Source organism: Pelodiscus sinensis, chromosome 13, assembly GCF_049634645.1.
Source record: "Pelodiscus sinensis isolate JC-2024 chromosome 13, ASM4963464v1, whole genome shotgun sequence".
NCBI lineage: Eukaryota > Metazoa > Chordata > Testudines > Trionychidae > Pelodiscus > Pelodiscus sinensis.
In genome coordinates this window covers 33,459,958-33,748,315 of record NC_134723.1, presented here as the reverse complement: position 1 = coordinate 33,748,315, position 288,358 = coordinate 33,459,958, and the positions used below count along the sequence as shown (strand labels likewise).

Sequence of the window (288,358 nt, the reverse complement as noted above, 5' to 3'; positions counted from 1 at the left end):
CCAGCACACACGTTTGTAACATGACAATAGGTGAACAGATACTTTTCAATTAATCTATTACAGCCTTTGGCCTTTACAACTGAGAACAAAAGGTGCAAGTGTCAAGAGTAGGAGGAAGCATATAACCTACAGAATGGCAAAGTGCATAGAAAGATAACTTCCTCTTAGGCAAGGGTAGCATAAATCCCCAAAGTCAGGTGGGCCCACACAGCCAGGAAAGCACTACCTAGCATAAAAGTGCACCTCATTCCCCTCCCCAGATATGAACGGCAGGCACAATCACTTATTTAGTGTTCTGCATTATTTTGATTCTTCAGTTATTAACAATCCTGCCCTGGGAAAGGGCACAGGAACCAAGGATCCTTTGGGCTTTACGTGGCCTGTCCGAACGGGGCCATGTCCTGCTTTTCTCGTGACAGTAACGGCTCGCGCTGAGAGAGAGGTGACAATCATGGCTCGTGGAAGGAGGAAATGCCGGAGCAGCTGGTGCAAGGGCAGGTCCCTAGGAGGACGAGGCTGTTTACTCTGGCCCGCCCCTGCTAGGAGAGGGCGAGTGTGAAAAGAAATCAGAAGGGGAGGCGGGAGGGAAATAGGAGCCGATATAAAGACAAAGCCCAAAATACCTGGACTGTCCCCGTGACACCTGCTTACCCCAAGCCCGCTCTGAGGTGGGGCGACAGGAACGGAAGGGGGGGGGCATCGCCCTTGCTGTGGGACAGGAGAGCGGGGCGCACGGGAGCAGCCGCTGGGGGGGGGCGGTGCCCACTAACGGCGGGGCCACCAGCGCCCGCTGGCCGGGGGGGGGGTATTTTTCCCTGCCTCGACAGTGACACGTTCTCGGCGCGTGCGGGCTGGCAAGGCCCCGTCCCCATCACTCACCGGTGCCCCCGGCGGACTGGCCCAGGCAGGAGAAGGCGCGAGCCCCCCGCACGCAGACGAAAGCGGAACTGCTTCCTCTTCCGGCCAGCCGGGCGCAAGCGCCGCGCGCAGCCCTTCTAGCCGCCGGCCGCTCGCTGGTTCGCCAGGGGCGGGGCTGAGAGTGGAGACCGAGCGGCTAGATCAGGGGGCGGGGACACAGCCTCTCTCCCTCCCCCCCCCCCTCCCTCCTGCACAGCCCCTCCCCTTCTCTGCTCTTCCTTCATCCCTCCCTCCTCCCCACAGCCCCTCCCCCAGCACAGCCCCTCCTCCCCTCCCCCACGTCCTTCCCCGCCCCCCACAGCCCCTCCTCTCCTCCCCCACGTCCTTCCCTGCCCCCCACAGCCCCTCCTCCCCTCCCCCACATCCTTCCCCGCCCCCCACAGCCCCTCCTCCCCTCCCCCACGTCCTTCCCCGCCCCCCACAGTCCCTCCTCCCCTCCCCCACGTCCTTCCCCGCCCCCCACAGCCCCTCCTCCCCTCCCCCACGTCCTTCCCTGCCCCCCACAGCCCCTCCTCCCCTCCCCCACATCCTTCCCTCCTCCCCACAGGCCCTCCCCCAGCACAGCCCCTCTTCCCCCTCCTCCACGTCCTTCCCCCAGCACAGCTCCTCCTCTCCTCCCCCACGTCCTTCCCTCCCCCCCACAGCCCCTCCCCCAGCACAGCCCCTCCTCCTCTCCCCCATGTCCTTCCCTCCTCCCCACATCCCCTTCCTCAGCACAGGCCCTCCCCCTCCCCATCCTTACCCCCTTCCCATTGTTATCCCCTCCTTCCATCTTCCTCAACAGCACAACCCTCCTTCATGCCCACCCAACCCGCACATAGACCAACCCCCCTCCTGGCATATACATCTGCTTGCCATCCATCCCACACATAGCACAATGCCTTTCTGCACATCCACCCACCAGCCTTACTAGGGACGTAAAAAAGGTTTTAAAAATGTAACCGTTAAGAATCCTAGCAGTTACACGGTTACACACATGGTGGTCTCTGCAGTATCAAGCTTGTACTGCAGAGCCCATAGCGCAGCCAGCTCCCTGGGAGTGGGGCCAGCAGCCGAAGTGGGTGTGTACTGGGAGCCCCCTTATAAACCTGCTCTCAGAGTGCACCGGTTCTGGCTGCCAGCCCTGCTCCCAGGGAGCTGGCTGTACTGTGGGATCTGCAGCATAAGCTTCGTACTGCAGAGTCTGCAGAGTGGGGTGGCAGCCGGCTCCTCAGGAGTAGGATCGGGAGCTGGCAAATGGCAAAGTGTTTAACTGTAATGGAAACCAATAGTTATCAGTTAACTGTTTAAATGGTTGAATGCTTATATCCCTACTCTCTACTCAGTCTGTGAATCCACTGACTGCTGAAGTACCTCACTAACTCACTGCCTCAACCAGTTTCACTACATCAGAGTGCCCACCCAGTATTGCACACAGCATTGTCCCAAATTTACTCATTTGTCTTCCATCATGGACGTGTCACCCAGTATCACACCCTCCTCATCCATCCCACACAGAACTACCCTAATCCCTGCACCTCCATTTGCCATCTCTCCATCTCTCTCACACACAGTACAGTGCCGCCCATATTTTTGTTCCTTGTCTTTCTTTCACAAACACAGCACCAACAGTCCCTGTGTACCTACTCATCACGTTACAGCAGTGGTTCTCAAACTGTGATCTGTGGCCACCTTCCATGGTCCGTGGCTCAAGCTCAGCCCCCCCTTCCCTCTCCCTGCATCAGTTTGCCCGTGCTGGCACTCTAGCCTCACGTCCCCATCCCTCCCCCCTGTGAGGTTGGAGCACCAGAATGGCTTCCATCTTGGGGAGGGGAAGTCCTTCCATGGGTCCAGCTCATGAGGAAGAAGTGCCCATATCCCACCCTCTCATTTTGCTCCTGCACTGCCCCCTGCCATGACCCCACAACTCCATCCCACTCCTGCACCCTTCCCCCTGACTAGACACCCTACCCTCATCCTGCTCCTGCACACCCCCTCCTAGTCAGACAGCCTTCCCCATGGCCTGCTCCTGCACCCTCCCTTGCTCCTGCACCCTCCACACTAGCTGGACACCCTATCCCCAGCCCGCTTCTGCACCCTCCACTCTAATCAAAACACCTTATCCCCTGCCCTTCTTCTGCATCCTCCCTTGCTCCTGCACCCTCCTCCCTAGCCAGACACCTTTTCCCCAGCCTGCTCCTACACCCTCCCTCCTGACCAGAGGCCCTACTCCCAGCCTACCTCCCTCCCTCCCAGACCTCATGCTCTCGCTCCCCCTCCTACACCTCACCTCCTGCATCCCCCATCTCTATCCCTCTCACTGGCAGCCCTGTCCCACACACTGAACCCCTCATTTTTGTTCCTACCCCAGAACCTAGGGGGTGTCCACAAAATCCACTTACCCCAAATCCCAGAAGAGAAAATCTGGCCCATAAGAAGCCCTGAACCTCAATACTCCTGGCCCTGTTGGGCTGGAGCACCAGAGGAGTGAGATGTCTCAGTTGGGGGCTGCGGTTTTTTAGAGGGGTTTTTTTTTTTTTGCTTCTCACTTGTGTGGTCCCCAACTGTTTTTTCTGTGGGTCAGTGGCCCCAATCCAAAAACGGTTTCCCGCCCTTTCATAAATAAAGAAAACATCAAAACCTTTTTAAAATGAAGTTTGATAAACTAACATGAGAAAGTTCAAGTGCTTACTCTGTTTAATAATTTAATATTTCCTTTCTTGCTGGTTAAATTAAATAGTTTCTCCCTGCTGCAGCACTATCAAAATGGCTGGGGCGTAATTATGTAATTAATAGTGAGTTTCCATTAGCAACTGGTAGTCCACAGAAAGGTTTGCATTGAGCCAGGCCAGCCACGGGTCAAAAAGTTTGAGAACCACTGCCCTACAGTACAGGCAGTCCCCGAGTTACGCGGATCCGACTTATGTCAGATCCGCAGTTACGAACGGGGTTTGCTCCCCATCTCCCTGGTCTGCTGGAGACCAGCAGACCAGGGAGACGGGGAGCAAAGCCTCTGAGGACGCCGGCAGCGGGACAGCCGCGGCGCGTCTGGGCTGTCCGCAGACCAGGAAGACGGGGAGCAAAGCCGCGGAGCACGCGGGCAGCAGACAGCCCAGACGCGCCGCGGCTGTCCCGCTGACAGCGTCGTCAGAGGCTTTGCTACCCGTCTCCCTGGTCAGCTGGTCTCCAGCAGACCAGGAGACCAGGGAGACGCGGAGCAAAGCCGCGGAGGACCCGGGCGGCGGGACCGCGGTGCGTCTCGGTCCACCGCCGGCGTCTCCCTGGTCTGCTGGGGGGGGGGGGCGCAGCTAGTACGCCCCACCCCCCAGCAGACCAGGCTTTTCTCTGGACGCCTGTGGTAGAGCAGCTGGGGCGCTGCCGGTTGGTCCCGCAGCGCCGCTCTGGGCGCTACTGGACCAACCCGGCAGCACCCCAGCTGCTCTGCCCCAGGCGTCCCCAAGTCAGCCGCTGCTGGTCAGTTTCAGCAGCGGCTGAATCAAGACGCCTGGGGCAGAGCAGCTGGGGTGCTGCTGGGTTGGTCCAGTAGCGCCGAGGAGCGGCGCTACTGGAGCAACCCAGCAGCACCCCAGCTGCTCTGCCCCAGGCGTCCCCAAGTCAGCCGCTGCTGAAACTGACCAGCGCTGACTACAGGAAGCCCGAGGCAGAGTTGCTCTGCCCCGGGCTTCCTGGAATCAGCCGCTGATCAGTTTCAGCAGCAGCTGACTTGGGATACCTGGGGTTCTTAAGTTCAATCTGTATGTAAGTCGGAACTGGCATCCAGATTCAGCCTGTTGAAACTGATCAGAGGCTGATTCCAGGAAGCCCAGGGCAGAACAACTCTGCCTCGGGCTTCCTGTAGTCAGCTGCTGGTCAGTTTCAGCAGCGGCTGAATCTGGACGCCAGTTCCGACTTACATAAAGATTCAATTTAAGAACAAACCTACAGTCCCTATCTTGTACGTATCCCGGGGACTGCCAGTATACACAACACATCAATTATATAACACCCATATACAACATTTGCCTCACATATATGAGAACTGTTTCCATAACACGTAAAATACCACACATATATTACCTACACAAAGGTGCCTCAGGTTAAAGTTGAGCATGTGCTTAAGTGTCTTGCAGTAATGATTCCTCAGGGCACAAACCTCTACCACTGAAGGTAAGAGAGAATCTCATTTGGCTGATAACAAAATAGGGCTAATTATATCCCTCTGAGTAGTTCTGGTGCTATCTACTAGGTAGCAGATGTGCACATAGGCACTAGACAAAACATGCCACTGTTTAGGTATCCTGAGATGCTGTCAGGTTTTTCTGTGGCAGAAGGCAGAGTTGGGGCCTTTTTGTAAAATGAAGTCATTAGAGTAGGGGTTTTTCTGCAGCTCTGTGTAACATGAAGGAAAATGTAAAATAGAGAAGAGACTCCTACTTCGAGGAATTACGAAAAATAACAAGACAACATTGAAATGGAAGGATAAAACAAAGATTTAACATTTTTCTGTTTTGTTTCTTTTTGGACATAAAAATATTAGAATCTGTCTTTCATTGGTAGGGCCCTACCAAGTTCACAGTCATGAAAAACATGTCACCAATTGTGACTGCTGGTCTCTCCTAATCTGGTCTTTTGCGTGTTTTTACCATGTACTATATAGATTGCACAGGGGAGACCAGTGTTTCTCAAATTGGGGGTCCTGGCCCCAAAAGGGGCATGGTTGTGGTATTGTCACCTTTACTTCAGTACTGCCTCAGAGATGGGTGTTCAGAGAGCAGTTACTGTCATCTTGGCACCCAGCTCTGAAGGGAGCACCCCACCAGCAGTAGCACAGAAGTCAGGATAGCCATACCACCCTTACTTCTGCACTGCTTCCTTCAGGGCTGGGTGGCTAGAGAGTGGCAGTGGTTGACTGTGGGTCCAGCTCTTTAGGAAGCAGTACATAAGTTAGGGTGACAATACCATACCATGGCATTCTTACATCTATGCTGCTGCTGGCAGTGGCTCTGTCTTCAGAGCTGGATTCACAGCCAGCAGCTGTTGCTCTCCAGCTTCCTGGTTCTCAGGCAACACCACTGTCAGCAGCAGCACAGAAGTAAGGATAGCAGTACTGCAACACCCCCCTCCCCTAATAACCTTGTGACTCCCTGACAACACCTTTTAGGTTCAGGACCCCTACAGTTGCAACACAGTAACATTTCAGATTTAAAAATCTGAAATAATGAAATTATGATTTTAAAAACCCTATGACTGTGACATTGACTGAAATGGAGTGTGAATTTGATAGAGCCCCCCTCACTGGTTATTGTAGTATCAATAATAGTATCAGTGACAGAGGTCAATGCTATGCACATCACAGAGGAGAGTAATAGACATGAGATGCCAGACCTGTGCTTACAGAGAGCAATACTTTATAAAGGATACTTTATAAAGGAAAAAGCTATCTGTTCAACAGTCAACAGGTAATGGACAGATAAGAGAACAAGATCCACCCTACTTTTATTTTAGGAATTGTAACATGAGGTAATAGCACTGGCTATTTAAAACACAGCATAACAAACTTTACTACAACTATTCCTGGCACTAGTCAAGTATACAGCCGCATGAGATTCATGGATATAGTTTTTCACACCTGGCACAAGTAAACATGATTATAAAAGGATTAGATTGCCTCAGTGTCTTCATATATTTGCAGAAATAAAATGTATACTTTGCTTTGTAAAATGTGGTTGCTTTTTCATTTGTAGCAAACATGACCTCTTCTTTTCTCTGCAATTTGTAGCCACGCAGGAACTTACTCTTGAGGGAGTTATGATAACTAGTGGGGAAATGAAGAGGAAAAATAAGAAGAGAGAGTCTGCCATCTTGTGGTGAAGTGCAGTTATATTTTCTCTGCTAAACAGAGAGAGATCAGTTGTAGATTGGCTCCGGCATTATATCTTATTAGAAGATTTACCTGGAGTTGCTCAGGCCCTTAACTAATTAATGTTTGTTTTGGAAAATAAAATGAAAATGTACGTGCTTCATTTGAATCATTGCTGTGGGATGGGCCTGGAGATGAAGGGTTCAGTTTGCAGGTTGCCCCAGCAAGGGCGGACTATCCTAGCCTATCCTCTTATTACAGCAATTTGGGGCTAGGTGAGAAGCGCCTCTCCATGCTCTAGCAGGCACAGCATGAGGAAAGGTGCATGTCTCCCGGCTAGAGCACACCCAGGATCGTCTGTCCTCTGTGCTCGCCAGCCACAGTGAGAGAGGCAGCAAACTGTGCACTTTCCCCTCGCTCTATCGTGAAGGGGAACAGACAGCAATGTTCCCATACAAATTGGGAAGGGGGAGCTTGCAGCCCCCCCGCCTTCCTTAATGGGCACCTGGGAGGTGGCAGGCAGGGCCGGCCCGAGCCCTTTTGGCACCCTGGGCCCAGGCGCGTGGTGCCGCACCCGGGAGCACGGCGCATGCGCGGGCCCACCCATGGGGCACGGGTCCGCCCCCCCAGGGAGGGCAGGCTCGCCTCCAAGGTGCATGGTGCATGCGCGGGCCGGCCACGGCCGCTGGCGCGCAGCCCAGGGCCTGCCCCGAGGGCGCACAGCGCATGCACTGCCCAGCCCGGCCCAGCCAGCGCTTCTCACGCGCACGCTGGGCCATGCAGGGCCCCACGACCGTGGGGGGGAAAGGGCGCTGCTGGCCAGTGCTGCGGGAGCCGGGCGCGCGGCGCCTGATGGCAGCTGTAAGGGATGCTGCGAACCCGTTACAGCTGCCATTAAGTGCCCCCTATCGGTTGGCGCCCCGGACAGCTGCCCAGCTCGCCCATGCTTAAGTCCGGCTCTGGTGGGAGGGTCAGAACTGGGGCAGTCCTGGAATGGGGAGAGGGCACAGACTGGTAATTCCGTCTCTTTTCTGTGTGATTTCATGTGTCCATGTATGCATTGGGGGAGGGGGCAGCTTCAGCCTCTCCTTTACACGCTCCCCCTCCCCCCGGCACAACTAAAGTTATGAGAGGAAACTACATACCATATTTGGTGGTCCTAGCTATTACTCTTTAGGAGGAGTTCTTGTGCAAACAGATGGATAGACAGACAGACTCACTTGCTCGCTCATAGACAAACTTTCTCAAATACATAGTAAACTAGAAGTCCTTAACTCAATTAATTTTTGTTTTTTGGAAAAGAAAATGAAAATGTACATGCATCATTTAAATCATTGTCCTAGGGTGCGGTTGGGGATGAGAAGTTTAGTAAGCAGGCTGCCCCGGGGAGAGGACTTGCCCTAGTGAATAAATCCCATCAAACCTGCTCTCAGTAAGTAGTATCATATTATTTAGTTGAATCAGCACAATGAGGAAATTTGATCTGCCAGAGTATAATTCATTGGCCAGCCTTCTGCATCACAATATGATGCAACAGAACCCTTCCCCCACCCAAGTAGGGTTGCCAGGGGTCCAGTTTTGAACCGGACAGTCCAGTATTTGAGCTTTCTGTTCGGGAAACAAATTGAGAAAGTATCAATGTCCGGTATTTTCTAACCAAGGTGCAATGTCGACTGTGATGTAATGTCAAGTGTGTCTGGTATTTTTGTTGAAACCATCTGGCAACCCTACACCCAAGTCAATCTTTAAACATCAAACAAAACCTCATTATTAGTTAAAATACTTTGCGTACAGAGGAACTTTTATTTAGTGATACTTATTGTTCTTTCTTGTGACGTGAAAGTAGAACCCCCAGCAAATTTGTGAATGGTTATGAAGCACAGCACTCCAGCTGTCTCTCCCTCCACTGCTGTGCACTTCCTGCCCTTTGCTTGGAGCTTCCCCTTCCCCCAGGGGGCCTCCTGCTTGCTGTGCAGAGCAGGTAAGGGAGAGGAGGGGCGCTGATGTCAGGGTGCCTGCTCTCCTATCTTGTATCTAGCTCTACAGAATGGAGAAGGGGGCACAATAGGCTTGGCAGTTTGCTGGCTGTTTTTGGGACTGGTGCAGGGCCAGGGCAGGGGGCAGCTTGCCATAGCCCCACTGCAGCACCACCCAGGAGCCATGTGAGGTAACCAGTGTCCAGCTGGAGCCAGCTTTGAACCCCTGCCCCAAGTCATGAACCTCTCCTGCACCCCAAGCCTCTGCCCCAGCCCTGAGCCCTCTAGACCCAAACTTCCTTACAGAGCCTGTATCCTGCCCCCCCTCCTGCCTCCCAACTCTCTGCCCTAGGCTCAGCTCAGAGCCCCTCTCACACTCCAAATCCCTTGCCCAAAGACCAGAGCCTGTGCCCCAACCCTCTGCCGCTGCCTGATGAAAGGAAGGGAGAAAGGCGGAGGGAGGTGTGAGCAGGGACAGGGCCTCGGAGAAGGGGCGGGAAGGAGGTGGGGCAAGGGTGTTTGGATTTGAGGTAGATCCTGAATTGCACTTAAATTAAAAAAGTGATCTTGTGCTTAAAAAGGTTGAGGACCACTGCTTTAGGAAAACAAAGAACAGTATTCCCAAAAGCAGCATCCCTCGCCACTCAGAATTTCTTTTTAATATCTATACCCCTTCTCCAAAAAGAGCATTTTGTTTGACTTCAAAGTAAACAAACTTTGATGAGTAACTGAAGCAAATAATAAGAACAGAAATGTTGTTGCTCACCAGGCTTCAGTGATTTCAGAATTATAACTCTACTGCCATATAGGATCTAATTTGAGATATAATTTCATAAATATTCAACGCTAACAGACAAGTTAGGCAAAACTCTGTTCTCATTTTCATTGGTGTAAATCCACAGTAATTTCACTGAAGTGAATGGAGTTATTCTGGATTTACTTTGGCATAAATGAGAGAGGAATCTGACCCTGTATCCTTAGGTATGCCACTGATATAATTTGGTAGTGGTGTACTTGGGTTACTTCATGGCCTGCATTGCAGTTTTAAAGGATGTAGTTACAAGGCCCATATGTGATGTGTGTGGCTGTGTGTGCACGACGGGCGTGAATGCACCCTGCACGGTCCTCCATGGTCCACCTTGGGGCCGATTCTGGCCAACCCCGGGAAGGCAGGAGTGGCGCATTGCCCCAGCCTCCTTCCCCCATGCTCTGGCCAGCTGGGGGAAAGCAGGGAGAGGTGTTGTCTCAGCCTTTCTCCCCCATGCTTTTGCCAGCTGGGGAAGGCTGGGACTGATTCCCCCCTTCCTTACCCAGGAGCATGGCTGGGGCTGGGCTGGACTGTGGGGAGGCGAGGCTGGGCCATGGGGCAGCCACCAGCCTCTCCTACAGCTCACCTCCCCCACAGAAATTCCTGAGTACGGGCTTGAGTTATTCTGTTATATAAATGGCCATATTTTTTTATTGGTGCAAATCACTGTTGCTCCATTGACTTCAGTGCAGGTATGTTAATTTATACCAACCCAGGCTCTGGCCCATAGCCTTTAAAGCATGTTGAGATTCATATGGATGAAAGGTGCTATTTCAATGCGAAGTGCTGTCAATAGCAGTTACTATTACGCTTCTTTTGGGACACTCTTACAGAGAATCTATTGATGATTTTCACTCTGGCTGAGGTCCAGCCTTGATGATTTTCAGATTTGGGTAGAGCTTTGCATCATTAGGTGAGGCCCATCTCCTCAGTTTTTGATTTGCAGGGATGATTCACCTCTGGGAACTGTGAAAGAGATGAGTGAATTTCTTACATCCAGTCTAGTTGCTGGGGCAAACTTTCATTCACAGCTACAGCATGTACAGACTTTGCTAAGAAAGCCCTGTTCTCTTCTCTGACTCAAAAAGGCAGAGAATCTAGTCATACTGTTAAGTGAGTAGTATGCTCTGTAATATAATTTCTATGTTTCTTTTTACTATTTATTGACTATATTGGGATGGGAAATAATTTTTGATGGGGGGGCATGCCAAGAATTTGGTAAGTGGTTAAAGGCTGCACTTTTCTGTGATATTAACGGAGATGGTGCAGTGTCTGGGATGGAGGTTGGGTGCAGAAAGGAACTTGGGTAGGGAATTGGGGTGCAGGAAGGAGTTTAGGAGGAAGTTGGGGTGCAGGTGTGGGGTGCTGGAGGGAGTTTGGGTGAAGGAGGGGATTATGATGTGGGACAGGAGTGTAGGAGAGGGAGCAGGGTCTAGTAGTGAGTTGTGATCAGGGGCATGGGTGCAGCAGGAAGTGCAGAGGTGTGAACTGGGTCCGGAGGGGGTTGAGAGTGATCTGGGTTAGGGATGTAGGATCAGGGGGAGGTTTGGGTTGTGACCTAGGGCAGGAATGCAGGAGGATGTGCAGAGGTTTGGTTTGTGACCTGGGACATGAAGGGGTTGTGACCAATGTTCCCTTTAATCTTTTCCATCCATGTGCAGAATAAATTTTATGTGTACCAAGGCATGTGAGAATGTGCACCACCAGTAGAAATAAAAAAGCTAGCTGTGGGCACTCTGCTAATCATCTGGGTGGCATGTAACTCCTGAGCAGCTGCACAAACACACAGCTTACAGGGAACACTGCTTGTGACTTGGGGCAGAGGTGCAGAGGATTTGAGTTGTGAGCTGAGGCCGGGAGTTGGAGTGCAGGAGGGATGTGGATTCTGGAGGGGTTCTGACCTGGGGCAAGGGTGCAGGACGGGGATACAGGAAGGGGTTGTGAGCTGGAGCCAGCGACCAGAGTGCAGGAGGGGGTGCCAGGTGTAGCCTCCAGCTGGGAGCTACATACCCTAGGGGTTTGCAGACTAGCAGCCCAGTGGGATCCCACCCCACAAACCATTCAAAATGGCCTGCTGGTGTGGCCAGCCTGTGTCTCTGCGTGGTGTGTGCCAAAGGGGGAGGCAGGCTCCCTGAGATGCCTGCACTCTCAATCTGGGCCTAGGCAGCTCCCATTGTGCTGAGGGTGGAGCAGCATGTGGACATCAACCTCCCCTCAATGGGTGCACCCCATAGAGATGACGCACTGGCTCCAGCAGCTGGCTGCTTTGAGCAGTGTGTGGGGTCACAGCAAGAAGGGAGCCTGCCCAAGGGTTCTGCTTGACTTCTGGATGTTAGCATCCCAGAGGATTGTGGCAGGCCAAATCCAAATGTTTGGTGGGATGCATATGGCCCATGGACTGAATTTTGCTTGCCCTGATCGATATATTAGATACCAAACATACTAATAATATCAGCTGTGACAAAAAAAAGAAAACAGTAAACACGGGCTATCGCAGCATTCTGCTGTCAGCACAAGGACCTGGAGCACCATTGTTGGTGGTTCACTGAAAAATAAAGACAGAGTGAGCTAACTTTTGCTTTTAATTAGATTGGTGCAAATCCAGAATCCTCCACTGACATAAGTAAAGTAAGTCCAAATTACATATGTGTAACTGAGGGGAAAATGTGGGCCAGTAACTGCATTCTGGCAGTTCCAAAATTAAAGATACACCACTGATGCTGTCTTTCTCATGTAGTTGCCTTTGGCCTCTTTCTATCTACAGCCCTCCAGGTGGTTATCACATTCCAGTGACTAGAGGTCAGTACAAAGTTAATGTTATGTATCTTCTGTTTTCATAATCAAGCCCAGGTTTCAATTGCTTCAGCAGTTGCTTAATCATGTACTAGAAAGGGTTTCAATGAGCTGCAATTCGCTGCTTCAGCTGGTGCTTCAGCAAATTGTTTTCCTGCTAGAGTTTGGTGAGATTCTCTGTGGCCCTGACAGAATGACTAATGTAGTTACAGATTTCAAATGTCACTCTAATATATTTTCAGTGTTGCTTTTATCATGCAGCTGATCAGGGAGGACGAAGTTAAGCAGCATGTAAAACATAATATAAGCCTGAAATGACTTTTTGAGCTTCACAGTAGTGATGCTTTTGCTTGATAGTAGAAGAAATGAAGAACAATTGGGCTACGTCTACACTGGCACCCTTTTCCGGAAATGCTTAAAACAGAACAGTTTTCCGTTATAAGTATTTCCGGAAAAAGCGCTTTCTACATTGGCAGGATGCTTTTCCGGAAAAGCACTTTTTCCGGAAAAGCGTCTGTGGCCAATGTAGCCGCGTTTTTCCGGAAAAAAGCCCCGATCGTCATTTTCGCGATCGGGGCTTTTTTCCAGAAAAGACTACTGTGCTGTCTACACTGGCCCTTTTCAGGAACAGTTTTTCCGGAAAAGGACTTTTGCCCGAATGGGAGCAGCATAGCTTTTCCGGAAAAACACTGACAATTTTACAGTAGATCGTCATTGCTTTTCTGGAAAAGCAGGTGGCCAGTGTAGACAGCAGGCAAGTTAATCCGGAAAAGCAGCTGCTTTTCCGGAATAAGTGGCCCAATGTAGACACAGCCTTGAAGTATAGAGTAAGGTAGCCTGGTAATGGATGAGGTTCTATCTCACCATACAGTGTCAGAAGTTATAGCATAGGCCAGTTCAGCAACAATTAGGTATCTTAGCGCTATTATAATGTAGCTTATTTAAAAAACAAAACAAACGAAAACACAGTTTTTTGTCTATCAGTTCTTGCTACACTCCATCTCAAATTACTAATGAAAAATTAAGTTGATAAGATTATTACACTATGTTGCATCCAGTGTTCCCTCTGATTTTTTCTATCCATGTACAGAATAAATTTTGGTATGCGCACCAAGGCATGTGTGGAGGTGCACCACTAGTAGAAACACATGCTCCTGGCTGTGAGCACTCTGCTAATCAGCTGGGTGGCATTTAAATCTCTCTTGGGTGGCTGCCCAAGAGCTCATTTTACCGGGAACACTGGTTGCATCACCTTAATTCTTAAAACTCCAGTAAATTACTATTTCAAGTAGCTTACTGAAGCTAGGCTGCTGAAGGCTGGAATCCTGTCAAATCTCATGAGTTAGGCAGGGTCAGGTCTAGAACTGGAGAACAGCAAAGGAAATCAGAGATAGCAAAATGTGGGCTTATTGAGTCAATAGGTGAAATTCTTCATTCTGAATCAGTACTAACCTGACATTAAGAATGGCAACATACAGGCTACATCTAGACTACATGGCTCTGTTGACAGAGCCATGTAAAATAGTTTATTCAGCATAATCAAAGAAGCTTCATTAAAATAAAAATGGCCGCCGCGCTGTTCCGACAATCAGATGATCCGGCACAGCGCAGCAGTTTAAATGCTGCGCCTACTGGAGCAGTCGACAAAGGCTTCCTTTGTTGACCGTGCCGCGTCTAGACTGCCGCGTTGTGCCGGATCAGCTGATTGTCGGCACAGCGCAGTGGCCATTTTTATTTTAATGAAGCGGGGATTATTTAAATCCCCGCTTCTTTGACTATGCCGAATAAACTATTTCACGAGGGGTCAGAGAAGTCAAAGGAAAAGTGTTCTTCCTTCAACTGCCTCCTGTGTAGACAGTGCCAAAAGCTGAATTAAGCTATTTCAACTTCAGCTATGCAATTGACGTAGCTGAAATTACGTATCATAATTAGACTTTTGCCCTGAAGTGTAGCTGTGCCCCCAGATGGCTTTCCTGGTGAGTCACCTGAGAGTGGGCTTTTTCTTATCCCCCTTTTGTAGCTATTGGGGGGTGGGGCGGACCCAGTCCCACCCACTCCTCTGAGTCCCGGCACAAGTATCACTGCTGAGTATCACTGTGGTCTGTTGCTTTCTCATTCCCTGGGCCGCTTCCCCAGGAAGCTGCTCTGTCCAGCTCTGAGGGCTTTGTGGTCAAGTTCTCCCTGTACACTGACCAGGGTTCTGCAACTTGTTGTAGTCTGTTAACAGCTAGTCTTCAGCTGCTGAACCTGGATGCTGACCAGGTTTGAAGTCTAGCTCCCACTCAGAGCTGTCTGAAGTACTGCTGTCTTCCCTGTCAGTCCCTAGGTCTGCCTGGATCCAACACCAGTAAGGAACTGCAAGGCCCTGCCCAGCAGCTTCTTTTATATCAGCTTGCTGGGTCCTGATTGACTGAGGCAGAAGCTGCCACTCTAGTCTCCTGGAGGACCTCTTTTCTGCCCTTTTATCTGAGGTAGGATGCAGCAAGGCCTCCAGCAAGGGCTTTGGGCCTAGTCCACCCCATTACAGTTAGTAAAAATAACCTCTGAATACAGTTGTCAGTAGGAGAATTGTAGCACAATCTTCTGGTCCAGAGTGAACAGGGATTTCTGAGTTAGGCCTGGCTAGACTGGCCATTTTTTATATTGTGTACCAGTTGTTATAGCATAGTTTATGCAAGGCCAGGAGCATCAAACTCATTCAGTGAAGAGGACTGACTCCTCTTTGAACTAAGGCTTGTGGGTTGCGGTATACATGTAGGGTCGGGCACTTTCCTTGCTCTACAGAGAGACTCCCACTGCCATCAATAGGAGATTTGAGTGCAGGGTTAGAATATAACCACTGTGTAGTAGCTAAATCCACATCACTTGTTAAGTTGAGCTCATGGGCTCCAGCCTGCTGGCAAGATATTGGACTTCACTGGCTGGTCCAGCCTATATGGATAAAGCCAGATCATATTAAAGAATTATGTTCTGGTCCTGACTTTTACTACGACTAGTGCACTGTTTCATAACATGGGCCTAACCCAGCTAGGGTACACCTACCAATTCCTTTGCTTCTGTGGCTAGAGCAGAAGGCAGGGATAATGGCCAGTAGTAGGCCCATGACTGTGGCCAGGAGCAGAGCTGGGGGCCCAATGGAATTGGGTGGCACTCCCTCTCTGCCCTTTCATAGAATCATAAGATTAGGGTTGGAAGAGACCTCATACTTTTTTAACTTACTGGCAAAAGCCTTGTGAAAGTCAAGGTATATCACATCCACCACTTAACCTATATCCACAGAGCCACTTACCTCACCATAGAAGGCAATCAGGTTGGTCAGGCATGACTTGTCCTTGGTGAATTCATGCCCTAATGTAGCCCTCCCATGTTTCCCACCCTCCTAGGTGGCATGACTCACAGTTTGGGGACCATTGGGCTAGAGCCTTTCAGCCTTCTGTTCTTGAAAATCTTGGCCTCTTGATGTCCAAATGTACATTTGTAACAGTCAAGCTTTCTAATCTCTATCAAAGATGGAGCTGTTCTGTCACTTGAATTGAAGAGGGGTGTAATCAAATTTTGAATTTATGCATCAACTGGCAAATACAACAGGAGGCTGACAGAGATTGAAAGACACATTGGGCCTAGTTCTGCAAGAAGCTGAACACTCTTGACCCCCGCGTGTGGGATCAGGACCATTCTGAGCAAAAAATGTACAATAGCTGCAAGTGATACAGCTGCAGTTTAATCTGGGATAACAACAGCTATTTTAAAGCTATCTATAGTCCTGACTATCTCAGTCAGTTGAGGGTCTTTTTAGTCAGAGGATATAGGGTTCAAACTCCTTGTCATGTTGTAACATTTTCTCTTGTTCAACCATTAGGTGCAGAAATTGCTGGATTACATTTTATGGCATGTTTAATACGAACTAACTGATCATAACAGTTTCTTCTGGCCTTAGAATCTACAAAATTGATTATATATGGTAACCATGTGGATGGTTAAGGGTATGTCTACACTACCCTCCTAATTCGAACTAGGAGGGTAATGTAGGCATACCGCACTTGCAAATGAAGCCTGGGATTTGAATTTCCCGGGCTTCATTTGCATAAGCCGGGCGCCGCCATTTTTAAATCCCTGCTAGTTCGAACCCCGTGCCGCGCGGCTACACGCAGCACGGAGTAGCTAGTTCGGATTAGGCTTCTAATCCAAACTAGCTGTACTCCTCGTGGAATGAGGAGTACAGCTAGTTCGGATTAGGAAGCCTAATCCGAACTAGCTACTCCGTGCCCGTGTAGCCGCGCGGCACGGGGTTCAAACTAGCAGGGATTTAAAAATGGCGGCGCCCGGCTTATGCAAATGAAGTCCGGGAAATTCAAATCCCGGGCTTCATTTGCACGTGCCGTATGCCTACATTATCCCACTAGTTCGAACTAGCGGGGTAGTGTAGACATACCCTAACTGGTTAACCATTATCCAGGAGCAGCCCATGTGGGCTGGGAGTTGGCAGCTTCGTGAGCGGGGTGGGGAAGGGGGGGGGCGGAGAGGGCTGCCAGCTCCCAGCACACAAGTCTGGGTGGCCTGGAAGCTGGTAGCTCTCCCTCCCCCACTGCCACTTCCACCCAGTGCAAGCCTGCCGACTCCCAGCCTGCGAGCCGGCATGGGCTGGAAGTCGGCATGGGCTGGAAGTTGGTGGCCTCATGCGGGTCAGGGAGGGAATAGAAGCAACAGCAGAGCTGGACCAGCCCCTGCCTGTGACATGGGAGCTGCTCCAGCCTGCCCCCATTTAATCACTTAACCGGTTAATCATAGCGTTTAAGCAGTTTACTAATTAAACAGGATTTTACTTGCCTAGTAATGATAATTTCATTTCACTTTTTCTCTTCTTTCCACAATGAGAAAAATAAAATGAGGAATTTGGCATTGAAAATAATCATTATTTAAATGATGTGCCCTGGCACACAGGAAAATATGTAAAGAAGATGATGATACCGTGTGACTCCAAAGGAGCCTGCAGGAAGGCTTTATACATCCTCCTATTTTTAACGTGAGTGGAGCGGAATGAGAAAATCATCATCGTCCTTGTCTATGCTGCCCTCGCTCAATCAATTGAATGCTGAAGTGAAGCTACATTCTGCACCGCTGCTACTATTGAGCTAACAGACACAGTGCCCAGAGTCAGGCTGACATCATAGTTGATGGTTGTTGTGCACAAATGCATGAAAAAAAAGAAAAGAGCGGGAGGAGGAAATAGCCATGCTAATTCTCTCTCTCTAACACAAGGGAAAGAGTCACTATTGATCAAATAGAGAAGGACAGAAAAAAGCTTTAGGTAAAGAAATCTTCAAGCTTCGGAAAGACCTTACATATAATAGAGAAGGAAATAGAATCCTCTCTTTTTTCTTTTTTTTAAAAAAACTCTTACTTGTCTTTTTAAAAAATATGAAACAAAAATCATTATTTTTGGCATGTTCTCAAGGAGTTTGTATTTGGCTACATAATTAGTAGGACCCAGTTTTTGAAAAATGCTTCCAGACAGGTATGCATTGGGAGCTAGAAACTCCTGAATTCCAATACTGGGTCTGATGGCATGTGCTTCTGTAGTTGTGAGCCAGTCTCTTACACCTTTCTGTTTCCATATCTACAAAATGGAAGGATAATATTTCTGGGCCTGAACCTTCCACCCTCAGAGGTTGTGGAGATTAGTTAGTTAATGTGTGAAGATGGAAAGCTCTAAGTACTGTCGCTATTTTATTGTTATGATGGTTTACCTGGGACAAAAGGCGTATGCCAAGGCAACCTCTTCTGAAAGGAGGGGGACTGAGTAAATACTGAAAGGAAAGAATGAATGAAAGCTTGAATTTTAATAGCTACTGTAAGATGCATTTGAGTTCCCAATAGTTAGGAAAGGTGAACATTCTCCCCCTACTAACCATATCTGTTTTCATAGAAGAAAACTTTAGTAAATGTCAGATTCTCAAAGAAGATGTTTATTTTTCTAGACTGAGAATGGAGCAGGAATGTCAGCACAGAGATGTCCCTGGCTGATAGCACCGAGACAAAACAAAAATGTCTATTAGCTATGGTTTTGGTGCAAAACTGGATTGTTAACAGTGTGTAGTGTATCAGCAGCAAATGCATTGCTGTGCGGGCAACCCACATGTGGGACCTACCTTGGGATTCCTAGTCATTGAGCTGGCAGAGATCATATGGATCATGACCGTGACATGCTTACTGTGTGGGTAGGAAGGAGGAGAACAGCATCACTCTTCAGCATCCCCTACTAGCCAAGGACTCACAGACAAAGTGGATTGTCCTGTCTGTCCCTGGGGAGGGAAGTGTTGACTGTGTGACCATGATCAGGAAGAGAATGAACAATAGCAGCTTTGCACTCTCTGATCCTCATTGGAACAGGCATCTGAGCAATGCTGACAGTGGGTAGAATAATGGCTGTGCTGCCAATGCTACAAGTAACATGCGGGCAAAGACGGAAACTGTGTAAGGCCTGAGCTCTGTGGGGTTCACTCTCACTTCTTTGTGGATATCAGGGCTATGTGTCGAATTTTAGAACCCTGCCTCCTCTAACCAGATGCTGGGAATGCAGCTTGATAGGGGCAACTGAAGGCAGCATTTTTATTTAACAAATATAATGGGCTGCACTAGATGCTCTTGGCTTGCACAGATCCCTGTCATTGAAGCCACTCATCTAGTGTCAACTAATGAATCAAAAGACTCCCGAGTCCTCTCTGCCACTGGGCCCGCCTAGAGGACCTCTTTTGATGTAGAAACCTATGGAAGTGTAACGCTTATCTGCACAGCTGCATGACATTTCAGGAGATGCCTTCTGCTTTCCCTTGAAATCCTTTGGAACTTCCAGGCAAGCTGGCCAGGCCATAGGGGCATGGCCCAACTTCATTCATAGGCTGGAGTTCCACGAGAAAGATCCTCATGGAGCTCACACCCTACAAAGTTCTCCCTTAATTCTATACAACTCTAGGTCACTCTCCCTCCCTTGGATGGCTGGCAGAGTTGTCAAGCTATCATTAGTTCCATCCTGGAAAGTACAACGTGATGGTTACTGCAGCTCAGAGCAGCAGCACAGCTAAGCTGTGAGTTTGGTTTTTGCTGTCAGTTATGCATTTTTCTGGTGACAATATGCCAGGGCTCTTTACCACTGCTCCCTCCTGCCAGCTCATGCTGTCCCATTTACATGGGAAGTAGGTTCCATGATGTGGATGTAGGGGGAAGTATGTATTGTGTAGTAGTCACTTCCCCTCCTTGCTCTCCATTCTGTAGAACTTCCAGGTGTTGATTCTCTGCATGATGTGCATTAAAGAAGAGCACATGGCTCTTAGAATAAATCTACCATTTCAGATGGGCAATCATAAAAGACCATCCTATTTCCAAGTCATAGCTGTACATTTAAATTCTTATGAGAGAAATGTAATAGTTACTTGTCAAAGCTTTCTTTTAGCTTTAGTGTCAATTTTATTATTTAATTACCTTGAGGAAATTGTAGTGGAACATATTCAAATTAAGCATGTTACAATAAATTATTTCACAACAATAGGAGAGCAGTTTTCAGAGAAAATTTGCGAGACGCTAATGTAAAAAGGAGAGTGCTGGCTAGATAAATCTGTTTTGCAATGTGAATTGTCAGTGATGTACAGTACTGAATCATAGCCTAAAAGACTGAATTTTAAGTGATAAAATTATGTGCTCTTTTTGCTGCTGTAGAGGTGTATGGCCATTATGCATATGCTCCTTAATAAAAAAGCTTAGAATCAGAGGAGCCTGGGAATACCAAAAATGTATTGAGTTTCTGTTCAAGACATACTTTCTCCTAACCAAGAAATCCAAACCCATCAAACTACACAACAGTCTTTGTATTCAATACTTAATTCCCTCCCCTTCCAGTTTTAGAGCAAAATTAGGATTTAACAGTGTTTCTCAGAAACAGAGCTCTTGCATCTTGCGGTCAGGCATGATGATTGAGGATGAGAACAAAGACAGAAGATGCTTTAGTTTGGAATTGGCTTTAGTTTGCACCTTTAAGTAGTTTTAAAATAAACGATAAATAATACCCCTGGAGTCTGTGTAAAGAGCTTTTATCAAATTAATTGCCAGAAGCATTTTCATCAGCTTCTTGTTCATTGTCTGGCTTCTCCTTATGAACTAAAGAAGACTTTTGAAAATGCTAGCTGGAATGTGAGTGTGGAAATGCACGGAGAGAAGAGAGTGCACTACAGTACTTGGAAGATTTCTGATGGTTATGGTTCACTTAATTGAAACAGTGAAACAAGTCTGCTGGACTGTGTCACAGTGGGCTCCCAGCCAAAGGGTTGGTCACTAATTTAGATGAAATGTTCAGCTGTGATAATGAAACAGCAGGAAGAAAACAGCTGAAGAACTGAACAATTGATGATCCATCATTTTGCAAATGGCAATACATCATTTTATTAAAATAAAAGGGCCAAGATATCAGGGGACACGTGCTTTTTAGACTTGTGTGCTGAAAGGTGTGTCAACTTATTGCAAAAACTGCCTCTGGCCTCTAACCCAGCAATGGGCATCTTAGGTTAGTGAGTGGCTCGCCTTCATCTTAGCGGGCCACAAGATTATCATAACCAAGATACTTATGAATAGTTAATTTTTTAGGTGGCAGGGCAGCTGCTAATTTTCTAAGGCACACCTAGGCCTAATACAGGTATTATGAAGGCTCTGGCAGGAGATCCCAGACCACAAAGAAGGTCTCCTCTGGAAAAGCTGATTAAGGAGCTCTCTAGGGAAGGTGCTCCTGTAGGGAAGAGATTACAGCAGGAGAAAGCTACTGAGAGATCCCAGTGAATGGATCTTATGAGAGAGTGTTAGGCAGTCCAGATTGAAGAGGAATATATGTCACACAAGAGAAGAGTCGCACTGGTTTGACCACTTCAAGAGAGTACTTCCCAGGTCATGGCAGGAGGCCTGACTACAGAGAGGGCCTCAGGTCAAGATGGCCTTACTGGTGAGGAGCCTGGGTGGAGGACACAGATGGCTGGAGGAGGGTGGTGGGTAGGCAGACAGACTAAGTTGAACTTGAGCCCCCAGCTAGGAGGCGAAGGCTTACTTGTATACCATGTTTTGTCTTATGGTTAAATAAATGGGCCCCCTGAAGGGGCACTGTTTACAGCATCAAAACCTCATTTGAACTCACCGAATGTCTATTTGGGGAAACTGAGGCAGGGATGCAACTGTGGTTCTGCTCTGGGCCGCCAGGAGGCCCCCGTAACAAGCCCTTAATTTGTTTCTTAAATTTGATTTGGTCTTTGGAGTCTCAGGTCGAGTTAAAATGCTATTAAAAGAACCCATCCTTCTGTGACCAGCTCTTTATGTTAAACACAAAACAATTTGGTCCATAGTACACTGTGCTTGAAGACTGCCAAGAATTGCTCGAGTTTCTATTTCTTTCAATACCATTCTGCATTCTCACTTCTGTAAGCATTCTCTTTCAGGACTCATCCCTATTCTCTGAGTCAAGCGAACTTCCTTCCCAATGAAAACTCTTTGGCAATGATTTTGTATTTGTGCTTGATACGGAAGTTTTCAAAAGATCTTCACAGACACTAATCAGGGTAAAAATGCAAACTGCCTCTGAAATGTGCCTTTTCTAATGTTTCCTTAGGAAACCATTTTATAACTTATAAGCACGCTTTGGCAGATGACGTTGTCCTTACTGTAATAAATCACAGGAATATAAGACACTTCATTGCAGCTGCAATATGGCTAGTTAGGATCCTATTCAAGAAAAAAGGCTGAGGCAATGTATTTTCTTTCCTCTAAGCCACCTGTGCCATTCTCCCCACCCCTTATAGATCAAGTAAGAAGACTCTCAGAATACTTTTGTAATTGTCTCTTTAGATTTATAATCTGCAAATGTATTTTTTTTAAAGATAAAAATACCCAAACCTTAAGAGAGCACTTTTAAATGTTTTTAACTCCCCAACTTCCTGCATGGTTTTCTGTATCTTTTTAATGAGGGTGAAAAGAAGCTTACTAAGGTGTTTTTGATTGAAGGTTTGACCTGGAATGACTTTGACTTCATATTATGAAGCTGATATATATACTGTAACATAGTAGCCGTAATAGAGGAATCTTGTGATTCACTGTAACAGGTAGTGTTGTAAAGAGGGATGGGATTTTGGTTTAAAAAACCACGACCAGTGAAGAGATTGTCATAATTAATTCTACAGCTCATTCTGTAAAAACGCCATCCTGCAACATGCTTAACCCCTTCTGGAAAGTGCAATGTGGCCATCAGTGTCAAAACAACTCCCCAACGATTGAGCATGTTTAGTAGCTTACAGGATGTGTGTATCTTCGTACCATATTGGGCTAGAAGATAGGTCCGCTCACAAGAAGCCCCATGCACTGACAATTTCTATAGACTTCAATAAGAGTTGTGGATGCTCAGTGTTTTTAAGGTATCATAGTTTTTTAATTTAAAATACTCACTAGCACCTATTCCCCCATCTGTTCATGAGCTGGTCTGTTGTTTGTATTACAGGCATCAGGAGTTCCCATATAATGTCTAGTTTGTTAATGGGATGGGGAGGAGGGAATGGACCCCTTCCCAAGCCATGTGGCAGAAATTTTCTGGAGCTGCCAATGGTGATTTTGCAGGGTTAGAGTGGTGTCATATTAATGTAAATTGAATAAATGGGCCCAAAGAGTCAAAGTTACTATCCTGTAACTGTCCAACATTAAACAGAAAGGAAAAAAAATATATTTAAATCAAGGTTTGGGGTTTGGAATACAGAGACCATCCTGCTTAGTACCATGGCAAACACACTGACATAAACGTCTTTTAACCCTTTTATTAAGATACAGAAAGGTAGAAAACAGTTAGGCTGCGTCTACACTGGCAAGGTTTTTTCGGAAAATCATCTGATTTTCCGGAAAAACTTGCCAGCTGTCTACACTGGCCGCTTGAATTTCCGGAAAAGCACTGAGGATCTAATGTAAAATCATCAGTGCTTTTCTGGAAAAACTATGCTGCTCCCGTTCGGGCAAAAGTCTTTTTCCAAAAGACTTTTGCCGAAAGGGCCAGTGTAGACAGCATAGTTCTGTTTTCCACAAAAAAGCCCCGATTGCTAAAATGGCGATCGGGGCTTTTTTGCGGAAAAGCGCGTCTAGATTGGCCACGGACGCTTTTCCGGAAAAAGTGCTTTTCCGGAAAAGTGTCCTGCCAATATAGACGCGCTTTTCCGAAAATTCTTTTAACGGAAAACTTTTCCATTAAAAGCATTTCCGGAAAATCATGCCAGTGTAGACGTAGCCTTAAAGTATTCGAAATATGAAGTATTAAGGCTTTTATTGTAGCCATGTTTTCTTTTCCTTTAGCTGGAAGGAGTTTTTAGAAGGGAAGACCCCTTATTTGATAGTTTCTTAGTAATAACTCCCCTTTTTGGGGAAAAGAGATGAAACTAGGTGGGATGGGTTGGAGCTGTTGTTGTTCAAAGTCTGATTCTACTTCCTAAAAGACAAAACAAGACAAATATAAAGGGGAAAGAACAGAACCTCAAAGATAGAAAATGCAGAAGGCAACATCTGTATTCTGTGCATTCATCATTCTGCTAGATTTGGTGGTCAGCAGAAAACAAATGTTTCTGAAGTCACCCTCATCTACTTGCCACCATCTCAGAAAACACAACTGTCCCACTGCCCAGAACAAAATGTAGTAAATATACACAATTCACTTTAGCACAATATGTCACTGACTTCTCAGCTTGATCAGGAAATAGTCTATTGTCCCTCTGCTTACAACTAGCATCTGCATTTGGCACTGTTTTCCCGGACTGGTGAACAATTCCAGAAATGGCAGTCTTTGGGGAAAGTCCATTTTATTGAGGCAGCTCTGGAAATGAGGATTGCAGTGTCAATGACCTTCACTTAGAACAGTGGTTTTCAAACTCTGGGTCATGACGGCTGGCACTGAGTCATAAAATGTTGGGCAGTGGGTCTTGTTGCTGCAGGAGGATCAGGTGACCGGTGGAGGTGCTAAGGTTGCCACCTGCTTGCCCTGGCACCGTAGATTGCACTGCACCCCAGAAGTGGTCGGTAGCAAGCCCAGGTCCTAAATGTGTGGGAGGAGAGCAAACAGGGCTCTATACACTGCTCTGAACACTAACTCTGCTCTTCCATTGGCTGGAAAGCTTCTACTAGGAGCAGCAGGGTCTGCAGAGCCAGGAGAGGCAGGAAGCTGCCTTAGCACCCCTACTGCACTGCTGATTGGGAGCCGGTCAAGGTAAGCCCCTCCTGCCCCAGCCCTGTCCCTCCCCAAAGCCAGAGCTTCCTCCTGCACCCCAAAACTCCCATCCTCAGCCCCACCCAGGAGCTCACACCCTAGTCAAATTATGTTGGGTCACAGGCATCAACCATTTTCTTCAACTGGATCACGAGAAAAAAAAGTTTGAAAACCGCTGGCTGAAGAAAGATCTTAGTCTTGCCATTACCAGGAATCTGTATGAAGGGTAATGCTATATGAAGCTAAGCTGGCTATACCCAAGGGCATAACTGGAACTGTGGCAATTAGGGTTGCCAGATAGTTTCAACAGAAATGCCGGAGACACTTGACATTACATCACAATCTACATTACATCTTATTTAGAAAATACCGGAAATTTTATTTTCTCATTTATATTTTCTCAATTTGTTTCCCGAACAGAAAGCTCAAATACTGGACTGTCCGGTTCCAAACTGGACACCTGGCAACCCTAGTGGCAATACAATTACAAAACAACCAGGGCAAATAACTCTTGATTTTCACCAATTCCTCATTCTCCTCTCTCCTGGTTTTCATACGCATCAGAAGTTCACATGGCAGCTGTTGAGCAGATGGCATGTGCTTGGAGTAAGCATTAAATCTATCTCCTCTCTGGAATGTGGCTATTCAGCAGAAGCATCTGGCCGGGCTGTTGGCTCCCTCCCCCCTTGGCAGCTGTGGAGCTGCCTTCAGGCCAATGTCAGCCAGGTTACTCACATGCTGGGTGACTTGGCCTACTGGAAGTCTGCCTCACAGGCTGGCTCTCTTGTCGGCAGCTGTGGGTCATCCAGATCTGAATAATCTACCTTGTCCTGAGTGCCTCGCTTAAATAATTTGGATTACAAAGAATTTGGTGGCTTTTACGATTTTCCAATTAGAATCCATCAGGGCAGTTTGTGAAACCGGGACTGCTGTGCTCAAGTGCTCAAAACGCACATGAAGCAGATGACAATGATATTTCCGAGGGCTGTGTGGCACTTGGAGGCTGGAGCAGAGCCTTCTGTGCAGGGGTTCCTAGGTTCTGGTCTCAGCTCTGTCCCTCACCTGCTGCAGGAGCTTGGTCAACTGACATAACCTCTCTGCTTTCCCATCTGTAAAATGAGATTAAATAATATTTCTCTGCTGCAAATGTGTGTTGGGAGACTTTGTTAACTGGCATGCATTGCTAACTCATTCGTCAAATTTGTAACTGTACAATGCTGGGGAGGCTAGGGCCTGGTTGTTAATCCTTTGTTAGAGATGCATACATGTCACTAAATATACCAAAGTGAAGGAAAGGTCTTTTAAAGTCCAAGAAGGGTCTTTTCTGAGGAGAGGGGGGACCACAGTACTCTGACAATCTAAAGATTATATTATTGGTAAATATATTTCTTAATATGTTCCACTAAACACTTCTTTTTTTAAAGTAGCATTAAATCCAAATAACTGATTTAGACACCAGCTACTTATGTTCCCATATATAATCCCATATATAGCACATCACACAACTAGATTGTGGTGTAGACCAACAGGTATCAGGGCATATGGCTATGTAACTGTGATGACCCTGTTTCCTTTAAATGTCTTAATTGTTTGCCTGCCTGTTTACTGTGAGATAAATTTAATTTCAAACTCATAGACTCTAAGGCTAGAAGGGACCTACCTGATCATCTAGTCTGACCACCTGCACATCGCAGGCCACAGAACCTCACCTACCTACTCCCGTAATAGACCCCTAATCTCTGGCTGGGTTTATTGAAGTCCTCAATTATGATTTAAAGACTTTGTTACAGAGAGTCCAACATTTACTCTGGTTTAAACCTGCAAGTGACCCGTGTCTCTGTAGACGAAGTTGGAAAAAATCTCAGGGTCTCAGCCAATCTGATCTTTGAGCAAATACTAAAGCATTATCAATGGTAGGTGCAAAAGTCACTGACAGGTGGACAATATGCTTTAGAAACTGTTCCAATGCTTTAAAAATGTTCCACATCTTACTACTTCTATATTCGAATGAAACCACTGCATATAAATCTCCTGAGCAAAGGCAGCATCGTTGTAGGATTTGCAAGACATCAGTGGACCCCTGTATCCATTAAGTCCTGTATCCAACAGTGGCCAAAGCTGATACTTCAGGAGAAGGTGGAGGGAAAATGTGCACCCAACTGATTTTGCTAGAGTAGATGGAAAAAAATCCTTCATGACTCCTTGGCAATCAGCTTATGAGCTTGGACTGAAAGATCTGATTACCCCTGTGTGGCAAAGTTTCGGGGTCTCCGGTTGTCCCCTTTTCCTTGCCTTGCTACCGCTACCTTCAGGTTCCTGACTCCGCCTAGTGTCTCTTTTTCATGGGTGCCCTGCCCCCAACATCACCATGAGTTCGTTCCTGGTTGCCAACAACCATCTGCTTTAGCCCACGTCTTCTGGGCGTTGCCCTCCAGTGCCTTGGTCTGGGAGGCTCGGTGTCAGCCTTTCCAGCTCCTCCAGTACAGTGGTGTCCGCCAGCCCTTCTGCGGGAAAGAGCACAACCAGTCCCTGCTCTCCCCCCTGTTCTCCTCCTCCCCTGCTCTTTTGAACTCCCCACTCTGTGTGGCCAGACGTCCCTACGCAGTGGATGTGCGGCAGCCCCAGGGTCCTAATGCTGCTGCATTCAGGGAGGGTAGCTTCCACGCAGGCGCGGCAGGCTCGGCGTTCACCTGTGCCAACAAGCCACGCTCGGGCGGCTTACAGTGTGGGGGTGTGGAACCCCGTCACACTCTGTCTCATCGTAGCTACATAACTACATTGAATCATAATTGCCTAGCCCTTTAAACACCCAGTTTCAGTATTTAAATGTTGGACTATGGGAGGTAGGACAAAAATCTCATTTCTACAGAGTGTGAATGTGGCCCGAAGAGCACTCTAGAGGGTGTGCTAGGGAGGCACTGCTTCAGGCCACCTTGGGACCCAGTCAGGCCAATCAGGAAGTGCTGTAGAGTTGCTGCCCATTGTCTCTGGGAGGAGGAACATCATTATCCATTTTAGGTCTGACCCTGCACTCACTGAAGATAATAGCAAAATTCCCACTCATGTCAGTGGTTCGGGATCAGGTCCTTAGGGCCTGCTTTTTGAAGGCACTGATTTCTCTCTACCTCTGACTCAAGTAGGGTTTGAGTGAGGCTTTAGAGGGGGAGTTCTCCAGGTAGAGGAGAAGCAGATACAGGAGTCTTGAGGGAAGTGGGTGTTGTGTTTGGGGCTTTCTTGCTGTGTGCTGAGCTTGTGTTTGTGAGTGAGGGTTGGTGTGTGTTCTTTTTTGTTTTTTGTTTATTTATTTATTTATTTATTTATTTATTTCCCCCTGTGTTTGAGAGTGAGGCTTTTTTTCCCCACCTCCCCTCTGCCCTCCCCCTCCCCTTGATGGAGTTTGTGCTGTGATTGGCAGGTGGAAACTGTTGGCTTCTAATTAACGTTTGAATTCTAGAACCCTCTGCTGATTGGCTGAGCCTTGGTAGGGGGAGGGGCTTTATAAAGCAGTGGGCAAGCGACTAAGGAGCTTGCGAACAGGTGAGTGCTAACAGGGAGTTTTGAGAGGGAGTTGGGAAGGGCGGGAGGTTCTCTTGCCTTTCTTTTTAAATCCCTTTTCCAGGACAGCAGCGATGGTTGATGATGGGTCTGCTGTTGTTACCTGCACAGCGTGTGCCATGTTTGTCTTCCTCCCGGAAGAAAGAACGGATTTCATCTGCACCAAGTGCAAGCTGGTCGACATTTTGGAAGAAAAAATTAGAGGACTGGAGGCCCAAGTGTAGACCCTACGCTTGATCAGAGAGGATGAAGATTTCCTCGATAGAAGGAAGCATTTAATCCTTCAAGCACGGCAGGCAGAAAAGCCAGAGAGGGCAGTACGTGACCAAGAAGAGAACTGGCAGCATGTAACTTCTAGAAGGGGAAAAAGGCCAGCACGGGAATCCCCCGATGCTATAGAGGTAAGCAATCGCTTTCAAGCTCTCTCCACAGGCTCTGCAGTGCTGAAAGCTCTGGAAGGGACCTCACAAGGAAGAAACCAGAAGGGAACACCATCTGCTGGAAGGCATGGGATGCGTAGTCCTACGGATGGGGGTTCCACGGCCACCCCCCCAAAAGGAAATGACGGGTGGTGGTGGTTGGGGACTCCCTCCTAAGAGAGACTGAGCCATCCCTCTGCTGTCCGGACCTGGAATCTCGAGAGGTGTGCTGCTTACCGGGAGCTCGCATTCAGGATGTGACTGAGAGGCTTACCAAGTTGATCAAACCTTCGGATCGCTACCCCTTCCTGCTTCTCCACGTGGGAACTAATGATACGGCCAAGAATGATCTTGTGCGTGTTACTGCGGATTATGTAGCGCTAGGAAGAAGGATCCAAGAATTTGGAGCGCAAGTGGTATTCTCCTCCATCCTCCCTGTTGAAGGGAAAGGACTGGGCAGGGATCGTCGAATTGAGGATGTAAATGCGTGGTTGCACAGATGGTGTCGCAGAGAGGGCTTTGGTTTCTTCGACCATGGGATTCTGTTCCGGGCGCAAGGATTGTTAGGAAGAGATGGGATCCACCTAACGAAGAGAGCAAGGAGCATCTTCGCGAGCAGGCTTGCAGACCTAGTGAGGAGGGCTTTAAACTAGGTTCATCGGGGGACGGTGACCAAAACCCTGAGGGGAGTGGGAAAGTCAGATACCGGGAAGAAATGCAGAGAGGAAGGGGCAAGAAAGGAGGACCCATGTTTCGAATGGAGAAGATAGGACAATCAACTGGTTACCTGAAGTGTTTGTACACGAATGCGAGAAGCCTGGGCAACAAACAGGAAGAACTGGAGGCCCTGGCCCAGACCAAGAAATATGATTTAATTGGGATAACAGAGACTTGGTGGGATGACTCTCATGACTGGAGTGCTGTCATGGAAGGGTATAGACTGTTCAGGAACAACAGGCAGGGGAGAAAAGGAGGAGGAGTTGCACTATATTTAAGAGAGCACTACGATTGCTCTGAACTCCAGTATAAAGAGGGAGAAAAACCTGTTGAGAGTCTATGGGTTAAGTTTAAAGGAGCAAACAACAGCATTGATGTTGTGGTTGGTGTTTGCTACAGGCCACCGAATCAGGTGGATGAGGTAGATGAGGCTTTCTTCGGACAACTGAGCGAAGCTTCCAGATTGCAGGCCCTGGTTCTCGTGGAGGACTTTAATCACCCTGACATCTGCTGGGAAACCTATATGGCAGTACACAGGCAATCCAGGAAGTTTTTGGAGAATGTTGGGGATAACTTCTTGACACAGGTGCTGAAGGATCCGACCAGGGGCTGAGCATAGCTTGACCTTCTGCTCACAAACAGGGAGGAACTAATAGGGGAAGTGGAGGTGAGTGACAACCTGGGAAGCAGTGATCATGAGATGGTATATTTCAGGATCCTGACCAAAGGAAGAAAAGAGAGTAGTAAAATACACACCTTGGACTTCAAAAAAGCAGATTTTGACTCCCTCCGAGATCTGATGGGCAGAATCCCCTGGGATGTTAACATGAAGGGGAAAGGAGTCCAGGACAGCTGGCAGTATTTTAAAGAAGCCTTATTGAAGGCACAGAAAGAAACTATCCCGACGCGTAGCAAGAGAGGCAAACATGGTAGGAGACCAGACTGGCTTACAGGGGAAATCTTTGGTGAACTTAAGCACAAAAAGGAAGCTTACAAAGAGTGGAAACTTGGACAAATGACCAGGGAGGAGTTTAAAGGTATAGCTCGAGAATGCCGGGGGGTTATCAGGAAGGCGAAAGTGCAAATGGAATTGCGACTGGCTAAGGATGTGAAGGATAACAAGAAAGGTTTCTACAGGCATGTTAACAAGAAGAAGGTGATCAGAGAGGGTGTGCGGCCCCTAGTGGATGAAGGAGGTAACCTAGTGACAGATGATGTGGGGAAAGCTGAAGTACTCAATGCTTTCTTTGCCTCTGTATTCATGGACAAGGTCGGCTCCTGGACTTCTGCACCAAGTGACGCAAGATGGGATGAAGATGGACAGCCCGTGGTGGGTAAAGAACAGGTTAGGAACTATTTAGAAAAGCTAAACGTACATAAATCCATGGGTCTGGACTTAGTGCATCCGAGGGTACTGAGGGAGTTGGCAAATGTCATTGTGGAGCCTTTGGCTATTATCTTTCAAAAGTCATGGAGATCGGGAGAAATCCCGGATGACTGGAAAAAGGCAAATGTAGTGCCCATCTTCAAAAAAGGGAAGAAGGATGATCCAGGGAACTATAGGCCGGTCAGCCTTACCTCGGTTCCTAGAAAAATCATGGAAGGGATCCTTAAGGAATCCATATTGAGGCACTTGGATGAGAGGAAAGTGATTAGGAATAGTCAGCATGGATTCACAAAGGGCAAGTCGTGCCTGACCAATCTGATTAGCTTCTATGATGAGGTAACTGGCTCGGTGGACATGGGGAAGTCAGTGGATGTTATATACCTTGACTTTAGCAAGGCTTTTGATACGGTCTCCCACAATATTCTTGCCAGCAAGTTAAGGGATTGTGGATTGGATAAATGGACAGTAAGATGGATAGAAAGATGGCTAGAAGGCCGGGCCCAGTGGGTAGTGATCAATGGCTCGATGTCAGGATGGTGGTCGGTTTCTAGCGGAGTGCCCCAAGGTTCGGTTCTAGGACCGGTTTTGTTCAATATCTTTATTAATGATCTGGATGAGGGGATGGATTGCACCCTCAGCAAGTTTGTGGATGACACTAAGCTGGGGGGAGAGGTAGATACGCTTAACGGCAGAGATAGGGTACAGAATGACTTAGACAAATTGGAGGATTGGGCCACAAGAAATCTGATGAGGTTCAACAAGGACAAGTGTAGAGTCCTGCACTTGGGACGGAAGAATCCCAAGCATAGTTACAAGCTGGGGACCAACCGGTTAAGTAGTAGTTCTGCAGAAAAGGACCTGGGGGTTACAGTGGATGAGAAGCTAGATATGAGTCAACAGTGTGCCCTTGTAGCTAAGAAGGCTAATGGCATATTAGGTTGCATTAAGAGGAGCATTGCCAGCAGATCCAGAGATGTCTTCATTCCCCTTTATTCGGCTTTGGTGAGGCCGCATCTGGAGTATTGTGTTCAGTTCTGGGCCCCCCACTACAAAAAGGATGTGGACGCATTGGAGAGGATCCAGCGGAGGGCAACCAAAATGATTAGGGGGCTGGAGCATATGACTTATGAGGAGAGGCTGAGGGAGTTGGGTCTGTTTAGTCTGCAGAAGCGAAGAGTGAGGGGGGATTTGATAGCAGCCTTCAACTTCCTGAAGGGAGGTTCCAAAGAGGATGGAGAGAGGCTGTTCTCAGTAGTGACAGATGGCAGAACAAGGAGCAATGATCTCAAGTTGTGGTGGGAGAGGTCCAGGTTGGATATTAGGAAAAACTACTTCACTAGGAGGGTGGTGAAGCACTGGGATGGGTTTCCTAGGGAAGTAGTGGAGTCTCCATCCCTAGAGGTGTTTAAGTCTCGGTTTGACAAAGCCCTGGCTGGGTTGATTTAGTTGGAATTGGTCCTGCCTAGAGATGGGGGCTGGACTTGAAGACCTTCTGAGGTCTCTTCCAGTTCTATGATTCTATGATTCTATGGTTTGAGGATTCTTATCGCTTAGCAGCTACTCAGCTCCTTGTAGGCTAGTCGCTTTATTATGCGAGCCTCTCACTCTGACAGTGGAGAAAAGATGGTAAAGCATACTCAGCGAGATGAAGAGGTCCAGAGTGACAGAGCAGGTGCAAACCGTCCATGCCATCTCTTTTCCCTGCAAAGCCCGCTCCTGCCCTTGTGTGTAACTGATCAGAGAGTGGCACTGAGCCAGCAATCCACTATCTTGGAGGCTTTATTTGCACTTGACCGTAATAGAAAAATAATAATAAAAATAACCTATATTCCTGGAAGGCCCAACATCTGCCTCCCATTCCCTAATTTATTACCATACTATTGCTTCATCTATTTTACTAGATCTGAAGGTGCCTTCATTGCTTCTGATATTTAGATGCAGTAGAAACTATTGCTTAAATGAATAGCTCTTGAAATTGTTTCCTTGCTGGGAAATTATTAATTCACCATATGGATTCAGCTTATGTATTTGAGCTAACAGTGCACCCAGAACTACACAAACTGCTCCTTATGGTTGCTTAACTTACATGATGGTAGGATTATTTATTTACTTATTTATTTTATTTAAGTCAAAGGTCTCAAAACCTGCATTGGCTACACTCATTCAAGACTTCATATTAGATAAAATACACTGTCTTCAGACTGAGATGCATAACTAACAATGCCTGGTCATAGATCTCAACATGCTTTATGAACATAGATAAGAATCTATTCTCATTTTGCCAATGGGAAAACTGAGGCACAAAGAGTTGCGTTGACTTCCTCAAAATGAAATGGGGCATGTCTTCACTTCTAACTTGAGGTGTAAGTTTTAGCTTGGGTAGACTTACCTACCCTGGCTCTGATAGAGTTAGCATAGTAGCTGGTGGTGAGAGAGGTTAGCCACCCTCAGCTCCTATGAAAATACCTGTCAAAGGGTCTAGATATGTATGTGAGGTGGCTAGTCCCACCCACTGCTTCTGTTGGCATGGCTATAATTTATTTTTAGTGCATTAACCCAATCAGAGCTAGCACAGATATTTCTCCTGGAGCTGAAAGTGTAGGCAGACCCAGCAAGAATTAGGCCAGGTCTGCACTATGGGATAAATTTGAATTAAGATACATAATTCTAGCTACATTAATTGCATAGTAGGAGTTGATGTATCTTGATTTACTTTGGCACTGTACCCATAGCAAGAGGTCAATGGGAGAAATACTTCCATTGACTTTCCTTCCTCCTGGCAAGGAGTAGGAGTACCAGCGTGGACAGGGGTACTCTTAGCGTTTCGATTTAGTAAGTTCTTAGTAGACCCACTAAATTGAATGCCAGAAGATTAACCTCTGGAGCATTGATTTGCTGGTAAATATAGACATGGCCTTAGTGGCAGCACTGGGACTAGAATCCCAGTTTCCTAACTTGAATGTTGGACTAGGCCTTTCAGTTCTCTGGGTCTGTGCCTAGAAGCCCTTAACTTATCAGTAGTACAGTAAAGTCAGTGGGTGGTGTGTGAGTATTACTCATAGGAATAAGGACTTGCAAAGTAAAAAAGAAAAAAAATTTGGGAACCTCCCTATTAGTATTCAAATGGAAAAAAACCCACAGTGAATCTGGAGAGAAATAAGCTATCCTGACTTTTTCATAAAACAAAATCTAGGGAAAGTTTAATTCTAAAACTAAAAGGTGCCTATTAAAATAGATGTCTCTTAGCTAGAGGGAGAATTGGCTTTAAAATGTCTAGTCTCTCTCCATGGCTGTGTCCAGACTCAGGTTTTTTTTTTAAAAAAGTAGCCTTTTTTCGAAAAAACTTCACCTGCGTCTAGACTGCAGCTGCGTTCTTTCGAAATTAAATCAAAAGAACGCGGCTTTTCTTTCGACGGCGGTAAACCTCATTTCACGAGGAAGAACGCCTTTTTTCGAAAGTGCTCTTTTGAAAAAAGGCGTTCTTGAATGCCAACAGGACTTTTTAGAAAGAGAGCATCCAGACTCACTCTCTGCTTTCTTTCGAAAAAGCGGCTTACTTTTTCGAAAGTACTGCTTGCAGTCTAGACGCTCTTTTTCGAAAGAGGCTTTTTCGAAAGATACTTTCGAAAAAGCCTCTTTCGAAAGAGGCTTGTAGTCTAGACATAGCCCATGTGGCACTTAAGCCTCAAGCATAGATGTTTCCAAGTGCTACATTACAGCTGAATCAGAACCCTTGGAAGCCTTATAGCTCAGCTAAGCACGAGAGTGGAATCCTGACAGATGAGAATGGACAGAACAAACTGAGTGAATCAAATGATTTTTTAAAAATATACAAACTATACATAGCTCTATACTTGTTTAGCTGTTACCCTTCTATCTCCCTGACTCAGGAAAGTTTTAGAAAAAATGGCAAAACTGATGGCTTGTAATAGTGGCAAAATATTCCCATTTTAACCACATGTGGGTGGTACAGAGCTTGAACAAGGAAAGCAAAGCTGTATTTAAACCTGATGTATCTCCCCCACTGTCTATGCTAGTCTAGCTAGATACATATCTGCACCAAGGTGTAGGCATTTTATGATACATACCAGAGAGGCCTCAGGTTTAGGATAATTTTTTTTAATAGAAGAATCAGAGACACAAGCCAAAGAAAAACCAGGTACAATATGGATGCGTGGTCTAGTAGTGGTTAGGCTGCTAACATAGCATTTGGGAGACTAGGGTTTATTCCCTCCTTTGACTCAGACAGAGGTAAGCAGCTCCTGTAATCTTTTTGTGTTTCAGTGCCCCATGTATTACACAAGAAGCGTTATCTCACAAGGGAGAGGTAAAGACAAATATATTATAGCTCGTAAGATGCGTAGCTATTGTAGTAATGACGGTCACATGAGTATCCAAGGTTACCAAACAATACAGTCCAAATTATAATGTGCCAGCAACAGACGCAAACAACTTATAAAACAAAATACAGACCAACACTTCCTCCTGGTGGGTTTATTAGTGTTACCTAAATACAGTCAGAGGATGGGTTGTCTCTTTAAGGACAGGCCTCCGTCCCAAATTCTGGCCCTTCAGGAACAGAAACTGGGAATTGTAGTCCCCCCAGGTGTCAAGTGATTGATAACATTAAGTGAAAGCAAGGCTAAAAAAGCTACTTGCTACCATAGCTGGGTGGCTGTTCCTAGTGAAGTGGAGCAGCTGTGGTGAGTAGGTCTCTTAGGGTATGTCTACACTACCCCGCTAGTTCGAACTAGCGGGGTAATGTATGCATACCGAACGTGCAAATGAAGCCCGGGATTTGAATTTCCCGGGCTTCATTTGCATAAGCCGGCCGGCACCATTTTTAAATGCCGGCTTGTTCGAACCCCGTGCCGCGCGGCTACACGCAGCACGGGCTAGATAGTTCGAACTAGCAAGCCATTCCGAACTATCTGTACGCCTCGTGGAACGTCCATGAGGCATACAGATAGTTCGGAATGGCTTGCTAGTTCGAACTATCTAGCCCATGCCGCGTGTAGCCGCGCGGCACGGGGTTCGAACAAGCCGGCATTTAAAAATGGCGCCGGCCGGCTTATGCAAATGAAGCCCGGGAAATTCAAATCCCGGGCTTCATTTGCACGTTCGGTATGCATACATTACCCCGCTAGTTCGAGCTAGCGGGGTAGTGTAGACATACCCTTAGGAAGAAGACCCAGAGGACCAGTCTGGGGAACGTCTAGTTTCAGGGCCACCTCTTCTTTGGGGCAAAGCCAAAGATTATTAGGGACATCTGGAACTAACCATGGGTCTCCAGCAGAAGGCAGTGAAAAACCCCCTCAGAGGAGAACTAATTGTGAGTGTCGTAATCATGAGTCAATGAGGCCTTTGTTGAGGGCTGAAGATTAAAGTCCATGGAAAGCAGAGGAAAATTTTTTTGGCCTGGGATTCTTAGGGGGCCTGAGACCTGGTCTGTGCAGCTACTCTTTGTCTGACTGTATCTATGGGTATATCTACACAACAGGACAAAGTCAAATTAAGATACGCAACTTCAGTTATGTTAGTTCTGTAGCTGAAGTCTAAGTAGTTTAACTCAGCTTTTGATGCTGTCTACACTGCAGGAAGTCGAAGGAAGAGCACTCTTCCTTTGACTTCCCTTACTCCTTGTGAAAGCAGGGTTACCAGCATCGACTGGAGTGCCCCTCTCACTTCGAATTACCTGTCTTAACTAGATCGCTAATTCAAACCCTGGAAAATCAACAGCAGCAGCTTTGATCTTCCTCTGTAGCGTAGACGTACCCTTTGGTTGGGACTTGTGGAGAGTGGGAGAGGAAACCAGCTTCCTAATTCCCTGAAACCAAATTGAAGGACTTTGATGAGGGAGAACCTTAAATTGATACTCGCCACTACACTGAGGGGTGAAGTTTGGAGCCTGTGGCGAGCCAAGAATATTTTACTTGGATTCTTGCATTTGGCCTGGAAAAGATGGAGTCACCAAAACAATCTGAAGAAGTTTGTCTGTGCAAATGAAAGTCAGGAAGTGGCTACATCCTGACGCTAGATAGCAGATACTGCTGTTAATCTGCCATCTCTCTTGGCTAATTCCAGTGTTAATCTTAGAATGAATGGAGAAGGCAGACTCCTGTATTGGCATGTTCAGGGAGCCATGTTCAGGGAGCTCCAGGAGGTAGGGAGGAGGCGGAACAGGGACTTGGTGTAATGGAGGCATGAAGAGGTGGGACAGAGGCTTGAGGGAAGGGGTGGACTGGGGGCAGTGTGGAGGTGGAGCTAGGGTGAAAGGAGGGGGCAAGTGCTTCCCCCCAGCTGGAGGGCAAGTTGGAGTCTACACTTGGTAGCATCTGTTTTATAATTTGTAGCCTAGCAATTTGTGAAGCTGCTTGGGATATGGGAGATCCCACCTCAGTTTCCCATGTAGAGGGAGAGAAAGGATGTACATTTAAATATCTACACAGAGTAGAACAAAATGACTATAATCCGATGGTTAGGGCATCCATTTAAGAGGAGGAAGACCTAGGACCCATTTCCCCTACCCCAACCCTGCTTTTATTATTAATCCATTGTGCCATGGTGTCCAATATGCTAGCCGAATGTGGCTATTTGGCCCATTGAGCATGGTTAGTTCACTATAGCCATTATAATGGCTACTGCTTCAGAACTGCTTCAGCCAGGGGGATTATTAAGACCCCGCTTCAGGATAGTCCAAAAACTAATGGAGAGCACACTTTTCTGAGAGGTGAGAGACTTCTGGTGCCAATCCATTCTCCACCCTCCCACCCAGGTAGAGTGAAGGGAGTGGAACCCCAGATCCCTACCTCCCAAGCAAGTACTCTAAACACAGGGCTGAATTCTCATTTCTCTTCTATTTTCTAACTTAGATCCACAAAAAATATGTCTGGCTCCTAAGTTGCCTGCCTCTGGTAGTAGGTTCCTTTGGTGGATCGAGATAGGAATTGCCCTGTAGCCTGGACTTAAGTGCCTATCTCTGAGAAAGGGGCAGGGCTTAGTACACATTCCTCTCCTTAGCATCTCCAACTGGATATCTTAGGCAGCTCCCCACCTGGCATGCCGGCTTATGTGAATCACATTATTGGGTCTCCGTCTCTCCCTATTCATTGTATAGGAAGCCAAGGCACCTAATTCAGCTTTGTAGATAAGTGTTGTTCTTGGCTATGTCTACACTACAAAGTTTTTGTGCAAAACCAGCCGTTTTTTGCACAAAAAAATCGACAGAACAGAGGACTTTTGCTGGTAGAGTTATTCATCTCCCCACGAGGAATGACTCCTTTTTGCACTACAACTCTTGTGCAAAAAGGCAGGTGTGGACGCTCCGGAGGAGTTTTTGCACATGAAACCCCAATCAGAAAAAGCTTTCTTGTGCAAGAGTGTCCATGCAGTGTGGACGCTCTGTTGTGCAAAAGCACATCACTTTTGTGATGTGCTTTGAGGTGTGGACACGTTTTTGTGTGCGAAGTTTTTGTGCAAAAACTCTTGCACAAAAGGCTTCTTGAGCAAAAACCCTGAAGTATAGACTAAGCCCTTGTGATTTATTTTTCTAGGTGCTGTGATGCTCAGTGTCACAACATCTAACACCTGTCATGGATCCCACCCTTAGTGCTACTGCTTACCTACCACTTTCTATTTGAGTTTTTCAAAGTACTTCACAAGTATATAGCAATTTAAATGTGCAGCACAGCTTTGAGTAGCTATTACTATTCTCCATTTACAGACAAGTGAAACGGAGGCCCAGTGAAGTGAAGATGCTCATTTTCAGAGGAGTTGTCTTTCTGCGATTACAGCTGAAGTTAGTGGAAGCTGTAGGTGTTCTTTATTTTTAAGAACGAGGTCCTAAATGACTTACCAAACCAGAATTCTAATGTCCTGACCCCTTAATTTGTGTCATACTTTCCTTTTAAACCATATTCACAAGTCAAGCACACACAGAAATAGAAACCACACAGTGAAAATCACCTTGTAGCTGATGTTTCATGCTTGAGCACATTAGAATAAGACATTGGCGTGAAGACATAAATAACCAGTTGCTGCATGAGATGTGAGGCTGCTGGGTAAAAGGCTATTGGAATTTTCAGTCAATTCTCCATGCCTTTGCTGTACATCCTCACTAGCTGTCCTGGATTACAACTATTTAAAAGACAAAACAAAACTGGTTTGATCATTTTATTAAGCCGGAGTTTTCACTAGTATGAAGTACAAATCCAAAGAGCCCACTTGGAAGGGGGACTATCCAGCTGTTCCTGGCATATGCTGTTGAACGTGAGAACAAATAGACTAGTTACTGCACCAATAAGAGTTCTAGCCAAGTGACAAGAAATTTCTCCAAAGAAAGACCCTGAGATGGATTTGTCAAAACTTTTATTTGTAATCCAAATTAGAGCAGTGTAGAGTTGGTCTCCAGAGTAGCTAATATGGGGGCAATCCCAAAGATCAATACAGAAAAAGAGCCATATATTTAGCAAGAGACAGAAAATCAAAACAGAATCCAAATAAATGAGAAATTAAGGCTGTGCAGCAGCTTGAGCTACGTTTGCCTTATGGGGAAAGCTTATTAATGTAACTAAGGCAATTTTGCCAGAACTCTACATCAGTAATGTGGCCCGTTCTCCATTTCTATTTCTCTTGTGATTTTTAGCTAAATAATGGGGAGGGGAGCAGATCAACAAATGATAGAAGACCGAACAGACTAATTAGAACCTTGCAGCATGTTAAAAGATGATATTGGAAAGTGGTGATAGCAGTGTTGGAGCAGTTTATCACAGAACAGAGGCAATATAATTCCTAGTCTAGAGCAGTAACCTTTATTAGATCTGGGTAATATGGCATATTGGATCCATAACTTGTGAGAGTCCTCTGAGTGCTTTACATTCTTTTAATCCAGTCCAAATCTTAACCTTTTAATATCCAAAGAGAGAGGGTCTGAGCACACTTGCCACGCGAAATCAAGGATTTAGCAAACCTGTAGCTACGCCGAGAGTAAGTGGAGCATGGGAGTGTGTGCTCTAGTCCTGGTTAGGTCACTGGCTTGCTGCGTGAGCGTGGGGCACATTGCTTCACTTCCCTGAGCCTGGGTTTCACCAGCTGTAAAACCAAGGCTAGTGAGTAGAGTACTACAAATGCCAGCTGTTGTCACCAGTACAGAAAGAACCTGCTGACCAGCAGAACTCTGGCCTCCAAGCTCCCCACAACAGGCTTACCTCTTAAGGTAAACCAGTGCTCTTTAGCTGTAGTAGTTCTAGGGCTTATAGCCCCTTTTGGGGTGTATCTACACTGCAGCTAGAGGGGTGACTGCAGCACATGTAGCTATATCCCAGCTGGCATTAATATAACTACCTTAGCTGCCAGCAGTAGTGAAATTACAGCAGCATGGACTAGCCACCAGATTAAATCGCAAGGGTCCTGGGCAGGCTTGCACAACCAATACTACTATGGCTTTACTGCTGCTCCTGTTTAAGGGTATGTCTACATTGCATTCCTCCTTCGAGAGAGGAATGCAAATGCAGACAAATGAAATTGCAAATGAAGCACAGATTTGAATTTAACCATGCTTCATTTGCATAATGGCATCCAGCTGCTTTTCCGAAATACCGTATTTCGAGAAAAAAAAGGGGTTATTTTGAAAAGAAACCCTTCCTTCGAAATAACCCTTAAACCTCATTTTTGAAGGAGTAAGGGTTATTTCTAAGGAAGGGTTTCTTTTTGAAATAACCCCGTTTTTTTCTCAAAATACGGTATTTTGGAAAAGCGGCCGGATGCCATTATGCAAATGAAGCGCGGGAAAGTCAAATCCGCGCTTCATTTGCAATTTCATTTGTCTGCATTTGCATTCCTCTCTCAAAGGAGGAATGCAATGTAGATATACCCTAGCCGGGGCCCTCACTTCACTGCACCATGTCCGCTTCTGACAGCAAAAACTACTTTATGACTCCAGAAGGGGAGACCAAAGTCTGAGCCCACCCACGCGCCACTGCCCTGGGCGAGGGAGACCTAAGCTGAAATTCAAGGGCTTCAGCCCCAGGCAGGGGGCCTGCAACCTGAGCCCTGCCAACCAGGGACGAAGCCTTCAGGCGTGGGCTTTGGCCCTGGTGACCCCTTTCAAAGGGGCTTGAGAACCACTAAGCTAGCCTGATTAAAGCTAGCTCAGGTCTGCTTACATCATGTGTCTGTGATGTAGATTTACGCTTGGCTCCAGCTGCTGGAAACTTTCCTGAAGGCACAACCTTGAGCCACTTTGAGGCTTCAACCTGTAGAAGTAAATGGTTTATACGCAGCTCAGTACATTGCAGGCTGTTCAGCATGGCAGTGAAGTACAGAGATAAAGGTGAGATGATGGGATCGAGTCTATATGCCTTCCAAGCCTGTGTAAATGAAAATAATGGAGAGGCGTGTTATATGTTGACTTGTGGTGATGAGGAAAAGACAAACGTATCCTACGAAAACAAGGGAAGCTGATGCAGACTTTGACAGAGTAAATGAAAGACAAGGTGAGTGAAGTAGATTGAACCAATTGCTGCTGGTGAGACGGACACGCTTTCCAGCTTGTCAGGTCTAGGAAATGTACAGAAGTTGGTCCAATAAAAGAGATTACTTCACCCATCCTGTCTCTCTAATATCCTGGGACCAACATGGCTAGAGAAATACTGCCTATAACAAATCAAGTCATTCATGTGTCTAAGCTTACGGTAAAGCAATAGGCAGCCTTCTGCTTGCCAGTCTGAACTGGAGATGTCATATTTTGGATTAATTTCAAACTGGAGACAAATCTCAGAACCAGGAATTCTCAAATGTTTCTTTAGAGGGGACTCAAATCTTAATAACAAGTGCTTTATGGATGTCTGTGTTCCCAATGCTGCAGATCAACTTTCTTCTCACTCACAACCCTCATTACATCCCTTGGCACCAACACCAAGTGTGTAAGCACAAAATGTTGGGAACATGTGTATGTTTTACCTTCATGTATTGAGATTTAACAATGGAAATGAGGTTGACAGGGACGTTGGAATAGCAAGCCTGTTATATTTCAAAATAATGGGCTTGCTGTGGAGACGCGGAATAGCTATTTCGGGATACTCCGGTATCCTGAAATAGCGTTGCAGTGTAGACGTAACCCCAGAGTGCAGACTGCCAGTGGTCCAGGGCTATAGTTAGAGAGTTTCTGTTATGGAGGCCTACAGTACAGACTAGGCCAGGACAATACTGCTCCAAACTGTAAAGATAACAGTACACACTGCCCTTTTTTCCTGAGTAACTGCCCTGTATTTCACATTCCATCTAGATTTTATTCTTCTTGCACTAATAAAATATAAAATAAGCCTCTCTAATTCATGATTTCCCACCCATTCATGCAGACGCAAGCTGTTGTTTCCTTAAGGTGTATTAATGGTTCTGTTATCTCCTGACAATGACAATATTAATGAACGTAATCTGTATCTGCCTCATTCCACTGTAATTAAGACAGTGTCTGACAAACAACAAGAACATGTTTTCTTTGTGATTAACAATGTTCTAAGAAGATTTTGCAGCTTCAAGGTAGGAGCTTGCTTGTCTGGAAGAAACTTAGGAAAAGATCTCTTTCAGAAGCGAGGCCCTGAAACAGCGACTCTTTGTATTTCCATACCACTTTCCCCTGCTGGACAGGAAGTGCGTTGTAAATGCTGATGAAATTAGCTTCACAGCACCCCTGTGAGGTATGTGTATATTATCCTAAGGGGTAGATGGAGAGGCACAGCATGGCTAAGTAATTTGTCCAGATTTACAGAGTTGGGACTCAGCAGTCTTAGCTCAGTTGCATGTTTTCAAAACTCAGGGGTCAAACTGGGCCAGGCAGCAGTAGCTTGGTGAGCTGGTATCTCTTTTGGGGGCTGTTATCCTGTGCTCCAAGCTCTCACTGAAAATACATTGCCTGTTGGTCTTGCAGTTGTGAAGATAACATTCAAAACGTGAACTGAATGTAACCAATTCCTCAGTCTACAGCCAGCCTGAAATAATAAATCTGAGAAGGGTTTGAACTGCTACTATTCATCTCATGGGGCGTTAACTCTGGAGCCTAATTATGATGACTCAGATGTCAACACTGAGAACGTGCCTCTAACGATTAACTAGTGCAGAGGTTCTCAAACTTCATTGCACCATGACCCCCTTATGACAACAAAAATTACTACATGATCCCAGGAGAGGAGACTGAGGCTTGAGCCCCACTGCTCCAGGTGGTGGGGCCAAACTGGAGGTCAAGGGTTTCAGCCTCAGGCAAGGAACCTATAATCTGAGCCCTATGGTTTCGGCTTTGATCCTGGGCACTGGAGCTCAGGTTTCAGCCCTGGGTCCCCGGAAGTCTAAGTCAGCCCTGGTGACACATTAAAATGGGGAAGCGGCTCACTTTGGGGTCCTGACGCATAGGATGAGAACTGCTGGACTAGTTAACTTCTGATCAAAGAACAGAGGAAAGGAGAAGGTTGTGTAGATTTTCTTAATACGACCAATCTAATTTCCACATCATGTGTAGGGGAAGCCTGGGATACTACCATTAATCTCTTAGCCTGATTTCCTGATCTGATCTGAGCCTGATTTCCTCTAAGGGAAGGACCATCCATAATACTTGGGCACTGTAATTCCACTGCTCAAATTCAGATAGTGGTGGACCTGACTGGCACTTCTGATTCCACATCATCGACTTAACTGATTCAATGTAACAGAGGTTTCACACTGACCCTCAGTACCAGTTTTGAATGGACTATCACATTCCATTATGTTCTTTATGAATATTGCAGTTCCTAAATTAGCATTTACTAAAGTTCTCTAGTAACTGGTATAGTTACTCACCTTGACACACAGGACTTGGTCTGTGTTACTTCTATAGCTAATAAGGATCAAACCGTTATTTCTCAAGTTCTGTGTTCTATAAACAGTTAACAATGGGCTATAATAACTTCAAAGACGTTCTTGTCGAGTGTCATTGCTTTGTAGGAGATTTTGAACTTTGCAGAGGGAGCCTTTGCCATTCCATTTAGCAAAGGTTTTAATACTGTGGGCCTAAGAGACTGTTGTCCACGTTGTCATAGATTCCTATATGCAAACATATTCTTGAAATATTGCTAACAAATGCTGCAGAGTTTTGCAGATCCCTTAGTGCACATCCCTTAGAGTAGATGCATGGTAATGGGCATCTGAGCAGAGTTCTGCAGAACTTTTGAGCTCTCAGGGCAGGGAAACAGGCTAAATCCATCACTGATGTAAATGAGGCTACTCTGTTGAAATCAATGGATTTGCATCTGCCGACACCGATGGTGTATTTCAGGGCTATCATCCCTGATGCTGGCTGAATGTGCAGCCATGCAGAGTGGCTTAAATTAGATGGCGTGAACAGGCAGGTCAATAGGCTGTCTAATTTAATAGCCTGTCAGTAATGCTGAATCACATGACCCTCCCAGGGGCTCTAATTCTCTGACTGTATAAATGGAGGGGAAAGATTAGTGGGTGTTTAACCCCATGTTTGCTGGGGTCCGGACAGTGTCATTGTACCAGTCATAGGTGGTATTAAGCAGGAATGTAATGATCTTCTTTTGGAGATCTGAGAGAACTGTTAAAGGGTAGATGCAGAGGTGAAAGGAACTTACATTTCTTACAGCTGCTGTCCTGTTGCAACCTGGGTCCCTGACAGCTCTTTAAATCACTCCCTGCTGGCTTTTGCTGCAGGTCAGCCAGTTTTTGCAGGAACTGCGCACCCGCTGACTTTCACCTCTAGGTAGATGGGTTGTAATCAGGAGAGAGCCTTTCCCCAGCCTAACCCCAAAGGGAGAAATTAACCCGTGGTAAAAAAAACTAGCAACCCACTAGGGAACAACAAATTATGCCAGGACTGGGCAGTTTGCCAGGTAAACAAGGTAGCAGAGGCAGAACAGGCTGGCACACCTGCATATAATGTACTGTCCCTGTCCTCAAAGTTGAGTACGATGCCAGTGAGTTATAGCTCATCTTTCTGTAGAATTAGCAGGAGGGATTGAACCTGTAACCTTAGGGCCTAAAGCCATGTGCCATTACTGCATGAGCTAAAAGCCAACTTCCCTCCACTTAATGCTATAGAGCAAACTTAATACTTCCTTCTCAGTGGTCTCAGTTGCCTCTGGATTATATTTCTATTAGGGCTGTCAATTGATGTGCGTTAACACTTGCGATTTTTTTAATGCATTAATCGTAGGTGTTAATGCTCCTTTTTGCCCAAGCTAGAGGGAAAAGTGAGCAGCTCTCACCAGAGTTAATGGCATCAGGCTCCCTGGATCACTCAGGCAGAGCTGTGTATAAATGGTTCTGTCTTCTGTCTCTCTCTCTTCTCTTGGGATAGAGCAGATAATGTGCATAATGAACAAAACCTCCCTAAGACCACAGGCCAGCCTGCCAGATCCATCCTTCCTGGAACTCAGGCTTCCAGCTGGCAGCACAGAATTGTACTGCTGTTCCACTTCACTGGTAATCCAGTAGGGTTTTGCATGAAAACATGCCGAGGACAGTCTTGTAATTATGATTAATGTGAACCATCTATATGGCAAATATGCATAGATGGAGGAGGGGTTGCCTAACGCAGTATCTTTGGGTTCATATAGCCTTTGGGGTTTATAATCCTCTAAGACATTTACTTTTTGTGACATGTACAGTGACTGCTGTGCTGCAGACGCTTACAACAGCTGCTCCATTATAGATGGAGGGAAGGTGGGAGTTAATTTTTAAATGGAAAGATAGGGAACCCTAAAACTAAAATGAGATTAGGAAGAGGGAGTTGGGGAGCTTTCAGAATGCCTGCATCTCCCCGGCTCATGCCTCCCCATTTTGTTGACTTTTAAAATTTTGAGGACAGCCTCTGAAATCCCCGCTAATGACATGTGCACGCGCTCATTGCTGGCCAGCAGCACCTGACCAAAATTAGGTCATGTCTATCTTTTCCCCATTGTAATGTAATTCCTTGCTACACTGTAGTGTAAGTGGAAATTGCTTTTGTGTCGCAGAAGGGAGGCAGAGAGCCCTTTGGTGTCTTAACAGCTCTGACAGAATCAGTTAAAATGGAAAATTACTGCAGTGTGAAGATCAGCCCAAAGACACTGACAGAGTGCAGCAGGTTCAAATCAGCCTTGATTAATCCGTCAACTTTGATTTAAAATTGGTGACTTAAAATTGTCAAGGTCACTAGAGATGGGACAATGTTGTTGCTACCTCCCTGGGACGTGAGGGGTTGGACTTTCTCATTTATGCTAAATGGACAGTCATTAAGAAACTGTGGCCCGTAGTGGATAGCAAGTTTATTTCCTCCATTTAAAATGTATTCCCTCATCCTACAAATTGGAGTGTTGCAGTTTCATGTTAAATTATATCAAAGGGTGAAGGGCTACAATGAATAGTTGAGTTCTCTGATAAGATCTTAGGCTATAGCTTCAGTGAGATGTGAACATCCTACTTTTGTAACTATCTGACAGGGAGACTTATTGTACATACCTCTCATAAAATGATCCTTATAGAGAATCGTGCTATTACATACAACAAAACGATTCTTTCTGAATATTTTGAGTGCTTACTGCTTTAGTAGAACTATCATGGCCACAAATATTTAATAAGAGAAAGTAATAAGAGAAAGTATCTGGTTTCAAGATTAAACTAGATGGGTTTATGACGGGGATGGTTTGATGAGATAACATGATCTTGGTAGCTAATTGACCATTCATTATCAGTGAGAAATAGGTCAATGGAGGGATGATAGGAGTTACTACAGAGAACTTTCTGGGTGTCTGGCTGATGAGTCTTGCCCACATGCTCAGGGTTTAGCTGATCGCCATATTTGGGGTCGGGAAGGAATTTTCCTCCAGGGTAGATTGGCAGAGGCCCTGGAGGTTTTTCGCCTTCCTCTGTAGCATGGGGTACAGATCACAGCTAGAGGATTCTCTATATCTGAGATATAGGTGAGAGGATTATTCTAGGAGGGGTGGGTGAGATTTTGTGGCCTGCACTGTGCAGGGGGTCAGACTAGATGATCAAAATGGTCCCTTCTGACCTTAAAGTCTATGAGTCTATGAGTAATGAACAGAATAAACCTCAGCTAAATATGCGAATGCTAACTGGCCTTTATCATGGAACTTCTCAAACTGCTTTCTATATTTAATATTTCTGTCTATTTTAGATGCACAGAGATCCCTGTATTTCAAAAATGAGTATCATGTTAATAGGCTGAAGGCTTCCTTATAGCAAAGCTTCAAAACAGCAGATTCTCAGTGGACTAATAATTGCTGTGTGCAGGCAGGGTCAACAACTTTTAGTTCTCTGTAGTTAACTGGCTGCAAAACTGTGCTAAACTACCAAAGCTATATATTTACCCCCCACCCCAGCATAAAATAATTAAGAGGAAGACCTCTATGGTTAAATGAGGAGATTCCTAAATGATGCACATCAATAACTTAATAATTTATGATTTACTTATGCAGATTTGACAATCATAGCACTGTGGCTAAAATGAAAGTGTGTGCATTTTCTCTTTTCTGGTCTCATAGACATAGGAAGAGGTTTGTGGGTTATTATTGTTTTTGTTCTCCTGCAGATTCAGTGCCTCAATAAGCTGTTATTTATCACAGCTGAGAAAACCAGTGAATTCAAAGAATGACAAGTTGAGAATTCGTCTGCCTATAAAAAGCCTGGATGGACAATCTGTAGGAGATTTGGGACACAAAAGGGGGAAAAAGTTTTACATGGAGAAGTAATTACTCACACTGTCCTTCAAAATGTTTCTTGCAAGTTTTATTATACTTTAATAAACAAACAAACAAACACATATAACATAAGGCTTTTTCCCTAACCCTATGAAAGAACAGTACAGTTTGCATGATGTTTTGGAAAAGGTTGCTATGCTCAGAAGCTTGTCATAAAATCACGATGGCACAATGAAATATAGCTGATGTCACTCAGGAATGTTTCTGTGCTCTTTCTGAAAGTGCTTTCATTGAAATTTACATGTACACAGCAGGGTCTCAGCAGAGGAGAAATTTAATTTAGTTTCTGTCAGGAGATAGATGGTTCGGTAAAGGTGTCTGAACACGGATGAGATGCTGTGTTAGGTAGCGAAGTGATTTTAGAAAGATAAGGCTGCAGGGGTCCCCTAACAAAACTGAACCCTTTGTCCAGTCCTGTGACAGCCAGCGTCTGTCATCTGGTGGTGTGCCTTCCTTTTCCCTTAATTAGTCAGAGGGGACAATTCATTGTAGGTAAACCAAAAATATGGAAAATGTATTTAGGGAAAATTTACAAAAATAAGCAATTCAGTGGGTAACCAGAAGTAGATCAAAAACAAAAGAACAATTTAACCTGTACAGTAGTCAGTTCCCAGGGCCACTGAACAAAACAAGCCTTTAGTTGAGTCTAAATAATAAGTATTACAACCAGTTTATAGAAACCTCTTGAAAGTTCCCAAGACGGTTGCTCAGGACCTCTTATCTCATGGCTTCTGGAGAGTCTTGAGAGAGGAGCACTGAGGAGAACCCTTGTCGTCTCCTCCGCCTCAGGTGGAAAGTAAGTGGCAAGGTTGCTGGCTATTTGGTGGTATTTGTGGAGTCTTCAGTATGGCTGCGGCTGTGTGGTCTGGAAGTCTAGGTGACCTGAAAGGAAAAGCCCGCGCAACCTGCCACTAGGATGGGCAGTCCTGAGCTCTTTGGCTACCAGCCTTTTATGCAGTCTGTGGTGGGAAACCTCTGTGAGGGAGACCCTGTAGAGTCTGCCTGTACAGGGAAACCCCATAGGATCTTCTAAGGTAATTCTGGTTCTACCTGGAACTTATTTACCTCTCTGCTATAAAAAGGCGGGAAAACCTTTGCCTGTCAGACCCAGTGTCACGGGACTGGTCTTTGTTTTCAAAATGGATGCCCTATACATACCTTTAAACATTACAAACCTAGGAGTTTTCCCATGTTACATTTTTTATTCCTTATTCTGGTAATGCGATATATAAGAATTTACAATAACACAGGCCCCAATCCTATAAACAATTAAGCACAACTTCAGTTTTGTGACCCTGACTAGCCCCATTGGCTTCAATGGGATTCTTCACATAACTTAAAGTACATGTGTGGTTGCAGGACTGAGTCTATAGTTGGTCACTGTTAAATGCTGTCATGCTGCTTGTAGATCAGTTGGATTTCTTTTTTCTTTCCAAATCTATCCCCAGTTCCCCACATAAAGTTATTTTAAAGCAGAATGGGAATAGGGAGTGAAACATAAAGGCCACATGTTGCCATGCAAAGACCTTAGGGATGGTTCCAAGTGTACACCAAGAGCTGGTTAATGCTTTACATATTATTGGTTTGAAGGCCTGCGTTTGCTGATAGGCTGTCAGCTAGCACTCGGTTTATGCTGGTTAGTGGAAGGTTGGCACTCCATTGAGTACAGGCAATGCTCCACACACCCAGTCTGAGTGGGGCCTCTGAGTGGCATGAGACAGGCAGTAAATTAGCACAAGCATCAACATTACCTGCCGTCATCTGCTTTCACGTTGCCCGGCTGTCTCATCCCTCCATTTTGCTCCATCATCTTCCTTGTCTGTTTCTTGCACTAGCCTCTCCTCACCATTGCTTATACTAGCACATTGAACATATTGAGCCAATCTCCAAGACTGCTACCTAGAGCTATTTGAAAAACAAAATGTCCATCCTTCACGAGATGCTGAGACTTCAATTTTTCGTTTTGCCCTGAACTGGGATGAAAAGTTGAAATCTAGGAATTTTTTTGTCACACAAAATCTTCCAAAGTGTAGAATACTGTTGTCACAGTTCAGTCCCTCAACCCGGACACTCCAAGTGCAGTGATGGGGGGCCGGCTAGCAGAATAAACTCTGTAAAACCTGTCTCTGGCACTCCCAGAGACACGCTTGTCCTGTCTTAGTCTCCCTGAGATCCAAGAAAAAAAGATAAATAAAAATTTGCTGCCACCACCCAAGTGTACTTAAAGAGATATAAAATAAACCCTTTTCCAGGGAAGAGATCACTTGGGAATCCCCTCCCTAAGGCAAAGTTTCCCCCCTGTCCCAAACTCTGTTTTGCTTGGAATTGAGAAAACAAACAGAGGGAATCTGCAGAGAACAATGGACTCTGCTTGGGTAACTAGGCACATAAGCCTAAGGACACAACAATCAACCAATATCGGTTAATCAAAAGAAAACTACTGTTGCAAGCATAGTAAAATGACTAGGTAATAAATAGCTGTGAAGCAATGTAGACTCAGGAAAAGTCCCTGGACTGTAATCAGGGACTTTTTACTTTTACAAAAGAGTAAAACAATTAGCCAGCTCAGACATGATTTCCAAACCCCCCAAATGAGGAAAACAATAAACCCTGATGGACTATCTAAACTTTTCCCTACTTACACATTTCAAGAAGTCCGTTCTTGGAGAGAGAAAGCATCTCCCATCTCCTTCAATACCTGGGAGAAACTGCTCTGATCTCAAACAAAGAAGAGAGAAAGAAAAACCCCTCTTTCCTGGTTTGAAATTCCTTTCTGCATTTTTATTGGCTGACTGCCCCAACTCCCTCTGCAGGTGCATCCTCCAGTTACTTAACCCTTTCCTCACTCTTCACATAAGTCAGACTTTCCTTAGCAGCTCCTATTTATGAGAACTGTATACAAACCTTCGGACTTTATGTTGTAAATTATAGCAAAAATTAGAATAGGTTTAGATAACTCCCCGCAAAAAATGTAGATGAAGTTGATAGATTCCCATGAAAATTTTTACTCTTCAAATCCATGTTTTCTGATAACTGGTCTGTCAGAAAACATTTACTCAGCCCTGCTGCTACCCCAACCACATGCAGATCCTTTCCTCTTACTAACAAATTACCGGAATAAAAATGAGCAGTCCTTTGGCACTTTAGGCTACGTCTACACTGCAGCTATTCTGTGTCTTTTGAGCAAGCCTGTTATTTTGAAATATAATGGGGCTCACTATTCTGATGTCCCTGTAAACCTCATTCAATGAGAAGTAAGGGATGTTTTGGAATAGTGATTTATTTCAAAATAAGTGCTGTGTAGACAGTGCCAAATTTTGAAATAAGCTATTTGGAGTTGACGCAAAATAAGCTACAGAATTTGCATAGCTCAAATTGTGTACCTTATTTTGAGCTATGGGTGCAGGGTAGACGCACCTTTAGAAACTAAAACATATATTGTGTCATGAACTTTTGAGGGTAAAAACTACTGGAATGACCATGGTGAAGTTTTCTTGTATTTAGGGATGGTCTGTATTTGTAATGCAGTAATGAAAATGGTTGTTGTATTATCCGGATGTGGCTACTTGGCCACACAATGAAAATGTTGCATTCTTTTCCTCACCATTTTGTCGATTTTAGGCTTTTTAGTATGTAAACAATTTGGGGTCATGAGTGTCTCTACTTTCTTTTGTATTTGTACAGTGCCTTGCACATTGCCAGAGCTATTAGACATGAATAGAGATTGCAATTTTGTGTTATGAAGGAATACTTTCTTATGGTTAGAAAAGAGAACTGGAAGTCAGGATTTTAGTTTCTATTGGTATGACTACACAACAGGCACAGCTACACTTGCCATTTAAATCACAAAAAGTTTCTATTTTGCACAATAATTGTAGGCACGTCTACACTTGCCAGTGATCTTTTTTGTGGCGATGTGCAACTGAAGACACATTCTTCCTCTTTACACAGATTTTAGCCTCCAGAGAATGTTCCACAGTGCCTAGGTGACCATTCTGCCCAGCAGCTGTTCTTCACTGATGCTGGGTAAACAGAGGCCCTCCCTTTCCCTTGTAAAGCCCTGAGAATTTGGAAACTCCCTTTCCTGTTTTTTTGGCAAGTGCTCGCTTATCTTGTCAGGTGACAATGGCTGCTCCAGGGAGCAAATGATCCCCTGTTTGGAGCCATGCTGAGCTCCTGAAGCTAATCAGACCTCAGGGAGAAGAGTCTGTGCAGAGACCCAGGGTACCCTGTGATCACCCCCTACCCCCTCCACAAGACCTATCCTCAAAATGGAGAGGGACTGTGAGATAACTGCCTTGAATGCACTGCTCTCATCTGAGATGGAAGGGCTGCAAATGTGAACACAATCTGATGTCCGTGGAAGTGAGAGCACAAACCTGCACTTTCTTTTACCCTATCCCCAGTCAACGGACAGTGCAAAAACTTTGCAAGTTTAACCTAGCCTATTAGTGACATAGCCTTGCAGACGTAGCTATACAAAAGGCATTTAGATGCAGCAGCTCTGGACTCTGGAAAGTATAATGGAGAACTCATTTACAAGTGGGGAGAGCTTTGAATACTCAGGCTGGGGAGCATTCAAAGAACATAAAACTTGAGTCCCAGACCTTGGAATCCAGAGCTGGATGATGTGAATTACACCATCTCAGTATCTTGACAGCACAATTGTTTGCCAGCAAGCTATTGCTCTATAGTGCCCCAGCCAACTACAGAAAAGAATACTTCTAATTAACAGAGTAACACTTTGGCTGTGTCTACATTGGCATCCCTTTCCGGAAAAGGGATGCTAATGGGACACTTCGGAATTGCAAATCTGCGGGGGATTTAAATATCCCCCACGGCATTTGCATTTACATGGCTGCCGCTTTTTTCCGGCTCGGGGTTTTTGCTGGAGAAAAGCGCCAGTCTAGTAGGAATAAGGGATCTTCCGGAAAAGGGCTTATTTTCCGGAAAATCGCGTCTAGACTGGCGCTTTTCTCCGGCAAAAACCCACAGCCTTCAAGTGCAGGGACATTTTTCCTTCTTTCACTTCTTTACTGAGACACTTCTAGCGCCATAATGGCCACATTGACCAAATGAGGCATTATAAATATGTTTATGAAATGTTACATTACTATGATATTTGCCTGATGAAAAATGGCACTTGCAAAACAGATCACCTTTAATGGTGAGACTGCTATTCTACTGACTGCTGTTATGTGGAGTATCTTTTGGGGTTACTCTTCTTCAGGTATTGCCTCCCCTGTCTCAGATGTTTGACACTCTAATTATTTTTCCCAGATGAGTGGCCTTGTAAGTGAAGGTCCCTTTGTTTCCTGTCCATATTTCCATCCACCTGACCCCTCTTTGTTCAGTGTGGTTATTCCTGTTTATAGTTCCCAATTTAATATCTACAAATTTAAGTAACACATTGCTGTTACATTTTCATATGGCAGCCGGAAGAGAAAACACAAAACTAGGCCTAATGCTGATCTCTGTAGGTAGCTTTATTTATAATCTCCTCCCTTATTCAAAATACTGGAGTCCACCATTACTCTTTACTCAGGACCTTCAATTAATTTTCAAGCCACATGACAATGTTCCTGTCCAAACCAATTTCACTCAAATGTTCCAATTATTTTTGTGAGGCATTGTATTAAATGCTTTACTAAAGTCTAAATATATTGCATGTCGTCTTGCATTCTCTTCAGCAATGATTTTTCTAAGTTGCTCTGCAAGATCTGTCAATTTTGCCTGGCACAGTTTGTTGTTTGGTCACAGTTCCGTTATACTCCATGTTTGTGGCTTATGGATTTTTTTTTTTATTTGATTAAGGATTGAAGTTGAACTTGCTTGATAGCAGTTGTGTCAGGAATACTCGTCTTTCCTTTTGGAAACATTAATACCACATTTGTTCTCTCATTGCCATGTGTATACACTGTGAATGAAAATAGAAAAAGCATGTATAACATAAATAGAAATGTATTAGCCTGTCTTATGCTAGTAGACTAGTACAGTAGACACCAACCAGTAGATCGGGATCTACTGGTAGATTCTGGAGTCTCAGACAGGGGATCCGACTGGTTTGGCCAAGAGCTATCATGTATCAGCACTTCAGCTGCTGCACACCTCCTGCCCTTTGACTTGGAGCTGCCTCCCCCACCCCTAGAAGCCTCCTGCTTGCTGGGCTGCACAGGGGAGGGGGAAAAGAGGGGTGCTGATTCAAGGTGCCCCCTCTCCCACCCTGTATCCTATCTCCACAGAGCAGAGAGGGGGCACAACAGGACTAGGGAAGGAGTTTGCTGGCTGCTTTAGAGAGTGGTGCAGGGCCAGGGCAGGGGTGAGCCTGCCTTAGCCCCACTGCACCACCACCCAGGAGCCACCTGAGGTAAGCAGTGCCCAGTTGGAGCCCACATCCTGAAACACTACCCCAGTCATGAGCCCCCTCCTGCACCCCAAGGTCCTACCTTAGCCCCGAGTACCCCTGCATCCAAACACTGTCCCAGAGCCTGCACCTAGAACCCCCCAACTGCCTGCTCCAAGCTCAGCTCAGAGCTCCTCTTGCACTTCAAATCACTTAATCCAAAACCAGAACCTGTGCCCCAACCTACTGTCCCTGCCTGGTGAAACTGAGGCTCTGTCTACATTGCATCATTTTTGTGGAAGTACACAAAATGACGAATAAGGGTTTTTGTGCAAAAGGTTTTTTTTGTGCAAAATGGCCCCATCTACAGTGCATTTTTTTCTGCAAAAACCTCTTCTACAAGTAGGATCAGAAGATAATATGCAAATGAGAGCACGAGAAATGCTAATGAGCGCTTCATTTGCGTTTCCTCTTCCGCAAAAATGATGCAGTGTAGACTGAGCCTGAGGGAGGATGGCGAAGGGGGAGAGAGAATGGAATGTGTAGATGGGCCCAGTGTTGGAAAAGCCTCTTTTGGAAGAAAAGTGGACAAAGATACACAAATTGTGGTTTGCAATTTGCGTATCTTTTCCCACTTTTCTTTGTAGTGTAGATATAGTCTCAGTCTTCTCTTTTCTAAACTAAACGAGCCCAGTTCTTTCAGTCTTCCCTCCTAGCTCATGTTTTCTAGGCCTTTAATCATTTTTGTTGAAATGTGGTACCCAGATCAGGACACAATACTCCAAATGAGGCCTAATCCATGCAGAGGAGAGTGGAAAAATGAATTCTCATGTCTTGCTCACAACACTCCTGTTAATGCATCCCAGCATCATGTTTGCTTTTTTTGCAACAGTGTCACACTGTTGACTCATATTTAGCTTATGGTCCTTTATGACCCTTAGATCCCTTTCTGCAGTACTCCTTCCTAGACAATCACTTCCCATTTTGTATGTGTAAAACTGATTGTTCCTTCCTAAGTGGAGTACTTCGCATTTATCTGTATTAAACTTCATCCTGTTTACCTCAGGCCATTTCTCTAGTTTCCCAGTAAAGCAAATTTCCCAGTAGAGCAGTGAATCAACAAGGCATAGGTATGCCCTGTGACCAGTTCATGACTTGTACAGTGTCTTGGATGTTCTAGGGAGTCCTGTAGTGCTCACTAGTGCTTGAGGAGGAGAGGGTGGCTGGCCCTGGGGCTGCCAGAGATGCTTGGGTGGCCCTGGAGTCAGCCTTACTTCCCGGCTGCAGAAGTCACAGAGGTCCCGAAAAGTCCCAGAATCTCCGTGACAGACTTGCAGTCTTATCTACTATATATAAAAACGAGGAAATGCCCCAATATGGCATCTGCTTGTTTCTGAGGCTTGCAAAGTATAGAACCAGAGAGCTAGAAGAGACCTCAGAAGGTCATCAAGTCCAGCCCCCTGCCCAAGGCAGGACCAATCCCAATTAAATCAACCCAGCCAGGGCTTTATCAAGCCGAGACTTAAACACCTCTAGGGATGGAGACTCCACTACTTCCCTAGTGTGACGGGGTGTCCTCGCCCCGTCCCTTCTCCGCTGCCGGCGAAGCGCTGGGCAGCCGCTGCGGCGGGGAGGCTCACCCATGCGCCGCTTGCTCCCACATCACTTGGCTGTCGTGCCGGGCTGACGTCAGGAGGGGCGACGTCAGGGATGCCCCGGGGCGGGCGGAGGGAGCGAGTAATGGCCCCGCCTACAAGGAAGGAGGCGGGGTGCCCGCCGTCCCGGATCAGGGACATCATGCAGGGACGCTGGCATTGGGCGGGGCTGAGGCAAGCTGCCAGCACGGCCCCCGCCCGTGAAAGGATGGTCAGGGCGGCAGCGGCCATTTCAAAAGGCACACCAGCCCAGACCGAAAGGTTCCGAGCCCGGGCGAAAGGTCCAAGGCTGGGAGAAAGCGGTCAGCCGCAGCCAGGAACTGTCCCTCCTCCTCCAGCAATCCTGTACTCGAAGGGGAAGGTGAGCGCCGTGGTGGAGGGGCTTTCGAGGAGAAGGGAAGTAGCCCAGGGCAGAACCCGGTGTGATTGGCGGGTCAGTGCGTTTTGGCGACTCGCCCCACTGACCAGACCGGATCCTTCGTGGATCCAAGTCCTTAGGGCCATGGGCTGCGGCTTGTGAGTGAGGGTGGGTCCGGGCCCCCCCTTCTCCCTCCACGGTGTCTCTTGTCGCTGTAATGAGGGTGTCACGGCGGTGCTACGAGCGGGGAATCAGAGGTCGGGGCTGACTCGAGGGAGGAGTGGTGGTGTTGCCGGTGATGAGCACCCGAGACAGATTGTAGGCGGCCCAGCGATGGGCTGAGTGAAGACGGTCGGTTGGGAAGCTGAGGCACGGTGGGGGAGGTGGTCACAGGGGCGCCTCCTGACACCTAGGTAACCCATACCCTGGGTCGTCCTTTTTTCTTTTCTTAAAGTCTCTGTTATTCCAAAGTAGATATTAAAAGCCAAAGATTTAAAACAACAATTTTATTAAAAACAGATAGCTGCAGCGGCACAGGAGCTAGCAAACAGAGCTGTAAAGAGGGGAGTTTGAGTGGGAGTTTGTAAGGGGAGTTTGGATTGTGGGGCTCGTTTGGGGTTTGTTTTTGTCATGGGGTGTGTGTGTTTTGGTTTGTTTTTGTGTTCGCTGGACTAACAGGATTTAGGTGAGAAAGCTGATAAAACACAGAGGCTGTGTCTAGATTGGCCAGTTTTTCCGGAAAATCAGCCGCTTTTCTGGAAAAACTTTCCAGCTGTCTACACTGGCCGCTTGAATTTCCGCAAAAGCACTGACTTCCTACTGTAAGAAATCAGTGCTTCTTTTGGAAATACTATGCTGCTCCCGTTCGGGCAAAAGTCCCTTTTGCGCAAAACTTTTGTGCAAAAGGGCCAGTGTAGACAGCTGAGATTTGTTTTGCGCAAAAAAGCCCTGATCGCGAAAATCGCCATCAGGGCCTTTTTGCGGAAAAGCGCATCTAGATTGGCCACGGACGCTTTTCTGCAAAAAGTGCTTTTGTGGAAAAGCGTCTGTGCCAATCTAGATGCTCTTTTCTGAAAATGCTTTTAACGGAAAACTTTTTCATTAAAAGCATTTCCGGAAAATCATGCCAGTCTAGACGTAGCAAGCAGTAGAGGACATAAGGAGGATGATTGGATGTGGCAGCTGCGGGATGTACATGATTCTGGAGGGGGTACCTGAAAGGAGTTTTGTTTGCATGTAGTACCTCCTGATAGAGCTGATGGAAGAAAAGATCCAAGGACTGGAGATGCAGGTGGAAACTCTGGTTGAGTTTAGAAGGAGGTTCGAGCAGATGATGGAGCAAAGGCATGAGGTGGCTGAAGGGGAAAGCTTAGATATGCAGATGGAAGCAGGATCAAGGGCCTCAGAGGGGGACTACTGGGTGAAGAAAATGGACAGTGGAAGCATGTGACTAAGAGAACCAGGCAGAGGAAAAGATGGGTCAGTGAAGGAGAAATAGAGCTCAAGAATAGGTATGTGGAGTTGGAGAATGAAGAAGGGGTACAGCAGGTGGACAATGAAGTTAGAAAGGTAAGGAAGAAGAGAAGAGTGGTTAGTCCCTTAGATAAATGGGAAGAGTCGATGGAGACAACACCAATAGTGAGCACAAGGAGGATACAGGATGGGTTTAAGAGGATTACAAGGGAAAACAGGAATGGAAAGGACTTGCAGCCAGAGGAAGCAAGAGATAGACCAGAGAATCGCACTGTCACCAGGAAAAGGCAGGTCTATGTGATTGGGGACTCCTTATTGAGAAGAATAGACAGGCCTGTAACCAGAGCTGATCCAGAGAACAGAAGGGTGTGCTGTCTGCCAGGTGCTAAGATATGGGATGTGGAACTGGGGTTGAAGAGGATCCTAAAGGGAGCAGGAAAGAATCCATTGAGCATCCTTCATGTAGGAACAAATGATATGACTAGATTCTCACTGAAATGAATCAAGGGAGACTATGCCAGGTTGGGGAAGACGCTTAAGGAAATCAAGTCTCAGGTGATATTTAGTGGGATTTTGCCTGTTCCTAGAAAAGGGCAACTAAGGTGTGACAGGATTATGATGCTCAATAGATGGCTCAGACAGTGGTGCTATAAGGAGGGCTTTGGGATGTATGGCCTCTGGGAGGCATTCACGGATAGAGGACTGTTCTCTCGGGATGGACTTCACCTAAGTAGGGAGGGAAATAGACTTCTAGGATGGAGGCTGGCACAGCTGATTAAAAAAGCTTTAAACTAGGAATTTGGGGGAGATGGTTGGGAGATGTCTAGGTAATCTCTACGCCAGATTTTAGTATTGAGAGGGAGGAAAACGAAGTAAGAAAGGATATAGCTGGGGGTAGGAGAATGGACATAAGGAGGAAGGGTAGAGTGGATACTAGTCTAATAGGTCATATTGGAGGTACAATGTCCGTGCCAAACTGGGTAAAGAATGTGAGTGAGGCCAAACAGCAAAAATTAAGATGTTTGTACACCAATGCGAGGAGCCTAGGTAACAAAATGGAGGAACTAGAGCTATTGGTCCAGGAAGTGAAACCAGATATTATAGGAATAACAGAAACATGGTGGAATACTAGGCATGACTGGAGTACAGGTATTGAAGGGTATGTGCTGTTTAGGAAAGACAGAAATAAAGGTAAAGGTGGTGGAGTAGCATTGTATATCAATGATGAGGTAGATTGTAAAGAAATAAAAAGTGATGGAATGGAGAAGACAGAGTCTGTCTGGGCAAAAATCACATTGGGGAAGAAAACTATCAGATCCTCCCCTGGGATAGTGCTTGGGGTGTTATTAAAGGGCTAACTTTAATAATAATAGGGCTCAGATTTACTTAAATGTGATAGCTGATGAATTCCTTCATCAAGTAGTTGCTGAATCAACAAAGGGGGATGCCATTTTAGATTTGGTTTTGGTGAGTAGTGAGGACATCATACTTTAGGCTTTAGGCCTATTCAGCCGATTCCCCGGAATGGGGCCACGCACCTAAGGGGGCCCTGCTCCTGGGTGCGCGACGCATGTGCTGTGCCCCGGGTGCGCGATGTGCTGGGCCCCGGGTGCGTGACGCATGTGCTGGGCCCCGGGTGCGTGACGCATACAGCGTGCCATCCCGGGTGCCCGGCGCATGCGCAGTGCCCCGGGTGCACAACACATGCGCGGTGCCCTGGGTGCGGTGCACGTATAGTGCTGCCTGGGGCGTGCGGCGCATGCGCAGGGCCCCAAGCGCGCAGCACATGTGCAGTGCCCCAGGTGTGCGGCACATGCGCAGTGTCACCCAGGGCGCGCGGTGCATGTGCAGTGCCGCACCCGGGGCCCTGCGCATGCGCCGCACGCCCCAGGTGGCACTACGCATGCACGGTGCATCTCCCAGTCTTCTTAGGTGTGGTTAGGCCTCAGTTGGAGTACTGTGTCCAGTTCTGGGCACTGCATTTCAAGAAAGATGTGGAGAAATTGGAGAAGGTCCAGAGAAGAGCAACAAGAATGATTAAAGGTCTAAAGAACATGACCTATGAAGGAAGGCTGATAGAATTGGGTTTGTTTAGTTTAGAAAAGAGAAGACTGAGGGGGGACATGATAGCAGTTTTCAGGTATCTAAAAGGGTGTCATAAGGAGGAGGGAGAAAACTTGTTAATCTTGGCCTCTGAGGATAGAACAAGAAGCAATGGGCTTAAACTGCAGCAAGGGAGGTTTAGGTTGGACATTAGGAAAAAGTTCCTAACTGTCAAGGTAGTTAAACACTGGAATAAATTGCCCAGGGAGGTTGTGGAATCCCCATCTGTGGAGATATTTAAGAGTAGGTTAGATAAATGTCTATCAGGGATGGTCTAGACAGTATTTGGTCCTGCCATGGGGGCAGGGACTGGACTCGATGACCTCTTGAGGTCTCTTCCAGTCCTAGTATTCTATGATTCTATTATCCCTATTTTTTAAAGATGAGGCATCACAGAGGATATGTCTACACAGCAAAGTTATTTCGAAATAACAGCTGTTACAGTAAACTTCCGATAATCCGGCACCTTTAGGACCCAGGGGGTGCCAGATCATCAGATATGCTGGAAGGGGGGCTCTGAAGGGTCGGAGGGGGGGTGTTGGCGGGGAACTGCGCCGTGTGGGAGAGGGCGGTGCTGCGGGACCAACCCGGCAGCACCCCAGCTGCTCTTCCCCCGGCTTCCCCAAGTCCGCTGCTGCTGAAACTGACCAGCGGCTGACATGGGGAAGCTGGGGGCAGAGCAGCTGGGGTGCTGCCGGGTTGATCCCGCAGCGCCGCCCCTCACCTGAGCTGCCCTGCGGGACCATCCCGGCAGCACTCCAGCTGCTCTTCCCCCGGCTTCCCCATGTCAGCCACTGGTCAGTTTCAGCAGCAGCGTACTTGGAGAAGCCGGGGGCAGAGTAGCTGGGGTGCTCTGCCCCAGGGCTTCCCCAAGTCTACCGCTGCTGAAACTGACCAGCAGCGGACTTGGGGAAGCCGGGAGCAGAGCAGCTCCAATTGTATGGCTGGCCGGAGCACTTCTGGGTTCCAGTTAGTGCTGGACTATCAGGAGTGCCGGACCACTGGATGCCGGACAATTGGAGTTTTACTGTATTTTGAAATAACTTTCCTAGCATCTACACAGCCAAACCGCTATTTTGAAATAAATTCGAAATAGCGGATCACTTATTTTGAATTTGGTAAACCTCATTCTACGAGGAATAACGCCAGATTAGAAATAGCTATTTTGAAATAAGTGCTGTGTAGATACTTATTTCGAAATAGGGGGCCTCCAGCCTTCCCAGGGTGACACTGGCAGCCAGCCCTCCACCACTCCCCAGGAGCAGTCTGCCAGCTCCCAGGAGCCTTCCTGGTCCAGGGCAGAGATCATGGACCTTATTCAGATTTGGGGGGGATGCCCCCAACATCCATGATCTCTACACTAGACGGAGGACCATGGACATCTATGGCAGGATAGCTGCCAACCTGGCCACCAAAAACCACATGCGAACCCAGGAGCAGGTTTGCATGGCAATCAAGTTGGTCCAGCGAGACCCCCAACCCTGAGCCCTCTCCCACTCTCTCTTCTCCCCTTTCCCGCCTCCTTTTCCCAGTCTCACCAGAGTTTCATTCCGTCCTCCCAGTTGTGTTAAATAAAGAGAGTTTGTGTTCATGAAAATACATGTATGTTATTTTACATCAGGAAGGGGGGTTAAGGAGGGGTAAGTAGAAGGTTGTGAGGAAGGAATGAGGCACAAGCCCTTAGTGGGGCAGACTAGGGAGGCTCTTAGTGCTCCTCAGGGTGGAAGCTCTCCCGCAGGGCCTCCTGGATACTGACAGCCCCCCAATGGGCCTCCCGGATGGCAGCCTGCAGAAAGTGCACCCAGGCTTGCAGCAGCTCTGGCTCCATGTTGCCGAGTGCTGTGGTGTCCTGAGTGAGGGCAACCAGAGCAAGCAGAGACAAAATGCTTTGCTGTCCCTTATCGAGGTAGACAAGCAAGCAGGGAAACCTGAGAACTGGCTGCCCCGAGAGGGGGGAGGCGGGGAGGTCCCTTTAAGCACAGACCTCTGATAGCCTCAGACAGCAGCCCCACATAGTAAGTCCTGACCTGGTGCCCTGCTGGAACTGGTTCCAGCTGGCCTTAAATCTAATTCAGAGTCCACTCAGTGTGGACGTGCTATTTCGAAATAGCAAAATGCTATTTTGAAATGCATTTTGTGTGTAGATGCGTTATTTCAAAATTAGCTATTTCTCTCTATACCCAGAGAGACTAAGTGACTGTTTAAGGCTGAAGACAGAGCCTTTGGCACAGGACAGGAGGGACTTGCCCAGCTCTTAGGCTAGAGCTCTATCTGCTGGAACGTCCTTCGTGCTTGTGATGGGATGTGAGTGGGCTGCTGAACTGGGCCTGTAATGATTTGTCTACCCTTGAATGTTTTTCCATTCTCCAGCCTGGGGTAGCTGGCTTTTCTCTACATATTTTAAATCTTTCAACAGATCTCAAGTTGCATTTGTGTGATGTAGTGAATTTTTTCAGTCAGCTCACTTAGGCGAAAGAATCGAATGTTTATGTCTCTAGGAAGAGTGATAAATAGAGCAGACAGAATGTTCAGAAAACAACCTAGAGAGGACTCAAAAGACAGACTAAGTGTCTGAAAGGAAACAAGAACCTACACAAGGCTGAAAGCATGATAAATGTGGAGTGGTATAGATTTGATGAGTAGCATGAAAAGAATGTTTATCAGCTTCCCCCACTTTTTTTTCAAGCGTAGAGAATCCAGTAAATAGCTGAATGTCATGGCTGGCAACAGACTTTGCTGGGCCTGGGGAATAAGTGGGGGCTTGTCTCCAAGCCCTGTGGAAGGGGTGGGGTTAGGAACTAGTCTCCCTTAGCCAGCCCTCAGTGCCCCATGATACTCTGGCAGCGATCTAAAGGATTTAGGGCTCCAGCATCAGCAGCCTAGGCCCTTTTCAATTGCTGGACCCCCAGGTACCTGCCCCCTTTTCACTCCTCCCCAGTGGTGGTCCCACTGAATGTTATTTGGTAAATGCAAATATTGCAGCTCAGGAAGTGTGAAGCATTTGCTTAATGGTGCAGTGTGTATAGATATATATATAAACATATATGTATTAAAAATGGCTAAACTGTGCAGTACGGAACTTGAGATGGAAAGTAAGCTGCTTCCAAATTTCCCAGTAGAGCAGTGACTCGACAAGAAATAAGTATGCCCTACAGCAGGGGTGGCCAATTATTTTTGATGCGGGAAGGGCCACTTCAAGATTTTGGTAAGTGGTCAAGGGCTGCAGTTTTTTCTGTGCAGGGGCTTGGGTCTGGGATGTAGGATGGGTGCAGACGGGAGCTCAGAGTAGAAGACTGAGGTGCAGGAGAGGGTGTGGGGTCTGAGAAGGAGTTTGGGTCAAGGAGGGGGTTGTGATCTGGGGCAGGGACTTGGGATGCAGGGTCCAGGAGAGGGTATGGGTGCAGGAGAGGATTCTGGCTTGGGGGAGGGGTGTAGCAGGACGTGTAGGGCTTGGGAAGGAGTTGTGACCTGGAGTGGGGGTGCAGTGGGTTTGGGTGATGACCTGGGGCAGGGCGTTGGGTGCCAGAGGCAGGCTCTGTCTGGGAAGCACTTAGCTAGGTGACTCCTGGCCAGCAGCCCAGCAGGACCGTTAGGCAGGCTCCTTGCCTGCCACAGCCCTGGGCTGCTCAAAGAGGCTGGCTGCTTCATGTGCCCCTCTGCGCCATATGTTTGGTGGGGGGGAATGGAGGCTTCATGTGTTGCCCCTGCCTCCAGCATAGACTCCTCTTGCCCCTCCCCACACACCCGGTGCATGGCGCAGAGAGGCACATGGAGCAGGCAGCCACTTTGAGCGGCTTGGGGCTGCTCTCTGCCTGATGGCCTGGGTGGAGCGTGCCACAGTCTGGATTCAAAGGCTTGGTGGGCTGGATTCATGTAGGGTCACATGCGCGAGCTTCACTGGTGCTAAAAATGCCCCTTGGCACTCCTGGGGTGAGAAGCAGGCACAGCTGTGAGGGGGGAAGGGCATGACCAGTAAGGGAAAACCCCTTTATGTGATTTCATGCTTCACATCAGTTATGTTAGCTTTCTTGCTCTTCAGTTATCGAGGGATAAGATAAAATGCAAGTAAAGCCAAGACTATAACTCCAGCGTTAAGCTGGCCTTGAAATTACTGCCACAGAAGGAAATTCAACCGCGGCAGAAAGCAACATACTCATTGCAGACCTTGCTTAGTAAACATGCCTGGACTGAAAGAAACTGGTTTCTCTCTCCTTTTTTCTAGAAAACAGAGAAATAAAAATTAATTGATGCTAATGCTGGAGTTAAAAAACCACACGCCATAAATTGCTATTCTTACAATCTTAATAAGCTATTTTTAAAACTGAGGCTTCATAAACAACCCATAATAGAGGCATTGAAACAGACGGCAGAGATCATAAAAATGTAGAGCTGGAAGGGACCTTGAGAGGTCATCAAGTCCAGCCCCTTATGGAGGGACAAAGTATACCTAGATAATCCCTGACAGGTATTTATCCAATCTATTCCTAAAAACTCCAGTGATGGGGATTCCACAACCTCCTTTGCAATCCTATTCTAGAATTTAACTACTTTTAGAGTTACAATTTCCCCCTAATATTTAACCTAAATCTCCCTTACTTCAGATTATGCTCATTACCTACTTGCCCTGGCTTTGGTGCACGTGGGGAACAAATCTGATCGTCCTCGTTGTAACAGCCCTTTACGCAGTGGGACCTGATAACAGTCTTCATCTTCATCTTATTTTCTTGCAACTAAACATGCCTGGCATTTTTTATCTAAAGATATTGATTACGTCACTTTTTTCATCTCTCCTGTCTCTATTTTTCTTTACTTCCGATCACACATTGCGAGCTTTAAAAATGGATTGTGCAGTGTTCTTTAATGTCTGTTATAAAGGCAAAATGTTGCATGCAATTTCATCGAAAGCCTCTTGCAGAGCCATATAATCAGGGTAGTTGTAACTTTTGCTCATCATTCATCTTGTGGATTTGCTGTGCAGACCAATTAAATCCTTTAAGAATTTAATGTAACTGACTGGAGTGCATGCACAGAGCAAATTACAGATGTACAGTATATGTTGGCTCTTAAATGTATGCAGCTTTATATGATAAAGTCTTCTCTCTCTCTCTCTTTCAAAAACTCCTCTTCATATGAGCTGCTCATTTACTAGTGTGCTGGCCAATGGCATAGTGATAAGTTTGGAAGTGCAGAGGCTCTAGACCCTGCTTTTAGGATAGTGTAAATACACGGAAGGGGGTGTAGTGTCTGCTCAAGTAGAGATAAGAGGCCACTGGTAGCTGGGCTGAAGGGTCTCTGTAACTGCTGGCATTTTGAAAGGGACTTTCTTTCTAGATATAGCAGGAGCTTGAGCTTGAGGGGTTGTGATGAGGGAAATTGACTCTTGTACCATGGAATTTATTTGCATTTTGGGATATTCACCATATTTTGAAAGCCATGAATTCCTGAAGTCCTTTCAAAATGTTTACAGAAAACTAGCCCAAGGTGCAAAAATGCATGGAAAGGCCAGTGCTGGGTGAAGCTTAGCTTTTAGGTGCGCAGCTGAACTAACCAGTTGTGTGCAGGATTGTGATCCTGTGCCAGTTCCTATTGCCTACAACAGGTCCTGGATTGTCACGTGATTTTTGTCCAGTTGCCCCTTTCCGGTGTTTCCCAGGGGGAAGGTGGTAAGCTGTTCTCTTGCTACTCACAGTAGATTGAAAATGGGGTTCCCCAGTGTCTTTTTTGGGGACTTGGACATCAGAGCTCCCCTCTACTCTGCTGCCTGCAGGAGGTGTCTGTTTCTCTTCCAATATCCCAAGTCTCCATCCCACTTCAGTCTCTCAGAATACACTACTCTCTCTACTCTGTGTCCCATCCTAACTGCCTGTGCTGTCTTCTTGCTGCCCTTTTCCTTTAGTTCCTTATACAACACATGAGTTTGGACTCAAACCAGGTGCAAGGTTACTTTGCACTCAGGCAGAACTCTAGAGGAGATATTGCTTGCGGTATCTCCTTAGCAGAAATCTGCCTGTCCTTCAGGAATAATTCCTTTGCCCATTTTGTAAAAAGAGGGTGGAGAGTTTATTACTTGTTTTATGCATGCACATTACTGTCTTCACCTTGCATGGAACACTAACTTTGATCTATGAATAAAAATTCACTGTGTGTCCCTTGAAGACATGTTTTATTCTCATAGTTATTCCAGTTTTGAAACTAGAAGTAGTCATTGGGCATTGGGTCTTCAGGGATTTGTGGCCCCTTCAGATTTTGTTCTCAAATTCTGTTCTCCTGCAAGACTGCTCATATAGTAGCTTCTCAATGCCTATGTGGCTATGTCTCAAAAGCAGTGTTATTTTGGAATAACTGACATTATTCCGAAATAATGAAGAGCCATTACACTACAAGCCATTATTTTTAAATAACGTCAAACTGGAGGACTTCTTACTCTGACTCCTGTAACCCTCATTTTATGAGAAGTAAGGGAAATTGAAGGAAGAACACTCTTCCTTTGACTTCCTGCTGTGTAGATAGCACCAAAAGATGAAATAAGCTATTTTGACTTAAGCTACGCAATTGATGTAGCTTAATTCGACTTTTGCCCTGCTGTGTAGATATGCCCTGTGTGTCAATACAGTTCATAAGATAGTATACCAGCTTCAACAGAGAATAGGTGCTAGGTAATAATGGGTTAGATGGACAGTTTGCTTCCTAGATCCAGAAGGGTTTGGAGTCTAGGCCTCAAGCAACTTTCTGCAAACTGCATTTACTGACACAATCTTAGGCAATCAGAAAAATGGGAGGGGAATCAAATTCACTAGCATGATGTTAGGGCGGGAAATTCATAGTAATTACATAATTTCTGTTTGAGGCCTGCTCTTTTGAAAGATAATTCATGGACAACTATCATCTGTATGTCCTCTGATGCTAAGACAGAGGTGGGCAAATACCAGATCTGGTCCATCATGGTTAGACCCTGGTGGGCTGTCATCACTATATTTACCTGTGCCTCTGCAAGTACGGGTGACTGTAGCTCCCATTGGCTGCAGATTGCTGTTTCCGGCCAATGGGAGTTGTAGGAAGTGATGTCCTGGTCCGTGCTGCTTCCTGCAGCACCTATTGGCCAATGGGAGCTGCAGTTGCCAGTACCTGCAGAGGCACAGGGAAATATAGCAGCAGAAGCTTGCCATGGGCTAACTCTGGTGAACTGTGACCATTTCATTGCCCACTTCTGTGCTACGACAACTGACGTTTTGTGAGAATAATAAAGGGACTGGGGGCTGCTTTGCACATTAAAATATTGACTTATGTTGTAACCTGTTTGATGAAAAACACAAAATAATAAAATGCCTTCCTTGGTTTGGCTGCAGAAGCAGGGCTTGAGCTTTGCAATGTGGCAGCCAGGTAACCTGGACATCTTTTGTGCTTTATTAAATTATTGCTCTACCTGTGCTAAGGGGTGGAATCTATATGGGATTTGACAGCTCACTTGCTTGACAAGATTCACATCAGGAGACAGTTGAAAGAAATGTGTCATCTGTGATATAAATGTTTTGTTGTTTTTATGAGCTCTGTAGCTGTATTGTGTATTCATCAGTGGCTTTTTGACTCATGTTCTTTTTCCTCAGAGCATAGTAACTTAATGCATTATGATGTGATCAGTTTTAATTTGAAGATTGTTAGATGGGGAAGTATGGACAACAGACGAATCATAACATGAGTTTATATATGATCTAGGGATTACAGTTATGCTTCAGTGTCCTAAAAAAAGATGCAACGTTTTTAGTGGATTTTTGTACTGTCAAGGCTTTATTGCTAGTTGGCAGAAAATATTAGGTTCTCTTTATTAAGGGCTGTAGCCACATCACCCAAGGTGATTCACCGTGTTGTGCTCTAGTATGTCTGGAAAGCTAAGAAGTCAGAATTGGTCAGTACATGAATGGGATTCCTCAAAGACAGGTGGTGGTATAGCAGGAGGTATCAATTTCCTTGTAGTCATTAGTTCACTACCAGCATGGTGTTATGTAGCACTATACTGGTGTAGGTGGCATCCTTCAGATGGGACTTAAAACAGATGTCTTAGGCCATGTCTACACTAGGAAATAATTTCAAAATAACTCCTAAAATAATAATTTCAAAATAGCTACAGGGAAGCCTTGAAATTAGTGTGAGGCAGGCTCCCTTAATGTGGATGTGCTACCTCGACTTAGAGTCCCAAGAAGACTGGGGAGTAATTACTTTGAATGACTCTGGGGAGTAGTTATTTTGAAATGGCAGCAGTGGAGCATCCACACTCCTGCTATTTCCAAATAACTATTTTGAAATAAGTTTATTCCTTGCAGAAAGCAGGAGTTATTTCAAAATAATGGGCTTGGCAGTGTGGATGTTCTGCTTGTTTCTTTGAAATAACTCCTTCATGTAGACCAGGGATTAGTGACTAAATCATGTAAAAATAGGGCTTTGAAGCCTGGTATTCTTGATCAAATTCTAGATCAGGCAAAGTCAAGAATGTAAGTACTTCAACTGTTGTGTCATGTTGCTGTGTGCTCTTGTACAACACTATTCTTTAGGGCTACGTCTAGACTGGCATGATTTTCCGCAAATGCTTTTAACGGAAAAGTTTTCCGTTAAAAGCATTTGCAGAAAAGAGTGTCTAGATTGGCATGAATGCTTTTCCACAAAAGCACTTTTTGCGGAAAAGAGTCTGTGCCAATCTAGACGCGCTTTTGCGCAAAAAAGCCCCGATCGCCATTTCTGCGATCGGGGCTTTTTTGCGCAAAACAAATCTGAGCTGTCTACACTGGCCCTTTTGCACAAAAGCTTTGCGCAAAAGGGACTTTTGCCCAAACGGGAGCAGCATAGTATTTCCGCAAGAAGCATTGATTTCAGACAGTAGGAAGTCAGTGTTCTTGCGGAAATTCAAGCAGCCAGTGTAGACAGATAACTTGCCAGTCTAGACACAGCCTAGGTGTTGAACAAACTTTTATGACTGATTAGGGGACTGAGCATGGGGAAAGCATGAGTTGTATGCTAAATACAAGATTTCCATAGAGTGCCTGGAAGAGTAAGGAGGGAGAAAAGCAGTAAAGAATATAGATACCAGGAAATGAGGAGGGCCTGGAAAACATCAAATGCAGTAGAGAATCTGGTGAGATTAGTCATGGCTGGTCGGTAATGTAGGCAAGGGAAGTCACAGCCTTCCCAAAACAGCCGACATGCCCAACTGCCTAAGTCTGGGGCTGCAGCGTGGCAGCTCGGCTTGGCAGCCTGGCCGCTGGGGAGGGCCAGGCTAGGGATGGGGCTGCAGCATGGCAACCTGGCTCTTCACATGGCCAGGAAGCATCTGGCTGGGGGTGGGCAGAGGTTGGCTCCAGGGTGGGGCCTCAGGCACAAGAGGTGGGGCTGGAGCCAGGGGTTGCCTTCCCTAGCTGGGCTTTCACCTGCTGCCCATGGTTAGAGTAAATTGGGGAAAGGCAGAACAAAAGTGAGGACTGATGACAAATGGGGATCCCATAGTTTCTGATGGGTAAACGTGGCAGGTGCAGTATGTGGTTATCACGGAATTCTTAAATTATCTGCATTTAGGCTAAACAATCGATACCGAGTACTTATTAATGAGCAACATGAATAAAGAATGGCTATAACAGGCTTCCTCTGTCATGCTCTTTTTACAGAAAGACCCTTAGTTTGCAGGCCCTGGATGTGAATGCACTGAAGCAAGATTTTATAGATTTAATTTGTCTCCAAAATGTGCATGTAACACTAGGTAATCTTCATTGATCCCAGTGCTGGAGATGGAGATCACATAGTCAGCACATTTTATTATTTCATTACATTATCACAATTGTGCTCATTAGGCACGCTTCATTAGAACTTTGACATTCTGTTGGGCTGGTCCATCTACAAGCTACTCCTTTCTGGATTTAAAGGAAACTTTCTTCTTTAGAATTCCCTTAATATATTCCTTTGTCTAGTCTCTTCTGCTGGGATTTCAGAATAACAGAAAAAAAATTGTTTATAAATAGATAAAAGAAGGTACCCAACAGCGTGCAGGCCAAATTGGATTTTCTCTCATGTCCGTAGCACTCCATACTTAATAAATGTTATTAGGATAACAGTGGGAGCTGAAATAGCCTATCAAGTTTTAATAAAGGGATTATCTCTCCACTGGCAAACTGTAGCAGTGTGTTTACATAGTTGCTGTTTTAGTTTTAGTTAGTTCTGTCACTGGCCTGGCTGAGTTCCCCCTCATGGATGTTTGCCAGGCAGCTACGTTGGGACCTGTATGCTGCAGCCATGTGCTAGTAAGCTACCCTGGGTTTGGGCTGGGTTCAGCTGCTTTCTCAGGCATGTTTCCTAGGTACAGATGCTCTGGTTCCTCTTTTAATGAAGGGGACCCTGAGATCCAGCTGCCCTAGGTTCTAAGTCCAGTGCTGAACTCTAACAAGTTTCCCCAATAGCATAAGCACACACCGACCCTCCTAGGTACTATGGTTTATGGTCAATCCCTTCATAAGCATATAAGTTGAAGCAAATAGCAGTCTCTTTGTAGAGGAATTTCTAAGTCAATCTTTCTCTTACTCCTCGACAGATCACAAGAGATGCTATGCACAGTTTCCTTCCCTGCCTCTGCTGTCTCTTCTTCTGGCTCCTGCCTCAAGTCCCCTAACCTGTTCTGATCCAGCAGACCCAAGGTACCCCTCGCTCTTCAACTTCCCTCAACCCATTCATGTTCTTTAAAAAGCAATTTCTAAAGCCAAGTTTCCACTACCAAGTGTTGTCAGTGTAGCTATATGGGTCAGGGATATGAAAAAACCTACTCCTGAGCTCCGTTTGCTGGCAAAGCCCCAGTGTAGATGCAGCTACATCAGTGGTGGGCAACTGGTGGCCCATCGGGGTTTTAGATGTGGCCAGAGAGACATTTTGTTTTCCCATGTGCAGGATTGCCAGTTTCTGCTGGTTTCCAGCCACAGAACTTTTCTTCCTACCAGTGTTACTAAAGTGACACACACGTAAAGCAAGGACATATGAAATGAGGTGCATGCTGATTGCACACAACATTGACTGTGAGAGCCGTGCGCTCCCTCTGCATCTAATTGCTGCTATGGCTCCATTGGTACACCCTGCAAATTCCAGGTACGCAATACAAAACTACCCTATCCCTGGCAATCATCTTGGTTACAGCAATCTTGCAGCCTACTGAGATGAAGTGCATGGGCAGCGGGTATAAGAGGTGGGGGAAGGCAATACCTTCCCAAACTGCCAGGGATGGCCGTGCCCATACAACTCCTCCTCCCCAAATGCCCCCTGCTTCACATGGGCTCCTGGGCTTCAGCCACATTGAGGCTGGAGTTGCTAGGGGGTGCTGTGTTCTCCCTGTGCTCCAAGGCCAGGGAGACTGGGACCGCAGATTGCCCACCCTCCCTATGCTGTAGGGCCAGAGAGGATCCTGTGGAGGGCTGGAGGCTTGCGCCTGCGGTGGGGAGGGCTTGGCTCCTGTGGGGAATGGGGCCTTGGGCAGAAGGGGTGGGGCTGGAGACTTGTCTCCCCCCCCAACTCTATGTTCACCCATAATGGAGGGCCAATCGTGTGTCCTACTCACTAGTCTAGTTTGTCCATTGCGGAGCTATGTGAACAGAGTGCTTCTGTCAACATGGCTAATGATATTAGCGGAGATATTGAGATGTTACTATATTGACAGGAAATACTCCACCTGTCAGCATAAGCTGCATCTACAGGTATGTCTCTGCTAGAGCGGCACTGCTGTAACTACGCTGTTGGAGCGATGCAGAGTAGACGCTACTATAGTGGGAGGGATGTTTGTTGCTGTAGTAAATCTCCCTTTAAAGTCTTCCATTGACCTACTTGCATCCACAGGGGGAATTAGGTTGACCTAACTACATTGCACAGGCATACATTATTTCACAGCCTGAGTAATGTAAATAGGTGGACCTAAACTATAGGTGTAAACCAGGCCTATCCTCTTGGCTGCCCTGCCATTGTATGGTAGAATGCTGTCAACCCTCCTCGTTTTCCTGGGAATCTCCCAGAACCTGGTAACAGTTGTCTCATGGAGATCAAGTCCATCTGATTGATTTTCAGCTGCTAAAAGGCTGGCACTACTGTGGGGCTAAGGCAGGCTTCCTGCCAGCCTTGGCTCCGCACCACTCCTGGGAGCAGCCAGCACATCCTTGCAGCCTGCTCCAACTCCACATCCTCTTTGGCTAGGAATGGGGATCTGTGGCCAAAGGGAGTTGTGGGGGTGGTGCCTGGAGGGAGTGGCAATGCCTGTAGTCATGTGGGCCCCCCCAGGGGCTGCAGGGTCATGCTGGCAACGTCCAGGAAAGGCATGGGGCCACCCTGCTGTGCTGCTAATTGGAAGCTACCTGAGGTAAGTGCCTGTACCCTGACCCCCTATCCCAACCCTGAACCTCCCCCCCCAGAAACTGCAACAGAAACTGCACCTCCTTCCATTTCCAGCCCTCTGCCCTAGCCCGGAGCCCCCTCATGAATCCCAAATCCCTTCCAGACCCTGCACCCCATGCCGCCTCTCAGAGCCTATATGCCCTTCTGCACCATAACCTCTACCCCAGGCTCAGCCCAGAGACCCCTTCCCACACTGAGCCTCTTGGCCCCAGCCCAAAGCCCACATCCCTTCCTGCATCCCAGCTCCCTTACCCAGCTGTAGTCAGACATGAACCCCATCTTGTTTCCCCTTGCCCCCCAGAGAGCAAGGGAAAGGCAGTCAGCCTTTGATGCCCTGGGAACGCAGGTGTGCTGCCTGTCCCTGAGTCTACCGTAAACAGAAACCAGACAGTAAATGGGCTAGCTGATGACTGGGAGGCCTCCCACCGCCCTGATGGCTAGTACCAGTAATTGACATGCCTGCACTGTCCCAGGAGAAGAATCTTCACCCATCACATACCAGAGGTGCCCATTGTCTGCATTTTCCCAGGTGTGAATTATGTTTTGCACCCTTCATGGGAAACTTGGCGTTCAAAGCCATTTTTCCTAATTGGCCACTTGAGACCAGGAAGAAGCCTACGTGACCCAAGGGATATAAGGAGGGGTTTACTAGCCCACCCCATTTGAGCTCCAATCGTCTACGCCTGCTGGCAGGTATTGATTGACTCCCGAGGTCTGTGGGATGCCCAACCCCGCCCTACTTCTTCCCGAGGGATTGAGAGAAAGACTCTGGCCACGCCAAGTCTGGAACACAGGGGAGAGAATATATACCTGCTAGGTGTCTATTTTGCATGCATTTAATAAGAGCTCAGAGAACCAAAAGGGTTTCATGGTACCTGTAAGTGACTTATTAGTGTAATTTCTGTCCTGTCCTTTGTAGTGGCTGTGTTATCTGTAACACAATAGTAGCATTTAACAGCTAAGTTTACCCTGTAACAATAAAATAGTAACTGTTTAAGCTGTGACCTGACCCCTTTAGTTGCTGTAACAGAACCAAGCACAATTTTAAAAAGAACTCCAGCCAGTCATAAGGGACAGCTATATGGAGAGCTTGGGCGTTTTGGATCGTGTCACTCCCAGGTGACAGATCCGTTGGGGCATCTCTCAGTCTTCCCGAGACTGCCCGCTGCGAAGATATCTGTATCCTAGCAGCTGAAATCTGAGGTGTAATAAGCTCTCCCTGTAAACTTCTTGGGGCGCCCGTCAGTCTCACCTAGACTGCCCACTGCGACGGGGCCTTGTGTCTCAGCAGTTGAAGACTCGGGGGTAACACACACACATGCACTGCCCTGACCATCGGCTGACACCAGCCCAGTGAAAATGATTGAGGGTGGGGAAAAACAGGGGATGGAGTAAGTGGAGCGGGACACTGGGGAACAGGCAGGCAGGGAACAAGGCAACAGTGTTTAGGTTTGTGTGATTAGACAATTGGCAACCCTAGTATATGAGCAACCCATTTGTAGTGTAGACAAGGCCTAATATCTGTGGTCTCGGGATCTTTCTGCTGGGGTTTTCCAATTGCTCCAACTGCACCCTTTGCAGTCAGTTTGGGGAGAATGGTATTTTTTTCCCTTTAGTTTGTAGGTGCTCATATTAGAATGGAAATCTATTCAGCTCACTGCCTTTCTGTTCCTGGACAGGGAAATATGTGACACCAGCCTTCTTATTGAATGGCTGTTTGAGTATACACGGAGGCATTCAAGGATGCAGCAATTTCATAAAATCAGCCAGAATTCATATAGAGGAAAGCAGTTTAATGATGCACAGCAGTTAGGAAAGGAGAGGAAGCCAAAACTGTTGTATTTCATCAGTTTTTAAACTTTTGCCTCCTGCAGACCACTTCCCAACACAAATTGCTTCATGTACCCACTTACTCTCCCAAAATCTCACAATATGGTTACTAAAATATATCATTTTAGAGGCCACTGGCCATGGATTATAGTTTGAGAACCACTGTACTATGTATCTTCTAGTTTATGTATTCTAGTGATTGCCATGATCCAAGGACCTAACCAGACAATTGAGAAACGGAATCTCTCTAAAATAAAAGCAACATAGGAAGACAAGATACAGTTCTCATATGGAATCTGGTAAGGCATTTGGGTTCAAAGCATCAAAAATGTTTTCCCCATCACTTACATTCACTTGCAAATGAAGCTTTGTAGCCCGTACACATTTCAGAACCCAGGTTGAATAAAAATAGGAGTATTTAGATAAATTGTAGTGCTACTACAAGTTGCAAGATTAAAGCTGCTAGGAGGAAAAAAATCAAATGGCTGAAATAAAAAAAACGCATCAAGACAGGGTTAGCTAACCTGATTATAGCTGATTTTGAAGCTACTTTATCTAGTACGAAAAGTCCAAATTACTGGACGATTTCTAGTTGTTCTATATCTAATCAATGCTCACAAGGCTCTGATCAAGCACCATTACAGAGCAGCTAGGATTATATGTGAGAAGAGAAGCTGGCAAAGGTATTTTTTGACTGCATTAGCCAGAAAACCCAATCCATCAATTGAGAGAATTGAGATAATACCCACTTCCTCAAACTACTAGCAAGCAAGAAAAAAGTGATAAAACTGGTGTTTGAGAGCTACATTTCTAGTACTGCAGGCTTTCTCTAATGAAGTGAGCATTCACAAAATTTTGGAACCTCTTGACTTCAGTGGAAACTGACAACTCTATGTACACCATAGCATTAGATCTCCTATGACTATAGCTGTCTTCATCCCCTGTTTCTCTATTTTTCTCCTCTAAGAGGCCTTCATGCTTGTGTCTTAGCTGTTTTGACATTGCTTCAAGGTTCTGCAGAGTGGAATGATGGTTTTGCTGTCTATGATATGAAAGGCATCCATTTACACCTGTGGCCATTTTAATTCCCTTCCGAAACTATAACCATCACTGACAGAATCACTGTCTCTCTGTACTATGACCAGAACTTCATCTGATTTTTTTTCTTGCTATACATGCTAGGAATCTCCTCTGGGGAACATTGAAGAAACTGCAGCAATGTGAGTTCTTGGTCTCTTTAGGGAAGCAAAACTCTCAAGATTTTAAATTTTCTTGATCATACTGCGCCTTTAAGGCTGCTTGTGGGAAGGAGAGAGAATTCGCCAAATAAGTCAAACTTGAAGTGGGTGAATGAAGTGTGTGTACACACAAGTGAGTAGGTCATTGCTGAGATGTAAGACTTGGTGGAGCTCTGGTGCCCTTCCACAAATTGTAGATTAACAAGGATGAATTTCTATGGTGCACGGATCATTGTAAGTAGTGCACTGAAATGGAAAAACAAAGAGCGGTGAAACAACAAAGGACCTGGTACAGACGTGGAGACGTGGCTGTGTAGAGCAATAAAACTGATAGACAAAGGTCTCTGGAGGCCTAGAGAGGGATGGAATGGGTAGACCTGGGTGTGGAATTGAAAGTTCCAGCAAAAAGACGTGGGAGAACTCAGTTAATTTTGGAGCTGTAGATAAGCAGGGATAACTCAACTACTAAGACACTGTATAATGAGAGCCAGAGAACGAGTTGAGTCATCCCAGCTATCTGATGGGAGCAACATGATCTGCAAGCTGTCATCTTTGAGTAGCTTTATCAGGAAGTAAACTTCAGCTGTCAGAATGGAAGTTCCATTGATGTTTAAAGATCAGTCCATACATTTATACAGAACTCCAAATGAGGCGTTTGTGACTTATTTCCTAACTGGAAGATTTACCTGGCATTTTTTGGGTCCTTAACCCAATTAATTTTTTTTGTCATTTAAATCCTTGTTCTGAGGTGGGGCTGAGAATGAGGGGTTCAATATGCAGATTGCCCTGGGGAGAGAGGACAATCCCAGTCCTTTCTCATCGCAGCAGCTTGGGGCCAGGTGAGAAGCATCTCTCCATGGATGCTGCAGCTCCAGTGGGCACATCTGGGGGAGGGGGTTCATGTCCCTCAGCTGAGGCAGGTCTAAGTTCTCCTTTTGTTGTGCTCCCCATCCAGAGTGAGGAATGCAGCAAACTGGGCATTTTCCCCTTGCTCCCTGACAAAAGGGAACAGCCAGCAATTTTCCTGTATGAATCTGTGTATAGGGGAGCTTCAACCCCCTTCCCTTAAAGGGTACCTGGGGGGTGGGAGGCTCAGGGCTGGAGGGATACAGGCCTCTTCACCTGCCTGATGATTCTATTTATTTTCTGTATGATTTTATGAGAAGCAATGCCATTCCAGGCACATCCCATTTTCCTGGCACTACCAAACCCTCACCTTGCTTTAATTTATAATAAGAGGAAATAGCGTACCAAATTTGGTGGTCCTAGCTCGTATCATTTAGGAGGAGTTCTTTGAATTATATAGTAGATGCTAAAATCACCAATGCACAGTGAGCAGAAATATTTCTGTTCTTGTTTTCTTCAATTACTTCGGAGATACATGGACTTCAGATAAATCAAAATGTAACTTAGGTAGCAAATACTATTATCCTGAATTATGGATCTCCTCCTGTAGTTAATACTGAATAATAGTTCTAACAAATATGATAATGGCTTACTCCAAATATCACATCAAAACTTCCATGATGATTAAAAAATGTGAATTGGATTGTCTACTCCTGAGTGTAGGTAACGTACTTGCCATTCTAACGAGGGCTGGATGCAGTGGACTGCATTTCAGCAAGAGATTCTTTTTCCCAAGACGAGACTGTAGATGTCAGTGTTTAACTAGCACAGTTTTATTGACTGGGCTCCTGCATTAATTTAAGTCACCCTTTGATTCTTACTTTCTACTGCAATGGGAGTTATGTTTCTGATACAGGGATTCAGCATCTTTAGAAGAACACTCCCTTTCAAGAAAACAGAATATTTGATTAAAAATCCTCCTTGTTTTTATTAAAGCTGTCTTTTTTCTCTGAGTTTTCATCCTGCTACAATAGGTTGGTTGTGTATACTTGTAAATATACACATCAGATTTGAAGCTCTAATTATTGTTTTCCCTCTGAAAAGGATAGCTTTTTTTCAAAACTGCTTCTATTTTGTGCAATGTAAAGTAGCAGAACTTCTATATGTCTTAATGTTTTGGAGTTCATGCCAGAGACTTTTATTTATTTTTCAGACAGGATTTCCTTCTAAACGTACAGTTGAAATTCCTTTTTTATGTGAAGGCCTCAGACAAAAGTGGATTAAAGCAGCATATTGTTTTTCATATTAGATGTGTCTGCATGCATTTACAATCCAGAACGTGATTTAATTTGTGCTTGTGTTTATGTCTTTTTAAGGAAGTATCTTCTATCATAACAGGTCTGACCTAGACAATTGGATCTTATCTAGTTAAACCCTTCAATTACTACACTACAATGCAAATAGCATTTAAAGTATTTATAGCGCTCAGCACGCTCTGACTACTTATTGCTAAAAGTGAATTTTACAATATGTGTGTATGCTGCTCATTTTTAGAGGATTATTCTGTTACTTTTGTAAACAGGTGAATAAAATCTCTTCGCGTTGCAAGAGTGAAAGATGAGTGCTAGTTGAAAAATAAAAACCTGTGATGCAGGGAAGAGATAAATGGAATATTTTCTTTCTTTGTGATAATTCCCTGAATCATTATAAGCTGGGCTGGTAGTGCCTCCTACTAAGACTGCTTAATATTTTCCTCTATAAGACTCTTATCAGTTGCTTATGATTTTGCCACCTTCTGACTTTTCAGGCTGAATATTTTCATGCCAGGTTTCCCATTAGGACTAATTATTTTGGAAAATTTCTGCCAACATGGTTCAGCCGCTCCTGAAAGCAAGGGAAGGGAAAAATACATTGTTTAGTGCTCATGTGAAAGTCTGGCCATCTTCTGCCTGAAAAACTCTACTGCCCCTATAGTTTGTGGTAGAGGCTTAAAATACAAAAGAATGTAACAGGGACATGTTTTGTCATCACCATCAAATTCCCCCCAAATTTTGCTAACTTATGAGCCCTGGCAAATTCACAGTTTGTACATACTACTTAGAGGCTATTTAGATTTTTAGCAGCTAAATTCCCCTTGGGCTGAGCAAGGCTTTTCCCTGCCATGCTAGGTCTAGGCACTTGAGCAGAGATCAGGAAGCTGAAGTCAGTCTTCCTATAGGCACAGGCAGTCTGCAGGGATGATTTAAATGTGGAGGGACAAAGGCTGGACTGGGGGTCAGATGGGGGCAGTTTAGGATAAGGAAACTTGGAAGGTGGGTGGGGAGGCTTAAACTGCTGGGGAGGCGGGAGGGAAGGGAAGGAAGGAGCTTGGAGAAACTACTTGTGAAGTCTTTGATCCTCCTCTAGTGCTGCTGGTCCACATGGAGCAGAAAACCTCATACAACAGTACTAGTTACTTCATTAGCTCGAGTGGCAGAGGTGTCTGTGTCGGGTCTAAAGATTTAGACCCTGCTGGATCACCCACAGGAGAGTCAATGTGATTGCACATAATGGAATTTTTGTTTTTTTTAAATGCAAGAAATTACGTGTAGAACCTTACACATAGAAACTGTTAAAAGCACATGATTTAAGAGTGCGCAGTCAAGCATTCAGAAGTTAGGAAATGCCTGAATTCAAGTTGTCTGTGCCACATTAATTTAGTCTCTTTGAGTGTGTGCATTATGATACTATCTTGAATTGCATGCAAATACTTTTTTTCCACATGTGGACAGATCTCTTTGCAGAAATCCCTCCTCCCCCACCAAATCCGTGGTCAGGAAGGTTATGAAACACAGTTGAGCTCTAGTCTCTACCACAGACACTGATCGACCTGATGCTGTATTAATATTCACAGAGCTAAACCCTTCTGGCTGATCTTGGTCTTATTGAAGCCAACAGAACTTTGCATGGATGTCTGGGGTCTCTCCATGCAGGCCCAGTTGCAGGACCTTATGACTGTAAGCGGATTGGGGCAACCTAGTTATGCCATAACTATCTGATGTGACTGTCTTTGGAGTATAGACCATTTCAAGACTTCAAGGGAATAGAAAAGGCCCACTACTCTGCTATATAATTCAAAGCTGCACCAACCTCTTAGTGCCACTGGCATCTAAAAGCTAAAATCAGTCAATTGTCTTTATTCTGCAACAACAGTTCAATTAATATTACCTTAGTCATGCACATGACTAATATTCTAAACTGATCCAATATTGGACAATGGGTTGTGGGAAACATTTGCCTTTTATTTACTGTTAACTGAGTATTATTAGTTTGCTGCCATTCTCCCAATTTTCTTAGCTAAATTAATGTATTTGGGAAATTCTAAGTGTCTCCTGTAACAGTCTCAGTTCTGATCGGCTTAAAATTTGTAAGTAATGTACTAATAGTTACATTAGACTTGTCATCAATTGGACATTGTCATTGAACGTTTCCCATAACAATCTGTAGGTCCTGACCCTGCAGTGTAAACGCAAGGCAGCAATTCTTGGTGACTAGCAGGATTAGGTCTTGAAGAGAAGGTCCATGTTCCTACAGGACAACATGGACCAGCAGAGGACCTTGAGTAATACTATGCAGGGAATGTTCTTCATGTCACTAATCAATGATTCAACTGCAGCAGTTTTGCCCTATGAGGCTGCTATCTGCACACAAGGTGTTGAGCTTTGACTATGACACGGTTCCGTCACAGGAAGATTGATTTTAAATTGAATGTTGACCGAGTGCTGTGACTGGAGCAGCTCTTTGGAGGAATCTTCCACGTCAAATAAAAAGACAAAGAAAAGATTTCCTTTTGGGGTTTTTTCCTAGCTCACATGCAAGCCTGGGACCATGCTATTATGTGTTCCTGACAGTAAAGTACACATCCTGTTCCTATGCTGCATTGCTGTCTTAGCCTTAATCAGGTTGTGTTGTGAGCTTTGGAAGCTTTTTTTTTCTTTCAAAATGATTGTTGAGAATAATGTTAAGAATACATATTGATGCTACAGTATTACAAATACTAGAGAAGTTATACAGTGTGGTGGCTGTAGTGGCTTACTACCTCTTGGGATCATCCTCTTGGCCTCATTTAGGCCTCTCTTTTCAGTCTTCCTGATGATCACCTAATCACATAGGTGTGGGAACTAGGGATACATCTACACTAGCTCCCTAGATCGATCTAGGGAGGCTAATGAGGGTGACCAGAATTGCAAATCAAGCCCGGGATTTAAATATCCCTCGCTTGATTTGCATGTTCCCGGACAGTCGCCATTTTAGAAATTGACTAGTCCGAAGAAACTGCCCACGTCTACACACGGCAGTGAAACGAGATTCCGATTTAAAGCCCCTAATTCGAATTAGCTGGTAAATCTCATTGCAGGAGGAATATCAGCTAATTCGAGTTAGGGCTTTAAATCGGAATCCCATTTCACTGCCACATGTAGATGCGGGCAGTTACTTCGGGCTAGTCAATTTCTAAAATGGCGACCGGCCGGGAACATACAAATCAAGCGCAGGATATTTAAATCCCGGGCTTGATTTGCAATTCCGGTCGCCCTCATTAGCCTCCCTAGATTGATCTAGGGGGCTAGTGTAGACGTACTCTAGAGGTGCAGGGGGTACTGTAGTACCCCCGGGCTCCTGACTATGCACCAGGGCTTTGCTCCTCACCTGAGCTGGCAGGGGGAGGAGGGGTGATGGTGGACAGCAGTAAGAGAGCTGTCTCTTTCAGTACTCTCACTCTTAAAAATGTTCCCACTCCACTGCCCAGCCAAGAAGGAATCTCAGCCTACTGGGGCTGCAGAGCGACACTATTTCCTTGAATGTTAGCTTGCATGGCACTGACCATCTGATGTGGTGCTCTGGCAGGAAGCAATGATGTACTGGGCCTCTGAGGAAAAATCTCCAGTTCAGTAACCATACAGATTCTAGAGATTGCTCCCCATTCTAGTTAGCATTGGGTTCCTCAATTAGTTAGAGGGTTAATATGGATTTAAATTTGAAATTGTCCACACACAAGTAGGATGTATGTAGTGCTTTCTATTGTATTGATGGTTAATACTGATGCAGATTTGCTTAATTCTACTTTTCCCCCCAGTGTGTCCACTCATCCACCCTGGCTTAGTCAGATATTTTGTTCTGACTAATTTCCTAGCTTGACAGAATGCTCCTTCTCCTTAACAACAGTTCTCAGAAACAGCTTCTATAATATTTGTATGAAACTTCACACTATACTCTTGCACTAAATAATACTCTCTCACTCTGGTAGTGGGTGCAGAGCAGAATTCTTGACTCATCATGTCTAAGTGGCAGCTGGAGATTTACCAGTTTTTATAAATGGTTTGGGCATGCATTGGGCAGAGCATCTTTCAGGGCTTGATTATAAAGATGTTAAAACCCTCGGCAAGCGTATCCTGGGGTGGGGTGCGAGGCTGGGGCCACCACTCCAGTGCCCCAGATGCAGGGCCTGGGGCTGCCCCCTGCTGCAGGCCCCACCCCTGTTCCATCACATCCTTTTCCCCATGGCCTGCCCCCACTGCCCTTCCCTTCCTGTCACCTGCTCCTTGCCCCCTGCCTCGTGTGGTGCAAGCCGGGGATTACTGGGGGGTGGGTGGCAGCAGAGGACATCCCACACTCAACCTGGAGGTAGGAGCCGGAGTGGCTTAGCAGCCTGCTCTGCCCTACCATGTCCTGCCATGCCACCCTCCCAGCGTGCTGTGCCTCACATGTCCCCAGTGGTGGGAAGCAGAGTGCCCTGGGGTCGGGGTGCTCTGCTTCTTGCTGCCACAGAGAAACCATGTGCAGCAGGCCAGGAGAGGGGGGGCAGGACAGGGAGGAGTGAAGTGGTACAGGCTGCTAGGCTGCTTCGGCTCCTGCCACCAGGATGAGGGTGGCGCAGGAACAACTTTGGCTGCCAACCTGCACCTGTCCTGTCTATAGGATAGTTGAGGTAAGCAGCACAGGGCCTGTCCTATGGACAGGACGGCTTTGCCCCCAGCATTTAGAATCTTAGTTAGCTCAGAATGTGGGAACCGAATGACTTTGGAATGCTGCTGAAATGTGGCAGATTTTCATATCAATACATTATTCAGTTTGAGTCGCTTCTTCAGTTTCCAGCTTGCCTAGCCTAGTAAGTGTAAACTAGGGGTGGTCAGATTTGTCCGAGAGCCAGGTACTTCAAGCGGCTGGTGTTTACCTGTGCTCTTACACCAGAGCACAACCCACACAGATTATAGCTGCTAGCAGGCAAACAATGCTCTTGATCAAAGCTGGTCTTTTAGCTGCTGGCTGCTCAGATCAAGATGCAGGCTGGGACCTTGCTTATTTGAGCTGCCCCTCTGTGTTGGAAATGAGCATGGCCATGTGTTCCACTGCAGAGCTGTGGGTTGCACCAGGGCGAGCTTTTTAGCGACCTTTTTAGATGGAACACAATTTGATTTTTGCGTTTTTGCTTTCCCTCTGTGTGCCTGTTTCTTCTCTGACCCTTTGTCTATTTTTACTCTTAAGACTGTAACTTCTCCTGGCAAGGACTATCTATCTGTCTTCACTGTGCCTACTATAACAGGGCCCACCAGCTAGGTTTCTAGGTGTCACTGTCATAGAAATCATAGCTCTTTCAGCAGAGCATAGTTATTCTGATCTTTCTCAAAATCTCGCTAGTGATTCTTATGACACCCTCAAACCACACCCCCAAGAGCCTCCAGCAAAGTAGTGATTGGACTTTGGTGAGTTTAGGAGAGCTTAACAAATTGAAAAATAGTAAATTCCTACACAAGTGAATTGGTGCCATTTGCTAACCAATGTACAGTACAGGGGGAGTGAGAAGGAAACTGTGTAAGGACTAAGTGAAGGGAATCTCCATTGGCTCTCTTTGTTTAACTGCAGCACAGAGATAGTGTAAGGAGGTGCAACTCCATAAACATGTGTGATGTAGTGGGGGGGAACTTGCTGGTTTCTATGGGTCTGTGGTAACCCCACTGGCTGCCTCCGGTATCACAGACCAGAAGGACAGGGATGTGTCATTATGCAAAGGGATCTCTCAACCGGTCCGACCGGCTAACCCCCATGGAGAGGAACAAAGGAAGGTGAATGCTGCCCTGGCTGGGGGGCAGGGCTGGAGGAGAGTGAGTTAGTTTCTGGCTGGGAGCATGGAGGAAGCAGCCTCAGCAAAGGCTGGGGGGTTTAGAAGCCGAGACCCCTGCCACATATCAACGGGGGCTGAGGCATCCGAGGCCTGCCCTGTAACCTGATGACATCTGTGCTGTGCTGTATACTGGAGAAGCAATAAACCACCTCTATTCTACTGGCTGGCGGAGTCTGTTCGTGCCATTTCGGGTATGCAGGAGACAGGGGACCCCCAACGCGCCGTCACAACATGCCTGTGAAAATGACTTTACACCTAGTCTAAATTCAGCCCTTTGTGTTATGGAGACCAATTGGTACTTGTCTACAGGGCAATGTTAGCTTGTAGGACATATCCTTTGTGGGGACTGGACTGCTACACAGTAGCAGCTTGCAGGTTGGCATGTTAAACTTGTCTGTACTTCATGAAGGAGGAGTTCCCTGTATACCTCCTGGGGAGGGGGTTGGGAGGTGGGGATTGAGGGGCAAAATGCTTGGCCAGGTGCTCTGAGATCCTTGTTTGAAAGGCATCCAATGTGGTACGAGTGCAATATACAGTCAGAACAAAATACAGGACTATGTAGCATTTTAAAGACTAACAAGATGGTTTATTAGATGATGAGCTTTCGTGGGCCAGACCCACTTCCTCAGATCAAATAATGGAAGAAAATAGTCACAGCCATATATACCAAAGGATACAATTAAAAAAAATGAACAAATATGAAAAGGACAAATCACATTTCAGAACAGAAGGGGGATGCAGGCGGGGAGGGGGGGAGGAAGGTGAATGCCAGTGAGTTAATGATATTAGAGATGGGGAAGGGGAGATGTCTGTGAGTTAATAGTATTAGAGGTGATAATTGGGGAAGCTATCTTTGTAATGATAAACCATCATCTAATAAACCATCTTGTTAGTCTTTAAAGTGCTACGTAGTCCTGTATTTTGTTTCAGCTACACCAGACTAACACGGCTACATTTCTATCACTATATACAGTCAGGATTGCTTCACTCTGGTGGTTCAGATTAAACCACACTGTTTAAAAGAGGGACAATAGCAGAGGGCCTGCAAGAAATTCTTTCTTCTATACACCTTGGCTATGTCTACACTGGTGGGCTATTGTGCAAGAATGGCCATTCTTCCAGAAAGCATCCACACTGCCCACCCGCTCTTGCGCAAGAAGATTTACAGTATGGTGGTAAAAGAGGGCTTCTTGCGCAAAAGCTATGTCCTTTTTTAACAGGTGTAAGCCCTCTTGCTCAAGAGGGCAGTGTGGACGCTCGGCAGGGATTACTTGTGCAAGAAAGCCCTAAGGCTAAAACGGCCATCAGAGCTTTCTTGCGCAAGAGAGCGTCCACACTGCCATGGATGCTCTTGCACAAAAGCACAGCGCGCACATGGCAGTGTGGATGTTATCTTGCGCAAGAGTTCTTGTACAAGAACCCTTGCGCAAGATGTTCTTGCGCAAGAAACTGCCAGTGTAGACATAGCCCTTGAGTTTTGTGATCAGCTATTGAAATTCAACCTCTCTGCTTCTACATTCCCCAGACCTGAAGGAGAGTGCTGGGTAAGCTTAAAAGCTTGTGGATCTAAGGGTAGGGCTCTATGGTGGGAGGGATAGTACAGTGGTTTGAGCATTGGCCTGCTAAATGCAGTGTTGTGAGTTCTATCCGTGAGGAGGCTGTTTAGGGATTTGGGGCAAATCTGTCAGGAATAGTGCTTGTTCCTGCCATAAGGGCAGGGGACTGAACTCAATGAGCTCTCAGGTCCCTTCCAGTTCTATGCAATAAATGTTTCTCTGTATAACATGCACTGCCTTTTTTTTTGCAGCAGAAGATATGCAAATCACACTCTTATTTGCATATCTTCTGCCTATCCTTTTTGTGGAAGAGGTTTTGGCACTAAAAAGCCCTGTTAGACGGGGCCATTTGTCGGAAACCCCCCCTTTTGTGCAAGATCCCTTATTCCTCAAAAATGAGGTGTATAGGATCTTGCGCAAAAGGGTTTTTTTTCCGACAAATGGCCCCATCTACATGGGGCTTTTTAGTGGCAAAACCTCTTCTGCAAAAAGGAATGGCAGAAGATATGCAAATGAGAGCATGATTTGCATATCTTCTGAGGCAAAAAAACGGAAGTGTAGACATAGCCTCAGTAACAGAAATTGGTCCAGTGAAAGGTATTCCCTCACCTACCTTGGTTCTAACCTATCCCACTGGCAGCCAGAAGTGCCTGTGAAATCCTCTTTTCTTTCACTACTTGGGTACTGTATGTGGTAACAGATACATTGAAATGTCCGAAGACATTGTGGTACCAGTGCTTAAGTGCTGACACCGAGAAAAGATTTCACATTGATGGTGTCAGACAGCTGCCTATTTAAACCAGTTTTCCAGGGGTTTAAATGGATTATATTTTGAGTCTACTCACCTACAGTGAAGTAACTAAGGGCCTGATACTGAAACTCTTGTTGATATAAGGCAGTGATGGGTGACCTCCAACCTGTGGGTCACAAGCAGCCCACCAAGGTTCTGTGGGTGGCTCACAAAACATTTTGTTTACAATTGCTCACATGCAGAGTTGCCAGATTCTGCTGGTGTCTGTCCAAGTATCTTTTTTTCTCCTACTGGTATTACTAAGGTGAATGGCATGTGAAATGAGATGCGTGCTGATTGTGAGAGCCATGCACTCCCTCTGCATCCAATCAAAGAGCTACTAGGGATCAATCAGAACCCCCTGCAAATTCTAGATATGTAAGGGCAGTTAGCAAACCTACCCTATCCCGTGAAACAGCCTTGATTATGTTAATCTTGCAGCCCACTGGGATGAAGGAGGGCCACTCATGCGGCCCACTCACAAGCATAGGTTGCCCATTGCTAATGTAAGAGACCTTGCTCATACCCATGGGACTGCTTGCATGAGTAAATGTTGCAGGTTTGGTCTCTGTTAGTACATGAATCCCTCCCCTGACACCAACAGATTAACTCAGAATCTGTGCAATGTCAAAACTCACTCCTCCTTTGGTGTTTGGCGTTACTGGTAGCTCAAAAGCAATACCACAGGATGTTACACATATGTCTGTGTTCTTGCCGTTACGTTATGTAGCCGTTTGATGTCTCTCTGTGCAGTGTAGAGTTCCAGGAAGGATGTAGTGTCTAATCAACAGTGGTGGTGTAGCTGGAATTCAAGCTGTATGAAGAAGCCAGTTTGTTTGTAGTTGAAGCTGTTTTCCTCCTGTTAAAGAATGACAGTGACTTCATAGGATAGATCGGGTGAGCAAATACTAGCCTGCGGGCCAGAACTGGTTCCCCAGGGTTAGCCCCTGCTGGGCCGGTGCTGCTATATTTACCAGTGCCTCTTCAGGTACAGGAGATTGCAGTTCCCATTGATTGCAGATCACTATTCCCAGCCAAAGGGAGCTGTGGGAAGTGGTGTCCCAGTCTGTGCTTCTTCCCACAGCTCCCATTGTCTGGGAACAGCGATCCACAACCAATGGGAGAGTCATGCAGCCACACCTTTGTAGGTGCAGGTAAATAGTGGCGGTGGCCAACCAGGGGCTAAAGCTGGTGAACTGCCAGTTTTGTTGTCCTCCCCTGAGGTAGATCATGACTAAGCCATAAGGGCTTGTCTGCATTATGGGCTGGACTGATGGACAGCAATTGATCCAGCGGGGATGGCAGGTTGATTTATCATGCCTAGGCTGGGATGCAGGCTCTGGGATGGAGCTTGGGGGCAGGATGGGGAGGGGTTGCAGGCTCTGGAGGGAGTGGGCTGCAAAGCAGGATGGGGAGGGATTGAATGGGGGGAGTGCCATGCTTACCTAGGGCACTCCCTCTGGCAGTGGGAGGCCAAGGGTCTCTGGGTGCTTCTGCCCATGTGCACTCCCTCACCCCCCTGCCACCCCATGCACTACCCTCCATGTGTCCTTTGGCCCTGCCTGCTACCCTGGGCAGTTTAAAACACCCTGTGGGGACTCCCTCTGCCAATACCGGCAGTGCTTTGGGGCTAGAAGAGCTTCCAGCCGCTTGCTCACCCGGCTGTCAGCATGAGCATCCCAGTGGCTGGTGGGAGTGGGGGTTTGGGATCTCTGTGTCATGTGTTGCCATGTCATGGAGACCTGCCTTCCCCTCCCCCATGCCACAGAGATGCACATGCTGGTAGCCACGGGGCTGAGGTGGGGGGGAGCAACAGGAAGTGGCTCTAACCCCACTGTGCTGCTGGTGGTGGTGGCAGGGGTCTCCTGGGGTATTTTAAATTGCCCAAGGGTGGCAGGTGGGGCTAGAATGTGCATTGGCTGGCAGGGAGCCAGGGTTATCCAGGGGGCAGGAAGCATAGACAGGCAGCAATTTTGGATGAAACCTGGCACCATGGGCCCATATAACTCACCACCTATGGAATCACCATCATCCTTTGATTTGCCATTTGGTTGGGACAGGCCTCAAAAATAGCCACAAGCTAACTTCTACTGCTAGGAAAAACTTAAAAAAACAACAAATAGTCTAGTAGTGCCTTCAAGACTTACAAAACCTATAGAAGGTATCATGAGCTTTCGTGGGCAAAACCCACTTCTTCAGATGGTATTCTTCTAATACTCCTGTCATCTGAAGAAGTGGGTTGTGCTACTAGACTATTTGTTGTTTAAGTTTTTCCTGATACAGACTAACTCAGCTACCCCTCTGAAACTTCTATTGCTAGGTCAACTTTCAGACTAAATACACCCAGATGAATTGGAGCAGTGCTGACTTGACTTGGCTTTTTATCTGAGCTTGCCTAGATAGACTTCTTCCACCTTGTGCGAAAAGATTACCTGGTGTTTAATGTACTTTTTAAGATAGCTGACACATATGCATTTCAAACATATGCAAAGTCAAAGGTGTTTTGTTAATCACACTGTGTTAATAAAGGATTACATTAAGATCCTGGATACAATTGTTTATGAGTTTATGAGGTGTTCCCAAGGAATCTCTAAATAATTAGGACAATAAGTGAGAGATTAAAACAATAGCAGATTTTACTGATAGCTTTAGTGCTAACATGTTTGTTCCCATAAGATAGCCATATGTTTTAGTTACTGAGGTAGCACAAATGTGCCTGTTGTTATTTAATAGATACAGTGAGTAAAAGTAGCCTTGGAAGGATTGTATTTGTTATCAGGAAATATAGGTAAACATTAATTTCACCATATATGCACAAGCCATCAGTAGGTTTCCATCAACAGTAATTGAAATTTATAGGTAGGCAAAATTAAAAAAATGCTGCTTGAGAATGTACTGGGGTCAGAATTACGCTTGTTGCAAATGAATAGTCAAAGCAGGTATATAATATGTTGATTTAAGGATATTTTCTCTGTATATTTTGATATGTCATGTTAACAATTTGGGCTTTAATGGCTTATAAAGCGTTAACCTTTTAAGTCGCAACATCTACCATCGCTAAATAATTCTGACATCCCCCCCTCACAATAACAATGATGCAGCGAGAAAGCTGAGATGGGTTATTCTTTTTCACACAGCATAACTTCAGATAGTCTTCAGAGGGATTAGCAAACATTAGTTGTGCTTTGAGTATGTCTTCTCATTTAAATGCATTAGCATACTTTTCCACCCATTTTAGAAGACAAAAGTTTTTGATGCTTTGATTTTCTGCACAGCTTGTGTTAATATTTGTCTTTGCACAAAGAGCTGCTTACATCTTTTGTGTATGCTCAGGGGCCAGAGGCTGAATTTGGGCTGCACCCAGCACTCACTAGATAACAGGATGGCCCCTGCTGTGGATGCTTTTAATTGGTTTGCTGGAGTAAACCAGCTGAAAAGCTGGTTGTGTTATCTGCCTGGAGTTTTCTCTGGCATAAGGTTATCCCTGAGTGCTATAAGGGCAGCAGAGCTGAATATATACCACTGCAGCTAGGGCCTACCCTCCCACTGGAGTCATTAGGGTAACTAGATGGCTTAAAAAAAATACCGGACACACTTGATCTCAGATTGGGGGGAGGGGGGAAGAACCGGCCGGGAGAGGAGTGGCCGGGAGGAGGTCGGGGGGAACGGGACTGGTCAGGGGAGATTGTGGGTGGGGGGAACCAGCTGGCAAGAAGCAAGGCTGGCAGGGAGGAGGAGGGGGAGGGGAAGGGAGAAGCAGGGCTGGCCGGGGGAAATGGGGGCAGGGGGAACCAGGTGGCGGGAAGCAAGGCTGGCACGGAGGAGGAGGAGGAGGGGGAGGGGAAGGGGGAAGCAGGGCTGGCCGGGGGAAATGGGGGCAGGGGGAACCAGCTGGCGGGAAGCAAGGCTGGCACGGAGGAGGAGGAGGAGGGGGAGGGGAAGGGGGAAGCAGGGCTGGCCGGGGGAAATGGGGGCAGGGGGAACCAGCTGGCGGGAAGCAAGGCTGGCATGGAGGAGAAGGGGGAGGGGAAGGGGGAAGCAGGGCTGGCCGGGGGAAATGGGGGCAGGGGGAACCAGCTGACGGGAAGCAGGGCTGGCTGGGAGGGGGGAGCCGGGGGGAACCGGTGGGAGAGCCGGGGGGAACCGGCTGGTGGAGAGCGGGGCTGGTCGGGAGAGGGTCAGGGGGTGCAGTGCTAGCCGGGAAGGGTAGCGGGGGGAGACACGTGGCTCACAGGGAGCGAGGCTAGTCGGGAGGAGGTCGGGGGAGAGAATCATTTGGCAGGGAGCGGGGCTGGCCCAGGCGCACGCAGATCCTGGGGTGCTGCCTGTCCCACGCATGGCCCTGGCCCCCTCCTCTCTACTGTGTAGTTGCATACTGCCTTGAGGGCAGCACGCAACTACGTACTGATACTCATAATAATAAAACTTACTTAATTAGAAAATACTGGGCATTTATATGTCTGGTATTTTTTCAATTTTTTCCCAGACAGAAAGCTCAACTACTGGACTGTCCGGTTCAAAACCAGACACCTGGGAACCCTAGGAGACATGTCAGGGGGATGAACAGGGAAAATGGGTGTGACTGGCATGCTGCTGTGCGCTGGGGACCTCCAGCTGCTGGAATGGTCCCTCGGCAGTCTGTGCAGCCACCTGCTACTGTGAACAGCCCTAAGGGTGCCCTGGCTTGCTACCCCTTTTCTAATAGGGTAATTTTTCTCTGTTGTTATTGAAAAAACTGCCCCCCCAGTAAAAAGTCTGGCCAGGCCGCTTTTGCTATAGTGGGCTGCAGTACTCCTCGGGAGAAACTGGCTGTACCCTTCCTGCATACCATTGCCTTTAGAAAAAGGGAAGGTGTGAAAAGGGGAAAATAGCCTCAGACTCTCCCACCCGTCACCTTGGCGTGAGAACTGCGGAGCTTACCTGGTCGCATGAAACCTGCACAGTTTCAGCCCAACCCCTGGGACACAGATCCCCGCTTGGTGACCATTGGGCCATATATTGTAATATGCAGGTGTGGGAAAGCGATATGCAGATTTGGGGATAAATACCCATCGCACAGTTCGCTTGAGGAGGTCTTCGCAACACACGTACCACCGTGCGCGTGCCTTCCCGTATACTTCAAAGTGCTGCCAACCTGATTAACCGACCAGCCACTTCCCCTGACTCTCGGGCATAACCAAGGCCTTTGCAAGCGAACCAATATTTTTGAAATGTTCCATGTGCTGTGTAAGTTGGTATGTATGATTTGATTTTCTTTGTTGTATAAGCTTAGTGTTGTAGTTGTTTTTGGTAGTACATAGAGTTTGTAGTTATTATTGTTATTAATTAGTGTAGCTGGATATTTTTAGAATAGAGACTATTCCCCTTGCCATTCCCATCCTTATATTTCTGACACGTTTAACTAGAAATTGTAGAATAAATATAATAAATACTGTAAATTCATTATTAACACGGTCTATTAAAAATCTTAGAATAAATACTATAAATTCATCACTGTTATAAATAAATATCTTTTATTTGCTAAAATGGTCCACCTGGTTCTGTCCTTCCCCCCTTGGGTATGCATCATCGGATCTGTGATTCTCGCGACATCTGTCATACCTTTTTATATAGATGGATTTGGCTTTTTTTCCCCTCTGAGAAATGGGTATGATCGCATTTATCTGCCTTTATAGAATCCAGATTGTTCCAAGTTAGAGCAAATACTTTTAGCCGTAATGAAGATGGACATTTTTAAGAAGCTAGCCCGTAATGTCTGAGGCTTCTCACAGCCAAGACTATCTTTCATCTGTCAGATTTCTTGGTCAGCTGGTGACAGGGCAGGTTTCTGGCACGGTGTGAGTGCTGGCCAGAGCAAAGTGGAGAGAAGTCCTGCCCTCATGAGTTTTGCATTGAAAAGCCAGATGATAATACTTAGCCACTTTCCTGAGCAGGGAGTAGTGGAACCGTTTGGGTGGGAATGGCCCAAAGGAAGGATGCTGCTGCTTGCTGCCTATGATGTTTCTGACTTGTTCTGTTAGGGTCTCCTGCCCACCTTTCTCCATCTTCGTTTGGGGGTAGAAGGAATCCAGTTGTGGCTGGCCTTTACATGGAGAGGGAGGTTCCTTTTTATTTTCGCCTCCCCAGGCACTGGCAGAAGAACTAACCAAATAATTGTGATTCTGAAATAAACAAAAGGATACATACATGCCATTCTCACTCCCACTGACTAGACCTTGCTCCTGGAGAACTTCCAGATGGCTCTGTTTTTCCTTGTACCTACATATCAGTTTCCTCGGTGTACAAGCAAGTGTGCCATTTCGGGAGGGTAGAGGGTGCAGCAGTCGTGAGCTCCGGGGCGCAGCTTGCTGTTCATCCTGTTCCCCGACCTATCAGGAAGTGAGGGGAAAGTGCTTGCATTCCGTGCATACTTCCCACACCTGGCTGGGGGAGTTCACCAGCCAGGTGAGGGAGGCTTGCACAGAATGCAAGCACTTTCCCCTCACTCCCTGATAGTCCAGGGTACAGGATGAAAAACAAGCTGCGCCCCGGAGCGCACGACTGCTGCCCCCTCTACCCTCCTGAAATGGTGTCCTTGCATATACGTGACACGAAAATTACCCACAAATCATTGCAAGTGCAAACAAGCGGCAAGCTGGAGACTGGGCCCTTAAATGTCAAATGAAGTAACCAACCTAAAATATCTCTAGTAACTTCCACTATTTTTATAGTTATCTCCTTTGTTTCTAGCCACTTTTCCCCTCTGTGCCATCTTGCTGCGTAACAGTGTTTAGCAAGATGCTAGGCCTGACGGTCTCCATGGAGATAAGGATAGATTTTTGTAACGTGCTTGCTATTCCAAGTGATTAACTGGAGCAGACAGTTCATCCAACCCTTCCTTTCTTGTTACAGTTCATATGTCATAAAGACTACGATGCTGGGAGAGCTATATGCAGTTCACTTTATATTGATGAGCTGTTAGAGCCCCCATGAAGGCAGACCATTTTGTCATAAGGGCGGGGGGAGGAGAAAGAGGGAGAAAGATGTTGAGCAGAGTTTGCAAGAGACAGTTATTAGCTAGTTTTGGAACGGTGCAAAGGGGGATTTGCACATGTGCCCAGACTGTGCAATATTTCTCTGGGGAACAGCATTGACTCACTGGAAGATGTGCCACGAACAGTAAGTGCCTGAGGAGATGAGGCTCTCGAACTGGGTGAGATCACCTGCATAGTCTTGCATATGATTATTCCAAAGTGACAGAGTGACGCTGGCTATTAAAGCACATCCTCAGCAAGGATTTCTCTTCTCAGGCTGTTTTCAAGAAGAGCGAGATGCTGGTGCCTAATACGTCATCAGTTTGGAAGTAGAAATTACTCTTGGGGTTTAGTGCTGGTCAGTGCAGGAGACCGCTTCTCTGGGGAAGCCAGGTATCTTGTATCATACAACTTTCCCACCCGGTTTAAAATAAAGCTCAAAATCAAAATGAAATAAAATGTTTCACCCCAATACTTTCTTTTTTTCCCACTTTTTGGTTTGCTGAAAATGTTGAAAAATTGTTTTTGGAGTGACCTGAAATTATTTTTTTTCTGGAACTGGCAGCAAACCATAAACCAGTTATTTGTACAGCCCTACCTAACACATTTTTGAACATCTTTATTTACACGACGTGCTTCAAAAAAACGTGCTCACATCTTAGCGAGCATCATTTTTAAAATGCTGCCCCTTTCCCTAGTTTAAGATCTGTTTAAGATCTGTCTCTATTTCCCCCTGTGTAACGTTGAGATTAAAATATTTGTGGAATGGGGTTCTTGTGAGTTAATATTTGAATAGCGTGAAAACAGTTAATTGTAGATGTTTGTAGTTCTAGTTATTCAAGTATGTGATGAGGGTGTATAAACTCCGCACGAGCATGAAAAAGATTAAGGAACAGCTCTGGACTGGAGCAGTCCCTACCTGCCACACCTGGAAATCATGCCAGGACTGAAGGTGGTCAAAAGAGGGACTGCCACTCAGATGGGGCAACCCAGGTAAGGGAACAGGCTGCTGAGCTTCTCCAGCCCTGGTGAGAGTGCTGACAGCTCCTGCCCTCGCTGCGGGAGAGTGCAGAACCCCTGAGTCGAAGGGGAAAAGAGCTGAGACTTCCACTTGAACCCCAGTGGACTTTGAAGTGGGTAGAGATTCTCCCAGGTGCTCCTCTGACGTAAGATAAGCCCGCATCCTGGAAGGAGCCTCTTACAGCCTTTTCTTTACCTTGCTTATGTTGAATCCCTTTTCCTGATTGTGGGCTTTTTGGTGGCATAACCAGGTACACAGAATGGGGCTGAAACATCCAAGAGGTCCTGACTGGAGTGCAAATGCTGGCCTGCTAGTAAGATGCCCTACAGCAGTGGTCCCCAACACATGTGGCGTATAGGCATCCCTGCTCCTGGGCATGAAGCACAGGAGCAGTGCCAGCCCCAGGTACGCGGCGCATGAGTGCTGCCAGCTTCTGGGTGCGCGGTGTATGGACGTCCCCGCCCCTGGGCACGCGGCACAGGAACGGTGGCAGCCCTGGGCATGCAGTGCATGGGCTGTTCTGGCCCCGGGCGCATGGCGTATGGGTGACCCTGCCCCAGGGCAGGCAGCACAGGAGCGGCACCAGCTCCGGGCGCGTGGCATATGGGCAGCCCCGCCCCTGGGCGCATGAGTTGCCCCCCCCGGGTGCCCGGTAGCCCCAAAAGGTTGGGGACCACTGCCCTACAGCATTCAGTGGAATGGGAGTGAACTGATCAGACTCACATGTGTGCACACTCCATGTTGCCTACAGAGGGCAACCTATCACAGACAGCTTTGTGGCACTATATCAATAACAATGTACTATTTACTGGAAATACGGTCCGTGGAATATTTCCATCTGTGTGCTTTGACCCCTGAATATCTTTGACCTTTGGTTTGTTCAGTTTGTCTGTTGCTGTGGTTGAAATGGCTGCTCTAACGTTAGCTAAGACTCCTGGAACTTCTCTTGTTAAGGAAACTGAAGGAAATCTTCCAGTGACATTAATCACTGCCTGCAGCAGCTTGAAAAGGGCAGAGAGGAGCTGGCATGTCACAGAAACATCATTGTTGCAGCTCAGTTTCTGGGCAGTGAACAAAAGGGGAAATATTTCTCCATTTTAATATAGGGTTGACTGGAGCAATCTTAATCAAACCCAGTAAGAAAGGGTATTGCTAAAGAAGTTTATTTCAGTGAAATTGCCCATTTTATTTTGTTTAATTCTTCAGTTGCTTTAACTTTCCCATGCAGTGTTTAGTTTTAAATTTGACGTGCTCATTCCAAATGGAAATAATGTGGCACTGGTGCATACTACTGTTTTTATATTGGTGCAGTGAAAGCTGTGGCTTTCCAGGTTGGTCTTTTGGATGAGACCTTAGAACCCCACACAGTCTTTCAGGTCCCTCTATAATCTGTAATATATGTATGTGTGGGCTTAGCCAGCGGTCATTTGGCCACAGTTTCTTCTCTGTTTCACAGTGTGCTGATTGTCTGCCACCCGTCATCCTAAAAGTAGCTGCATTATGCCCCACTAATCTGATGCTTGCATTGATCTCAGCAGAATTACTCATGTGTCTGAATGGTCAGGACCTAACAGTTACCTTGAAGGATCATCCCCAACACATGCAGCTCTTCAAATATGTTGTTTCTCTTTATTTTTAATCAATGTAGAAAGTTTTGGGCAAAAATGCCATTGTGTTCAGTTAAATCTAATCAGGTTGACATATATGCTACATTCTGGGATAATAGAAGGTTGAAATTTTTCTGCTGGTTTCCAGAACTCTCAACTCTGTTGGCTGCTCCTTACTGAGGCTATGTCTAGACTGTAAAGAAAAGCTAGAAAAAGATACGCAAATTACAAACTGCAATTTGCGTGTCTTTTTCTGCTTTTTTTCCGGAAGAGGCTTTTCTGAAATTTGGCCCATCTACACAGGGCCAAATTTCAGAAAAACCTCCCCTTTTGGAACATTCCTTCTTTCTCATACAATGAGGATTACAGGGATGGTGAAAGAACGCATCCGCTTTTTCAGAAATTCCTTGGATATGGCATAGCTTTTTCGGGATACCTCCAGTATTCTGGAAAAGCTCTGCAGTGTAGACCATAGCCTGAGTGATGCAAATTAACAACTATGTTTCAAGATCCCGAGTTGGCAAATCAGGAACTCAGTTACTAAGCTCCAGAAAATCCAGTATTATTCTTTGTCCCTTTTGTGTATTTTTAGTGTTGCATTTTTGGAAACTTTTGACCCATTTGTTTGATTATCAGAGGATTGGCTTTGCAGAAATATTAGCCAGAGCCTGTGCATGAAGTAGTATGCAGAATGGAATCTGTGCCTTTTGCTGTGCATACTCAGTAGCTATAGGGAACATGCGCAGCTCCCAAACTCCTCTTCAGCAATTAGCTTGATAGTTAATCTCTGCTGAGGCAGCAATATTGAGGGCCTGATTTTTCAAAACCTTGTAAACCTAGGTGTGCTGGCAAAAATGCCAGTCCAATTGATATCTAGCAGTCCTGCACCCTGAGCCCTGGGAGCCCAAGTCAGCTGGCATTGGCCAGTCACAGGTCTCTAATTGCAGTGTAGACGTACCCTTTGTAGAGTGTGATGGCTATTGAAAAGAGGTCTGATCGTCAGCTACACTATAGCTTGTACTGTTGCTTCCCTCCTGGAGCTGCACTAGCAATGAATTACAGACTTGGATTATAGCAGGAGACAAGGGTCTAGCAGTGAAGTAGTGATTTGATGAATTCCTGTATATGTTTTGAGTACATCCATCAGTAGAAGTGTGGGTGACATGTCTAAGAAGATAGATTCTCTTATAAAACCAGCCATAGGTGAAACATTAAACATATAAATGTCTTTTATTAAGCACAATCAATCCGCATATGCAACTAAAATGACAATGCATGAAAAGCACTAACAATTAAGACATAAAACATACTATGAGGACTACAGGCGGGAGAGTTGCACTACACTCGACATAAACCTCTCCATAGAGATTGCCTAAATACAGCACAGTGATAATAATACATAGCACTTACCTTGTGCTTTTCATGTTCGAAGTGCTGTGCAAACATTAACTAATTAATCCTTCTAACAGCCTTGCAAGGGAGATAAGAATTATTATCCATTATAGTAATAGTCCTGGCAAATAATGCAAGTTGATTAACATTGGCAGGGTATTATAATATTATAAGTCCAGAACCATCTACATAGACCCAAATGGCCATTTTATTCTTCCCAGAACATCATCAGGACTGTATTTAATATCTCCTGTTCAATCCCCAGTCACATGTGTGTTTTTATCATACAGGGGTTTGTATGTGGATGATTTCAGAACTGTAAACTAGAAAATGTCCCTCTTCTGCTAGTGCTATCTTGCAGGGTACAGGCAGATATAACCCACATCCCTCCCTCCCTCCCTCTCACAAAAAAGCAACAACCCTAAAGTGAAAATAAAAATAATTCTGCCATAAAGCTACAGCTGGTCCTCAGCAATGAAATTCAGATTTGAGATTTTTCTTTGGGCCCACCACTATATAAAATGTACATATGTGTGTGTCTTGATCTTCTGAACATTTTCTGTGATGTGTGTGAATGAGATCAGCAATACCACGGTCCATTGTACTTTGCCATATTGCATCAATTTTCAGCCATCTCAGTTTTTTTTAAAGAACCCTACCAACCCTACCTTTCTGTGAAATATGTGGCTATGAAAATATGTCATGGTGTTGGCTGGGTGTTTTCTATGTACCTGACCTTTTTATATTTCTGAGAGTTCTCCCTGTGAGCAGAGTTCAAGAGTCAATTCAATTTGTGCTGGTCTGTTTGTACTAGATGACTACCCTGCGCTCTTTTTATTTTCCTTAGGCCAGGTCTACACTGGTGGAGAAAATCGATGCAAGATATGCAGCTCCAGCTATGTGAATTATGTAGCTGGAATTGCGTAGCTGGAGTCGACGTATCTTGTACTGATTTTTCTGGGGCGGCCCCAAAGTGAGAGGCCAACAGAAGAAACTCGCCCATAGACTTACCTTGCTCCTCGTAACAGCAAAGAGTACCACAGTCAACAGAGGTGCACTAAGAGGTCACTTTAGCAGGTCTTTACTAGACTCACTAAATCAAACCCCAAAAGATTGATTGCCAGAGCATCTGATAAAAGGAGATATGGCCTTACTCTATGCAGGGGTTCCCAACTGTACTGCACATATTACTGACAGTATGCAAGCTCGATGGTCCATCAGTTCACTTCACATTATTTTTTAAAAAGAAGGTAGTACATGAACCAATATAGCTTGGAAATTGCTTGCTCAAAAGTAAGTCCTTGTATGCTGGGAGTATCCAGGGTTGCCAACTTCTGCAACGATATCATGAGTCTCATGCTGCTTGGTATTTTATTTAAACCCACTGTTCCTGAGACATTGGATTCAGTAAGAATTTCAGTGCAGAAGCCAGAAAGCAAATAGAAAGACCCACGGATGTGTTATTTTTTGTTTGAATCATGATTTTTAAGTTAGTTTCATGATGTTTCTGGGAGGCTGACTTGTGACATTGTGACTTAACATTTCTGAGTACATGTAATACTCTTAGCTGTAAGCATAATGTCACTACATTCCACATGTGAGAATGTGGTTCATTTCCATTGTAAGGAGCATCTTGTTGTGAGGGAACTTGATGTTGAACAATACCTGGCTCTCACATGGGAATGTTTGTCAATTGCTTTTGATGGGACACCAGGATGCCGGTAGCATACTTACAGACACAGTATTCAGGTCTAAGTTACAAGACATTTGTTTTGGGGGCTTATTTGGGGCTGGGAGAAGATCTTATTCATGTGTTCCTTGCACATGCAAAACTCCAAAAGACTTCCGTGGAATTTTCTGCTGTACAGCAGGGTAGGATCAGATTCTTGGTGTGTACTTGGATCTGTAAGGCTGTCTCTGAATGTATAGTTGGACCAGTCAGATGATAGAAAAGATTCACTGTATGGCTGTTTTAATGTGATGTGAGTTCCTCCTGATAACTGTTCTTTGGATTTACATACTTGGACATATTGGCCCATATTGTCTCACAGAAGAATGTGCAAAATGTCCCTTCATTGCAGTCAGCATGTGGTAGCTGACCACTATTTGTATTGATACATCCTCCTCTATAGAATTATGAGCTTTCCCACTTCACTTAGAATGTTAATGGCTTTTATCTTGCCTTTGTAGCAATATCTTTGCTAGCTGCTCTACAGCCTGGAAACTGAATTTTAAAGTGCCATATCAGGAATATTTTAAAAGACGGAAGCTGATCACAAGTGTAAGAAAGTTCATGCCATTAGTGCAGGTTTATTTCCATGTGCAGATTGGACAGTTCCTTGCTTAAAACTGTTTAGATCCTTTGCTACAATTGCAAATGCAAATAGTTATGTATGCAATAGGTTTTGCACATTTGCTTTCCATTTTTCAAGTTTTGAAAGTTGAGATTTTCAAAGCCACCATTGGGGCTGGATACTAATTTTCAATTGATTTTGATGGGAATTGGACCTCTAGGTTCCCTAGACAGCTTTGGACATTTCAGCCTAAAATAGAAAATGCCAGCCAACCTTGTCCAGTGCAAGGTCTGGGATATTGTTTGGAAGGATCCTTTTCTTTTGTTGAGTACAGTAAATGAGGAAGATTTCAACTGGACAAAAAATTTGGCTAGAGGCAGAAGGAAAAATTCTGCTTGAGTAAAGAAGAGTAAAAGTAACTAAAATATTTATTTTTACTAGCTTGGAAAACAGCCAGATGTTAGGCAGACTTTTGAATTTTTCCAAGCATAAACTTTCCTGTGTCATGCGCTGCTACACACAGTGACTGATAATCCCTACAGCAGATTATCAGTTGGAGCATTCAGTGTGTACAGGATAACGGATGAGGAGTGGTGTTTAAGTGGTAGCTGGCATTTATCAAAAGCAATGGAAAATATGCCATTATTTTTATTTTCTCCACAACTTGTGAGATCTCAGACAAATTCTAATGAGATTCTGAAACACCAGGCTTATAAATATTAATAAGCAAAGCTCTTTCTTGTGCACAAAGAGAGATTCCATTTTGCAATTACGAAGTTTCATTCATGTGAACTGTACTGCAATTTGTTCTTCTGTCTCCTTCACAGGAGAAACAAAATTCAAAGTTATGGTTGAATCTCTGTTCTCAGTCAGCTCTGTTCTGTCACCTGCATACTGTAACTGATAAGGTATTTAAAATCACTGAGTATTCAGAGGTTGCCAACCAGTGAGCGAGTTTACAAAGTCTTATAAACACACAGCATGAAAAGACTGTAGCCAGTATCTGTCAAAAGAGAGAAGAATGTTAGGGCTTGTCAAAAAATGTCTGTTGAAACTATCCTTTCTGACAAAACAGTTTCATCTATGCATGCGTGTATGAACAGTCTCTGCTTTCTACATAACATTTTGACTTTTCATTAAAAAATGATTTTTGGTTAAAAAAATATTTTTGTTTAATGAAAAGTCAATTTTCTATAGGAAAATGATGAACTGTCTTTCTGACCAGCTCTAGAGAGTCTTCGTTGAGGTGAGATGTTGTTTCCATTCATTTCTTGCTCCCATGCAACACACTCAAACTGAAGTCCTTAACCAGGCCGTAGTGGTAATTTTAATTTTCACATAAACTGCAATGACTTTGTGTATTAATTTGCTACCAAACTATGCAGCATCCATCTTCCTTAAGTCTGTCAGAATAAAAGCAGTTTGGAGTTTTCAGGTCCAACCTTTTTCAAATATAAAGGAACAGAAAACAGTAGAAAACTACCTAGGGAGTTACTTTTTCTTCTTTTTCTGGAATACTCTATTTTTATGAATACCTTGTTTAGTTTACCTCATAATAAAAAAAAATCTACCATGGCAATCTGCCGTTTGTGGATTTTTGGGCAGATTATCTTAATTTTGAAAAGTCTCAGAGGGGTAGCTGTATTAGTCTGTACCATTAAAAACAATGAGTAGTCCTGGGGCATCTTAAAGAGGAACAAAAATATATAGTATCATGAGCTTTTGTGGGTAAGACCCATTTCATCAGATACATTTGATTGTAAATAACAGAGTCCAAGAAAGAAACTGACAATGGAGATGAAGCTAGTTAGGTGGGCTGGATATGTTCCATCATAGCTCTTTTGATGTGGCAATGCAGATATCAAAGGCAGGGGAAATTGGCTTTGTAGTGTGTTAACCAGTTAATATCTTTATTCAAGTCCAGGATCACAGATCCCTGGTGGCAGGAGAGTGTGCCTGCTGGGAGTCCAGCAGCTGGGAGCCCCAGCCACATGGGGCAGCAGTGGGGGCTGGTGAGCCCCAGCCTTTGCCATTGGCAGCTGGCAAGCCCCGTCCCTGGGGAGCTCCATCTGGTTGGGGCAGCAGCAGGGCTGCCAGCGAACCCAGTTGCAGTGGGGCTGGGTTGGAGCCAGCTGCAGGGAGAGGCAGGGAGAGGCAGCATGTAAGGAGGCTGAGGGCAGGGGACCATCATTGGTCCAGAAAATTCCCTCATTCAAGACAAGTTTAGGTCCTAAGGATGCCAGACCAGGGGGGGGTCCAACCTGTAGATGAAGTCCAGTTCTGCAGTCTTAATTTTGAAGACTGTCATTACTGTCTTACAAGTGAAAGTGGTGTAACCCGCAAGGAGATTACTTGGATTCCCGGGGCCTTGTCTGCTGGCAGCTCAGGGAGAGGCTCTGAGTTTGCCTTGGCTCCCCCTCCCTACCAGGGCCAGAGTCTGCCCTGCAACCCATAGGGAGTGAGATGCCCCTCCCAGGGGGAAGGAGGGGCCATTGTTGAGGGAAGTCTGGAGCCAGCCACGGCAGGGGGAGGACTGGCTGTGTGGGAGCTAGTAAGCCCCAGGCCTGCATGCAGGGATCCCCCTGAGAACTAGCCTCTAGGGACCTGAAGGCAGGATCCCTCAGCTGGGTTTATGTCTCCACTGTTGATTCCCAGTTTGTGGAGTTTGCTGGGAGGCTTTCCCCAGGCAGGCTGAGCTGGCTCTCCAGCTCCCTGGGCGAGAGGAGTCACCGCATGGTCAGCTCTGCTCTAGGGGTGAGTTCAGGGCTGCTGCCTGCTGTGTGTGTCTGAATGCTGGGCTAGGAGGTTATAGTTTGAATGTTGGTGCAGTTGTGTGGCCTGCACCTTGAGCCCTGCACCCCTTCGCGGTGAGGGGAAATTCTGGGACCAAAGCAGCCTGATTCCTGCTTGAAGAGGATCCCTGTGAGAAGAGAGCAGCCCCTTTGCAGAGACTGAGTCATCTCTCAACCTGACGCTCATTCACAGAGTGTGAGTGCACCAATTTTTAGTTAGTAAGTCAGGGAATTTGTTTGGGGATTTTATTACCTGAAGCATATTAAACCTGTGGAGGGATTTACTGCCTTCTCCCATTTGTGAGTCCTTTGGGCTGTACTGGAGCTAGTCAGCTCCACTGCTAAACCCCTGCAGAGAAGGATTTTGTGGTCAACAGTCATTAAGGGCCCCAACAAAGTACGTGTACCAACGGGACACTGATCTTACAGTTGCTGGGCACCGGTGACCCTAAAAATAGTGTTTTACCCTGTTCTGTTATATTTGTCTCCTGTTTAATATAATTGTGTTTATTATAGTGTATGTGTTTGTGCTATTTTCTGGGAGTCTCCAACTATCTGGCAAATAACGTGGGGATTACCCTGGGCTAGAAATTTCCTCCCAAGCTGCCCTGGTGACCCTGCCAGGAAGGAGTGAAGGGGGTGGAGGCACCGCCAAATAAATCAATCAGAATAAAGTTGAGTGGGTGGCAGGATCCAGAAGAACCCAGACCTATCCATCAAAACCTGTAAGGAGACTGGCTTTAAAGAAGGTAACCAGATGGAGAGGGGGCACTACAGTAGCTACAGTCATTTCCTCTGGAGATAGGAGCTTTTCTCCATATACCTGAACAGTGAATTGTTTTGAGGGCAGTCTATAACTAGATTGGTTCCTCTGGAACCTTCTTTCCTGTCTCTTTGCAACTTTTGATGATAAGTTCTCCTTAATTGTATGTAAGAGAACGTTCACCATGGAAGACAGATTGATGGATAAAATAGCAACTCTTTCAGATTGCAACATGGCCAGGTGTTGTTTATTTACAAAATCTCTCAAGCCAAAGATAAGATGCATGATTTGGGAGTTTAAAATAATAGGCATTTAAACCAAAGGCTCTACCTTACTTTCCATCTGTCACAGAAGTTGCATGGAATTGAGAATTAAAGAAAAGGTAAAAGGCAGGTTAAATGCAGTTAGTCAGTGGTAGCGAGTGACCTAACGGAAGAGCACACAGACCTTGGATAACTATTGAACCTCCTTGCAACTCTGTTAAAGTCAGGGAAATTGTGCACATAGATATATTAAAACTAAATTGGTTCCTGATTTGAAAGTTTGCAGGTCCTTCAAAAATCTGTCACAAGGGACAGCTACATAGTTCAGCACAGAGAAAGGGAGACAGATCCTCTCTGTTCTCTGTTTTGACAGTGACTCAAGTGTTCAGTAGGAGCTGCTGCAGGTTGGCCGTGGCTGAGAGCCATTCCCATCGTTGGATAATGTTCTCAGTGAGCAGATATCCAGCTGACAAAAATTGCTATTACAAATGAGCACCCATTGGCATGCTGAAACAAAACAGGCCCGTAGAGTGAACAGTCCTCACCCCTTGACAGGTCCCTCTGGATGACATCTGAGGCACAGGACAATGGAAGTAGCCTTCCCTGATGCCACTGCCATGCTGTACCTGATGGAACTTAGCTGAACTTTGTTTTGTTGCGCCTTTCTCCACCTGAACATGCTGTTTGCTGGGCAGGGCCCTCGTAAGGGCTGTGCTTTTCCTTCTGTGATCGGGGGAGTAAATTCATTTGCAAGAAAAAACAAAATGGAGAATGGAGTGACTGCCAGTCTTTCCCATGGTCTGCCACAGGCATTGGACCTTATGGTTCACATTTTCAGGTCCTGCAGTAGTAATTTTCCATGATTGCATTCCTTTCCAGTCTGCGTCCTCTAAATAGATCAGAGAGAGAAGATTTTTAGCAAATGGATCAAAGGGATTTTTACAATGCTTTTTGTTGTTGTTCAGTCTCAGGTTCGGAGCAGCGTTGATACAGATTATTCAATATTAAGCTTTCATTATTAGCCAATGAGAAAATGTAAACACATAAGGCTTTGCAGCCAAATGACACCTCTTAAGACAGTGGTTTCCAGCCTTTTAAAGCACAAGATCACTTTTTGAATGTAAGTCAATCCGGGATCTGCCTCAAGCACAAATACCCCTGCCCTGCCCCTTCTCCAAGGCCCTGCCCCACTCCTTCGCTGTGGCCCTGCCCTCCTCACTCTGTGAAGATGGAGTGCAGGAGAGAGGGACAGAGTGACATCAGTGCCCCGCTGCCTCTGTCTCCCCCACCCTGCACAACAAGCAGGAGGCTCCTAGGAGGCAACTCCATGGCTCTGGGCAGGCAGGCGCAGCAGGGCAGTGAGGGGAGGGGCAGTTGAAGAGCCTCCCGGCCATACCAGTCAGAATCACTTGTCAGAGACTTCAAGATCTACCAGTAGATCCTGATGTATTGGTTGGTGACCACTGCCTTAAGATCTGGCCCACGGAAGTATGGAGGGACTGATATTCAGTGTATATTGCACCTCTATAGTGCAAAACTCCATTGGATCTACTCAAGCTAGCTATTGAAGGGGTATTTCGATTATCTGGCTCTGATTTCTTCTTGTTGTTTACTAGCATTTATGTGCTCAAACAAGAAATCAGATGCCTTCAGACACAAACCCTTTAAGTGCCTGCTGCCCTTGTAACACCTTTGGCTGCGGTGATCCTGCCAAATATCACAAGCTAGGCAAGGTCAGCCTGGGCTTTTGCTTGGATTAGAACCCTCCTAGGTGTAGCTTGTTTTTAGGTGACATCCTTCCCCTGATTTACTGTGTGTAATAACTAAAACACTCATCCCCAGAGACATGACATAAACCTCTTTCTTCTGCTGCCCCCCTCCAGGGCTGAAACGACAAGCATTACTCCCTGACCTGCTTTTCTGAGCAGCAGGGTGTGTGGGGGGGTGGGTATTTGAATTTGGCCACCAGGCTTGATGAAGAATGCCTGTAGACAATGAACCCCAGGCTACCTTGAACAGTCAACTATACTTGAGCAGCATAGAGTTAAATGCTACCAGCCTAGAATTGTCTCATTTTACATCCACTTTGCATAAGTATATGTGAAGAGTCAAGGTAGAAAATCTCCACACAGAGTGAAGAGCTTACCAGAGAGCTTCCCACATGGCCAAGTCAAAGCAAAATGAAGGGGGAAAAATTTTATGAAAATGAATCCGTGTATCCATATTCCATCTATCATGGATGTTACCCCAGGTGTGGCGTATTGGGGGTGAGCTGTACCCTATGGCACATAGTATACCCCAGCATGGTGCTAGAAGGCACTGATATAGGAGGTGCTCCTTTTTAAAAAGAGAACCTAAGTATATAACCAGACCACTTGAATACCTATCGGGAGACTGATCCAGGTTGTACTTGTTTTGTAAGGAAGTCATGTCCCTTTGGAATTTGTGATGATTATGATCTTTAGAGATCCTAATCACTTGTCTGTTTCAAGGTCAGTGGCAGTTTTCACAAGAGCAGGAGCTTTAACCCTGATGTGTTACTCAAATATCAATTTGGCTAATTGCATTTTACTTACTGTTCCTCTTCCACCTCCCTGCCCCAGCAGTTCTAACTAGAAGCTGGGTACTTTATTTCTTATCCTCAGCTGTGCTGTCACCCACCTGCTAGACTTCACCCCAGACCTGGCTGCATTTCAGGGGTGGAGGAAATGAGTATGTGTAAATTGGTGTTTCAACTTAATAGCCTCTTTGAATGGCCCTCCAAGTCAGTTCTTTGCACAGAGGGAATGGTGACACAGCAAAACAAGACTCTCCACTGGCCTCCTAGGGCTTGTACTGCAGGGTTGAAAACAGCAGGCTTGGCTGTCTGGTGTAGCTAACACCCTTGTAGCGTTTCAGATCCCAGGCCCTACCCCAAGCTCAAATATCTACACTACTTTTTTTAAAGCCTGTACTGTCAGTTGACTCACTGGTGCAGGGCGTGGTTTTGTTTTTTGCTGTGTAGACTTACCAAAAGTGACTGCAGGGTCAGATCTTGGCTTCTAAACAGCCTTTGGGTTCTTTGGCATGAAAGGTGCTACACAGGTCAATTATAGGACCAACATTAGTTTCTTCAAACTAAATGTGTGTAAAAATGTAACCTATGAGGAGGGGCAGACCTGAGTCCTCAAAGCTGAGTTCTGAACCCAAACTTTCTCAGCATTTGAATATGGAGTTTTGATTTGGGGACATTTAGGCTTTGTCTAAACTGCTGGCTTTTGCCGGCAGAGAGTATGCAAATGAAGTGCTGATTAGCATTTTGTTGCACTTCATTTGCATAATCTGTTTGAACCATTTTTACGCAAAAACAAGCAGTGTGGACGTTTCCTTTTTGCGTAAAAACCCCTTTTTGCGCAAGATACTTATCCCTCTCTGGGAGAGGAATAAGGGTCTTGTGCAAAAAGGAAATGTGCACACTGTTTTTGCACAAAAACAGCTTGAATAGATTATGCAAATGAAGCATGACAAAATGCTAATCAGCGCTTCATTTGCATACTCTCGGCAATGTAGACATAACCATAGATAAGTATGAGCTGGGAAGTTCAGCCCAGATGTACCATCCTCCAATGCTCAGCCCTGTTCTGTGCTGGGTCTTTGACACGGACATATTTCTGCTTTAGAAATCATTTTAGTGCAAACAGATATTAAAACAGCTTACTTAGGAGTGGGCCATAATAATACTGGCAGTGAACTTTTAATGTCCCAATATCATGTAATAAGCTGCATGAAAGAATTAAACACTTGAACATCTAAAGCTTTATTTTAATATTTGTTGAACTGTTTGTCTAAGGCAGACTATACAATAAAAATACATTATCTTACCAACCATGAAAGGATGCAAAAATAGATTTCTCATTAGAATATCACTTTGCAGTACACAGCAAGGACATTGGCAGGCATGTTCTCTAGGTATTTACCTGTACAGACTTTCACAAGCAGATGCATTGGCTGCCTTGAATTGGTTCAAGGACACGTCCCTCACAGAAATAGAAAACTTTGAGCAGCCCCAGGCAGTGCTTTTATTACAGTCCAAAATTAGAGCTAACTTATTTTTCATAATTCGTGATAAAAGCTGGAGTAGCTGCATGACTTTTTTTTTAATTATTGAGAATGTTTGAATATGCCTGGCAGAAATGTGTACTTGAACATGAATTGTTCTTTAGGACAGTGAATCTTTCCTCTTTATGTATATGACAGATTTTTTGTTAAGATTATTTCCTTCTTGCAATGCTGTATTTCAGGACAAGAAAAATTAACACTGCATGCCACTCAGTTTTCTCCCCATATTTTTGTAACCTATTACCACTTGCAAATTCAGAACTTTTGACAGAATTTAATTGAACCCAGGTGTATCCTACAGAACATCTGCTTATTTTTGGTACAATTATTAACACTGCAGCTGATGAAGAGGAACACAAAGGAATGGAAAATTAATGTAACAATGAATCAGATTGCAAATTGTGAACTAAAAATAGCCAGCAAAATAGTTAAGGGATGGTAGAGGGAAAAGAATAAAGAAAAGGAAAATATTAGCATATTGGTTAAAATTTCCCCTTGCATGCAACTTCCTCAGAAAGAAACCTCTCCCACCCTTACCCTAATGAAGTAATGCTGCCCATCTTGTAAGACCGAGATTGAGCTGCCATTATTAGGAATTAGTGATTTCTGCGTTTAAATTACAAGACACCTAGTTAGACAATATATCTCCAAAATATTGTCTCCTAAAATGAGAATCGGGTACCTAATCAGACACGTATTAGACCCAAAGTCAAATATTTCACTAAGAATACAGTTCTAAAAGCAAAACGAGTGGAGCTGAAGAATCACAGAGCTAAATTCAAAAGCAACTCTAATTTTCTTGCTGGTGTAAAATCACTCAGGGGTGCATATTAGTGGTGTATTGGGCATAGCATAGCTCTGCTTTAATACAGTTCTCCTCACATTGTGGCATGGCCCCTGCTTTCCCAAATCAATGTCAGTCTGGGCTGGCTTTGTCCCCTCCACAGTTTTATTGTCCACAGAGAGATACCCTGCACAAAGGTAATGCTCCCTTGGTCGTTTCTGGCCACTTCAAATACACTTTGTTCTTTTTGGGTGCCATACAGGGAATTTAGTAGATCGGAGAATCTGCCTTAGTGATGGTATTGCCAGTTCTGTTGCCACTTCTAGGGATTTTTTTTGGTCCAGTCTATGTTTAAAAGTCCCAAGTTAAGGTTCTTCCATTACTTCTTTCCAGATCTTCCATTACTTCTTCCCAGAAGCCGTTCCATGATCTAATATCTGTCACTGTGAGCAAACTTTTTCTGATATTCAGTCTAATTTTTCCCTTTCTTGATTTCATCTTCCCACAGCTAGTTATGGATTCACATACCATAAAGGTGTAGAATACTTTAAGGAGACTCCTTGTATAATAAGTCTCCATAGAATTGCATAGAGCAGTAGTTTTCAAACTGGGGTATGCAGACACTTGTCAGGGTGGTACCCAAGAAATATCCTATAAAGATGGACAACACTGCTTTAGTAAGTGTTGGCAATCTAATTATGGGCATGTTATGATCCTATCTCAGATGGAGGTAAGTAGTATACTACATTATTTGGAAAGAGGTATGTAGCCTAAAAAGTTTGCACGCAATAGCCCCAAATGCGCACTTTTATTATATTACACCCTTCTTGTTGTCTGACGTCTTTATGAAATGACAGCTTTGTAACAGAGAAATGCAGGTGAGAAAAGAGCATTGCCGTCATAATGGTTCTTGTGGAAAGCTATGCAGCATACTAGTCTGCATAAAATACTGTATGAAAATGCAGAGGACAAAGCAGGTGAAGCGGAAGAATATATGTAGGTCATGCAGGAATAATAAGGCTACAATCATTGGATCACAAAGCTAAATTTCACTACAGCTTTCTGACTGTTGATACTTATATGTTGGTCAAATTTTTTTTTTGTACTTTGCTGATTCGTTAGTATGCTCTCATCTGTCCATTATTACATGGGGTGTGTAAATAGGAAGAGAGAATCTTCCCTAAGTTTGTGTTTGGACCACACTTGCAAGGCTGGGCAGCTTTGTGAAAGGGAAGGACTTTTGTCAGAGATAGGGTTGTCAGATGGTTTAACCAAAAATACAGATCCCCCCCACCCCCCAAAAAAAAACACCGGGAAAAAAAAATTCTGTTGAGGAAAAAAAAAAGGGGGAAACCAAAGTTGCTGAGCCAAAAAAAAAAAGCATGGCCCCTTTAAGAAGAGACTTTTTGCTGGCGGCCATCTTGTTTTTCTGCTCCAGCCTGGGGCTGGGCCCAGTTGCTGAATATGCTGTAGGGTTGTCAGATGCCTGGTATTTTCACCTCCTGGCAGGGAAAAAAAAATCAGACAATACCAGGCATTTTAGGTATCCGGTATTTTCTGAATTTTTTTTACTGGACAGGAGGCGAAAATACTGAACTGTCCAGGTCAATACCGGAGACCTGGCAAGCCTAGCAGAGATCCTAGTATGATCACTCCGGGGATCAGGGGAGGATTTTCTTGGGAGCACGGTGCAAAAAAATCAAGAAGGCCCACCGACAGGGGGACCAAAGAGGGCATTTGCCCCAGGGCTAGGCAATTCAAAGGGGCAGTGGTGGCAGCTGCCACCCCTGGGGTCCTATGAGTCACTGCTGGAGCACAGTAATGCCATTCTGTGCAGCTCTGAGGGCTGGGCGGGGGTGAGGGGGGAACATGCCACACTCCGGGTGGAGTTGAGAGCTGGCTGCCCTGGTCCCTCCCCTTCTGCCCAAGGCCCCGCCCCTTCTGGGGTGCAGAGCAGGCCTTCCCCCACACCTTCCCCTGGGGCCCGTGGTGGCTGTCGACCCCGCTGGATATTGCTGTCTGGATTAGTCTCTGGAGGCCTGTAACTGGCCCAAGCTGCGGGAGACACCTTGTAGCAGCAGGTCAGTCTGCAACAAGAATGCTGTGGCACCAGTGCCTTTGCACTCAAAGCCCAGTGAACTTTGCAGCACTGCTGGATGAAGCTCCAGAGCCAGCATTCTTTAAGCTCCGCTGCCAGGTTAATTGAGTCTATTGTCATGAAATGTTTCTCATTCCCATAGGTCTGTCCCCTGCAGCCTGGCTATAGTTGAAAATAGCCATTGATGTAAAATCCCTCAATGAGCGTATCTGAAAGTGATGACTTTTGAAGGTGGGCTTTTTGACCATGTACTCCAAGTGGTTGGACGTCTGGGATGTTATCCAAATGGCCTGGTGCAGAGCCTTCTTCTGAGGGAGAGGGAGGGATAGGGCATAGCCCTCTTCATTAGATCACTTCCAAGGAGGGGCAGAGCATTGGAAGAAGTCCTGGGGAAAAGAGGTGTGTGTGGGGGGTGGGGAGTTGTTTGGGGCATACCAACTGGCTACTCATTTCAGTTTGCAGGGTCTAAGGGCTGAAACTCTCATAGAGAGGGTGTGAGGTCCCCTCAGCCCTGAGGAACCACCAAACAGGGTTGCTTTCATCCCCTAGAAAGGGGAGAAGACAAGCATGTCCTCAAGGGATGGGGTCCGTGACCCCAGGGAGTGATACCGGCTGCGGAGGTTCTTTTCTTCAAAGAGGAGGGAGAAATGCCTAGCATGAGAGACTGGGAGGAGGACTGCCCATTAGGGGCTTCCATTCATTTGGGACTTTCATTACCATGGAAGGTATGGAGCTGTGGTTTAGTCGAGGAGCAAAACCCATGTAGGGAGAGGGAATCTGAGCATATGGTTAAAGCCACTAGGAACCCAGGATGGAGTTTAAAGCTGTTGCTCCTTGACAGAACCTTTTTGCCTCAGCCCTACTTTTGGCTCAGTGCCAGTGCTGGCATCGCTGCTCCCTGAAGAAACAAGCCCTTCAACCAGTTCTCTCAGCTCGCCTACAAGTTTGGTGCTTGATTTTTGAGCCTGCTTCACTTGCTTTTCTTTAAGAAAGAAAAATATGTCAAAACAGAAGGTTTTGGAGGCTGTGCTTTGTCAGTCTGGCACAGCCAGCAGCTTAAAGTTACTTTTGCAGCTCTGAACTGAGGGGTGTAGCCTACTCGGCTAACCTGCTTGCTTGCTTACCTATACAGGCAGTCCCCGGGTTACATGTATCTGACTTACATCGGATCCCTACTTACAAACGGGGTGAGGCAACCCCGCACTAGCTGCTTCCCCCCAGCAGACCAGGGAGATGCGAAGCTAGCGCCCCCCCCCCCCCAGCAGACCAGGGAAACACAGAGCGGTTTTTCTCAGCAGACACCTCAGCTTGAGAATAAAGGACTGAGGGAAGTGAGGTGTGGGAGAATAAAACTGAGCTCTGGAGAAATGTTTGGCTAGAGTTTCCCCTACTATATGTAGCAGTTCCGACTTACATACAAATTCAACTTAAGAACAAACCTACAGTCCCTATCTTGTACGTAACCTGGGGACTGCCTGTAGATAGATATATTCTTATAGATTTATTATTTCCTTATGATTTGATTATAAGTTTATTATAATAGGTTACAATAGGTTTATATTAGAGTAGTTTGGCTGTAATGCAAAGGACTTAACAGAGCGCTTCCTGTATGTTGAGCTAAGGCAAAGCTAACATAACGGCTGTGTCTACACTGGCATGAATTTCCAGAACTGCTTAAAACGGAATACTATTCCGTTTTCAGTTTTTCCGGAAAAGGAGCATCTACATTGGCAGGCAGCTTTTCCGGAAAAGCCCTTTTTCCAGAAAAGCGTCTGTGGCCAATGTAGACGCGCTTTTCCGGAAAAGAGCCCCAATCGCCATTTTTGCGATCGGGGCTTTTTTCCGGAAAAGACTACTGGGCTGTCTACACTGGCCCTTTTCTGGAACAGTGTTCCGGAATAAGGATTTATGCCCGAGTGGGAGCAGAATAGTTTTTCCGGAATAGCAGCTGATTTTGTACAGTAGAGCGTCGTTGCTTTTCCGGAAATTCAAGGGCCAGTGTAGACAGCTCGCAGCTTATTCCGGAAAAGCGGCTGATTTTCCGGAATAAGTGGCCCAGTGTAGACACAGCCAACATGTCTGGGATCTTTCACCCAGATAGCCAAGTCAATGTGTGAATGTTTGGGACCCTTCACCTAGATAAAGCGACCTTCAATGGCATAGGGGCTTCCAAGAACACCCTCAAACTTCAGGTACATCACTACTTGGAAATACTCTAAATAACTGGTTAAGACCACCCCAAATAACTGGGTAGGACAGAAATAACAGATGTGACACATAATCATAAAAGGTCCAGGGTAACAAATTGATGTATATGATCACAAGTTGAGATCAATAATATACAAACCTATAGGAAAAAGACTCTTCAGCATTAGCAAGGTAAGAAAATACAAATAAGGAGACAAGGAAACTGAATATGTATCAAACGTAACAACCTCAGCATAGCTTATTATAAAAGTGGCATCCCCGCTTAGGGGCAGCAGGAGAAGATGTAGTTCTTGGGACATGCCAGAATGATGGCCACTGGTGATGTTGGGGATGGTGATGGCAATGCTTCAGGTTGTCCTAGAAGAAATGGTGTGAGGAAATGGAAATACAGATGTACATTCCCTATTTATCATGTGAAATTGGGATGTGTGTGACACTGCTAAATGTGTTAAACTACATGGCTGCGTCTAGACTGAAAAACTTGCCAGCTGTCTACACTGGCTGCTTGAATTTGCGCAAAAACACTGACAATCTGATGTAAGATTGTCAGTGTTCTTCTGCAAATACTATGATGCTTCCATTCGGGAAAAAGCCCTCTTGCACAAATGTATTTGCGCAAGAGGGCCAGTGTAGACAGCTCAGGACTGTTTTGCGCAAAAAAAGCCCAGATGGTAAAAATGGCGATTGGGACTTTCTTGCGCAAAACCGCATCTAGATTGGCATGGACGTTTTTCCGCAAAAAGTGCTTTTGTGCAAAAGCATCTGTGCCAATCTAGATGCTCTTTTCCGCAAATGCTTTTAACGGAAAAACTTTTCTGCTAAAAGTATTTGCGGAAAATCATGCCAGTCTAGACGAAGCCCAGATGTATACTAACAAAGGTTACCTAGGGAAATAGTGGAGTCTCCATTCCTAGAGGTATTTAAGTCCCGGCTTGACAAAGCCCTGGCTGGGTTGATTTAGTTGGGATTAGTCCTGCCTAGAGTAGGGGGCTGGACTTAATGACCTTCTGAGGTCTCTTCCAGCTCTATGGTTCTATGATTCTATGATTCCTGTAGTGTGAGGGTTGTAACTGTGCACACCAGGTCTCTCAACCATAGAATAACTTAAATACTGGACCTGATCCTGGGACGAAGGCCCAGTCAACCCTAAAGGTTGGTAACTTGAAATTCATAGGTAATCCATATAATTTATTCAATCTAAAGACCAGGTAATGGGGAAAAATACTTTAGACATTTTGTTCCTTTGTACAGTTATTCCTTGTTGTGTTCCGCTTCCTCATTAATGTTGTTGCTTTCCTTGTAATGCTATATTTTTTGTACTGGAAAAAAGGGTGGTTTTTATACTGCTAAAAGCACCTTTTGGCTGTCTGGGAGAGTCATGTCCCTTTTGTGTAGGAGTTGACAGTTCCTGCTGGCTTGCTGGCATCTGATCTAACCAGATGCAGAAAAGGTGAGGCTGGGTCAGTAATCATAGATAAGGACAAGGAGGGGGAGCTCTGCCAGGGAGAAATGATGATGATGTTGCAAGACGGAGAATTTCTTGCGGAAGTGGTTACAGGCTGTGAAATGGTGCAACTTGACAGGCACTGTGTAGTGTCTTCTTTAAAAGATATTTCCTACAGATCTCAGCACAGGTTTGACAGTCTGCACTTCTGTGTTTTTCACTGTACTCAAACTAGGGAAATTTAAGAATGGAAAACGGAATTCCCTCCCCGCCTCTGAATACGGTAATCTACCTAAAGTACTAGTTTGATTGGAAGGGGGAAAACCAAGAGATGATCACACTTTGGGTACATCTGTAGCTTTAATGCCATTTCTAATACTTGCCTAATTATGGTGACTGTGACGTAATATAATTTAGGGTTACCCTAACAAATATCATATCCTCCTTAATTACTGTGACTGAAGCATGGAAAGTTAGAGCCCCAATAGGCTCTGAAAGGTAAAATAAATGAGGATGCACTGGAAATTAACAGTTTCCTTTCACGGAACATAATTTTGACTCATAGGCAAATCAGTCTAGAGATGTTAGACAATGTGTAATTGAATAATTGTGTAACCGCATCAATTTTTAGCGATTATGTGACTATTTGATAGTTCCCTTGGGTGGGGCCAGCAGCCAGTGGTGCTCCTGGTCCCACTCCTGGGAGCACCTGCCACCTTGTGCTGCTGCTTCTGTATCAGAGGCAGCAGTGAGGGGTGGCAGAATCATAAGAACATAAGGTAATTATCATGTGATCCCTCTGCTGTCATTCATTTCCAGACAAACAGAGACTAAGGACACCATTCCTACCCATACTGGCTAATAGCCATGAATTTATCTAGCTCTTTTTTAAACCCTGTTTTAAACTCTGGCAAGGAGTTCCATAGGTTGACTGTGCGCTGCATGAAGAAAAACTTCCTTTTGTTTGTTTTGCATCTCCTGTCTGTGGGGGGCCTGAGCTCTCCATGGACAGAGGCTGTGCCACCATCTCATGGAGCAGCCTCTTCTGTGGGAGGCAGCAAGGAGGAGGGCAGGTGGCTCCACGGAGCCAACACACAGAGAGAACTGGCTTAAAAGCTGGCTCCCCATGCGTATTGGCTCCTGCCTGCCCTCCTTCACCCCACCGCTGCCTCTGAGAGGCAGCAATACAGGGGGACAGGTGGCTCCATGGGAGCACATGCATATGAGGAGCCGGCTTGAAAGCTGGCTCCCTGCGGGCACTGGCTCCTTCCTCCCCCCATTTGCTGCCTCTGATACAGAAGCAGCAAGGTGGCGGACGCATGTAGTTGACAGGATTCACCCATAAGCCCAGGCATATTGGTTAATCATCTAGGAATACGTCTACACTGCATCCCTAGTTAAGACTAGGGATGCAAATGGAGATGACCGAAGTAGTTAATGAAGCAGGGATTTAAATATCCCGCGCTTCATTAACATGATATCACCGGCACGCTAGTTTGAATCACAGCTGATTCGACCCAGGAAGTGCACGCCGGGACACATTAGTTTGGACTAAGGGCGTTAGTCCGAACTAATGTTACTCCTCATTTTTTGAGGAGTAACATTAGTTTGGACTAAGGGCTTTAGTCTGAACTAACGCATCCCGGCGTGCACTTCCTGGGTCGAATCAGCTGTGATTCGAACTAGCTCACCGGCGAGATCATGTTAATGAAGCACGGGATATTTAAATCCCCGCTTCATTAACTACTTCGGTCGTCTCCATTTGCATCCCTAGTCCGAACTAGGGATGCAGTGCAGACGTACACTAGTTGACTACACGTTGACATCCCTAAATCAGACCTCCCCATCCAGGGTAGCATCTAATTTTCTTAGATATTTTGAAGAACCTGAGATACTGAGTTTTGCTTTGGCTTACCCAGTGTGCTAGTACAGTGGGAAAATGGGCTATCCAAGTGCACTTTAATTAGGAAGCTGGTGTCCGAGGATCATATTAGGAGATATTAAGATCTAGAGGATAATTTGTAAAGTTGGGGGGAGTAAATGAGTGTTTTGGAAAGTGGGATAACAGGTCAAGCATAACTCAGAAATATGGGAACTAAGCAACGAAAATGTAAAAGCAGACTTCTAGGGCCAGTGTGGCTCAGGGCTTGGTAATGGGCTGTAAGCTTTTAGCCTCAACTTCCAGTTCAAATCCAGCACAGATTAACAGGGAGTGAGTATTACCACCCAATGGATGTCTTATTGCTGCTACTGGTATGTGGCTGCATGTGTTATGGAAAGGGCAATGCTGACCACCTGTTTATATTTTGTATGAATGATTGTCCTGCATTCCCTCAGAGGTAGTGGAGCAATTTGCATAGTGGGTGTGCTAAGAACCACTGAACCAAACTGTAAAGTCTGTGTATGATGGAAACCACTTCAAGCCAGGGGCTGCTGCAGCATCCCTAGTTCCAGCTCCTATGCATTTTCCTCACACATGGTTTATTACAGTAACTGATTATTCTACATGATGGGTGAGACTTACCCAAAGCTGGCCTTGCTCCACATCCATTAATCTCTGTAAAGGTCGGTCTCCACTGCAGTTAAACACCTATGGCTGGCCCATATCAGCCACATTAGGCTTAGGTAGCTTGGGCTGCAGGGCTGTAAAACTGCAGTGTAGATACTGAGGCTGGATCCTGAGTTTTGGGACCCACCCTGCTTGTGAGGTCCCTGAGTTTGATTTCGGGTTTTAGGTCTGTAGTGAGTACCATTCATTTAGGGAAAATGATGTAGCTATATTTTGCACTTCACCTACTCAGCATGTGGTCACAAACTATCTATGTTTGGTATTTCAGGTGCTCAAAGTCCCAAGTATGGAGCTAATTTGGGATTTGTAGTGAGAACCTGTCAGTATTTCTTTCTGACCTTCTCTAAGTGGGGTTCCATTTTAGGGCTCTGGCTGTAACAGATGATGGCTGTGCTGTTTGACTCCTCACATGAGACTCAGCTCCCCATTTGCTTTCTCTCTCTGGTGAATTGAGTCCGCTTCAGAGGATGCCAGTCGGCGAGTGCCTTCTGGCTGAGATCACGCTCCATCAAGTACTCCATTGTGTGCGCACGTCTGCAAAGAGTAGAGTGGAACAGGACAGAAAGCGAGGGCTGGTGAACACTGAGAAGAACCTTCAGCACCTCTTCTCACTGCATGATGTTAAACAAGAGCACTGAGCCATTGCACCCTGCATAGCACTGAGCCATTGCACCCAGTCCAGAGGCATATTAATTCTCTTTGCTGGGATCAAAAGTGCTTTCTGCTAAGGTGTGTGGTCTCAGGTGGTTGGTGCAAGTGCTGTGGGTAAAAAGCATTCTTGAAATTACAAGTGGCTTAGTGGAATGGGTAGAGGACTGCTTCGTTACAAGCTCCAGGGAGCAAAAATATTTGATGCCAGCAGCAATGCGGTTTTCACTTTTGCTTCCAAGAATTTGGCTCATCCTGCAGTTGACTGGGCATGTGATCCTGAGTGACAGAGCTACTGAATACTGACATTTCGGAGAGTACAATGTGGGAGGAAGGAATTATAGTTTCCTTCATCGATGAGAAAACAACTGGTTTTGTGGGAGGTCAGGTGTCTGTACAAAATGTTCAATTTGGTTCTCCATCAGATGTCAGAAGTTTGGGTAGCAACGTGTTGTGCCAAGAGCAGTGAGGTGTGTAACTGGAGGCTTGATGCGTACAGCTTGGGTATTGTACATTATATAAGTGGCTTTAGAAGGAGGAAATATTTTAAGATACAGATGAAACTAGTATAGTAAAGAATGGAAAGCTCGTATTTCTGTTTTCTAGCCTTTTGTATCCCAGTTAGCTGAGCAGGAGCAGAGTATATGAATCCTAAAGTAACTGCTCTGACTGAGCATCATAATTTCAGCTCATAAGATTCCAAAAATACATTGCAAAATAAAGCTGTTTGTCGAGTGTTTCCTAGCAAAAGGGAATGAAGTCTGCTGTGCTACAGAACTGGTAGTTGGGCAATGATTTAGTGAGTGTTCTAAGACTCCATTTATTCAAAGCAGAGTGGTATATTTTTTTTGTCCTGAGCAGTATTTTGTAATGCTGAATCCCAGGCATTGCTGACAGAGATACTTTACTTTTTATGGTTGGATCACTGGTTTATTGGCTGTTCACTTTAAAAGGATTTGACACTTTATTTTTCATAATTAAGGACCTACCGACAACAATCAAAAGCTCTAGCAATGATCTTACTATAAATTAATTCACTGAGTAATGTTACATCTGCATTCCCAGTTGCTTGAGCTTGGATTTTCTTTTTCAAATTCATTTTACTGTCATCTTTGAGAGCCTTCTGCCCCTGGTTTGGTTTCATGGCCTGGCTGCTGAATTCAGTACAGTCAAACTGCCAAAGAGATTGCTTCATATCCTCTGCTTCTTAGCAAATTGCCCTCCATGCTCTGGCACCCAGTCACAATTGGTTATGCTTCATTATGTCATTCAGTAGAAACTCAGGCTCCTGAAGGCTACCATTAGGCTTCCTCTTTGTCTGAAAGGCAGAGAACGTAAGTGCAGCCTCTGAGACCTTTCCAGTAGCTGGGAAAGGAAGAAAGATCCTATGTGCCAGCAAAGCAGTGACAGCGGAAGACACTTTGATAGGCTAGTTTTGTTTTATAACATTGTGTATCTCCCTTTGGTTTAATATATTTACCTGTGAAGATAGGATTCTTCACATGAAAGAGGCTGTCTAACCTGAGGGAAGAAGGATGGTCTAGAGTGGGGTGGTTGGGAACGTCAGGCCCAGAGGCTGGATGTGACCCCTGGCTTGCCTGGATCCAGCCCCTTAGGCTCAGGGCTCTGCCCCAGCATTGGGGAACCTCCTGCCCCACCATGGGGCTGAAGCACACAAAATCTACTAGCCTGGGCCCCCACAGGCTCTGGTATGCAAGGGAAATGTGGGGCATATCTTTCTCCTTCTGTTAGGGACCACGTCAGTGACAGGATTTGCTTCTCACTTGTGTGCAGCCTGGACTAGATCTTAGGGCATTAATCTTGAACTTGGGAAACCGCGTGTCAAGTCTCTGCTTCCCTACAGATTTACTGTATGACCTTATGAAAGCACCGAGTCTTTTGGTGCCTCAGAATGCCATCTGTAAAATGGGGATAATAGCACTACCTCACCTCACAGAGCTATCGTGAGGACAAATGCATTCAAGATTGAGGCCCTCTGATAAGTACCTTACAAAGACAGCTGCATTCCCCACCCCTATACCCCATACACACTCGTAAAATAATAAATATGGGGAGAGAAGACTCGAACTGGGAATAGAGTTCCAGGACCACTGAACAAAAGCTCTAGGGCTGTGTCTACACTGGGCCACTTATTCCGGAAAACCAGCCGCTTTTCCGGAATAAGCTGCGAGCTGTCTACACTGGCCCCTTGAATTTCCGGAAAAGCACTGACGATCTACTGTAAGAAATCAGCTGCTTTTCCGGAAAAACTATGCTGCTTCCGCTTGGGCAAAAGTCCTTTTTCCGGAAAACTGTTCTGGAAAAGGGCCAGTGTAGACAGCACAGTAGTCTTTTCCGCAAAAAAGCCCCGATCGCGAAAATGGCGATCGGGGCTTTTTTCCGGAAAAGCGCGTCTACATTAGCCACGGACGCTTTTCCGGAAAAAGTGCTTTTCCGGAAAAGCATCCTGCCAATGTAGACGCTCTTTTTCTGGAAATACTTATAACAGAAAACTGTTCAGTTTTAAGCATTTCCGGAAATTCATGCCAGTGTAGACGTAGCCTAGGTGTTTGGAGCTTGGTCTTTCAGCCTATTTCTTACTTGAGCACAATTGGCTACCACTTGCTTTGTCTGGTAGTCCCATGTCTCACTGGGAGTTCCGAGGTGAAGAATGAATTTTCCATCCACATATTTGGATGCTGTAATGCTCTGCTGCACTTTCCAATAAACCCATGAAAGCTGTTCTCTTGTGATTCTGATCCCAGTGCCCATGCCTGTTGCAGGCAGTAAAAACTATTTTAAGTTGTGAATGCATTTTTGTAAGAGAGTCATGAGTTTCGTAAGGTTCCTGCTCTGTTTTGAATCAGGGAAGTAGTATGTGTGTGTGTGTTTTTATATGTTGCATCTTAATTTCTGTCCTGGAAATCGATAGTGATAAAAAGTAATAAAATATCAGCTGAAATTCACAGGGGAGGAGGGTGTCCTTTCTGTTACTCTTTGTATAATGATAGGTTATGCGTGATATCTCTCTGAGCGAGGACTCTGTGCCAGGATTTTTTCTGTCCCTTTAATAGCATCACATAAAATAGCTAAGGCTTTAGAGCTATTTTTATCTATGGTTTGTAATTAACAGACTTACAGTCTCAATAGCATTTTGCATAGCACAAATCAGATGCTGGGGTGAAGAGCCTGATATAAATATCTAGCTTGAAATCAAAGGTGAAAGTGACATGTAATCCTGTTCAGCTGTTTTCTGCATTCTTTTATGGCCCCTTTCCATTGCCATGACCGGTGGATCGGGCAAGGTGGGTCTTTTTCCAGCGTGGGTCAGGGGAATTACTGAGAGGCTCAGAGATAGCGTCACACTAATTTCACAATCCATCGTTAGCATGCCCAGACTGTTCCTTGTGACTGGAATGCTCCTTTAGAGTCATGGCTTCTTGATATGCTATTTTTAACTTATCATGGCAGAGATGGTGGTGCAAACTGGTTATTTACCTGGCTCCTTTCACAAGCAATAATTACTATATGTTAATATATTGCCTACTTCAGCACTATGACTGTAGGAACCTGAAAACTGGGGTTTCTGGCAGTTCAAGAGATAGCATTGCTGGGCAGAGCTTTTGAATTGGATCCAAGATACAAAAGAAACCTGTCCCATCTGAATTGAGACCATGTCAGTAAAACTCCTTTCCTCATCTGAGCCTGTGCCAAAATTTGAGAGTTGAAAATTCAGCGCCAGTCATGGAAACAAGTGTTGTCTCTACCACACTAGCTAACACTTCAAGAGAAACAGCTGAATCTCTTCCAACTAGCATTTTGCCCCAAGTTAAATACAAGATGGGAGGAACTGTCAAGTGTTTTAAAATGAGCCAGGGAGGGGAGTTTAAATCACCTCAGATCTGCCACTCTAAAAGGAAGCCATTCCAGCTCCTGGTGAACTTTCTCCCCTCCTCAGTAAAATAATTGAGAATTGCAATCCTGTTGCCCATACTGCCTAATCTACCTGTAGAAAATAGATGGAAATGAGACCTATCAGAATGTTACTTGGCTACGTGGCTATAGAGACAGGGATTGCTTTTCAGCTCAGTAAGGATAAACTGTAGTCCCTGGCTACAGAAGTTGGTGAAGGAGATTATTCTTGCCTATATTTATGTAAGCCGGGGCTCAACTGCTGCCCTGGGGTGGGTGTGCCCACTACAGTTATTTAGCTGTGCAAGATAATTAACTGTTAACTGTTGATATGTAAATACAGCTCATTCCAGGATGGGGATGGAATACGAGGTGTGTCTATGTAAATCCAATTCAGCCAGGGCTGATGGAGGATCAGTGTTGGAATGGAATGTGGTGTATTGTAAATAATTTGGGGCTGTTGTGGGGGTCATAAATCATGCTACCCCTAAATGTGGGAACTGTAAAACATGCCACCATTGCTTGTAGGAGAGACACCACCATCATTGTAAGAAGTCTCCGAGGAACAAGCCTCACCCCTTCCAGAGTTGAGTGAACTGAGCTGGGGAGAATGTATAAAGGGCTTGAGTCAGCCTGCTTCACACTTGCTCGGTGTGAGCTGTAAGATTGTCCCAACATGCCCATTTCCCCCTTTGTTTTAAGGACAGACCTAAAGCAGACTCAAGGGCTATATCTACACTGCCATGATCTTGTGCAAAAACTCTTCCAGAAGAGAGTGTCTACATTGGTACCTGCATTTGTGCAAGAGATGTGCTTTTGCGCAAGAGCACCCATGCCAGTGTAGACGCTTTCTTGTGCAAGAAAGCTCTGATGGCCATTTTAACCATAGGGCTTTCTTGCGCAAGAAATTCATGTTGCCTGTCTACACTGGCCTCTTATGCAAGAGTTGCGCAAGAGGGCTTATTCCTGAGCGGGAGCATCCGAGTTCTTGCGCAAGAAGCACTGATTTCATACATTAGAACGTCAGTGTACTTGCACAAGAACTCGCGGCCAGTGTAGACAGGCAGCAAGTTTTGGTGCAAAAGCGGGTGCTTTTGCACAAGATCGCACCAATGTAGACACAGCCCATGAAGAGTCTTTTTGCTAGTCCAGTGGAAGCTAGAATCCTTTGCCAGTCCAGGTGGCTAAAGAGTTGAAATCACTAAGAGGTGAAATCACTGGTTTGGCTGGGAGCCAGACCAGTTGCAGCCAGCGAGGAGCGGCATGGAGCGGCAGCAGGCACAGAGCGGCGACCAGCGGTGACAAGCGGCATGGCACGGCTGGTAGGAGCGGCGGCAGGCGACCAGCGGTGCAGCGCGGTGCGGCTGGTAGGAGCGGCAACAGGTGACCAGTGGAGCGTCTGGTGGCATGGATCGAGACAGCTGGTGGAGTGTGGTGGGGTGACTCATAAGGTGCCTCTGATCTATCTCCCCACCCCCATTTCTACCCAGGTTGGAAGGTGAAACCCCGTGGGTGAACTTTTGGACTCTGGGTGGCACTGACCAGGGACAGAGACTTTTGGGTTGTCGGACTTTGAGACTTCGAGTGATTCTTGGCTGGGGACAGGGGGCTTAGCTCTTGTTTGGGTTATGAACTCTGTTTGTGGTATTTTCCCAAGTTAATGCTGTGTGACTTCTCTCTCTGCTTTATTAAATGTTTCTTTCCTACACTCAGACTCAGTGCTTGCGAGTGGGGAAGCATTGCCTCTCAGAGGCACCCAGGGATGTGTGAATTTCCCAGGTTACTTGGTGGGGGCTTGAGTCGGTTCTGTGTAAGATGGACCCCAAGATATTGAACCCGTCCCTGGTTGCTGCCAGGCCTACCCGGCAGAAGGGTTATATTTAAGCTCAGGTTAAATGGTTCACTTGCATGAAAAAACAATCACCGTTTTACTGTCAAATTTTTTTTTCTTGTCTGAAGAAGAGCTGAATGCTTAGCCAGGATCTTCTGTGCTTTAATTTCTCATGGCCAAGCCTCTTGTCAGGCCAGGATTGTATGGGAGAAGTCACACTGCACTAAGAATTTCTGGCCAATCTATGGTAATGTGTGTGTGCACCTGTAGCCTCTGGGGTTAGGCACACTCTCAGACACATTGAATGCTGTCCTTATGCAACATAGTGATAGAAATGTAGCCGTGTTAGTCTGGTGTAGCTGAAACAAAATACAGGACTACGTAGCACTTTAAAGACTAACCAGATGGTTTATTAGATGATGAGCTTTCGTGGGCCAGACCCACTTCCTCAGATCAAATAGTGGAAGAAAATAGTTACAACCATATATACCAAAGGATACAATTAAAAAATGAACACATATGAAAAGGACAAATCACATTTCAGAACAGAGGAGGGATGCGGGGGGGGGGGGGGGGGTGGAAGAAGGTAAATGCCTGTGAGTTAATATTAGAGGTGGGGAAGGGGAGATGTCTGTGAGTTAATGGTACTAGAGGTGATAATTGGGGAAGCTATCTTTGTAATGGGTAAGGTAGTTGGGGGTCTTTGTTCAGCTCCCTGCGGAGAGTGTCGAATTTTAGCATGAATGCCAGTTCAGAGGATTCCCTTTCAAGTGCAGATTTGAATGTCTTCTGAAGTAGGATGCATGTGATTAGGACATTGAGACAGTGTCCTTTCTAGTTGAAATGGCAAGAAACTGTTTTTTCTTTGTGATCCTGTCTAATGTCTGTTTTGTGGGCATTGATTCTTTGGCGAAGTGTCTGAGACGTTTGTCCAATGTACATAGCAGACGGACACTTTTGGCACATGATAGCATAGATTATATTTCTGGATGTGCAGGAATATGTATTCTTGATCTTATAACTCACTTGGTTAGGCCCAAGAATGGTGTCAGCAGAGTGAATACTATTCTCTCATCTCACTGCAGCAAGGTGAGGATAAGTGAACTAACATCCATGCAGTGTCCAGGTGCTGGGCTGATTGGCGTTACATAAGTACTTAATGTGGTTTATTTTCTTTCCAAGAACTTCCTAAACTTCATTGTCACTTCTCTGTTTTTAAATGTGAGGGTCACCTTTTAAATATGATAAACCCCCACAATGCTGCTAACTGACAGCCTCCAGCATCTCATTATTTTGGCATAGAAAAATCTTTTTTTCAGAGGTGAAAAAGCAATGTGGGGAAAAAACATGCTCACATTAAAAGTATCATGACACTAGCTTCTGTTTAAATGAAGATTGATATTAACTTACAGCTTTCAGTTGTAACAAGAATAAACCTTTCTCCTACATGAGTCTTAATGCTGGAAATTTTAGCAACACTAAATAATGCTAATTGGCCTCAGTGCCTCTAAAAGATAAAGCTGAAAAGGAATCGCTACTTCTGCCTACTTCCTGTCAATGAACACAGAAAAATGTCAACCTACAGGAATCTTTTCTACCTCTCACCCTCCCACTAAACCAGCACATGGGCCATATCCAGGCATTATAGTGTTCCTTGCTACCACGTTCTTCATTTTCTGTGGTGTAGTGTTGCACGGATTGTGAGAGAGCTGCCATTCTCTCCCCCGGAGGTGGTTGTCTCTCAGTGATGGGTTCAGTGATGCCTGTGTATCTATAACTTTCAACAGCGCGGCAGCCATGTAAATTTAAATGAAGCAGCGATTATTTAAATCGCCGCTTCATTTTACTATGTCCGATAGCCTAATCTACATGCCTCTGTCGCCAGAGGCATGTAGTCTAGACGTACCCTTAATCAGAGAATTTCAAAATAGTGGTTTGGCTGTGTAGACGCTAGGAAAGTTATTTCAAAATAACAGCTGTTATTTCGAGTGAACTTTGATGTGTAGACATACCCTCAGATAGGAAAGGGCTATTTTCTACATGGGATACTAAGGCATGGAGAAACTAAACAACTTGCCAAAGATTATGTAGGAATTTTGTGGTGGACCTGGGGATTGAACCAAGTCTCCCAAGTCTCTGTCTAATGCTTTAATCTTGGACAAGCCTTCCTCTCTGTAGGGATGGGAAAGAACTATTAGGTCAGCCGGTCCATCTCCCCAGCAGACTCAGGGTTATTTCCTATCTTACATTTAATGGTGTTTGCAAAGTCTAACTTTGGCATTGGAGTTTCCATCATTTTACTATGAGAGGTTCTTTTGAAGATTTCCATTTTGGAGGTGTTTCCTGACACTTAGTTTAATTTTTTTCTTGTAGCATTATCTCCCTGTTCCTAGCTGCAGCTTAGGATGTAGGACGGTGACGGCAGGGTGGTGTCTCTGTGCACTACAGGCTGAAAACCACTGCTTTAGAACCACTGAAGTCACTGGAACTATTAGCATGTATAAAGTGAAGTACACCTGACAGCATTGGCAGGCATGGAGTCCAGGGTTGGTTTAATTGCCCTCTTTTCTTTGTAATATATTTGTGTTACCCTAACCTCCCCATTTTCTTAGCACATGTGCTACCTTCCATAGCTTTATAAAGATAAATGTTAGTGAGTCAGCATCAGTTCATGTGAAGTGCTCATTAGCTTAGCTGGAATGTCAGTAAAAATTACATCAGTGCAGGTGAAAGATCAACTGAGAAATGCAAAAATTAAAATCACAAATACAAATGTCAGAAGGATTCAAAATCCCACCAATTTCAGGCTGGGAAATTGTAAAATTCCAGTGAGTTGTAAAGTGGAGTAGGGAATATTTCTGTTAACAGCAGAAAAGCTAGAGACCAGTAATGCTGACAGTATTTTTATTCCCTCCAGCAACTGTAAGCTATTTCCCTATTTGTCTTATAAAACACATTAGACTGAATCTCCCTCCTCAAGACTTCTTAAGTGTCATATAAACATCTCTTGAGTGCACTGCCTAATATCTTCTAAAAGGATTCTGAGCTATCTGATGAACCCACTTGCAGTCTAGAAATGTTTTACTTCTACCAGAAGCATTTTTCTCCCATGGAATGACTAAAAAAATAGTGGAGAATAAGGCTAACAATGTCTTGCACCTTGTCAGATCAGGTGTAAATGTCAATGACTACAGACGGGATGAGACCAGGTTGTGATCTGCTCCCCCAACTCTGCTCCAAATTAAAGGCCCCATCAGTGGTCTGCAGATGGAGGCTGGGGTCTGTCTGCACAGACTGGAAAAGGTAAAAATCTCCTTGTTTCCAAGGTTCAGATTTTTAACAGAGATGCTAACAATTGTGGACTCTTGCATAAGTCTTCTTCCGGACTTGGCTGTTCCTCCTGTAAGACTTCTCTTTCTCCAGTGTTTGGTCCTTTCCATCATATTAAGGGGGAAGTTAAGGAACAGCACTAGATGCATTGAGTCAGCATCTCTCAGAGCAGGGGAGACCAAAGGAAGAAAACTAAATCCTATTCTAGGAACCCTTTGTGGACAAGGTCCTTTTTAACAAGATGGTGTTACTATCCTTCTAGAATGTGCTTTCAACGTATGCCCAATGACAATTACTGTCTTACAGCCAGTACCTAGAACCAATTATTGTTTTATATCTGTGCCTATTACCAATTAGAGTTATACATGATCAGCCCTGTTCGTGCCAAGTTCTGTGAACAGGGGTCTGCTTGTGATACGTGGGCTTATGTTTCAGGCCCTCACCTTACTACAGCATACACTATGAAGTCTGTGTTGGCTAGGGTGTGAAAAATCCACATCTCTGACTGACATAGCTATACCAGGCTAGCAAAAGACTCTGTTGTTTGGGGAAGGGCTAGCTTTAGTGAAAATGCCGACCTAGGAGAACTTGTATTTTGGTGCCCCTTAAGTTTAAGTATGTAGTAGTGAAAATTTCAGAAATAAAGCAGCAATCTCAAATGTTTTCATAAATTTACACAAAAAATGGACACAATTTGATTCAATTTTATGAAAATAATAAACTATGTAATTCATAAAAATATTATATTTATGTCAAACTAAACATTAAACACTAAACTAATGAGTAAGAACAAATACAAAATGTTGTTCACCAATGGTATGTCTACATTAAAACCCTCTGTCTGCAGAGGGATGCAGATTAGGTAGGTTGACATTTTAAACAAAGTGGGGATTTAAATATCCTGTAAACCTCCTTGCAGGAGGCATAAGGGATCTGTGGAAAAAGGCTTTCTTTCTCGACAGATCCCCCTCTAGACTGCCGCTTTTTGCTGACAAAGTGCTGAGTCGGCAAAAATGGCGGCCATTGTAATGCAAATTCAGCACGGGATATTTATATCCCTGCTTCATTTGCAATGTTGACCTGCCTAACCTGCATCCCTCTGCTGACAGAGGGATGCAGTCTAGACATACCCCAAGTGAGCATCTACACTGCACCCTTACTTCGAAATAAGCTATGCAATTTGCGCTATGCAAATTGTGTAGCTTATTTCAAGGTAATTTTGAAATAGCTTATTTCAAAATAATTTCAAAATAACACTATTCCGAAACATCCCTTAACCCTCATGGAACAAGGGTTACCGGGATGCTGGAATAGCGCACCCATTATTTCAAAATCTATTTTGAAATAACGGGTTGCTTTAAAAACATGGAATAGCTATTTCGGGATACTTCCAATATCCCAAAATAGCTCTGCAGTGTAGACATAGCCACGATGCAAAGGTTCAGAAGGCAGCACTGCATGCCTTTGCTGCTGCAAACTGTGACATTTCCTGTGACAGGCAAGATTATAAGCCACAGCATTCTCCACAGATAGGAGGTGGAATTGGAGTCTCAGGAGATGGAGATAAGGCACAACCTTGGGGCACATGAAGGAAGCTGCTCAGTCTTTTGCTCCCCTGGGTGCGGGGCCTACTACAGGCAGTCCCCGGGTTACGTACAAGATAGGGACTGTAGGTTTGTTCTTAAGTTGAATCTCTATGTAAGTCGGAACTGGTGTCCAGATTCAGCCGCTGCTGAAACTGACCGCCAGTTCTGACTTACATACAGAGTCAACTTAAGAACCCCAGGCGTCCCCAAGTCAGCTGCTGCTGAAACTGATCAGCACTGATTCCAGGAAGCCTGGGGCAGAGCAACTCTGCCTCGGGCTTCCTGTAGTCAGCGCTGGTCAGTTTCAGCAGCGGCTGACTTGGGGACGCCTGGGGCAGAGCAGCTGGGGTGCTGCTGGGTTGCTCCAGTAGCACCGCTCCTGGGCGCTACTGGACCAACCCAGCAGCACCCCAGCTGCTCTGCCCCAGGCGTCCTGATTCAGCCACTGCTGAAACTGACCAGCAGCGGCTGAATCAGGACCTGGGGCAGAGCAGCTGGGGTGCTGCCGGGTTGGTCCAGTAGTGCCCAGAACGGGCGCTGCAGGACCAATCGGCAGCGCCCCAGCTGCTCTGCCCCAGGGTCCAAAAAAAAAGCCTGGTCTGATGGGGGGGGGGGGCACACTAGCCGCGCTCCGCCCCCCCCAGCAGACCAGGGACACCGGGAGCAGAGCCGCAGCGGCAGCGGGGTGCCGCGCCTCTGAGGCTTTGCTCTGGCAAAGCCTCAGAAGCGCGGGACCCCCCCGCGGCTGCGGCTTCAGTCCCGGTGCCTGTGGTCTGCTGGGGACGGTCCCCAGCAGACCACAGGCACCGGGACTCAAGCGGCAGCCGCGGGCGGGTTCCCGTGCTTCTGAGGCTTTGCCAGAGCAAAGCCTCAGAAGCGCGCGGAACCGCCGCTGCTGCCGCTTGAGTCCGGGTGCCTGTGGTCTGCTGGGGACCGTCCCCAGCAGACCACAGGCACCGAGACTCAAGCAGCAGCAACAGCGGGTTTCCGCGCTTCTGAGGCTTTGCTCTGGCAAAGCCTCAGAAGCGCGGGAACCCGCCCGGTGCCCCTGGTCTGCTGGAGACGGTCTCCAGCAGACCAGGGGCACCCGAGCAGCTTACGAACGGGGCTTTCTCCCCCGGAGCTCGCAGGTAGCAATCCGCTACCTCGACCTCCGGGGCGAGAAAGCCCCGTATGTAAGTGCGGATCCGACATAAGTCGGATCCGCGTAAGTCGGGGACTGCCTGTATTCTCTCTGTACCTCGCAAAGGGAATTGTCATTATCAGTGCTTCTTGGCCAAGCCCTTCCTTTAAGAGCAAGATGGGGGATGGATTCTTTTAGATTAAATATTTACCCTAAAATATGAGGCACAAAGGCAGGCTGCTATTTTTCAATAGCATCAGATTGTAAAATGATACACTGGGTGAAAAACCGTACTGGGTCAGGAGAAAGGGGTCTGGAGAGGTGGGAAAATTTGCAGATGCTACTAAACTGCTCAAGACAGTTAGGACCAAAGCAGACTATGAATAGCTTCAAAGGGATCTCACAAAACTAAGTGATTGGGCAACAAAATGGCAAATTAATTTTAATGTTGATAAATGTTAAGTAATGCACATGGGAAAAAATAATCTCAACTAAACATACGAAATGATGGGGACTAATTTAGCTATAACCACTCAAGAGAGATCGTGGAGTCATTGTGGATAGTTCTCTGTGTGCAGCAGCAGTCAAATAGAATGTTAGGAATAATTAGAAAAGAGATAGAGAATAAGACAGAGAATATCTTATTGCTTCTATATAAATCCATGGTTTGTCCACATCTTGAATATTGCATACAGATGTAGTCGCCTCATCTTAAAAAAGATTTCTTGGCATTGGAAAAAGTTCACAAAAGGGCAACAAAATTGATTAAGGGTTTGGAACAGCTGCCATATGAGGAGAGATTAATAAAAATGGGACTTTTCATCTTAGAAAAGAGGAGACTAAGGGTGGCTTATAGAGGTCTCTAAAATCATGACCTGTGTGGAGAAAGTAAATAAGGAAAAGTTATTTGCTTGTTCACGTAGCACAAGAGCTAGGGGTTGCCAAATGAAATTAATAAGTAGCAGGTATAAAACAAACAAAAGGATGTTTTTCTTCATGCGGTTCACAGTTAACCTGTGGAACTCCTTGCCAGCGGAAGTTGTGAAGACCAGGACTTTAGCAAGGTTTAAAAAAAGAACTAGATAAATTCACGGAGGTTAGGTCTAGTAATATTTAGCCGGAATAGGTAGGAATGGTGACCCTAACCTGTTTGTCAGAGGCTGGAAATAAATGACAGGAGAGGGATCACTTGATGATTCCCTGTTCTGTTCACTCTCTCTGGGGCATCTGGCAATGGCCACTGCTGGAAGATATTGGGCTAGATGGACCTTTGGTCTGACCTAGTATGTTCTCATGTACCCTTCAGTGGTGGTCTTCCTCCACAGTTTGAGCTGCTCTGCAGAAGACCTGGCTGCTTCTTTGCCACAGCTGCACTTGCCCCTTATACCTGGTGCTTGGCGTGCAGCTCCAGGCAAGCTCCATGCTGTCAGATGGGGGCTGCATCTTGTCTGAGCCATGGCCCTCCTGCAGCTCTCTGGCCACTCCTGACTCACCAGGGGTGTCATTTCAGATTGTGGTGGGGATTGGGAGAGGCAACTTTAACTGTGATTCCAGAGGATACATAGGCACTTGACATTTCTAGGAATTTTGTTGTTGTTGCAAATAACTTTGCAAATAACTTAGAAATTAGCTGTTGATTTCACAGCACACAAATCCTGAAATATTTCCATCAGTAATAATTAAATTATTTACAAATAGGGAAAGCATGAAAAATGGTGCTTGAGAACTTGCTAGAGTTAACATTCAGTGATATACATTTCTGAACGTGGCTTGTTGCAAATGGATAATGGAATGAATAGTTAAATTAACAAATCTTATCTGGTATTTGGATATTTATTTTGTATATCTTGGCATGTGATATTGACATTTAGTGGTTTTTGCTGTTTTCTTGTAGTCATGTTGGTGCCAGGATGAGAGCCACAATGTGAGTGAAGTAATATCTTTAATTGGACCAAATATGGTTGGTGAAAGAGACAATCTTTGGACCTCCAGAGAGCTCTTTTCCAGATCTGTGGTTCTCAAAAGGGCTAATTTCTCAACAACCAAAGCTGGTCCAAAATAAAATAAATTACCTCACCCACCTTGTTTCTCTGTTTGTATTTTTATAGCTGTAAAGCTCGAACTCTTCGAATTTCAACTTCTACGGTCATTAAAAAAATTATCTGGCCTCCCCCCCATAATTTCCCTCACCCATGAAAATTATAAAAAGACAGAAAGCTTAAGTATATATTACACAAAGTTATAAAAAATAAAAAGTGCATTCTACCAAGCCTATGTATAAGCCAGAGCAGAAGGGGTGAAGCATTGCAGAGGGAGTGGGGAGATGGGGCAGAGCCTATATTCCCATTGAGTTCCTTCTGAGTTTAAGGGCCTGATTGCAAGTGCAAGTCACAACAATCACACATTATCCTCAGAATAGTGATAGAGATGTAGCCGTGTTAGTCTGGTCTTGCTGAAACAAAAGACAGAACTATGCAGCACTTTAAAGACTAACAACGTGGTTTATTACGTGATGAGCTTTTGGTCTGGCCCACAAAAGCTCATCACCTAATAAACCATCTTGTTAGTCTTTAAAATGCTGCATAGTCCTGTCTTTTGTTACATTATGCTCAGATCCTCTCACTAGGAAACTTGCAGAGCATGAAGAAGATGGGAGCAAATAAAATTTCCTTATTCGTAATCTTGGTGCAATAACAACATTGTGCCCAACAACAGCTTTGACCTGAGAAATTTCAGCATCCTGATCAGTACAACTTTTAGTGAAAACAAAACCTGTGGCTAGGTGATCAAGAGTAGGATGAAAGGTCCGTGTTTCAGCCTGCCAGGCAGACACCACCTGCTGTAACCCCATTTCCCTCTCCAGTTGGGAAAGGGGACATGGGGTGACTGATAGCTCAGTAGGGAGGAGGGATATCTCAGTGGTTTGAGCATTAGCCTGCTAAATCCAAGGTTGTGAGTTCAGTCCTTGTGGAGGCCATTTGGGGCAAAAGTTTGTCAGGGATGGTACATGGTCCTGCTGTGAAGGCAGCAGACTGGACTTGATGACCTTTCAAGGTCCCTTCTAGTTCTAGGAGATAAGTGATCTCCATTAATTAATGTATTTATTTATCTCAGTAACTCTCACTTATCTCCTCTGCACCCACCCACCTGCCTCATGTTGGGGAAGCAGCAGCAGTTCCATCCCCCCCAAAAAGTGAGTGAAGTTTCTGAGCCAGGGAGTAGGGAGGACAGGTCCTTCAGCTTCTGATGGGGGACACAATTTAAAGGTCCCTTCAACAACTCTGCCCAGCCAGTAGGCTAGCCCTCCCCCTCAGTTCTCCTATGGGAAAGCAAATGTTCCTTCTTCCCTTATCTAACCTCTCCCTGAACAGCTGAAGCAGCAGCCTCCCCTCCTTCCTACTACTCCAGTCTCAGCTATTTGGTGCACATGCTACTTGTTTCTTTCTCCTTTCCTTGCCCCAGGCTGCCTCCAGGAAGCAGGAGAGGGAGGGGGAGAGAGCTGGGCAGGCAGACCCTAGCAGAAAACTGGATGGGGGTAATGTGAGCCAGTGCTACACATGTCACCTCTCTGTAGGGAAGGGATTGGATGGGAGCACAAATGTGTGCCCAGTGCACCAATCCTGCTGGCAGAGCCATGGGAAAACCCTTTCCTGGACAAGTAGGGGTGTTGGAGAGGGGATGGGGGAAAGTGGAGGGGGGCTAGACCTAGATCTGCTCCACGCTGATACACGCCTAGATAGCAGGGCTGCTCCAAACCCCAGCCAGACAGAACACAGAGAGAAGCTGCACATACATTCCTTCAACCCCTTCCACCCTCAGCCACCCACCCCGAGCCTCTCCCACTCCCCACGTGGCTTCTACAGGGGGCCCTATATCCCAGGGAGAATGGGGAGCCCCCTGGGCACCCATCACTGCTGCTGCTCCCACCATAACAGAAGAGTTACCTGAGACAAATGAGTGAGTTGCCTCTTTCCTCCCGGACCTTGGCTGAGCTGGCTGCTGTGTTTCCCCTCCTGCTTAACTGGCTAGCCCCAGGTAAGGTCATGTGAGACTGGTCATATGTACCCCCATTAGCACATTGCCCTAGGCAACCGCCCTCATGGCCCATGTCTAGGGCCGCTAGTGGTTTGTTGGGGGTGGGAGGTGGTTTAAATGTATTGGTAAAATAATTCCTTTTAATATAAGCTGCATCTCCACTAGAGGGCTCTGTTGGTATACTTAAATGCTTACTGCTGTACCGGCAAAGCTTTTGTAGTGTAGACTAGCCTCAGTATTCTTTGTTATGAAGGAATAAGGCCACTCTAGTCCTAAACTTAGGGATTTAGGATGCTTTAACTTGTGAACATTGCCTTCACACCTTTAGCTGATTTGCCTTAACTTTTCTGAGTGTCCTCCTGTAGATTTGTTCTTAGAAACAATATTAGGTTCTTTGAGCTCTAATTTTAAAGGTGTAATGAGAGTAAATCCTTCTGATTCCAAATATCAACATTTCAAAAAAAGAACCTCTTTTTTATAGCTGAAACTTGCGCCGGCCCAATTTTTAAAACAAAAGCCTCACAGGAGCTAGCCTTTTTATGGGGCTCATTAAAATAATGTCCTTTTAGTCTTCTGGCCTGACTCATTCAGTAGCTCTGTGAAGAGTGCTTAGTTATTGCTTACGATGCTGAATCACAAATGATGAGGTTGTTTGGCGCAAGGAGGGGGCTTACGCAGACTGCTCAAAATTGTTGGTGTTGAACAGAGCAGTCACATTAATTTCAGATTCATTCAAAACTCAGGGAAAATCAATTTTGGCCAAAGGGGAAGAACAAAGTCAATAGGAAAAGGCATTTGCTTTAGAAGCTACTGTGAGGGTATTAAAACATGATGCGTATAAAACAAACAAAAATAAAATTAAAAGCAATAAAAAGTGTCTTGACAGTGTCCTTCTAAATCTTGAAATTGCTGAACCACACAACTGGTTTATAATGTTTTTGCAATAATGGAGAAATGATTGATGACATGGATTTGCAGTGACTTTTGATATTCAGCATGTAGAAGCGGTAAATACATTGTCACGCTTGCTGACAACACATATTGTGAAAAAGATAAAGAGAAAAAATAGCTCTGGGGGATATTTTGTCTGAGTGAGAGAGAGAGAGAGAGAGACAGGCCTACGCTGGCAAAGAGAAGCCCATGAAAGGAAGAAATGCTAGAAGGAAGCAGGGAGAGCAAGGCCTGTGCAAAATGATAGACATCTATGAAAAAAGTCTATAAAAGGATGTCATGGTTAAAGAAGCCCATCCTGGGACCTGTTGCTCTGGGTGAGTAATTTAAGTATGCTGGCAGAAGGAGTTTTATTGTCGGCGTAGGAACACTGCATCTCCAAATGAGGTTAGCTATGTTGATTGAAGCCTTCTTCCATGGACATAACTGTCTACACCGTGAAGTTGGCAAAACTACGTTGGCCAGAGATATGGTTTTTTTCACCTCCTTAATTGATGTAGCGATGTCAAGAACTTTTCAGGGCTGCCAAAGTCTTAGTACTGCTGTTGTTAGCTATCCAATATCAACAAAGTTACCGTTAAATGGATTAAGAACTGGCTCACTGACAGATCTCCAAAAGGTAGCTGTGTAGGGGGAATCATGGTTGAATGGGTTCTTTCTAGCAAGGTTCTACTGTGGTCAGCGCTAGCCTGATGCTAGTCAATATTTTCATTGTGAATTAGAAGTAATCATTGCTGTTAAATTTGCAGATGACCTAAAGGTTGGAAGAGTGGTAAATAATGGTGAGGGCAGAGCAGTCCTACAGAGTGACTTGCATTGCTTGGTAACCAAGGCCCATTCAACCAAAGGGTGTACTTAGTGCAGCCTTCTGCAAAAATTACACATCTAGAGAAAAGGAGTGCAGCCCATGTGTTGTGGAAAGCATGAGCTCTTAGAGTGATGCTGTGGCTAATGTGACCCTTGCTTGTAGACACAGGGGAGTAGTGAGTACGAGTAGGGAGGTGACTCTTTCTTTAGTCTATGGCACGGGTGGGGAACCTTGTTTTGGTTGGGGCCACTGATCCACAGAAAAATCAGTCGGGGCTGCACACAAATGACGTGACCCCTGACTGATAAGCAGAAAGACACTCCTGACGTTCCCCTCACACACCAGAGCCTGGGGGCCCCAGGCTAGTAGACTGTGTATGCTCTAGCCCCATGGAGGGCAAGGAAGAGAGGGCTGGATCATCCGCATGGACTCCCCAGTGCTGGGCGGGGGGTGGGGAGCCCTGAGACTCGGGATCCGGATCCAGGCAAGCTAGGGGCCACATCCCACCTCTGGGCATTAGGTTCCCCACCCATGGTCTATGGTGTTGTTGGTATGAATACTGTGTACAGTTCTGGTTATTACATTTTAAAAAACATTGAAAATCAGACCGGATGCAGAAAATAGCCACCCAAATGATGTAAAATAGGGAAATGCCTTACAGTCAGAGGACAGAGCTGTATCTAGCTTATCAAAAAGAAGGCAAAGATGTGACTTGATTATGGTGTACATGGGGACAAAATACAATCTACGAAAGGGCTCTTTAATATATTGGGGAAAGGCAGAACAAGCATCAGTGGCTGGAAGCTGAAGCCTGACAAAATTCAACATGAAATAAAGCACATTTTTATCCACAAAGGTGATTAACCACTGGTGCAAACTACCAATGGAAGTGATGGATCTCCAGGTCTTTCTACTACTTCCCTTCAAGACTGGATGCCTTCCAGAAGACATGCTTTAGCCAAATGCAAATTGTACTTTAGTAAAATGCAAACCATTGGGCACAACATAGGGCAAGGGAGTGAAATGTAAGGGCATGTGATACACAAGAGGTCTGACTAGAAAGGACTAGTGGTCCTTTGGACTTAAAACTTTATGAATGGGGGGGGGGGCAGGGAAGGGGAGGACAGTGTCCTATGGACTGTAGAGATGCTGTGGACTTGTCTGCAGATTGGAGGTATAAATTAGATCCCCCCAACTCAAGTCCCACAAACTCAGCTGGCACAAGCTAGTGTATTGGAATGGACACAGGCCCTGGGTGAATTTGCAAAGCATTATTCATGTATACAGTGCTGCATAGATACGAATAGCTGTGTCAAGTATGAAGGAATGAGCTTATTCTCCCTTCTCAAAGTACTGGTGCAGATCTACAGGGGATGAGCAATTCATGCCTCAAATGTGGAGTTCATAAATAAGATCCTCACATGGTGTAAACTTACTAGAGTAGAACTTGTGTAACACTAGAGGAGAGATTTGCACCTGAGACCTCTTGGAGCCTCTACTGCTAGAGCTATAAAGCCAGCTGGCTCTCAGCTTACCCTGTACAGCTCCCTTGTTCTTATCTCTTGCTGTAAATGGTCTAAGTGCCATTACAGGAGACAGTGAACCACACCCACTAGGGGTGTGTCTATCCTGCACCATTATTTCGAGATAACTAGAGTTATTTCAAAATAATTTCATTGTGACCAGGGCCATTCTCACCAGGGCCATTCTAAGTTATTCCTCCCCAGTGCTTCCTGGAGCTCTAAATCGAGATAGCACGTCTACATTAGGGAAGCCTGCCTCGGACTAATTTTGAGTCTTCCCTGCATTGTAGTCATGATGTTTTGAAATAAGCTATTTCGGAATAACTATTCTGGAATAAGTATAGATGTACCCGTGGTGTGTGGGTTACAGTTTCTAACAACTAGTGATCCAGATTATTGTGTTTCCTACACTAACTGCACACATGGAAATACTAGCTGAAATGAAATCTTGCACCCCACTGTTATTCCACATACTGTGATTCACAAACTGGGGAACGAGGGAATAGTCAGTGACATTAGGGGAAAAGGTAAATCCAGAGGATCAGTGAGAAGCATGTGGCCAAAGCACCAGTAGAAAAAACCACATATCTTTGCAATTTTATGCTGTTCTGTCGCTGATAGTCAAGAGACCTTTAACACAACACAGGGATTAAAATAGCTTTTAATAATTTTAATCAACTTCATTCCTAAGGAATGTCCTAGTCATGAATAAGCCTGTGCAAAGGAAGAGAGCAGCTCAGTCAGTTTTGTCATCCTTTAATTAGTCTTGATAATGAGACCTCATTTTAGAGGAAAACTTAATTTAATGGCCTTGATATTGAATGACCTTGATGTGGTTAAGACATTTGTCTATATGTATGTGGGAAATGCAAATAATGGAGATAGTTTTGGCCTGCAGCCAACAAGGTTCAATAAGGAACTGAATGCTACTTTAAATTTGCTTGCTTTGCAGGTCAGATTGAAGGATGCCTGAGATGAGCAATAAATTTTTTCCTGCTGTTGGGAGGTTGAACCTTCTGATTAATGCACCTCTCTGTCTCTCTCATCTCCACACTCCTCAAATGCTTGAATGCATCCTTCCTTTGAATTTTCTTTGTGGAGCTAGAGGCTTCCTAGATTTTTTTTGTTTAGATAAATGCAAAAATATCACCATGATTCATCAGGGTTTGATAATTAAATGCCAACATGTAATTTATTGTAACTAGGAGTAGTATTGATGCCACCGCACAAAATTGCTGTAACACATTGCTGCTGCAAGCTAGATTTCCCTTAAAATAGTATGAACCTTTAAAAACAGAAATCTGATTTCTAAGTTCACTAAGAGATACACGTATTGGGCATAGTTTCATATTTGGTACACTTTTCCTTACATCTGGAGTCACTCACTGAATTTTGTGCTGCCCCCCCCTTAAGGACACAGCAGAGATCTAAGGGTTTTTTTCAACATTTGCTTAATAGTTTACATCATCTGCTTAGTTCTCAATCCCAGATGAGATCTTCAGCTTTGTATGTAATTTTTTTTTGTTTTAAATTCATGGAATCCTAGGTTGGAACACAGACAAATGACTACTGAAACACATTTTAATTAATCGTGGGGTGAAGCATTTATATTGTTCAGTCGTACCTCAGATTTGCATATAATTATAAACGTAGAACACAGACTGGCATTGTACAGTGTAATCTAGTGGATGGACACTGGGTTGGGACTAAAGAGATTTGGGTGCAATTCTCAGCTCTGTGATCATAGGTAAGTCAGTTGACCTCCCTCTGCCTCAGTTTCATCATTTGCAAAATGATGATGATAATGACTTCTTTTGAAAAGTGCTTTGAGATCTAGAGATAAAAAGTGCTGCGTTGTTATTATTATTTTTATTTTATTATACTACTGTTCAAGAAATGTTGATAATTGTGGAGATGTTATTTCTTTTAGGAAAATATGATTTATATCCTAAAAATTGCCCCAGAAAATGAGGGAAAAACAGAGTTAGAAATATCCAGGACTCCTCTTACATATATATTTTCCTCTATTCACAGGCCCAAATCTTCCACTGGTGTAAATTGTATAACTATACTGAAGTCCATGCGGTTAATGGCCCTATGCAAGTTTCCATCAACAGTAGGTCTGGCCCATTTGTCACCCCTGTAAATCAGCAAAAATTAAAACAATTCTGCTGTATTTTAACTGATGTTGAGGACCTTTTATTTTACAATGGATATGATGACTAAGGGTCAAGCAGTGGGCTGGGAGACAGGACTTCCAGAGCCCACTGAGATGTGGCCTCCAGAAAGTCATGTTATCTCTGTGCCTCACTTTACTCGTATATAAAATGGGTATAATGTCTGTTTGCAAAGGTGTTATGTGGCCTGATGATTATTGTGAAGCTCTTGGAAATCTGTCAGTAGAAGAGGCAATATGGGCCTGCTCCAAATCAAGAATTTTTCCACTGATTTCAGTTGGCTTTGGATCAGAGTCCCAAAAGATTAAAGTACTAAGGCCCTATCTGCACTAACACTTTTGTCAGCAAAACTTTTGTTGCTCAGGAGAGTGAAAAACATGCCCAGCCTAAGTTTTGCTGGCATAAGCAGTGATGTGCACTCTCTGTGTTGGTGGGAGATGCTCTCCCGCTGGCACAGCTACCGTCACTTATTCATCTGTTTTATGTCAGTGGGGGAGAGCTCTCTTCTGTTATAATGGGGCTACCTGAGTGCTCCTACATTGGCACAAACTTGGAAGGGTAGACAGGGCCTAAGCAGCCTATAGACATGCAATGCTATGGACTATTCCTCTACTACAGTGGTTCTTAAACCTTTTGGCCCATGGACCACCTGGCTCCCAATTACACCCAAGCTATTTTGCTAGTGCTGCAGCTAGGGAGAACAGTTTTATTTAAATTATTAAACAGATTAAGCGTTTTAACTTTCTCATGTTAGTTTATCAAACTTCATTTTAAATAAAGTAAAATATTAATTTATGTGCAACACAAAAAGTTTCAATGTTTTCTTTATTTATGGCAGGTGTGGGAAAACTTTTTTTGTGTTGAGGGTCACTGACCCACAGAAAAATCAGTCAGGGACCACATAAGTGAGAAGCAAAGAAACTCCTCCAAAACCCTTCTAACCTTCACTGATGTGGCCCCCAACTGAGACACCTTGCTCCTCTGTGGCTCTCCAGCCCCATGGAGTAAGGGAAAGGGACAGGGAGGACTGAGGTTCAGGGATTCTCATAGGCCAGATTTACTTTCCTGGAGTTCCAGAGTTAATAGATTTTGTAGACCCCCTTAAGGTCTGGAGTGGGGACAAAAATGAGGGGTTCAGTGTGTGGGACAGGACTGCCAGTGAGTGGGAGAAGGATGGGGGTGCAGGGCCTTGGCAGAGGAAAGGGGATGAGTGAGAGGGATTGGAGTGCAGGGGTCTGGGCATGGTGGGGGCACTTACCTGGCATCAGACTCCTGTTGCTCCTGGTTAATGGGAGCAGTGGGCAAAGCCTCTGGACAGCACATCACTGTGCTGCTGTTCCCCCAGTAGGGTGGGGAGGGGGTAGCTCGGTCCTCCATACTCCCCCATGCTGTGGGGCACCCTCGCTGTTGCTCCAGTCTCATGGTTGCCATGCAGTCGGGAGGCTGGAGCACCAGCTGTGGCTTCCCACTTGGAGGGTGTGCGGCAGGAGGAGAGGGGAAGGTGAAGAAAGCCCGAACATTCCCTGCCAGACTGGCTCGGGGGAAGGGAGGAGGCAGGGTGGGGTCACTGGCCCACAGGAGGGGACAAGCAGCTGTCAAATCTCTCTGCATGACGCCCCCCCCAACTTCCCTAAGGAGCTGACCCCTCCCCCAGCCGGCCAGAGACACAGAACTGTGGCAGCCTGGCCCAAGGGTCCCAACGGGGGTAGGAGTGACCCTCAAGGCACCACTCCGCCAATTACCATGGAAACATTGAGCACGCTGCCTCCCGCTTCTCGAGGCCCAGAGCGGCCGGACCAGGATGACACGGGGGAGAGGCAGGTGCGCACTCCGGGCTGCTGTCGCTCAAGGGAGATGCCCAGCCCAGAGCAATCAGGAAATGGCTCATTCCATCCCTCCCTCACCTCCTGCTCCAGTGTTTGCGATGCACATGCCTAGTGCTCATGACGCACTTCCTGAGTCCACTGTTCTTCTGGGCCTCACTTCCGCCTCCTCTGCTCCCCACCCATCCGGCTCTTGCGTGGTCTCACTGTTCTGGGTGAGGTTGGGATGCTGTGCTGCAGTGTGAGCTATATTCGGTAATGAGGGGCTGTTGGTGGGGGTGGGCTACCGTTGGGAGACATCACACATGCACTGGGCTGGCAGGGAGAGTGAGCAGCCAGGCCCTGGCCCACAGGGTAGTGGTAGAGCAACACCATTTTGGGGTGTCCTTCCCATGGACCACCTATAAAACAGTTGCGGTCCGCACTTTGAGAACCACTGCTCAGCAGCTGTAGGGTACATGGTTTGGCATCTTTTATGCCATGTAAAATAAGGGAGTGTCATTGTGCTGTGGCTATGGGGGCTGCCATTTTGGAAAGGAAGGGTGGAGATGCGGTTAAGATACTGGTGTGGATGGCTTGGAATATTAAGCATTCCATGGGAGCTTGGCAGGCCACTTTTCCTTTTAATTTCCCATCTGTAAAATAGGGATAATGATCACAGTTAGGATTTAGGCCCCACAGCAGCAGAGTTCTTAAGCATGTGCTTAAGTTTAAGCACTTGTAGTCCCATGGATTTCATGAGACCAATCCATCTGTTTAAAGTCAGACATTTGCTTAAGTATTGGGAGTAATTTATTGACATTTATAGATCTAGAAGGAGCTATGGAAATGTAATTTTTCATCCTACAGATATATTTAGTTACAGAAGTGAGTGGGCATCTTACATTTTACCTATTGATATAATTCTGTCCTGTTTTCTTAAACAGAAGGCTATGTCTACACTGGCAGCTTCTTGCGCAAGAACTCTTTGCGGAAGAGTTCTTGTGCAAAAAATCTTCCACAATAGCGCTTCCACACTGCCATGTGCTTTTGCGCAAGAGATGTGCTTTTGTGCAAGAGCATCCATGGCAGTGTGGACGCTCTCTTGTGCAAGAAAGCTCTGATGGCCATTTTAGCCATAGGGGCTTCTTGCGCAGGAAATTCATGTTGCCTGTCTACACTGGCCTCTTGTGGAAGAGCTCTTGTACAAGAGGGCTTATTCCTCGTAGGGAGAGGAATAACTCTTCCAGAAGAAGCCTTGTTTTACAATGCTATACTGTAAATGTACTTGCGCAAGAATGTGCATGCAGTGTAGACAGCAGGCAAGTTTTTGCACAAGAACGGCTGTTCTTGTGCAAGAAGCTGCCAGTGTAGACATAGCCAAAGTGTTCAGAACCGTGGTGCTGTCTCTTCCAGGCAAAACCTTTAATTAATAATGCTGGATCACCTCCCCATCCCTTCATGAATGCACACGGGGGGTTACATCTATTATATATTTTGAAGAGTTTGTTTATGGATTTGTTTGTACAAAATAAAGTACAGTATAGCGTTGTAAAACAGGGCTTCTTCCAGAAGAATTATTCCTCTCCCCACGAGGAATAAGCCCTCTTGCGCAAGAGCTCTTCCACAAGAGGGCAGTGTAGACAGGCAACATGAATTTCTTGCACAAGAAGTCCCTATTGTTAAAACGTCCATCAGAAGCAGCCAGTGAAAACATAGCCAAGGTGTTTTGCTGCCCCATTGAAGCATGGCTGACCTAGTCTTCCACGGCTGGTCTGCTGAAATGCTGCACTGATTAAACCCTCTGCTCTCATACATTTGAACATCTTCCACATATATAAAATCAGTGGCAAAATGCACAGTCTTCCAGTCAGGAAGCTCATATGTGCCATACACAAGTAATATTTCACCAGTGGAAAAGAGTCAGATCCTTGTACATGAATCATTTTATATAAGGTAATTTAAAAAAAAAATCACCCAGATTGAAAGAAATGAAATCCATGTAATGACCATCGAACTAGAGGGCATGTTAAACTGTGTTCGTCCAGTATATGTCTTTTCACTTCCACATCAGCCATGTGCACTGTTTGTGCTTATAATAATGTCTTTGAACTTGTTCAGCAGAGCAACACTAATGAAATACGTTTAGTTAATGCTTTTTTATGCATGCTGTATATTTGCCTGTGCTGCTCTCTGTGTTGCTCATATTCTAAACATTTTGTGGTTAAAATTAATCCTTTGTGTCCATGAATTATGGTACTTAAAGATTCGTACTTTGATCCCAGCGAATCCACAGTACTAGATTTATGAACTCATGAAACATAAACTGAATTTCCTTGTGATTTGAGTCTGACCCTGTTTTTTCAAACTATACGTAGCTAGAGTATGCTGTTCCCAGATGACATCAACTCTCTAGAATGCTATAAAATTTCTCTTTTGTGTAACTGCCTTTACACTGTGCTGTTAAAATTAGCCTTTTCTAAAGATGAATAGGAAACACGCAGATTACATAAGGCTTTTTAAGGCCCCCACTTTTCTAGCTACTGCTTTTGGGTTGCGGCAAGACAGGCTACAGAAGCAGTCTTAGAAATGCAAAAATATTGAGACTTTTCAGCCTTTTATTTTGCTCTCTTCGCTTCTTGGACTATTGTGGTGGCTCGCTTAGCTTTCTTTTGAGATTCCTACCTACCGTGCTGACACAGAGTAATGTGCTGCAGCACAAATATTTAAGACTGTGGTTTGAACAGTGATAACAATAGCATTGTATTCATAAAAGTTGCCCCTCGGGGGCAGAGCTTGGCTGCAGATGAGCAAAGAATTTCTTCTTTGTAATCCATTACTGCTAATTTGTTGGATCTTTCAACTGAGTGCGAAGGAGAGGAATTATTCTTTTTGACTGTATATTGCTCTGTGAACTTGGAAATGTCAAAGGGGATAATACAAATGGAAAGGAGCCAAAAAAACCACAACAACCCAAACCAAAAAACAAACCCCCCACAACCTCTAGCAGCCTTGCAATTCAGCTTGAACTGAAGCTTTTTGAACCCTCCAGTTTAGCATCGACATGGGATTCTCAAAGACAACTCAGCAATTGCCATTTCCTGCCTGTCTTGGCTAAGGAAAAATAGCTGGTTTTAACTTGAAAGTGCAACAAGATGTATGAAATTTGTCTAACCTCATTAAGCCCTAAGGTGAGGCAATACTGATGAAGCTGATCATAACGGAAGGTTTAGTCGATAGGTCAGATACCTCAGTCTGGACGTATATAGGACAAAGTACCTAGAGGAATATGCTAGGCAGCTGGTATTACAGAAGCCTGGTGACAGGCAACTGGAATGAGGAAGAAAACTTGAACTAGCAAAAGTTGAAGGAATAGCAAGAGATGAATGATAGCATGCTAGAAACCTGAGCAATTTGAAATTATGGGAAGGCCTTTATATAACAGTTCCTTTGAGAATCCCATGTCAACCTGTGTGTGTGTTTATATATATATAAATAAACCTTCCCATGATTTCAAATTGCTCATGTTTCTAGAATGCATTCATCACATGCATTCATCACACCTATATCTAGTAAAATATATAGATATGAATGTACCCTATACAAATAAAACAGTTGTTAGAATCACTCAAAGATATGCAATACAGACCCATGAATGATACTACCAACATCGCTGCACCTACAACACCCCTGACAGGTGTAGCCTTCAACATCTTTCTTGATGATGACATTCTCTCAATAGTGTTTTTCATTGCCTAATATTTCTTAAGGTTTTTTTTTATCCTAGTACTTAACTTACATTCTCTCTGCTGAAACTTATACCTATTCTTTCTTCTTGGTGATGAGTAATTGATCAACATCTGTTTTTCCTTTTTACTAGTTTTGATGGTACTGCATGCCTTACATCTGGCATTTAGTTCCTGTAACTGACAGGTTCTTCAAATGGGTAGTAATGTATCCGAGTTACATATTGTTACAGGTGTTGTGGAGGCTACAACTATAGTTAAAGTTGTATATTCATTTCTATTCTAATTCCCTGTTTTGAACCAGAGCCCTATGAAAATCCCACCTACTAGGCTACACATTTCTAGGCTTGGTCTCTGCCCAAGTGGTGAATTTGTTTCTTGAAAACTTGAGATGATGCATGTGGAAAGCTTTTGTTGAGTATGTAAAGACTTCCAGATAAAGGATGAGAGCTTTATGGAATCAAAATGCTGTGTAAAGGGCACGCAAGCTCTTTCCTGTTTAACTCTATCTATTTTGAAAGTAAAAGCAGTAAGGCTCCTCTTCCTGCTAGCCATAAGAGCTGACTTCTGCTGAACTTGTGAAAGGTGCAAGGATTGAAGAGTCTGGTGATGTCTGATATTGCAGTGACGGGCACATGGCAAATTTTCAGACAAATAATTCTACAGTATGAAAATAATTTCAAAACATTTGCTTACCACCCCTAACCTCTCCATGAGGATTTCATCAAAGATCGATATTAAGAAAACAGTAAGGCTGAATGGTTAAGCATTCCAAATAACAAAAGAAAAACAAACAAAACACCCATCCCCCTAGCACCCTGGGAAATCCCAGAATGAAGGTTACCTATTTAAGTGTAACTGCCCATTGGTGCATAACAAAATGATACAAATGTTAATTACAGGATCCAATACAGTTTTTTACATAATTCAATATTGTTTTATTTTCTATAGTGCTGTGTTCTGTATTATATGCTTACCCAGAGCCTAGTTAAGTCATTTATATCAACAGTTTGTAGGAGATGCTACAGATTAAATAAAACAAATATTATTAGTAAAAGTGCTCTAATATCTATTCAGGCAAAGTAGGTATCTTTTGTTCTCAGCTATCTTTGTCATTTAGCTGCCTCATCTTCTATACTGTGCTTTGTATACTGCTTGAGTGACTCAGCTGAAAGGTCTTTTCCTGGAAGTATAATGGTCATAATAAAAAGGCAAGATAAGTAAGCAGAAAAGCAGTAAAAATCTCCACAGTTGGGAGTTCAACTGGTTCTGTATATCTCTGTGACCAGCCTGACCGTCGTAAACATCCAATTTATATTCCTCCTCCTGAGTACCTGAGCAAAGGTGGAGGGAAACAGAACTGAGATGAATCTCCTTTTTAGTGAGGGCCAGGTAATGCCTTTGAACCTGGACATACATCCATGAGAGGAGGTGCTACTGGTTGAAAAAGAAGAGTATAGTGTGTAGTTGCAGATGGAATTATTAAAAATAAAACCTGTCTATAAAAATATACTACGGAGCTGGTGATTTTGTGACAGTAACAAACTGTGCAGGCTTCTTGGAAGATACAGTCATGTATGTAACATTAAATAAATGTGACAAGATGCTACAGTTGTATGTTCGGTTGTTGTAGGGAAAAAGCAATTCATGTATTGTGTTGTCTAAATAATGGTGTCCATTCGTGTAATTAAAGATTGTCTCCTAAGGCAGACTTGCAAGGGGGCCAAGTTAAAAGTTGCATTTGCCATTGGAGCCAGGACTTTCCCTGATTTTGGGCTTAAACAAGCACTCAGTGCTTACCTCAAAATATGTATAACAGAGATCATTACGCCAACCAAAGAAACCATTAGAGGTTTTTTCAGTATAAACTTCTGTGTTCCCCAACTCTCCCTGCAAGGAATCTGTTTATATCTCCCACCCTTATTTCTCAGCAGGTCTCCAGATGGGTCTATCAATGGGGCTGCCTGGAAGGACTACATATTCCAGCAACTCATGCTCCTAAATATCTGTGAGAGACCAACGGTGAAGAGCTAGGAGCCATCCTTGTCCTTTGTTCATGTATGAAAAAGGGAGCTGCATCCCACCCTGCACATGGAGTTCCTTTCTTTGCCCAGAGAACCAGAGCAAGCAGCATGGGCTTTAATCAGAGAATAATCTGTAACAGGGCCTTTTGCAGCTAGTACAGCCTGAAACACTGGCATTGGTGTGCTGGCTGGGAAGGGGGTATCCAGTGGGGTGCACGGATTCAGAGTCTCCCGCCATCAGCTCCTGGTAGCAAAGCTCAGAAGGTACTCTGCAGAGGATAGCGCTTCCTTCAGCTCACAGGGAAATGAAGCTTTAATTCTGCTGGCTGAAGCCCGCTCCCTCAGAGGGCCTACAAGGTGCCTCGCTGATGTGGAGAGAAGTAATTTGTTCCTTCATACATCAGTATTGCTGCACGAGGGGAAAAAAGTCCCTTTCTCTGAAAAAGCAGGCATGCACATCTGTTTGTTCTTCCCACGGGATTTCTCTCTCTATCTCCCAAATCCTTCAGTGCTTTGGTTTATGTTCTCTTGAAGGGCGAGGAGCTTGTTCAAAATCTTCCACGGATATCCTGCTGAGCTCCTAACCCTTGTTAGTATACTACAGGCAGGAAGGCTGTCATTGTAAGCTATATTCCTAGCAATCTCAGCAGCTTTAGCTGAGGGAGAGGGTCTGGCTGTTTGAAGCAGTGTTTTATCCCTCTCGTCTGATTCTGCCTGGGGGGCCATTCCTTGTAGCTCAGTGATGCTAACTTTGAATAAGGAATTGATTGCATCAGGTAGCATGCAGGACGTGGAGCTGAATTTAAACTGCTACGTGCATTTATGCTTTTTATTCTGCAGGGAAACTACAGCTGCAGTTGAACTTTTGTTTTCCTCTTTGTAAATCCAGCTCAGCCTATAGAAAGTAGGCAAGCATTACCATGAGAGCTTGGAGGCTTTGCTAAGGTTTTGTAGTCAGGCTATTTAATGCATCCATGATGGATTTTATTGTGGCATTGTTGCACTGATCTTGCACGTAACACTGAGATGCAATTGGATGCTGCTGCCAGTCCTATCTTGTCCTGGCTGTTCTAGATTCGGTTGGTTATATGGGGTACGTCTAGACTGCAAGCCTCTTTCGAAAAAGAGTATCTAGACTACAACCAGTACTTTTGAAAAAGCAAGCCGCTTTTTCGAAAGAGAGCACCCAGGCAGTCTGGATGCTCTCTTTTGAAAAAGCACAGTTTGCATTACATAGCACCTTTTTTTGAAAGAACACTTTCGAAAAAAGGCGTTATTCCTCGTAAAACGAGGTTTTCCACGGTCGAAAAAACTGCTGCGTTCTTTCGATTTACTTTCAAAAGAATGCAGCTGCAGTCTAGACACAGGTAAAAATTTTTCAAAAAAAGGCCACTGTTTTCGAAAAATCCCTGTAGTCTAGACACACCCCATTGGTGTACATCAAAGTGGGAACAAAAAGTGGGGTGGGAGTAGTGATGTAGTCATCTATGCAGTGCATGGATTTTGTCAATTGTGGGGAGTCTGTGTTAACTCTCCTGTGAGAAGAACAATGGTTACCATTTGTTGTGGAAGTAGATAGGATTTTGGCAGCAAATTTTGTGAGGGCGTGCTGCTGTTTCTATTGGAATCCTTGTACATTATTGTCCCACATGTGTGTGGACATTGTCTGAGTGATTGGAGCATGTTTTGCTGTAACTGATGGATTCTTAGGGATTTACCCCTCAAGTCCTGCAAAAGGGTCACTTGTAGGTGACTAGAATGAAAGTGTGAAAAATTGAGACAGAGGTGTGGTGTAATCGGCATCTTATTTTACAAAGCTCTGAATATTGGAACTGTCCATTTAAAATTGAGACATCTGGTCACCCTACAGCCATATCACATGTTCATCACTTTGTAATGGCACTTTTAAACTTTCTCGTTTCAATGCTGTTTATTAGTTTTACCTCCTTTGGTTAACTTTATTTGCTCCTTTCTTTCAGGATCTCTAATTCTCCTTTCCCCCCATGTTAGATCCTTTCTCCTTTTTAGTTTCAGTATGTATCCATTTTAGGTTCTGTGCATATTACTGTACTATTAGTTGTACAGTGCCCCAAGCACCTGGGTGAAGTTCAGAGAATGCTTTAAAAATAAAATTGCTTGTTATCTTATGTACTGTCCAGCAGCTTTACCTTCATGCTGTCATTTTTCATCTGGGTGATACTTGTAAGCAAAAATAATCTGAAAAAGCAACACTCCACCCTAGATCTGATAAACCATTATTTTTAAACTGTTTGCTGCTAATGTTAATGCAGAAGTCACTAATTTTAAAGCGGATTTAGTATTTGAACACGATGGGAAACTGAAAATTAATTGACCGAAACTGCATGGTTGCTGAGCTGCATACGGACACCTCATTTTCTGTCTTGGTGTGGCACTGACCTCTGCTGATTTTGCTCTGTGCTGGAATATAAAGGCTCTGGCAGTACAGACTGCATTTTCTCTGCCAGCCACAGACTAAAAGCACAAACATCAACTAAGTAAGAAGATGTTCAGGGAGGAAGTGGGTTTAAACTTTTCTGCTTTTCCCTTTCAGCTTTTAAAAGTAAACATGCAACCTTATTCTGTGTTATTTGTGCAATTGCAATCTGGCCATAAACTTGGCCATGCACTATGACAGAAACCCTGGTGGATGGCCAGTAATATCTATTCCAACAGGGTTGTCCCCAGTACAGGTTCACTTCCCCAGGACATGGTAGCTTGGAAGAATACCTTTGGTGACCCACTGCTGCCTGGACTTAAGTTGACTTAACTATGCCACTTAAGACGACGGATTTTTCATGTCTCTAATAGATGTAGTTCTACCAACCTAATATTCTATTGGAGATGAGACCTAATATAATGTGGGTAGCAAGGCTACCAGAAATAAAATGCAGTGGGTAGCTTCCTAAGTTCCAAATGCCATTTATCCTTCAGTATTGTTAATCATTATGAGTGAAATCTAATTTCTGACCCTGAATGGTCCTGCAGCACCTTAGAGATTAACAAAAAATGTAGTTATTGGGAGTTTTGCTGTTGACTTGAATGGAGACAGAATTTCACCCAATAAGAATGAGTTAACATCTGCAGCCCTTATTCAGGCATTGCTCCAAGCTGGGTGTTCGCTGAAGTACAGCGTGTGGGTGTGGGGTTGACAGACACTGCAGGCTCTGGGGCAGTAAGGTGTGTGGAGCCTGGCTCTGCATCCTCCAGAAAGGGTAAGGCCTCGGGTGGAAGGGAGAGGTGGGGGCAGCCAATGCTCAGTGCTGCCCGGACCATGGATTACACCCTCAGAGCCACCCGGAGCAGCCGAATGGTACTTTGGTGGCAATTCAAAAGTGGCTAGGGCTCCAGCTGTCACCACTGCTGCAGTAGCAATGGTGGTGGCTAGAGCCCTGGACCTCTTTGAATCACTGGGCCCCGGGGCAAGTGCCCCATTTCCCTCCTCTGTCTCTGCCCCCCATCGATGAGCCTGTGTGGGTGCAGCACAAACTTTATGCATAACATAAGTCACATCAAAGCCTCCAAAATACTGTAGTTTTCAGTGCTGCTTCAGACAGTCTGTACATAGAGGAATTCAATTAGCTGGATTTTGGCCAACCATAAGTCCCATTCATCTAATGCTATTCATTTAAAGTTTACATCACACTTTACCAGCATTATGCAGTGAAGCAAACATCATTTAATTACTTCAAAACATCACTGAGGTTGTTTTCACGATGTCCATTTTATGGACAGAAAAAATGAAGAACAAGGACAAGTGACTTTTCTACAACATACAGTGAGTTCATAGGAATATAGAACGTTAGAACTGGAAGGGCCCTTGAGAGGTCATCGAGTACAGTCCCCTACTCTCATGGCAGGACCCAGTACAGTCTAGACCACCCCTGATAGATGTCTATCTAACTTGCTCTTAAATATCACCAGAGATGGAGATTCCACAACCTCCCTAGGCAACTTATTCCAGTGTTTAACCACCCTGACAGTTAGGAGGTTTTTCCTAATGTCCAACTAAAACTTCCGTTACTGCAGTTTAAGCCCATTGCTTCTTGTCCTATCCTCAGAGGCCAAGGAGAACAATTTTTCTCCCTCCTCTTTGTGACACCCTTTTAGAGATTAGAAAACCGCTATCATGTCCCCTCTCACTCTTCTCCTTTTCAAACTAAAAAAGCCCAATTGTTTCAGTCTTCATTCATAGATCATGTTCTCTAGACCTTTAATCATTCTTGTTGCTCTTCTCTGGATCTTCTCCAATTTCTCCACATCTTTCTTAAAACGGGGTGCCTAGAACTGCACATAATACTCCAACTCGGGCCTAATCAGGGCAGAGTAGAGCAGAAGAATGACTTCTCGTGTCTTGCTCACAACACTTCTGTTAATGCATCCCAGAATCACGGTTGCTTTTTTTGCAACAGCATCACACTGTTGACTCATATTCAGCTTGTGACCCCTAGATCCCTTTCTGTAGTACTATTTCCTAGACAGTCACTTCCTATTTTGTATGTGTGAAACTGAGTGTACCTTCCTAAGTGGAGCACTTTGCATTTGTCCTTATTAAACTTCATCCTATTTACCTCAGACCGTTTTTCCAGATCATTTTGAATCATGACCCTGTCCTCCAGAGCAGTTGCAGCCCCTCCCAGCTTCATAGCAGAGAACCCAAGAGTCAATCATCCCAGCAACAACCTCTAGTCATTAGCTCATGCCTTTCGCCCCAAGACTGAATGGCTGACATGAAAACACTGTATGCAAATAAGTATATGTACAAAAATGGATGAGGGAGCGAAAGGACAGGTAAATCCAAATGGCGAAGGGGGAACTAAGTAAGATGTTTATATCAATGATGAGAACGTGCCCATTTATGCCAGATAGGATTAAAAACATTCTAGAAAATCAACCCCAGATTCAGAGCATGGTCAGGAATGAATTGCTTGGGTTTAGGATGAAATTCCTCCTCTGAGCTGGCCATGTCATCATTGTCAATGTGGTCTCTTCTGAAGCTTTTTGCTAGTGGCTGCTGGTAGAAATAAGATAATAGGTGGACTATGGCGTGATCTGGTATGGCTATTCATGTGTTCAGCCACACTCCATGGAGTTTATACAGAGCAGACAGTAGAGAGCCGAGGAAGACAAAAGGTCCAGAACAAATATGAGGGAAACATAAAATGGACCCAATGACAAAACAAAGAAGTGTGTGTGTGTGTGTGGCAGGGAGGGGAAGCCTCCCCATAGTAAAAGCATAAATCCACCACAGCGGATGGGGAAGAAGAGAACAAAACAAAAAAACCCAGCTAATTGCAAGTTTAAGAGAGAAAGCTCCAACAAATCTCCTCAGGACCAACTAGGATACTTTGCGCCCTAAAGTATCCTTCCCAGACTTTTTCAGGTAATACATGAGTAGAATGGCTTATGACATGGTGTTATTTTGGTGTTACCTGTCTGTTCCCCGGGAAAATCAGAGTAGCAGTCATGGCTTATCTTTAATATATACTGAGGCTCTGTCTACACTGGCAAGATTTTGCACAAGTACTTTTAGTGCAAGAGTTTTTGCATTAAAGTATTTGTGCACGAGAGAGTCCACTGGCATGTGCTTTTGCGCAAAAGCATCCATGCCAGTGTAGACGCTCTCTTGTGCAAGAAAGTTCCGATGGCCATGTTAACCATCGAGCTTTCTTGCGTAAGAAATTCATGTTGCCTGTCCACACTGGCATCTTGTGCAAGAACAGTTGTGCAAGAGGGCTTTTCCCTGAGTGGGAGCATCACAGTTCTTGTGCAAGAAGCCCTGATTTCACATATTAGAACGTCAGTGTTCTTGTGCAAGAACTCTCCGCCCAGTGTAGACAGGCAGTGTGTTTTTGCGCAAAAGCAATTGCTTTTGCGCAAAATCATGCCAATGTAGAGACAGCCTGAGCGTAACCATGGCTTTTGTTAATAACAATATCCAGCTGCAATTTTTCAGGCTGCATGAAGGAAGGTAAACAAAGCTGTACATAAATGGATCTGGAAAAAGCTCAGAAAACTTAATTTCATCTGTACTCATGTTCTTTGCCAGCATTCAAATCTCATTTCAGTGGTCCCAGTATTGCTAGTTAATGAACAAAAATGTTGGCATACTAACAGAGATATTTCATTTAAAATAGAAGAAGCTACAGTATGTGTATGATTTATAGTTTGAGTTTTAAGTACTGCACTGTATATGAGTGTCTTTCCACACTATTTCATCTTTTGTGTACAAGAATTTGACATTCCAGCAATATCTTAGTTGCTTCTATTAATTCACAGAAAACTTTACTTTCTTCTTTCACAATAATTTCAGAGTTATAATCAAAAATGCAGTATATCACATTTTCTATAAGACTTGAAAGATCTTTGAATTTTTCTTCCTCTCTGGATTGTTCCTTTATAGAGTAAATGTCTCCTGGCATTGGGTGAAAGATGTGAGTGCTTAAACTTTTTTCCTTTTTAAGGACTTAGTATGGGTTTTCATTTATTTTTGTGATACATGGTTGATATTTGACCAAGTTGTTGTTATTTCAAGAATTGCTCTTGTATCATTATGCTTGGCTGGTATATATTATATTTCTGCTCACTCGCATTCAGCCAAAGCAATACCATAGTTTTAGTATCAGTGCTTGTAAACAATTATAGGCATTTTTAGCCTATGGGTGTTCTCTCTCTGTTATTACAATGATGAAGATAGACACATGGTATGAGCTTTTGACTTTTCTGTTCATTTGGTTTATATGTAGCAATGAGGTGACTACATAAGAATTTACTTGTCTTTGACAGCTTGTTTTTTAGTTCGTGATAGTGCTTATCACCAGTGAAGTGATTTCACAATAGGCTTTGTTTTATTAAGTAGGAGATTTACCTGGCATTGCTCAGGTCCCTAACTCAGCTTTAAGATGCTAAACAAATCTGAGTCACACAGAAATAGTCATGCTCTCTTTGCAAATATTAATTCAATATTTACTGCCAATATTTACTCCTTTCAATATTTACTGAAAGGAGAGTAAAAGGCATTCACTCCAGCTTATACAGTTTATCTGGGGAATGTTTAGGATCCATGCTATACAAATACAAATGAAATAGACCTCTAAAAATAGAAATTTTCCAGGTTCAAAACTTTCACCATGAGTGTGCCACCAGCTCAAAGAGTAGAAGCCCCAGAGCAAATTAACACATGGCTTCAGGGGTTTGTAGACAGATCCATGTTTCAAAGAGCTTGCAAATAAGGTTTCATGCTACAAAACAGCTAGCATCATACTTAGTACTTCTGACTCATAAGAGCCAGAACTCTACCAGATAACAAAGATCTGTCCTTAATGCAATACAATTTAATATGTTTTAATTAGTAACACAATAGTTAAAATAATTAAGATCACAGTTTTAGATATATATCTACAGCACTCCACAAAATTTGGTTAAAATAATCTTTTTCCTTTCATACTTTAAGCCATTAACACCTATATAAACTTTGAAATGTAATCATGCAAATGTCCTGGCACACACCACACTCCCATGCAGTTTGCTCCCACCCAGGTCCTATCCAAGGGAACTTCAAGAAGCCCTCCCCTTAGCTCCCTAAGATAACAGCTACAGAACAAATTTACCAGTGGCTCCAGCTTGCACTGTTCCCAAGACAATATACACCTTCACAATCCTCCTCCTCTTTTATCCAAAGTCTTGTCCTACCATGTGTTTAATCTCGCACGTCTCCTCACAAGGTTCTTCCCTTCACCCCAAAATCCCTACCAAATGTCTTGATTCAACTAAAAAACCTGACCCCTGCTGACCCATTTGCAGCCTCTGCACATGTAGATCGTGGCTGTCCTGTATCCTGCAGCCAGGGAGGGAAGCTTTCCAAACATGGAACTCACCAGAGAGCTAAAAAAAAGGAGGGGAACCTAAAGTGATGAGAGAGATGGCTGAAACGGGGTGTGTGTGTGGGGGGGGGGGGGGGGGGGATTTCCCATTTTAAATGACAGCTGCAGGGAGAAGTTTGGTCTTGCTCTCACTGAAGGAGATACTGACCTGATCCCAAATGGGATAAATGTAGGAAAGCACAGGAGAAGTGGAAGGTGCTGTCTTGTTACCATGAAGTGTGGAGGAGGGATGTAAATTGAAGAGAACGGGGCAAAGTAGAAACATAGAATCATGGAATAGTAGAACTGGACGGGAACTTGAGAGGTCATCAAGACCAGTCTCCTGCCCTCACGGCAGGACCAAGCACTGTCTAGATGTCTGTCACCCTCATCGATGTTTATCTAACCTGCTCTTAAATATCTGCAAAGATGGAGATTCCACAACCTCCCTAGGCGATTTATTCCAGTGTTTAACCACCTTGACAATTAGGAAGTTTTTCCTAATGTCAAACCTAAACCTCTGTTGCTGCAGTTTAAGCTCATTGCTTCTTGTCCTATCATCAGAAGCCAAGGAGAACAATTTTTCTTCCTCCTCTTTGTGACACCCTTTTAGAGCCTGGAAAACCGCTATCATGTCCCCTCTCAGTAGTCTCCTTTACAAATGAAACAAGGCTAATTCTTTCAGTCTTTCAGTCTCATAGCTCATGTTTTCTAGACCTTTAATCATTCTTGTTGCTCTTCTCTGGATCTTCTCCAATTTCTCCACATCTTTCTTCAAATGTGGTGCCCAGAACTGGACACAGTACTCCAACTGAGATCTAATCAGTGCAGAGTAGAGCAGAAGAATTACTTCTCATATATTGCTCACAGTGCTCCTGTTAATGAATCCCAGAATCATGTTTACTTTTTTTTGGATAATCTGTGCTCTGCTGTGTTAGTTTCCCAACATCTGTTTGGATAGTTGAAGTCCCCCATCCCCACCAAATTCTGTGCTTTGAATGATTTTGTTAGTTGTTTAAAAAAAGCCTCTTTCACCTCTTCTGCCGGGATATGTGGTTTGTAGTAAACCCCTAGCATGATGTCACCCTTGGGTTTTTTTATCCCTTTTAGCCTAACCCAGAGACTCTCAACAAGTCTGTCTCTTATGTCCATCTCCATCTTAGTCCAAGTGTATACATTTTTAATATATAAGACAACATCTCCTCCATTTTTTCCCTTCTTATCCTTCCTGAGCAAACTGTACCCTTCTACACTTAGGCTGTGTCTACATTGGCATCCCTTTCCGGAAAAGGGATACTAATGAGACATTTTGGAATAGCAAAATCCGCGGGGGTTTAAATATCCCCCGCAGTATTTACATTAACATGGCTGCTGCTTTTTTCCGGCTTGGGGATAAGCCGGAGAAAAGCGGCAGTCTAGACGTGATTCTCCAGAAAATAAACCCTGTAGTCTAGATATAGTCTGAGATTCCAACTATGTCATAGTTGTGTTTATTTACTAGCACTTCAAGTTCTTTCTGATTATTACCCATACTCCTTGCATTTTTATATAGGTATCTAAGATACTGATTTGATTTTGCCTCCCAGTTCTGCCTTGTCCTTTCTCTTTCTCTGCTATTATAGTCCAACCTCCCTCCCATTTCCGACCCAACTCCCAGGTCTCCGTGCTCTTCACTTACCTGTGGGCTTTCATCACCTGTCCCTGCTGAACCTGGTTTAAAGCCTCCCTCACTAAGTTAGCCAGTCCACATCCAAATACAGTCTTCCCCTTCCTCGAAAGAAGAACCCCATCCCTACTTAACAGCCCTTCTTCTTGGAACAGCATGCCGTGGTCGTGGAAGCCAAAGCCCTTCTGGTGATGCCATCTTTACAGACAAGCATTCATCTCCAGGATGCACCTGTCTCTGCCTGGACCCCTATCTTTGACAGGAAGGACTGAAGAGAATACCACCTGTGCTGACAGAAAAGTAAACATGCAACTGAATGGGCAGCAGAGGAGTGTAACAAAGAGGAAAACAGGGGTCCCTGTCCATTCAGTTCCCCAACAGGAGGGCTAGGGCCTAGGGGAGAAGTAGGGTGGGGGTGGAGGGGAAAGGTGAGAGGCTGTCATCCTGTTAGCAGTTTACAGGGCAGGGGAGAATATGGGAGCGAAGAAGAGAAGTTGCCCTGACCTGGCAGTGCCTGTAACTTACCCAACTTTTTCAAAGTGGCTGGTGACAGGCAATGAAGCACCTACCCCTGCTCCCCTTCAGTCGTCAGCAACTCCAGTTCCAACACGATTTGGGTCACATGATCCTCCAAGTACTTCCTGCCTCCCTGATTGGAGAACTTGCTTACCCCCGGCGAGTACAGACCCTGCATCGTGCAGCTTACAGGAAACGTTGACATACACACAGATAAACAGACACAAATAGACAAACTCTCTGAAATGTATAGTAGATACCTAACCCTTTCTCCCTGTTGCTCCCTCCAGTAAGGTTAAAGCAGTCACAGTCCCCATTACTGGCCCTTTGCTGCCCCCTGTTGTCATTCTACAATGTAACTGTTCCTCCTACCAGACCCCTCCCTTTCCATTTTATGAGAAATCAAATTCTAGGCACATTCCATTGTCCTGGCACAACCAAACCCTGAGCTTGCTTTAAGTTAAGATAAGAGGAATCTGCCTACCAAATTTGGTGGCTCTAGATCTTACCATTTTAGGAGGAGTTCTTGGACAGACAAACTTTCCAAAATATATAATAACTGTATCTAAGACACTTTTATTTAGCTTTAATGACAAGAAGAAAACAAATTACAGCTGGATGTATTAATGTAACCAACACCACACCTCTCATTTCCATCTGGAGATGGCACTTGCAAAGTTGGGAAAGGGACTGGTATTGACATATATTATTATACTTGTTACTAGTATAATTCTGATTGATTTATTTTTATTGGTGTTTGTGTCAGGATTAATAAGGCATAATCTTGTGACGATACTTGAGGAAAATGCGGATGACATTTCACTAGCAAATTATTTCATGTTAACAGTGCTGATACAGATAATATTCCTGTAGTTTATACAGCTTCTTCGTGGTTACAGAGGGGTCTTTTGTTCTCTCTGACCACTGTTCTTGGGAATACTACTGGCTGTTTCTGTTAGTGCTGTGTTCTATGCTGTTAAGGTGCAGCATGTTAGCGCATAAACAACAATATAGCAATTGATAATGAGAGCCCTATTCTGAATGTTTTCATATGCATAAATAACCTCATATGGTTGATGGACTGTCTCTGTTGCCCAAGAAGTGAGTACTTAATGGTATTTTCTCTCATAACATCAGAAATATATAGGTGCCATGAATGGTGGTTGAGTCTTGACAATCTTGTACATGTCCTGTATAATCGAGGAGGTTTTCTTTATTTCATGCCCAGGTATGGTTTGATCAGAATGCTCAGCTTTCTAAGGTTTACTCTAGTCCTTGTGCCTGTAAGGAAAATATACTGGTATAACAATTGTCCTTCTATTTCATGCCCTCTGTTTCTTTTCTCTCTGGTAATTTGTAAAGGAATATGTTACATTTTGTGAAATTACAAATTATTTAATGCCACCTAGAATTAGCTTGTGGGTGTGTGTGTTAAAGGTGTGTGTATCTGATACCCTCATGAGAATTCAAGATACAGAGTGGGTGTGGAGCGAACCCCTTCCTAAGGTTAGTGTTGGAGCAGCTGATCAGAATTTGCCTGATATAAATGGTGGCCTTGGATTCTTTAAACCTTTCCCCATACTCCTGAAGAGAAATGGGAAGGATCTTTACTAATCTGGAGCCCTGCCTTGTGTCCCTTTCCAATGGTGAAAATGGCACTTGATTTAAACAAAGGATTTAACCTGACTCTGCAGGCACAATGTGTAGGTTCAGTAAGATTTGGCAGATAGAATGGGTGTTGGGTGTTCATGGCAGTTTATACTCACAGCAAGAATAGCATGAGGAGAGGAAGGGCTTCTCTCCTCCCCCATGTCTTCTCTCTCACTGCATCTTCATTTTTACTTGGCGAGAGTGTTAGTGCTGAGATTGGAGTTCCTTCTCTGTGGCCCATTGAAAGCCCCTGATAATGCTTTCTCAGATGCCTGTGCCACTGTTAGCCTTGGAGAGAGGTTGACTAGAACATGTGTTAACATGAAATTAGATGTTGGTGTAATTGTGATTATCTGATCTTAAAAACCAATAGACAAGATAACTATGTGCACTTACCTCTCTACTACCTATCACGTGGAACTGCCAGTCTGTGTAAACTTTGACAAACTGGTATCAAATTTTATTGCCCTTCATACAAGTTCAGGTCTTTTCTTACCACTTTTATTTATAGCACGATAAAAAATATTGTTGTTATCTAGGACCATCTCATCTGGCCATCTACCTAACTGGAGCAATTAGAAAGCTGATCCTGTAGGGTTTCTTTCCATTATGTTTTAGCTGCAACTGAAGGCTTGTGCCTGTGTCAGTATGCTGTATTCCAAACCAGATGTTTTCTCCTCTAAATTGGATTCAGTGATCCAGAGAAGCTGTTTTTTAAGCCTGCTTCTTATGTTATTGATAATAGAAAAATAAGTGCAGAGTAAATACAATTTCATACTAGTGAGCATCACTGAGAAAATCACTTTTAATGTATTTGGAACAACTTACTACTTCTGAAAGAAATTGCTATAAAATGACAAAAGTTTTATTTTCATCTGTCACAGCAGTCTCTATCAATCATAATGTTTTATTAAAAAAGTTGTTTAGATGGTTCAAAATGTCTAGTCTTTCCCAGTGACACACATGCTATCTGAGAAGTTAGAGACAGTAAAGACCCCCCCAGAGCATCTAATTCATCTCCCTGCTCATTTGAAATTGTTTGCTGCTGTGTGTTCCCATAGATTTTAATGCTAGAAGGACCATTATGGTAATTTAGTCTGTCCGCCTGCATGATGCAGACCAAACAGCTTCACCTAGTCTCTGCATTGCACTTGTGACTTCTGTGTGAGCATTAATTTACCTTTCTGAAGGCCTCTAGTTGTGACTTTCAATGAGTGCAAGTGATGGAAACATGCAGCACATGATTTTTTTCCGAGTTAGTAGATGCTCCAATCAACAGGATTTTCCCCACTTGCATAAAATGATTATTCCACAGCCTGAAAAGTCTCACAGTTAAAATTGTTTTATTTTAAATTCAGCCTAAAATGTCCTCTTTTTATTCTTTTACAACTGCGTAGATCTGTAGCCCTAGGTTAGCATCGGTTTGTCTGTTTATCAATTATATTTATCAAGTGCTTATCTCCTTCATATCTACTCATTTCTAAGCTCCTACCTGTCCTCAAACTGGCAGCAGTCCGAGCTGTAGTTCATGCCAGGTAAGAGAATTGTAGCGTGTGCTACCATGGTGCATTTTTATGGAGCAGTTGGGAGCAAGCTAGATTTGCCTCATAAGGAAAGCAGCAGCAGACTCAGCCCACTGAACAGAACAGGGCTGCTCATGTAATTCCTTTCCCCCCTGCTTTAAATCCGTAACAATCGCTCAGGCTGGATTATTTATAATTTTGCTTCCACATGCAGCACATCAGAATCACATACCTCTGATGATTTAATAGAGGTTTTAGGGAGGTTAGCACAGTACTTTCAGAAGAGGAAATGCATTCAGGCAAGCTGGGCCTCAGTACAAGTGGTGTGTAACAAATGAGCAAAATCATTTGGCTTGAAATCTGTTTGGCTGGAGAAATGACAGTTCAGCTCTCTGATGTTCCAGCACAATCTCCACTACCCTTTTCTTGGATGAGACATTGATTTAAGGCAGGACTGGAGTAATGTGGCTAGATTTAATAAAGGAGTTGGGTAACTTCGTAAACAGCAAATAGTAGCAAGCAGTACTATTAGTAGTTATTCAGTCTAAGATAAAGGTAGTTAGAGCTTATCCACTAATTTTGTAAGATGAGCTCTGTAGGGAAGGAAGGAATCCCAAAATACTTCTAGCTACAGCATTGCACTGTTGCCTAGGTACATGGTAGGGTTTTTTGTTTGCTTCTGAAGCTTCAGTTACTTGCCATTGCCAGTTGCAGAATACAGCAGGACTTGATGAATCTGGTGGTTTGGTTCCTTGGGGGTAAGAGGAGGAGAAGAGGTCAACTCATTTACATTGGCACAGTAATGAGCTGGAGGAACCATGCCTCAGCAGAAAAAGGAACTTGAATGAGCTAATTATGAAAATGATACAGAGATTATTTAGCTCTCATGCTTCTCACCTTCTCTAAAATGCTTCTAACCTGTATCGATATGGAATTTAGACAGAGGTATACACCACGTTATTCTCACTGCTTTTGGAAAACACTTTGGCGTTATTTTTGGTCTTGCTCTGTGTTCCTACTCTGCCTTCTCTTATTTCTGCTTGCTCTAATGTTTTTTAAAGAGTAATTTGCTTTTTGCAGAAATGTCGCTTGGTGGAGAGTTAGTTGCTTCAGGTGGATGAATGAGAATAGTAATGCTTTGCCTGCAACAGCACTTTCCACATGTAAATCTTAACGTGCCTTGCAGACATTGTAACCACCCCAAAAGATATTAATAACTATTTATGATAGTATTTTAGAGAGAGAGAGATAAAATAAGGCACATTGCAGTTAATTGACGTGTTCAGCGTCATATAGTAAAGTCAGTGACTAAGGTGTGAAAAGAACAGAGGAATCTTTGATTTCACCCTCTTGCTCCAGTTACTATAACAGGAGGCACCAGTTGTTTTTTAGATTTGTGAACTACTCCCCACTTATGGACTATCTGTCTTTCCCCTCAATATCACAGTGCTTGGTTCTCAAAATATTTAATTCTGTGGATGACAAAGAAAGGCTCCATGGGTGACTGTTTGAGAAACACCAAACTGGACTCTGCTCATTGGGCACTGTTATCCCTAGAGATTGTTCATCACCCTAATACTTCTCTTTCTTGCTTTTTCAGAATGAAATGCGGAGTCTCTCTCTCACCTGCTAACTGGTGTGGAGCACCTTGTCTGAGAGTTCCAGTTGATCTTGGAGATTGTGAGGATCAAGATAGATCTTCAGGTAAAGAACATGTATTTTGAGCTTGTCATGACTGACTCATATCCAGACACAATATATTTTATAACATGAATGCTTCTTGACAGGCTGTAGATCACCCTTTGGAATTTAGAGATCTCATTTAAACAAGAAGTGAAGGAGTTGCCTTTTGTATATATAAAAAAAGGGTATCTAGTGTTGTTTGTGCATCTCTTCATTCTTGTGTAGAGTAGAAAGAGCTTTACTCAGCTCTGAGCATTTTCTCTGTCATTGCTCAGCTTGTGGTGTTATCCTCAAAAGGAAGTAAATGCATATGAACTCAAAGCAGTCACTTGTGCCATGCAGAGTGAAAAGAGACCATATGCAAATAACAGATAACAATTTTGTCAAATGTGAATGGGATTCTGTATCTTTAAGGGTTTTATTCCCCTCGCCCCATGAGAATAACACCTTCTCTTAATGGACTTGTTGCTAAAAGGGGCCGCCTTTTGTCTTTGAGGAAAAAAAGTGTTGCTCTCTGTATTAGAATCCTGGAATTCACATTTTTGTTTGTATACATTGGCTTTATTTTACTTGACAAGTAGCTGGTATATAAGACACCATTTTGAAATCTAAAGTGCCACATATATAGAGAGGACTTTTTAAAAGTGGAACTGTTTTCAAGCTGTGAGTGTTGAGGTCTGGAAATCAATCTCTGGGCCGTCTAATCCTCCCTCTGAAATGGTGGAGTTTTGTTAAGTATCCTGTCCCATAACACAAGAACAAGGAAATAGTACATTAAATTGAAAGACTAAAAAGTTTAAATTGGAAAAAGGCAAATAAGGTTTCTAATGCAACTTACTATTTAGCTCTGGAGCTCACTGCTACAAGATGGTAAGTTCAAAATAAAAGTATTAGAATAGGGCCAAATGCAGTAGGTGATATAGAAGCAGTGGATGCCAGATCCTGAGTCATTCTTCAGGACAAAATCTGATCCCCGGTGGGGGTCAGGCCAGGTTTACGCTATGAGAGACAGGTGATCTAAAATATGCAACTGCTGCCACATGAATAGCATAGCTAGAATCGACATACCTTAGATTGAATTTCTGCGGCCTGCAGCAGACCTTGGCTCCTGGCATTCACAGGGGCATACTGGTGTCTTTTTGGTTCACTTCAGACCAATCTTCCTCAGCCCTTTTATAAGTGCCACGTGACCATAAAGCTCCACAGGAGCCAGCCTGGGGGATGAGTGTACCAGAGTCAGCAAGACACAAACAGGGAACAGGACCCAGAAAATGGGCTAAAACAGGCCCTGAGGAGCAAAGAAATCTTTGTTTGTTTGTGACTCTTAAGTCCAACATTTGCTAATCTGGAAGGGGGTAAGTGGTTGTTTTTTTTTTTTTAAATCACTTAGTTCTGAGGACTAAGCAACAACTCCAGTACAGACCAATATGTAGGGAACTGAGAAGACCCAACTTGTGGAGGGAAACGGAGGCAAGGAGTGCTGGCAATGCCAGGTTTGGCCATGAGGAGGTGCTGCAGGGCAGGCAGGACCCAAGACAAAAGGGAAAGTAAATTGGAAGAAAGCAATGGAAGGACAAATAATGGTGGCGACTGTGAAATTGAGTAAACTCTTGAAACATTCAGCCCCATTTTCCTCTACCACCAGTGACGTTAATGCCTGTACCTTTCCTTTACAGAATCCAGAATGCTAAACTGGCTACTGAAGGTAGAGGTCTGTCATTCTAGTTAGGATGAAAAATGACCAAAAGAAATCCAGGCTTTGTGATTACACGCAAAATGTAGTCACAAAACAAGCATTTTAGGATAAGATAGAAAAATAGCATTACTGCTATTGGATTATACAATTAAATAAATTGCAGAAAGTGGGTGTTTCTAATTGGCTAGTTAGCCCCAGAAGAAGTGATCAAGAATTGTATGGAATGCTGTTTCTCAATGAAATTGTTTTATTAGCTGATGCAAGTTCATTCTGCCTCTAAAAGCACCTAAAGTAGGGGAGCCGTGCTAATCTTCATGTATGTGTGTGTATGTGTGTGTGTGCGCTTTTGAAAAATATGGCTTTTTATTTTTAGTCCTTTCTGGAGATTGACTATCTTTGTGTAAAGGGTGAACTTTGGTAGGTGCTTACTTCTAAAATTGCCTGTGAAATCATCTTATATCCTGTTTGAAGAAAAGAAGACAATGCTGTGGAAATGAAAAATGAGTTTGTGCAAAAGTTATCTTCTCTAGAAGAGACTCCGGAAATAGCGTTTCATTGCAGGGTTTATTACTTTTTCCCTAAGATATATAGATGCATGTTATCAGTATAACGCAGCTATCATGCTCATAGAGCAATAACATTACTTCCAAAGTTCCAGAAAGTATTTAACAGACCTTCTCAGAAGACAGAGACTTACAGAACTTTAATGCTTAAGCATTAAAGCAACTTGGGGTTTGTATTTTTATCTCATGGCTTTGCAAGCACTTTTGTATAATTATTTTACTAACTCCAATCTTCTGTACACAAAAGTATAACTAATACAAGTAATACTTTTTAAATACAATTTTCTCTCCAGTGAAATATCTAAGTATTCTAAATGCAAATGCCAAAGCAAAGAAATAAGAAACATTTTATCAAGTGTGTTAAGCAGTTGCACTAGGCATGTATTGTGTAGGTACCTGTTTAAGCAAGGAATAGTGTTTCTTCTGCTGTGAAGCAAATAGTTTTTTTTCAGTGAAGGGATTGCCTGTGTTGAAAGATAAGTTTGAAAAGTCTCTAAAATATAATACTTTAGGGAATTAGGGGATTTAAAAGTTCAGTATGCTCTTGTACCACACCAAGATCACACAAATCATCTTTCCCCTTTCCTTCTGAATGACAAGGATAAAGAATCAACTCTTTTCCTTTCCACTTTCTCTGAGATTAATATTTCCTCATCACATCTAATGAATGTTGTCTTCTTGGTCTTATGGTATCCATAATAGAGATAGAGTAATCTTCAAAAAAGACCAAGAAGCTTAAGGAGACAATATAATTACAAGAATTACCACTGGAAAAATTTAGCAGCAAGGTGCATACAATCTTCTCCTTGCGTCCAGAGGGTAGACTTATTGGGAGTTACATATATACATTGTAGATTACTTGGCATTGCTCAGACCCTTAATTCAATCTTTTTTTAAATGTACATGATTTATTGAAATGATTATCTTATTGAAAAATACAGTGTTATTTTTATGAAATTAATTTTAGTAATTTTTTAAAAATGGGAATTCCATCAAGTATTTTTTCTTCGTCCTATTAAAATCTTATCATTCACTATGTTTTAACAAAAAAGGGCTATAATCAATTTGTTTTCCAATAATATTGTCTTCTAGTTTTCAAACCTTAAGCATTGAGCAGCTGTGCCAAAATAGAGCACTACTCCGAATTTCTCTGTTTTATTTCTTTTCTGTAAAGTTTACTGAGAAACAATCCAATTCTAGGTTCATCCTATTTTTCTGGCTCATCTTACTTCAGTTTCTTTCAACATTTGCTCGGGTATGTCAGTTTTGAGGACTGTACTAGATTTGGTGATTCTGTCTCTTTTCTGTCTGATTTTATAAGAAGCAATCCCATTTTCCTAGCAAACTAAACCCTTACATTGCTTTGTTATGATAAGAGGAAGCTGTATATTGAATGTGATGGTCCTAGCTCTTACTGTTTAGGAGGAGTTCTTGATCAAATAGAAAAAGTTTCTAAAATATATAGTAGATAACCCCTCATTGGAAATGGTTATGTGATTGGTTAGAGTAATAGGAATCTTTCCTGATTCTTCGCTTCCAGTAGCAATCCTTTGCACTTTAGCGCTTATAAAACTGCCTCTGTTAAAATCCGTATATCCATTCCATACATTTTGATTTGAATGCAGTGAATTGTTAATGTCGACTTCCAAAAACATCTGAGGTAAATTGAGCATCTCATTTGTAACTGTGTGGAAGAGCATTACTGTGTAAATATGCAAATTGATAAAAATGAAAACATTCTTTTTATATATACCTTGAAATTGCTAATCTGCTGCTGCTATGCTGATGCCTTTGAGAAGTATAAATTATTAGAGCACTAACATTTGTCTATATTTGGTAGCACAGTTCTTGTGGGTATTCAACCACTTGGCTGAGGGCAAATTGTGAATCCATGGAAAGAGGAATATACAGTACATAAAGCCAATCAAAACGCATCTGCTTTCTAACGGTAATGTAAAGACACTCCTGGATCAGTTCAAGGAGACTGCCTGAAGGTATATGTCGTAAAAATAAAATGCTCTTTAAGTATGCCTAACAGGGCCATGACAGTATGACTTACTTCTCAGCATTAGTAAGAGGTGGGACTGCTATTATAGCAAAATCACTTGGTAAGATGTGAAACAACAAATGCTCATTTCAAGTGTTGACCTTTGCAAAGCTCATCATTGCTGCAGGACAGGGGAGTTACCATTGACTTCTTGGTGCCTGATCTGTCAATTATGCTGCCTGTGGTAAGCGCTGCACTTAGGAGGTGTCTGTAAAATAACAAATAATTGTGATGGACATTGTTAAATAAAACTGCTGCGTAATTGGTAATGATTATTATAACATCTGCAAGCCTCATAATGGATAGATCAATTATATACTCCCCTTCTCTCAGGCTAAATAAAGAAAATTAAATTCAGACTAATTAACTCAGCACATCCCTTATGGAAAAATCCTATAGAATTGAATAAAGAAGGATAGCATTTCTGCAGCTTGTTAAAAAAATTAAAACCAAACTATAGAAATCTACAACAAGGATAGAATTATCAGTGCGATTCTATGGATGACTGAATTAACTCAAAATAATTTCTTTAGGTTCTTGGGGTATGTCTACACTGCACGGTTATTTCGGGATACCTCTGGTATCCTGAAATAGCTACCCCGTGTCTACACAAGTTGACCATTATTTCAAAATATTTTTTGAAATAATGGGCGTGCTGTTTTGCGCATCCTGGTAAACCTTTTGCATGAGGGTTAAGGGATGGCTTGAAACAGTGCAATATTTTGAAATTTGGCACTGTGCAGACACACTAAATTTCAAAATAAGCTATTTCAAAATAGATTAGAAATAAGACACGCAATTTGCACTATGCAAATTGCGCATCTTATTTTGAGTTTAGGATGCTATGTAGGTGCACCCTTAGTCATTTCATTATTTTTGAATTCTATAGGACTTTTCCATAAGGGATGGGCTAACTGTTTGATCACTGGGAGGCATTCATGGATAAAGGACTGTTTTTACAGAAAGCACACTACCTGAGTAGGAAGGGAAATAGACTTCTGGAATGAAGATTGGCACAACTCATCAAAAGAACTTTAAACTAGGAACTTGGGAGAGAGTATTGGGAGATACTCATGTAATTTCCACACATGATTTTAACATGTGGCTCCATGTGCTGCCGCTCACCCACCACACCAATCCACAGCTTCTACTGGCCACAGCTCTCCGTTATTCATCAATGGGAGCTACAGAAGTGGTGTCCACAGGTTTCTGCTATGCCTTTATCGGTGTATGGCTACACTAGCCACCCTAGTTCAAACTAGGGTGGCTAATGTAGTCATTCGAACTTGCAAATGAAGCCTGGGATTTAAATATCCCGGGCTTCATTTGCATGTTCCTGGGCATTGCCATTTTTAAATGCCCAGTAGCTTGAACTACCTGCCTGCGGCTACACGCGGCACGGGCTAAGTAGTTAGAATTCACTCTCTTAATTTGAACTACTGTTACTCCTTATTGCAGGAGGAGTAATGGTAGTTCGAATTAAGAGTGTTAATTCGAACTACCTAGCCCGTGCTGCGTGTAGCCGTGGGCAGGTAGCTCGAGCTACCGGGCATTTAAAAATGGCGGTGCCCGGGAACATGCAAATGAAGCCCAGGATATTTAAATCCCGGGCTTCATTTGCAAGTTTGAATGACTACATTAGCCACCCTAGTTTGAACTAGGGTGGCTAGTGTAGTCATACCCTCAGGGGCTGCAGGGACATGCCAGCCACTTCCAGGAGCACAATTGCCATAGGGATAATTACTCCAGCCATGACAAGTTAGGCATTTTAGAACTCACTACAACCCCACAACCTGTCTCCCTCTTGAGAAGGAGGAAAATCAAGTTAAAAGGGCACAGCAATGGGGAAAGGAACAGCAGTGAGTAGAAGAATGGACATTAAGGGAAAGGATGATCCTGATACCAGTCAGATGATACTGGCTGTAGAATGACTATAGCCAATCAGGCAAAGGGTGTAGGTAAAGCCAAGTAGCAATCCTGAGTTAAGATATTTATACACCACCGCAAGGAGCCTGGGAAACCAAACAGAGGAAGGAGAGCTACTGGTGCAGGAAGTGAAAGCACATATTATAGGGATAACAGAAACATGGTGGAATAGGAGACATGACTTAGAGTACAGATATTGAAGGGTATGTGCTGTTTAGGAAAGGCAGAAAGAAAGGCAACACTGATGGAGTAACATTGTATATTAATGATGAAGGAGACTATAAAGAAATTATAAATGATGGAGTAGGTAAGACAGAATATGTTTGGGCCCCTTTGGGGAAGAAAGCTACTAGAAATTCCCCTATTATAGTTCTTGGGGTATGTTATAGACAATGAGGATCTGATTTTAATATGGGTAGAGACATCTGTAATGTTTTTAATGAAATTAAATGTTGCAGGGGATTATGTGATTATGGGAGACTTTAATTTTTCATATATAGATTGGAGGAAAAGTGCTACTAATAATAACAGGACACAGATTTCCGACATGTGATAACTGGAAGATTTTTTTTTTAACCAAATAATTACTGAATCAACTAGAAGTGACTTCATTTTAGATTTGGCATTGGTGAGTAGTGAGGACCTCATAGAACAACTGGTTGTAGATGACACCATGGTTCAAGTGATAAAGAGTTTAAACTAAATGGAAGGATAAACAAAAATAGATCTGGAAAATACAGTCCCTTGATTTCAAAAGGGCAGATTTTAAAAACATAAGGAAATTAGTTAGGAAAATGGACTGGACTGAAGAACAAGGATGTGAATGTGGAGGAGTATGGGAATTACTTTAAGTCAAAATTGCAGAAGCTACCTGATGGCTTATCCCAAGCAAAGGAAAAAAAATTGTATGGAAGGATTACACACCAAGCTGGGCAAGAGAGCATCTCAAACACGTGATTTAAGAGAAAACAAAAAGCCTGCAAGGCTGGGAAGATGGGAAGGGTTAGCAAAGAAAGCTCTCTTGGAAGTCAGAAAGTGAAGGGATAAAGGGAAAACTTCCAAAAGCCAAGTAAATTGGACCTTGCAAAGGGAATTAAAACCAGCAGTGAAAGGTTCTATAGCTATATAAATAAAAAGAAATCAAAGAAAGAAGAAGTGGGACTGCTAAGCACTGTCGATGGGATGGCTATTAAGGATTATCTTGGCATGGGAAAATGTCTGAACAGCTACTTTATCTCCATTTTTAATGAGGCCAATGAAGATTTTAAGGGTTGTGACAGGCAAGCTAATGGCAACATGACATGGTGGTAGAAATTATCACATCGTAGGTGGATGTAAAACTCAAACACTTTATTTGGAGCCCCTGCTTTAGTCCCTTTAATCTCCATCCAAGAATACTAAAGAAACTGCCACATGAAATTCCAAACCCTATAGCAAGGATTTTTAATGAATCTGTAAACTCTGAGGTCATACCTTAGAACTAGAGAATTGCTAAGATAGTTCCTATATTTAAGAAAGGGGGCAAAAGTGATCCAGGAAACTACAGACCAGTTGGTTTGACCTCAATTGTGTGCAAGGTCTTGGAACAAATTTTGAAAGAAAAAGTAGTTAAGAACATAGAAGAGAATGGTAATTGGGATAAAATACAACATGGTTTTATAAAAGGTAGATCATGCCAGACCAACCTGATTCCCTTCTTTGAGAAGATGATGGATTTTTTTTAGACAAAGGAAATCCTGTAGTTCTAATCCTAGCTGAATTTCAGTAAGGCTTTTGATATATTTCCACATAGATTATTAATACAATTATTATTTTCCTTGTAACTCAAGTTGGTCATCCAAAATCAGAAGCCACTTCTGACAAATTTGGGTTCTATTGTAGAGGCAGAAGGATCCATTAGTATCCCTGAACCCATTTGCTTTCCTATGTCAGTTTTGTCATGTGGCTACAAATGGAACTGTATGTTTTCATTTATACTAGTTCCATCTTTAAACCTTTGCTTCTACAAGGAATAAAACTCCACATCTTGGCACATTGATAAACTGGGCAAGAAGTTCCCCAAAGGAGTTACAGTAGTTAGTATTCCTCCCAACACCTTTTATGCAAATCATAGGCAAAAAGATCATTGCCCTGTTCTGAGCAATTAGCACAAAACTGGCAGTCTTAAAAATATGTTTGGTGTCAATGGTAATATGCAGAATCATATATTAATGACTGCAGCCAATATAAATAATAATAGATTTATCTAGTATTGCTCGGGTCCTTAACTTCATTTTGATTTTTGAATAATAAATGAAAATGTACGTTTCATTTAAATCATTACTCTTGGATGGGCCTGGGAATAAGGGTTCAGTGTGCAGGATGCCCCCGGGAGACAGGAATATTCCAGCTTTCTCTCATTGCAGCAGCTTGGGGCCAGGTGAGCAGCATTTCTTCATGGCTACTGCAGCTCCAGTGGGCACAGCCGAGGGAGAGGTGCATGTCCCCCAGCTGTGGCATGTCCTGTACACCTGCCCCTGTGCTTCCCAGACAGAGTGAGAAATGCGGCAAACTGTGCACTTTCCTTTGCTCCCTGACAAAGGGGAACAGTCAGGAATATTCCAGTACAAATTGTGTGTGTGTGTGTGTAAGCTTCGGCCCCCCACTGCCCTCCCTAAAGTTCACTTGGGGTATGTCTACACTACAGCACTAATTCGAACTAACTTAATTCGAATTAGTTAATTCGAACTAAGCTAATTCGAATTAGTGCATCTAGACCTAAAAGCTAATTTGAATTAGCGTTTTGCTAATTCGAACTAGCATGTCCACATTGAGTGGACCCTGAACCGAAGTTAAGGCTGGCCGGAACCAGTGCCAGCAGGGCATCAGGTTAGGACTTAGAGTGTGGAGCTTCTGCCTCAAGCTAGCCGAGGGCTGTGCTTAAAGGGACCCGACCCCCACCCCGGACAGACAGTTCTCAGGGTTCCCCGCTTGCTTGTCTACCTCGATGAGGGACAGCAAAGCAGTCCTGTCTTAGAGTGCCCTGAGTGCCCACACTCAGCACATCACAGCACTCGGCCATCAGCCCAGCTGCACTTGCCGCAGGCTGCCATCCGGGAGATCGATCGGACGGCTGTCAGGATCCAGGAGGCCCTGCAGGAGAGCTTCCATCCTGAGGAGCCCGCAGAGCCACCCCAGTCCTCCCCATAGGGGGCCCCATTCCTCTGTCACCTTCTTCCACTTACCCCTCCCTAGCTCTCCTTCCTGATTTAAAAAATAAAGGATACATGTGTTCAAAAATAGAAACTCTCTTTATTTAACATAACTGGGGGGAGATTAACCTCTGGGGAGACTGGAAAAAGGAGGTGGGAGAGGGGAAGAGAGAGGGTGGAAGGGGGGGGGGAAACCTGGGAGGGAGCTGGAAGGGGGAAGCCAGGGGAAGAAGGAGGAGGGGAAGTATAAAACTATGGTATGCCATATCTTCAGTACTGTGTACAGATGTGGTCTCCTCACCTCAAAAAAGATATTTTGGCCTTGGAAAGGGTTCAGAAAAGGGCAACTACAATGATTAGGGGTTTGGAACAGGTCCCATATGAAAAGAGGCTGAAGAGACTTTTCAGCTTAGAAAAGAGGAGACTGAGGGGGGAATATGATAGAGGTCTATAAAATCATGAGTGGTGTGGAGAGAGTGTTTAAGAAGAGTTCTTGTTTAGGAAGAGTTCTTGAACAAACAGACATACTCACAGACAGACAAGCTCAAATATATAGTAGATATACACACAGACAATGGGATTAGTTTGTCCTTTTATCACTCAATAATATCAACTCTTCCCTAAATTCTAGGGCAGCTTCTTTACCCATTTTGGGAGAACTCACCTTTTGTCTTGTGTAGAGTGGGAGAATAATTAGCTACCTTGAAAAGGAATCATAGCTGACTGAATTTACTAACGTCTTGATTTCTAAAGAAGATGTGAAAACACTACTGGTTTCTTTGAAAGATGCAATGGCTGTCACAGTAAAGTGTGTTAATAGGCATCTTTGTGTTGACATTTTGCCAGTTCACTGTTTCACCCTGGATTCAAAATGCAACATTAATTTTCCTGTTACTTAAAGAACATGTTCTGTTCTCTTCCCTCCCTCACCTATCCCTGTCTCAGCTGTCTTTGCTGAAAGTTAGCCTCTAGCTTAAGTGTCAAATATGTTATCCTAATGTTTGGTGTACAAGCTCTTCTAGAAATTCCAGTGCTATCAAAGAAAATGTTTCCTAACTTATTTATATTTATCCATTCTTATTAAACAGGGAGGTAGAAACATGCCTAGGTTGCAAATAAAACTGTAGTTTTCATGGGAATTTAGTTATAGGCCAAAATTACTTTTTCAAGCAAGAGTGCTTATCATTAGCAATTGAATTGGTGCTATTTCTGAGATGTGCACACTTCCTGTTGGGTGCTGGATTGAGAGTACCAGCCTCATTTCATATTTTATAACCTTTGCGTAGTAACAACTTTTGTCATTATTGACTTTGGACCCTATTATAGCCTTAATGATACCAATGGTACCCAATTAATGCTGAGTCTACTAAGGTTCTTGTCCCAGAATCAGACAAGTTCAAATATCAGGTAGGGAACTCCAGGCTGTATAGTGCACTTACATGCAACTTTAACTACCATTGTTAGTACAATGAATAGAGATTGGAAAGCTCTAAAATACATAAGCAAACAGGAATCTACTATATATTTGAGAGAGTTTGTGTGTGTGTATGTGTGTGCGCGCGCGCCCATCTGTCTGTCTGTGAATTTGTTTAAGAACTCCTCCTAAATGGTAAGAGCTAGAACCACCAAATTTGCTATGCCATTTCCTCTTATTATAACTTAAAACAAGATCAAAATTTGGTTGTGCCAGGACAGTGGGATGTGCCTGGAATTTGGTTGTTTCTAATAAAATGGAAAGGAAGGGGTCTGGTAGGAGGGGCAGTCATACTGTAGAATGACCACAGGGGGCAGCAAGGGGTCAGAGATGGGTACTGGGACAGCTATAACCCCACTGGGAAGGAGGGGACGGGTGGAGAAGGGCACATCTATCTACTATATATTTCAGAGAGTTTGTCTATTTGTGGGTCGCTTCCCTAGCTGGGGGACATGCATCCTTCCCTGGCTGTGCCTGCTGCAGCGACCATGGACAGGCACTTCTCACCTGGCACCGAGTTGCTGCAGTGAGAGAGGGCTGGAGTTGTCCTCTCTCCTGGGGTAGCCAGTGTTCTGAACCCCTCATTCCTTCCCTACCCTAGAACAATGATCAGATCAGTGCTTGTAGATAATGATAAATTATAGCACTATTATATCGAAAGGTGGAGGACTAACTACTTTCTTCATGAAGGCTCTTGCATGTATAAGGTCTGGGAATCACCATGAATATACAGACACCCACCCTTCTCTGTCCATATCAAACTTCCTCACTCTTGTTATACTGGTGTGCCTTTCCCTGATATGCTAGCATATTAATTCCTATTGACTCATTACCATATTGCTAAAACAAATTTGTAGTTAGACATTTACTAATGATCCTATCTTAAAATATCCAAGAGTTCATGAGTCCTGTGGTTGCCTAGTCTCATTTCATGCCAACTTTTTCTCTTAAGCAAGCTTTTCCCAGTCCCCCCACCCCCAAATCTAGGGTAGCCATTGAGCAATGTTATCTTTGTAAAGGTTCCCTAGGCTTCACTTATGTTAACTTGTTTAAACCAGTGTCTTAGAGGATGCAGGCCTGTATGTTCCTTTCATTGCTGCTGAGTAAAATAAGGCTAGGCTGGCTCTAAGAGCTACACTATTAAAATAGGCAGTGTGAAGGTAAAAGGCTCCTGAGCGATCTTCTTCCTGTGAAAATTCTTAATTGGTTAGCCAGATTGGAAGACTGCTACAAAGTTCCTTAAGAAGAATTTCATATGTAGTATTGTCAGTAGTGTCCTTGGCCCTATTCCCTATACTTAGTTGAGAAGAGACAGGGGCTATAGGGGAAGCAGTCTGCAGTGGTTCCCTGGGAGAAGAGAGTTTTGTCTGGAGCTAGAGAGTTTGGCAAGGAATCAAAGAGAAGTAGTTTACAGTTATTCCCTGGGAGGACAAAATTGGAGCTGGTAAAACTGGAGGAGGGGGCAGACAACGGAGAAGGGGTGTAGGAAGGAGTCCAGGGAAATAGCTATAGGTTCTTGGAACAAGCAAACCATAGTTCAGGGATCTCAAACTCATGACCCATGAACCATCCCCAGCTGGAGCGATTGTATAATCTGGCCTGGAACTCTTGGTAGGCTGGGGGAACTGTCCCTTACTGGCCCCCATGAACCACCCCTTCCTAATCATGGAGGGAGAGAGGCCTGGCGTTATGCTGCTGCAGCAGCAGCAATCACACCTACCTGCACTTTATGTGGTAGCAGGCACTGTGGGGGGAAGCGGAGTACAATGGGCAAGCGCACCTGCTCCACGGTGTTCCACTTCCCCACTGCAGGAAGTGGGGATAGGGACAGAATGACTGCTGCTGTCATGCCAGGCCCCTCAGTGATCCACAAAGCCGCGTTCTTGTGAGGACGGGTGCCATGGGAAGGACAGGGCGGGGTGATGATCAATTCCTCTGGCCAGGAATGGCCCACGGGCTGGGACTTTGAGACTCCTGCCATAGTTGCGGAACATAGAGTTCCTGGGCTGGAACCCAGAGGTGTGGGTGTTTCCAGATTCTTCTCAGCCACTGGGAAAGAGGCACAGTCCTGGGGTTGGAAAACTCTCTGGAGTGGTATGCAGGCACCTTGTCCAGTGCCATTTGATATTCCAGACAGGGAGGAATATACAATATAGTGATTGAAGCTCCTCCTCCTGGCCAGAGGAGGAAGCACCCTGAGTCTCAAAAAATGGAGGGGCACAGTGTGAGAAAGGGGGCATTAGATCTGAATGGAACTAGCCAGACGGGAATACACAGAAGCACCCAACAGTGAGTAATCCCCATTTGGCTCAGAATACCTGTTTGGGTTTCACGTCCTATAGCTTCAGATAATTTGCTATTAAGGGTTGTATTGAATCTTACATGAAAAATCAATTATGGGAGAGGGCAGGAAGCTTAGAATTCAACCCAATCAATGCAGTACAGCATAAATGTAGGCAATAAGAAAGTACAAAGCATTTCAAAAAGTTAATTCCATGTGTGAATAATGGGAGAACAAAAGGCCACCCTTTTCAGAAGTATTCATTGATGTAGTAGGCCTCAGGTTTTGAGTGCTCAGTTACAGACAATATCTGTGCCTGACTTTGAGTAGCTCAGGGGCTGCAGCTCCTAATGGTGAAATGTCATTTCAAGTTGTCCCACAACTGAGCTGGCTGATTTCTTGTAGGTATCCTAATGTAAGTTGGTGTTTAGGTAAAGACTGTAGCCGTGCATATTAGTTCAGTAAGGGTGTAGTGTAGCGTGTAGAAAAGGCAGCACAGAAGAAAATGAGATGTTTGTGAGTTATATGCACAAATGGATAATCAAGACTGGCATTATTGATGGAGTAGAGAAGGATGGTGACTACTCTTTTGGGTTGAGGAAGGTGGTGGGGTCAGATCCAGCACATGACAGCTGCTACTAATGTGGCATAATGTGCTACTGAAAGACACTGATACCATGGCAACGTTTGCAATAGAAAAACCTGAGTAGAACAGAATAGCTGGTAAAATACCTTGAGGGGCTTTGGGGTTACAGATGCTCTTGCCATACAAGTACTTTTGGCCAAGTTTTCTTTCACTGTATACTAATCAGATGAGGCTTTAGACCAGTGGTCCCCAACATTTTTGGGTGGCGGACGCCACATGGGGCTGCCGGGCTGCCCTGGGCAGGGGCCGTGCATGTGCCGCGCTCCCGGGGGCGGTGCTAGGCGGGAGCACATAAATGTCCCAGCGGGTGCCATGGCGCCTGCGGGCACCACGTTGGGGACCACTGCTTTAGACACATAGCCAAATCAGTTAGGCTTCACATAAGTAATGCAGGGAAATATACAGCCTATCAGGTGGATGGAAGTTATATAAGTGTTTCAGGAATCCAGAGATACCTATAGTCTTGAATATTTGTGTTTTTGTTCCTGACTCAAGGTCTAATGAAGGAGCGAGGGGCTACGTGTGACTTAGGATCAGTTTCCCAGGAAAAGAATCATCAAAATAAATGTTTTCTGATAACTGCTCAGATTGTTTGGAGATGTTCAATCCTGCCACAGTCTTTCTTTTATATATGAAAGCTTATATGAGCAATAGGCTAATGTTCCTTGACAAATAATGAATGCTCAGTGCCTTTTTCTGTGGTATAAACTTAGTGGAGGAGAAAATCCCTCCAGCATGATGCATGTGTTAATTTTCCTGTTGGTGGGCAGTCTTCTCTCTGGCTATGTCTAGACTACAATGCTTTATTGGAAAAAGGTATGCAAATTGCGCTCCGTAATTTGTGTACCTTTTTCCGATAGTTTTGTCAGAAGAGACTTTTCTGAAATTTGGCCCGTCTACGCTGGGCCAAATTTTGGAAAATTCTCCTCTTTTTGAAGAGCCTTTCTTCCTCATGGGAACAGGAAGACAGAGCTTCCAAAAGAACGCGTCTGCTCTTCTGCAAAAAAAAGCAGAAGAGCAGACACGTTCCCTTGGACGCGGTGGAGTTTTTCTGAGATACCTCCAACATCCTGGAAAACTCCCGTAGTCTAGACGCAGCCCCTTTTACAGCAAATTTTATTTCCCCTTCTATGGATAGCACTTTGCATACCTCCTTACCTCGCATCACAAAAAGCATGAAACAGAACTCACTGGAATCAATGTAAAGATGCCTAATTTTGGTAAGGGATGTTGTCTTTATTAAAATGACAGCTGGAATAGTATTGGTTTTCTTTGCCTCTTAGAACCAACCATTCCATGAAAGGAAAGAGCAGAAAATCTTCAGTGAGAGAAAGAGCTCATTAGTACTTAAATTAGGTCCCAAAATATTGAAATGAAACTTACCTGTTTTAACTCTACTGAAATCTCTTTACTCAGGCCAGAGATGAATTTGCCCCTTACGTTTTTCTGCCTTTATTTCTACACACACGGAGCCATCCTTATTTTTCTTCTACCCGCCAATATCTCTCCTTTTATTTATCCTCTCTTGCTCTCCTCCTCTTCATGGTCACTAACTTTCAGTTGCCAAATTGTTCCATTCATCAATGTCACCTTCTCCTTCTGTTGCAAAGTCCTTTAACTTATCTGTTGCTTCAGATAAATGGTTTTAATTTAATATTTTAAATGTTTTCTTCGTCTTTGGTTTCTTCTCATATTTGTTATCCAGCTCCTTTACCCTCTTTTATGAAAACAAATATATAAATATTGATTATCTTAGTTTTTGTTAAACTTTTACTTTGGAAGTAGACTTATCTCCAAAACAGTGTATAATATTTGCACACAAGGTGAAGAGAGTTTAGTGAAGGGAGAGGTCAAACCATTGGTGGGAGAGAAAAACAGACTACTTGGAAAAAATTCCCTCTTATTTATTTAGAGTAGTAGAAAAAGATCTTTCACTGGAAAGAGGCAGAGGAAGTAGGGATGAAGTATGTCTATTTCCGCACACAAAGATCAAAAGTTAAACTTTCAGTCTAACATGAATATTAAAAAAAATAACAAAGCACAAAAGTAAAGCCTCTATGAGAGAGCAGCGCATGTGCGTGTACTTTGCAGAAGCAACTCTTAGAACAAAATAGTGGTCACCATCTTTACACATGACTAAGTTTATTGAAAATCTGAAGGTGATATTAGAAGGAAAAATGAAGTGGTGATGCCAAATTATATGTTCCAAGAATAGACTGAATTTATTTTTGTTTTCTTTAATTCATGGACGAGAGAAAATGTAAGATCCTGAGCTGACTTTGATGGAGATACTCTGATGTACAGTGTACCCAAATCTTCAACCCTGCACCTTCAGGATAAATACCCTATACAGAAAAGTACATTATTTAAGAGAAGGGATCTTGTAGTGCTTTAATAGATGTGGAAACACAGAATGCCTTGACTTTGGCTGAAATGAGAAAGATTCAACCATCGAAGAAGATGTGTAAGAAAGTATAAATGGGATAGATGATGATAGTTTAATTACTGTTCTCCACTGTACTAAATACAGGTGGCAGCTTTCCATAGCAAGCAGTGTGAAAATCTGGACAAGTAATTTCTATTTGTAAAGTCCCATCCTCACAGTGGTGGTTGAAGAGAAAGCAGCTGCCCTTATGCTATCCTCCTCTCATACCTACGTTCACAGGAAGTTACTTCTTCCCGCCGTCAACAGAGGCCAATGTTCTCAGATGCAGAAAAAATGTCCTGAAGAAAGGTGCTAGCGACCATTGGTTGGATTAAGCCTGAGGCAACAAATATCCCTGGGGATAGCTGAGTGAGCCTCTATTTATGCTCATGGCTATCATTAATATTTGGGCCCGGGTGACCTCCACACCATCACAGCCACATACTGTTGCTCCTTATTTTTGCCTTCAAGACTCTATGCTGCCCCTGCCTATTCGGTTGTCAAGCTTTACATTGTCTTCCCTCCCCCCCCCACCTCCTGCACTGATATACTCTGTATATCTGGTAAAAGCTCTTTGAGCTCATTACAGTAATTTCTTTTTAAAAAAACTACTTAGACGACATTGAATTGAGTTGACGTGTATCTAAGTTTGCTGTTTCTTTCTCCTTGCTTCTTTGTACTTGCCTGTCCTTAGGTAGAGAACTCTTCAGAACAGGTACTATCTCTCTTCAGTGTTTGGAAATTATCTATCATAGGTGCTATCACCAAAAATAATAATAGGCTTATTTATTTGCTACTTCCTTTGTTGTGTTTTGCACGCAACAGCCCAATGTCTCCTTTTTACTCCAAAAAGAGCAATTAAATTATTTTACATATAGACTGAGAATTTTGGTGAAGAGATTCAGGGGAGCTCTGGATGTTGCAACATCATAAAGAAGCCTGCAAGGCTGTTAGAAACATTGCTGAAAGATGTTCTGCAAAATGCTTTTAAAAATATATAGGCTATTGCTGGCAAAGAAAAACAATATTGAGTGTTTCAGCCAAAAGCTTATATTGAATAAATGGCTTTGATGCAATTTCCTGAGTGGGCGAGTAGGGGGATGAGAGACAACCCTTTTTGTTGTGCAATTGTTGAACATTTTCTTTTTTTCTTTTGCCTCTACAAAAAGTCATTTTTGGATACACTCTTTAATGGCTGTATTTACCTCAAAGGACCCAAAGGAGTATCTTTTATTTACTGCCTTCATAAGCATTGACATTATAGAGATTTTAGCCTTCTACTTTTGTTACTATGGCCTTATTAAATATAAATGTACTGTTGCCACATAAGGCAAAACAACTAAATCAGACCAAATTTGTTATTTTACATAATTATGCATTAAGAACAATGTATAATTAATTAAGTCATCTTAGATTCAGGCTATACTGTAAGATGTAGGAATGCTGGTATGTCAGTTGAAATTGGCTTTTCAGTAGAAAGTCTGTTAAGTCTCTCTGGAAAAAACGGTCTTGGCAGGAAATTCTTTAATTAAAATAAAAAAAAGATGAAGTGTTCCTCTTTATTCAGTCTATGTAGGAAACTCTTCTTAATTTAAGTGAATCTTTTTTTTTAAATAGCCTGTCTTCCTACAAAATACAGTAAAATAAACCCAACTTTTTTAAATTCATATTTTCTCAGAGGTGCTAGGTTTCATTTTAAAAGCCAAATCTATCTCTAAAATGATTAAAGGCTACCTAACATTTTATAGAAATGTTTTTCATTTGTTAGAGAAAAGTGCTTGTGGCCCTTTCCTCAGTATAATAATAAGGAAGGAAGACTACTTGTAAGGACTCAATAGAAAGACTGCCACATGTAAAAATCTGTGAGATTTAATGTACAGTACCGCTTTAAATTAACCCCGTGTTAAGTGTAATGCAAGGAGAAAAAGGACATGGGTAATTCTTAATTTTAAATAATTAGTAGGCTATATTTTTTGCTCCCTGCTTATTGATTGTAATATTTTTTGAAGATTGAAAATTGAGGGCTAAAATCTTGCCGAAGGCCACAAATGCACACAGTAATAAAGACGAGTGAGCAAATAATGAGGCACCTAAACTCTATCACACAGCACAAAATCACACGATCTATACAATGCAACTTGCTTATACTTCACAAGATTACAAGATATGATTAATACAACTTAACTACTGACTAAGCTAACAATTGATAGATTTAAGTAATACTTACAAATCCAGCAATGATAACAACATGAAGACACACAAAAACTCGGAGCATGTTCAGGACTCGCGCACCCCTATCTTTGACTCGAAGGGTGGGGAAGGCAGCCTCATGGTGATCAATCCTTCAGCTGGGCAAAAAAACCACGTGCCCTCAATACACGGAACCTCCGTCGAACAAAGGGGTTGAAGGTCTTTTATAACATAACCTGATATCCGGTACCTTATTAGGGTCAGTTCCCTGGCCGGGCCTAATAGGCTAGTAATGAGGTAATGTGAAATACTGCCCTATAGGATTTTTCATGATGCCCGCCTGATGGCCTCGTGGACAGTGCTGGGTGTGGGCATGGTCAGTGTGCATGGCAGTTGCGTCTTATCTCCCTATGCCTACCTCCCTGCCTTCAAGGACCGGTCAAGAGAGTCTTATTTATCTCTTGCAGCTGTGTTCTATTTTTTTTTCATGCTTACCTCCCTGTTCTATGATGCCTACAAGGCCAAATTCCGTTTTACAGAAAGCTGCATTGTGCTTCCCATGCTTCTCTGAGTATCTTACAGTCTGGGTTTTCTGTGAGGGGCCTTGTGTGGCAGGATGGGCTATACGCGAAGGCCATGGACAGAAAAAGCCTGCTTTACAACATGCCCCCGTGGCCATGGCCGAGCGGCCCAAACGCCACCGATTATACCTCCTCCTCATCCTCATTGCCACCTTTATTGGTGTTGAGTAAAGGTTTCTGTTCAATGAGAAGCACTTGTGCAACAATGCATCTTGTACAGGCTTTTAAAACAGCGCATCCTAGAACAAGACAAACAATACATGTTATGAATGTGATGAAAATGGAGGCAAAAAGTTCTTTTATCGTTCTAAACCAAACTATGAGTCTAGCCATTCCAGTCCGAAAAAGGTGCATGATTCCTTGACATTCATTAGAATTTGCTCAATATTCTCAATTACATCACTTACATTTTGTTTAATTGACTTAATTTCTATACAACATTTATCTTTAAACATAGAACCATATATTAGACTCATCTAACCAACTACAAAAACCATTTTCTTCTGCTAACAATTAATCAAGAGCTAATCTATTTTGCATAACATATACATGTATTTCTTCAGTTTTATCTGATAACTATTTTAGTCCTTTGCCGGTTTGGTTACCGAGGCATTTAATAGCCAGGACATTCAATTCAAGCAGTTCTCGCATTATCAGATTTCCAACAGGATTCTAGGTGGATATTGCTAAAGCTGCTTTTCCAAACCAGGTGCCTACCGACTGCCAGAGTGAGGACAAATCCCGGTTTTTCCATCCTACAAAACGAGGCAGTGAGGAGTCCTATACATAAATGCCTCCTCCTTGAATGGCTACATGGCCGTGTCCTTTCGCACTGTTGGGCAGCTGAGAGTAGGCTTGATTTCCACAAAGCTAAAAGTGTCCTGGATACAATAAGTGAAGGTGAGGATGGTTGCTACATCAGAGCCTAGATCCATCACTTGCCTTTACGAGGGTTAGGCCAGTTCCATCCGACCAGTAAAATGGGGTTATACGCAGGCTACCGTCATTATGGAGATTGGTTTCCATCTGACACACAAAATTCCTGTTTACAAACAAAAAAGGGATAGGGAATAGGAGTGGGGGTAACCTGTGGATTATTTTCTCGATATTTATCATAATACAAAATACTGGTTAGATTCCAGACTATTGTTGTTAAGTGACGTTAATAAAAGGGAACTTAGTCTGGCTGTTAAAGCAAAGCCAATCCGGTGGGGAGGGGTTGGTACCCCACTCCTAGTTTTTCTGTTCACATGGCGCACTTCTTGCTTCTTTCCAATTTCTTTTTGTTCACCTGTGGAGACATTGTTCACATTCTCCTAGCCTAAACAATTACTAAACTATTATCCTTTCACTAAATTTTAAAGTTGCTAATTGATTGCCAATTGATTGATTGGGCCCAATTATTAATTTTGTTTTTGTTTAAATTCATGCTTCTGCATTACTTAAAATATCCTTTCATAAAAACACTAATATCCTACACACAATGACATTTGCAATACGTATTACAATTAAGACACACAAGACAAACTTGGACAGAAGACAGAACACAAACTTACTATGTTATGACACAGAACCATGGTTTTGTTGTTGTTGTTGTTTGTTGTTTTTCTTCAGCTGGCACCAGCGCTTTCTGATGATGTGAAAGAGAAGAAAATATTTCTACCCCCGTTGCGGTGGCTTATTATAATTTAAAATACTGCTTAAGATCTGTTAGGGGAACCGGTTACAGCTAGTTCCTTACTACTTCCATGGGCGAGCGAGCTGCAACTTTCCGAGAACAAGGGCGCTTCATCAGTACTCGTGACCTTCCACTCCCTTGAATTACCTCAGAATTGCTAGCCCTCCTCAACAGTGTCATGCCTCAGTTTCCCTCTTGTACCACAGATCAGGCTTAATGTGTGAAGCTATAATGCTTTTTCTTAGCACAAGGTGTTGGTTGGCTAGTTACTGTTCCAGCAAGCAAAAAGCTTTTCTTTTCCTGAAAAGAATCATATTTAATGTTACAGGCTCACTCAAGGGGGTGCGACAGCAGGCACAAGTCTGTACCCACGCAGAACCTTGGATCTGAAAGAAAGCCAAAAGTGTTATCAACTCAGCTTTGAACAGAGACACAGTGAAGTTTCAGGGCTTGGATTCTTAAAACAATAACTTGGTTTTCTTAGAGAGCAAATTTAACCTTAAAAGTTGAATGCCCAACACAAGCACTAACCAATTTGTGCTTTCTCTGTTTGCAATTTTAAGCAAGAGGACATTATCTAAAACAAAATAAAACTAGTTCATTTGAAACTCACAAAATAAAGTTACAATATATAGAGCTCATTCTTTTATGCAGTTAACCAATTAAGGTTCAGTAGAATCCTTAATTTTTCTTTTGCAGATTTAACAAAAGTGTCCATAGACAAATGTTTACATTTGATTGTTTCTTTGCCTAGATGGTTTGCACAGTGCTTAAGAAAGAGGCTACAAAGAAACGAGGTGTCATTTTTAAAGCAGGTTTCCCTTCACACACCACAACAATCGCTTAATTCCTTCCACACTCCCACAGAGTTCACTTTTTACCTTCACGTTCTCTTAAATCACTTGCTTTGTCTTTTCAAAGGAAACGTTCCTCATTCCTAGTAACTTTTCAATGTTTGTATTACTTTCCTCATTCCTTCAACTATGCCCATAGGGCTCCAAACTTCTTGCCTTCCCCTTTCACATGCTTTTTCCTTCTTATGGTCCATTCTGAGTCCTGCTAAATGACTTTTCTCAATGACACAAGTTTATCCAGTATTAATTTGGTAAGGAGAGTGGGCTTTCCAATTAGCTCCCACACCTCCTAATTCTTTTCAGTATGTAAATCCGAATGTGTATTATTGCAGTTAGCTATTACTAATTTTAAACTTCTGAGTATAGGGTTTTTATAACATCCATGCAGCAGCAGTTGATCTATGCTGCTGATTCTAGGGTGGATCACTTGCTCATGCTCTGTAAAGAGATTTATGTTGCAGAATGTGTCTCCTTGTTAGGGCAGAATTAGCTTCTAGTGATTACATCTTCAAATTCAATTCCCACTAGTTGGCTTTTAGGGTGGCTTTTAGGTTACGTCCTCTCATGCCCTCAAGCCAATTATAACAGTGTGCGAGGGGAAAGGTTTTAACTATTTTTTTTTCTGGACAGCCCCCACTTGTGTGTTGTGAAACATCCTTGGGTTGCCTGCGATTCCAGCCAGAGAGGCTGTAGTTATCTGTTTGCTAACAAGGGCTTGAGAATCTCCTAAAGTAGCTTGGCAGCCCTTTCCTACTCCTGCGTTGTGTTCTGTGTATACGTTTCCAACCAAAATGCGTAGGGCCAATATGGCTTGATGGTCGGCAGGAATTCCTTCCTTGAGAATTTGGAGGAACACTTCTCACAAGCTGTTAAGTCTATTTCAAAATTGGTGTTTTACTTCCTCTTTATTTAATACCTTTGATCCGTTATTTAAAGCTACACATTCCAACCATACTGTGGGGAGCTCTCCTGCATTACGCTGCATGTCCTCTAAAAGGGCTTTTAATTCGGTCCAGGAACGGTTGCATAGAACTGTGACCTGGTTAGTAAGTCCGGTTGCTGCATCATATGTTGTTTTTGTAACGGCTACTGGGAATACTCCCACTTCAGGTTCTTTTGCTAAAGGTGGGGTGCTTGGTGTTTTTTAAACTTTCGAGAGCTTCTCATGGATAAGAGGGGGGGCTTAGCTGGCCTAGCTCTTTTCTCCGGAGGCACATCTATATTTCGGTTGGGATTGTTAGCCTCAATTTTTTGCTGAGCCCCACACGCAGCAAAACTTAGCGCTGCATGGCTTGAGTCCAATTTTCAGAGGGTCATTTTAAACATGATCCTCAAAACTTCTGCTACTTTCTTGAGTTTAAATTTATCAGGCTTTAATTTCTTTTGCTCTCGGGATTCTTCTAACTTTTGAACTAACTTTATTAAGAGAGTGTGCCCTGGACTACTGTGGATAACAGGGGTAGCTGGAAGGGTGGCTGACACGTGGCTATCAGATTTCTTTAAAAAAATTTCTGCCGCGGTCAAAAGTTTTGCCAGGTCTGTTTCGTTCCCTTTTAACCCTGTTGTTACACAGGCGGGGCCTTTTGTCTCCTCTTCCGGATAAACATGACAGAGAGGTGTGTCTTTAACAAACACCTCAGAGAAGACATTGTTAGGAGGCCTGCCCATGTTTTTAAGGCTTGGCCAGTTCCTTACTTTTATATTAAAAATCATTGAGGGGTTATTACTCTCATTATCTCCCAATTTGTGATACGTTAAGTGACTGAATACATCTTCCTGAGTTTCAGTCGGGGGTCTGCTTGCCCAGGGGCATTCACCACATCCTGTTCGTGACGCCATGTTACACCTTGGTTTGGTGATGTGGTGGAAGCCTCAAGGGCTAAAGCCGATTACCTAGTGAAAACTACTGGATGATGGTGTAAAACAAATGATCTTTATTAAGTGGAATGATTCTTTTATCAAAACCAACAATTAGAAAATGGTCTTTTTAACTAACAATTGCCTAATGCTTTTACAGGGTAGAAAACTTGAACACAACTATACCTAACTGATTACAATTCCTAGATTACAATTTACTTATATTAAATCACTATTCCTAATTCGCTTAACGCAGCGCAGCATAAAAAACGAAAAATACAAAAAACAAAGCTAAAATAATAACAATAAAAAAGGCCACTTACAGCTAATCCTTCTAATGTTACTTTAGGACAGCTGGTGGAGTTAGTTATTGATTTTTGTTGTTACAGGTTAACAACTCCTAAAACATAACACTATCAAACAGCACAAAATTACATGATCTATACTTCACAAGATTACAAGATATGATTAATACAACTTAACTACTGACTAAGCTAACAATTGATAGATTTAAGTAATACTTACAAATCCAGCAATGATAACAACATGAAGACACACAAAAACTCGGAGCATGCTCAGGACTCGCGCACCCCTATCTTTGACTCGAAAGGTGGGGAAGGCAGCCTCAGGGTGATCAATCCTTCAGCTGGGCAAAAAGAACACGTGCCCTCAATACACGGTACCTCCGTCGAACAAAGGGGTTGAGGGTCTTTTATAACATAACCTGATATCCGGTATCTTATTAGGGTCGGTTCCCTGGCCGGGCCTAATAGGCTAGTAATGAGGTAATGTGAAATACTGCCCTATAGGATTTTTCATGATGCCTGCCTGATGACCTCGTGGACAGTGCTGGGTGTGGGCATGGTCAGTGTGCATGGCAGTTGCGTCTTATCTCTCTATGCCTACCTCCCTGCCTTCAAGGACTGGTCAAGAGAGACTTATTTATCTCTTGCAGCTGTGTTCTATTTTTTTTTCATGCTCACCTCCCTGTTCTGTGATGCCTACAAGGCCAAATTCCGTTTTACAGAAAGCTGCATTGTGCTTCCCATGCTTCTCTGAGTATCTTACAATCTGGGTTTTCTGTGAGGGGCCTTGTGTGGCAGGATGGGCTATACGCGAAGGCCATGGACAGAAAAAGCCTGCTTTACAACAATAATGAGGCACCTAAACCAGCACTGCCTCCAAGTTCTGTCTAAACTCATTTTCCTCGGCCAAAGAAAGGCCTCACCTTAGATGCTGCAGAAGTGATTGCTTAGCACCAATAAGGTGTATGTTTTTGACTGGACATGTATTCTCCTCTCTCTCATGCTGTGTTTATTCCACCAATTTTGCAGAAATGTGTTTTCCCAATGAAAACCTAGAATCTATCTTTCCCTGACCATTTTTTTTGTCTGTTTACCTTGGGCAAATGTTATTTTTTCCCTTTTTGTCTGCCTCGTATGGATTAGGTACTAACATCGTTCTTTGGTTTATGTTTCTATTTGTGCACTAGCATCATCAGTGGTGTTAGTATAGTTCTGGGAATATTGCTTCTTTTCTAGCTGTTGCTGTAAATTCAATAAGGTAAAACTCACAAATAGGGTGGCTTTAAAAAAATGCAATAGTTAATAGTTTCCTGGAGAAGTTAATTTCATTTTTTTAAATTAAGAATCTGAAGGATCTTCATATCTGTAAGTGTAAAGATAAATGAATTCAGTTCTTTTGAAAACTGATGGAGTAATGGACACAGAGCATGTGTTGTCTGCACTAGCATGCATCTTTGTCATCCTCATATAGGAACCAGCCCCTGGAGGAAAAGAGTCTACTACTGCTGCTAATTAAGTTATATTTTATGAGCAGCAGCGAGGCTTATACTGAAGGCCCACAGAAAACTCCACTGTCAAAGAGCCCATTAAGGATGCTTATATTCTTGTTACTTGGAGTGGAGGGGGACATAATGGTTCTGCTCTGCTGTGTGTATTGAACTATTAACATATTTATCCCTAACATTTGTTGCTATTAGTGAAATTGATGAGCTGATTTTTTGTGTTTCTGAATCAATACCATGGATATATTTCTTCACAGCAATTGAATTCAGCAGGTGGACCCAAAGGCTTGTGATTATTGGATGTTCTGATTCCATTTGTACTAGCTGTATCTCCCTATTAGAATGACACTGAATTGCAGTGAATGACATAGTGGATGGAAGAAGTTCTGGAAAAACAGGAAAGGAGGTAGTAGGCAGGAGAAAAAGGAACAGGACAACATTATTATGGAGGTTGCTAGCGGGTTGCTCATCAGGGCCTTTCCAGTGGAAGGGCTAGTTGAGGTAGACTGAGTGTACGTCTACACTAGCCCCCTAATTTGAACTAGGGAGGCTAATGAGGGCCACCAAAATTGCTAATGAAGCACGGGATTTAAATATCCTGCGCTTGATTAGCATATTCCCAGCTGGTCGCCATTTTGGAAACTGACTAGCCTCATTCCATGAGGTTTAACTGTTAATTCGAACTAAGGGGTTTATCTCGGAATCGCGCTTCTCTGCCACATGTAGATGTGGGCAGTTACTTCAGGCTAGTCAGTTTCCAAAATGGCGACTGGCCGGGAATATGCTAATCAAGCGCGGGATATTTAAATCCCACGCTTCATTAGCAATTTCGGTTGCCCTCATTAGCCTCCCTAGTTCGAAGTAGGGAGCTAGTGTAGACATACCCTTACAGAGGGAATAGCTCATTGGGATATCTTTGACCAGGTTTTATGAGCTCTGTAACTGGAACTCAATTCTTCTCTCTGGGAGGAAATGGATTGGTTGCTTTCAAGGGGAAAAAAGATTTTTTTTCCAAGTAAAAACTGTTTCATAATATTTGGATTTTGGCAAAACACTCCAAAAATATGCATTCAGAGAGGGACTAGCAAAAAACCAAACAAATCAAAATTGCCAGTTTTGCTTTGGGTGCAGAGTAAAGAGGTCTAGTTGACACCTGTTTGATGCCACTCACTCTAGTATAGGAAAGCACAATTTCAAAACTAACAATGAATAAACAAACCCATTCAAACATTGCATCATGTCCTCTAAATCCCATGTGTCGTTATTCAGGTGAGAGAGGTTTTTCAGATGCATTATGGCACAAATAACCATGTACCCACCAGACTTTCTGAAAAATGAGACCATCAAGCATCTAATTTTCTATAACAGTAAAACGGATCAGCTGGATAGCTCAATAGAGTTCAAAAGAAATAAATCTGCCTACAAAAGCTGCAGTGATCTTTAATAGCTCCACAGACAGGGAAAAGTGAAATTGAAATATATCAATACACTATTGAACATCATCTCTTCCATTTTCATTGAGTCAGACACATTTCGACCACATCTCAAATAATTCCTGGCTGTCCCAAAGTTGAAAAGAACCAATAGCACCAAGTTAAAGCCAAACAAATTCAAATGAGAAATAAGCACAATTTTTTCACAGGAAGGGTGTTAATCATTGTCTCAAACTCCCAAGGGAAATGGTGGTTTCTCCCTTTCTTAACGTCTTCATATCTAGAGGCTTTCAGGATAATATTTGTTATTCCAACTTCAATTACTGGGCTCAGTGCAGGAGTATTTTGGAGAAATTATGTAGCTTATGTTACATAGAAGGTCAGATTGGATGATTAAATGGTCCCATCCAGCCTTAAAAATCTATGAATAAGCACATTTAAATACAAAAATATTCAATATGCTGGAGTAATATCAGTACTAAAGAGAGACTCTTCCCTTATCCCAGGATAAAAAAAGAATAATTTCTACCCCCCAAGAAAATGATCTAAACCAGAAAAGATTTAAAAGAGCAAAATCATCCCATGGAGTAGCACCCAGAAAATTAGGGTTACCAGTAGTCCGGTTTTGAACTGGACAGTCCAGTATTTGAGCTTTCTGTTCAGGAAACAAATTGAGAAAATATAAATGTCCGGTATTTTCTAAATAAGATGTTATGTAGATTGTGATGTAATCTCAAATGTGTCCTGTATTTTTGTTGAGACCATCTGGCAACCCTATAGAAAATATGGTGAGGCAGAGGCAACTTTGCAGAATGTATATAATAATTGGACTCAAAAATTTTCTGAGAAAACAGGGTTTAATTGAAGTATGCCTATTCGGCAACCATAAAATGGTTCAGAGCAATATGCTGGGTTTGGCAAATTTTGCACAAATCACAGGCAAATTGGTGGGAAATTTGCCTAGTTTCCTGGTCACATGGTGGGCTTTTGGGAAGCCTAAACTTCCAGGATCTATAGATTTTCAAGGTCTCAGTGCTACAAGGCTCCGTCCTCCATACCAACGACCCTGGAATCCCTGAAAACCCTGGCTTATGCAGAACAGGAATTCCAAGTTTTGACTAGCTCTAATACTAGTTCTCTATTAAATAAGCCACCATCCAACTTGAGCATCAACTGCAGCTTTTGACTAGTCTTTGGTGGTGTAATAACATGATTCATGTATAAAATAATTATACCTCTATGCTCATTTGCACTTATAAAGACTTGTACCCATTGTCTGAGCCTGTAAATGCCTCTATATCAAGTAAAAATCAAAGTAATATAAAAATATTAACATATCATTAATAACTAGGTGTATTAGACAATTCCCAAATTATCTCTATCTCACTGTTTTGTAGTTAGCTCTCTTCACCATGGAATCTGAGTGCTTTAATTCAAGCATTTAAAAACTGAACTCCAGATATTAAAGAATAGGGAATGAGAATTCAAAATTAATGTGCGTCTCAGGCCAAGTTCTGCTCCTTTCATCAAAACAGAAGAGTTTCAGATTTCATTTCCTCCGGGCCTTTCTCCCTGCTATAATGTGCCTTCATTTGGTTAATTTCCTTGAATTTTGTTTTTGCCTTAGTAGAATTAATATTTAAAACCCTCATGCAGTTCAGAATTGTTAGCTGGATGCATGATAGTCACTGAAACACTAGTCAGGCACCTAATTCTGCCTGCAGAAACATGCTTTAGGGTATGTCTACACTGCATCTCTAGTTCGAACTAGGGATGCAAATGGAGACAATCGAAGTAGTTAATGAAGCGGGGATTTAAATATCCCGCGCTCCATTAACATGATCTCGCCGGCGCGCTAGTTCGAATCACAGCTGATTCGAACCAGGAAGTGCGCGCCGGGACGCGTTAGTTCGGACTAAAGCCCTTAGTCCGAACTAATGTTACTCCTCATTTTTTGAGGAGTAATATTAGTTCGGACTAAGGGCTTTAGTCCGAACTAACGCGTCCCGGAGCGCACTTCCTGGTTCGAATCAGCTGTGATTCGAACTAGCGCGCCGGCGAGATCATGTTAATGGAGCGCGGGATATTTAAATCCCCGCTTCATTAACTACTTCGATTGTCTCCATTTGCATCCCTAGTTCGAACTAGGGATGCAGTGTAGACATACTCTTAGGGATTCCCATTGCTTTCTCAATGGGTGCAATGGTAGCTTTATGTAGTTCAGGGGTGGGGAGCCTTTTTTGGAGTGGGGGCCACTGACCTACAAAAAATCAGTCTGGGGCCGCACAAACGTGAGAAGCAAAAAAATGGGGTAAAAAATGAGGGGTTCAATGTGTGGGAGGGGGCTGCCAGGAAGTGGGTTTGGAGTGTGGGGTCTGGGCAGGACTCCCATCCCTTTTGGCTGGCTCCCAATTAACTTATATAATACAAAGAGAGTAAAATTGGCAGAGAGCTTCTAGCTGCTTTCCTCTATCTAACCTTGCCTGGAATGTGTCTAAAGCTTGTAAGCGTGGTAGTTTTATACAATGATAAAAGATTTATAAAGCCCTGGAAATAAGGCTTTGAAATTGAAAGTGCTCTTGTGTAGCTGCTAATGCTGCAAGAGTTATATTAGGCTACACAAACCAGCAGAGGATTTAGTATTTTCTACTGAATGCTTCAGGTCAATTAATCTATAACATTAGAACATCTCCCACAAATACCAATACAAGTTGATTTTTTTTATTCTTTTAAAATCAGTTGCATTGTATGTTTAATCATGCATATTTATTAAATCACAAATTGTGATTATTGGGAAGGTGGTGGTGGTGGGGGAGTTTTCTCCAAGTAAATGAGCTTTTTTTGTATTGATTTAGCTTTAATTATCAGTCCCACTTTAGGAAGTAAAAATGTCTGATTACAGCTGATCACAAGAGCCAGATTAAACCTGTGGGAAGTTCCAGTTGTGCTGTTGCTAAGACCCTAATCAAAGAATTCAATCAAAAACAAATTCAAATAGAAATGTTATGGGGGAGGGGCATTTCTTTCCTGGTATGAGTCCCTGCAGTGAGCTAGTTGTCCTTCCTCTGATTCAGGGTGGAAAACTTGACAGTGTCATACTCTGAGGATAACAATGAGACAAATCAAGAATCCTTACTACTTCCCCTCTGTCCTCATTGTCTCCTATTCAAAGGGCCAGATTATAAAGGGGGTGAGCACCTAAAATACCCACAGGCCCGTGATAATTTTTTAATCCATTGGCTCCCATGGTCTCTGAAGGGTAATTCACCTTCTGCACAAAGTTAATTGTAATAGCAGAGGAAGGAAGGGAAAAATAGCGGCCAAGGGCAGTGTTGCCAACTCCACATATTAGTCACCAGACAAACCCTAAAGAGTCGCTAGATGTAGCTATTTAAACACTGGAAAAGAATAAAAAAGTCACTATACAAAAGTTACAGAGAATGTATTAGGGCTGTCAAGCAATTAAAATTAATCATGATTGAGTGTGCTATTAAATAATAGAATATCATTTAATTACATATTTTTGGATGTCTTCTACATTTTCAAATGTGGTGATTTCAATTACAGCACACAATGCAAAATGTACAATGCTCACTTTGTGCTTATTTTTATTACAAATATTTGGACTGTAAAAACAAAAGAGATTCGCCTGATACAAATACACTAAGGCAGTCTCTTTATCATAAAAGCAGAACTTACAAATGTAGTATTATGTACAAAAACACCTGCATTCAAAACCAAAACAACAATGCTACTTTTTGTTCAGCCAATCACTCAAACAAGTTTGTTTACAATTTGCTGGAGATAATGCTGCCTGCTTCTTGTTTACAATGTCACCTGAAACAGAGAACAAGTGTTCACAGGGCACTATTATAGCTCATGCTGCAAAGTATTTTCCTACCAGATGCACTAAAGATTTATATGTCCCTTCATGCTTCAACCACCATTCCAGAGGCCATGTGTCCATGCTGAGGACAGGTTCTGCTCGATAAAGATCCAAAGCTGTGCAGACTGTTGCATGCTCATTTTATCATCTGAATCAGATGCCACCAGCAGAAGGTTGACTTCCTTTTTGGATGGCTCAGGTTCTGTAGTTTCCACATCACAGTTCTGAAAGCAGGCTCACCTTGTTCCTCTCTGATTTTGGAAGGCACTTCAGATTCTTAAAACCTTGGGTCAAGTGCTGTAGCTATCTTTAGAAATCTCACATGTACCAGGGAGGTCCAACCTGTATCAAGCACCCTAGGGACCTGATTGGTCCCAGGTAAGGAATTTTGCCAGACCACAGAAGATTGTTTCTGGTCCCCTGGCACTGGCCCACCCCAGGCCTGGCCCAGCCAATGGCCATCTAGCCAGTGGCCTGCCAACTGGCTTCCCTCCCCCCCCCATCGGCCCCACCAGGTTTCCCAGTCCTGCAGGGCAACCCCACTGCCAACAGCCCACTCACTGCCCTACTGACCTCAGGGCTCCCAGCCCTCTACCAGGACTCTTTGGTCCTGGAACATTTGTATTGCTAGAGCAGAGAGTCCCAGTTTGGAGAGATGCAACTTATACCTTCTTTGCGTTTTGTCAAATCTGTGGTGAAAGTGTTCTTAAAATGAACATGTGCTGGGTCATCATCCGAGAATGATATGTGGCAGAATGCAGGTAAAAGAGCAGAAAATGTACAATTCTCACCCAAGGAGCTCAGTTACAAATTTAATTAATGCATTTTTTTGTAACAAGCATTATCAGCAAGGAAACTGTCCTCTGGAAAGGTGGCAAAACCATGAAGGGGCGTATGTTTAGCATATCTGGCACATAAATACCTGGCAAAGCTGGCTCCTAAAGTGCCACGTGAACACCTGTTCTCACTTTCAGATGACATTGTAAATAAGGAGTGGGCAGCATTATCTCCTGTAAATGTAAACACACTTATTTGTCTTAGAGATTGGCTGAACAAGGAGTAGGACTGAGTGAACTTGCAGTGCACTACAGTTTTACAATTTTTGCATTGTTTTGTTTCTGATTGTAGTCATGTAACAAAAATAATCTGCATTTGTAAGTTGTGTTTTCACAATAATGAATGCACTACAATGTATGTGTGAGGTGAACTGAAAAATATTATTTGTCTATATTTTATCATAAATATTTGTATTGCAAAATGATAAAGTGAGGAGTGTACATTTTGTATTCTTGTAATTGAAATCCACATACTTGAAAAAGTAGGAAAACATAAAAAGTGTAATAAATTTCAATTGATATTCTATTGCTTAACAGTGCAATTATAACTGCAATTAGCAGTGATTAATTTATTGAGTTAATTGCATGATTTAACAGCAATTAATTGACAGCCCTAATACACAAACATAGGGACATGCACATGCATGCACACACACATGTGTGCTCAGGCAAGTATTGTCACAAAATCATTCACAAGCAGTCAATAGAGTTAATAAAATCCATTCTGTGCTCTTTTTCATTTTGTTACGTACCAGAAGTAACAACAACAGGACGCTGTCATCATCAGGCTGATGCCCTCTGCTCATTGGGAAAGAAACTGCAGTCCTCTCTGCATAGTGGTTGGGTGCTCTGTAGACTGGAGCCCAAGTTGGCTGGGGTGATTATTTTCAGCTGAATCTTCCTTTCTTGACAGCCTAGGTTTGAGCCAGCAGGTTAGTGAAAGGGCGAGCAAGGGGAAAAGGGCATTCACCTGACCTGAGCTTGGTTCTGTAAGGAGCCAAGAAAGTAGATTTTAAAAAACAAAAATTCACTAGCTAGACCCCAATCCCCTGGGGTTGATTTTTGAAAACATTTGGGTAGCTAACCCCAGGTTAAGTCACGGGAAGGAATAAATAGGGAGCTGGAATCAAGCTAGCTCCACCATTGCTCCTGTAGAAAGGGCTTCATCCCTAGAGGCATGGTGCCACCTCCCCTCTGGGGCACATTGCCCTGTCTCATCATACCCACCACACCTTCTTCCGCGCAGCTCTTGACTTCAGCTAACTTGCCTCTCCTGCCCTGCCAACTTCATTAGCCATCTTTCTCTGCATCGCAGGGTGAGCTACCTACTACAGAGCAGCAAGAAAAAACACATTTGGATAAAACCAAGCCCGCCCTGGTTAATGTGCTGCTCTCTCCAAAATGAGCCTGACAATAGTAAAGTGTTGAATTAGCCTCTACAAACTTATTTTCCTTGCCTGGAGACTATAGCTTTTCAACCAAAGAAGTCCTTCTAAAGACATGTTCCGTTTAGGTGTAATGACATGGACTTGGTGTGCAAAAGAACGTAGTAAAAAGAGCATGGAATGGGTTTTATTACCACTACCGAGCTGCTTGTGAATGATTTTGTAACTATCACTATTGGTGATTTCTTTCTCTGAATGTCATTGTGTTTGGCAGTGAATGTCATTACACTTGTCACTGGATACTTTGACACCGATTTTCTCACTAGGGAAACAAACACGTTGCTAAATCGAGGGACAAAGTAGCTAAGTTGGCCAAGTGGGAAAGAAACGTAGTGAACGTATTGCTTCTAGGTAATACAGCAATGCATGTGACAGTCTCTATGAAAGTTCAGTCTTTTTGGGGAAAAAGGGATTTTATCCTTTTATCCTCTCAAAGCCTTTCTGATAACAAAGTATTTGTTTAGAGGCCTTTGGAGCTAAAGAGCTTGTCAGCATATTCCTTAAAGCAATGTTTAGCTGTGTTTAAAAATGTTGCATTGATTCGTGTGGTGGCTCGAGTCTGTACACACAGAAGGCCAAGTGCTGAGTGAATGACAATGTCTGTGCCTGCACTGAAAAGGCTCCCCAGATATCACTGTTTAGCTGTTTTCTATGTATCTGGCCCTTTGGAGTTACATTTGTGAGGGCTTAATTAAAACATATTGTAACCCACACACCACCTGGGTGTGAGTCACTGTCTCAGCTAGTGGCACAGACAGAATAAGGAATCTGCTTTGCAGCTTTAGCTGAGAGCCAGCTGGCTTTTCGCTCATGTGGTAGAGGCACATGCACTAAGCTTCAAAGATCCTAGGTTCAATTCTGCTTGTTAGGGGTACAGTATCATTGCTACGAAATCAAAATTTTCCAGTGATATGGAATTTCTCATTCTGTGGACTAGTCCAAGCTTAGGGTCATGATATGTGGCCTTGCCCACTTGCATATGTTAGGAAGAACAAGGAACTTATGCATGTGCTCTAAAGAGTGATCGCTTTAGATCGGGAGTCTCGGAAGTATTACTCTGTAACCCCCTTTTGCACAAGATCTGTATACTGTACCTCCTTTTCTGAGGCAGAAGGATTTTGCGCAAAAGGGGTGTTTGCGCAAAAAGGACCCGTCCACACTGCTAATTTTTGTGCAAAAACCTCTTGTGCAAAAAGCATCAGAAGAGGTTATGCAAATGGAGTGTAAGAAGTTGCTAATGAACGCTTCATTTGCATTGCCTCTTCCGCAAAAAAGAGGTAGTGTAGACAAATCCTAAGGCAGAAGGTAAGCTGTCCCTGAAGGAGCAGTATATGTGTAACTGCCACCGGGTGGATTTGAACCTCAGATCTCTGGTGCTGAGTATAGGAGCCTCTACCCTCTAAGCTAAAAGCCAACTGACTCCTAGCCCATGCTGTAGAGGTCTCTTGGTCTTATCTGTTGCTGTGGTCTAAGAGCCACTGCATGGGTCAGAGAACCATACTAGGACTATGTCTACACTCACGACTTCTTGCGCAAGTATGGCTGTTGTTGCGCAAGAATCTGCAGAGTGTCCACACTGCCCGCCTGCTCTTGCACAAGGAAATTTACAGTACGATGTGGTAAGAGAGGGCTTCTTGCGCAAGAGCTACGTTCTTTTTTAACAGGTGTAAGCCCTCTTGCGCAGGAGCTCTTGCGCAAGAGGGCAGTGTGGACGCTCGGCAGGGATTTCTTGCACATGAAAGCTCTATGGCTAGCATGGCCACCAGAGTTTTCTTGCACAAGAGAGTGTCCATACTGCCATGGGCGCTCCTGTGCAAAAGCACAGCGTGCACATGGCATGTTTTCTTGCGCAAGAGTTCTTGCACAAGAACCGTTGCGTAAGATATTCTTGCGCAAGAAGCCGCGAGTGTAGACATAGCCTAGGTGTCTGGGTTACATATGCACACAACTTTACTGGGTACAACTCAGGATCAGCGCCTTTGTTTCACTATAAATATATCTTCGTTATAATCATAGGCTCATTATCAGAACTTGTGATAATGCTTTGATAGGGATAACAGGAGGAAGAAGAAATGGTTACGTATAAAACATAGGTGTAACACACTAGAATACTGACTCTAAAATATATTTTTAATTCATATGTATAATTCCTTAAATATCATCTATAGAAACACCTCACAAGGATTTTGAAGTTGAGTATGACATAAGCTTTTATATGCAGGCATGTGGCAGTCAGGTTGGTCCCAGGACAAAGTAGGTGAGGCTATATATATTTTTTAATTTAACCTTGTTTTCTTTTCTGGGTCTGTCTTGAAATAGCTGATGTCTGGAAATTGAACCTTTAATAACTCCATTCATCTGAAGAAGTGGGTTGTGCCCACAGAAGCTCTTGATACCATTTACATGTTTTGTTAGTCTCTAAGGTGCGGCAAGACTATTAGTTGTTTCTCCAGTTACAGACTAACTTGGCTACCCCTCTGAAGCTTTTCAATGTCTGTTGGTGAGAGAGAAGTTTTGAGCTTACAAAGACCTCGCCTTCAGGCCTAGGAAACCTACATAGAATGTCACCGCTAAATGCAATAGTTTAGCACAAGTAGGTAACCTACATTTCAATCTGCTCCACCTTGTATTTAGTGGTGACATGCTATGCAGGTTTCCCAGACCTGAAGAAGAGCTCTGTGCAAATTCTCTCTATCCAAGAGAAGTTAGTAAGGTAAAAAATGTAGCCTCATCCACCTTGTCGATCTAATAAGCTTTTATTAGACACCTCAGATTCGTGGTTTTGGATAAATACTATGAACACAGTGTGCTAGGTGCAGTGAGTTTCTCAGGCTTGATGAGAGTTGCTGTTTTAGAAAAAATGTTGCATTGATCCATGTGATGGCTCAAGAGTGTACAGACATACTTCATAAAAGGCCAAGTGCTGAGTGAGTGACAATGTGCCTGCTGTGAAGGGGCTCTCCAGATATCACTGTTCCTTTGTCTATGTATCTGGCCCTTCGGAGTTACATTTGTGAGGGCTTAATTAAAACATATTGCCAGCTGGTAGGAATGGCCTTTGTATCATACATGGCACATTTTAAAAAGCTTTGGAGGTTATCTTCAGCATGCTTTCCCCATTCAGTCACTAACCACAGACAAAATTGCCAAGTGCCCATGCGACATAGGGCAGGAATGCAAGTTTTAGTTACTTCAGTGGGACTTGTGCTTCTAAGTCATGTAGGCCCTTTAGAAACCTCCTACTCTTTGTTTCTGTATTTCAGTCGCCCGTTCTGTACAAGCAAATCTGATCAATCTATAGCTTGCAAGATGAAGCAACTGGATAGTGTTGAGTAGTAACTGATCAACTGAGATCTAACATGCTTTTGAAGATGCAGACAGTATGGACAAGAGTTAGGTATGTGTGTGACTCTTGATGAATTCATTATCGTTGACATCAAAAGCAACGTCTTAGTGATTGAAAAATGATTTGGCTTTATTAAGAAATTAAATAAGAACCACCCTAGAGTTGTCTGAAAACTAGTTTGACAAAGGGGAGGATCAAAAAGATTTCATATTAATGTAAGTGTGACATTTTGCTCCTGTTTATTTGTGCAACTATCCCTTATCTGTGTGGAGAGTCTGCTTTAGGCCATGCTTCATGGGGCATGGACATATGTCTTAATGTTTTTGTTAAAAATCTAAAGTATCATCCATACCCATCTGATTGAAAAGGTTAAATTAATGCTTTCTCTCCAACAGCTTTACCACGATGTATGCTTCTGAAAAATATTTCCAAAGAGTTCAAGCTCAAATTTATCCATTACAAAACACAAGTCCTAGTAAAATATCTTACAGGTTGTACTACTTGGTCATTTAATTTCTGGTCTGCTTACAAAGATGCTCTCTACTTTTTAGTTTACATACCAGAGTCTAGCAAATATCCCTTGTTTATGTTGCCAACTTCTTCACAAATTAGCAAAACTCTATAATGTATAGATTTGTATTAGGAACAAGCAAAGCAGTTTGGGTAAAATAAAAACCAAGTCTGCCCTTTGCGCAAAGCTTAAAATGAAACTTCCCCAGTGCTTACTTTCCTATGCAATAACACTGCCCGTTTTCCTGTTCTTTTCACCTGTGACTGGAAGCAGAAATTTTGAAATATAAAGTAGCCTGAACCCAAACCATGACTATGAATAAATCCACACTCTCAAATGAAGTAAATATTGTTAGCCAATCTAGAACCAAGATGCACTGGAAATCTCAAGACATTCTGTTCCTATCAGACTTTTTGTGCAACATGGGATACGTCTACACAGCAGGGCTAAACTCAAAATAAGCTATGCAATTTGAGCTATGCTAATTGCATAGCTTAAGTCGAAATAGCTTATTTCAACTTTTGGTGCTGTCTACATGGCAGTTATTTTGAGAGAACACTCTTCCCCTGACTTTCCTTACTCCTTGTACAAGGAAGATTACAGGAGTCCAAGTAAGCAGTCCTCTAGCTCAACATTATTTCAAAATAACTGCTTGTGTGTAGATGAGGACTATATTTCTGAATAACTGACGTTAATTTGAAATAACAATGCTGCTGTGTAGACATAGCCATGGGGAGCCTAGAGTTCTGAATAATTTCTGAAACAAACCTTATAACCCTTTGAACTTCACTCATCTATAGTTTGTCTATGATTTTATGTTGTTCTTGTTCTCTAATTCTCATGTAACTGTATTACTGCTGCCATATAGAGGTTGCCTCTTGTTATGGCATAATATTGGACTGGAAAAGTGTAGATTCTATTAGAATTTGTTGTGTAAGTGGTTTTGATTTGATTAAGTGTGTAATGGTTTATCTGGCAAACACATTTTGATTACTCTCACTGCTGGCAGTTACATTCCTATTTAATTTGCTAGGCTTGTGGGTTTTTTTACACAAGAGGATGAAATAATGGAAAAGTGTCCGTATGTTGAATGATTACTCTCCTGGCAGTATCCACTTAAATGCAAAAAGAAATAAAGTGTGATCGAAAGGTGGTGCAGTGTAAAGATGCTGCATTGGCGCTGGGTAGAGTATTTTAGGATTTGTTTTCATCTAATATGAATTAGGCTGAAGGCTGGATTCGTGAGATAAAGTTACACAGTTACGCAGCTCCTATGGGTCTTGCATGCAAATCAGGATAAAAAATTCTGTGCGAAGATCAAAGTTCTTGTATATACAAACTCTAGATAAGCAAAACGTAGTTCAGTGCAAAGATTTACACTCAAATGGGGCTGTGGGAAGCAACAAAAGTTGATTAAGGTTAATAGAAGAATACAAATGGGTGACATAACTTAATCAGGGGGGGTATGTCTACACTACAGTGCTAATTCGAACTAAGTTCGAATTAGTTAATTCGAACTAAGTTCGAATTAGTTAATTCGAACTAAGCTAATTCGAATTAGTTAATTCGAACTAAGCTAATTCGAACTAACGCGTCTAGAACTAAAAACTAGTTCGAATTAGCGTTTTGCTAATTCGAACTAGCATGTCCACATTAAGTGGACCCTGAACCGGGCTTAAGGATGGCCGGAAGCAGTGCCGGCAGGGCATCAGAGGAGGACTTAGAGCGTGGAGATGCTGTCTCAGGCTAGCCGAGGGCTGCGCTTAAAGGGACCCGACCCCCACCCCGGACAGACAGTTCTCAGGGGTGCCCTGCTTGCAAACCAGTCCTGGCTTGGAGTGCCCGGAGTGCCCACACTGGGCACATCACAGCACTCGGCCATCAGCCCGGCTGCACTTGCCGCAGGCTGCCATCTGGGGAGAGGGCTCAATTGGGGGGCTGCAGGAGAGCTTCCACCCCCAGAAGCCTGCAGAGCCAGCCCAGTCCTCCCCATCAGGGGCTCGTACCCCATTCCTCCCTCACCTCCTTCCACTTACCCTTCCCTAGCCCCTTTTCTTGATGTACAAAATAAAGGGACAATTGTGTTCAAAAATGGAATCTGTCTTTATTGAACAAAACTGGGGGAGACTGGGAAAAGGAGGTGGGAGAGGGGAAGAGAGAGGGTGGGAGAGGGGAGGGCAACTAAAATGATCAGGGGTTGGGAACAGGTCCCATATGAAGAGAGGCTAAAGAGACTGGGACTTTTCAGCTTAGAAAAGAGGAGACGAAGGGGGGACAGGATAGAGGTCTCTAAAAGCAGGAGTTGGGTAGAGAGGGTGCATACAGAAAAGTTCTTCATTAGTTCCCATAAAGAAGGACTAGAGGACACCAAAGGAAAGGAATGGGTAGCAGGCTTCAAACTAGTAACAGAAAGTTGTTCTTCACAAAGCAAAGAGTCAACCTGTGGAACTCCTTGCTTCAAGAGGCTGTGAAGGCTAGAACTGGAACAGAGTTTAAAGGGACGTGAGATCAAGTCATGGAGGTTGGGTCCATGGAGTGCTATTAGCTAGGGGGTAGGAGTGGTGTCCCTGCCCAAGGTTTGTGGAAGGCTGGAGAGGGATGGCACGAGACAAATGGCTTGGTCACTGTCTTCGGTCCATCCCCTCCAGGGTCCCTAGGGTTGGCCGCTGTCGGCAGACAGGCTACTGGGCTAGATGGACCTTTGGTCTGACCCAGGATGGCCATTGTAAGCTCAGGGTTCAGGGTCGGGGGTCTCAGTGGACCCCCTTGATTTTCATGCACACCTGCTCCTGGGTAGCCAGGCTGGCAACTCTCCTGCCCTAGACGGCCACTTTCCTGTGCCTAGTGCGGAGATCGTGGACGAAGTCCACGACGTCTGCACTAGCCCAGGCGGGTGCCCGCCTCTTGCGGTCCCGGGCAAGCTCCCGGGAGCTGCCAGCCTGGTCCCGGGAAGAGGGGGAGGACTAGGGGGCATCGGGTGGCTGGCTCAAGCCGTGCCAGGTGCAGGGTCTGCTGGCTGGGTGCTGGCAGGCTTGCACCTGGCACGGGCACCGTAGCCAGCCCGTGCCTCTTTAACGGGTCCGGGGCTGGGAGGGGGGCAGAGTGGCCACCAAGGAAACCTGGGGAGGGCTAGCCTCCCACTAGTTCGAATTAAGGGGCTACACACCCCTTAATTCGAACTAGCTAGTTCGAACTAGGCTTAATCCTCGTAAAATGAGGTTTTCCTAGTTCGAACTAAGCGCTCCGCTAGTTCGAATTAAGTTCGAACTAGCGGAGCGCTAGTGTAGCGCCTATGATAGTTAGTTCGAACTAACGTCCGTTAGTTCGAACTAACTCTAGTGTAGACATACCTGGGGTGAGAGAGAAACCCAAATATTAGCATTAAAGTCCTCCTAAGCCACTAACTTCAAAGGAGTATTGTTGAACTCTGGTAATACTTAACTATATTTCCTCTCCAATTGCCACAGACAGGAAAATGAAACCAACAAAACAACAGAGGAAGAAGAGACTCGAAGGATAATATTCTGGTTAAGGCATTGGACTGGGACTCCCAGATGTGCTATGGATGGATTGTCTGTGTTATCTTGGGCAAAATCAACAATCTGTGTCTCAGCAAAATAAAAATGTGATACTTTCTTCCACTCTTAGGCTACATCTACACTACGAACCTCTTCCGCAAGAGGAAATGCAAGTGGAGTGCTCTTTTGCATGTGTCACACTCTCATTTGCATTTCGTCCTCGGATCCCTTTTGCACAAGAACGGCTCAGGAAGAACGCCTCTTGCGCAAAAGGAGGTTTTTGGGCAAAAAGGAGCCATCTACACAACACTTTTTTGCGCAAAAATCTCTTGTGCAAAAGGGATCCAAGGAGGAAATGTAAATGAGCGCTCCATTTGCATTTCCTCTTGTGGAAGAGGCTCGTAGTGTAAAAGTAGCCAAATCTCTTTAGGCCCGGTGTACATGTACATTTTGTGCTAGTAAAACTCAGTTATAGGTGTGTGGGTTTTTTATCAGCATAGTTGTACCAGTACAAGATCTACAATAGAAGTAGTTATATTAATACCGAGGAAGCTTCTGCTGGTATAACTTATTCTCTTCCCAAATGTGTATAACCTACATTGGTATAAGACCATTTATACAGTAAAACTGATTCCACTCTAGAGGACTATTTGGCTTTAACTCTGTCAGGATCGTTAGTGGTACAAATTGCGTATGTCAACAGGCCCTTAGTGTTTAGCTTTAGGGACAAGAACTGTCTCTTATGTGTATAGTATCTAGTATAGTAAGGTCCGGATCTTGGCTGGAGCCTCTAAGAATCACTATAATACAAATAAATAGGTGTAACTGATTTCCAGAAAGAGGCTATAATGCAGTTAGAACCAGACCTAATTTTTTCTTTGTCCTGCATAAAGGAAAATATGTGGCACCCCATCTAGCTAGCTTAGGTGTTGGGGAGTTGAGCATAGGTTCATGGGATCCTGGCATGATGAAAAGTATATCTATAGGCATTGATGTGCCACTTCAGCCAGGTTGTTGTCAGGTATGTGGTATAACCTTTGTTAGTAGGAGAGACAAAATAAAAGCACTCGGAAGGGTGGTAGCTTCATCAGTAGGAGACAGTCTCCTGCTGGTGACGCACTGGCCACATCCTTAAACTTTTGTCAATCAGGGCATGGTCCTTGTTTCATAATCCCCAAGGCTATGTCTAGACTGCAGGCTTCTTTCGAAAGAGGCTCTTTCGAAAGCATCTTTCGAAAGAGCCTCTTTCAAAAGATCGCGTCTAGACTGCAGGCGGATCTTTCGAAAGAGAAATCCGCTTTTTCGAAAGAGAGCACCCAGCGAGTCTGGATGCTCTCTTTCGAAGACGGCCTCTTTACATTGAAGAACGCCTTCTTTCGAAAGAGGAACTTTCGAAAGAAGGCGTTCTTCCTCGTGAAATGAGGTTTACCGCCATCGAAAGAAAAGCCACGTTCTTTTGAAATAATTTTGAAAGAACGCGGCTTGAGTCTGGACGCAGGGGAAGTTTTTTCGGGAAAAGGCTACTTTTCCCGAAAAAAACCCTGAGTCTGGACACGGCCCAAGTGACCACAGAAGTGCAGTATAGACACTACTAGCCCTTGTATCTGTAGGAGGGATAATGGTCTGTCAGAGACAAGATTTTTCTTAGAATTCTGCAGAAACCATGTATGTTGCAGGGACATTCATTTGTGATCTTACACAAATAGAGAACACAATATTACCCGAAACTACAGTGCTAGACATAATACACATGACTAGGAAGAGAAGAGAAACTTCTCTTAAAGTTCCCATAAAGATGTAATAATGGGAAATAGCAAACCAGAAAAATGACATGATATACATTTTAATTTGACTGATTGGGGCACATTTTCTCTGTTAGGCTCGATAAGGAATGAACTATGAGCATGCTTTTCATATATTTATTTCAGATGGGAGCAATAATTCAGCATATTGCAGCAGAACTCTTCTAATATAAATATAAAGTGTTATGGCAATTAGGGCTGTTATTGCAGCTACTTCATGCGATTAATGCAAAATAAATTGACTAGATTAAAAATAGTCATGGTTAATTGCACAGTTAAAAATAATAATATGCCAAATTTAAATTTATTGTAAATATTTTTGGATGTTTTCTACATTTTAAAACCTATTCACTTCAATTCAAACACAGAATGCAAAATGTACAGTGTTCTTTTTATATTATTTTTGATTACACATATTTGTACTGTAAAAAAGATAAAAGGAATAGTATTTTCAATTCTCCTTTTACAAGTCCACTCAGTCCTATTTCTTGTTCAGCCAATTGCTAATACAAATGGGTTTGTTTATATTTACAAGAGGTCATACTGCCCACTTCTTATTAACAGTGTCACTTGAAAGAGAGCTGGCATTTGCATGGCAGTATTGTAGTTGGATCACCAGATATGCTAAATATTCGTATGCCCCTCCATGCTTCAATTTGTGGGCAATAAAATTTTAAAGTGTTTTGTTTGAATGCAGTTATTCTAAAAAAAATTCTAAATCCTCCTTTGTAAGTAGCATTTTCATGATAAAGAGATTGCATTTTCTGTCTGTTTACACTAAAGCATTAATTAGAGTTAACTTAATTCGAAATAATTAATTTGAATTAAGCTAATTCAAAATAACGTATCTATACACAAAACCTATTTTGAAATAGTGTTTTGCTATTTTGAAATAGCGCATCCACACTGCGTGGACCCTGAACCGAAGTTAAGGCTGGCCGGAACCAGTGCCGGCAGGGCATCAGGTTAGGACTTAGTGTGGGGGCTGCTGCCTGAGGCTAACTGAGCTCCATGCTTAAAGGGACCCTACCCTCATCCCGGACAGACAGTTCTCAGGGTTTCCCGCTTGCTTGTCTACCTCGATGAGGGACAGCAAAGCAGTCCCGTCTTGGAGTGCCCTGAGTGCCCGCCCTCAGGACACCACAGCACTCGGCCACATGGAGCCAGAGCTGCCCCATGGCATGCTGGTGCATCTTGTGGGGTCGTTGCTATCAGCCCGGCTGCACTTGCCACAGGCTGCCATCTGGGGGGTAAATCGGGGGGCTGTCAGGATCCAGGAGGTCCTGCGGTAGAGCATCCACCCCGAGGAGCCCTCAGAGCCACCCCGGTCCTCCCCACTGGGGGCTCGTGACCCATTCCTCCTTCATGTCCTTCCACTTACTTCTCCCTAGCCCCCCTTCCTGATGTGAAATAAAAGACACGTTTCTTTCATAAACACGAACTGTCTTTATTTAACAAAACTGGGGAGGGGGAATGAAACTCTGGGGAGACTGGGGAAAGGAGGCAGGAGATGGGAGGAGAGAGGGTGGGAGAGGGGAGGGGGAAAATTGGGAGGAGGGAGCTGGAAGGTGGAAGCAAAGGGAGGAAGGGAGAGGGGAAGCTCAGCGCTCAGGGGTGGGGGTCTCATTGGGTCATATGTCTCCCAACATGGTGGGTGCAGGGGCCTTGGCGTCCCCGGAGGGATGGGGAGGAGGGTGTGGAGGTTGAGGTAGGGGGTGTGGAGATTGAGGAAGAGGGTGAGGAGGGAGAGGCAGGCGGGGGGACAGGAATGGGGAGAGGAACAGTAGCCAGGGGTACAGCAGGCACTGGGGCAGCATGGGGGCAGCACGCTCTGCAGCAGGACCTTCAGGTATGAGCACATGGCACGGTCCTGGGCTAGCTGCTCCCAGCGGAGCTGCGGGTCCTCCTGGACCCAGCTCTGGATGGTGCAGTGCAGGGCTCATAGGGCCCCCAGGTGCTGCTCTCAGTACCCCTGCCGTGTTGCGGTGGTCCTGTGGAGCCCCCGGGTGCGGGAGCATGTCCCAGGTGGGGTGGTGCTCCCTGCACATACAGCTGGTGCGGCTGTGGAGAAAGAAGGGGAGTGGTCAGTTCTCCCTGGGAACGCAGTAGATAATGCCCAATGCCCCCTGCGAGGCGAGGACGATCGTGCCCTGCACCATCAGAGCCGATGTGCTTGCCCAGGGTATGTCTGCACTACAGCACTAATTCGAACTAACTTAGTTCGAATTAGTTAATTCAAACTAAGTTAATTTGAATTAGCGCATCTAGACTAAAAAACTAGTTCGAATTAGCGTTTTGCTAATTCGAACTAGCGCGTCCACACTGATTGGACGCTGGGGCGCACTTAAGGGTAGCTGAAACCGGTTCCGGCAGGGCATCAGGTCAGTAGTTGCTTCGTGTAGCTGTTGTCTGAGGCTCATGCTTAAAGGGACCCCTTAAAGCTGGTTCTCAGCTTTTCCGCTTGCTTGCCTACCTCGCCGAGGGTCAGCAAAGCGTTTTTCTCTGTGCCTCTCTGTGTCGGTGGTTCCCTTTGGGGACGTTGCCGCAGTTGGCAACATAGAGCCAGAGCTCGCCCTGGGCTTTCTGGTGCAGTTTTTGGACTTGCTGCTGCAAGCCTGCCAGCAATGGCTGGAAGCTGCCTGGCACCACCTGGTGCACGTCAGCCACTTGCCTCTCCGCCTGGCCTCCCTGGGGGCCGTGGAGGAGCCGCAGCAGCGCCCGGACGCCAGCGTGCCCTGCCGCATCTGGCATCTGGACACCAGCAGCGACTGGTGGGACCGCATCGTCCTGGAGCGCTGGGGAGACAGACAGTGGACTCAGAACTTCAGGATGAAGAGGGACACCTTCCTGGAGCTCTGCGAGTGGCTCACCCCTGCTCTGCGGCGACAGGACACTCGTATGAGGCCCGCCATCCCCCTCCAGAATCATGTGGCCATCGCCCTCTGGAAGCTCTCCACGCTGGACAGCTACCGATCCGTCAGGAACCAGTTCGGCGTGGGGAGATCCACCGTTGGAGCAGTGCTCATGCAGGTATGGCACTCACCGGCCACTTGGGCCGGGGCGGGAGGGTGGCTGCAAGGAGGGGATGGGCCGCCCCAGGGAAAATGAGGGGAGGGAGGGGAGGAGGCGAAAGTGCCCCGCACTGGAGGGGTCGGTCTGTCCCGGCCGTACTACACGCCAACCGGGGGGGGTTGCTTCGTGCGGGGCGGTGCCAGGGCACGAACACTCCCAGCCACCTGGGCGCCCCAGTGATTCGTGGTTTGCTGTGTCTCTCTGCAAGGCCATCAACCGGATGCTGCTCCGCAGGGTGGTCCGCCTTGCTGACCCGGACGCCGTCATCCGGGGGTTTGGCGCCCTCGGCTTCCCCAACTGTGGGGGGCTATCGACGGGACGCACATACCGATCCGTGTTCCGGAGCACCAGGCCTCCCAGTACGTGAACCGAAAGGGGTACTTCTCCGTGCTCCTGCAGGCTGTGTGTGACCACGGGGCCAGTTCACGGACATTAATGTGGGCTGGTCCGGCAGGCACACGATGCACGGGTGTACCGGAACTCCTCCGTGTGCCAGAGGCTGCAGGCCGGGAGCTTCTTCCCTGACCGCCACATCAGGGTCGGGGACGTGGACATGCCCGTGTGCCTGGTGGGGGATGCGGCCTACTCCCTACAGCCCTGGCTCATGAAGCCGTACACAGGGCACCTCAACCCCTCCCACCAGGCCTTCAATGCCAGGCTCATCAGGGCCCGCATTGTGGTGGAGGGAGCCTTCGGACAATCGAAAACACGATTTAGGTGCCTCCTCACCCGCCTCGACCTCGCCGAGCACAATATCCCTCCCGTGGTGGCAGCATGTTGTGTGCTGCACAATTTGTGCGAGAGGGAGGGGGAGGCTTTCCTGCCAGCCTGGATGGCTGAGGCTGAGCGCATGGCTGGCCACTACGCTTAGCCCCGTACCGCTGCTGTCCGGGAAGTCCAGCGGGGGGGCCGTCTGGATCCGGGAAGCCCTGAGGGAGAGCTTCCAGGTGGAGGAGGAGGACTGAACTCTCCCTGCATGCCCCACTGGGTCCTTCTTCCACCCTCCCCCCTTCCTCTCCCTAACCCCCTTCCTAATGTCAAATAAAGACACCTGTTTTGCCAACCAAAATCTCATTTTTATTTTACATAACTGGGTTGGGGGGAGGGAGGAGTGAGGGTGGGAGAAGGGAGGGTAAACCTGGGAGGAGGGAGCTAGAAGGGGGAGGAAGGGGAGGAAGGGAAGGGAAAGCTCGTAGAATGAGGTTTACCTTGTTCGAATTAAGCACTCCGCTAGTTCGAATTAAGTTCGAACTAGTGGCTTGTATGTGTAGTGCCTATTAAAGTTAATTCAAACTAACGGCTGTTAGTTCGAATTAACTTTGTATTGTAGACATACCCCCAGAGGCCATGGTCGGTATGTCTGGCTCTCCCCGGGAGTGGGAGCTATCCCAAGACTGCACCCATGCCCCTGTGTCGTGTAATGCGGCCGAGGCGGGGAGATGTCCCCTGCCTGTGTGTAGAGGGAGCATGTGAAGGGAGGGAATCCTGCTGGGTCCCGCCCCGGGGTCAGGAGTGTATCAGGTCTCTTCACACATGCATGTGGCTATCGGGCCATGGCCCCTGTGTGGCATGCAGCTGGAGCCACCTGCCCAAAGGTGGCACGGTACGTGCCCACACGTGCACAGAAGGCTGCATGATCCGTTGGAGACATGGCCCATAAGTGCGGTCCCTGGTCTCCCTTCCCGCCCCCTCCCCGGGTAGGGGATGGTGATGGCACTTACCTGGTGTGGCCTCCCCTGACGACGCTGCTGACTCCAGTGCCAGGACAGCTTGGGGGTCCTGCTGGCATAGCACCCTCCGTGCTGGCCCCTCTGCCACGCCTGGGTCAGGGCCCTCTGGTCCCGGCTCGTTGCCCCCTGGGGTGGCGTGGACGGTCCTGCACCTCAGGATGCGTCGAGGGCGGAGAAGTAGGGGCAGATGTCAGCCCCTGCTGTGGCACCACCCCTGGCCCTGGCGAACCCCTGCTGCAGCTCTTTAATTTTCAGGCACACCTGCTCCTGGGTGCACCTGTGGCCTTTCTGGACCATGGTGGCCACTATGCGGCCATAGACAGCCACGTTCCTCTGCCTGGTATGGAGATCATGGACATTGGGGGCTTTCCCCCAAACCTCTATGAGGTCCATAATCTCCGCACCAGTCCAGGCGGTTGCGTGCCGTCTATGGCCCCTGGCTGGCCTCTGGGTGCTGGGGGACTGGATGGGAGACGGCTGGCTGGCACTGGCTGCCTGGCTCATTATGGGGCCACTGGGTCAGAGGCAGAGACTGCTGGCAGGCCTGGTTCTGGCACATGCAGTCTGGTCAGAGTTTACCCCTTTAAGGGCTCTGGGACTGGGGGAGAGGAGAGGAGTTTCCTGGTTTGGCCCAGAGTGGCCACCGGGGAAATGGGAAGCGCTGGAGGCCAGCTAATTCGAATTAAGTGTCTACACAGGACTTATTTCGAATTAGCTATTTCGAATTTGGCGTTACTCCTCGTAGAATGAGGTTTACCAAATTTGAATTAAGTGCTCCGCTATTTCGAATTAAATTCGAAATAACGGTTTGCATGTATAGACGCTATTGAAGTTAATTCGAAATAATGGCTGTTATTTCGAATTAACTTTGCAGTGTAGACATACCCTCTAGAAATAGGAGGTGCCATTAAGGGGCAGAGTTGGGTACTGTCAGGAAGCAGGGCCTACTACAGAGCCAGTCTCTAGGTAACTGATGAGTGCAGGTGTCTTGTAGTAGGTTGCCTAACTGGCTACACTGCCATACTGAAGGAATCATCAGGTAGCACTTAAACCAAGCAGCATTGCAGTGGCTGCTCTAAGCATTTGCCTACCACTGCTCCTGTTCCTGCCTTATTCCAGCCCTGCTCCTCCTTTGGCTCTCTCTAGATAGCCTGGGTCTGCCCCCTGGCTCTGATTCTTGGTTACCTGTGCTTACTCTAATCACTGCCTATGTGACTGATACAGTGGAGCATTGATGCCCAAGCTTGCATGCATCTATGGAGCCATTAAAGGGAAACAACTATAAGGTCAAATAATCTGCCAGTAAAAATGGACACAATTCCAGGCACCAGCATACCACTGCCTCATCACAACCAACAGAATAGTTTCATGAAGGGGAAGAGCAGAAATTGGTTGTTACCTCTAGTGTCATAATGGCCTTTCTTAAAATTAAATGAGCTGCTAGCCTGCCCTCTCTATAATCTATATTATTGCAACTGGATCACATCAATAATTGAATTGGATCACATAAATTCCCTTGGGGTTGTTCATCAGTGTGCTGATCAAGTCACTGTTGCCCACCTTCCTGCCCTTTTGTGCTCCCCACCACCCTGTCTTACTGGGCCAGAAGCGCTGGTCTCCTATAGCCAAGGCACAGAATTGGGTAATCACCCTCTTTTCCCCCACATTGTAATACAGACATCCAACCAACTCAGCAATAAGTGCTCATCACCCAGGAACATGGCCCCCAAAGAGGACCAAAATCTTAAATAAATCTGTCTTACTCTGTATAAAAGTTTTAGACAGAGAAAGCTCATAAGATGTCTGCCTCCTTTGTCGATGAAAGAGAGAGATGCACAGTGGTTGCTCCTTTGCTCTCCCCCACCAACAATTATGTACACTGGGCTTGATAATAAACAAAAAGTGTTTTATTAAGTATAAAAAGTCGGATATTAGTGATTGCAACTGAAAACAGATCAAAGTAATTTAGTAAGTTAAAATAAACAAAAAATACCAGCTAATTCTAATATATTCAGAAACTTATTACATGCACATTCTGAACAGTTATTCGTGTCTCAGATAAAATGCTTCAAGTAAGAGTTTATCTGTTTAGCTGTGTCAACAGCTTTTTCCAGAGTTCTTCAGAGTTCTTTGTTTTCAAGTTTTTTCATGCTTTTCCTCTTAGGATGCATCTACACAGCACCCTAAACTTGAAATAAGATATGCAATATGCAAATTGAATATCTTATTTCGATTGAATTTCAAAATTGGCTATTTTGAAATTTGTTGCATCTACACAGTACCAAATTACAAAATAACATGATATTTTGAGATATCCCTTAATTGAGGGTTACTGGGATGCTGAAATAGCGTTATTTTGAAAAATATTATGAAATAATGGGCGGCTTGTTAAAACGCAGGGTAGCTATTTTAGGATACCTTTGGTATCCTGAAAAGCTGCCCAGTGTAGATGTACCCTTAGGATGGGTGAGGCAGTTTCAAAGGCCATCTGAAAACAAAGACCTGATTGCTTTCTGTTCCCTAAATAGACTTTCTCTCAGGGAGAGAACCCTTTGTTCAATCTCTCTATTCCCATTGAAAAGTAATAGATTCAAGATGGATTCTAGTACGAGGTGACATTGTCACATGCTTTTCTAGGACAAACCACAGTTTGGGCTTGCCATTCATGGACCGTCAGTTTGAGTACTGAGCCATTGTGTTCCCAAAGCATCACTAATGGTCTTTATTAGCACATTTAGAATTAAAATCAGATTCACACTTCATATTTCTAACTTCATATATAAGACACAAAAATGGGATATTTATCTTCATCAGATATATTGATGTTTCACGACTGGTTTTGCATAAATTATCTTTGAGTTATGCATATTCATAAGCCAATTTTCATAAAGCATGGGGAACATGTGACAATAACACTTTACTTAGATATTGCAAGTAAATGAACTCATTGAAATATTGCTGATGGATACACAGTATTTCAATGAATGCTAACAATATAGAAAAAGCTGGAAGAGATGGCTAAGATCAAAGGAGACAAAGACATGTCTGACCCTGATTAAATTTAATTCCAAACTAATAAATGGATTTAGATGTAAATGCATAGACAATTTATTCTACACTTAAGGAATGCTATAAGTTTGGAGCAGTCTCACTAATTTTCATACATATCAAATAGGTCAAATATCCGTTTTAAGGGAAAAAACAAAATTCATTCTTTACTATTGAGAAGCTCCTGGTTTCTCCCATAGCGAATGAACAGTAGCTGTTTATTCCTTATCCCAAAGATTTATCTCATTATCCATTTCAGAACTATAGTTCTGCTTTATTTCTCAACAGGCAGTGCTGAAAAAATAAACACATTTTGTATCATGGCAACTAATGTGAACTAAGCTTCGAAGTCCCATGAGGCTGGTTTCCAAATGAGAATGGACAGAAACAGTTGGGGAATGTTTTTTTTTAATTAGAAATAACTGCTTATCTTTTTGAGCCTATTTTGTGGCTGGAGATTAGATGAGAATTAAAAATATGCATAGAACAAGAGTCTCCAATGATCCTGGTTTGTGTATGTTTTCCCCCTTTTTTGACAACAATAAGCCAAATTTCACCACAATAAACTAGAAAAATGAGTGGTCCTGGGGCACCTTATAGACTAACCAAAATATATAGAATTATGAGCTTTTGTGGACAAAACCCACTTTGTTTTGCCCATAAAATCTCACGATTCTGTATATTTTTGTTAGTCTCTAAGGTTCCACAGGACCCACGCATTGTTTTTAAAGTTACCGTCTAACTCGGCTATTCTTGTGAGATTTAATAAATTAGAAGGTATTGTGGAGCTCTGGCTAAGCCACAATGCAGCCAGCCATTTCTGGTGTAGAGCAGGTTGATTTAAGCAAGTCACAACTCTGCTCCATTTACTTCATCAGTCACCACTTGTCAGGTAGCTGAAATTCCATATACTGGCCACCATACACAAACTTTAAATGTTCTAGGTATGGGCTAGCCATTATCATGGGCCTCACGATTTCTGACTGACACTATATAGCCTGCACGGAAGGGGGAGGAGAATATTCTCACCTCCTGTAGCTAATACAAGTAAACACAAATGGATCTATACATAAGAAGGGCCATAATGAGTCAGATCAATGGTCCGTCTAGTCCAGTATCCTGTCTTCCACCAGGGGCCAGTGCTTCACAGGGAATCAACAGAACATGCAATAATAGTGTGATCCATCCCCTGTTGTCCTCTCCAGCTTCTGGTAAGCAAAGGCTAGGGACACTCAGAGCCTGGGGTTGTATCTCTGATCATCCTGGCGAATAGCCATTAATGGACCTATCCTCCATGAACTCCCCTATTTCTTTTTAGAACCCTGTTTATAGTTTTGGCCTTCACAACACCCCCTGGCAATGAGTTCTGCAGACTATGTCGTGTGAAGAAGTGCTTCCTTTTGTTTGTTTTAAACCTGCTGTCTATTAATTTTGTTGGGTGACACCTAGTGCTTATGTTATGTGAAGGCGTAAATAATATTTCTTTATTCATTTTTTTGATCAAGATTTTATAGACCTCTATCATATTCCCCTTTACTCATCTCTATTCTAAAATGCAAACTCCCAGTCTTTCTAATCTCTCCTCATACGAATGCTGTTCCATACCCCTCATCATTTTTGTTGCCCTGCTCTATAATTTTCCTAATTCTAATTTATCTTTTCTTTTGAGATGGGCAACCAGAACTTTAGTCTTCAGAATGCAGGCATACCTTGGCTTTATAAAGTGGAATTATGATATTATCGGTGTTATTATCTATCCATTTCCTAATGGTCTCTCACATCCTCTTTTTTGACTGCTGCTGCACATTGAGCCAGATGTTTTCAGAGAACTTTCCACAATGACTCCAATATCTCTTGAGTTGTAACAGATAAAGGAGCTTTCTTTAGAAAAAGCTGGAAGACTCGTTACTTTGCTCAAGTTCTGATTCAGACAAGTATTGAAATAACGCTTGTTTCATTTTCATCAGTTCGGAACCCTTCTTAATTGGGGATGCTTTCCTAAACCAGGGCTAATCTGTTGTTTTAGTTGAGGCCGCAGGGCAACACACTATCGGGTTCCTGTTAGACCTGGAGTGAAATCAATTGGATTAGCCATGACAGTAAAGTTAGGAACAGGTGTGTTTGTAGGACCTAGGGTCCATTGAGAGTATTGATGTCTCAAGACTTATAAGCAGCACTTTTAACCACAACTGTTCAAAAAGTCTGGGCCGAGCCCTGGAAAATAAAAATATTCTGAAAAATCATGCAATTAAAAAAATAAATTCATGTTGGATTCTTTTTGTCTTCTCATGTTTGTGTTTTAAGTTCACACCATCAGGTTTTTCTCTGAAGCTATGAAAGCTAGAAACCTTTCTTATATGAAAATTGAGATTCTCAGATGATTTGATTGCGGGAAATAGGGTTTAAAAAAATCTCTATGAATAGCCCAAGCATTAGCAACATTGTTAAGGCTTCCAGACCTCCCTGCAATTAGCACTGAAATAAAATCTTCTTACAAATTGCAAGCAAATTGTTTTATTCAGAGCACTTCCTATTTATAATCTGCTCTGAAATGAACCCTCCTGTATGAGTGAGTTGCAATATCCAAACTTTAAAAATGAAATGATGGTAAGACAGAAAGTTGCTTCCAGCATACCTTTCTTCCCCACCCTTCGGTGTTATTGCAGAGCATACCAACGTTTTAAAGTACAATACATATGTCAGAGGAAAGCCGAAAAGATAAGCTAACTCACTTAAGCATTTGTGTACATTTGATACGTACATATTTTATTAAATGAACAGAGCACATTTTAAGTACTTTTGTTCTATCTATAGTGAAAGACAAGGCAGGAAGATCAGTCCATTCCAGGAAGCAGAACACTTTTAATTAAAAATGCCAGGCTAATTTGTTTCACTCTCTGAGCTACTGCTATTTTGCCGTTGGGCTGTTGTGTGGACTCGCCTGCCATTTGTCTGAATATAAATAACTATAATTTTCACGCTTGTCTTTTTCTGCCATTTGTCAAAATGGTTGGTTATAGCATCAAATTAATTTCATATGCAGTGAGCAGGTTTTTAATACAGAGACTTCTCAACAGCTAATTATTTTATCTTTTCTAAAAACAAACAAACCAGCTTCCCATAAAAACTCCAGTATTCCATACTACAGTTACTTGACAGAGAGCATGGAGGGGGAAGCATTATCTTCAAAGCCAGATCACTTCTCCTTAACAGAAACATTTACATGGAGCCGTACTCTTAATTGTGTGGGAGGCTGAACTTGCAGGCTGTGTGACAGATAGATAGCAGCACGGGGCAAAGCGGCCATCCTAGAAAGTAAAAGCTGCTTCTAGGAACACATTTATCTTAAGGAGTTGGGGGAGAGGAGAGGGTTTCAAGTGAAGAGTGGGGGTGGGGTGGGTGTCCCAGGAGTGTTCCCTATAGTTTTTTGTGTCCATGTGCGGAATGACTTTCGTTATGGGCACCCATATGGAGGTGATGTTTCACATAACAAAAGTAATTCCGCTCACACAGTGTGTGGCAGGGGGTGGTGGGAAGGGGTTGGCATGTGGGAAGGGGCTCAGAGCTGGGGCAGATATTTGGGGTGTGGGGTGGTGGCTCTGGCTGGGGTACAGACTTAGGGGTGGGGCTGAGAGTTTTGGGGTACAAGCTGCCTTAGGTGCAGAGAGGTTTACCCCAGCTCCCACTCACCTCACTAGCTTGGGCCAGGTGAGGGGTGCCTCTCCAAGGCTGCTGCAGCTCCAGCAGGCACAGCTGGGGTGGATGTACCTGTCCCCCAGCTGGGGCAAATTCAGGCTAGGCTGGGGGGGGGAGGGAGTGAATGGTCATCTGTCCTCTGGCAGTGGCAGCTCTGGGACAGCTCCAGGTTGGGTGCTGAGGCTAGGGGAAAGGTGCACTGCACCGGCCCCAGTACTGAGCTGCTGCAGCTGTGGGGGAAGCGCCCTCAGATGACAGTGCTGCTAGGCTTGACTGCACAGCGCAGGAGTCAATAAAAGTCACTATTAAAACCATGCCTGGAAAGTCCCTCCCAATGTGGCCTTAGAGGGCACAGCCGTTCTCTGTGTCGATAAACTGGTGGTTGGGTTGTTTCTGTCCTGCTGCTTCCACAATCTACGCAAAATGTTTTAATGTGCTAATTGAGACTAGTCTGTCTTAAAGAATTCCTGCTCACTCCCAGGGGCGAAATACCATGTGAGCAGTTTGTTTTGTGCTGTTTCTTGTGTTGCTCTTCAAGTCCAAAATCAGACTGTGCAGAACTGCTCAAAAATGGAGGCAGGGGAAAACGTTAACCCCACTTCTCAGGACTCAAGAAAAGGTTCAGTTTAGAATTTGAGGGAAGGCATTTGTGGGAGCGAGTGTCTTATTTATATACAAAGTATGTTGATCCCTATTTCTTACTCCCCTCAAAAATATTCTATGAAGCCTACCTTCCTAGGCACTCAAAGCTCCCCTTTGACTTTGGATGTGGTGAGGGTATATAACTCCATACTAGACAGGAAGGGGTTAAAGAGCAGCTATGGGCTAGGCATCTTTGCCCTAGCACACCTGTGAAGCGTGGCAGACTTGGAGAAGAAGCCCATTCAGAGTGCTCCTGTCATAGGAGGTTAGGCAGATCTCTTATTCTTGGCTCCTCAAAAGGAGCACAACAGAGATCCAAGTTGCCTTACACTCGTGTGAACATGGAGTGGAAATGCAGAGGAGCAGAGGACCCCGGTGGGACAGGAGGACTCATGTTGGTCTTTATTTCTGTTAGTTTTCTTTCTTTTGCTACGTTGGGAATGAGGATCCAGGGACTAGCCTGTGGCAGACCCCTGCTGACAATATGCATCCCCATAGGAGAGAGGAAGACTGGCAAAGTCCAGAGAAGAAAGGAGATCTGATGAGACAGACCTTAAACTACTTCCTACATGGCCCCTGTGCTGGGATCTAGTGTAGAGGGAGGGATGGGTTCCCCAACAGCCTCACTGAGGAGGCAAACCGGAAGGCTTCAGACACGAGGGCCAGAAGCATTGGCTGGATCTGGGCTGATGACCTGATGGGATGTTGTGGAACTATTATCAAGTTGAACTCCGGGCTACCATGACATGGGTCAAACTAAATGTGACCTGGCCAGAGGGCTGAGTTGCAAGACCCGGAGGCCCATTAGCAGACCGCAATAGCCAGTCAGCAGGGCTACAGCATCTAGCCACAAGGCGGTGCAAATACTAGTATGTCCTTTTGTCACAGATGCACAAGGAATGTGGGACTGGGCACATTGTCATTTTTTGGGGTTAGTTCTTAATCACAGGGGCTATGTCTAGACTGCAGGCTTCTTTCGAAAGAGGCTCTTTCGAAAGCATCTTTCGAAAGAGCCTCTTTCGAAAGATCGCGTCTAGACTGCAGGCGGATCTTTCGAAAGAGCAATCCGCTTTTTCGAAAGAGAGCACCCAGCGAGTCTGGATGCTCTCTTTCGAGGAAGCCCTATTTACATTGAAGAACGCCTTCTTTCGAAAGAGGAACTTTCGAAAGAAGGCGTTCTTCCTCGTGAAACGAGGTTTACCGCCATCGAAAGAAAAGCCGCGTTCTTTCAAAATAATTTCGAAAGAACGCGGCTTGAGTCTGGACGCAGGGGAAGTTTTTTCGGGAAAAGGCTACTTTTCCCGAAAAAACCCCTGAGTCTGGACACAGCCAGGCTGTGTATGTTGCTGGTTCAGTGGTTAAAGGGTTGACTACAACTGCAAGAAGTCTGTTCAAGCAGGCTGAATTCAGAGGGTTGCATACAAATGGCAGTTTGAGAAGTATAGCACTCTGTGTATTAATATGGTTGGTGAAAAAAGTGGGCACAGGTGTAAAGCTGTTCATGCATGTAACAAGGAAGGGCCATTGAATCAGGTGTCTGGACTCTTTCAGTATAACAGGCTCCTCTACGAAGTTGAAAAGTATTTCTTTTTGTGAATCGGTCGGATGGAAGAAAAAAACCACTTCAGTTAATAGCAATCTCCTTCCCTCAAACTTGGTATAATTAAAAAGGTATCTGAGCCTGTGTGCTAGTTATGTATTTGTGAGCTCTGTATAAGACAACAGCTGAGTTTGGGTCACAACTCTTGGAAAAGCATTAGCATCGATCTGATCCTTTAACTACCAACTTTAGTGGCAGAAAATTACACAAAGCTATAGGAGACAGGAACATTGGAACACTTTGGAGAGATTGGATGTCACCTCCACCCAAATTGACATGTGCCATTTAAATGGGAAAGGAAAAAATAAAGTGAATAGCAACATTGGCTTGTGAATAATCCCTGGGCTCTTGTGCACCAGCATCTGAGAGATACTAGGGTGAAAAAAAATTCATTTCACCATCCACAGACTAATAGGTAGACCGTTGACTCTCTGCCCTTAGGCAGGCAGACTTTCTATCCAGCATCTTCAGGGTAAGGATAACTGTAGTTCTGTGTTTCAGTGTGGTACTCTGAGGACAGAGCCACCTAAAACATAGGGAAAAAGTCTCAGAGGGGTAGCCATGTTAGTCTATAATTTTAAAAACAGTGAGCAGTCCTGTGGCACCTTAGACTTACAAATATGTTATATCATTAGCCTCTGTGGAATGAAGTGGGTTTTACTCATGAAAGCTCATGCTATAATATATTTGTTAGTTTTTAAGGTGCCACAGGGCTTCTTGTTGTTTCTAAAATATAGGTGTGCAAGTTAATGAGGTGTTAATTGGCTAGCAGGAGAATATAGCTATGAAGTACTCTTGTGTATGCCTGAAGTAAACTCATTTGATAAGCTCTGAAACACAAGCAAAGTTTGTTGTCTGCAGCAGATTTTGTTAGCTTGCATTTGTAGCTTTGAAAAATCCTAAATTGCATAGTATATAGTTGAGAAGCTCTATGGCAAGATAAGCAAGTAATTGACTGCTTAACAGCTGTTCTGTAATGGTTTCTGATTTTAGAGGAAATGTGGTATCTGCCCTAAGTGATTGGCAAGGCCAGTAGTAGATCTGGGAATTGAACCCAGGTCTTTAGTCCCAGTACTGTTTGCCAACTATTAGACCACACTGCTGCATCACCACCCCATGAATCTGACCAACATACAGTATTAATAAATATATAGACAACTCCATATCCATCACGGTATCTTTGGCTAAATCTTAGCTACTATTATTACTACAGAGCCATTAATTGACAATACTGGAGAAACTGAATGGAAACCCAAGGGTGATGTCTATACAGTGTCTTTAGCGACCTAACTATACTGCTGTGATGATCAATTCACACCAATTTTCAGTATCCATGGGTGGGGTCCTACTGAATTTATGGTCCATTTTGGTCAATTTCATGGTTATAGGATTTTATAAGTAGCCACTTTCATGGTTTCAGCTGTTTAAATCTGAAATGTCATGGTAGTATAACTGTGGGGGTCCTGATCCCTAAGGAAATCATGAAGGAGATTGGCAAAAGTGTAGTAAGGGGCTTGTGAGATTATCACCCTCACGTCTGTGCTACTTGCAGAGCTGGGCTCTGACAGCACCAACTGAAGAGCTTCCTGCAGCTGTGGGGAGGTTCCTGGATGATCTCCCTTCGGAGAGTGGGAGTGCAGGGGAAGACTAAGTCACATCCCTCCTCAGCCCTGCTGGGAATAGGAGTTGGAGCAGAGGAGGCCAAACTATGGCCTGTGGCCCCCATCTGATCCCTTGGACCGTTTAGTCTAGCCCCCGAGTTCCTGCTGGGGAGCGGTGTTGGGGCAACCTTGCGAGGGGGAGCTCAACTTCCAGGCAGCAGAGGTTGAATAGGGGGTGGGGATCCTGGGAAATCAGGGGACAGGGAGGTTGGATGGGCCAGGGATTGGGCCACACCTGGCTGTTTGGGGAGACACAGACTCCCCTAGCCTTTCCTGCTTGGCCCTTCATACAATTTCCATATCTGTTGCGGCCTGCAGGCCAGAAGATTTGCCCATGCCGTAGCTGGAACCTAGTGCACAGAAGGAGTCCTCAGATAGGGTGCCTCAGCCCTGCTTCTCCTATTCCCCTCCAATAGGTAGATTTCATGTGGGAGACCTAATTTCACAGTCCATGATGTGCTTTTCATGACTGTTCATTTGGTAGAATCTATCCCTGGGTCCTACACATGCCTACTATGGTGGTGTAGGCCATCTAGTGTACTAAATGCTCCAGAAACTATGTGAAATGAGAAAACTGCAATACAAAATGGTGGATATAATTCAATGTACTAAATGCAAAGTAATGCACATTGGAGAACTTAATCCCAACTGTGCATAAAAAATAAGGGAATGTAAATTAGCTGCTGCCACTCAAGAGAGACATCTCGGAATCCTTGTGGATGTTTCTCTGAAAACATCTGCTCAATGTATAGCAGCAATCAAAAAAGCTAACAATGTTAGGAACCATTAGGAAAATGGATAGATAATAAGACCGAAAACAGCATAATGCCACTATATAAATTCACGGTACACCCACTGCTTGATTAAACATGCAATTGTAGTTTCCCCCATCTCAAAAAAGATATGTTGTACCTAACATACAAGGTACAAAGAAGGGCAACAAAAATGATTAAAACAGGGGTGGGGAACCTCAGACTTAGGGGCCGGATGCAGCCTCTGGCTTCCCTGGATCCAGTCTCTGAGGCTCAGGTCCCCCTGCCAGTTTTGGGGAGCCTGCGCTGATGCTCCAGGCCCCCTCCCCTGCCACCCCACTATGTGGAGCATATAAAATCTACTAGTCTGGGCCCCGTTAGGCTTTGATGTGTGAGGGGAATGTGAGGAATGTCTTTCTGCTTCTCATTCAGGGGCTATAGCAGTGAGGGTTTGTTTTGGGTTTTTTTTTTGCTTCTCACTTGTGTGTGACCCCTGACTGATTTTTCTGAGGGTCAGTGGCCCCGACCCTAAAAAGGTTCCCCACCACTGGATTTAAAGGCATGGAACAGCTTCCAGATGAGGAGAGATTAGAAAAGAGACTGAGGTTATTCAATCATTAATTGTATGGAGAAAGTGAATAAAGAAATGTTATTTACCCCTTCATGTAATACAAGAACCAGGGGTTACCTCATGAAATTAATAAGCACCGGATTTAAAAGGAACAAAATGAAGTATTTTGCACAATGAACAGTCAACCTTTGGAACTCCTTGTCAGGGGATATAGTGAAGGTCAAAAGTAAAACTGGGTTAAAAAAAGAATTAGATGGACAATGCATCCCTTCAATGGCTATTAGGGAGGATGTTCAGAGAAGCCATCCCATGCTCTGCATGTCCCTAGCCTCTGGCTGCCAGAAGCTGAGAATGGATGACAGTCACTTAATTGTATGCTCTTTTCATTGCCTATGAAGCACCTAGCATTGGCCCCTGTTGGAAGACATGGGTCTGAACTAGAAGGACTATTGGTCTGACCCAAAATGGATGTTCTTGTGCTCTTAAGACACAAACTCAATATCATCTGTGGGAGAACACTTTTCTTTAGCCTTCATCCTCTAAGAAAACCTGCACAATGCCTTCAAAAATGAGCCTGGGAGCTTAAACTCATATTTTTCCTGAACAGAGACACTGAATGTATGGTTTTTGTATAAGAATCTGCAACCCACTAAGTGCCTCCTACCCCAGTTTTTTTATCCTGTGACTGGAGAGGTATTAATGAGTCAATTCACCTTGAATGGTTCATAGTGCTGAACAATCTGTTCCACGTTGTATTTAATCGTGGCACTCTATATTTCTGGGCCCTGAAGAAAAGCCCTGTGTAAGCTCAAAAGCTTGTGTTGTTTAGCCTTGTCTACACTCAAAATACTAAGGTGGCGCAGTGCTGCTACATTGCTGCCGATCTTTACGGAAGATGTTACTGACACCAACAGGAGAGCCTCTCTGTCAGTGTAGCTATTCCACCCCCCTGGGATGTGATAGCCAGGCCAATCCATGCATTCTCTTATCAATCTCATGCTTTCCACATGGGGATTGGGTTAGGTTAACTGCATTGCTGAGGGATGTGGCTATTTCACACCCCTGAGAGACATAGTCAGGCCAATGTAATTTTGTAGAGTGGACCAGGCCTTCCCAACAGAAGCTGGTCCAGTAAAAGATAATTTCTCACCTGCCCTGCTTCCCAGTGTGCAGGGACTGAGTGGGATCCCATGGGATTACAGCATCAATTTAAATAGCAAAGTTCAAGTAAACTGGGAGATCCCAGAAGAATTAGGTCTAGGCCCATGTAAGCAGGGTTGGCCTTACCATGAGGCAAACTGAGGCAGCCGCCTCAGGTGCCAGACTGTGGGCGGGGGCCACTAGGACCCAGAGTGTAGAAAATTGTGTCTGTTGCTGGTGCATATGTATTCTCTTTGCTCTAGATGCACAGGTATGGTGGAGTGCTGTGCTGGAGGAAGGAGGGCACAAGAGACATAACAGGCAGGAAGGAGAAAACGGGGTAAGGGGCGCCATTTGAGCTCCCTGCCTCAGGTGACAAAATGTTGTGGGCCAGCTCTGCATGTAAGGCCCAGACAGTGATTATGCAGCCTTGGCTCTCATGGTTTTTTCAGGACATAACGTGCAAGTGCTATGTGCTGTAAGGCTGCTGCTTCTCAAGGTTCAGCACTGCATGAATGTGCACCACAGTGAGACCTGCGATTTGTTTTCATTTACATTTTCTCAGTCACTTCCCCAATGCATTTTTGTTTGAAGGCCTAATGAATTAGTCCCTCCGAATTCACCTTCACGGCTCCCACGGCTGGTAATCCGACTCTTTGTTCTCTCTGAATTTGTGTTCCACAGCAACACGAGAGAGGGAAATGGCAATGGGGTGAGAGCAGAGACAATAGTTACAGCTCCTTCCATTTCCCCTTTCCTTCAGTTATGTGAGATAAAATGTGTTCAGTTATCTCTTTGAACTCATAGAGGATGGGAGAGATTAAATATATACAAAAGTTTCAGAGGGGTAGTCGAGTTAGTCTGTAACTGGATGAAACATGTTCATCTGAAGAAGTGGGTTGTGCCCACTAAAGCTCATGATACCATCTGCATGTTTTGTTAGTCTCTAAGGGTATGTCTACACTACCACCATAGTTCGAACTAGGGTGGTTAATGTAGGCAACCGAAGTTGCAAATGAAGCCCGGGATTTGAATTTCCCGGGCTTCATTTGCATCTTGCCGGGCGCCGCCATTTTTAAATGTCCGCTAGTTCGGACTCCGTGCCCGCGGCTACACGCGGCACGGACTAGGTAGTTCGGATTAGGCTTCCTATTCTGAACTACCGGTACACCTCGTTCCACAAGGAGTAACGGTAGTTCGGAATAGGAAGCCTAATCTGAACTACCTAGTCCGTGCCGCGTGTAGCCGTGGGGTGGGCACGGAGTCTGAACTAGTGGACATTTAAAAATGGCGGCGCCTGGCAAGATGCAAATGAAGCCCGGGAAATTCAAATCCCGGGCTTCATTTGTAACTTCGGTTGCCTACATTAACCACCCTAGTTCGAACTAGGGTGGTAGTGTAGACATGCCCTAAGGTGCTGCAAGACTATTCATTGTTTTTTAAGTTTTATCAAATATATAGTGCTTATCAGTGCTTTTTTTGCAAGAAAAAAGGTGCTGGTACTCCAGGTGCAAACTTGAGCCCCCCCCCCCCCCCAAAAGGCTGAAATGCAGTCACAACCCCCCTTTAAGAGCCGAAATGCCACGCTGGAAGCTGGAAACCCCCCCGCCTCGTGTCCCTAATGGTGCCAGGAAAACAGGTGCTGGTATGTGTGGGGGGACATGTTATTCCTTTACTGTGTGCTGGAAAAATAGGTGATGGTATACCATACGAGGCCATACCATACTGTCACAAAAAAAGCACTGGTACTTAAGTATAAAAAAGAGGACTAAAGACAGCCCAGGGAATTACATACCAGTCAGCTTAATGTCGGTACTTAAAAAGATAATAGAGCAAGCAATCAAATGTTCAATTTGCAAGCACTAGAAGAATGAAAGATAAATAATAGTCAGCATGGATTTTTAAAAAACAAAGCATGCCAAACCAACCTACTTGCTTTGACAGAATAACTAACCTTGTGGATGAGAGGCAAGCCGTAGATGGGTTTATCTCAACGTTAGTAAGGATTTGATACTGTCTCACATGACTTCATAAACTAGAGAAATGTAGCATAAATGAACCCACAACTGGTGGGAAAACTGTACTCGGAGGAAAAAAACTTAAAAATTCCAACTAATAGTCCTACCCTTCTGAAACTTTTGTACTCAGAGTAATTATCACGAAATCTTGTTGATACAATGTCTACTGTGTATACTAGGATGGCCTATTACTTTCATCTGGTCTAAAACTTTTCAAGGCTTCTACTTGAGATTAAGATATTTGCTTTTTATTTTTTATTTATTCCTATATTCTTCTCTGACATCCATTCAAAGAACTGGACTCACATTATGCATGAGTTGTGTACAATAGGCACTCAAAATTATTCATAGGTAACAACAGGATAATTGTTTCCAAGGAATGGGTTTTCACTGTTTGAAGAATGAGCAAAGATACCAGTATTTAATAAAATACATTAACAATCTATCTCTGAAATAACCATTCAGAGTTTATTATAAATATGGCATCATTTTACTGGAATGGATGTTTTGTAATCTGAGTTTCTGTGGCAGAGTATATAGACATTCACAACCTTCTTATTCTTATTTAGTTGTAAAGTCACATTTGCATCAAAGCTTCCGGGATACTAACTGAATCACCTTTTTATTAATACAGTGATATATATTATAAACCAGAAGCTTCATATTCTTGGCTCATGCTTATTTTATTTTCCATCCCTCTAAACGAACTACTAAACAACTATTACTTGATAAGTATCTGAATGTTCTTCTTGTCAAATATGTATGATTACAGCACTTTTATAAAATAAAGAGTCTTTCTAGTGCTTTCCAATTCCTGAGATGGGTGTACAACCCTAGAGCATACAAGAGAGAAACCCCCCCCCCCTTAAACTTCACTAATTTTCTTCTCTAAAATATTGAAGGAAAATCAGCGTAACACAGAAATACAGTAAGTAAGGGTATGTCTACACTACCACCCTAGTTCGAATGAGGGTGGTTAATGTAGGCAACCGGAGTTGCAAATGAAGCCCGAGGTGTACCGGTAGTTCAGAATAGGAAGCCTAATCCGAACTACCTAGTCCGTGCCGCGTGTAGCCGTGGGCACGGAGTCTGAACTAGCAGACATTTAAAAATGGCGGCGCCCGGCAAGATGCAAATGAAGCCCGGGAAATTCAAATCCTGGGCTTCATTTGCAACTCCGGTTGCCTACATTAACCACCCTAGTTCGAACTAGGGTGGTAGTGTAGACATACTCTTAGAGTTGTGCTGATGGCATATGATATGAACCACCTTCAGAGTGCTGGTTTGACTCTGACCTAGAATAATAATGAAGTTATCATTTGATAGTTGTACAGTATAAGTTCTTATTGTATAGGGTGCACATCATAAAGTGCCCCACCCTGATTGATGCCCTTGGTGCTGTCTCAGTGCAGAATCCAAGGATTATAGGGTAAGTGAACTACTATTTATTTTTTTTACAGGGGAAGGGGAATAAAATCTTGAAGCTTTCTGTTGATCTTATATCTTGAACAAGCTTGTTTATAAACCCTGACTTTGGGATCTAATTCAATCTGGCAGTGTGTCTTTAACGTTTCCTTTTTTGCAGCTGTCAAAAGGTCAGTTTATTTATTTATTTGTGCCTATTTGTGCCTAGACTGGTTGCTTTTGCGGAAAAACTTGCCAGCTGTCTAAACTGGCCACTTGAATTTGCACAAGAACACTGACGATCTAATGTAAGATTGTCAGTGTTCTTGCGCAAATACTATGGTGCTCCCACTCAGGGATAAGCCCTCTTGCACAAATGTAGACAGGGGAGGACTGTTTTGCGCAAAAAAGCCCTGATGGCGAAAATGGCAATCGGGGCTTTCTTGCGCAAAACTGCATCTAGATTGGCACGGATGTTTTTCCGCAAAAAGTGTTTTTGCGCAAAAGCATCTGTGCCAGTCTAGACGCTCTTTTCCTCAAATGCTTTTAACGGAAAAACTTTTCCGTTTAAAGCATTTGTGGAAAATCATGCCAGTCTAGACGCAGCCTACCTGTTTCTGCACTGACAAATGATTTAGAACATTAAAACATGGTCTTTAAAAATGGCAACCAGTATAACAGTGAATGTCAGCAACACAGCCATCATTTCACAAGTCTATTCAAAAATCAAAAAGATGAAATGTTATGCTAGCACTGTTTGCAAGTTTCCTTTCATATACTTTATTTCTGGGAAATACATAGCTTGTTATTAAGTATCTGTCCAGAACACACACTTTCTGTAAATGAAAATAAGCTGTTTGTACAAATTGTCGTTTTAGTTTTAAGCATCTCTAGAGTATTCTCTTGTTATTATTGGAAATTACTGCTTTTTTTACAAGAGACTGTTTTTGTTTTTGCCTGTGGAAAGACTTAAAATTAGTAGAGAAAGAGAAAACTGAAGGTCCTACAAAAAACAAAGTCCCTTCCTAAATCACACAAATACTTTTTCACTTAAATTATAGTCAGGGATTTCATGTTTCACTATTGTATCTAATTGAATTGATTAATTCTACATTCCCTCCATCCACACTCCATCAGGGCTTATGACTGGATTTTTCCATAGCATTGTGAACCTAAACATTTCCTTCCCTAGATTCTATTTGCCTGTTCCCAATAAAAGTCCCCCTTTTTATATGGTTATTGTGGGGTGCGTCGTTGCTTTGATGGGGGTTTGTACTGATGTACTTTATATCACGAACACTGGGTTTTATACTTCTTGTCAGCAGTGGTACCGATATTCACTTTTGCAAGGGCTAGTACGTATTGAGTCTCAGGCATGGTGAAAAGTTACCTTGGGTAGAGATGCTGTCCTAACATGACAAAAAGGAACCCAGGTTCCAGACCATGTAAGGAGAGAAACCACGCCAAGCAATAAGCACCTAACAATAGGCTTGAGCCTCACCTCAGGAGAGGGCTACACATATTAATATGGAAGCAGCTTTTTCAAAGCACCTCTGGGATCTACCGTATGTTAACATCCAGTCTCTATAGGCATTTAGACATTCCTTGTATGGACTTGCTTCTTTAGGGGGCAGCTGAATTTGCAAGCTTGGTCCTAGTTCATTTTTTATAATGCAGTTCATTCCTAGCAGGAGAATCCCAGACACATGTGGACATGGGGAAGAGATCATTATGTTCTTGTTGTAAAGATTTGGGTGGCAAAGGTTTTGGGGCCACTGAATATTGGACAATCTCAGTGGTGCTGCATTCAGAACTCGCCATGCAGCACACCTCCATCATAATCATCCAGGAACCCACCCCTTCAATCAGCCATGGTGCCAACTCTGTCCACACATCTACCCAAGCGATTTTATCACTGACCCAACCACATCAGCCACCACATCAAAGGCTCATTTAACTGCACATCCATTAATGTGATCTATGCCAGCAATGTCCCTCTGCCATGTATATTGGCCAAACTGGACAGTCTCTACAGGAAAGAATTAATGGACACAAATCAGATTTCCAAAAAGGCAACACACCAAAACCTGTTGGAGAACACTTTAACTTGCCCGGGCACTCATTAATGGATCTCAAAGTCAGTATGTTGTTTTAGGCCAGTTCCACAAGCCATATACACAGAGAAGCCTTGGAACTTAACTTCATTTACAGCTTTGGGACCCATCACAAAGCTATGAGCAAAGACATTACCTGGCTAGCACACTACATTGCACATCCTAATGACATAAAAAACAAACAATGGGTACTTAAGAACAATTTGTACCTTCTCTATCAGCTTCATGTAACATGAACACTTTAATTGACTCCTCCCCCCTTTTCCCTTCATTCTATCCCCCATCTGCTATTTATTTTAGAACTGAACCTTTAATAACTCCATTCATCTGAAGAAGTGGATGGTGTCCACGAAACCTCATGATACCATCTACATGTTTTGTTAGTCTTTAAGGTGCTGCCCGACTATTTGTTGTTTTTTAAGTTTTTCCATCTCTGAATGGTTTAAAGCCAGAGGGTGGGAGAAAAGGTTAAGTGCTTTCTTCAGAGTGCCTGGTACAGTTGGTTCCATATCCCCAGAAGCAGGCAGGAATGACTTATTTGTTGGTGGTCTGAGCTGTCTTTTGGAAGGAACCGTAGGGGCAGCCAAGCATGAGGAAGTGGTTTTTTTTGGCATGAATTGTGACTTCCCAGTCATTGTGAACCTACTTTAGAATGGAGAGTTTGGGGAAGGCATCTGCTCCCAGAGCTCTTTATCACAGCCTTAATAATAACCACTGGGCCTACTCTATTTTGCTTCAGATCCTACCTGTTACTTTGATTTACTGTTCCTAACATGGTGTTTAAGGAAAATGAAATGAAGCCTACTTCATGTTGTTGTGGTTTTATATCAATAACCTCAATTATATTACTCTTTTTCAAGCATTTTTCAGACATGCATAATGCGACATGTTTAAATTGCTTACCTTGTGATCAACACTTCGTTATTTTTGAATCATATAGATTTGCAAATAATTCTGATGCCAGATGCAGCTGCTTGCATTGGAATGCTTGTTGACGGAGGCTGATCTGAGGCTGCCATGTGATGCAGCTTGCTCTTTGTCTTATGAAAGTGAGTGGGTCTCCATTTGCTGCCTCTCTGTGGCAGGACAATTGAGAGAGTATTGAATGATGCCTTTGGGGTTTTTTCTCCAAGCATTTGTGGAAAATTATTTCTGAGAGAAGATTTCCCTTTGTAAGGACTGGTTTGTGCCATTTGCACTCCCTGCTGAGGGGGGCAGAGTGGGGTCTCAGCTTCTGTACACTTTCCAGGGGCTACTGGGTGTGCAGGGGGAAACAATACTTTGCTCCATCTATTAGAATGAAGCAGATTGCTCCTGCTGGCTGCTGTGTGCAAGTGTGAGAAGGGGCAAGGTCATGGCCCCACATTCCCCCAACCCAGTTGTGGGGAATTCTGCTATCTGACGAGAGCAGAGTGTGAGCATCCCCTTTTCACAATGGTCAGGTTTTTTTTGTAGAATTGCAGAAACGTTGGGCTATCAGGGACCATGAGAAGTTACATCCAGCCTTCTGCACTGGGGCAAGCCCAAGTAAACCTATGCAAGCTATATAGGTTTTCTCTAGCTATGTCTGAGTATGCTAGAGAACACCATTGCTGGCAAGAATGCTACTAGGAACAGTAAATTTAAAGTGAATATTGCAGGATAGTTCTAGGAAGCAACTTCTAATCATGAGTATTGACACTGGAAATGTGACTGTAAGCATCACAGATATCCAGTTTGGGAAGAGGAACATAGCATATTATCTGTGTGCCCAGTTGACACAGCTTGAGTTCTCCGATCAATACCTGCAGCAATAGGTTGGGGTAAAACGGATGGTGCATCGAACAGTTCTGAGCAAAGTGTGGTGATTGTGGAAAATCTGTAAACAGGTAAAAGGCTAATTCAGCAAATGCCCTCCAATGTAATGAAAATTATTTGTGCCGTTCAGTGACAAGCTGAGTGCTTCTGCTGGATATTAATGTAACTCACAAATTGCTCAGATTTTTTTAGAAGGAAAAATCATGCATTAACCTCAGAGTTTTTTCCTTCTCATTGCTGCTGCAGTGCTGCCAAATATATGAGGTTTCATAACATATACTCTCAATTATCCATTTGGATTGCTCGAACTCAAATGCATTTTCTTCTGTTTGTCAGTGAGGTGAAATTTGAGTCAGATTGTGATGCTCTTGCTCTCTTTGAGTACATCTACACTGCAGCACTATTTTGAAAAAACTAGCGGTATTTCAAAATAACTTAGCCCGCATCTATACAGAAATCAGTTATTTCAAAATAGTGTCAAAATAGTGTCAAGCTGGAGCACGTCTTACTCCAACTTCTGTAATCCTCATTGTACGAGGAGTAAGGGAAGTCAAAGGAAGAGTGCTCTATTTCGAAATAAGTGCTGTGTAGACGCTCTCGATTTTAAAATAAGCTATTTTGAAATAAGATACACAATTGACATAACTCAATTTTGTGTATCTTATTTAGAGTTAAGCCCTGCAGTGCAGATGTACCCTTTGTGTTCCTGAGTGTTCAGTTAAGTTTTTGCTGGAGGGCCACATTTTCCTATTGCAGAGTAGCACCATACACCAGATTTGGGCCCCGTCCTGCAAAAATGTACACGTGTATGTAATTTTTTTTTTCACTTGGGTTGTAATCCCACTGAAGTGAATGGGGAATATTTCATGATTTCAGGGTTAACGGTGCCTTTGACTGCCCCTTGTCTCTGGGCTTCCTTGAAGGCAGCCAGTTTAAGGTTTCAAGCTTCAGTCATCTCCTCACATGGGTGAAGAGTCATGTCTCTCTCCATCCTGACCAGCTTTAGGCTTTCAGTCCCTCTATCCCTCACTGTGACTTCCCCAGCAGGTTGGGCAGGTATCCAGCATCTATAGTTAATCTTTCTCCAGGGCCTACTACAGTGTGCGGCAGTTACCAGTTGGCCTTCACGAAGCAAAATACATTTATTTTCCAGGCAAAAGCATTAGAAAGAAAACATATAAAAACAGTTTCCATAGGTATGCTAAAAGCTTACCAGAGATCACCTATAAGCCTGATAGGATTCTATAAGCTAAAGTCTTTCCAACTGCTCACTAATGGTTGGGATTCCTCCTTATCCCCAAATCCTGTCTGCCTGTTAAATCAAAAGTTAGCCCTTTTGTGAATTCAAGCTTATCCTTTGATACGAAAGTCTTTTTCTCTGTTTCCTCGTCTCTGGAAAAGCCAGCTTGAATCAGCAGAGCAGTGTTTCTCTAAGTGGTTGCAGAACCACTCTGAGAAATCTGCTTTTTGGCTGCTCCAGTGTGTTTATTTACCGGCTCTGTGGCCATAGAGCCTCGCGGCTCCCATTGGCTCTGGCTCATCATTTGCAGCCAAGGGGAGCTGTGGAAAGTGGCGTGGGCTGGGTCATCACTTTCTGCAGCTTCATTTGGCTGCAAATAGCGAACCAGAGCCAATGGGAGCCATGGCCGTGGACTCCAGTAAATAAACACACTGGAGTGGCCAGTTAGCAGGTTTCCAGAGTGATTTCACAGACCACTTTGAGAAACACTGCAGTAGAGGGAAACTTCCCCCGGGGCTGGTCCCACTCTGAATGTCATTAGTTTGAGCTAGGAAGGCAAATGAGGGCAACCGGAGTTGCAAATCAAGCCCGGGATTTAAATATCCTGGGCTTCATTTGCATGTTTCCGGGCACCGGCATTTTAAAATCCCCCTTAGTTTGGACTACCGTTACTCCTTGTGGAATGAGGATTTAAAAGTGGCGGTGCCCGGGAACATGCAAATGAAGCCCGGGATATTAAAATCCCAGGCTTCATTTGCAACTCCGGTTGCCCTCATTTGCCTATCTAGCTTGAACTAACAAGCTAGTGTAGACATACCCAAATTGTTTAAGGTCTGTGTGATTTGCCATAAACACTCCCCACAGGTTTTAGTTCTTGGAGGAGCTCTGGTAACCTTCCTCCATGGAGCTGCATACAGTCCTTGGCTGGCAGTGTTGCATAGACCATTCGTAATCTTAATACAATATAGAACCTGAAAAGTACTGCCAGCTGTCGTGGTATCTGTAACATTACTTTCATGAGTAAAGTTTTGGAAGGTTGTTAGTTTCCTTTCATTCATCCTTCATGTGGAATTTTAAAAATAAGTTAGAAACAAGTTTCTCACCATGTTTTTATAAGATAGCAAGGTCGGTATGATCACTGATTAGAATAGGAGTAACTATTGAGAAATGTAATGCTGTGTAATTTGGAACTATTTAATATCCACATTATCATTCCTAATTACTCCCTATTCGCCACATATTTGATTCCTCCCAATATAAAGCACAAATGCCAACCAATGCCTGGTGCCCCAGAGGGAATCAACAGAACAGAGAAACATCAAGAGATTCATTCCCTGTCACCCATTACCAGCTTCTGACAAACAAGGGCTAGGGACACCATTCCTACCCATCCTGGCTAATAGCTATCGGTGGACCTATCCTCCATGGATTTATCTAGTTCTTTTAAAAACTTCATTATAGTATTGACCTTCACAACATTTCTTCTTATCAATCATGATTTTATAGACCTCTGTCATATCCACTCTTAGTCATCTCTTTTCCAAGCTGAAAAGTCCTAGTCTAATGGACAGGGGGCTGCAGACAGGGGAGTTTGAGAGGGAGTGCAAGAGATCTTGCTGCTGAACAGGCTGCCAGGTGAGTGTACTAGCTGTGGCTTGAGTGAGTTTGCTTGACTGTTTGCATTTTGTTTCTGATTTCAGGTGACTTCAGTTACTGTGGCAGTTGGGATTGTGCGTTTGATTCTTTGTTCCCTTGACTACTTTGATCAGCCTCACTCAGCCTTGTGATCAGCCTCCCCTTGTGTAGTTAATGAGAGGGTAGGCCTGACCGAGGTGAGCAGGCTTTAAAAGGCAGAGGCAGAGTGACCAAGAGAACAAAGCAGATGGGGGTCTACAACAGACCACTTACCCAGGCAGAAAAGGTGAATGAGGCTTTTTTAAACAACTAACAAAATCATCCAACGCACAGGATTTGGTGGTGAGGGGGGACTTCAACTATCCAGACATATGTTGGGAAACTAACACAGCAGATCACAGATTATCCAATAAGTACTTGGACTGCATGGGAGACAATTTTTTATTTCAGAAAGTTGAGAAAGCTACTAGGAAGAGGCTGTTTTAGATTTGATTTTAACAAATAGTGAGGAACTGGTTGAAAATTTGAAAGTGGAAGGCAGCGTGGGTGAAAGTGATCATGAAGTCATAGAGTTCATGATTCTAAGAAATGGAAGAAGGGAGAACAGCAAAATAGAGACAATGGATTTCAGGAAGGCAGATTTTAGTAAACTCAGAGAGCTGGTAGGCAAGGTCCCACGGGAAACAAGTCTAAGAGGAAAAACAAATGAAGAGAGTTGGCAGTTTTTCAAAGGGACATTATTAAGGGCCCAAAAACAAACTATTCCACTACCTAGGAAAGGTAGAAAGTATGGCAAGAGACCACCTTGGCTTAACCAGGAGATCTTACGTGATCTAAAATAAAAAAGGAGTTGTTTAAAAAGTGGAAGCTAGGTCAAATTACAAAGGATGAATATAAGTAAACAACACAGGTATGCGGGGGCAAAATTAGAAAGACAAAGACACAAATCGAACTTTTTCTAGCTAGAGACATAAAGGGTAACAAGAAGACATTCTATGAATATATAGAAGCCAGAGGAAGACCAAGGACAAGGTAGGCCCATTGCTCAAGAAGATTGATGGGGACAGGATGCTTAACATAGTGAATTCTAGTGGAAATGGGGTAGGTTTAGATGTTAAAATAGGAAAAGAACAAGTTAAAAATTACTTGGAAAAGTTAGAGGTCTGCAGGTCACCAGGGCCTGATGAAATGCATCCTAGAATACTCAAGCAGCTGATAGAGAAGGTATCTGAACCTTTAGCTATCATCTTTGAAAATTCATGGAAGTCAGGAGAGATTCCAGAAGACTGGAAAAGGGCAAATATAGTGTCCATCTATATCAAGGGAAATAAGAACAACCCAGGAAACTACAGATCAGTCCGTTTAAATTCTGTGCCAGGGAAGATAATGGAGTAGGTAATTAAGGAATTCATCTGCAAACATCTGGAAGAAAATAACGTGACAGGTAACAGCCAGCATGGATTTGTAAAGGACTATCATGTCCAGGCAACCTGATAGCTTCCTTTGATAGGATAACAAGTCTTGTGGATAAGGGAGAATCAGTGGATGTGATATACCTAGACTTTAGTAAATCATTTGATACATGACCTTTTTATCAATAAGCTAGGGAAATACAACCTAGATGGGGCTAGTATAAGGTGGGTGCATAACTGGTTGGATAACCATTCTCAGAGAGTACTTATTAATGGGCCACAGTCATGCTGGAAGGGTATAACAAACGTTGTTCTGCAGGGGTCTGTTCTGTTCAATATCTTCATCAATGATTTAGATATTGGCATAGAGAGGACGCTTATTAAATTTGCAGGTGATACCAAGGTGGGAAGGGTTGCAAGTACTTTGAAGGATAGGGTCATAATTCAAAATGATTTGGAAAAACTGGAGAGATGGACTGAGGTAAACAGGATGAAGTTTTAAACATAAAAGTGGGTGTCCTTAAGGAAGTCCAGAGGCAAGGGACAGTTAAAGGTGTAATTAGGCCTGCATATGCAAGAATCCTATGTAGATCTGCATTAACACATAGCCTTTAATAATCAATCACTGCCACCTCTGTGCTGTACAAGGACCAGGATTTTTAGGTGTATATGAAATGAAGAATAGGGCTTTATCATGTTGCCTTTCCCAGTAGATATCCAGACAAAAATGTCAGAAAGCTCATTCCTTTTACAATTGTATGGTTTCTTGCTCTAAAACCGACTCGTATGCCTTCATACTTCATTCTTCCCAAAACTTGTGCCTTGTCAGGATAGTTTTGGAATAACTGTCTTCAAGTATTACACGTCATGTTGTTTATTTTTTCACAATATCTTGAGTTTCATCATTTCCTCTGTCAGTATAAGAAATGAATTCAGTACTTGCCCCAGTCCCTGCTTTGTTTCCCAAAGTATAAGCTGTGTCCTTTGTTGCAGATTTCTGTTACATAGACACAAAAAGGAAATCTTGACACTAGACCTTCAATTTTAGCTGCCTTTCTATAATAGTGCATCACATCTCTTGCCTGATGCTTGCATTTATCTCTGCGCAAATGTTCTCTTCCATGCATATCATCTCTCACTAAGCCTGGAATTAGCATTTTGCCTTTGTGCATTAGCACACTGTCCCTTTTAGATAACTCCTCTTGAATGTTCCGGTAATCATGTGCAGTGAAGGGAGTTTGTTTCCTGATGTCTGGTCATCTACTTCTAATGACTTTTGTCAATATCCCAAGTTGTATGTTTGATTATTGCATCATCATCTCAACTGGCTCACTGTTGCAGTAAGTTGATTTATTTTAATGTCTGTCTCTGCCCTTAAAACCTCCCTGATGAGGAAGGGAAACCACAGCACAGAGGAGGGCCTTGCTAAAACTAAAAGACATTCAGAACAACTGTTCCGGGGATTCTCCACTGGTAGCTGGGAAAAACGATACATGTAACATCTCTGACTCCTGATCCCATAGGAGTGGGGGTGCTGTAGTACCCCCAGGTTTTGCGCTCCATGTCCTGGCCACTGGTCCTACATCCTGCCTCCTAGGGTCATGGTTGCCAGACCCTCTGATGCCTGAGGGCTCCTCTGATGGTCCTGGTTCCTACTTGGCTGCTGGGGCCAGGATCCTGGACACTGGCCTCACTGCTGCCCAAGGGTTACGATGCCAGTCCCACAATCCTGCCCAGCTTCTGTCCCCATGCCAGGGGGGCTCTGCTGCCAGCCTGAACTCTGGGGGCGGTGAGTGGCGTGGACAGGCCCACTAAGGGGAGGGGAAAAGGGGACAGTTGCACAGAGGCCCAGCCAGGTAAGAGGACCTAGGGCCCCTAGCTGATGCTGCAGTAGCTCTGCCAAAAAACAACTCTTGATGGAAAGATGCTTTTGATATGCCCTATGCAGGTTCCAGAATGGGGCTATCTTCATGAGGCATATCAAAAACGTCTTTCAGTTCAGTTGCTCTGCTGTGGCTTTCTCCAGAGTAGGCAGGTTGGGTTCAGAGATGGGAGGGGAGCGGATAGGGCGAGGACTGGCTGGTCCAGGGTTCCTCTGGTGGGAGGGCTGTGTGCTTGGGGTGTCTTCAGTTTGGTGGTGGGGGCGGAGTTTGTGGCCCTAGCTGATGGAAGGGATGGGACCCATTGATTTCTGCCGTGGGGCCCCAAATTACTGTCAATTGAACTGAGCATAGAAAAGGGGTAGGGAACTGCAGGTCAGCACCCTCACTCCAAAAACTGTTACAGTGCCACTTCCTGACCCTATGGAGAGCTATCAGGCCATGATCCTAGAATGAGGTACCTGCAAACTGACCCTTTGTATTTGCCCAGAGCCCCATTGGCCGAACCTGCAGGATCAAAGCCTTAGCAACATTCTAAATTCTACCCTGATTCTGTAAGCGAATTGATACATCTGGATAGTAGTTAGTTGCAAAGTTTAACTTCATTGTAGTAAGTGCTTCTAGTGGTTGGGCTATTGCAAAATCATCCTTCAGAAAATATGAACAATTGATGCATTTACTGTGTATTTTTAAATTTGGTCTTTTCTATCAATACAAATAACAAACAGAAGTGACTGTACAAAAAGGAAATTCATTAAAGACAGTATGTCCGGTGGTTAAGGCTTAGCCTGGGACTTTGGGAAACCTAGGATCAAACTACCTGCTAGCTGTAGACTTTTTGTTTAATCTTGGTCAAATCACTTTTATCAAAGCTATTCCCACTCTGGCACTTTGGGTGCAGAAGGTGGGGACCCACAAAAGACCTTAAAACACTTTGCCTCTGTGGGCGTCTGCTTAAAAAACTCCTCAAGGTCACATATTCCCTGGCCCTGGGAGATAGGATGCTACCATCAAGTGAAAACCCCCTTCTTCTTGGTCCCAGGAAGAAGGCCCTTGAACTTCTTCTGGAGCGGTACCCCCTAGCTCTTTTACCTGAAGAGAGCTTTTAAAAAAAGAGAGAAAACAATTTACAACCTCTGGGTATGTCTACACTACCACTCTAGTTCGAACTAGGGTGGTAATGTAGGCAACCGGAGTTGCAAATGAAGCCCGGGATTTGAATTTCCCGGGCTTCATTTGCATCTCGCCAGGCGCTGCCATTTTTAAATGTCCACTAGTGCGGACTCCGTGCCGCGCGGCTACACACGGCACGGACTAGGTAGTTCAGACTAGGAGTAACGAGGAGTAACGGTAGTTCGGACTAGGAAGCCTAGTCCGAACTACCTAGTCCGTGCCGCGTGTAGCTGCGCGGCACAGAGTCCGCACTAGCGGACATTTAAAAATGGCGGCGCCCGGCGAGATGCAAATGAAGCCCAGGAAATTCAAATCCTGGGCTTCATTTGCAACTCTGGTTGCCTACATTACCACCCTAGTTCGAACTAGGGTGGTGTGACGGCGCGTTGGGGGTCCCCCGTCTCCTGCACCCCGAACTGGCACAAACAGACTGCACCAGCCGGTGGAATAGAGGAAGTTTATTGCCTTTCCAGGATACAGCACAGCACAGATGTAATCTGGTCACAGAGCTGGGCTAGGATGCCTCAGGCCACCTTGAGATGGGGGAGACTGGGCCCCTAAAATCCAGCCCCTTTCCCTAGGCTGTCTCCTCCATGCTTCCAGACAGCAACTAACTCCCACTCTTCCAGCCCTGCCCCCCAGCCAGGGCCGTATTCCACCTTCCTTTGTTCCTCTTCATGGGGGGTATCTGGTTCAACAGGTTTGGCGTCACCTTTGCACAATGAGGTTTTCCCTGCTGGGTCTTGCTCCAGATAGCAGAGGTCACCACAGCCCAGCAAGTACCCCCACTACGTCACAGGTGGTACTGTAGACATACCCTCTGATAGCTGAACTCTCAGTCTTAGTCATGCATATGTTGACCTCCTATTACATTCCAGGATACAATAATTAAATCACAGCTTTAAAAAAAGGAAATTATATTAACAAAACATAAGAACATAAAAATAGCCATACTGTGTCAGACCAATGGTCCATCTAGCTCAGTATCCTGTCTGCTGAAAGTGGCCGATACCAGATGTCCCAGAGGGAAGGAACACAACAGGTAATCCTCATGTGATCCTTTTCCTGTCACCCAAACAAAAAGATATAAAGTAAAACTCCATTGGTCCGGCATCCAATGTTCTGGCACTCCTGATGGTCTGGCACCATCAGGAACCCGGAAGTGCTGGGGCAGCCGGACAATTGGAGCTGCTCTGCGCCAGGCTTCCCCAATTCAGCCGCTGCTGAAACTGACCAGCGGCTGATTCCACTGCTCTGCCCAGGGCTTCTCGGAATCAGCTGCTGGTCAGTTTCAGCAGCGGCTGAATAGGGGCGCCTGGGGCAGAGCAGCTAGGATGCTGCCAGGTTGGTCCCGCAGCCCCGAGGGGCAGCGCTATGGGACCAACTCAGAAGCACCCCAACTGCTCTGTCCCAGGCATCCCCAAGAGCACCCCAGCTGCTCTTGGGGATGCCTGGGACAGAGCAGTTGGGGTGCTTCTGAGTTGGTCCCATAGCGCTGCTGAAACTGACCAGCAGCGGCTGAATCGGGGACGCCTGGGGCAGAGCCGGACTATCGGAAGGGGGGGCTATGAGGGGTCTGGGGTGGCATCCCCCCACCGCACCCCAGACCCCTTCTAGCCCCCCCTTCTGATAGTCTGGCATATCTGATAATCCGGCACCCCCTAGGTCCTAAAGGTGCCGGATTATCGGAAGTTTACTGTACTTGGTAAAGCATACTTGGTTGCTAAGTGTTACATAGCAACTGAGAAAAGAACAAATTTAAACACAGAGAAATTGTATTTCTGGGATCCAGCTTAAAAAATAGAGTATAGGGGAAGGGGAAGGCACATGGATTTAGCACAGAGTTTAACAAAACAACAAAGCAAAGAGAATAACCCGATTGCATCTAAATAGATATTTTCCTATCTACTTACAATCTGTGCTTCAAGGTCCAGTTCATTTCCATGGCCAGTATTCCTTGTGGGCATGGTAGTTCTGCTTGGTTCAATACATCTTATTCCCCCAACTCCCAGCTTATAACTTACACAAAACAACAGGCAGGTATATCTTCCAATTAAAATTTTAATACCTTTTCCCATTGGCTCTTCTGGCACCTGCCAACACCCCTAGATACCTGAATTTAACCCTTTAGTCACTGAATGCTGGCCAGTACTACTCCTATCAATCACAATAGGGAAAATAATATTTTCCCCTTTAGTTTCTCCTCCCATTCACTTTGACTTTTGTTTATGCTGAACTTTTCCCAGCCATCTATCTTTCTGCTTCTTCAGAACTTTGCAGAATACTTTGTTCAGTTGCGCTGTATTTTCCTAGAGACTGGTCAATGATCTGTTTCTTAGCTGCTGCTACAGAGTTTGCAATATTTAATAACCTTATTATATTTTTTGTTCCACCTGGGAGTTCTAACCTTGCAAGTATGTCACATCATTCATATCTGAACTGCAGCGTTGTACTCGCTTTTCTCAAAACTTGTGGAAATCAGACTTCCCCTTCCCCCGGCCCTCTGTCACACATGAGCCAAACTCTGCTCTCATTTGTACCTATATGCCCCCATTGCCTACAATAGAATTTCACAGGTGATGGTAAGAGCAAAATTTGGTTCACTATATGTTCAGGCCTACTTCAGTGAACTTGAATGCTTTGCACATAAGAGACCTTAATAATTCAAAGTGTTACTGATTAAACAACTGTCATTCAGACACTCTAGGAGTGTGAGTATCTGGACGGCGTGATGTGTACATTGTTATAAAGTATAGCTGGCTTTAGTGAAAAATCCACTCTTCTGCTTGTCAACTCACAGGAACAGGACCCAACAGGGTTGTGGATTCACTTCAAGACAGAGTTAATTAGGGATACATGGTTGCTTTTATTAATCTCACTATGTCACTATTATTACAGGCATAATACTGCCAGATGGTTACACAGCTACTGAAAAGTAATACACCAATAAGCATAGGCAGAGCAATGCATGAAAATGAGTAACAGGCACTTGGTAATGCTTATACCCCTTCAGTCTGCAGAGAGTCCTGTTCTGGTCAGCTCACATCCGGCCGCAGTGGACGTGGCTCCAGCTAGAGGGATTCAGGGCACCCTTCAAGGTCTAGGTCCCTAGTGAGAGGGGCGGGACTTCCTGTGATCTTATACTACAATTATTTACCAGGTGTGCACGTACCTGGTTCAGCGCTATTCTTACCACTTTCATGAGCTGTGACTGAGGTTAAACTTGTTTACTGCTCAGTAGTTTCCCAGCTCAAGGCATGGGTTAGAGCTGATAAATCCCAGCTGCAGTTTGGGCTTGCAGGGTCCCAGGTTATGCTAAGCTGGGTACAGCAGGGATGGAAACTTTCATCCCAGGCCTGCTAAGCTGCAGGACCCACATATGACTTTTATGTGACACTGCTAAAGTGTTGCAGTGTACTCAACCCCAATGTTTTTTTTAAAATGTGTGGCCAGGGCTCCAGAAAGTCATAAGATTGGGCTTAAAGTCGTGAGAGTTTGAAAAATGATCAGCATGGGGGTGTGTTTATTTCTTTCTGTTTTCGTTGCCATTAGGGGTCACATCTTCCAGTTTTTCTCTGCAGTCAGACGGGCCAGAAACTTATCTTTATTTTAAAATGGAAGCTGAGATTCTCACAGAATCACCAGATTTCAGTCAATGGGGCTTTAAGAAAATTACCACAAATTGTAGCCCATGGAAAACCTTCTGTTCAAATCCTCTGGATGAATGGTTAGATCCTAGCGGTAGCTGCATTGTAGTTCCATAGGTACAGAACTGGAATTTGGAAAATGTGAGTTCTAAACCAAGCACTGCCATATACCTGCTGGGTGATTTGGGGCAAGCTGTTTAATGACTTGGTTTCTTTGTCTGTAAAGTGGGGGCCAATAACACTTACCCATCTTTGTACAGGATGTCACAGAAAAGCCTCATGTAAGAACTACCATGACTGCTGTTGTAGGCTGCATTAGTATCTGTTGGCTCTACTTGGGAGTAGGGATCTTCAAAGGGTTAAACGATAGAGGTTAACCATTTTATCTCAGACCCTGCTGCTTGATCTGCTGCTCAGCCCTGCCATGGCTGCAACTGTGGGGTCACACGATGGTTGTAAGCTCCAGCCACTGGTCCTGCTGTGGCCGTAAGGTCCCGTGGTGGCTGTGGGATCCTGCTGGCCCTTCTGTGGCTCAGGCTGCTCCGGCCCGGTGTGTCTGTCTGCCGCCAGAGTTCATTGGTGTTAGCCAGCCACACTTGGTTAACCGGTAAGCATACCTGTAAGCCTCATGCCTATCAGTATGCTTAGCTGTTGATTGTTTAACATTCCTACTTGGCAGCTGTTTCCCAGGGTGAGCTTTGCTCTCATTGTGGAGGCAGAGTAGTAGGGCTGAGAGTAGTGTGAATGCCCCAAGCCGCCATCTTCTCCATCTGTTTTAAACCCATCTCCTTGGGGGCTAGGGAAGATGTGTCCCTCTCTGCAAGACATCAAGACCCTGACTCTTTCCCTCTTATGCTATTGTGCAAAAAGGCACATGAGTGAATGTTAAAGAGAGCACCATCCTTTCACTAGAATTTCATTCCTAAGGTCCTGCTCCCTTTCTCCATTGACTTTGTTGGGACCAGTGTATGCTCAGCCCCTCTCAAAATCAAACCAGTGAGCCTTGCTCCTGCCAAAAGCTCTGTACAGAAAGATCCTTGTGCTCACCTAGAGCTCTTTGCAGAATCCAGCCCTTGGTTTGTGTAAGTGAATAGTTTCTGCAGCCATCTGTCCCTAAATAGACTCCACTATTCAACTTTACCGTATAGACAGTCTGGCTAATACGTTGTTCACATGAGACACTGGACTGGCATTATCCAAGGGAAGTGTAATCTATAGCCATACATGGCCTGGGCCTGCTTGCAACAATGGAGCTGGCTCATATCCTCTGAGGTAACTTCCTACTCACCTTGTGGCTGCAAATCGTGCACTGCTGTTTTGGGCTAGCTCATAGTACAGTTGATGTTAGAAAAAAAGAGACCAAAGTCTATTTGAAAAGTCAAAAGAATTTTTCTGCCATAAGAACAACACAGCACTGACACCCTCTTTCTACTCCTACTCCACACAGAGTTTTGATCCACAAAGGGAGACGTGACAGAGGCTACTTGGAGTTTGTTAGGGACATCACTATTTCTGTTGATTTTGTAGTTAGGAGGATTTAGTGCCGTGACATGTAGACAGGTTTCTGGCTCTATTGATGATGATAACCAGAAGGCTGCTTGCATGTGCACTCAATGATGTGGGCTCAATGACCACCGCAGATCCTAAGTGAGCTCCCAAAGACCACAAATCAGATAAGGATTGAAGGTGCCTGGCCAGGTTTATTTTTAAGTGAAGTACAATAATAGTTGCCAGTAGACTCTACCGAATCACTACACTCGTACTTGCAACAATGGCCTCAGCTCCATGGGTGGGAAATTCCCACTGCCCCCCAGCTGGACAAAAACTGTTCCTCCAAGACACCACTTTATATACAGGTGCAAACAAGTTACACATCACTGCTTATGTGTCAGATTGCTTCCCTCTGATGTTGTCAGGTTACCACCCTCTGACACTACAGATACCATCCATGACCCTGTACCTCATGGTTTGATTAAATCAGTGGTTCTCAACTTGTTTCAGTTCACGGATCACCAGGACAATCAAAAAATTTTCGTGGACCACCTCCTTTTTAGACATGATAAAAAAGAGCAGACAACAAACATTTTGGTTTGAAATTTATTTCTTACTAACAGATTTTTGGATTATTTTCTAACTGACAAACTTTTCAATGTTTGGAATGGTACTTGACGAATATCGCTTTCCACTGCAAGCCGATTCCTCTGTTTGGACTTAATGTGCAACAAACACGAAAATCCAGTCTCACACATATAAGTTGATGTAAATGGCAAAAGAAATCTGACTGAGTGTGCTGACAGATTTGGGTAACTCCCGGTCACACTGGCCCAAAATTTCTCTATGGTAGACTGCTGGTACATGTCTTGAGCCACAAAGTCATTTTTCAGATCCAATAATTCCTCCTGCAGATCCTCTGGAACACTATTAACATCTGTTGTAAATGGATTCCTGATGAAAGATAATTCATCCCTTGTCTTGTCCACCTCCGGAAAGTATTGTTGGAATTCATCTCATAGCTTCTGTAAATGATCGAGAATTTACGTCCGAATGGCTTCCTTTTCCCCAAGGATGGCATCCACATATGGAAATTGAACCAAATTATTGCCTTCGACTCTTACGATCCAGAGTTCCAATTTGTCAAGAAAAACCTTGATGTTGCTTTGGTGAGAGAACAGATTTGCACCTTTCTCTTGCAGCTGAAGATTCAGTTTGTTCAAGATTCCAAAAATATCAACAAGATACGCAAGTTCTAAATTTGACTGAGTCAGCACATTTTGGAATTCCTCTTTCCCTTGAGCCTGGAGAAATAAATCCAACTCCTCTCTCAAGTGAAAAACTCTGTTGAGTATGTTCCCTGCTGACAGCCACCATACAGAAGTGTAGAACAGCAACACATCAAAGTCGGAACCCATGTCCAGGCAAAATTTTTTGAACAGCCTGGTGTTCAGAGCCGATGATTTAATGTAATTCACCACTTTCACCACCCTTTGAAAATGGTGTTCAGTTGCTCAGGCAACGTTTTTTATGCCAAAGCTTCCCTATGAATGAAATGTAAACAGGGGCTGAACTGCTGCTTGCTGTCAGCCAGCTAAAAGGAGGGGTGGGTGTGCCCACTACAGTTGTTTAGCTCTGCAAGGTAATTAACTGTTAACTGTTGACATGTAAATACTGCTCAGGAGAGAATCTGAGGTGTGGCTATGTAAATCCCAGTCAGCCAGGGCTGATGGGAGGTCAGTGTTGGAATGGAATGTGGAGAAGTGTATATAATTTGGGACTGTTGTGGGGGTAACTAATCATGCTACCCCTAAATGTGGGAACTGTAAAACATGCCACCATTGCTTGCAGGAGAGATACCACCATCATGGTAAGAGGTCTCGGAAGAACAAGCCTCCCCCCTTCCAGAGTTGAGTGAACAGAGCTGGGGGAAAGAGTTAAAGGGTTTGAGTCAGCCTGCTTCACACCTGCCAGGTGTAAGCTATAAGACTGGCCCAGCCTGCACCTTTCCCCCTTTGTTTTAAGGACAGACCTCAAGCAGACTCCCTGAGGAGTCTTTTCTTTTGCTAGTCCAGTGAAAGCTGGATTCATTTGCCAGTCCAGCTGGTGGCTAAAGAGTTGAAATCACTGAGAGCTGAAATCACTGGTTTGGCTGAGTGCCTGACCTGTTGCACCAGTGAAGTAGAGGTGACCAGTGGCCTGGCATGGAGCGGCGACAGGCGAAGAGTGGCGATGTGTGGCGTGGCGTGGAGCAGCGGCAGGCGAGGAGCGGCCATCAGCGGCGTGGCGTGGAGCGGCGGCAGGCGAGGAGCGGCCATCAGCGGCGTGGTGTGGTGCGGCGGCAGGTGCCCAGTGGAGCGTCCAGAGGCGTGGAACGAGACAGCTGGTGGAGTGTGGCGGAGTTTCATATAAGGTGCCTTCTATCTATCCCCGACCCCCATTTCTACCCAGGTTGGGAGGTGAAACCCTGCGGGTGAACTTTGGGACTCTGGGTGGCACGGACCAGGGACAGAGACCTTTGGGGTGTCGGACTTTTTTGGACTTAGAGCGATTCTTGGCTGGGGTGGGGGCTTGGCTCATGTTTGGGGTTACGAACTCTGTTTGTGGTGTTTTCCCCCAAGTTAATGCCGCATGACTTCTCTTTCTGTTTCATTAAATGTTTCTTTCCTACACTCAGACTCAGTGCTTGCGAGTGGGGAAGCATTGCCTCTCAGAGGTGCCCAGGGGTGCGTGAATTTCCCAGATTACTGGGTGGGGGCTCGAGCCGGTTCTATGTGTGATGGCCCCAAGATATTGAACCCAACCCTGGTTACTGCCAGGCCTACTTGGCAGAAGGGTTACAGAAGCAATGAACTCTGGTTACCATTGGAGTGCGCTGTTTCATCAGCGTTTGGAAGCCCTATCTTAAGCCCAGCATGGCAGGTGCACTATCAGTGGTGACATCCACAAGATTTACCCAATCCAGACCATGTACTTCAAAGAAATTGTTAACAATTTGTGGTGGTATCAAGAATCTTACAAAAAAGAAACTCGTCTTTGAAGTCTCCCTCAACCATGTATCGTGCGAACACCAACAGCTGAGAGCACAATGCAACGTTGGTCGATTCATCCAACTGTATGGCAAACAATGGAGACTTCTTTATTTCATCCATAACTTGTTCACTGATGTTTTATGATATCTCATTTATCTGTCCTGATACTGTGTTGTTAGAGACAGATATATCATTCAGCTTCCTTGCTGCTTCCTCGCCAAGAACAAGCTGCACCATCTCTTTTGCACAGGGGAGCACAAGTTGCTCTCCAATGGTATGAGGCTTCTTGGCTTGTGCAACTTTGTACGCAACAATGTAGGAAGTGTGCACTGCATTGCTTCTCTTATTGTAGAATGCACTTGTTGAGTCGAGGCACTGCCATTTCAGACCTGATAACCGCTGCTCAAAATAATCTTGATCCTTTTGCAACAAGTTGGAGTGACACTTTTCGAGATGGAGTTTCAGCTTAGCCAGCTTCATTGAGTCATTCCCCAAGACTTTGAAACAGATAACACATTGTGGCAAATCCACGCCTTCTTTTTCTTGACAAGTGAAGCCGAATTTGATATAGTCCTCCGAATACTTGCTCTTGACATTTCTTACTGTCGTTGCCATTATAAACAAACTATACCACACCTGTAAAACAGCACATGTAGCACAGCATGAACGACACAGCAACCACTCAGCACGACGGTGGCAGCTACACTGACGCTCAGAGCCTCAGACGGAAGTTACTGGCAATACAATGCGGTTGCGTCCTAGGTGACACTATGGATGACATGCTGCGTGCTTGTGAACATGACGTAAAACAGTCTAACGGCGGTGCCTGCTCACACTGTGACTTTGGACAATGTTCCTGTGGACCACCGAAAAGGTCACCATGGATCACCAGTTGAGAACCACAAGATTAGATCATCTTTATCCATCATGCTGTCATTTTAGACCCTTTCCTGAACTGGCGTCTGTATCTGTGAGGAGTGGGTACCAACGTCTTTTATAATGAGCTGGTGGTTCCTTGTGTTTTCAACTTATGACCAGTTACTGTTCTACATCTGGGCCTATTACCTATTAGTATTTTGCACTCTCAGCCCTTTTTGTGCCAAGTTCTGTGAGCAGGGGCCTGCCTCTTGCTCACAGCTTAACTTTGCTTTATGTTAGCCATGATTTGTCTGTTGTTAGCAAAGCCCCAAGCTTAGACTAGGCCTGTGCTACATGGGCTTATGTTTTAGGCCTTCATCTTACTACTGATTTTAGTGAAGGAAATTGATACAAACCTGTAGGATGGATGGATGGACAGAACAGAGTAAGAAAAACTTCCATGCAGACTAGTTTTGAAAGGTAAAGCTTTTTCAATGGGATTAAAAAAATCCTTTCTACAGCACTATTTTTGGGGAAGGGGGAGGAAATGTGGCTTAAAGCCTTACTTATAAAATATAATAGCCATTTAGAGGAAAAGGCTTCAGCAATGTGTGTTTGCATTTGTTCATAGCCAAAGAGTTTGGAATTAATCCGAAGTGCCTGGGCAGCAAGGGTGTGGTTTCGAGAGAGCAGCCGTGCATACCGAGATGTGGCTTGCTTTTCATCCCGTTCCCCTCATGATAAGGAAGCGAGGGGAAAATACTGTGAATTACTCCTGTGCCCCTTCCCTCAACCAGCTAGGAGCGAGAGGCATGCACGGAAGCTGTGTACTTTCCCCTTGCTCCCTTATTATCAGGGGAACGGGAAGAAAAGCAAGCCACATCACGGTACATATGGGTGCTGCGCCCCTCCCCCGAAATGGCACCCTTGCTGGGCAGGTGTTTGTAGAGTGATCATCTCTGGACACTTGGGGACTGTTGCATTTAATTGGATGACAACTAGTGCTGATTGTGTGTCCATTTCCCTTTGCTGGGATTGTATGGAGAGGGTTGAGACTTGTTAACTGATTAATCATCTTACACCGTGTTGAAGTTAATCACCTTTTCTTTCCTGCTATTTCTTTGTGTTTTGTAAAATTGTAAAGAACTGTACAGAAAAATGCACCTTTGTGTACATAGTAGAGGAGGGTGTCTATCTGACCATGCAAGTCTTGGACATTTCTGATAGGATTTCCAATAATCAGGTCATTGTTAAGGACTGATTGTTGCCATAAAATCTTTCTATAGAAAGTTGTACATCTTAAGTGGGATTATGATGGAATTGCTGATGTGATTTAACAATCATCATGAATGGAACTGCCAAAATATAATTAGACACATTTTATAGTCTTAATGTGTTTTCCAGGGAGAACACAATTGTTCATGTTGCAATCATATGTTTGACTTTCTGTGTGACATTTCCTTTAATAACCATTTGGAAAAAGCAAGCATTAATTCTTTCAGTGCTATTCCTGACCTGTTAGTTAGTTGCAAATAGATTAGCAACTAAAGTGGTATCTAGCCTGCAATATGGTACTCGTATTTCATACTTTGCTCACTAACTGCTGTTGAATAACCCAGGTGAAGTACCATTTGCTGCCAAGTGCTGACATTAATACAGGTGCATGAGATTCCTCTTCTTTTACCACAGTCCAAGGTATGTCTAGACTGTGGTGCTATTTGCGGATACTGGAGGCTGCCTGCTTTGCTCTTGGTGCTGTTCTGGTGCCCAGTCAAGGCCCAATGCTGCCACTGGCTCAGATTTAGCTTTGGAGACGTGATCGTTTCTGGTGCTCTTGTTGAAGTTGAGCCTCTTGTTCTCTTTGCAGCAGATATTAACCAGAATCTGGCTGTGTTCCTCCAGCCAGCTAGCAGTGTGCTTGATGCAGCGCTGCTTAGTGCTGGCCATGCTAATATCTGTGAGGGTTAACTGTGTTTCCAGATGAAGCAGTTCACAGGGAAATGAAGTGTTAAATGGTGAGCAGGTGCATTTGAACCAGGAGGTTGCTTCCAGTTCCTGGGAAGCCAGTGGGAAATTTTGGTATGGAAGGACTGGGAAAGGCAGTCCCAGGGAACTGAGAGACAGCATTGGTGGACTCTCCAGACTGAAGTCTGATGATCCAGAGTTGAGCTACATTCACACTGCAAAATACCTGGGTTTTGAGTCGCATTATAGAGGGACTCTGGCTGAGGTTGAGTGGATTCCTAGCCTGGGTCAGACTAATTTCTGTGTGGCTGGAAGTAGGACTTGAGCTCTGATGCAGGGTTGTGTTGTGTAGACTTCCCCACTGGAAGATGTTGAATTGTTCATTAGTCTTTGTGTGGTTTAGATGAAAATAGCTGGAAATTGTTTTTTTTTCTTTTTTTTTCATTTGCTTTACTGTTGGAAACTTAAAGATGGAAACATGGAGCTTCGTGCATGTATCCAGGGAGGCTATACCCACAGATGTTTAAGATCTCATTTGAACCATTGCATTACATGCAGGGGGAAACAGACCTATTAAATTTTTCTTCTCAAGTACAGTAAGAACCATTGCAACAAAGGACTAAGGAAGCTTCTTTTAGTAAACTAATAGTAACTACCCCTACCAATCAATATGTTTGATTATAGCATGTATACAGAGTAAAGCATGTTTCAGTCGGATATATCTGTCTGAATTCTTGCTGTATAATCTCTTGTGAAGTAATGTAAACTTTTGCTACAAGAGGAGTCTGAACTACTCTTTGTAGGTGGTGAGATCTAAGAATGTTGAAATGTTGCATAGGATGGAAGAAAAATAAGCCTTAAGTTCAAGCATTTAGCAATAAAAACAGTGCAAGTGGTGTTAGTGACCTTCTGAGTCTGAACCCTCATACACTTCAGGCACATGGCTTTTGTAGAGGATGACACATAAATCAGCATGAACTCACAAATATATTTTTGGCACACTATGCTTTTAACAAAGCAGTGAAATGACTGCTTTTATAGTGGCATGTTTTGGGGAAGCCATTAATGTTGTTTTCTTGAAGGCTCTTCACCTTTGGAAAGTGCCATTAAAGGTGATAAAGTGGTTGGAATAGAAATGTGTCTCCTCCCCTCCATCTCCCTGTTGCTGGTTTGCTTCCATGGATAATACTCTTTAGCCATGAAATTAGCCCGATCCAAAAAAGCTCACTGATTTCAGTGTTTCTCAGAAGGACGGCCTTTTTCATTCCTTGTAGCAAATTTCAATCATGATCCGGAGAGTAGTTATTGCCTATCTCTTTTCCAGAAGGTCAACAATGACTTTTTTTTCTTATTCCTTTGTTATTCTTCCTCCTTGTCCTACTGTGGGAAAGAGAAATCTGGACAAAAGGTGCTCTTTCTCTTTTAACATTTGCCTTTGTTTTTTCCGTTTTCCCCTTTTCTGTCCCTCTCACTCATTCTATTTATGCTGTTGGAAAGAAAATGCTATCTACTTACTTTGTAATCCCTTTGGTACAGGGACCATCTTTTTGTTCTGTTTGTACAGTTTTGAGAACACTGTGAACTTGGTCCAGAAGATCCCAGTGATTCCTTTCCTGGGTCTCAAGTCTGCAAAACAAAGTGAAAAGACTCCTGTTGACATCAAAGGTGTATTGGATCGGGCCCCATTGCATCTGAATGTGCCCTGCTTTTCTTCATTATTTCCTTGGGCCACAGCATAAGTTCTCTAGTTTCAGACTCTTCACTATGGTAGCTTGTACCTTCTGTGTATATGTTAATATATAACTTTCTATGTACAAATTAAAACTTTGATCTATAAGGAACTGCATAAATCAGAGGGTCTCAAAATTCTTTGGAGGGAGACCCTCTCCTGACATCAAAAATTACTGCTCAGCCCCGGGAGGCAGAACTGAAGCCTGAGCCATACTACCCGGTGTGAGGGTAGGGGAGCCTCAGTGGTACCCTGGGTGGCAGGGGCAAAGTTATGTTCAAGGGCTTCAATTACAAGCAGTGGGGTGGGAGCTGTAAACTGTGCCCTGCCATGCAGACCTGAGCCCTGGAGCTTTGGTCCTGTGTAGTGGGGCTTACGGCCTGATAGCCAGCAAGTCTAATACCAACCCTGGCGACTCCATTAAAATGGGGTTGACACACACTTTGGCATTCCCACGCATAGTCTGAGAAGAACTGACAGAAATCCTGCCCTCTGATTAGAGATGTGAAAAATTTCCCTTATAGCTTCCAAGGCTGTATATGTGAAGAGAAAACATCTGTATTACTTACTGAATTTGCCAGGATGTAACCTTACCAGCCTATTGGTGTATATTTTTGTATTGCCAATCACTTTGTTGAATTGCTCTGATAATTCCTGTCATTTAGAGCTTTACCCATTTGGGTGTCTCTTATATCTTTCAATGGGCCATATCTTAAATGATTATTATATCCAACTTTATTTGTGGCATATAGGAATCTCTGTCATGGACCAGGATCGCCCTGTACAAACTCATGACTGTCTTTGCTCCAGAGAGCTCCCAGTCTTTTTATTAAGATAAAAACCAGGTGGCTACAGACAGAACAAGACAGTTTCAGGAAATAGCTTCTTATTTTGGGCTGCCAGGCAAATAATTTTCCATAGTTTAATTTAAGATGGAATTAAAATATTTGGGTTTGTTTTTGTGTTTTTATTTATTTATTTATTTATTTATTTATTTATTATTATGATCAAAGCTTTGTTTGGTACACAATCCAGATTTGGTCTTTCATTTGAGAACAGTATCTCATGGAAGAGAAAATGTCTCATTAAAAGCAAAAATGATATATAGCATCTATTAATCAATGGGATGGAAATGCTCTATGCCCTGAACTCAAAGTGTTGAAATGTATCTCTTAAGGATCAATATTGTTTCCAAGTAACTAAAGTAAAATCAATACCAGACATAGACTTCATTTTGGTTACAAATCATTAAGTTCCAGTGTTTGGTGAACTTATAACTACAAACAAAGCTCTCTCTAACTGGCTTTAAAGAATAAAATTTACTCCGTTAACCCCTTTAAGTTTTACTGTTTTATATACAGCATATGTTTCTAGCAAAGCTTCGTTCCTTGAAGAGCTATTGCTGTGGTTCCTACTGTGAACCATTACGCAGAAAAAGGTGTAGGCAGCATTCTGCTCCAAAGTACATCTCCTTAATATATTATTGAGGGCATCAAGCTGCCTTTTGAGCTACGGGTGTTGTAGTAAGGGGAAAGGAGGAGCACACCAGGGACAACTTCTGCTGTGCAGAAAAGTGCTAACAGAAGTGCGTTGCTGACATGATGCCCCACTGGAGTGTGGTCTGCTGCCCAGCGCCTATCTTGCTAGCTTATTGATTGTGAGCAGGATCCAGGATCTTGTGCTGCTTTGCTGTTCCGCTCTGCTGGATATGGTGAACTGGAGCCAATGGGAGCCACGAGGGTCTGTAGCTATGGACCCTTTAGGTAAACAAAGTGGTGTGGGTCCACTAGCAGCTTTCCCAAAGTGGGTCCAGGGAACACCCTGAGAAACACTGCTCTGCTTTATTGTAGCAGAGCTGAATCTAAGCACGTTTGTGACACATTGGCCCTGAGAGACAGTGGCTTTGTGGGTGGCCTATGGTACATTGCAGCTACATAATTTCCAGTAGTTTGTTATTTTTTTAACTCAGTGGCTGCCCTGGAATACTATCTGCTATATTTTAAATAATTCCACACCCTGAGCACCTGTTCAGCACTGGAGATGCACAAAAATAATGGGCTCCCTTTTCTTGCACTCAAGATAATCTCATCTGAAGAAGTGGGTTTTGCCCACAAAAGCTCATGATACTATTTTTGTTGGTCTCTAAGGTGCCACAGGACTACTAATTTTTTAAATAGTTACCGTTAAAGTTACAGACTAACTCGGCTACCCTTCTGAGATCTTTACAAAAAGTAAAGGGTCCATTACGAAACTATCATCATAAACGAGGACCTGAACAACATTCCTCCCACTTACAGTTGTTGAAAATGTACTTCGTATTCTTGTTTTTCTTTAGCTGATGCATATGGAAATAAGGTGCTGCTGTTTCGTTCTAGCTTGGTTAATTTTTCCTGGGAGTTGGTATTGTTTTTTACTTCATTATTTTTTTTTTCAGACTAAGTTACTGAGCAAAGAGAAATTAAAAACAGGCTGCAGAATTTTCAGTTTCCTGCTGCTGGTTTCTCTAATGTCTGACAGAGACTTGGACTTCAAGGTACAGAGGAGTTCTGTAGGCCTGGAACATAAATACCTTTTCATTTTTATAGTTATGCAATATTTTGTTCTGTGCTTGTCTCCTGACATGAACCTCCCAGCTCCTCAATAGAGTGCCCATTCCTGTTTTTTTTTTTTTTTTAAATCTCTGAACAACTCAGGAGACAATTCACAGCTGCCACCAAGCTGGTATGTCAGCTGTGCAATTAAAATGCCAGCACAAAACCAGATCCAATACTGAGAGTAACCGAGACTTAAAATTGTGAATGTAAATTTGACAAACCTGTTGAAAGAAGAGAGACTGCAAGAAAATTTCATGAAGCCAAGGAGATGATTATTAGCCCTGAGTGAAAATGGTAATTTGAGAGTGTTCTTGTAAATGAAACCTGATGATTTGATATGCTGTTATCACATCCCCTTTCACTCATGTATTTGTGGACATCTAGTTGAGGTAATTTTTATTCACAAGAAAAAACATGCAAGACAAACCTCCGTTAATACTCATATGTTTGTGAGGGTATACACACCAGAAGAACTCATCAAGCTGTTCCAAAAGCTTTCCTCCATTTGCCCCAAAAGCCCCAACCAACCAACCAACTTGTTATAAACAATTACATGCAAATCACAACCTGCCTGTGGACAATTTGCAAACATAAAAAGAAGACCTTTTTACAAACTGTTGTTAATTTAAGGAGGAAACAAATCATGTAATTAAAGTCATCTTTCAGTGTAGCAGTTGAGTAGATGTGGCAAACAGTTTGTGAACAAGCCATAGGCCAAACTTTTTAAATAAAGTGATTTGAATAATTACTAATGTGTAAAAATAATGGATACATGAATCTGTGACCCTTATGTTTTTATATAGCATCTCTTGTGGCACCAGAGAAAGAGAGAGAGAGATGTATTGTGAACAGAAAAAAGGGGAAAGTAACTTGACAAAATTTCTACAAATAGTTCGACCACTTAAAACATATTATTGACTTTGTGTGCAGAGCTTATGGAAGTGTACGTACAATGCAATTCACTGTGAGCAATAAACTGTTTCTCTCTCTCTCTCTCTCTCTCTTTATGAAGAGTTGTACATTCTTCTGGTCAGTTTTTCTCTATTCTTTTTTACCTTAAATGTTGCTTATTCAAAAAGAATTTTATTTCCTTTCTCCCTCTCTTTCATTAATGTAAATGTTATGGGAGGTCATGTTTAAAAAATGATGCCTGATCATAATTTTTAGCACAAGAGGTAATGATTAATCAACCTTGTCTCCTTCATACAGCTTACTGAAGAATTATTTACATTTAAATACTCTGAAATGATAAACTAAATCATTAGCTCCCACGGATTGAAAATGCAGATAACTCTCTTCATTACAGAGAGAGAGAGAGAGAGAGAAAGCTTTTTCTCTTATGAGCCATTATTCCTCAGAATAAAGACAGTCTAGGCTTTTTTGTGGGTGGCTGGGTCTAACTTTTTCAGGCTTATAATCTTAAAATACTACCCTTTTGTTTATAAGAAACACTCAAGTTGCTACTGATTTGGTTGTTAGAAATGTCATAGAATCATAGAACACTAGAACTGAAACAGGTCGTTGAATCCAGTCCCCTACCCTCACGGAAGGACCATCCCTGATAGGTGTCTATCTAACCTGCATTTAAATATCTCCAGAGATGGAGAATCCACAACCTCCCTCAGCAATTTATTCCAGTGTTTATCCACTCTGGGTATGTCTACACTACCACCCTAATTCGAACTAGGGTGGTTAATGTAGTCAATTGAAGTTGCAAATGAAGCCCGGGATTTAAATATCCCGGGCTTCATTTGCATCTTGCCGGGCGCCGCCATTTTTAAATCCCCGGTAGTGCGGACTCCGTGCCCATGGCTACACGCGGCACAGAGTAGGTAGTTTGAATTATGCTTTCTAATTCGAACTACCGTTACTCTTCGTGGAACGGTGTAGAAAGCCTAATTCGAACTACCTACTCCATGCCACGTGTAGCCGCGGGCATGGAGTCTGAACTACCGGGGATTTAAAAATGGCGGCTCCCGGCAAGATACAAATGAAGCCTGGGATATTTAAATCCCGGGCTTCATTTGCAACTTCGATTGTCTACATTAACCACCCTAGTTCGAACTAAGGTGGTAATGTAGACATACCCTCTGATAGTAAGGAATTTTTTCCTAATGTCCAGCCTAAACCTCCCTTGCTGCAGTTTAAGCCCATTGCTTCTTGTCCTATCCTCTGAAACCAAAGAGAACAATTTTTCTCTCTCCTCCTTGTGACACCCTTTTAGATCCCTGAAAAAATCCTATCATGTCCCTTCTCAGTCTTCTCCTTTCCAAACTAAACAAGCCCAAGTCTTTTAGTCATGTTCTCTAGACCTTTAATCATTCTTGCTGCTCTTCTCTGGACCTTCTCCAATTTCTCCACATCTTTTTTCAAATGTTGTGCCCAGAACTGGACACAATACTTCAATGGAGGCCTGATCAGCGCAGAGTAGAGTGGAAGAATGATTTCTCGTGTCTTGCTCCTATTAATGCATCCCAGAATCATGTTTGCTTTCTTTGCAACAGCGGCACACTGTTGACTCATACTTAGCTTGTGGTCCATTATGACCCCTAGATCCCTTTCTGCCGTACATTTTCCTAGACAGTCGCTTCTCATTCTGTATGTGTGAAATGGATTGTTCCTTCCTAACTGGAGTACTTTGCATTTGTCCTTATTAAAATTCATTACTATTTACCTCAGACCATTTTTCCAGTTTGTCCAGATCATTTTGAATTATGACACTATCCTCCAAAGCAGTTGCAACCCCTCCCAGCTTGGTATCATCTGCAAACTTAATAAGCGTACTTTCTATACCAATATCTAAATAGTTGATGAAGATATTGAACAGAATCCGTCCCAAAACAGACCCACTTGTTATGCCTTTCCAATAGGATTGTGAACTGTTAATAACTACTCTCTGAGAACGGTTATCCAGACAGTTATGCACCCACCTTATAGTAGCCCCATCTAAGTTGTATTTGCCTAGTTTATCGATAAGAAGATCATAAGAGACCGTATCAAATGCCTTACTAAAATCTAGGTATACCACATCCACCACTTCTCCCTTATCCACAAGACTTATTATCCTATCAAAGAAAGCTATCAGATTGGTTTGACATGATTTGTTCTTTACAAATCCTCCATGCTGGCTATTACCTATCACCCTATTGTCTTCCAGGTGTTTGCAGATGTCCTAGAGGAGAATAATTTTGGCGAAAAGGGAGTAATTCTACCCTTGTATTATTGTGTGCCTTTTTAAAATAAAGGTTATCATTTCATTTAGAATGTAATTGCCTATTCAAAGCGTTTCTAAACCCTTTGCACTGCATATGAGTAGGCCAATGTCTGCGCTGGCAGTCACTAGTTACAGGTCAATAATCATTCCCCCTCACATAGAAACCTGTTTTACAAAGAGAGAAAGTTCAGTTTTCTTCTGTTGTTTAACAAATGAGTTCTGTGTCCTTAATGACCAGCCATAGTCCAAAGGCGCAAACACTGTAACATTTAGAGGGTCAGCAACTCCTCTGCTGCAGTGAATATGTTGCTGGTTCTACATCTGTTTCACCATGAAGTTTGGAAGTCCTCCTTCTCCTTGCTAAGGCTGCCTTCATTTCCCATATATTACACTCTCTTGTTGCTTCCTTTGGAGTTCCATCCTTCAAAGGGCTGAGTGCTCTGGCTTGATCCAGCAAATCATTTCAGCACATTTCTTCCCATTAAGCACGCTGAAAGTCTCAGTGAAGTCAATGCTTTGATTGCTACAATGGGCTTACTTAGCTAGTCACACTCTTAAAGTTTCTGCTTCAGTGCTATGTTGGGTTGGGGCTTGAGAGCTCTGTACCTTGTTGGCTTCAGTTCATAGACTTCTTCTGCACCCAAATCTGGGTTGTTTTTCCTGCTGCTTCCTTCCCTGGGCAGATTACCTCTCATCTCTTGTCCACTGTGCATTCTCAATCTCTCCTGTAATACCAGCTTTTCCCTGACTCCCATACTTGTGAGCTCTACTCTGCTTTAAACTATCCGAATATGATTTGCTTACTCTAAAATGACTAATTTCTCTTACTTGGTCCATCCCTTGTCTTTGCCTTACTCCATGATTTGTCTGTTATCTCCACGTTCTCTATTTACCTCATTTAGGATTGTAGGCTTTTGGGGGCAGGGACCTCATTTCTTTTAATTCTGCAAAGGGTCCTAGAAAGTTAGCGTTGCTTTTTGCAGAGTCTGACCCCAGCATTGCACTGACCTTTGCATGAGCTTAAGTTTGTGCACCAGTCATAACGTTTGTTTATTTAGCAGTTCCATTGGAAAAGCTGTTTATTAATATTGTTCGATAATAAAAAAAATTTGGAAGAGTTCAACAGAAGAAAGTTTTATTAATTGATTTTTGGTAACAAATCACTCGAGGTCTGTTTTCATGAGGGTAATTTAATGTTGCTAGGATCCCTTACCAGGACCAAATCCTTGTATCTCAGAATTGACAATTATCCGTATTATATGCTTCACGTTGCAGTGGGTATGTTTAATGTACCACACTCGCACCTCCCTCTGCACACAGTTTTCAGTTCTGAATTTCATTTTGGAACTATTTGACTCTCTTGTGACTTGAATATTAGATTCTATAATATAATCTTTCCCTAAGGTACAGTACAAGACACCTACACATGGAATTTAAGGAAAAGGTGATAAATAGCCTGTGATAAAATCTGAAACTGAAGGTGATAGGTGAGTACAAATTCCATATTGCATTTCAAACGAAGAGAAATTATTCAAAAACGTTTATTCGTTGTGTCTCCTTTGAGCCAAAAGGTACCCATTAACTAGGACATGCTGTCAGTTGTGAGCTCTTTTTACTGTCAATAACTGTCATATAAGATACATTAGTTCTCTTGCAGACACTTACCCCAGGAATTTTATTCATACTACAGTTGTAGGTAGCACTATTATGAGAGAACACGCCTGGGCCACCTATTAAATAACACACATCTTCTTTAATACAATCGTTATCACTTTCATGATCCAGTGAAGTAAATGACCAATCCAGTGAAGTAAATGACAAGAAAAAGTGCAGCCATCTTGTCTGTAAGAGAAAGTAAGTTCTTGTAGGAATGGGATTGCATTGTATGGACCCAAATACACAAAAAAGTACAGAAAAGCTTTAAATGTAAACTGAACCAGTGTCCATACCTGAATTCTAAACAGGGAGCAGGTTTGAATTGATCCTGACTTTAAATTGGATTAAGCTGAACACATTTTAGAAAAGCTTACATTTTGTGGAATCATATTGTTGTGATATGAGGAATTTTAATACCTAGTAGCATTGATCTATGATGCTGGAAATTCAAAATGTTTATGTGGAAGTTCACATTTTAGCTGACAGATTCTTCCTAGCCTTTGTCTGAGTTTGAATGTAAGCTTTCCTGAAAACTGATATGAGGTTTGTTCAAAACTAGCTAAAAATAAGTAAGTTAAATGAAAGGTGAAAAAAATCTCTTATCACTTATCTTATTTTAAACTTAAGGATTATTTTCTTTTTCATGCTACCTCAGAAAGGGACAGAAAACATGCATATTTTGCTCTCCCTTCTCCTAGCCTATCCTTTCAAAATCAATTTTTTTACCTATGTTGTAGGAGAAGTGATGCAATCATAAAAATCAGGCCAATTTTTCCCAGTACATGTAATTCCTGCTAAATGATTTAAAACTGGAGATTAACCTGTTTTTAAAAGTACTAACTAGTAAAGACAAGGAATGATATAAGAAAGAGGGCATCTTGAATCTTACAGGAGAAATCAGACACAAGTTAGCATCTAAGAAATATATATTTTTAAGAGTCGTGGTAACAATCTAAACAAATGGGTTTTTTCAAGCATGATTTGGTGTTAAATGTGCACACACAAAACAAGTTTCTTCAGTGATTAGAAGAATTCTCTTCTTCCTAATCCTTTCTGCCATATTGGCTGGGTTGGAGCTAAGGATGTGTAACAGTGTGGTGTGTATGACATTCTCTTAACAGTACTTTTTCTGGTTTTTTAATATTTTTGATTTTGTGTGTGTTGTGCCTATTTCCTGGAGCACACAGATTTCAATTTTTGGCTTCTAGTTTCCATAGTTTGGAAGAGGATGAGGCACTACTAAGCAAACCTAACTCCCCTTTAACAAAGTTTTTATTAGTGATACTATAATATGGTTAGAGGTTAAAGCACTCTGAGCATTTTTGTTGTTAATCCTTAAAAAAATAACGTTCTTGTTCGAGGTTACATTTTATATCATTCTGAATCTGTTTTAATTGTCCTTAAATGGCCAAATTTACTAGACTTTCTCACACCAACAGTTCTGAATAAGTAAAGCAGACTATTCAGGTGAGTTATGCAAGAATGGTTTGCCATTTATTGGATCTAGGTAGGGATGGATTTGGGCAAAAGTAAAGTAATGTCTGTTTTCTGAATGTCCTTATCAAAATAGAAGATGCCCCCCTGAGGTCTACCTTACATAATGCAAGGCTATGTTTGCAGTTCTAAATGGCTTATTTTATCGGAAATAATGGTAACCATATTGAGAAGATTCTCTGTTGGGGTAAAGCAACAGGTCTGGCCCAGTTTCAGCAGTAAGAAAATGTTGATAGAGAGCCTTGCACACGAGCTTCTACAGGAGTGAGAAGCCACTAGCTTGGCTTCTAGCAAAGAGATATGCTGCCCTTAAGCATGACACTTGATTAGCATCTCATATATTGAGTTTAATGTAATTATTTATTATGCGTGTGTGTGTTCTTAAGGCACAAAGAGCTATCAGCTGTCTAACTCACATGGATTATATCCTTAATAGTTGGACACCTAACTGCCCCTGAACATCTTTTCCTACAGTCAATCCCTTTTTAGGCCCAGATAATATACGTGACTGTTTGACTTTCTGTGCTGGTAGATTCCCTATGCTGACTACAATGCTGTGTGAAGAAATATTTGTTATTATTTTTCATGTTATGGACTGTGCACAAAGGAGGGACCAATCATTGTTGTGATTATATTCCCCACACCCTCACATGACTTAATGAAACTTCCTGTGGATTTACTTTTCAGAGTCAAATAAGTGCAGGCGAGGTTGACACCCCTCAGTCTCTTCCTTAAACCCTACTGGATTTCTTTAAAAAAAAAAAGGTAATTGTTTTAGTCTGGGTCCTTTCAATCTTGGCTATACAAGCTTTAATAAAGTATGGTGGACAAGCTGGTAATGGGTTACAGGGGATGGATCACAGTCCTTCTGAAGTAACCTGCAATGACCAATGTCAGAAGACAGGATACTGGGCTAAATGGACCTTTGGACTGACCAAATGTGGCCATTCTTATGTACTTATGACAAAATCAGACATAATTATGCTACACTTCGATTCATAGCCCACTGAAGCCAATGGAAAGACTCCAGCTGACTTAGGATCAGACTGCAAATGGGAGGTTACCATTTTTTTCAGCGTAATGTCCTCCACATTTTGAGAGGATGTTAAGAGACCTTCTATGAAAGCTCTGCTTACACTGCAGAGGGTAATGTAGGGTTCCTAATGAAATTGTCCGATCACATGACTTCCAAATGTGATGTCCTTTGCTGTGGGAGAGCTGGACAGATCCTAAGGTAGACTGTACTGTATTGTTAATTTAAATTACAGTGAAACAAGCTCTTTGGTCTCCAAAATCATTGTGTTTTTCATTGTTTGAAGTCTCTTGTCAGACTCAGCCAGTCTCAGAAAAAGCTTTTAAGTAGCTCTTTGCTTAGTCTTGAGTAGGTAGGCAGGGAGAGAGAGTGAAAAAAGACTACATTCAGATAATCTATTTTTCTCTTTTTTGTGTGTAGTGTGGGGAAGATCGAAGACTTAGCAATAAAGTTGTTTTTTCTTTGAAGACCAGACAAGGAAGAAAAAAGTCTTGGTCCATGAGTCTGTGAACACATCTGAAACAGTTTTATGTGGAAAAACAGAGGGAGGAGACTAAAGACCGAATCTATTATAATTATCACACTTCAGTATTTTTCTCTTTTTGAAGATGTAATTTTTCTCCAATAACAACTTTGCCCTCTACAGGACTTTTCATTCAAGATGTCCACATGCTTCCCAAACCTGAATGAAGGAATACAAAATCTCCATAAATACATGTGTTTGACAAACAAAGAAAAAGCAGTTGCCTGTCATAGTGGCTTTTCTTTAGCTGTCTGTAGAAATAACCGGGTTGTGAGGAGTAAGGGAAGTCATCAGGACAGTTTCTCCTATTGGCCTCCCACAGTGGAGACACTTCAGAAATTCAGCCTAAGATACATCAACTCCAGCTACGCTATTCTCGTCGACTTAGGTTGACTTTCTCTGCTAGTGTAAAACTGGCCTTAGTATTTTAAAATTAATGGAGATTGCCTATCTCCTAGAACTGGAAGGGACCTTGAAAGGTCATCAAGTCCAGTCCCCTGCCTTCACAGCAGGACCATGATGTACCATCCCTGACAAATTTTTGCCCCAAATCCCTAAAAGGTCTCCACAAGGATTGAACTCACAACCCTGGGTTTAGCAGGCCAATGCTCAAACCACTGAGCTATCCCTCCCTTTGCTGCTCTGTGTTTATTACTTTCTTTTTATTTCTGTGGAGCTAGATTCTGACCAAAACACCTAAAAGCTTCCCTAAACAAGAGCTTTTAGAGATTTTCAGGCTGAGTCATATCACATCAGCAGTTCCACACACACATTACAATGGTCTACATCATAAAAATAAAACATTTGTGCAATTTCACAGTAGAAATGTTAGTTGCACCTGTATAATACAGAGAACAGGAAGAGAAAAAAGCAATGAGACGTGGGCAAAAATACTGTTTTTCCTAAACTATACCACATGTGTAAAGGGGATTGCTAATGCCAGGTTGATGACAGGTGTGACAGAGGAAAGATTAGAAGTAAAAGGGTGTGCTGGGAGTGGGCAAAGCAGGCTGCTGTTAACGTTGACCCCGTGCTATGAATGCGTGTGTAAGCTGAACTCTGAGGACAGCAGATGACAAAAAGGATTGATGCTTTTAGTGCTATTGCTGAATACTGAGTGTCATTGACAAGAAGAGTGATGAGTTGAATACAAGAAGAATGTGTAGGAAGGTGTTTGTTAGAGAAGATTAAGAATTTAAAAATAGAATACGTTGGGTGTACATATATCACAGAGAAGCAGGGATGTTTGCGGACAAGGGTACTGCAGAGGAATTGGTGCCGTGGGATGAATTGGAGTGCACAATTAGAGGTGGCTGCAAGGAAAGTTTTCAAGATTTAAATCATTTGTTGCTTCTGCATCACTTTTCATTCCTGTAGGACTGTATCTGCCATCCAGAGATCACAGAGCACATTTATAGACATTACTCAAGACATGAAGCACCCTGTGAGAAAGGTAAAGTGTTACCAAAGATCCTTTTCACAGTCCATTGAAAAGCAGCCATGTCTGGTGTAGAATGCTGCAGCTGGTTGACAGCACACAACCATGATACACAATGGTTTAGGATGAGGCGTGAGGAGTACTATATCTGAAAGACTTGACTGGGAATTAAAAGTAGTTAGAATATGTCCTGGACACCAGAATTCGCCCCTCTACTCTCATAAAAAGTGCTTCTGTTGGGTATTAAAGGTCCTGTGTTTGATCTCTGCTGATGATTGGTGGGATTTGTTATGTCCACATGTCTCTTTCTTCCATTTCTTAAAAGAACTAGGGATGTTAAATAGTGGTTAGTAAGCTAATTGAGTAGTCAATGGAATTTCCATCGACTATTTGATTAGTTGATAAGGCGGTTCGCTGTGCCCCAGGCTCTTACTACATTTAAAAGGCAGAGCTGCAGTGGTCTGGGACCGGACATGAGCTGGGGCAGCTCAGTCCCGGCTCTCGACAGGTTCCAGACCACTGCTGCTCTGCCTTTGAAATGTAGTAAGTCATTTGTCTTAGACACCAGATGAGTTAACTAGGGGTCAACGTTAATAGCAGCCTGGCTTGCCCACTCCTAGCACACTTTTTTATTTCTAATCTTTCCTCCGTCACACTGTCACCAACCTGGCATTAGCAAACATCTTTACACATGTGGTATAGTTTAGGAAAAACAGTATTTTTGCCCAGGTCTCATTGCTTTTTTCACTTCTCATTCTCTGGTGGCTCTTACTACATTTAAAAAGCAGAGCCACAGTGGTCTGGGACTGGGTAAAAGCCGGGACCGCTGAGTCCCAGCTTGCGCCTGGTACCTCGCTGAGACTCTGCCTTCTCTGCCCCCCTTAGAGATGGTGACAGGGGGAACTTGTTTTTAAGCTGGCTCCCTCCTGAACTGGCTCCTGCTTCCCACCTTGCTGCCTCTGATACAGAGGCAGCAGGTGAGGGGGAAATAACTAGTTGAGTAGTGACTTGACTACCTGATAACCCTTGGTTTATCGGGTAATCGACTACTCAACTAGTCACTTACAGCTGTAAAAAGAATCACATTTAACTACAATTGAACTGCTGCTTTTCCCTCTGGAATGTGCCTGTATGAACAGTATTTCTGTAAATTTATAAATTGTATTGCAATACTTCAGCATGTATGCAAGTGAAGCATTTCTTTCTACCTGCTACAGACATCACATCAATTCATAAGACACATAAGACATAAGTTCAAAGACTTATCATGTACCTTACACTGCTAGTGTAACCCACACACCTACTGGATGTATTTCACTGTCCCATGTAGGGGCACTAAGACCACTTACAGAGAGAGAGCACGAGTTTGCTCTCTAGCGGTGGTTCTCAAAGTGTGGTCCGTGGACCACTAGTGGTCCATGGCCATCTGGCAGGTGGGCCATGAGCTTGTCTCTACCCTGCAGTGTGGCACCCGTGCTGGCACTCCATCCCTGTCCCTCCCAAAGTTGGAGCGCCAGCTTCCTGCTACGGGGGAGAGAGGGCCTCATGGTCCAGATCCAGGATGCAGGGAAAGGAAGCAGCTTTCCATGCTGCCACTCCTCCCTCCAGCTGGGGGAACTGCAACGTAGGAAACTGTTTGCCTGGAGGTTTTTCCCACTGCTCCTATTGGCCAGAATTACAGCCAATGGGAGCAGCAGGGGATGGTGCCTGAGAAACGTGGGAGGCACAGAGTCAGGTAAGCACCCCCTCATATCTCATGTCCAGACCACACACTCTGCTCCTGCACCCTACTTTCTTCCCAGACCTCCTACCCTCAGCCCACTCCTGCACTCATTTTGTCATAGTGGGTGGTTGGCTGGTGGTCCATGGAAAGGTCTGCATTGTACAGGGTGGGTTTCAGGCCAAAGAGTTTGAGAACTAGCCTGAACTGAGAGCCAGCTGGCTTTTAGCTCAAGTGGCAGAGGCTTATGCATTAAGCTCCAGAGGTCCCAGATTCAGTTCTGCCTATCAGCATTACAGAAACAGCTAAAGAAGATTCTCCAGTGTTGCCTGTGCTTTTGAAGGAATGTTCTGATACTGCTATTCCTGAGATCCTCCTAATGGCTGTGTGTGCAGCATAGTGTCAATTCTGAAACCTTTACTGTGTGTGGCTACAGACTTGTTTCAATACTACACTTGCTGGGTGAAATTCATCACATTTTTAAGGGCTGGCACAAGGTTTTCTACAACATGTAAGCACTAATGATGGGACTACATGTGTGGAGACACCAGTTTTCTCCCCTGCTCTGCCTCACCAAGATGTTCTCCTCACCATCTCCATATATGCCAGGGTAGAGGCGGTGTTGGAGGCAGTCCAAGGGCTGACAAGGAATATGAAGGTGCATCCAATGCAGGCTGCAAAACTAGGCCAGAAGGGGCTGCTGTTCTAGTCAATATGATGGAGTAGTGACAGTGGAGTGTGGTGGTGAGGAAGAGGTTCTTTCATAGCTCCACACCATGACGCCAGCTTGGACAGTGTTGGATCATGCTTCCCGGACCGCTGAACCTGTCTTCCACATAATTTTCACATTAGCATATAATTACGTCTGCACTAAAGGTGCTTCTACACTGTACTGTAACTCAAATTGCATATCTTATTTCGATGCTATTTCAAAATAGCTTATTTTGTCATTTTGCGCTGTCTACACAGCACCAAATTTCAAAATAAAGCCCTATTCCGAAACGTCCCTTACTCTTGGTAGAATGAGGTTTACAAGGATGTCTGAATAGCAAGCCTGAAATAACATAGCTCTGGTATCCCAAAATAGCGTTGCAGTGTAGACGTAGCCTTAGACTGTAAACTCATTGGAGCAGAAACCCTGTCTGTTATCTGTCTGTACAGCACCATTGTATATTTATGGTGCTTAGTCAATAATCATGCTGAGTGAGAAGAATTTCACCCAGTTTCCAAACAAGGTTGGGTGGTTATGCATGATCAAAGGTGTTAAACATTTTTTGAAGGATTAATATTTGACACTGATAGCTACACTTGAGCCCTGTTACATACAGCCATATACAGTTCTTCCCTGAAATGCTTAAGATTTTGAAAACCAAGCAGGCAATACTGGGCTGAACAGCTGGACATCAATTCCTCGGCATTAATTCTGTCACAAATCAAATACTTTGGAACAAAGGTCTTGTCACTAATCGTTTTTTTATTATGTAGAAAATGCAAATAATTCAATGCGGCTATTCAGTGTCGTTACAGGAGATGTTTTAAAACAGAATAATTAGCTGCAGTACTAAGTGTTAATGACAATTAGTTTCCATCTACCAGTAAGGGCTCAGCTTGTACCATTGACATTAATTATTCTGTTGTGGCTAATTGACTTGCAAAATCATTAAATGATTCCTTTGTTGCACAATATAATATGCAAAGTGTGTGCTTGATAGAAACACAGCCCTAGTTGTCATCTTATTATCGCTACAGAGAACTTTCTTTATACCAAGACGCTGATTTACTGTGGTGTATGTTCAAAAGAAGAAATTCAGAGTGCAGTAATTTTTGCAAACATTCTCACAATGAATGAAAGCTGATATAGCTAGTGCATTTCCGGCTGTCACTCATGCATTAGCTGTCTCTCTGTAGACTGCGAAAGTAGCTTGTTTTGTTTTGAAACCTGCAAACTGAAAAATCCACATCTGTCCATCCTCATTAAGTCTAAAATGAATATATTCTGAATTACCTCTTTTTAACAAAATCTATTTCAGGCATTTAAATATCTCTCATTATTGTAATTTCTGATGATCTTTAATGTATTTGTCCTCACAACACTGCTGTGAGGTAGGAAAGAAGTATTATCTATGTGAGGAACGGAGACACAGAGAGACTAGGGGTGGATTGCTTACAGGGAGTTAGACTCCAGTTCAAATTATTTCCATGTTAGTCCCTTGGTTTGAGTAAAACTTCCTACAAGATTCTGAAGGCTCAGTTTATCCTGAATACATGCAGTATATTCTTCTCTTGTATTAATATACAACATTGGCAGTATGAGCACTTGACTGTTTTGGGTAGCTTGTTTCCAGAAAGCTACTGACAAATCAGAGAATGGCAGTTGATGAAGAAAATATGTAGATGGAAAGAGGCAGACTTTATTAGGAAAGATGAAGAGTAAAAAATGTTTAATGTAGGCCAGCAACAATGAAGGGAGTAGAAGGGCATACGCACACAGATATTTTAAGAGTATGTAAAAAGAGCAGGGAAGGGAATTGTTTAGGTTGGAGAGAACGGGCATAACAGAGCACCGGACGAAATTAGGGAATGGGAAACTTCCTGATACAATAAAATTAGGTTAGCAGAGTGCTATTAAATGTACTTCAAAGGATAATCCTACATTGGGGAATAGGTGGTCTAGTAAATTTTCCATCTCTAATAATTTCTGTAATCCTTTGGTGCTGGAACTCCCAGATGAATTACAGCACAAAGTCTGGCACAGTCAGGATGAATTGTCTTGGCTCATCAGAAATGCTTTGTGTGTCCAAAGGAGCATGACAAATGGCTTCAGGAGGCAAAGGTGAAAGGTTAGGGGAATGCCCGTGCATTTGGGATGCTCAGGAGCTAGGGGGGTGGAAAGGAAGAGGGCAAGAAGGGAAAATAAGTGTCTGTAAGAATATGAGAGAAAGGGCTTAGAGTGGAAAATCGGAGCTCTAGGGAAGGGGTGAATAGGATAGGGAAAATTTTAATCACTGGAAGAAAGTATCTGAAAGTGCACAGAAAAATGCCAGGTAGATAGAGACTCAGACTTAGTTCGATGCAGGTACCACCTCTGAATGTCAGCACAGAGAATGTCCTTTGGAGAGCTTGGAGTGGAAAGGGAGAGAATCAGAGAGAAAGAGAGAGAGTTTACATTCCTTTTAAGCAGCATTAAGGACCCACAAAAGAGATAGTGGAGAACATAAGACCAAAAGAACGGCCTTACTGGGTCAGACCAAAGGTCCATCTAGCCCAGTGTCCTGTCTGCTGACAGTGGCCAATGACAGATGCCCCAGAGGGAGTGAACAGAACAGGGAATCTTCAAGCAATCCCTCTCCCGTCACCCATTCCCAGCCTCCGACACAGGCTAGGGACACCATTCCTACCCATCCTGGCTAATAGCCATTGATGGACCTAACCTCCATGAATGTATCTAGTTCTTTCTTACACCCTGTTAAAGTCCTGGTCTTCACAGCATCCTCAGGCAAGAAGTTCCACAGGCTGACTGTGCGCTGTGTGAAGAAAAACTTCCTTTTGTTTTAAATCTGCTACCTATTAATTTCATTTGGTGCCCTCCTCTCCCCCCCCCCCCCCCCCGGTTCTTATGTTATGGGAACAAGTAAATAACTTTTCCTTATTCACTTTTTGCGCACCAGTCATCATTTTATAGACCTCTACCATATCATATATAGACCCCCTTAGTCTCCTCTTTTCTAAGCTGAAAAGTCCAAGTCTTTTTAATCTCTCTTCATATGGTACCCGTTCCATACTCCTAACAATTTTTGTTGCTCTTTTCTAAACCTTTTTCCAATGCCAATATATCTTTTTTGAGATGAAGTGCCCACTTCTGTACACAGTATTCAAGATGTGGGTGTACCTTTTATATAGAGGACTAACCATCTATTGGTCAATCCAATGCTGGGTCTCTTTCTAGCTGAAGTGTTAAGAGACCTCACATTTTATATCTCTTTCACATCAGAAAGTTATGAAATGCATCTATTTTATTGTGGGGAGGGAGCTCCTTAATTGCATTCCAGGTAGCTTCCACCAAACTTCATGGCTAAGTCTACACTGGCAGCTTTTTGTGCAAGAACACATGTTCTTGCGCAAAAATTTGACTGCTGTCTATACTGCACACGCGTTCTTGCGCAAGTAAATTTACAGTATAGTGTTGTAAAACAGGGCTTTGTCGAAGCAAAGCTTCTTCTGGAAGAGTTATTCCTCTCCCCATGAGGAATAAGCCCTCTTGTGCAAGAGCTCTTCCACAAGAGGGCAGTGTAGACAGGCAACATGAATTTCTTGCGCAAGAAGCCCCTCTGCTTAAAATGGCCATCAGAGCTTTCTTGCGCAAGAAAGCATCCACACTGCCATGGATGTGCTTGCGCAAAACCACATCTCTTGTGCAAAAGCACATGCCAGTGTGGATACGCTCTTGTGGAAGACTTTTTGCACAAGAACTCTTCCGCAAAAGAGTTCTTGTGCAAGAAGCTGCCAGTGTAGACGTAGCCATGTGTGTTTAACAGTGGTCTACAATACACTGTACTTTCCTTTTGAGGAAAAATGGACCAGATCTTCATTTGGTGCAAACTGAAATCACTGGCAAGAAGTAGATTTACACCAGCTGAGGATCCAGTCCTGTGTCTGTAAAGGCCTTGTGGAATGATTAAAGCTGTCTGAATACCTTCCCTGTTCCTATCTTCTCAGAAGAGCTTGTGTGGCTGGCTGGACATTTGGAACGTGGTTCTCCCCACATTATATCCAGGGACTTGTCTGAGTGAGGGTACGTCTACACTGCAGCGTTTTTCTGGAATAACGTCTGCTATTCCGGAAAAACAATAGTAGCATCCACACTGCAATTGCATTCTTTCTACAGAAAGTCGAAATAACAGAGGGCCTGTTCCAGCAGTGGTAAATCTCATTCTACAAGGAATAAGACTTTTTCTGAAACAGCTTTTTTGGAAAACGGTGTGTGGATTCAGGGGGGGGGAGCTCTTTTGAAAAAAGAGGCTTCTAGGAAATAACACAGGTGCCCTTCTGGCCACTCTCTCCACACTCATCACAACTCTATAGTTCCTGTCTCCTGACAGCTCTTAAAGACACTGGGGGCAGGGCTTGTGGCAGGAAGTCGGCCCAGAGAGCTGCCACACACTGTGCAGCTGCCAGTGTCACACATCTAAGTACCCATGTCCCAGCCACAGGCCCCCCAAGAACCCAGTGGCCCTCCCAGAGAGCATGCACAGGGCTCCCAGGAGCCTACCAGGGACTGGAAAAGGCATGCGCTGTCCTGGTTTGGGGCAGAGATCCTGGCCCTCCTGGAGGTATGGGACAAGGAGGAGACCCTCCAGGATCTCCTGTCCAGAAGTGCAATGCCGATATATAAGGCCGGATGGCTGACAGCCTGGTCACAAGAGGCCACCACAGAACTCTGGAGTAGGTCTGCAGCAAGGTGAAGGGCTATGCCTTGGCGAGGGAGCACAGATCTCGTTCCAGGGCAGGACTCACTCCTGCCCCTACTATGAAGAATTGCACCACATCCTGGGGGTGGGGGGTTGGTGCAGCCTCTTCCATACCCCTGGTAGTGGACTCAGGGCTAGAAATGCCTGTTGTTGCCGTCTGGGGGTCCCAGCCCACAACAAGGAGGAGGAAGACAAGGAGCTGGAGGAGGAGGAAGAAACGGCCAGCACGATCATGTTAGAGCTAGTACCCCAGGGCCTGGATGTCTCCCAGGCATCCTCTGAGGCTGAGGAGGGATCATCAGGCGAGTGCTTTTAGTTTTTCACACACACAGGGTGGGAGTTTCAGGCGCTGAGGGGCCATGGTGCAAGCGTGGCTCAGTCTTCTCGGCCTGTCCTTTGCCCTGCAGTCTGTGCAGGTGGATGCACATGCAGTGCCAGTAGGCAGTCCTGGAGCGCCCATGGGCTTTTGCTCACAGGCTCTGAGGAGGCCAGATACATTTCTGACCCCTGGGGGGTGGGGGAGGATGCCTTCCCACCACCAGCCACTGCTGGAAGGAGGCTGGGGACAAGGGCACATGCACGCCCACACACAGACTCTGGAGTGCCGCACATGGGCATGCCTGCATGCTCGAGGCACCCCTTCACCCCCCAGGACAGCACTGCCAGGCGCAGGTGTGTGCGTGGCCCCGATGGAAGGCAAAGCTGCTTGAGGCCCCTCTTTCACCCCCTGGGGACCTCTGGGCCTCTGTGAGGCAGGGCCCACTGTCCAGGCCACACATGATCTTTTTCCCAGGACATCACCATCCTCTGACTGGGGAACTGTTGTTCTCAGCTCGCTGATAAGGGCAAGGCCTCAGACACAGTGTCTCCAGGGATGACTGACCTTCTCTCTTTATTCTCCCTAGCCAGACCAGCCGTGGCTGTGGGGCGATCACCTCCACCCTAGCTAGCCGCCCGACCCTGGGGGAGCCGTAGGCGTTGGAGGGTCAATGAGGACCTGATGAAGGAGCACATGTCCATCCACCGGAACATGCACCAGACACCAGGCCAGAAGGTCCAGGACGATGCACAGGGGTGGGCCCAGTTGTGGACTGAACTGCTGCAGCAGGGCCGCAACATGTGTACTACCATCTGGGAGATGATGATGTACCCAGCACCAGTCCTAGTCCCTGTTCCAGCCCCTGCCATGCCAACCTCTGCCTCTCTCCCATGCCTGACCCCGCTCCAGCCCCCCCCTCCTACCTATGCCCCTGTTCTCCCAGGAGCCCTCCATTCCCGAGGTTGCTGAGGTCACCAGACACGAGGTAGAACAAGCACCTGAACCACGTGCCAGTCTCAGCCCCAGCTCTGAGCCTTTCCTCCCTTCTCCAAGATTCTCAGCCCCTCCCTCTTCCCATATACAGCTCATCTCGCCTTCTCCCTAGATGCTTTTATCACAAATAAAAAACCAAACATCTTTTTTTTTTTCAAAAAAACCCCCCCAAACCAAACCAAAACAAAAACAGTTGTTTTTATTGGGTCTGCAGGTAAGGAGGTTTGTAGGGGGGAAGGGAGGGGTTGTTGTGAGAAAGGCAGAGAGAGGGGCAAGGCACAGGGATGCTGCAGAGAAACTCTCCCTCAGGCCTCCTGGATGCGCACCCCCACCTGATGGGCCGGGTGGATGGCAGCTGTGCATGGCTGCTTGAAGGTCCGTCCCTCCCATCCAGCCTCTGCCCCCCACCCCAAAAGGAAGGCCTCCCCCTTCCTCTCAACAATGTGGAGAACACAACAGGCCGACACCACCTGGGGGATGCTGTGCTTCCCCACGTCGAGGTGAGTCAGGAGGCACCTGAACCGCACCTTCAAGTTCCCGAAGGTGCATTCAGCCTGCCCAGGCGGGCATTGAAGTGGTCCCTGCTTGGATACAGGTGGCCAATGTACAGCTTCATCAGCCATGGCATGAGGAGGTAGGCCTTGTCCCCCACAATGCACAGTGGCATCTCAAACATGATGTTACACTGGGGGGAGAATGTGCCAGCCTCCAGCTTTTGGTAGAGGCTGGACTCGTGGAAGATGAGGGCGTGATGCGCCTTCCCTGACCAACCCACAAAAATGTCTGAGAACTGTACGCGGTGGTCGACCAGGGCCTGCAGGACCATCGAAAAGTGTCTCTTTCTGTTACTATAGTGGGTGGCCTGGTGGTCCTTGCACGGATGGGGATTTGGGTTTCATCTATCACCCCCCCACACACACAGTTGGGGAAGCCCAGGGTGGCAAATCCAGCCACCATAGGGTCCACGTCTCGCAGGCAGTCGGACAGTGTTTATGGTCCTCACCACCTGCAGAAGGAGACAAAGAAACACACAAAACAGAAAATTAAAGGGGGTACCTGAACCCTTGGGAGGTCCCCTCCTCCCCCTCTCCCTCAAACACTCCAGGAACTACGCCCTATGAGCCCCCCCAACCTCCACAGGGCTGTGTGAAGGCTTCCCACACACCACACTTCCAACTCCTGGCATTACGAGCTTCCAGATGGTGATGGTGACCTGCTTCTCCAGGGAGATGGTGAGTCGCATCTAGGTGTCCCGTCTTTGGAGGGCAGGGGCGAGCCAGGCACACAGATCCATGAAGTTGGAAGTTGTGGAGCCACTGCTGGTTGTCCCACTGTTCCATCACCAGTCAATCCTACCAGTCGGAACTGGTGTCCAGCCTCCGGAACTGTCTCTTCACCATGGGGTGCAGTTGCCAGAGCATTGCTTCCACACACAGGCAGAGGTTCTCAAAGATGAGCTCGGAGCTGAGCTCATGCAGGACCATGAACGCAGCCCACAAAAACTGCTTCAGGACCTGCAGCATGGCCGTGTGGGGCCATCGCATGATCAGAGGCAGCTCCAGCTCCATGACAAGGAGAGCTGTGGTGTCCAAAGGCAGGGCAACCAGAGCACGCAGTGGAAATGCTTTGCAGTCCCTCAGAGAGATAGGCCAGCAAGCAGAAGAAGCTGAGAAACAGCTGTCTAGGGGGGTCCCTTTAAGCACACATCTCAGATAGCCTCAGGCAGCAGCACCCAGAAGCAACTGCTGACCTAATGCCCTGCCTGAACTAGTTCCAGGTGGCCTTAAATGCGAGAGAGTGTACAATCAGTGTGGATTCTATCTTTCGAAATAGCACATCGCTATTTCATTGTGCTTTTTGGGTATGTCTAGACTACATGGCTCCGTCGACGGAGCCATGTAGTCTAGACGTACCCTTTGTGTGTGGACACTCTATTTTGAAATAAGCTTTTCCAGAAGATCTCTTTTGGGAAAGCTTATTCCGAAAGACTTTTGCAGTGTAGACGTACCTTTAGGTCAAAATCCAGCCCTAAGTTTCATCTTTGTGTCTTAGCAACTATGTGACATGGTTAATTATGTTCCTAGCTATATATAAAAAAGCTGTTTGGATTGCAAAATTCCCTGTAATGAAATAATCACAGATCTGTTAAATTGCCTAGGGCTAAAAACATGTCTGTCCTCTGCTTAATGTGGCTTTTCTCTTTTGCTTAAGCAGGAGGATCAAAGCACCATAATTTCCCTGTTGCAGAACCATAACATAACACAGTACTTCTGCTGACCGGACAGAAGGTTGGATCAATAGAGGGCAAATTCCTATTAATGAGATTTTGATTCTTTGACATTTCCAATCAATGCTTACTTGAAACTCACAGAGGGAGTTTGATGTTAGCAATCCAGTTCTCCATTGTTTTTTAAGTAAGCAAGTGCATATATTTTTTGTCTTGTGTTTTCTTTAATGGGACTTCAGACATGTGTGTTGCCCAGCGTTAATTGCTTTCAAGATATCTAATTATATTTGGGGTCTGAATGCTAGTGAAAATTTGAGGGTATTTTTTTAGTGTCCTTTTTACTTATAAGTTAAATGCTAGGGAATTTTGCTGTATAACATCAGTACCTGTAATTAAAAGCGTTCTCTCTATTTAGTTGATAGGTGCTGACTATGCACCAAATGAAACACACATCTGTATATATTACAAATAGAATTATTTAATGTCAAGTACCATTGCTAGGAAAAGTGTCCACTAATTATGCCACCACTATAAGTGACTTCCTATCTTTTAGTTTCAAGGTCATTGTACTTCTCTCTCAGTTCACCAAACTTTATCTTATAACAAACTGACCCATTTAATTTTTACCTTTTTTGGGGGAATGTAAAGAAAGCTTCCATGCCTTTTCTGCTGTTGTATGCAGAAACAGCATAATTCAAATGGCCCTGCTACATCAGAAATTTCTGCTAGGATGAATCCTTATAGAAAGCTTTCGGAGGTGGTTTTGCTTCCGTTTGCAGAGCTAGTAGAAAAAAACACTTTTGTCAACTCTTGTCTGTGGAACATTTGGGGGGCAGAGGATAAGGAAGCTTAAAATGTTCAGTTAAAAAATTACAAACCTGAGCACCTCAAGCTAAGCTTCTTTAAAATAAAATTATTACCTCCCCCAATCCTTAATCTGTAGAGTTACCTGTGCTGCTGCTATTTATCTAGGTCCTTATATGTTTCTGTTGGAATTGCATCTAAGTCCTTGTTGAGTCTGTATCTGGTCACATGAGATCATACCTGCTGTTTGTGACCTTCTGGCTTGGTACAATAGCTTGCATTGCATTAGACATTAAACGTCTCTTCTTAAAGGACCAAGTAGGTCAGCACAATGCAACTGAGCTCATCATTTTGACTTGTCTGTAGCACCTAAATGCCCTTTATTAAATATGGGGATTTTTGCTAACGAGGACTGTTGGATTCTGTAGGCTATGCTCAGCATAGCTCCTAAATGAATCCCTTTGAGAAGTGAATGTCAGTTGCTGAGCAAAGAGATGCCTCTGTTTAAAAGCGTAATGACTTAAAACAAAAATTTGACAATGAGCAACATAGCTCAGGGACCTGTATAAAAGCTCTTCGTTAGTTAGAAAAGAACTTGCTGGAATCCAGTGGTTTGAGAACCAACAAATCAATGTTTGGTCAGCCTATAAGGTCACAGGGAGACTCTTGGGATAATTGTTTTAGATGTTAGCTATCTCCCCCTATGTATAAACACTGAATTTTCCTGACACAGGGACCTGCTGTATAAATGAAAATCAAGTTCCATGACCTGATATATACAGATTGGCTGGCCACACAACTGTGATCCGACTAGAGTCAAATAAGTTACAATCTATGACAACTTCTCATCCTTGAATGGAAAAGAAAATATTTTTAAAAATCTCAACCAGTCTAAATTGAAGCAACAATGCAACAAAATGCCTTTAATGCAAGGTAATCATGTGTGTTTGATCTATACATCATGACATATGGAGTCTTAAATGTATTTACAGTCCTGTCCTTTTTATCTTTTTTCTTTTATAGTCCTGGAAAACTGGTCAATTGCATCTGGCTCCCTGAATAATTTAATCCAGTGAGTCCTACCTCTGCTCCCAAACACAAAAACATTTTGTATTGAGCTAGATAAAAATATTTATTAAAGTACTTTTCCTGTGACTTCGCTATGCAGTATGATAAATAAAGGTTTCCAATACAGCGAATATCAAATCAAAATTGGCATAGAGAATGCTGGGTTGAGATCTTGGGGGGAACAAAATGAGTTTCTGAGAACACGACAAATTGCTCTAACAGTATCTTCGGAAATATAATGCTGAACTGCAATTTTAGTCAATTATCAGTTTCTTTGTATTATGCTTTGATCCTTGTAGAAAAGTTTTGTTCTTTTGCTAGTAAGAATACGAAAAAAGGGGAAAAAAACTGTAATGAGATGCCTAAATTGCTGGCTGCCTTTTGTGTGATATTGATTGGGCCCATTGATGCTGCATTATCTAAGGATAAAAATGACATCAATTTTTCCCCTAAAGCCTGACTATTTTGTGTTCTTTTTAATTGCGGAAGGGAGGTCAGCACATAGTGTACCCTCTGGCTTTTAATCTTAGACAGAACTGTCCTAAATTAATAGAAAACTGCGTGTCAGCGAAATGAACTCTTGCTGAAAGCAACGTGTAAGCTTCTCATGTTTTGCATTTGTGATGACATAAGCTTTGACCTTGGTATGTATCTTTTTGAAGGAACAGCTACATTGTTCCCTTTAGCATAATGTGCAATATGTAATGCTGAGATCTATGTACTGGCGTCCACAAACAGGTTTTGATCTCCTGCAGGGTGCAGCTCTGATTGCAGGATTGTTTTAAAAATATCATTCTCTATGGTTTCCACAGTAAAATGGAGACTAGGTTTCTGAGGAGAGTTTTCCATTGTAACTATGTTAGTTTTTCCTTATAAAATATTTTCAATGTGTGATCTGATTGGTTGATGGAGGTTCCAGCTCATGTCCAGGACTATTTTCCCAGTCATGTGCATGGAAGGGACCTCTGCACTCCCTTTGTGACATCATCTCTCCCTTCACCCCTGTCACACAGACTCACAGAAGTCCCTTCTTGGGCCAGCTGTTTACAAGTGGGGAAGACATGGTCACTGGTGGTCTGGGGGAGGAGAACACTGAGGAAGGACTCACATCCCCTCGGGAAGCCCAGGGACTTTCCCAGGAAAAGATAATACATAGCCCAAGGCTGGCTCCTCTTTCCTTCTGAGCTCTCCTGGGGTTGGCAGAGGGGACCCTGCCATAGCTGTGCTACTAATCCTGATATCAGGGCCAGAGAGCCTGGCAGAAATATCAGTGAAATACCATGCTGCATAAAGAGAAGATAAGCCAGTAATCCTGCCCATTGGGATATAGCTGTCTCCAGATATCTGCTGGGGACAGACCTCCATGCAACAAGGGTAATCACTGTGGAGAAAATCCAGGTTTCTGTGCCATGGAATGAGAGATCTATGCCTGAGGACTACAGAATAAGAATATTAAAATCTCTTTTTGAAATGATTTCAGGATACTTATATCAAAATAACTGCAACTGATTGCTGTTGCAGAACTCAAATGGAATGCATAGGGAGTATATATATGTTGCATATGTTTATTATCTTTACCCAGAGCTCACCATAAATTATTTACAAAAATTCTCCACTGGCAGGGTTTGGCTCACATCTCCTTGTTGACACAAGAGTTTCATAAGTAGGAGAACAGCTGCCCATCTGTTAAGGTGGCAAAAGGGGAGAAATACATCTGGTCCCCTAATTTTTTTTACCTGAATTCTACATACTCTGGGTGTGTCCAGACTCCATGCCTCCGTCGACGGAGGCATGTAGATTAGCCAGATCGGAAGAGGGAAATGAAGCCGCGATTAAAATAATCGCGGCTTCATTTAAATTTAAATGGCTGCCCCGATCTGCCGATCAGCTGTTTGTCGGCAGATCGGGAGAGTCTGGACGCGATGCCCCGACAAAGAAGCCTTTCTTCATCGACACAGGTAAACCTGGTTTCACGAGGCTTACCTGTGTCGATGAAGAAAGGCTTCTTTGTCGGGGCATCGCGTCCAGACTCTCCCGATCTGCCGACAAACAGCTGATCGGCAGATCGGGGCAGCCATTTAAATTTAAATGAAGCCGCGATTATTTTAATCGCGGCTTCATTTCCCTCTTCCGATCTGGCTAATCTACATGCCTCCGTCGACGGAGGCATGGAGTCTGGACACAGCCTCTGGGTTACACAATCTGCTTTCCTCACCAACACCAACAAAAGGCAGAAAAGTGAGTGGAAATAAGCAAAAAATACCTCAGAATATTAACAAATATTTGGAGTATGAAGCAAAGCCAGAGACCATCACAGTAGCTTTGAATGAAGGCGAAAAGTTAGTTGTTTCCCTTTGCAGAAGGCTGTGCAAATATTTTCTGAAATCTCTCTCTGGTTGGCTTCACATCTTTGCCCTCCACACTATTCATTTTGCTTTGAGATTTTAGGTTGAAATGTACACACAGTCTTAGAAAGTCTTATGCAGTGGTAGAAGCTGAACATTGTTTTACAGTGTCTCTCTGCACACGAAGAAATGTATCTACCAGTTGGCGAGGTGTCACTAGAGAACACAGACCACATTTGGCAATGCACTAAGAGCACATAACCTCTCTCTCTGCTGTCCCAAAATCTTCATCCAGACAAACACGAGGAACCGGTATAAGCCAGGCATGGACAGGATTCAGTAAATTGCAAAACATATCAGTTCACATCAGTGCAGAGCCCAAATAAAGCAGGAGGGACATATTGGCTGTGTCTACACTGGCACCCTTTTCCATAAAAGGGATGCTAATGAGACACTTCGGAATTTCAAATGCCGCGGGGGATTTAAATATCCCCCGCGGCATTTGCATGAACATGGCTGCCGCTTTTTTCCGGCTCGGGGTTTTGCCAGAGAAAAGTGCCAGTCTAGACGGGATCTTGTGGAAAATAAGCCCTTTTCCAGAAGATCCCTTATTCCTACTTGAAAGTAGGAATCCCTACTTGAAAGTAGGAATAAGGGATCTTCCGGAAAAGGGCTTATTTTCTGCAAGATCTCATCTAGACTGGCGCTTTTCTCCGGCAAAACCCCGAGCCGGAAAAAAGCGGCAGCCATGTTCATGCAAATGCCGCGGGGAATATTTAAATCCCCCGCGGAATTTGCAATTCCGAAGTGTCTCATTAGTATCCCTTTTCTGGAAAGGGGTGCCAATGTAGACACAGCCATACAGAGTCTGAGGGTATAAATCCTCTCTGCTGGTTTTGGGGGTCAGATGCCTGCACTGATGGTCCTTGGCTGTTCTCCAAACAAAGAGGGGTAGTGGAGTTTGTGCTTCCTTCATAAGACTTTAGCTAGAGGATCCTCACACTGTAGTTCATGGGGCCACTCATGGCATGAGCTTGTTCCATCTCTGTATCTGGGCATGTATAGAGAGCTATGGTTAAGGGGGACTCCACAGCTAGCAAGGGAGGTGGAGTCCTGTGTGTTTCCCCTGACTTGCCTACATGGGCTAAGCCCAAAATCTGAGGAAAAATATGAAGAAAACCCCATCCGTGTTTCTCCCCCAAATGTTCATCAGTTCCTCCTTTGTCCCTTCAATTTTCTCTATCCTTCCTTCATCCCCCTAAAGCAATTCTCTCCTGCCCACAACTATTTCCCCCCGCCCCAGCTTGCCAAATTAACTCCCTTCCCCATCAATTCTCTCACCTTCTGTCAATTCCCCTTTTTCATTCTCCCTTCTCTTCCCCATCCCACCTTCTCCTAGGGTGTATCTAGACAAAAGTAGACTTTTTTGTCAACAAAACTATACCTGTGCCCACACTACCGCTGCGTTCTGTTGACAGTAAGTCGACAGAACGCGGCAGTTTTGTCGACGGCGGTAAAGCTCATTCTACAAGGAATAATGACTTTTGTTGATAGTTCTGTCGACAAAAGGCACTATTGCATCTACACTGTGCTTTTTCAAAAGAGAGCGTCTAGACTCTCTGTCGAAAAAGTGGCTTGCTTTGTCGACAGAACTGGCTGTAGTCTAGATGCTCTTTTTCGACAGAGGCTTTGTCAACAGTATCTGTCTTATGAAAGGAGACTCAAGGAGCTTGGCTTGTTTACCTAACCAAAAGAAGGCTGAGGGGGGACATGATTGCACTCTTTAAATATATTAGAGGGATAAATACCAGGGAGGGAGAGGAATTATTTAAGCTTAATACCAATGTGGACACAAGAACAAATGGATATAAGCTGGCTAGTAGGAAGTTTAGACTTGAGATTAGACAAAGGTTCCTAACCATTAGAGGAGTGAGGTTCTGGAACAGCCTTCCAAGGGAGGTAGTGGGGGCAAAAGATCTAGCTGGCTTCAAGATTAAACTAGATGGCTGTGTCTAGACTGGCAAGTTTTTCCGCAAAATCATATGATTTTGCAGAAAAACTTGCCAGCTGTCTACACTAGCGGCTTGAATTTCCGGAAAAGCACTGACAATCTCATGTAAGATCATCAGTACTTTTCCGGAAATACTATGCTGCTCCCATTTGGGCAAAAGTCTTTTTCCGAAAGACTTTTGCGCAAAAGGGCTAGTGTAAACAGCACAGTAGTGTTTTCCGCAAAAAAGCCCCGATAGTGAAAATGGTGATCGGGGCTTTTTTGCGGAAAACCGTGTCTAGATTGGCCACGGACACTTTTCCGCAAAAAGTGCTTTTGCAGAAAAGCATCCTGCCAATCTAGACGCGCTTTTCCGAAAATGCTTTTAATGGAAAACTTTTCCGTTAAAAGCATTTTCGGAAAATCATGACAGTGTAGACATAGCCGATGGGTTTATGAAGGGGATGGTTTGATGAGATAACATGATCTTGGTAACTAATTGACCATTCATTATCAGTGGTAATTAGGTCAATGGAGGGATGATAGGAGTTACTATAGAGAACTTTCTGGGTGTCTGGCTGGTGAGTCTTGCCCACATGCTCAGGGTTTGGCTGATTGCCATATCAGAAGGTTTTGGTGACAAAACATGCTAGTGTAGACACACCCTGAGACTTGCAGTGTCACAAAGACCTGTTCTGAGACCAGTCTCCACTTGAGTTCATGTCTGTGAAAACTGGCCTTGGTGTTCCTTTTCATAGAATCATAGAATAATAGGACTGGAAGGGACCTCAAGAGGTCATTGAGTCCAGCCCCCCGCCCTCAAGGCAGGACCAAGCTCCGTCTACACCATCCCTGACAGATGTCTATCTAACCTGTTCTTAAATATCTCCAGAGAGGGAGATTCCACCACCTCCCTTGGCAATTTATTCCAATATTTGACCACCCTGACAGTTAGGAATTTTTTCCTAATGTCCAATCTAAACCTCCCCTGCTGCACTTTAAGCCCATTACTCCTTGTCCTGTCCTCAGAAACCAAGAGGAACAAATTTTCTCCTTCCTCCTTGTGACACCCTTTTAGATATTTGAAAACCGCTATCATGTCCCCCCTTAATCTTCTTTTTTCCAAACTAAACAAGCCCAGTTCATGAAGCCTGGCTTCATAGGTCATGTTCTCTAAACCTTTAATCATTCTTGTTGCTCTTCTCTGTACCCTTTCCAATTTCTCCACATCTTTCTTGAAATGTGGCGCCCAGAACTGGACACAGTACTCCAACTGAGGCCTAACTAGTGCAGAGTAGAGCGGCAGAATGACTTCACGAGTTTTGCTTACAACACACCTGTTGATATAACCTAGAATCATATTTGCTTTTTTTGCAACAGCATCACACTGTTGACTCATATTCAACTTGTGGTCCACTATGACCCCTAGATCCCTTTCCGCCATGCTCCTTCCTAGACAGTCGCTTCCCATCTTGTATGTATGGAACGGATTGTTCCTTCCTAAGTGGAGCACTTTGCATTTCTCTTTATTAAACCTCATCCTGTTTACCTCTGACCATTTCTCTAACTTGCTAAGGTCATTTTGAATTATGTCCCTATCCTCCAAAGCCGTTGCAACCCCACCCAGTTTACCCAGCCCTGTAAAGGCTGATCATTCATGGCAAGATGCCGATTGTTCTCAAGTTCCATTGACTTTTCTGGGGACAAAAATACACAGAGCCTAGCAAGAACTGGCCTTAAGAAAGGTTGTAGAGGTTTCTTGCATGGCCCAATAAACACTTTCACTGACTTTCTCTCAGCATCTATTCTGGGTCAGGTTGTTCCTAACTCTTCTCCTCACTCCCACCTGCTGTCTTGAGCCCATTTCCTTATGCCCAGGAAGCATTTGGGAAAGAATTGATTCAAAAAATGGTTCTCAGAGATGTTGTTATATAATACCTTGGAAAGCAGACAGGGGGGACTTTGTAGGTGAAATAGCAGATCAACATAGCTGTTTTCCTAAATGTTTTCCCATTTCTACCATGTCACATTAACTTTGCTTGCACTTTCCTCTACAGACTTCTCAGCTCACTGATGAATTCTCTTTTGCAGACATGACAACGAGCTGTTTTATTAACTTAAGCAGTCAAGAACAAGCAACATTTTCACAAGAGGCTGGCCCAGTGCCTTTTAAGGTGGCATGCTCTTGTATTTATACTTTGTACTTGCTGCTATTTCACCTGAAGTGTTTGACACATATGTGACAGGTATGGCAATCTCCTGCAATATCCATTAAAGACCCTATTGCAGTGGTGGGCAGCCTACAGTCTGCATGCCAGATGTGGCCCATTGGGGTTGTATGTGTGGCCCACAAGGCATTTTGTTTACTGTTGCCCATGTTCATGGTTGCCAGGCTCCACTTGTTTCCATTAGCCACTGCCGGTCATCCCCAGGGCTGGCCCGAGCCATTTTGGTACCCCCGGGCCCAACCACTGCTGGCTCACGCGCCGGGCTGTGCAGGACCCCATGGCTGTGGGGGGAAGGGTGCTACTGGCCGGCGCTGTGGGGCCAGCGCTGTGGGAGCCGGGCGTGCAGCCCCTGATGGTAGCTATAAGGGATGCCACGTACCCCTTACAGCTGCCATCAGGCGTCCCCCATCAGCTGGCGCCCCGGGCAGCTGCCCAGCTCACCCACCCCTCAGTCTGGCCTTGGTCATCCCACTGCTCCATAACCAGTGGGTCCCACCAGTCCAAAATGGTGTTAAGCCTCCAGAAATGTCTCTCCACAGTTGGTTAAGGTTGCCAGAGTGTGACTCCTGAACCCAGGGAGCGAGTCACCAGAATGAACTCAGGGTCCAGATCATGCCGGACCAGGAAGGCAGCTGGCAGAAAGTGCTGCAAAAACTGCAGCATGGCTGTGTGGGGCCATCACATGCCCAGGGGCAGCTCCGGCTCCATGGCTGAAAGGAAAAAGCTGTGAAGTCCAAAAACGCAGGGCAACCACAGCAAGCACTGCGAGAGCTAAGCTGTCCCTCGAAGAGGTAGGCAAGCAAGAAGCAGACGCAGAGAAACAGATGTCCAGAGGGGTCCTTTTCAGCGCATGTCTCTGCAAGGCTCCAGCACCAGCACTTGGAAGCAACTGGTGACCTAAAGCCCTGCTTGAAGTGGTTCCGGGTGGCCTTGTATGCAAGAGAGCGTCCAATCAGTCTGGATTCTCTCTTTCGAAAAAGCACATTGCTTTTTCGATGCGCTTTTGTGTGTGGACGTGCTCTTTCAGAAGAAGTTTTTTTGGAAGATCTCTTCTGAAAAAAAGGTTCTTCTGAAAAAACCCTGGGCTGTGTCTACACTGGGCCACTTATTCTGGAACATCAGCCGCTTTTCTGGAATAAGCTGCGAGCTGTCTACACTGACCCTTGAATTTCAGGAAAAGCAACGACGCTCTACTGTACAAAATCAGCCGCTATTCCGGATAAGCTATGCTGCTCCTGCTCGGGCATAAGTCCTTATTCCGGAACACTGTTCCGGAAAAGGGCCAGTGTAGACAGCCCAGTAGTCTTTTCCAGAAAAAGGCCCCGATCGCGAAAATGACAATCGGGGCTCTTTTCCGGAAAAACGCGTCTACATTGGCCACAGATGCTTTTCCGGAAAAAGGGCTTTTCCGGAAAAGTATCTGTGGCCAATGTAGACGCTCTTTTCCGGAAATACTTATAACGAAAACTATTCTGTTTTAAGCATTTCCGGAAATTCATGCCAGTGTAGACACAGCCCTGCAGTCTAGACATAGCCCCACTGTCCATTAATATCCTGCTTAAAGAATAATTCATTATTTTCCCCAGTTGATTACTTGCACCACTAAAATATACAGCCATTCAAGAGAACATTTTTAGTCATCTTTCCAAATCTGTATTAAAAAGCCAATTACTCTAGGCATCTTTACTTTAATATAGTATTTCTGTCAGATTTCCAAAACAAATACCTTATGTAGATGTATCTATTTCAAGAGAACCTTTTAATAACTGACTGATGGAGTTTTCTCTTGCACGTTAATTTTGGCTGAAAAACTGACAAACATGTTTGATGTAAAGTTTAATAAAGCAAAGAAAAAGTGATTGGACTGGTGTGTTTTTGTAGTATTTCCTTTCATTAAATATTTCAAAGAGGATGTTGTCTTGGTATTGTTCCCAGATGCAGCATGAAAACAAACACTAATACCTAATTATTTCCCTATAAACATTTCATTCTATGTGACAGTAATTTAAAATTGACTAGTATTTACTGTACATTTTATTTTATAAGATAATCATAAAATCTCTTACCTGAATTTGAAGTGAATTTTCAAGTGGGTGCCTGGCAGAATTCTGACCTCGATGTTGATATATGCCCTTATCTTTCTGGATCTCCAAATTCACCCCAAATTCTGAGGATTCCATGCCCAAATTAAGCCTTTAGGCACTTGCTGACATGAGACCTGACTCCAAGCGATGATGTCATTGGGTCTGCTCACATGTTTAAAGTTAGGCACATGCTCAAGCTTCTTGCTGAATCTGGCCCATATCTGTAGTGGTGCCAGTGTGGGATGAAGAGAATTTTATGACTGGCAAATATTTTGTGCAATCTGTCAAACAGATGGCTCTCCTAATAATGGATTTGTGCCCATGTAAGTAACATTTTGATGTTCTTGCTCCACTCAGTCTTTAAGTAGCTTTAAACATTTATCTAAATAGATTATTAATCATCAGGATTACCTCTGCCACACAATTTCAAAGAAGCATATGGTGGGTAAGTGATTTAATATATTATTGGATAGTTTGGCCAATATTATCAAACCTGGGTGCCTAAAATTTATCTTCTAAATTCAGACAAAGTGGCAGCTACAGGTGTGCAGTTCTTCACCTAATTTTTGGTTCAGTCTCTATGGATTTGAGAGCCAAAATTTTGGTCTGTACAAGTAAGAGGAGTTCTTGACCATGAGGCTCAATATAGATGTATTTACTTTGTTTTTTAATATAAAAATTTCATTATAAAATATTAAATGGACTCTGTTTTCCTTTACATCTGTGTGCATTACAAATATGTTGCCTATAAGCTGGCACTATAAAATCATGACTGGTTGGGAGATGGTGAGTAAGGAAAAGTTGTTTACTTGTTCCCATAACAAAAGAACTAGGGCTCACCAAACAAAATTAATAGGTAGCAGGTTTAAAACAAACAAAAGGAAGAATTTCTTCACACAGCGCACAGTCAACCTGTGGAACTCCTGCCAGAGGATGTTGTGAAGTTCAGGACTTTAACAGGGTTCAAAAAAGAACTAGATAAATTCATGGCAGATAAGTCCATCAATGGCCTGGGGTAGGAATGGTGACCCTAGCCTCTGTTTATCCGAAGTTCGGAGCGGGAGACAGAGGAGGGATCACTTGATGATCACCTGTTCTGTTCATTTCCTTGAGCGCTTGGCATTATCCAATGTCGGAAGACAGGATACTGGGCTAGATGGACCCAGTAGATCTGACCCAGTATGGTTGTTCTTATTTTCTTAAGCAACTAGTAACACCTGCTTGAGCCAGGTAACGGATGGTGGGAACTATGCAACTTGCAGCGGCAGAAAACAAAAGGGAAACTCAATCCTGAACTGCAATGTTTGCCTTTCCAATTCTAGGCTTCTTTTGAGCAAAGTCTGTCATAGACTGTGGATTGTGTTGTAAAGTAGACAAAGAACTTTGGAGACTAGAAGGCATGTGACAAATTTAGTCTTACCCGTGACACAGTAAAGATTTGAGTTGGGGTCTGTGTAAGAGGAATGGCAATAAATGAACTCACCATGGTTTTTGGGTCTCCTTTTCTGAACTGTCATGTGTTTGGAGTAGGCCTGGGTGAATTTTTTGTCTGAAGCTATTTTTGTGGGGAGGCAGGAAACGTACATTCTGTGACAGTGGAGCAATTTTTGGTTAGAAATGTCCTTCAATTAAATATTTAAAAACGTTTTTAAAATGCTTGAAATCTAATTGAAATATTTTTGTTTGACCTGAAATAATGTTTTTAGCTTCTCAGTTCATGAAAACATTTGAAAATTTCTATTACACAAAATAATTTTTCGCTCATTTTTTAGAATTGCCAACAGCGTGAATAGTAAACAATTGGCTCAGTACTACAGGTTCTGCCTTTTTCAACTGGGACTCTCTGGTCTGGCAACATCTGTGGTCCTGCCAGACCACGGATGTTCCTGGACCACAAATCCTAGGTATAGGAAGGTCTGGCTCTGGGGCAGGAGTGTGGCAATGGGGACCAGAGACTCAGCTGGGATCCCAGTGTTGGGGAGTGGGAAGGGCAGGCTGCATAGTGGGGAGTTCTGTCCGCAGTGGCTGGGCAGAAGTGGGGAGCTGGCAGTGGCTGCAGCGCTCTGGCTATGGCTACAGCATTCCAGCCCCAGTGGTGGCTAGGGAGCTGTGGCCTGGGGAGCCACAGATGGACGGGTAGCAGCAGGGCTGGTCTGGAGCCCTAGCCGGGATGGGGTGCTGCAAAATTCTGTAAGATTTACATTGAGTGGCAGATGGTATTACTCCACTGATGTCTAAGGTCAGTACCGGGCAAATTAGTTGAAACAATAGTAAAGAATAAAATTGTCGGACACATAGAAGATCATAATTTTTGGGGCAAAAGTCAACATGGTTTCTGTCTTACTAATTGATTAGAGTTCTTTGAAGGGGTCAACAAACATGTGGACGAGGGGGATCCAGTAGATATAATGTACTTAGATTTCCAGAAAGCCTTTGACAAGGTCCTTCAGCAAAGGCTCTTACGTAAATTAAGATGTCATGGGATAAAAGGGAAGATCCTTTCATGGACTGAGAACTGGTTAAAAGACAGGAAACAAAGGATAGGAATAAATGGTAAATTTTCAAAATGGAGGGGGGTAACTTGTGGTGTTCCCCAAGGGTCAGTATTAGGACCAATCCTATTCAACTTATTCATAAATAATCTGGAGAAAGGGGTAAACAGTGAGGTGGCAAAATTTTCAGACAATACTAAATTGCTCAAGGTAGTTAAGACCAAAGCAGACTGTGAAGAACTTCGGAAGCTTCGTGAAGAACTTCACAAAACTAAGTGATTGGGCAACAAAATGGCAAATGAAATTTAAGTTGGATAAATGTAAAAATGCACATTGGAGAAAATAACCCCAACTATACACATAATATGATGGGGGCTAATTTAGCTACAACTAATCAGGAAAGAGATCTTGAAGTGATTGTGGATAGTTCTCTGAAGGTGTCCACGCAGTGTGCAGCGGCAGTCAAAAAAGCAAACAGGATGTTAGGAATCATTAAAAAAGGGATAGAGAATAAGATGGAGAATATCTTATTGCCCTTATATAAATCCATGGTATGCCCACATCTTGAATACTGCATATAGATGTGGTCTCCTTATCTCAAAAAATATATACTGGCATTAGAAAAGGTTCAGAGAAGGGCAACTAAAATGATTAGGGGTTTGGAACGGGTCCCATATAAGGAGAGATTAAAGAGACTAGTACTTTTCAGCTTGGAAAAGAGGAGACTAAGGGGGAATATGATAGAGGTATATAAAATGATGAGTGCTGTGGAGAAAGTGAATAAAGAAAGGGGCTACGTCTAGACTACATCCCTTTTTCGGAAAAGGGATGTAAATTAGATGTATCGCAATTGCTAATGAAGCGGGGATTTAAATCTCCCGCGCTTCATTAGCGTAAAAATGGCTGCCGCTATTTTTCGGCATGGAGCTTTGCTGGAGAAAAGTGCCAGTCTAGATGCTGATCTTTCGAAAAATAAGCCTTTTCCGAAAGATCCCTTATCCCTCTTGAAATAAGAGATAAGGGATCTTTCGGAAAAGGCTTTATTTTTTGAAAGATCAGCGTCTAGACTGGCGCTTTTCTCCGACAAAGCTCCGTGCCGAAAAAAAGCAGCAGCCATTTTTACGCTAATGAAGCGCAGGAGATTTAAATCCCTGCTTCATTAGCAATTGCGATACGTCTGATTTACATTCCTTTTCCGAAAAAGGGATGTAGTCTAGACGTAGCCATGTTGTTTACCTATTCCCACAATATAAGAACTAGGGGTCACCAAATAAAACTAATGGGCAGCAGGTTTAAAACAAATAAAAGGAAGTTCTTCTTCACACAAGGCACAGTCAATCTGTGGAACTCCTTGCCTGAGGAGGTTGTGAAGGCTAGGACTATAACAGGGTTTAAAAGAGAACTAGATAAATTCATGGAGGTTAAGTCCATAAATGGCTATTAGCCAGTATGGGTAAGGAATGGTGTCCCTAACTTCTGTTTGTCAGAGGGTGGAGCTGGATGGCAGGGGAGAGATCGCTTGATCATTACCTGTTCGGTTCACTCCCTCTGGGACACCTGGCATTTGCCACTGTCAGCAGACAGGGTACTGGGCTGGATGGACCTTTGGTCTGACCCAGTTCTTATGTTTTTGTGTTCTTATGCCCTGATTCTACTGAGTTTGCTAATGGGAAAATGAGCCATTCTTCAAACACTAAGTGAAGTCATTCATCCTGCTCCAGAGTTCTGCAAATCCGTGGGATATATGAGTCCAAGGCTCCTAACCAAATATATCACACTAGAACCTTAACATTTCAAATGCATTAGCTGCTGGGCTTTGCAAAGCAAACACACAGTGTTAGAAATTGCCTGATCCACAAACCAGACACCTGTATTCATGGCAATGAGACTGTGGGAACATGTACGACAAAGAACACTTGAGCTGTCCCATGAGCAGATGGTCTTTACTGATTTTAACAGCATTGGTAGATCAAGTTGGATGGTATGGTGAGGAGCTCTGCGACTCTCAGATACCAATCCCGATGAGGTTCCAGTCAGTGTTTCAGATGTGCCGGTCAGCAGCAGCGTGGAAGACTCCTGCTCCTCAGTAGACCCAAAACAGTTATGTCTCGTTCAATGGAAGAAACGTGTCTCTCTCTCCTCAGTGAGAGCTGCTCTCCTCCAGGGACCCAGTTTCAGTGCTTGGCTGTTGAGTGAGCTTTGTCAGAATAGCATGGGATGTATTACTTTTGGAAATGCCCAAGGGCTAGATTGTTGCTAGTGCCCGGTGGTAGTGCAGGCACATGAGAGGTTAAGAGGAGTACACTCCCTTTTGCACTGGTTACTTGCATTATGGATAGCAAATTGGGAGGGAATATTGGCTCTTCAGAGCTTCTTTGTCTCCTTCCAGTACAGATGGGTAGAGGGGGGCAGGGAATGGGCAGAATCTTTGCCCTACACCACCACTCGTGCATGGCTGTGCAACTCATCCTGCATTTCAGGGAGTCTATACTGTACCAGGGGCAGAACTGATATTTCATACTCCCTCTTTGGAGCAGTGGGGCACATGGAAGAGATATTGGAGTGAAAATCTCCCTCTTGGGGTGCTAAGGAAGCAGCGAAGAGACGTGCACCCCCTAACACAGGGTTTATGGGAAGGCTTGGTTGAGTGCTGAATGAATTCAGTGGTCACCATTTAAAAGTCAGTATCTGCCCAAAGCTACTACACAGTATATGAGATACCTGTTAATTTCCTTCTAAAAATGCATGCAGTGACAGTGAGAAAATATTGATGGTTTATTGGTAACCATTCTGCGTACGTGTTGTCCTGCATTCCCCTCTGAAGCTGCTAAGACTCAGGCTTAGCTTTATCTCTCTAGGGAGTGAGTTCTGTAGCTGCTGGGCTTCTATCAGGAAATAACCCCAACTTGTGTAGGTGCAAATCTAAATTCTGTTAGCTGCAGTGTCCTCACAGAGCAGAGCTTGTATGGCAAGAGCTGGAGCAATTGTCAGTGAGGGGTGCTAATCTGATAACATTTTTTCCCATTTGTGCAGGTTTGTTTGACTCAGAACATATTCATACACAAGTACACGTCAAATATTTTACTTCAGCACAAACCCAAACAATGAAGAAACCCCAAGAAAATGTCAGATTTCCACTCCCCCTACAGTGATACTAAAATGGACTATTCAGAAATGGGAAATTGTAGCAAAGGTCTGGAGCCATAGTAAAGGAGGGTATGTCTACATTACTGCACTAATTCAAACTAACTCCATTCGAATTAGTTAATTTGAAATAAGTTAATTCAAATTAGTGCATCTAGACCTAAAAACTAATTCGAATTAACATTTTGCTAATTCGAACTAGCATGTCCACATTAAGTGGACCTGAACCGAGGTTAAGGCTGGCCGGAACCAGTACCGGCAGGGCATCCGGTTAGGACTTAGAGTGTGGAGCTGCTGCCTCAGGCTAGCCGAGGGCTGTGCGTAAAGGGACCCGACCCCCATCCCGGACAGACAGTTCTCAGGGTTCCCCGCTTGCTTGTCTAACTCGATGAGGGACAGCAAAGCAGTCCTGTCTTGGAGTGCCCTGAGTGCCCACAGTTGGCACATCACAGCACTTGGCCATCAGCCCGGCTGCACTTGCCGCAGGCTGCCATCCGGGGGGTGGGGGGGGGGTGGGTCAATCAGAGGGCTGTCAGGATCCAGCAGGCCCTGCAGGAGAGCTTCCACCCCGAGGAGCCTGCAGAGCCACCTCAGTCCTCCCCATTGGGGGCTCATGCCCCAATCCTCCCTCACCTCCTTCCACTTACCCCTTCCTAGCCCACCTTCCTGATGTAAAAAATAAAGGACACAGGTGATCAAAAATAGAAACTCTCTTTATTTAACAAAAATGGGGTGGGGGAGACTAACCTCTGGGGAGACTGGGAAAAGGAGGTGGGAGAGGGGAAGAGAGAGGGTGGGAGAGGGGAGGTGGAAACCTGGGAGAAGGGAGCTGGAAGGGGAAAGCCGGGGAAGAAGGAGGAGGGGAAGTATAAAACTATGGTACACCATATCTTCAGTACTGTGTACAGACGTGGTCTCCTCACCTCAAAAAAGATATTTTGGCCTTGGAAAGGGTTCAGAAAAGGGCAACTAAAATGACTAGGGGTTTGGAACAGGTCCCATATGAAGAGAGGCTAAAGAGACTGGGACTTTTCAGCTTAGAAAAGAGGAGACTGAGGGGTGATACGATAGAGGTCTGTAAAATCATGAGTGGTATGGAAGGGTGCATAAAGAAAAGTACTTCATTAGTTCCCATAATAGAAGAACTAGAGGACACCAAATGACATGAATGGACAGCAGATTTAAAACTAATAAGCGAAAGTTCTTCTTCACACAGCACATAGTCAACCTGTGGAACTCCTTGCCACAGGAGGCTGTGAAGGCTAGAACTATAAGGGTATGTCTACACTGCCACCCTAGTTCGAACTAGGGTGGCTAATGTAGGCATTCGAAGTTGCAAATGAAGCCCGGGATTTAAATATCCCGGGCTTCATTTGCATCTTGCCGGGTGCCGCCATTTTTAAATCTCCCTTAGTGCGGACTCCGTGCCCATGCCTACACGCGTCACGGAGTAGGTAGTTCGAATTAGGCTCTCTAATTCGAACTACTGGTACACCTCGTTCCGTGTAACGAGGTGGAACTAGGTGTACCGGCAGTTCGAATTAGAGAGCTTAATTCGAACTACGTACTCCGTGCCGCGTGTAGCCGCGGGCATGGAGTCCGCACTAAGGGGGATTTAAAAATGGCGGTGCCCGGTAAGATGCAAATGAAGCCTGGAATATTTAAATCCCAGGCTTCATTTGCAACTTCGAATGCCTACATTAGCCACCCTAGTTCGAACTAGGGTGGCAGTGTAGACATACCCTAACAGAGTTTAAAGAGAAGTTAGATAAATTCATGGAGGTTGGGTCCATGGAGTGCTATTAGCCAGGGGGTAGCAACGGTGTACCTGGCCTTTGTTTGTGGAAGGCTGGAGATGGATGGCACAAGACAAATCACTTGGTCATTGTCTTTGGTCCATCCCCTCTGGGGTACCTGGTGTTGGCCTCTGTTGGCAGACAGGCTACTGGGCTAGATGGACCTTTGGTCTGACCCAGTACAGCCATTCTTATGTTCTTATATTCTAAGCTCAGGGTCATGGGTCTCAATGGACCAACTTGATTTTCATGCAAACCTGCTCCTGGGTTCGCATGTGGCCTTCGGTGGCCCGGCTGGCAGCTATCCTGTCCTAGACGGACGCTTTCCTGTGCCTAGTGTGGAGACTGTGGACATTGGAGGCCTCCCCCCAAACCTCGATGAGGTCCACGATCTCCGCACTAGACCAGGCGGGATCCCACCTCTTGCAGCCCCGGGCAGGCTCCTGGGAACCTCCAGCCTGTTCCTGGGAATAGGCGGAGGGCTGGGTGG

At 44.2% G+C, this 288,358-nt stretch overlaps 1 protein-coding gene and 2 long non-coding RNA genes across 5 annotated transcripts in view; 1 reads left to right on the top strand and 2 right to left on the bottom strand.

Annotated features, from left to right (window-relative positions):
- The window catches only part of C1GALT1C1 (C1GALT1 specific chaperone 1), a 4,156-nt gene extending 3,068 nt beyond the window's left edge, over window positions 1–1,088 (bottom strand). For 2 of the 3 annotated variants that reach the window (XM_075940985.1, XM_075940984.1), the window contains exon 1: window positions 880–1,088. The gene's annotated coding sequence lies outside the window, so the exon portion shown is untranslated. The remainder of the gene's footprint in view (window positions 1–879) is intronic. The other variant, XM_075940983.1, reaches the window with a different exon arrangement.
- Window positions 1,089–69,920: 68,832 nt separating this feature from the next.
- LOC106731459 (uncharacterized) lies at window positions 69,921–253,029 on the top strand. Its single transcript, XR_012907015.1, has 4 exons — window positions 69,921–70,027; window positions 159,856–159,959; window positions 249,673–249,771; window positions 252,990–253,029. It is a non-coding gene; the product is annotated as an uncharacterized LOC106731459 (long non-coding RNA).
- Window positions 179,106–185,102, bottom strand: LOC142831248 (uncharacterized). Its single transcript, XR_012906925.1, has 3 exons — window positions 183,873–185,102; window positions 180,515–180,588; window positions 179,106–180,000 (listed from the first exon to the last, which is right to left on the bottom strand). It is a non-coding gene; the product is annotated as an uncharacterized LOC142831248 (long non-coding RNA).
- Window positions 253,030–288,358: the final 35,329 nt, after the last annotated feature.